Below are 288,358 nucleotides of genomic sequence, written 5' to 3' on the forward strand. Positions count from 1 at the left end.
TAAAAGAATAAAAAATAAAAATACTGAAAGCCCAATTTCACATTTCTAACAAAATGTGACAGTCCTATAAAGAAAAAGAAATCATAAACTTGATAATTAATAATATACACTTACTCCATTAAAAAAAAAATCTGTACATTTTGGCAGTGTGAAATGCAAACACAGATGTTTCTACAGAATGCAGTATGAACCTATGTTCTCATTAAACACCTAATCATGGACGTTTTAACAAATAGGAACTGCAAGACTGGGTGTTAAAACAGAAAATAGATTCACTAGGCTACCTAAAAATATTAGTTAATTTCTATGTATGCTGAGAGCCAACAAGAACTTGGAGTAGAAGTTACTTTGTTGGGAACTTTCTCATGGCAACAAGCAAATTTGGTCATTTCCCATTGTACATAATGTCAAATAGTTGTCAAAAAGGTGGAGTTAGGGTGCAGTACATCTAGATGCAAAGTTAAAAAGAAAGAGTGTACAATTGAAGTAATATTGAAAGACTGTATTAGAAGAAAATAATACAAATAGAAGAGGAAGAAAACGAAATACAATGGCTTCAGGATAAACACAATGGTGAACATTTATAAAGCTTTGCTGGCTGTTAAACAGCTAATTTCTATTGATGTGTTTTTATTTTTTTCTAAACAAAATTTCACTTTTGCATTTTGCATTTTTTGCAATTGCATTTTGTACTATTTTGCAGCAAATGTAATTAGTAAAAGTGTGTTTTTTTGTTTTTTTTTAGTAGTTGCTTTCGGCATGCTTTATAAATTACAAACAATCATATGGATATATTTCTACAGATTTTGTTCATGAAAAAATTAGCTTTTAGGACATGCAGTTTATTATTATTTTTTTTTTTTAAGTTTTATTCCTGCACGTGTTTTACAGGGCTAAACGTTGTCAATACCCAATACAGTAAATGTGTGAACACATGCACATTGAAAATTAAAATGTTAACCAAAGTTAATTATTGCAGAGAATTCGGAATAAATAGTTGTTCTACATATTACTTTTTTACACTAACATCCATTTAGGTGTCGCATGCAACAGTCTGCTTCTAGAAACATTTTTGGCAATACATAACAGATATTTTAGAAAAAAAAAATATAGGTTAAAGCTGATTTATGGATTTTAGTAAAATTTGGATATGAAAAGGCTTCCCTCCTAGAGGTAAACCCTGGATAATGCTTGCTAGTGCTCTAAATCGAAATAGATTACATACAACCCGAACTACTCTGCCTAGGGTCTCACTGACAACTCTCCTTTGGATTCAGAAGATTGCATGACCTCTTAAATTAGCGGGAATTGTACTCATGTCAAAAGTATAGCCTATAGATTTATGCAACATTTATGAACTTCGATAAAAAATTACTGGAAAAATGCGCTATTAATCAAAATATGAAAAAAATAAGGGACTATAAAATTACAAATTTTTAGTTTTCTAAACAATCTTCAACTGTATATGGGTATTTATTATACAGCACAAAAGAGCTACCAATAAGTGATATACACAGCAATTGATCATGCCTGAATATATTGGGTAAGACATGTAATTTATATATATTTCATATTAGGCTTATAAGTTTCTTAGATGCTTTTTTTCCTAACATGCCAAAACTTTTTTTTCTCATATTTATCTTTTGGAGAATGTTTTTTTAATAACTTTATAACAAAAAAGTGGTAAACTTCTTAGAATACTCTGTCATGCTTAAAAATGTTCAGGAAACACAGAGACAACAAGCTGAAATAATATGTAACTGGTGACTTTTCTGTAATAATCAATTTTTGAGCCTAACCCCACCCCACCCCCTCCCTGGCTTCCACACTGACCCCTGATTAATGGCTTTGATGAGCAATAGGGAGGCTTGGAATTTGAATTTCCAAGGTTTGTGATAGATTTACTAGGTAACGGGTACCATAGCAAACATAGTATTTGCCACATTAAAATACCAGTTCTCATCATTTTAAGCTGAACTCCAGGTAGGAATTAAATACATAAATAATGTGGTTCAGTATTCATAAAGTCAACAGTAAATGTAACTTTTCAAATATATACGGGGAGTGTAGATGCCTAAATATGATCAGTTATCATCCTCTTGCAAGATCCTGTATAGGAGAGCTCAGAATAGGAGAGGGAAAATTCCTCAATGTGTTCTCCAGTGTGCTGCTTCTCATTTCACTGTCCAATCACAGAATAGGGGAGACAGTACCTATAAGTGTTACCTAAGTGCAGCAGGGACAAAGGCAGGTCTTCTGCTCTGTCAAGCAGGGCTATAAAGGTGGCAAAGCTGTGTACATTTCAGAACTGGATGGAGAAAAATACATATCCTTTGGCAATCTACCAAGTTTGTATTTTATTTTCAATATTTCTTTATTGAAGCACTGAAATGTTCTTTTATTTTAAATATTTCTTTATTGAAGCATTGAAACCAAGTTTGTATTTTATCTGTGTATTCAGCTATTTTCCTGGAGTTCAGCTTAAAAAAAAAAAAACAGTTGGAATCAACTACTCCAAAGTAAAATACATTTTAAAACAACGGAGGTAAGAAAGCCCATACCAATTGACATTTTGTTTTTTTCTGATATTCGAAAACCCCATTATCACTTTATGTACTTACTAGAAAATTCCTATTTTACATACATATAAAAATAAAAGGAGTGCTATGTTTTAAGTTTAACACAAAGTTTAAAAATTAAAATGTTACAATAGAAATCCAAAGTCTACCAATCAATAAACTACCAATGAGTTAACTCAATTATTTTGAAGCCATTGCATTAACTGTACGAAATTATCATAAGAAAGCATAACATAATATTTTGGGTGAAAATTAGGTAACAATTGGAAGACATTGTGTTGAAACTCAGAAACAAAAAAATATATATATTTATATATATTATAATATATATTTGAATGAAAAATAATTATAAATTCTACTAAATGCAGCACTGTATACGACATATAAATTGTGAAAGTAATTTTTAAAGCATCACATGGTGACCATATTTTGTCTTGCAATGTAATAAACTATTACAAAGAACAAGAGTGAATTACAATTTTTATCGATTGGCTTTTGATGTGTAGATATGAACTATACAGGCACTCTTCTGATGGCTGGTAATACAATATGGCTATACACAGCTACTATTTTCCACTGTATTTTCCCAAGTCCATGATTGTTATGTGTTTTCAAATACTAGGGACTTAAGTTAAATTAAATAAGGGAATATTCACTTTACTGGAGTGAATATATGCCATTCATCTCAAAAATATATTGTAGTTATGGTTGTATTTATAATGAAGGAAATGTTTAGTCAACAAATAGACGAGTGAGTAATGGCAGAGAAACCAGAAACAAATCTCAAATGTCCCTTGGGTCAACTGGTTTGGCCAAAAATTGGGTTCTCCAGGTCAGAGATGGCACAAATCCCACTGAAAGGCAGACATTTGTGAACAGCACAAACAGCAAGATGTCAGAAAATCTAGAAAATGGCAGCTGAAAAGGTACAGTGCATCACAAAACATGATAGTTTCCCAATTTATTAACTGCCCCTCAATGTTTTATCACTTCTCAGAGGTATCACTACACTTTCGTGATCTAGATGTCCCCTTGTGTATTCTGTGTAGCTATGAGTTTTAAAGAATGCTCTGCTGAAGGTTTCTTTTCTCTTTGTAGTTTTAAGAAGCACCAGTAGCTGCAGATGTCTTGAAACCTGAAGCTATACAAGATAGGTATGGCGTTATAGGGCAAATATACCCACTAGAAGCCAATTGTCCCATTTCTTTCTATGAAACAGTCAGGCTTTCGCAAGCCTTAAACGCTTCTCTGGTAATTGTTTTGCAACTCTGTCTTTTGCATCTCTTATTGCTTCCGTCGTTTATACTGGCCTCTTTCCTGTTCCTTTTATAATTATTTTTGTTCTTACACTTAGCAGTATTTACAAAATATAATATTCACAAACCAATACCTACAAGAAATAATCGGTACAAAGGAAAAAAAAGTGCCATACACAGCACTTTTTTTTTTACAATCCATGTAAAATACAAAGTAAAGCAACACAAGTAGCTGAAATCTATCCTTCAAAATATATGCTACACGTTGCATACTGGGACTTGAGAAGAAGCCACACTGAAGGTCCAGAACACAAATGCAGAAATGGCTGCCTTTTTTAAATTCGATATGTCTTCAAAATGATGCATTGTCCTTCTAGGTGGGTTTTATGTCATGCAAAGTTCAATTTTTTAAGTCTAATAATAATTGTTCAAATTTTATCTGAAGATGACTTGTAATGATGAGGATGATGCTGTTTCACACGAGGCCCTGCAAAGAAAATCAGAACATTAAACTATTGAACACAGGATGGCATATTACTGTCATAGTGATGTAAAACATTTAGGAAATAATTTAACAAATTGCAAAGTGATCTCTAAAAACAAAAATGGCACACGATGTTATCCCATTAAACACAACTTTAGCATATTTTTACACATCAATGCTGCTTTCTGATGGCCCTTTAAGTAGGCTTTAATACCCAGGAGGTGGCACGACTTCTCTATCATGTGACTGCTGTGATTGGCTCTCACAGTGATCACAAGATAGAGAGCACTTCCTATTGGTTTCCTTTTTTAAGCATTGATCGAGAACTCTCAGTGACAGCTCAGTGTACTGGGAGTGCGCAGTGAGCCTGCTCTCAGCAAAACAACCACAGACACTGTGGATGTCCACACACTGTGCATCCATATGTGCACCAGTTAGGCATTAAAGTCCATCTTTTTTGCAGCATGAAATTAAATTTTATGACAGCAAAATAAATCCATAATGTCATTGAGGTAATTAAGAATGAATCATAAGAACTTACTATACCTAAATAACTTTTTTGAGACTACATACTTATGTGAAATGAACAAGAAGGCAACAGAAAACATCCTCATAATAATCTAATATCACACCCCTAAAATGTCTCTGCCCTTTCTTAAGTTAAAAAAACACGTATGACTTGCAAACCTGCTTATGTCACATCTGCTTGATTGTAAAATATATAATTACATTTACCTTTAAAACCTCAAATAAGCAAGGTGACCTGTGCCATTAGTGACAGTGAAAATAATGACATGGTAATTTGTTCTCTATTATTGCTCATTCTATAGCCAGTATGGGAAGTAAAAGTAGAGTAAAATGAGGGTAGACAGAGCAGTGGTGAGGTGGAATACAGATACCAAAATCAATAAAAATGAAAGATTTGCAGGGAAGGCCATACTTACACACACATAAATATGGCTTTTCTATATTTGTATTAATGTTAATTTTTTGGATGATAACACAAAATGATAAGGAATTGTTAAAGTGGCATATTAGAGAAGGATCTTGACAAATTGGCAAAATGAGCCGCTAAGGGCCTTTCACACCATCCCGTGTTAACTTTACTGAAATTCATAACATTTCATTCAACTATATGCACAGCAACTTGTTGCATTGTCACATAGTAAACACCATCACCAATGTATGGTGTGAACAGGGCACATCATTTTTCTATGTTCCTTGGAACTGAGCCTGCATTGATCTATGCAGATTACTGCAGCTCAATTGACATAGTGTGAACAAGCCCAAAAGGTAAGAATAAAAATAATGTTAAAAAATATAACATTATATACTTTTTCTGTGGTAATGGCACTACCACCCCAATGAATGTAATACAAATGGGGGAAAGAGAGGTAGAGGTAATTGGAAATGCTGGTTAACAGTACATTAAGCACAGCTCAATGTCAAGTGGCAGCTGTAAAAGCAAATATATATATATATATATATATATATATATATATATATATATATATATATATATATATATATATATATATCTAGCCAGGGGGGTATACAAAATGTTTGATCCCAGTATGGTGTAACATCTGTATAAATCAAATGTACAACAACATGTTGAAGGTAGGTGACAATAAGAAAACATAACAGGTTAAAATGTTTCAAAGGAGGGTAATAGTGATGGGTGAATCTGTTTTGGTTTGATTCACTTAGGATTTTATAACCTGAACTAGAGGCACGTCCTATTAAAGTCTTGGTGCACATTCTGACCGTTTTCAGGATTAATGGACAAACTACTGTCAAAAAAAGAATGGACAGCTGAGCATTGACATGAGGGGGGGGGGGTGCATGTTCCAATGCAGAAATGTTTTAAAAAGCTACCATACAGAAGGGAAGAGTTATTTTCTTTCGGCTTTAAGGGCAACATTGAATATGCAGAAATTCTTTACGATGTAACAAAAGGCAAAACTTTTTTTTAGTTTTAGATAGAATGGAGAAGGATAAACACCTGTTAATTCTTATTGCCCGCTGTGCCCCCACCAGTGAGAAGTACCTGTTTTATGTGTCCTGTTTACCATTATTGAAAGTAAAAGTAAAAGATAATCCTAAATTATGGGTTGACATCACAACAATAATATAGAGAAAAACTTCCTAAAAAGACTAGTCCTGGAGACCCTGGTGACACATCCGGATTCCCTCATTTCGGAGAGATTTTCTCTCACTTCCTGTTCTGGCTTTGGGACAAGAAGTGAAGGGAAATCTCCCCTACGGGACACAGAAAGCAAAAAACTCTGACAAGGGTTATAACCCTTTCTTCAGCTGGCCATACATTATACAGTTTTCTTATTCAATTTCCTTTAGCTTGTACAAACATTAAAATGTACAAAAGAAAAAGAGTACATGCAGGAGTTGTACTAAAAGACCCCAGCAGTGTAAAATTTTCCTCAGGGATACTAGACCTAATTAGTGTATACCTTTATGGTAAAGGTTGTTAACCTGTGAAATTCTCTTTCTTTTCGTACATCACAGGGACACAGAGCCATAATCATAACATATGGGTTATAAAGACCACCTATAGGTAATGGACACTGGCAACCAAACAGAATTGATGACCCCCTATATAACCCCTCTCACACAGGAAGTACCTCCTTTTTTTTGCCAGTGTCTAAAAGGTGAAGGTCGCTGTGGAGAGGAGCTCCACATGTTTGTTATGTTTCAAAGAAGAAGAAAGAAGATTATGCTATGATACCCCAATCAAAGATGTTAGGAATTCTCTATTGCAAGTGGTAGTGATGGCAAAAACATTAATGCAACTTTAAAATATGCAGGATGATTTTCTTTTAATAAACAGAAGTATAATTACTAAAGATAGATTGGAAATATTCCGATTGAAAGTACTGACCCTACTACCTAGGACCAGAAGGATTTGTTCCTATGAAGGTGAAACTGACTAAGTTGTGTTTTAACTTCCTCTTTCTACTTTTAAATAAACTCTTTTATTTGTCATGGATATTATTAAACTGTAAGATTCAGGCAAAGACTCACATTAAAATATAACATATTCGGTGAAAGTAAGAGGAAATATAGTTTTTATTTACAATAAAGTAGGTAAAGTATTCTTTAACACATGCCTAAAACTGAACTTCAAGGAAGCAGCTAAATACACAAAAGAAATACATAAATGTGAACCTTTTAAGCTGTCAAAGACTTTATATTTCTGTCCATCCATTCCTGAGATTTACACAACCCCCACACAGTACAGTTGGTGAATGACACCACTTACTGCTAAGGAATGGTTTCCTCCCTCCATCTAGCCTGTTTACTGTACAGTAAACTAGTATAATAAGACTGGCGGGGTCCTCTCTCTGCTTTCTCCTCCAATCAGCATGTTCCTGTCAATACATTGGCATGCCACACACCTGATTGGCTAATAGTCCTGTCCCTCTCCCTCTCAAGCTGAGAGCTGCTTTACGGTGAGTTATAAGAGGCTAAAATCAAATCAAAATCAGGTACACTTACACTAGCAAAATAAAACTTTTTAGTGATTTATTAATATAGTATAATATAGTACAGAGCTGCAATAATTTGTGTCTTGTATTTATGTCTTTTATATCTACCTGGAGTTTAGTTTTAAAAAACGCTATGATTTTTTTAAAGCTACCTTTCACCCATACAATTGATCTCACAATAGTAGAAAACAAACAAAAAACTGCAAAGGAAGGAAAGATTAAAGGTAATTCTTAGTATCAATCATTCCTGCTTGGTTGCACTGTGCACTCTTTACCCAGCAAAGAATGTAAACTGAGGGAAGAATGTAACAACAAACACAGTTTTGTTCTTAATTGCCAATTACAGCACCGTTTTCTTATGCAGCTGTGCACGATAATGGTACATCTATTCGCTGCTTACCAAACTGTTTGTGTTTTTTTTACTATTTAGCGTATTACAATTTCAAAAGATCTGAAATGTTTGTGAATTTCTTCTTGAAAATACTTAGTAAAAAGAAAATATTCCTTATGCAGAATGTGTAGGAATGCACACAGGACTCCACTTGCAAACAGCATATAGAGAAAACATGTAACAGCTCAATGTCTGAAATAAATCATATAGTTACACACTGGTGTCAACCTGAATCATGGCACAGCGAAATACAAATGTTATCAGCGTCGAGACTGTCATCATAAAAGTGCAGAATAAGGATAATCGTGCCAAATTCTTGTCATCCCCCTTAATTATACACATATTTAGGCATTTAGGTAGAAGCCCATATACACACAGATGTGGAGCTGATTTAGAGAACTATAGTGAAACATTATAGCTGATAGGTAGAACCTTAGGCTGAAACAACACACTCTACGCTCTCAGCCAAAGATGTGGTTGCAATCTGAATTTTAATGAAAATAATTTCATATAATTTCACCAAGAATTTGCTCTCAGAAAGGGCTAAAATACATGAGACTTAAACACATAGCTTTCAAACTGATATACGTAACACTAACAGATTATTCAAAATAAAACCATTCAATTTACCATCTTCCTTTGAATAAGCTCACAGAGTAATGTCCCTATCACAATTAGTATTGGGTATACAGCAGTTCACCTTTTACATTGTTTTGAAGTGGTTTACACACCAGGAGGTGACTTCGGCCCCTTTCACACGGGCGGTGCGCCCGGCGGACTCCATGGACTCATTGCTCAGCGGGGATTGATCCGCTGATCCCCGCTGAGCAGGCGAATGACAGGTCCGTCTCCGCTTACTTTGCAGAGACGGAGCTGTCAGATCCCCGCTCCCCTCTATGGGAGATCGGATGAAAACGTACCACCTGTTCGTTTTCATCCGGTCTTATCCGATCCTCCAGACGGTTTCCATCCATCCGGATTTCATGGACAGGATCGGATCGGATAGCAGCGGGTGTCAGCGGAGATGTCTCCGCTAACATCCGCTGCCCCATAGGAATGCATGGAGCATCCGATCAGGTCTGCCTAAAAAACTGACAGGCGGACCAGATCCGAAAGCCCGTGTGAAAGGGGCCTAAAGTAGTTCACAGATGAGTCCTTATTTTTTGTTTAACCAGTAGTTTGAATAAAAAAAAAAACGACTTGATTTCCCCATTTACACACTTAATGTGGATGGGGGAATCCTCCCCGCTGTGTCTTTGTATTCTGACAGCGGGTAAATGTCCCCGCCATCAGAATATATTGATCAACTCTGATCGAGAGGAGAAAATCCAACAGGGTGTACAGCCGTACAACCTCCCTGCCCATCCCTGCTGAACTGGCCAAATTTCTATTCATGTATGGCTGACTTTATTTGAGAATGTTCACAAAATAAGTTTTTCAAATATTCAGTACAATTATCCAATCATGTACAGATGAAATAAGTACACAGGTATTTTAATCCTTTAACACGACTGGATAATTGAAGTGACTGCGTGAACATTCACAAATCCTCTGGTAAATCAGAGCCTCAATCTATGAAAACTGCGGGAGACTGTTCACTTAACCACTTTAAGGCCGGAACGATTTTCCCCCTTAATGACCAGGCCCTATTTTACGATTCAGCACAGTGTTACTTTAATGGACAATTGCACGTTCAGGCGACACTGTACCCAAATAAAATTGATGTCCTTTTTTTCCACAAATAGAGCTTTCTTTTGCTGGTATTTGATCACCTGTGCGATTTTTATTTTTTGCACTATAAACAAAAAAGAGCGACAATTTTGAAAAAAAAAAAAATTATTTTTCACATTCTGCTATATGACATTCTCAAAAAAATGTGTTTAATTTTTTTTAACATTTTAGGCCAATTTGTTTTCTGCTACATATTTTTGGTAAAAAAATCGTAATAAGCGCATTTTGATTGGTTTGCGCAAAAGTTATCGTGTCTACTAACTAAAAAGATTTTTGTAATTTTTATTGTTTTTTTTTATTAGTAATGACGGCGATCTGCGATTTTTTGCGGGACTGTGACATTGCGGCGGACAGATCGGATCCCTAACTGACATTTTAGACACTTTTGGGTGTAACAGTGACATTACTACAGTAATCAGTGCTAAAAATTGCACTGTTACTGTAGTAATGACACTGGCAGGGAAGGGGTTAACCGTATAGGTGATCAGGGGTTAAATGTGACCCTAGGGGAGTGATTCTAACTATGGGGGAGCGTGGCAGGGAGAAGAATGTTTGCTTGTGTTTACAACAGCCGACCGTACTTCTCTCTCAGCGGGGAGCAATTGCGGGTGTCAGGCAGCAATTGGAGCAGCCTGACACATGCATCGGCTTCTCTGCTGCCGAGTGGATATTCACCCTGGATGCAGCCGGTGACGTCACCGCCGCACGCGCTCTGAAGGTCCGGCATACATTTAGAGCTTCTTGCCAGAACCAAGGGCTCCCGCATGCATGCATGCACAGGATGACATCATCGTGGCTCCGGCCACTCCCACCGCCAGAGCCTGCAAACCCAGAAGAAAGACTGGGGGAAGATGGCAGCCCTCTCATGGGTGGCAAGTATTTCATATTGTGCTAGTATGCAATGCATATTAGCACAATATGCAATAACCTTACAGGTGTTTTTTTTTATTTAAAACTCTGCCACGGTTTACTACCACTTTAAGCTAGCCATACTCTGATTGAAATTCCCTGCTGGACCAGCTGAATTTCCATCAGTGTGTGTGGACTATAATTCACTTTACTAAGGGAAGTCTCTACTCCTTTAGACTGGATTTAGACAGTATGTGCATTGCAGTGCCACTTTCCCAATGCACCTGCATTAAAGTGCACCAAAATGCACAGTAAAACGCTACCATGCATTGTAGTGCGATGAGTTGGTAAAATAAGTGCATGACCTTTTTGCGCATTGGACAGCCCATTCCAATTAATGTCTTAATGCCACTAACATGTGTAACAATGTGTGTTAACGCACATTTATTAATACACCAGAAAGATGCAAGTGGGTCCTTAGTGAATTATCCCCATTGCCTTATGTCAGAAATTAACTCAGGACCTAATACAAGACCATTGTGCAATCTAGAAGTTTGTGAATGGAACTGAATTACCAAAATTGATAAGTTTTCTGACTACTTCTTAATTATTTGTTATTGATGCACTGCTTTATTGATAACTTTTTTTATAAAATAAAATAAAATAAAATTGTGAAATAAAAAAAATAATATTTGACATCAAAGTTCACTTACTATGGGGTAATGATGGAATTACATCTGGCGTTTGGAAGGATTTTATTGTTGCTGGACCCTCTCCCCCTGTTGTTAATACTTGGACTTCCAATCGGTAGAGCATTGAGGGTCTAAGATTATGAACAGTCAAAACATAATGGTCCTGTGTGTAAAATACAGTTTTTGTTAGATAATTTTTAACAGAGTGTTTAAAATTAAAGTAAAACTTCAGACACACCTGTTTCGGTTTCACCGGTTTTGTCTCTGATGTTTTTCGTGGAAAACAGTGCAGGACATTGCAACGGCTCACTTCCTGTTTGCAGATGTCCAGTCCTCCACAAAACTCATTGACTCTCTTGGACTTGCCACCTGGGTTTTAAGAGGCGCCAATCACCACTGCAATGTCCTATGCGGGGCATACAACTTCCACAGAGCCAGTTGTATCTGGATAAGAAAGCGCTACTGCAGAGTCAACCCGCTCTGCTTACTGAATCCCAGGACCCAGGAACTATATCTAAATGTATAATATAAGGTAATATGTTCCTCTCTATGTAAGAATGTGGTGTTATTTCCCAGTGAGTATAACTGACTTGCGATGTTTCTTATATTAGGTGATAATATGTACTATACCAGTGATGGCGAACCTTGGAACCCCAAATGTTTTGGAACTACATTTCCCATGATGCTCATGCACTCTGCAGTGTAGTTGAGCTTTATGGGAAATGTTCCAAAATATCTGGGGTGCCAAGGTTCGCCATCACTGTACTATACTATGTACATATGTACTATAGTAAGGGAATGGAAGGGGACATCGGATATCTGCTTATGTTGTACAGTGTGATCTGTACTGCAAACACATGTAACACACAGCATCTGATTTACTTTCTTCTACTGTTCACATTTCGGTAAAGCTGTTTGTATAAGGGTAGACAGGCATGATGTCTGCTAAATGACAATCACTGTTGAGTGGGAATTACTGCAGTGATGTGCTTGATCCCCATGAACCCTCCCACTGTGGGGAAAGCTGATAAGCACAAGGATGGTCACATGACCTTTTTTCTATCCATTTTAAAGTATAAAATATTAGATAATTGAAAAAATATCAAAATTAAGCACATTTGGATGGGAGTGTAAAATATGAAGTGCTGCAGATTGGATTTCTGTTTTTCCAGTTATTTTTAAAGGCTATGTTCCCTTTAAAAAAAATAAATAATAATAATAAATAAATGCACACATTTTTGAAGGTAAAACAATGTGTATTATTTTTTCTCAGGAGCCTGCAGTGCATTACATCTGCGATCAGCAGATCAGAGTGCAATCTTAGACTTCTGCAGACACTGCTTACGGCTTTCTGCCCATACCTCTGCACAGGCTTTCTGTTTGAAGATGTAGGAAGTGCCTATTAACTAAGAGAGCACTCTCCAGTGTCCTTGCAGCTCATTGAGAACTAAAAGCTGTCTGCCCCGGTGGAAGGTGGGACTTGTAGTTCATTCATTCACAGATTCACGTGATTGAATGATGCAGCTGTGTGGGCGGAGCCCTGCACAGCCATGCTGTTTATAAATTGTGACAGTGGATGCAGGGAGAACAACCCTCACCCATTGTCACGGGGGGTGTAGTCAGGTGCTGTATAGTAACATGTTACATCCTAAATACAGGCGTAACATGTAACATGTTACTAAAGGTGAATTTAGCTTTTAAATCATGTGCAGTGCTACATTTATAGTTAACCATACACATGTATTTACTGTAATTTCAATTACTAAAATATATATGATAGAACAAAACTTAAAGAAGAACAAAAATAAAATTGCTGCATCTTACCGCAGGCAATATTTGAGACTGAGAAATGATACTGTTCGGTAAACTGTTTTGTCGGCTTTCTGTTGTGACTTCTGCCCATGTGACCTGGAATCCTGTCATAGGCTGGTGAAGATTTACTTTGGAAAGTTTCCATGAAAAATGTCCAGTGATGTTTCCCTCCTCAACGTTAAATGAAGCTGACAGATTCTCAGGTTTAGCCAACACTTTTGAGACAACTTGTCCTGTAAAAAAGAAGTGTCTTTGAATTCAAGTGTTCAGCAAGACCTTTCCCTTTATATTGTCAGCAAAATTATGTATTGTAACATTTAGGAAGCAAGAAAAATGATCCTGTGATTCCTGCTGTGAAATGCAAGGTCTTTGTAGAAAATGTTAAAGCAGTTATATCATTAGGGTGAATATGTGTTGACATCCCACTTTTAGTAATTACAATGTCATACGCAACAGCAAAATTGTTCTCTTTATTAATGGCATAAACCCTATTTGACTGGTTTTGCTATTACATTATTATTACTGTTCTCATTTGAATCATTATTATTTATCTGTGGATTACAATACACAATATACTGTAATACCTCTAATCCAAGCTAACAACATCCTGCTACAGGATGACTGCTACATAAGAAAACAAAAATGAAAGCTTGGAAGATGTTGGCAAAATCATTTTTACCAAAATCACATCCCTGGTATCAAGGCCAAGTCACTCACTCGCATAGCTTGGATGTGAGGGTGGCCCAGTGTACCTCCTCCTCTCTGAAGCTTTTCTTGGGTTTAAAAAAGTAACACATGTCAATTTATAGTCTTTAATTATAGATCAAACAGCAGCAGGCAGTGCCTTAAATAAGGGCTCTGCAAATTCCAGGTATCAGGTCACCATGGCCATGAAATTGCATCCTGGCGCCTGGGCTTTTGTCAGCCCATCCACAGGCCCTGTCTACACTAGCGGCTTTTCATCTGCCGCTCCGCTGCACTCCATGTCCCATGGTATTTTGAACTAGGTGTATTGAATGCACGGCCAGACGGTGCCACTGCCAGAAATCCCTGGACAAACCTCAGCATCTCCTCCACCACCTGCTTCTCCTCCCTGCCACCAGTGCCTGACCTGCTTCAGTGTTACCGCTGCCTTTTCCTGGACTAGCGGGGCCTCCACAGCATCACCAAGAAGTAGCTACACTGGGTCCTGGAGGGCATCTTGGAGCTTTACCAGCAGAATGAATGGCAGCCCTGTGCGTTCTTTCATAGCAGCAAGTTTTCACTGCGGGTGGTTGGAATTGTTGCGATTCCCACACCTGCTACCACATGCATAGGTGTGAACCTAGCCTAAGTGAGACCCAACAATGACAGCTGTATGATCACACAGCCCCGCTGTGTGCTCCTTTTTCCCCTGAAATTAATACTAAGAACATAGTACATTTAAAACTGTAAAAGCAGTGAGGAATAGTCAGAGACTGAAGACCATCGCTCACTTATTATGATTTTAAATGTACTAAGTTCTTAGGGATTCTAAGCAGGTTAATATGCATAACTGTGTGTATGTGCATTTGTAAAGATACACTTTAGGGCTACTTAAGAGAAGGGGTTTAGTCATAAAAAATACATTTTAGTTACAAAAAAAAAAATGGCTCCTTTTTTAGCTGGCTTCTAGATTCAAAGCAAATTTGTCAAGCCCTGCCTTGAGTACATTTTGGATCACTAAATTTGGAAGCCCTCTACATACTCAGTCACTATAGATGTTGCCAGGGATGTGGTTGGTACATTAAGAAAAGAGTTAAGTATTGCTTCATCAATCTGCCAGGCACCCAGGACCTTTGCTGACTACTGCTGGAACTCATTCCAGGCTTTTTTCACCTGACCACTTTCTGATGGCCACAAACAATGTTTACCACAATCCTGTTGGGTAATTTTGATAAGCTTTATAACTTCTACTTTTGGGAATGCAACGTCTTGATTTTACGTACTAATAAACTACTTTGTTTTTACTGCACTAATATACGAGTTATTCTTTTTACACGCTTGTACCTGCATCTGTCTTTCCAATTTAGAGGGTCATACATATTAAATGTCTGCCTCTCTTGTGCAAAACTGGCTATTCAATGGTCAGTTTTGAACTGGGACTATACTGTATAAACGGTTCCTTGATAGTGGGAAATTAATGGTTCTTTGTGCTAGCATATGTTTAATTAATCACTAACAGCACAAAAAAAATGGGTTTCCAAAATACTTGCTAATACATTCCTTTTAAATAAATTATCATAGTGTGTTTTAAACTTTCCTCTTTTTTTATACACTTGCATTTTTCACTAACTAAATTTAAATCCAAAATATGTATGTGTTATATAGACACACATATTTGGACAGAATAAAGAACCAGAAAAGTGACCAGTCTCATTAATTTCTGTTCATGGTTTTGCCAATTTGTATTAATGAAATGAATTGTTTTGTAAAACATAAAAAATACAACAACACATTAACTAGTTTCACTTATAAAATTGTATTTTGTATTCAAGGGCAGATCTGCTGACCTAGTTTGTATGCCGTCTAAATACATTCAGTATGCTAATTTGAAGAAACCATGGAGGTACTTAATAAATAATGCATATAGAGACTGAGTTTATTTCAACTATGCATGAATATATAAACATCTACAGAAGAAGATTTATAGTCTACACAGAGTTTTAAACCAGGAGCAGTATAGTATAACAACATTTTATGTTTATTAGTAACCCTAGTGTCTAATTTGGACACATGCAAATTTAGTCTACACCTCAACAAATGAACTGATATTAAAGGTAAAGTGCAATTTGGCAATTTGTACAGTTTATGGATAAACCCTTCAAGCACTTGTCCACATTCCCAGGACTCACCATACCCACTATGATTATATACTTCACCTCTATGGTTGTGTCTTGAAAAAAATGATTCCTGTATATGGCCCAAGCAAAGGCTGTTAATAAATAAATCCCTTTATTGCTTTTCTCTGTAAGCTGTATCATATATGTGTGCAATGAATACTTCTACATTTACCTTATATTTGAGCATGTTTAAAAACAAAATTTTACAAGGGGCAAATAGAGGAAGCTGTCCGGACCCTAGGATGTAAGTAAATGGTCTCGGCCACTATTAAGTAATATACTTTACAAAACGTTGAACGTAGAACTGTTGTGTGATTGTGTTGTTGAACTGTGAACTGTTTGAAACTTTTGGGGGGGGGGGGGGTTCAAATGGTCCACTTCACCAGGGTTTGGCAAATGTAGCAGAATAGAAGCATACACTGTTCTGATAAGCATACAGTGATCCTGCAGGATATCAAAGTCACCTAAGAGAAACAGCATGTGTTCCGAAAGCCAGTTTAAGCAACCTGAGCTTTCCCAATAAAGTATAAGTTCGAAAACCAGTAGCCAAAGCACTAACTCTAAACCAAGCACTAATCCTAGGCCACAAAAGGGACAGCCTTGGATACCAGGCATTATACGACTTGAGTTTTTTTTTTTAACTCCAATTCCCCAAAGAGAGACTGCCAGTAAAGAGAGGCTTACATCTACAGTTCTTGCCTATAGCAGAACTTCCTCAGGAATCAAGGTGCCAGTACATGCCAGCATAAGAAAAACTTACGCTCACAAAAGTTTGTAGATAAAAAGTCGGGTTCATGATTTTAAAGCTAGGTTTTTTTAGAAATGGAACGTAAGTATAGAGAAAATACAATAGACATCAGAATTCATATAAATATTAAAATACAAAACTTGTATTTCAATAGGTTCTATGATTTGTCTTGTGTTTAATTTGCATTTCTGATATTATTTTGCAGCATAACGTGTCCTGAAAGCTCTTCCAATTTTTTTAAAATAAGTTAACTCTTCCTGAATTAGACTGTTGACTAAGTGCAGATACTCCAACAATGAAAGCTTGTACCAATGTCTGGCAAGACTTCACAAACATTTCACTGAATTACAGTAAACTTCAATACTAAATCTTTGTAAAAGCAACAGAGTATGAAAGACTGCTAACTGAACTTCAACACCTTATTCTACACAAAGAAAGCCTCTATTTGTTCTAAGTCTTTAAGTTTTAAAACATCAATTGGAAATGTTTTGCAATATAAGTAACTTGGTTGACCCAAAAAGCTCTACCTTGAAGAGTTTACATTCCATTATGATACACGGGAATCCATTCCAAGAACATCAAAGTTACATGAGTTTATTTTGTAATACAAAAATCAACTTTGGATATGGCCAGGTGTTTTTTTTTTTTTTTCGTAGACATTGAAATGAAATTACTCAGACAAAAATGTATGCTTCAGATATCCTCTGTTAACCTTAGCTTACAATCTCAATACCAATACTATATATATCTATATATACAGTGGGTACGGAAAGTATTCAGACCCCCTTAAATTTTTCACTCTTTGTTATATTGCAGCCATTTGCTAAAATCATTTAAGTTCATTCTTCTTCCTCATGAATGTACACATAGCACCCCATACTGACAGAAAAACACAGAATTGTTGACATTGTTGCAGATTTATTAAAAAAGAAAAACTGAAATATCACATGGTCCTAAGTATACAGACCCTTTGCTGTGACACTCATATATTTAACTCAGGTGCTTTCCATTTCTTCTGATCATCCTTGAGATGGTTCTACACCTTCATTTGAGTCCAGCTGTGTTTGATTATACTGATTGGACTTGGTTAGGAAAGCCACACACCTGTCTATATAAGACCTTCCAGATCACAATGCATGTCAGAGCAAATGAGAATCATGAGGTCAAAGGAACTGCCTGAAGAGCTCAGAGACAGAATTGTGGCAAGGCACAGATCTGGCCAAGGTTACAAAAAGATTTCTGCTGCACTTAAGGTTCCTAAGAGCACAGTGGCCTCCATAATCCTCAAATGGAAGACGTTTGGGACGACCAGAACCCTTCCTAGAGCTGGCCGTCCGGCCAAACTGAGCTATCGGGGGAGAAGAGCCTTGGTGAGAGAGGTAAAGAAGAACCCAAAGATCACTGTGGCTGAGCTCCAGAGATGCAGTCAGGAGATGGGAGAAAGTTGTAGAAAGTCAACCATTACTGCAGCCCTCCACCAGTCAGGGCTTTATGGCAGAGTGGCCCGACGGAAGCCTCTCCTCAGTGTAAGACACATGAAAGCCCGCATGGAGTTTGCTAAAAAACACCTGAAGGACTCCAAGATGGTGAGAAATAAGATTCTCTGTTCTGATGAGACCAAAATAGAACTTTTTGGCCTTAATTCTAAGCTGTATGTGTGGAGAAAACCAGGCACTGCTCATCACCTGTCCAATACAGTCCCAACAGTCAAACATGGTGGTGGCAGCATCATGCTGTGGGGGTGTTTTTCAGCTGCAGGGACAGGACGACTGGTTGCAATCGAGGGAAAGATGAATGCGGCCAAGTACAGGGATATCCTGGACAAAAACCTTCTACAGAGTGCTCTGGACCTCAGACTGGGCCGAAGGTTTACCTTCCAACAAGACAATGACCCTAAGCACACAGCTAAAATAACGAAGGAGTGGCTTCACAACAACTCCGTGACTGTTCTTGAATGGCCCAGCCAGAGCCCTGACTTAAACCCAATTGAGCATCTCTGGAGAGACCTAAAAATGGCTGTCCACCAACGTTTACCATCCAACCTGACAGAACTGGAGAGGATCTGCAAGGAGGAATGGCAGAGGATCCCCAAATCCAGGTGTGAAACACTTGTTGCATCTTTCCCAAAAAGACTCCTGGCTGTATTAGATCAAAAGGGGGCTTCTACTAAATACTGAGCAAAGGGTCTGAATACTAAGGACCATGTGTTATTTCAGTTTTTCTTTTTTAATAAATCTGCAACAATGTCAACAATTCTGTGTTTTTCTGTCAGTATGGGGTGCTATGTGTACATTCATGAGGAAGAAGAATGAACTTAAATGATTTTAGAAAATGGCTGCAATATAACAAAGAGTGAAAAATTTAACGGGGTCTGAATACTTTCCGTACCCACTGTATATACTGTACACATATATACTCACATACAATGTAAAGTAGTGAGTATACACTTTGTATAACAGCGTAAATTTGCTGTCCCCTCAAAATAAGTGAGTACACTTCTAAAGTGAAAACGTCCAAATTGGACTCAATGGTTGTTATACAAGCTGTACACTCACTACTTTACATTGTAGCAAAGTGTCATTTCTTCAGTGTTGTCACATGAAAAGATATAATAAAATATTTACAAAAATGTGAGGGGTGTACTCACTTTTGTGAGAAACTGTATATATATATATATATATATATATATATATATATATATATATATATATATATATATATATATATATATATATATATATATATATACATCCATATATCTTACACTCTTAATACCTAACAATACTATATATATATACAGTATTTATATATAGAACACCATGCTGGGTCATGGGAGCCTATAAGTGACTATAAGTGGCAGTAGGAGACTCCTGGGAAGTTAATTATCTGTAGAAGAGTAGGCAGGGGATCAAGGGGATTTGGCACTTTTTATGCATAAGCAGTATACAGGTTAGCATAAAGGTGGCTACACCATGTAATTTAGCTAAATCTAACAGTTTTAATCAAACAATATGGGATTCATCTGGGTGTATGTGAAGATCCGGCGCATCCTTGGTGTGGTAGTGCCTCATGCCTGATGTCCCTGGGCTCCAATATAGCGCCTTTGTTGGCTTCCTGCGCATGTGCCTATTGTCATCAGGGTACCATTGTCGCCCCTATGGTGATGTCAGATGCATCAGCCGTGGCTGTTTACATGCTGCATTTTGGTGGTGTTCTACCACCATTAGCGGCGTGGGAGTGGGTTTGGCCTGACACATGATGCTTGACGGTTGGCTGGTCCTTGGGCCGAGGAAACCTTTAAAAAGGGCCCTTTCTATCTGGCTCTTGTCTATTTCCTGCTATTCCAGTGGCCACACTTCATTGTGGTTTTCACTGTGGTTTCCTCTGACTTCTAATTATAAGGTATGGTAACAGTCTTTACTACTAGATAGCTTTCTTTATCTTTTATTTCATTACTCCACAATACTTATTCCTTTGTATTCCTTGTATATTCTCAGGCCATTGTATTTATAATTTAATATACAGTATATCCCCTAGCCACCACTCACTTCATTGGTCCAATTCTAATTTGCTTTTCATGTGAACTATTATTCACTATACTTCAGTATGGTAATGGTCTTTACTATTAGATTGTCTCCTTCACTTTATATTTCATTATTCCATTTCACTTGATCCATTGTATTTTATCTGTATATTCTTGGACTATTCACTTCATTGGTCTGATTCTCAGTCACTTTTACCTACTCTGTAGAGGTACCTCCATATTGCTGGGACCCTTGATACGCTTACATAATTATTTGTGCGTACTGTACATCTATATTTTTGTTGTTTCGACTTGTGTGTAAGTAAGCCTTTTGCATATCAGCAGACCTACTCCATTTTAAGTGGTCCCAAAAAAGGAAATTTACCACGTCATAACTTTCTTCATATATATTGTATTTTAACGTGGTCTTTCCACAAACACACACAAACCAAATCTTGGCTGTCTTCTGAGGAAGTGGTGTTGCTCCATGAAACACATAGAGACTACAGATTTAGGAATATAACAATTTTAGGGCTTCTGTAATTTTGTGTATACACCATTACCAGCAATATATGCATACTGGGATATGTTTTTATTATGTCATATATTATGTCAAAATGTGTCTGATTTTAAATGAAATATACTGGTAAATACATTTTACAATTTTTTTTTATTACATTGCTATTAATTTTATTTGGCACCACTCTTTAAAAGTCCCATGGGCCAATATATTCTTTTTTGGTTCTGCTAAGTATTGAGACTGAGTTATGCCCTGGCCTGAACATATACAGCCTTTTCCCCTTTTATGTATATTAACCACACAATATGTCATCATTTTTTGTGTTTATGATGATGTGCTCAGAAGACTGAAGACATCTTATGACAGTGAAGAGGTACTGCAAGGGGCAGTGTTAGAGAGGTGGTGGGTACTGCAGCTAGAGTCACAATTTTTGTTCTTTAACAAGTTTAGAACTCAATTAAAATGGCAATGAAAAAACCTGCTTAGAGTTTGGCTTTAATTGTTCTCTGTAGACTGCTGCAGAACATGCCATCATTTAAATTCATACTATCCAAAAAGACATGTGTGGCAAGTTTTATACTTCTGGTCTGGAGTAAAAAAAAAATGTATTTGCAAAGCTTTGCTAATGAGATGCAAATGATTAACTGAAGAGCATAAGAATGATGATATGCAAAGCAATAACCAACCGCCTGATTTCAGACTGATCAGAAAAAGATGAATTTGATTAGACTTTATTGGTTGTGCCCTTTGCTCCTTGCTTTAATAAATGAGAGGAGAATTGATTTTTTTCAGTGTACTGTTTGCATCTTAGAAAAGCCTATTCCAAATGATCATTTTACTGCTAGAACATGCAGAGCCAGAACTATAGCAAAATAAGCATTCTAAAGCACTATCAGTAGTAAAATCTGGAAGTGTCCTGAGAAAACTCAGACATGCCACACTAAATGGGCGCCTGTGATTATTTGGATTTATGAAGTACAAGCTGAACCCTGGTTAATCACACACCTGAGATATAACATGGAGAAAGCACAAGAACAACTTTAGAACACCAATGACATACCGCTCATTGATCTAACTCCTAATTAAACATAATGACTTGTAAGCCAAAGACAGCAGCTTGCCAACACACAGAATGTAAATTATAGAAGCTGGCTTGGTCCAGAATACATGGCCAAGATCATTCTTACCTCCAGTGGTTGGACAGTTGATGTGTTTGTGGTTTTTGCCTTTCAGCGCTGAACAGGGAGGAGTTGTGAAGAAAATACTTTCAGCCTTTAGATGGCCTTTAGATCTGGCTGGTTGTACTGTAACTTTGTATTTGCAGGAAAACATTAATGCTGGTAGTATTATGTGGTGGTCCTGTATAAAAAAAAAATTGGTAGGGATAATCAAAAAAGGTAACAGATGAAAAGCTGATGGTTGTGTATATAAATTGAGGAGACCCTGCCCTCAACCTAAAACTACTAAAAACAGCAAAAATTCAAGGATAATAAACACATAGGTCTGTGTTTCCATAAATCATTTTTTATTTACTTGCAATGTGCCACTGAATGAGCAAGCATATTTGACTTCCCTATTAAGAGTCAGTTGCCTAGCACAGCCCCCCACCAACTCTGAGAGTTTCTAATCACTGTCTTTGCTACCCATGCACCTCCTTCCCTCACTTAAACTACCTACATAACTTTTTATGTAGTTTCTGGGGACTGAGCAAAGGAAAATACTATAGAGTGTCACTTGAATGAGAGCCCTAAGGCTCCATTAACACCTGAGCATATAGTTTCAGGCGTTTTTTTGGGGAATTTTTCAGGCATTACTTTTTTGAGCTTCAGGCATTTTGCTTTAGGCGACAAAATGCTCATATGTGAACAGGGGCCTGAGGTTATTCCGCATGGGAAGAAGGGAATCCCCTACATGCTCCCGATGTAATGGAGACCGGGGAGACTTGATTCACCTGTGACGCTGCCCAAAGCTGCATAGATATTGGAAAGAGGTCACTGCCATCATTGCCAATGTCTTCCAGGTACATATACCTGAGAATCCAAAAATCTGTGTGCTGAGAATTCTGAGTGACCTATAGATAGAGGATGCACCCAGGCAGGCCATAGCGAGGGTAATATTTCAAGCCCGGAAGGTAATGCTTTGCCATTGGATCTCTGCAGACTCCCCTTCCTCAAATGAATGGTTAGTTCAAATGGGGGATACCTTCCAAATATATTTTTCAGCACAGAGGCTGCTATGATAAATTCAATAAACAATGGGAATCTTTGTTAGACACACCTGATCTAGCACCAGTGGACTTGACTATGGACTGGCTGGTCATTGGTAGAGGGTAATTACGAATTGGTTTTAGAGGTTATCCTTGGGTAATGGGGTGTGGGGTTATGGGCATATTCATGCAAGTCGTACATTTATTAATGGTTATGATTTACTATGTTTCTATAGATGTAATACTTTTATGCTTTTAAATCCGTATGTTGCATTGTATTTTGACTGAGCTGGAGACTATACTGCTGGCACAATTTTTCAATTGTTCATTCAATAAAATTTTATTTGAGAACAGGGGCTATTGAAATGAACAGGATTTTGCTTGTGGGGCGTTATGAGACTGAGCGTTTTATGAGCTGAAAAACGCTTAGTTGTGAACAGGGCCTAAGTCTGCTGGGACTTGTGGCATACAGGTACGTGAAAGGCAGCAGTGCCCTGTACCACTTTCAAGGCTTTTGGATTACATTTTTTTTTGTTTTTGTTTTTTTTTGGGGGGGGGGGTTTGGAAACAAGGAAGGCATTTACAGGTAATACATGTACATAAAATATGTGCACATATCTTATGGGGAGATTTTTGTTATAATAAAAAATAAAAAATGGCAGGGTCTATTTAAATGAAAGCTGCGCTTTCATTGTAGCTGATTGTAGCTGAGCACAACACTTTTCAATAAATATTTTAAACCAAGGAAAAGCATGTTTAACCACTTGCTGACTGTAGGACATCCATGGTCGTCCTCGGGTTGCAGTGGTTACACCTGCAGACAATAAAGCAGTATGAAAATTTTCAGCCGGCGATTCCCTGTACTGCAGATGTGATTCAATTACTTTTGCAGGTGGTGGAATGGGGTCCTATGAAATATTTAACTACCGTAGTTTGCCGCCATTCCACGGACGGACGCAATTTTAAAGCGTGACATGTTAGGTATCCATTTACTCGGCATGACATCATCTTTTATTTTTTAGAAAAAAATTAGGTATTATGTTGTGTCTGTGTGCAATAAAATGTATTAAAATTAATTGTTTCCTAAATAAAATGCATTAAAAAAAAGCTGTGCAAATACCGCTTGACATAAAAAAAAAACAACATCCGACATTTTATTTCATAGGGTCTGTGCTTAAAAAAATATATATAATGTTTGGGAGTTCTAAGTAATTTTCTGGCAAAAAAGTAGATTTTTAATATGCAAGAGAGAAGTGTCAGAATTGGCCTGGCTGCCAATGGGTTAATATGCGGCTAAAAATTACTAAATCAAGCCTCTTGAATCAAGATCTATATTAGATAAGGCTGAACTGTGATCTACTGTTTTTTATTGTACTGTTTTTTTTTTTTTTTTTTTTTATAAATAAAGTGTGCCCTTGAACCAGAACAATACCAGCTGGGTACAGCAGATGCTAATAGTGACAGGTACACCATCTGCCTGTTCTCTACCTTATATCAACTGCTGTAAATGCTGGGACCTGGCAATGTCTTTCCTCCAACTCTGGAATGCATAACGTGAAAGTCTTGCTTTACTTTCAAACAGAAAAGAAGGCCTATTGTCAAATCTGGGTATCAGAAGTGTTTCTTGGTTTGCTAATGTTAACCTCTAAATAGCTTTAGATTGATTGTTACAAGCTGTGCTGAAAACAGACGTGCTTTTGGACTCCTAGCTAGAAGCTAGATAGCTTTCTTTTAAAACCATTGTCTGTGCTCTTGCTAAATGTTTTTGTCCTACAAGGGTTCTCTGTTCTCGTCAACTACATGGCTGTAACAGACTATGAGTTTGATTTACTAAAAGAGAGAAGAATATTTGCAAAATGAGCTTGTAAACCCAAACACTAACGTTCTATCTAAGCTTTAAAATGTAATTTTCAAACTTAAAAATAAAATAAAATTTTCTTTCAAAAGTAATTTTCAGCAGTTTGTATCTGCAGATTTCATGTTAATAACACCTTTTGATATTTCATAAAGGTCCTTGTTCAGGCACTTCCTGCAATAGCTTCTAGATTGTAAGCTCTAACAAGCAGGGCTCTCTAATTCCTCCTGTATTGTATTGCAACTGTATTGTCTTCCCTCATATTACTGTGCAAACTGTTGGCACTATATAAATCCTGTATAATAATAATAATAATAGCATGACAAAGCTTAGTCCCTGTTTCCCAATTGTGCTTTTGCATTGTCACCCTTCCACTGATGGAAACTACAACACACCTTACCCAGGCAATATTTTATAAAAAAAAACAATTGTTTATGACACACCATGCTTTAGCAAACTAAATGTTGTTCAGCCATGGTTTAAACCTTTTTTATCAGCATATAAACCCCAGCAACAGCAGCTTTTCTTTGTACAACTAGATTAATTATGCTCAACCAATTAAATGTATTCCAATATTTATTTCAACATTTGTTTTGGTTTGTACACTGACTATTATATCCTTGTTATATGATTAAGAATCTGTTATGAAGTAGTTTCAGTATACTGTGTATAACACAATACCAGCACATTGACTGAACTTGTATTGTTTGTGCAGTCTAAGTATTTACTTTGTATGAATATATCATACTATGCGACTGTTTACACTGTGGGTGGCTACTAAAATGATCTCCACAGGCTGGCATCTCTAGCTATGTGTTGTGAATCACCTGGACTGCACTGCATCAAAGTAACTTGTAAAAGAGAGCAAAATTCCCATGACGTGAAGAGAGATGGTCTATAGCACATTGTGAATGTAAATGTTCATCCAAGCAAAACAACTGGGGTATTAGAACCAGCATAAGAGGCCAGCTTAGGATACACTAGCAATGCCTCTACAATGCTATGTAAATAAGGGAGTGTTATTTATCATCCGTTTCATATTCTGTAAGTTGTGACACAATGTTTCTGGATAATCTAAAGTTATAAGCCAGAACAGTTTAAAAATACCTTTCATAAACACCATTTATAACCTGTAAAATGTAATAACATATATTATGACTTATTCAGCCCAAATGGGTCGTTGTGTGATAACAATTTTGAACCCTGCATTCAAATATTGCCCAAGTACAAACACTGTAGATAGATAGATAGATAGATAGATAGATAGATAGATAGATAGATAGATAGATAGATAGATAGATAGATAGATAGATAGATAGATAGATAGACCAATTTCAATTGGTGTATTGTACAGATATAGCCTAATGTTATAAAGCCACTTATTCCAAACTGCATACGGTTGCTTCAGGCTTGTTGTCCATTATCAGTACTTGCGTAGAAACAATAGCTCTATGGAGTAGGGCTTGGGGACCCACCAGAAAGAATAGATGTAAAGGTTATGGTAAGAAGCATTTAAGAAATCCCAAAGTCCTCCAAATGAACCAGTGGGTAGCTTAGTATAGCCTTCTGAGAGCAACGGGGATCCAAAAAATAAGAGGACTATTCATTGTTTAGATAGATAGATAGATTGATAGATAGATAGATAGATAGATAGATAGATAGATAGATAGATAGATAGATAGATAGATAGATAGATAGATAGATAGATAGATAGATAGATAGATAGATAGATAGATAGATAGATAGATAGATAGATAGATTAGCCTTTGTGATACATTGAACTATCTCATAGTTTATATTATATTAGACAGCAAACAGACCTTCACTTCCTGCGGAAATAGAGGAATCATTATGTATGTCTCAGTGCTGGCCAGGCAGAAAATGGGAGAGGTACTAGCTGCACAACACCACTTAGAGATTACAAACCAAGGCACAGTTATGGAATGATGCAGACTGCTTCAAGCTTTCAACCTGTTCTATAACTGAGCAGTGCTCGGAACTACATGCATTTTCCAAAAATGCAAAATAGTATGTGTCATTAGTATGAGGCCAAACCCTTGACAAAGCTTCCTCATTGAAAATTTCTCTCAAAGTAGAAAAAAAGAAATCACATTCCAAACCATTTAAATGATAGATAAAGTGATTGCAAAGTTTTACATTTTTGTCTTTAAAATAATAAACATATCATATTTACCTGCTTTGTGCAATGGTTTTGCCCAGAGCAACCCTGATCCTACTCTTCTGGGGTTTCCCGGTGGCGCTCCTGGCTCCTCCCCTTCTCTCAGTACCCCCATAGATAGAAGCTTCCTATGGAGGCACTTATGCGTCCTTAATCCTGAACTGGGCTGTTTGTGTGCATTCAGACACACAGTCTGGCTTGGCAACCACCCCCTGATCTCTGCTCACAGGTTTTGACTGACTGCAGCAGGAACCAATGGCTCCCACTGCTCTAGACCAAGCCTATAAGACAGGGGAGCTGCTGCAGATGTGCACAGTGCTGGATCAAGATGGGGCTCAAGTGAGTATTTAGGGGGGTGGGCAGGGAGCTACTATTAAAATGATTTTTACCTTAATGTAGAGAATGCATTAAGGTAAAAAAAAAAAAAAAAAAAAAAAAAACGTTATCCTTACAACCACTTTAAGAATGCATGTTATATCTGGTATAATAACTAATTCCTCCTAAAGCCCTGCTTTGTTGTCTACTATATATCAAACACAACATGTTACTTACTTGAGTTATTGCTTTCTCTGGTCCTTTGGTTTCATTATGTGTACATGATTCTGAATGCCATTGTATATGGTAAAGCCCCATAAGAGGATCTAAAATAAAAAAAATAAAAAAAGAAAGCATAAATTGACAAACAAAAGGGGTATAATTTGATGCTTATTATGGAGTTGGACATATCACGTTGGACTACATTGTATTAGTTCCAACCAAACCAACATAAAAGCTCAAACCCGCCTAAATCATTTTATTTCAGTAGGGAGGATGGAAGAGTTAGAAACGCTTTCACGTTTGTGTTCTGCCCCCACTAGTAGTGTGTTACAACAACATATAGTCATATGAAAGCAGATTTATTTAATAGAGTAAGGAGGGGTAAGAATAAATGTTTTTATTGATATGTGTCTTCCTGCCCTGGTGACAAAACTTGACAAAAGTTCTGACCTTAGTCTACTCTTTTGAAAACCGAAGTTTTGAATGATGGGGAATTAAAAACAACAATTGCACCTTAATGTGTGAAAATTCTAGGTTCTTTTCCCTAATCTAAAACAAACTCTTTTAATAAATCACACCCTGTGCATTTGTAACCATAGGTGGAATTTGGAAAACAACAAATATGAACAATCATGCACTACAAACTTCTTATGCAGAATTATGCTTGTTATTGTCCAAACACAATTACCAATGAAACGCTACTGATGAGAACAAGGCATATAGATCCCATAGTAGAAAAGGGATTGGTGTGGATATACACCACAATATTAATTTTTTTAATTCAACTTTTAAGGTGACTGAAGAAAATATAAGCCCAACCACACATTAAAGGGGGCAATTTTGGAGTAAGCACAGAGAGAGATAAAGCTGTTGGCAAACAATAAGAGCAGATGGCAACAATTTGTAGATTTACCATATTCCTCGAAAGAAAGTGTGTGTATGTTTAAAATCACAAGTAAGCATGCACTACACATAATATAGCCCATCAGTCAAATTTCATAGTAAAAGGAGCCTTCATGTAGAAAAATCTGAACCAGACCAGACATATACAGCTAATTAAAGAAACATTTCAAAAATCCATTAATCTGAGACTACACTGAAAATATATACATTATCTAGGTCAAATCTAATGCACTCATCACACATTTTATTAGTTGAAAAGAATGGTACAAAGGCAGGAAATTTACTGCTGAACTGTATATTTTAAAGCAGCTTAAAATAAAATATTCAACAACTTTGTACTTTGATTTAAATTAATCCTGCAGTGTGTAAATCTATCATAGATATTAACATATGACAATTGTTAGTAATGCAATGCAGCTTTGAAGTGTTCACAGGTTTGGTCCATATGTGAATGTACTAAAGGTCTTATGGCTTGACTGTCTTGCCTGCTAAGGAAATCTTTACAATGTACATATTCAGATGGCTGAAGTCTAGGTTTTCCAACTATAGACCCTGTTCAAAGGAGATGTTTGATCAATATGGCTTTAAGGTAATTTTAAAGGGTAACACCCTAAAGTGATATCTCTGTTTTGGCAGGGCACTCATTGCTTCAGTCACCACCTGCTTCATATAACTACGTGACCCCACAGAAACATTTTGACTCTGCCACCACAATTGTACACTTCTAACATGGCTTAAAGCCAAGTAATTGTGTTATGCTATGTTATGTTTGCTGGAAACTTTATTTACTGTGACACTCTAGTGTACAGTCAAGAAGGTGGGTGGGAATTTCCATGGAAAAAAATCTCCAAATAGTGTTTCTATGACAAAATATTTATTTTAGTGTTAATGATTTAATGTTAAAGCCCAAATGCACCCAAACATGTTTTCTGTTTTGGATACATTGGTGAAAGGTTATAATCACTGTTATGTGTTCTTGTTGGGAACATTTTACATTACTTCTTATCCTGGCCAGTTAACAGGAAGCAAGGAAATACCACTCTGTATACTCTAGTTGTCCAGGTATGCCCAATAAACCAGTGAAAGCTGGAAATGGTTGGACTGCTATGGGAATGGTTCTTTAGACACTATCTCAAACTTTACCCTGAGGCCTATAAGCCCCAAGGTCTACACACTTTCAAAATGTTTCTGCTTTGTTTTACTCTGTTAATTGATCAAATGCCACACTATTCACTGGATTACAATATGTCAGGTTGTCATTCTCAACAGGATGCACCTCCAAATGTTTTCTGAATATCTATCTATCTATCTATCTATCTATCTATCTATCTATCTATCTATCTATCTATCTATCTATCTATCTATCTATCTATCTATCTATCTATCTATCTATCTATCTATCTATCTATCTATCTATCTATCTATCTATCTATCTATCTATCTATCTATCTATCTATCTATCTATCTATCTATCTATCTATCTATCTATCTATCTATCTATCTATCTATCTATCCATCTATCTATCTATCTATCTATCTATCTCTCTCTCTCTCTCTCTATATATATATATATATATATATATATATATATATATATATATATATTCACTGTTTTTGTCATTGTATGTAGAGATACCAGGACATGCATCCATCTCCGTATTGCCAGTTCTTGTTTCTTGTTTTGTATATGCTTGTTACATTTAATCTCAATAAAAATGGAGAATGGAGAAAAAAAGAAAATGAGGAGATCAGAACATTTCTTTAAAGCGTAAAGGGGTTCTAACCTTTTCCAAATTTGTCAAACACTAAAAAAGATTTGGCTGGGGTTGGGCTTTAAATTCCTGTTCACACGACTGGGTATTCTATGTTAAGGTAGTGTTACTTTATTCATTAAGCTAAGTGAACATTCTCTACTATAATATGTACTATGACTACAGTATTCAAGCTGAGTTTGTATTGTACAGTATTTTCATTGCAGGTGATGACATATATACTATACATATGATTCTGACCAGTTATGTAGAGCTTAATTGACCATTGAGAGAATAATAATATCTTGCAGCAATATTGCCTAAGAGATTGTAAATTAACAATTAAACAACTTATGTTCATTGTTTTTTTGCTGATTTAGTAATTGCCAGCCAGTTTCAGTATAGTGCAAATACATTTCAGTGCTGGAGTAAGCTTTTGATCAACCTATGAAATGTTTTCACTGGCTAGTTTGCATGGCAGAAAACATACCTAACTAAGTATTAGGTGCTTAATCTGCCTCTTACATAATTTTCACAGATACGTAAGCAAAACATGTTCTTAGTGAGTTTTAGATGACAATAGGGTCATGTGAAAATGTGTATACTAATTATATTCTAATTTTAGGATAACTTTCTAAGAAACACCAGATGCAAGTGGCCATTTTCCAAACAAAATCCACATTACTGTTCTGGGACAGAGAAGGACATATTCAGATTTGCTGTCAATCAAATGTCCACTCAAGAATTAGATGCAGCCCACAGGCAGTAGAGGACTAATGGGGCTAAAGGCTTCTTGAAACTAACCTAATACCTGATATGTACAATACTGATGTGCCACAAATTATGGTGAGATGAGTCTAACAACTCTTGGGTATAACTTTACACAACCTAGGCAGAAGCCCTGAGGTCCATAATGGCATTTTGTGAATTCTGTTCACATTTTTGAGGCATTTCTTTTTTACACTTGAATTTAATGTCAAGTGCATGGTTAAGGTTAATTCATACTTAGCACCTCATATCAGAATATACACACTTAATGCAAATTGTATGCAGCTCCTTTTTTCTCTGTTATATTTTTGTACAGGGGTTTTGATATCTATAAACTTTAGGAATTGTGCCCTGATGCCAAACTGAGCTGCTCTCTTATAGCTGAAAGGAACACAAAACATTTCTACTCATAAAACCAAGCCAGAGACATACTAACTGAAGTCGAGTTCAATGAATTAAACACCTGCAAACCAACTGTGTTAGCAAAACGGTAAAGGGACGAACCTGTAAAGCTAAAAATTAAAGTTGCATACAAAGTAATACTGAAGAGAAAGAAAATAGAGTACAATCCACATTTAGTATTAGGAGAAAATAAAATTCTGTTACTGAGGCCAGATACTGTTTATTAGAAAAAGCACAATTCTCATACTACATGTACATAAACATAACCGGAAAAAAATATTTCATTTCATGGCCGCATAGCAAGATTTTATTCGGAACAAAGACGTGTAATTCTTTACTTTTTATTTTATTTATTTATTTACTATTCACCTTTTGCTATTTTATGTTTAGCAGAAAGAAAAAAGGGGTATTTCCAGCAACACACTTATATGCTTGCACCAGTGCAAGTCTAGTCTAGTTCGATTCCTACGAATGATTAAAAGAAAATAGTAATATATTGTACACCCGTATGCCTGCATGTAAAAATCTAGACAAAAAATATGCAAAATGAATCCAGTCAAAATTATGTTTTTAAGAAAATGTGTTTCTATTAAATCTGAACACAATCCGCACCTACTATATAATAATATTTCTGCTTGGTGGAGTGAAAATGTGAGCAAAATCAGAATGCTTCAAATGGTAAATCAATGACTTGAAACCTATTTTATTTTGCGCCTTTCTATCTGGCACACATATTTTTCAGACAGTACACAAAAAGTGGGATTTGACTTTCAAAAGATTCATTTTAAAGTTGAGATTTGTTTTTTCTTTAATACATTTAGTAGGTGTCATTATTGCTTAGTAAATGTTGGTTAACTTTGAAATTCAAAGTAATGTATAAAAATTATGTACATTTGTCAGTGTGTACATTTTCTAGCTATGCTTCTCCAAGCAAAGCCACTTTTTATTAAAGCTCCAGCCAAAACTTATTTTTAAAAGTTTATAATTTAATTGGGAAAGTTTAGAACCTCTGGACGGTTTTTATGGCTGTCTGTATGGAAAGATTTACCCTTTATCCAGTTTGGGGGCACCCTGTCCAAACCTGTCACTGAGGAACATTTTTTGCTATGTTGGAGAGATTTCCTCTCAACTAATATCCCAGTGAGAATTAGATAGAAAGAGGAAACCTCCCCAGCAGGGGCACAGTGCTTAACCTTACCTACTTTCTCGCTTTACTTTAAAACACTGATTTTTCTAGTTGCTCATTACATACAAATATTTTAAAATGACTGTGCTCCTTACATTAAGGCATAACACCATTTCTTAGCACTCTATATGATAATAAACATATGTTCCTTTCATAGGGTAAAGGGTGACCTCTACGATAGCATCAGCACCCAATTAGACCTCTTGTGTGAAAACTGCCAAAACACCAAAGGAGAAGCTGTATATAACAATCATTTTCAGGTTCTGTAATTGGAGCAAAAGGTCAGAGTTCAGCAGGTATCATACAATTGGCAGTGCTTAAGCTCTGTCATGCGAATGAGTTGCATAGTGTACAGTGTAGTGACATTTTCAATTACAACATCATGAGGGAGAACAGAACAATTATGTTAAAAAAGATATGTTGCCACATGCACCATTCTGGGTGCAAAAGTAAGAGGAACCCTACATATTCCCCAATCCAGGGATCTCATGTCTAGTGATAAACTCTGTTCTGTAAGAATGGCTGCCGAAAGAATGTCAGATGAAGACAGATGTACACCTATTCCAGCAATCTTATAAATGTATTACTCAATGGTTGGAAGTAAAGTAATTTGGAATATGAATTATTGGATTCAGGTGTCAAAAGATGTTAGAGTAATCTGAATCATCCCCGGGGGAAAGAAATACACTGTAAGGCCAAGTGTTTTTGGACACCTTACCATCACATTTATCTAAGCTTGTTGAATATCCTATACCAAAATGATGGGCATTAATATGGAGTTTCCCTCAATCATTGACTTTAGTAGCATTCACTTTTCTGTGGAGACTTTCTACAAGATTTTGGAGTGGGTCTGTGGAATTTGTGCCCATTTAGACTAAGGTCGGGTACTAATTTTGGCTGAAAAGACTTGACACGCAATTGGTTTTTAACCTCCCTAGCGGTATGATTCTGTCAGGAATTCTGTTCCAAAAGCGGTACAATTCTTTCCATGGAAATTTGGCGTTATGTATTAAAGGCCTACAATTCTTAGTAATTACTGACTTAAAACTTACCAAAACAAGACTCTAGTACACATCCCAGATGTAATGAATTTGAAACACAAACACATGAATTATAATCCAATCAATAATAGAATTTTATTCAAGAAGGCAAGGAAAAATAATGAAATTTGTCAAAGAAATTCAATACACATCCTGAGTGTGAAAAAGTTTAAAGCAGGGCACTAGACAAAGTCCGACATTGCAATCTGGGCAAAAGTACCGTGTTTCCTTTCGGACTTTTCTTCCATTGCCATCCTTTTTAGAACAACAGACGACGCACATCCTGGTAGGCGCCAACTTTTTTGGGGTGGGCGGTACAAAGTCCACAAAATGACGGCCTGTCAGGCGCTCTGGATTGCCAACATCAACAGCACGTCGTCCGGGTCTGTTTGCAGATACTGATGATGGTGTCGGGTGGTTGATGAAAATCTGCTCAGCCACCTTCCAGACAAAGTCCGAATGAACGAGGGGTATGGCAGTGTTGGCTTTGTAAAGAATATAGGCGTTCCAGAGGCACTGTTCTAGGAGATGCCTAAAAATCTTTTTATAATACTTTTTTTGTTGCTTCCGCATCGCCGGGTAAAAGGTCATTGCCTGATCGGCTCGATCAACACCTCCCATCGTGTGATTGTAGTCGATCACGACTTGCGGCCTCAGCATATCTGCTCCCTGTTTTGTGCGGACCATGGCAGTGGTGGTGTTGTGCACGGTGCTCATGAGACACACATCCTTTTTGTCTCGCCACCGCATTGCCATCATTTTACCCTTTTGAAAGGCAACCATCTCTCCTTTTTTTAGCTTTTTCTTGCTAAACATGGATGGCATGTCCCGCCGGTTTGGCCTAACAGTGCCATACACATCTGTTTTGTTTCGGATCAAAACTTCAAATAGTTCCGGAGAGGTATAAAAGTTATCTGTTGTAACACAATATCCCTGGTTCAAAAGGGGGTCCAGCAGTGAAAGGACAGAGGATGTGGCCATCCCATAGCCGCTGTACTTGGGATCGAACTTTGTACCTTTCCCGGTATAAATTACAGCATTCCATATGTATCCTGTGGACGACTCACAGAGCATGTAAGATTTGATCCCGAACCGCGCTCTTTTCGATGCAATATATTGGATCCAGCTCAAGCGTCCCTTGTAGGCCATGAGACTTTCGTCCACACAAACATCCCTGTCTGGCACATAGGTCTGCTGGAAGTTTTTAACGATCGTTTGGTACACCTCCCAGATTTTCTTGAGTTTGGGCGCAGGATGCGTGGCCTCATCAAACTCCTCATTGTTTGCAAAATGCAAATTTTTCATAATCAGAGAAAATCGGTACTCGGACATCACTGTGCCAAAAAATGGAGTGGCCAGCATTTTATTCGTGGTCCAATACCATTTTTGGAGTGGTTTTCCCACCACCCCCTGAAGGATGATGAGTCCTAGAAACTTCCAGATGTCCTCGCTACTGACTGGTTCCCATTTTCTGGAACGGGAAAATTTGGCGCGCAGCGTAGCGCACTGCTGCTCCTGGTAACGATTGGTTTCAGCGACTATCTTTAGAATTACCTCCTCCGTTAGGAATAACTTGAGGTACGACAGGGGGTTGTCTCTCTCCACGTCAACCTTCATCCCCGGAGAACCAGTGAAAGGGAATCTCGGGGGCGCTGCCTGGTCCGCGTCGCTGTCCAAAGGGCACCAAGTGCGCACATCACCTAGGTCAGGTGCGGGATCATCGGCGTCACTTTCGGGATCCGTGTCGGTGCCAGAGTCAGATGACAGATCTCCGCACGACTCACTGTCGCTCTGTTCTGCAAAAAGCTCCGTGTCGCTGCCGCTGTCGCAGTCGCTCAGCTCATCCAAAAGCGCATATGCGGGACAGCGCTTTTTTGATGCCATTTTCCAATTATTTTTATTCACGCAAAGGACAATGGCAAGGGGGCACTGAGAGGGCACTGTGTCTTTTACCACTTTTAGCAAAGTGATACAGTGTAATCCTCTCAGATTACACTGTATCACCTCCCTTTTATATGTTTGTGTTTTGGTGTTACTTTAATTTTTACTCCCAGTTCCGCTCCCATGCAGCATTGCTGCTGCAGGGAACGGAACCAGGAAGTCCTCCTACCGACAGACGAGCGGCGGAGATCTCACTGGCGGTCACAGCAATGAGAGCTCATCGCTGGATCGCCAGGATAAGGTAAGAGAAGCTCCGCTGCGCTGTCTGCACTGTCTGCACACTCTGCCCATTCACCCCGAGCGTGATTCGGGGATACCGCTAATAGCAGAAAATTCCTACCCCGAGTCACGCTCGGGGATACCGCTAAGGCGGTTAAATAAGGTTGATGTCAAGGCTCTCCTCCAAACCAAACATGTCAAATCATGTCCTTATGGTCCTGTTTTCTACAGAGGCAAAGTAATGCTAAAACAGAAACAAGTTTTCCCCAAACCCTTGTCACAAAGTTGGAATAGCATAGTTGTCTAAGATCTATTTCTACTGCATGCTGTGGCATTTAGAGTACCTTACACTGGAACCTTCAGAACTAAAAACAATTGAAGCAGTGTTCTCATACTTTTGGGCACGTAGTGTACACATAAGCCTATATAATGAATTGCATAGTGTTAATATAGTAAACTCTAGAGCGATACGATTAATTTATAGTAGAACTATGGGCAAAACTTTTTTTTTTTTTTCATTTTTGGGTAGAGAAAGGAACGTTATAATCCCTGTCAATTTTTTTGCCATCTGTGTTCCCTTAATTTCCTGTCCCATAGCCAAACAGGAAGTGAGAAGAAATCCCTGAAAATTAGAGGGAATCCCCTGGGGACCCAAGGTCACCACAACCAGTATCCCTATTGAAAGATTTCCCCTATTTTTCTGTCTGGGGACAACCCAAAATTGTAGATCTTGTTTATGTCCACTTTCAATGATAAACGGGACAAATAGAGAGGGAGAATATCCTTAACAGACAGCAATAAATACTGACGGGGGTTCTAACCCCTTTCCACTCTTTCCAAAACAGAAAAAAGTTTTGCTTTTAGTTATACTTTAATAAAAAGTAACACATTAATTAATACATTTAATTATACTACAAAATGTAGCTATAGTTTTTTTAAATCAAATTACTCAGGCATCTATATAGCATTATCTATTATTCTAGAGCTATTTAATTGCCTGAGTAAATTACTTTAAAAGCTTTTCATTGAGCTGTTGCATCAAACCAAGCATAGCAGGTCACTTTCGATGAAAGGCAGCACTAGAAAAATATTCCTTTTTCAAAGACAAACACATTAAGTCATCTGAATACAAGAGGTATTTCTTGATACAATAGGGCTTTGATTTTTTTTTCTCTTTACCCTACACTGTATAAAGTACACTGCACAGATGATCTAGATCTATGGTCTATGCCTTCCTATGTCTTCCTTCTCGCTTCCAAAAAGCTTTAGGATAACAGCAAAGATAGAAGCATTCCTGCCTGATTAAATGGATTAACTACAGACCAGAACTAATCGCTGTGGCCAATTCTTAATTCAGCCAATGTGCATCATGTTGTGCCCCATTCTCCTTAAGGCACTTGTAAAAGAATGTCATTTGTATGTCTTCTGTCAATTAACTTTGCTTTGAGCCTTATTTATACAGATGTGCCCTGGATTTTTTGCCACGCTTCTTCACTTTGAACATAGCAAAAAGAGAGAAGGAATTTTAAATATTCACCTTTTGTTCTTTTGTCTTTGTGTGTATTTTATTTTTCCAGGTAACAAAAACAGGCTAAACTGTATATATAGTAATTACAACCTTACTCATGCATCTTCTGAAAGGTAATATAAATGCAACAAATTGTACACTCCATTGGATTTAAAATTATGTGATTGGAAATCTGTAGGACTTTTTTCAACAAAAATTGGATCCGTATTGCATGGGGGCCAAGCCATATACATCTCAGGGGAAATTGAGCTGGTGCTTGGTCACAGTATCAATTAGGGAATTAGTACATTAGGTATGCATGCAGAAGGAGAGTGTAACGGATCAACCAGCACCCCAACCGGGTATCTCCGTTGACGGATGCTCCTTGTGCTTCCCGAGGGTTCCAAGCACTCCACCCGACACCGTAACCACTTCAGATCCCACGAACCACCACAGCTTGGTTAGGGTCTCGCCGTCTCCTACCCACCCTGGACCTACGACAAGTCTCCAGGTTCCTGTGGGTGAACCTCTCTTTCCCCTGAAGTGAAGCAGGAACAAGCTCTGGCACAAGCTCTTACAAGAGCTTAGTAATTATCCAAGGGAGTATGCAAGCATAGCAATCCCTTGCAGCCTATTCGCCCAATGAGAGACAGGACTCTAGATTGAGGGTGAACTATCTCTCTTTATTGAACAAGAAACATATTTTTATACAGTTTTCCCCCACAAGGTTACCACCCAGGTGGACCTTGTGGAGAACTGGACATGACATTCACAATCCAATAGAAACAGGGTTTTACACTCAGTCATTCCCATACAGTGTACACAATCCCTCCCCCTAACATAAATTAATTATTTAGCCATCTGGACAAAACAATTTGAGGTCATTAACATTAGACAATGGGATGGCACAATCCACATTCCCTCCCAATACACAAACAATAGGACAAGGCTGCCAGTGACAGTATGTGTGTCTCTCTCACATTGAAGCTGGAATACACATTATCCCAATCCACAACCAATAGGGAAAACCTGTCTGACATTGAGGGATATGTAATACACATAGTATTTAGGAATTACAGATTTCATGGCAATGGGAAAAAATCTTCATATTTCTATATGGAGATATTGCTGACAAATTTGACTGTCCCATCTGAAGCAATTTAAACCATTAATTATCTGTTTTTCACTTCCAGTGACGGTGAACAACATCACATATCTTCCCCCCAAAGGTAGACGAACCAGGTACCAGACCTCCAATCGGTCTGTGCCTGAGTTAGTCAGGTAGCAAGTCCCAAAGAGTGAATCCCTCATGGCAGCTTCCTTGACAAAGTTCCACATAGTTTGTAAGTTTGTCTTGGCATGGCGCATGGAGCTCTCATAGCCGATCAGTCTGTGAAAGTTTGGTTTGGGCAGGCCAGACTGGGCTTCTTGGGCACCCTGTGTCCAGGGGTGGACTGACAACTCATGGGGCCCCTGGGCAATCAGAGATCATGGGGCCCCCTGTGTCCACACTCAAGCCACACAAAGCCCCACCTACAAATTGCAGCTCAGCCACATAGAGTGGGCATTTAAATATTTACCACAGCATAGCCTGCATGGAAGGTCCTGGTTTCTTTCTGTAGTGTGTAGCCTCTCATGGGGCCCCCTACTGACCCTGGGCCCTCGGGCAGTGCCCTAATCCCCGAATGGTCAGTCCGCCCCTGCCTGTGTCCCTAATAGATACAGGGTGACTTATACATAAGAGGAGCCTAGTAAGCTGAGAGAGGAACTTTCCAACCTCTCTAAGGCAGGCTGTGTTCCACTGGCCCTTCCAATGTCTGTACCCACCCAGTTCCCCAAACAAATTGTCCAGAAAACAGCGTTACTCACCCAGCCAACCTCTGCCTCTCTTGTAGAACATACCCGCCGCTGGGGATAATTGTGGACTGGCCCTTCTCCTGGGAGTCCTTTCAGCTGCTGGAGAGAAGACAGGGTGGTGGGGCTCACTTCATCAGGCTGCTGGGGATCTGGGCCGACTGTCCAGCATCCCTGGGATATAAACATGAAGACTGCAGACTACCACATGAACTCCATCTTTTGTACTTTGAGGGCAGAGGCCAACCACACTCTGCTCTGTTGCCAGCTCTTCTGCTGGGTTGGGGTCATCATTCTGGGGCACCAACTGCTTCTGGGAAGAGGAGTCAGTTACTCCATCTTCCATACCCCCATTTGGCGGTTGGTACAACCTTTCTCTGGTACTGTCTCCCAGATGCACAGATCCTGGCTGGGGAGGGAAGACAGTTTCCTCCACTCTGACTGACTGTTGGGGAGGGTGGACAGTAACCTCCTCTCCCTTCTTACCCTGGGCCTCCGGAACTGCCACAGGTGTGGGGCAGAGGTTGTTGACTCTCTGTCCAGCTGCCAGTGCTTCAGCTGAGTTGGGGTCGGCAAATACTTCCCCCAGGACCTGATAGATAAAAAACCACAGGTATAGTAAGGCCCCAACGTCAAAAGAAGAAGGGACCCTATCTATGATAGGGTCCCTTCTTCTTTTGACGTTGGGGCCTTACTATACCTGTGGTTTTTTATCTATTATGCTCTACTTGGGATTGTAGGGATATCTAACCATGTGATTCCAGTCTATCCAACAACCAATCATTTAATTATACCCCCAGGACCTGGTTGGGGGTCTGCTGTAAAGAGGAGGGAACGCCTACCTCCTCCTATTGGTATTCCTGCAGGGTAGGTTGGGGATCTGGACCGGCCGTCCAGCATCCCTGTAGGTCTGGTGCAGAGACCACGGTCCCATCTGCACCACTGGGGTCAGGGCTGTTGTCTCCCTGTGGTTGAGGAGAAGGATTAGTTGTCTCCTCTCCCTGGAAGGTACACTGTTGCTGGGAAGGAAGGACAACATCTTCAGTTCCCTGTAACACATACTGCCGCTGGGGAGGAAGGACGACACCTTCGGCTCCCTGTGACTCTGTCTGCCGCTGGGTAGTAGAACCGACTGTCTCTATTCCCAGTAACTCCTGCTGTAGCTGGGAATCTTGGCCGGCTGCCCAGCCTCCCTGTAGGGCCGGTAGGGAGACCACGGTCCCATCTCCACCTGCCATCGGTGTTTCTTCCCAGTAACAGTTTATAATGTCTCTCCAACTGAAGGGTTGTGGGTCTGGATCTGCCACCCCGCACTCCGGCTCTGCTTGTAGGGTAGATTGGTGTGGAATGGAGCAGAGCAGGCATTGGTAGTCCTGCTCCAGTTCCCACTCCTGAATGGCCAGAAACTCCACATCTTTCAGTGCCCAGAGAACTTCTGAGATGTTCAGAATCCTTTTTCTCTAATCCATAATTTCCTTTAACCGCCACTCCAAATCGCTCCCAAAGTTAGGGTCCCCTCACAGCTTCTCGTACAACAGTCCATGGCTGCTGTAGCCAAAGCCTTCCGTTGGGCTGTCATCCACTATCCAAGGGCATGTTTGGGATACATGCCACCGGAGGGCTCTATAGCTCTCTTCCAACCGCATCTCTGCCCAGACCAGCCTGCTTAACTCAGCTGTCTGCTCCTTGTGCGGTGTATCTCCCAAAAACAGCTCCCGCAATCCATACTGCGACCAGTACCTTTTCTGGATGGAGAGGAGGATTTTTTCCTGGTGGCGCTGCTCACGAGCTAGCATTTCCTTTCAGAGATCCAAGCGCACAGAATCATGCCATCCTAGCAGGACCTGCTCTGACATTGGTCCCCTATGCTATATCTGCATCTCTCGCAACCTCCTCACAAATTCCTCTTCCATGGCGACGCTGCACGTGTGTTAACTCGCTCAATAACATTACCGGTGTCTCCGAGCTGCTTCTCCTCGCACTAGGACGCAATCCCACCTCTTGCCACCAATGTAACAAATCAACCAGCACCTCGACCGGGTATCTCTGTTGACGTTTGCTCCTTGTGCTTCCCGAGGGCTCCAAGCACTCCACCCGACACCGCAACCACTTCAGATCTCACGAACCACCACAGCTTGGTTAGGGACTCGCCGTCTCCTACCCACCCTGGACCTACGACAAGGCTCCAGGTTCCTGTGGGTGAACCTCTCTTTCCCCTGAAGTGAAGCAGGAACAAGCTCTGGCACAAGCTCTTACAAGAGCTTAGTAATTATCCAAGGGAGTATGCAAGCATAGCAATCCCTTGCAGCCTATTCGCCCAATGAGAGACAGGACTCTAGATTGAGGGTGAACTATCTCTCTTTATTGAACAAGAAACATATTTTTACACAGTTTTCCCCCACAAGGTTACCGCCCAGGTGGACCTTGTGGAGAACTGGACATGACATTCACAATCCAATAGAAACAGGGTTTTACACTCAGTCATTCCCATACAGTGTACACAATCCCTCCCCCCTAACCTAAAGTAATTGTCTAGTCATCTGGACAGAACAATGTGAGGTCATTAACATTAGACAATGGGACGGCACAATCCACATTCCCTCCCAATACACAAACAATAGGACAAGGCTGCCAGTGACAGTCTGTGTGTCTCTCTCACATTGAAGCTGGAATACAAATTATCCCAATCCACAAACAATAGGAAAAACCTGTCTGACATTGAGGGATATGTAATATACATATATATGTAATATATACACACATTATTTAGGAATTACAGATTTCAGGGCAATGGGAATAAATCTTCATATTTCTATATGGAGATTTTGCTGACAAATATGACTGTCCCATCTGAAGCAATTCAAACCATTAATTATCTGTTTTTCACTTCCAGTGACGGTGAATACGGTGAATACCGTCACAGGAAGTTAGTGAATTGATGGATGGCATTATGTGCAGGAAGAGAGTGCACAGTATAAAGGGCAAGCAGAGAGTATTATGGGCAGGATATTACAAGGGGGAAATATGTACAGGAGGGGAGCATGAAAGGTAAGATACTGGGCAGTATGTCCAGAAAAGGAGTGTATTATGGGAGAATTATGTGCAGGAGAAGGGTGCCAAAATTAATACAGGGGAGAAATATGTGCAAGAGGGGAGTAAAGTGGGTATGACAGTGGGCAGTATGCACAGGAGAGGTGAATAAAGAATAGAACAACTTGCAGCTGGCCAGGTCAGCATTCCTCCATTGCCTGTGTTCTCCACTCTGCATTAAGCTCATGTTCTCTTCAGTGAAGCCATCCACACAAATTACACACATATACTGTATACGTGTACTACACACACTATGGTACTGCACACATTGTGATAATACACCAGTAGCCACAATGTGATGGGGTCACTGGTGAGCTAAACAAAAAGGGCAAAAGGCAATATGCCTTGTCCATGTGTTGAGGTTTTCCAGAATATGAAATTAAGGAAGCAGTAGTCATCAACACAAGATGCATGTAGTAATAATAACCTAGAAGAGGTTAAAATACTTCCCCATTTTACAATGAAACACAAAAGTGTTTTATTGCATTGTGTATCTCCACTGAAGAAATTTCCAATCACTTCTTTTTAAAAACATTGTCCTTGAGATGGAGATTATAGAAACAAAAGCACTCCTTAATGTTTTTGCTACAGGGCCATATTACACATCGTTATAGCCCTGTCTGGTTGGCTTTGTTTGCATTTTGTCTGTCTGCAATAAACATTTAAAGATAATTTTTTATTTCAGTTTTACATACAGATTGCTGTTGTTTTTCTTAAACTGCATTGTGGTTATGTGGCCTCACCAGTTTATATGCAAACAGTGCTTAATGGAGTTCTTCTGACTACTATGCATTTTAAAATATTTTGAAGATTGATGATGGAAAAATCACTGTGATGATTTCAAAAGATGTATGAGCTAAGTGTACTGATCCATGTATATTTTAACATATTACTACCCCTGAATTCTTCTCGAAATCTATAAACACAGATATGGCACAACATGCAGAAACAAGCTAGGGTCATGAATAATACAGATCAATGTCAATGTATGTTTCTAAATAATCTTCTTAAAAAAAAAGAATGTTCTAAATAATGTGAACACATCCCATTAATCTCCTTATTATTTTCACATGATCTAACTCTGCAGCCCTAACTTTGTAAAGCTGCTAAGTCTGAAGGGGATTTATTGATGCATGGCTGGTTACAATGTACTAGTCGGTTACTGGAAAAATCTTTTGTATATACAGCATATCTAACTGTCCATACTTCAAGTGATGCTATAGCTCTGGAAATGTCAACTATATTTTGCTCTTAATACTAATAGTGAATATCTAACCCAACTAGCCACGCATAACATACAAGTACTGTATGCGTGAAATCAAACAAGTGAAAAAAATATATAAATATACACAAAATCATTCAGAATAGTGTGGTATAATAATGCATATAAATTGGTGCACATAAATAAACAAGCAGTCCACATCCAATGTGCTGTGCTCCAAAAAAACTCTAGTGATGATAAATAATAATGATAGGTGATCGGATGATATAAGTCCCGTGCTGAATAAAGGGTCACTGAAAGATCCACCACCTCCGTGATTCCACACCCCTCAGCTAGGCAACTCACCCCACTTTATTGCCCACCATCTTCATGGATAGGGCCAAATGTGCAATGTTAAGGGCATTGCAATTAGGGTAATCCTCCTCAGGTATCTCCTTCAGGTTGACCTAACATTGCGAATTTGGCTCTATCCATGAAGATGGTGGGCAATAAAGTGGGGTGAGTTGCCTAGCTTCGGGGTGTGGAATCACGGAGGTGGTGGATCTTTCAGTGACCCTTTATTCAGCACGGGACTTATATCATCCAAACACCTATCATTATTATTTATCATCACTAGAGTTTTTTTGGAGCACAGCACATTGGATGTGGACTGCTCGTTCATTTATGTGCACCAATGTATATGCATTATTATACCACACTATTCTGAATAATTTTGTGTGTATTTATATATTTTTTTTACTTGTTTGATTTCATGCATACAGTACTTGTATGTTATGCGCTGCTAGTTGGGTTAGATATTCACTATTACTATTATTTCAAAATTATTAAGCTGCAACATTTTTACACTTTGGTTGAGATTGCAATGTGTGATTACTTTTCACATATCTTTGTGAGATCACTATTTTTGTTTACTGAAGTGCGAGAGCTTTCTTTATTATAATATATTTTGCTCTTGATGGGAAAAGGCAGCTAAATTAATTTCACAAATAAAATGTGCACTTTCAATCTATAGAAACATTATAAATATATATATATATATATAGTTTTGTGTGTACAAATTTCTCTCTCTCTCTTCCCATAGGTGTAATGCCAACAGAAGTATCATATTTAAAAAAAATGAAAGATGGTCATGGAATTGCTTTAAGGTAATATTGAAATGTTGACTATGGGATGGCTTATGAGACACAATGTTGAATAGAAGATGGGAAGATGGGAAGAGCAGAACAGGAAAAAGAGAGAGTGAAAATACAGTAATTGTGAATGTGGATTCATGTTATTGGCTAACCTTAGTGAACATTCATTTTACAAACTAAAAATTCTCTACTCCAGTAAATCAACTTCATTGTGGGCAATAAGCCATGCACATTCATTCATTGTAGACTTTCCAATTTCAGCAAATACCCAGCAAGTAGTAGCTTTTAAGAGCACATTTAAGTGAAATTAGTTCACTCCCTTGTGTGGGTTAGCTAATAAACGTATCTTTATTGTTTGAGAATATTATATACTCCAAATGGGTGTATATCCTTCGCGCCTATGGTGTTCCTATTCAAAGGGTAAGTTGATGGACTAATTAAATAGTAGCAGCTGCTATAGGGTAAATACCGTATTTTTTGCCGTATAAGACGCACCGGCATACAAGACGCACCCAATTTTAAAGGAGGAAAATCTAGAAAAAAAAGATTCTGAACCAAATACTGCAGTAAAATATTTTATATCAACAGGTGAGGGTATAGGCATGGCACTGGTGAGGGTATAGGCATGGCACAGGTGAGGGTACAGGCATGGCACAGGTGAGGGTACAGGCATGGCACAGGTGAGGGTACAGGCATGGCACAGGTGAGGGAATAGGCATGGCACAGTTGGTGCTTTAGGCATGGCACAGGTGGTGCGTTAGGCATGGCACAGGTGGTGCTTTAGGCATAGCACAGTTGGTGCTTTAGGCATGGCACAGTTGGTGCTTTAGGCATGGCACAGGTGGTGCGTTAGGCATGGCACAGGTGGTGCTTTAGGCATGGCACAGGTGGTGCTTTAGGCATGGCACAGTTGGTGCTTTAGGCATGGCACAGGTGGTGCTTTAATCATGACACAGGTGGTGCTTTAGGCATGGCACAGGTCTGCTCACTTACCTGCTCTCCTGGGCTGCCTGTGAGACGTCCACGGCGCTGCTCCTCTCGTCCTCTTCTTCTGACGGCGGCGGGATTCCGGGAACCGTCCCCGGCGCTGCGTCCTCTTCTGTCTTCTTTGACGGTGGCTCTCTCGGTCCGGCGGGAAGGAGATCGGGTGGTGACGGTGCGTGACTGACGCACGCACCGGCACCGTCCCCATTGGATGTCAGGACTCAGCACAGGCAGCAGGCAAAATGTGTATTTGCCGTATAAGACGCACCAACTTTTCCCCCCCCAGTTTTGGGGAAGAAAAAGTGCGTCTTATACGGCGAAAAATACGGTAGTGGTTGAAAGAGTAAAACCCCACTAGTGGGATTTATATAGCGCTTGCTAATAGGGATTTTATATATAAATGAATATGTGGTGTAGATTACACGATAAATAAATAACTAAAATAATACAGTATTATATACAATAAATTGTGATATAAATGATTAGATAAAGTGCATAGTGATATTAATAAATAGAGTTGTGCCACAGACTGTCCAAAACAAAGTTCATAAGTGACTTCAGTGCATATATATTTGGTGCCAAATAAATAAAGTGCAAGTGCTGGGTGCGAATCCTCCAGTAGTCCAACTGCTGGTACTTGGGCGTGATAAATGGGGTTGTACAGAGTGTGCACTCACCAGATGTGGTGGGTCTTAACTACCTTATGGTAAAAAGACCTTCAGAGCTTTATGGCCTTGTTGGCCTGAAAGAGGTATCTGCTGGGCCTTGTAGTCCCTCTGTGATCCAGGATCCCTCTCCTAGGTATCGATCCTCAGGGTCCGTTCAGGGGGAAAATAAAGTGCTCCAGATAGTGCAGTACCATTAAGGTTGCCTTTATTCAGTAAAATTGGTTGTACAGTACATATAGTTCAAAGTTTAAAAGGTTCCGCTTGCTGTATAAGGTGCCTGTGAGTGGAGAGCGGTTATTTCCGGCTTGCGTTCCACCAGGCCGTGCAGCGTGCGTTCCACCTGACGCGCGTTTCGTCAGAGCGTATGACACTCTGTACAACCCCATTTATCACACCCAAGTACCAGCAGTTGGACTACTGGAGAATTCGCACCCAGCACTTGCACTTTATTTATTTGGCACCAAATATATATGCACTGAAGTCACTTATGAACTTTGTTTTGGACAGTCTGTGGCACAACTCTATTTATTAATATCACTATGCACTTTATCTAATCATTTATATCACAATTTATTGTATATAATACTGTATTATTTTAGTTATTTATTTATCGTGTAATCTACACCACATATTCATTTATATATAAAATCCTTATTAGCAAGCGCTATATAAATCCCACTAGTGGGGTTTTACTCTTTCAAAGTTTTTTTTTTTATTACCCCCGGGAATTTTCCGCTCGTTCTTCTACAAATGGCAATTGTTAACAGTGCCCCCTTTTTGCTTGTTGTTCAGAAATGAAAACCTACTGTGTTCTCCTGCAGAGCGTGGCCATCCTAACTGTGGGCATGTGAAGCCCACTGGGTCTCTCTTCTGGGATTCCTGATCTTGCCCATGAGCAGTGTGAAGCAAGTGGGGCCACTGTATCGGCCAGGTTTCCATGGCAGTGGTGTGTGGGAGGGGGATGTGTCACTTCCATGGCTGCAACGGCTGCTGGGATTTCTGTGTCATCGATCTCATGAGCCGATGCAGCTGCGGAAGTACATAGGAAAATTTAATAAACAAAGAGGGAAAAAAAATATCCAAGGATGGGGGGGTCTATTAAACAATAACAAGTTTAATTACTGCCTGGAACTCAGCTTTAAATCATGGTTTCCATTAATATATTAAGCACTTTTTTTATACAGACATCCGACACAGAAGTGCAACAGCAGCAACCACAAGAAGGAATTCTTTTCGGTGCTTTCAGTGAAGATGGACTGCTTCTGAGATGCGTTTACAATGCATTCGGAATGCATTCTCATTGTATTTCCTTTGACTTATATGATGTAAACAAAACAAATACAACAGAATAAAGCATAATGAGTTGACAAAAATAATAGACCACAAAGCATGGAGAAAGCAACAGTAAATGCGAGTTGTCAATGCTCAAAACAAGTCAGCAAAACTTTCAAGCACTACTTTCAACATCCTTCAAATGTACATCACAAATGCATGTAGGCAACTAAACAAGGATGCCTGTGCAGACACGCTCTTATTTATTCAGTTATGTTAAAAAAATCAAATCACAGCACTAGACCTTTTCTAGTCATGCTATACCAATGAGCAGATATTTGGGTGTGTTAGCCTAAAGATTTACTTTAGTTTGCAGTCCACAGCAGCATATACTTACTTCCCTTTTGCTTTTCCACCACATGTCACTAGAGTAATAGTTTAGGCAAGGCTATTGACTCTTTTTTCTCATGAAAGCAGCCGTATCCTGCTGTAAAGCCCCCCTCAGTGTCCTCATCATGTCCTTCATTGCAGTATCTGTAATAGCTTGACCAGTTGTGGGGTAATCATCTAGCTTCTGGCCGTATGAAACTGTCTGCTCCATGGATTCCCCCTCCTCCATGTCCTGGCCACCCAGCTCCGTGTCCTCACATTCCCCTGTCAGCCTTCTCTTTTGTTTAATGGGGCTAGAGAATGGGGAGGTTCTCTGTGCGGTCTGATCTGCAGGAGACTCACCGGGGTCCAGGAGAGGAGTTCTGGCGTGGCTCGATCCTCCACAGCGCGAGGCAGGAGAGCGGGACCTCGCACGGGCGCCATCTTGGCTGACTCGGCTCGGCACAGGGCAGAAGAACTCTGATAGTTTTTTGGGCTTGTCCCGCTGTTTTCTTTTTCCCACCGCAGCCATTTCGTGTCCTGGCAGCTTTAGGAGTTGACCCGATCGGGTGGTATAGCTGGGTGATCGCTTGGGAAGGCTTACTGTGACCCGTTGTGGCAGAGCGGCGTGATCAGTCGTCCATCCGCTCCGGCTGCCGGCTCCGCCCCTCTATTGACTCTTTTTTGTGACAGTACTGAGTGGTGAGTCGTTTGTGAGTATATTTGATTGCGTTTTTTATAATAAACTATCCATACAGTATTATGCTATGGTCTCTTACTTTTAATTGGGCTGAGCCCACCAAGGAAGCAGCATTCAATATTAGAAGCAAGCAGGTTGTTCGGATGATACCCTCACAAGTTTTCCAGGACTCTATACCCACCTCTAATTAGGCACATCTGACCCAACAGAGGGTCTTTATTTCTGGTGAGTAGGGGGTACATGAGGGCCGTGTGGCACCTTGGCACTGATGAGCACTTTATTCAAAAGAAATTGAAGGAGCACTAACACAGTTTGAGCACTATTGCACTGGTTATTGGATTTTTTATGGACTTTTTTGATACATTTTTTATTGAATTTTCTATTGAATTTTTTATTGAACTTTTTTACAATTATTGATGGATTTTGATACACTTTCTGCATCTTTGCACATTATTTAGATTTTGGTAATACATGGATTGTATTTATTTGGCACTTTATTTTTAGCACTTTGGTCACTTTATATTAATTTATGTATTTATTCAGGTAGCAAGCGCTGTAATATTCATTTATATATTTACTTTCCCTTTGGGTGAACAGCAGCTGCTTTTTGTTTTCCCTATTATTCACAGAGCAGGTTTTATTGCATTATTTAGTACTTAGTAGCCCAGCACACTCACATAGTACTGAATATGCTTCTCCATACCTGGAAGTATCAGTATGACAGCTCCTAACTTGCGTTATAATTAAAGTGAGGCTATAGACTCTTTTTGCGACAGTACTTATTAGCCCAGCTCTCTTACGTGGTACTGTACAGTATATGCTCCTCCATAATTGGAAGTATTGGACATGTATGTCAGCTTCTAGAACTAAATGGAGTGATGGGGAAACTAAGGAAAATTATTTATATGCTAGGGAGTGGATTAAACCCCAAAAAATATGCAAAAATGTTTAATATTAATTGCACTTAAAAGGTCAATCCAACAAAGAAATTCTGCTTTTGGGCAAATGCTGGAAGACCATCATTATTAGGGCCTGGCCTTATTATTTTTATTTAAAAATAGGTTGGGTTTTCCGGGAACTTTGTCTATTGCCCTGGAATCCCTGCTGCAGACTTTTGTCAGTATATGTTTCATATAAAACATTTAATTTTAAACGGCACTCTAATTGAGTTAATTAAATGAACTATGAAAGAAGTTAAGACTGAAAGATTGCTAATCCTATTAAAAATGCATCTTAAAAAAGTAAAAATTCCAATATCTTTATGGTTGAACTGAGAATGCCCTACTAGTTAAATACCAAATAAAGTATGATCCAAATAAGGATTTCTAATGAAACAGAATGTCTTGAAATGCACAGATCATGTGACTACAACCATTTATTTGTTCATCAGCTAGCCAGAAATACATTTTACATATTTTATTGCTTGCATCCATTGCACCATTGAACAACTTTCATTAATCTGGTTAAACAATGGCAATTGCAGCTATCTTGGTACATATTCATTTTAAAAGGAACTGAACCAGATGTATAAGCGTCATCTGCTCTCAATTTAGGTGGGAGGCACAATCTTAAGCCTACTATCATCACCCATGCGTTTGATATGAGACTCGCACCTGAGGTAGAATAACATATTTTTCCATTAAATAGATCATTCAAATGGTTCTTTCGAACAGACTTGTTTTTGTATGTTTCCCAGGGACTACTGTCTGTAGACTCCTGTATACATAAAACAAATATCTTTTCTAGGAGAAATATGAGGGCTGTCATTGTGGACCATTAGAAAACTCTAATTCCTTGGCTGCTTTACTGATCCTATGGCTTCAATACTTTGTCATTACCCAGAACAAGTAAACATACAAGGAAAGTAAGTATGAAGTCAGAAGTCATCATTACCAATATATTTTTTCTGGCTTAGAGATTTAAACTAATGAAGCAAGAGGGTAAACATGAAAGAAACTTGTTTTCGCAAAGAAAGAAGTCAACAATGGCAGCTTCCATGTTTATCTCAGTATTTATCTCAAGATAAGTGTTCTTTTATTTAGGGTATATCTCATTTTTTTTAAGATTTTGAAAACAAGAAAGGATTAAAACCACTATGAGTTTTATAGTTGGTGAATTATCTCTATTTAATCTGGTGACCATTGTCACCAGCGCAGAAAGAGATAGGATTTTTTTTTTTTTCATAATAGGAATAGATGAATACACATTGAGGTTGATTTTTCTGTTTCCTTAACATAGTGAATGAAGTGAAGCTCAGCTACCCTTCATCCTCCACTTATGTGCAAGCCAAAATGCAGCTTTTGGTTTTCTTTGTGCAATTTGGTATTTTTTTGGAAGTACATTTTCACCACATTCACTAAGATAAAGGAAAGTTTCCTTGCAAAGTGGACAGCCTATTTGCCATTAACTGCAATTTATGATTCATTAAGATATGAGCGATTAGAAATAAGTGATTTATTCTCAATTAAAATTTCATGTGATCTAATGATTGTTTGCATGATCAAATCAAAACCTGTGTGGTTGCCATAAGAGGGGATTTCCTGAAGTGAAGGGAAATACCCACCATTGGACACAGGAACCAAAAAAAAAAAAGCAAAACTGATAGACGTTTTAGCCATTGACTATCTTTATCCAAAAACTGAAAAAATGACTTTAGATTCACTTTAACGTTAGACAAAAATGATATGATGTGGTAATGATAGCAAACTATAATCCTAATCTGAGAGAATGTAGCAACTGGGCTGGTTAGCTATTTTTATTGAATTCTATTCCCCATCCTGTATTTCTATTGTATTCTCTTCCCCAATGATCTGTAATGCACACTAATGTCCAATCTCTCTTAAAAAAAATGGGCCATTTTGACATCAATGCTTTTTGCTTAAATTTAACAGAAAAATAGTGAAGTTTCCAAAGAAGAATAATATGTTTTCATGTTTTACCAAAACTTGAATAAAAAATGATTCATTATAAAAATGATCTTTGCATTCACCTTCATTCTTTTTCCAGTACACTTTGACCTGAAGTTGATTATCCTGGTAGAATGGGGCTCCAATTTCAAGCATGTGAGCCGTGCGCTTTCTTTGAGGGGAAACTAGAGTATCAGTCTTCATTTTGCTGACTTTTGATATTTGATCCTCTGGAAATAATTAAATGATTTATTAAGAAGCAAACATCATACTTTATGAATTAAAAATTCATACATTCATTTTAATTTACTGCAAATTGATTCAATATTTTGCTGGTGGATTACTTACATAAATATGCAAACATAGCATTCACTAAAACATTTTCTTTACTAATACTTTTAGACAGTATTAATAGCCCAATCAGTAGATATGTATTCAAATTATTTACAACTACAAACAAAGTTTATGTTCCAAAAAAGTTTGGCTGAAAACCTTTGGGTCTATGTGGAGTCAGCTGTAAGCATATACACACATTGTTTCTAAAAAGAAAAACAAGTCATCTTGTCCAAAAGTAAGGCTGCATTCACATGTCAGCGTATGATCGCGGGCAGAACCGCCGCGGTTCCGCCCGCGATTCGGAGATTTATTGCAAATCCCGGGACGCCTAGCGTTGCCCTTTGATTTGCAATAGCCCCCCAAACGCCGAGCGATGTTGCCGCGATTTACGCCCGCCGAATCGCGGCAACATCGCGCAAACAAAATCGCAGGATGCAATACACTCCAAAAAAGTACAAGAGCTTCTTTGGAGTGTATTGCGTCCCGTGATTTTGTTTGCGTGATGTTGCCGCGATTCAGCGGGCGTAAATCGCGGCAACATCGCTCGGCATTTGGGGGGCTATTGCAAATCAACGGGCAATGCTAGGCGTCCCGCGATTTGCAATAAATCTCCGAATCGCGGCCGGAAACGCGGCGGTTCTGCCCGCGATCATACGCTGACATGTGAATGCAGCCTTAAATAGACTAAAAGGCAAGATAAATAAAAAAAGAAAATAAAAAATCATCTTAAAAGTACATGCACATATTTTCTACCCCCCCCCCCCCCAAGCCCCCACAGCCTACTGGAATAAAATCCATGGAACTTTAGCACATAGGCAGGCTGCAGAAATCACAGTAGGCCTCAGCTATTGATTAGGGTAAGTAAGCATCCTATTAGAAGGGGAACCCAGACCTATATACTGAGGGGAGCTGGGGAAAGTTTTCTTTTTAAAAAAATAGATATGAACTTTAAACAGACAGTAAGTTTAATATAAATCAAACTGCCTATATTACTTCCTTCAACATGGTGAATGCACTAGATGCCCTGTAGTGATAATACTGGATCGCTATTGTTCTGTTCAGCCACGTTGTACTTAAGTGTATTAAAGAAGAGGGTTATTAGCATTGTCCACACTGATAACCTTCCTCAATACCAGTCAGCACACACCTAATTCAACCACAGCTGTTGTGACTGACAGCCCAGCACTGTTCACTTTGTCTAAGAGGGTAAGCGAGCTTTGTCCTAAAAGGGTCATTGCATCTAAATGAAGTGATTTAGGGCACCCTCTAAGATCTTTATCCCTCTGTAAGGTGTTCTTCGGCCCTTGCAATGATGTTACAGAGGCTAGGAAGAGGATATCTGCAGTACATGGTGAAGTTAATTCAACTAAATGAATCTGGGGACTGCAGGACCTCAATTACGAGGAATGTCTACAAGCACTAAATGTATTCTCCCTGGAGAAGAGATGCTTGAGAGGAGATATGATAGTGATATAAAAATACCTTAATGGTTATCCCAGTGTAGGTAGAAATCTATTCAGTCTCAGGGGGTGTAAGAGGACACAGGGCCACACAATGAGATTGGAGGAGAAGTGGTTTAACCTGAACCTGCATATGGGGTTTTTCACTGTCAGAATAAGGATGTGGAACTCTCTTCCACAATCTGTGGTGTCAGCAGGAAGTATTGATCATTTTAAAAGACTTTTAGACGTGCATCTTATCGAACACAATACACAGGGATATGGAAAATGATTATCTACGCAAACACACACACCAACACAGGTTGAACTGGATGAACCATTGTCTTTATTTAACCTTGCCTACTATGTAACTATGTAATTGATAAAAAAAGTGGCTACACTATATCGATTATAAGAAAAAAACGTTGCCTATAGACGAGCTTTAAAAGGTTACACATAATGGACGGGATTTGTATGTACTTACTACTTGAACTTGATGGCCCAGAGGAGAAATATAATGAGACCTTAGCACTTTTCAAACGGACTTGTCCCCAATATGTAATGGCTTGAATCTCAACCATATAATTGCTGTTTGCCTGCAATCCTTCTAGAGTCACATAGTTTTGGTTCTGAAAATAAGAGTATAACAATTAACACTGAAAAGTGGTATTTTCTACTCCTCATTATTTCTAAAATCTTTATTCAGATGTAAAATTAATTAAACTTAGCCTTTTCAATTTTTCAATACATTGGGGATGATTTACTAAATAAAAAAAGATGGTGCACTTTGCAAAGTGCAGTTGCCCTCTGCAGGTGCAGTTGCTCCAGACCTTAGTAAAATAGGTAAAGCTTCATTTTGCAAACAGCACATGCAAATAAAAAAAAATAAGAGTATAACAATTAACACTGAAAAGTGGTATTTTCTACTCCTCATTATTTCTAAAGTCTTTATTCAGATGTAAAATTGATTAAACTTAGCCTTTTCAAATTTTCAATACATTGGGGATGATTTACTAAATAAAAAAAGACGGTGCACTTTGCAAAGTGCAGTTGCCCTCTGCAGGTGCAGTTGCTCCAGACCTTAGTAAAAGAGGTAAAGCTTCATTTTGCAAAGAGCACATGCAAATAAAAAAAAATAAGAGTATAACAATTAACACTGAAAAGTGGTATTTTCTACTCCTCATTATTTCTAAAGTCTTTATTCAGATGTAAAATTGATTAAACTTAGCCTTTTCAAATTTTCAATACATTGGGGATGATTTACTAAATACAAAAAGATGGTGCACTTTGCAATGTGCAGTTGCCCTCTGCAGTTGCTCCAGACCTTAGTAAAAGAGGTAAAGCTTCATTTTGCAAACGGCACATGCAAGGTAAAAAAAAAAAAACAGCATTTTTGCTTGCACATGATTTGATGATGGAAGTCAGCAGAGTTTCTGCTCATTTACTAAGCCCTGAAGTAACTGTTCTTGCAGAGTGCAACTGCACTTTGTAAAGTGCACTGCTTACTTGCCTTTAGTAAATCAACCCTGTTGTGTCTGGTCTTTCAATAAACACTCAAATATGATCTGTGGTCTACTAGTATTTTGCCTGACCACTTAAAAACCTTATCCACTTCATATTTAAATGCATTTTGATGAAGACACATCTATAAAGCAGTTATAGGCATGATACTATTTGAAGCATTATAAGAAACATGTTAAGAATGAGGCCATACTGATGATCTTCGTGAGCTGTGGATAAGACTTTGTTTTAATGTGTTCGATGATCTAATGTATTGGTATTTGGATGTTTGGCCTCAAATTAGGATGTAATATCAGGTCAGGTTTTGACAGATGCTTTGTGGCATTTTTTTTTAATAATCTACAAAGAATTTTTAACTTTTAGGTCGCTTTGATCATTTGTACCAATAAAGAACATTTTTTAAACAAACTTTTCTGTTTGCGTGAATTTGTTACAAGGTTACACCTTGAAAGTCCCACAATGTGGTTTGTTTTATGCTAGATGCATTCAGGGATGTGGGGTAAAATCTAAATTCTCTCACAGATCCCTCTTTTTACTTTGATATTACTATATACAATTGACACCCTAAAAGTATTAAAAGCCCTGTGATACTTTAGTGCTTTAACTAAATATTTTGATGTCGTATCACGGCTCACTGCTAATCCAGGGATAAGCTCTTATGTTTTAACATATAAGAACTTTTTTCTCTTTATACTTATAGTAATATTGAATACATATAGTTCAGCAAACAAATATATTTTGGCAGATAGCAGGAACTGTCTAAAACTTGGTGAATACCCGCAGTCCCCGGGTTACAAACAAGATAGATTCTGCAGGTTTGTTCTTAAGTTTAATCTATATGTAAGTTGGAACAGACACATTTTTTTAGTGCAACTCCAGCCGAAAAAAATATTTTTACATTTTTTTGGATAGGATAGGAAAGGATTAACACCCCTGTAATATTTGTTTTGCTGTCTGTGCCCCTGTTCAGAAGATCCCACCTTACTTTCTGTCCCTGTGACAATTAGATTTTGAAAATGTTGGCTTGTTGTGAAAACAAGGATTGGTGATTAACCACTTTAAGACCGCTCACAGTAATATTACTGCGGCAAAGTGGCTCGTTATCGTCTGACAACGTAGTACTACGTCGTCAGACACTCCCCCTTCTGGGCGGCGCTTGCGCGCCGCCGGAGGCTCACTCCCACTGTTTTCATTCACAGCGGGAGTCGGGCCAGGGGAGGAGCAGCGGCGATCGCCGCTGCTCTTACCCGATCGTCGGGGATTGAGTCTGGAGATCCGCCCGCTGTGTGTAAACACAGCGGGCGGATCTCCATAGTGACAGGGAGTGACAGATCGGACTGTTCAGCATAGCTGGACATCCGATCTGTCCATGACTCACTCAGTCACCTCCCCCCCTACACGTCAGTAAGCACCAGGCATACATTAACCCCTCCCTCTCCAATAAAATTAACCCCTTCCCTGCCAGTGTCATTTTTACAGTAACAGTGCATATATATAGCACTGATTACTGCAGTAATGTCACTGGTACCCCCAAAAGTGTCAAAAATGTCAGTCAAGGGTCCGATCTGTCCGCCACAATGTCGCAGTCCCGCAAAAAAAATCGCAGATCGCCGCCATTACGCGTTAAAAAAAAACCACCAAAAATAACAGAAATCTTTCCCTTTGTTAGTAAACGCAATAACTTTTGCGCAAACCAATCAAAATACGCTTATTGCGATTTTTTTTACCAAACATAGGTAGCAGAAAACAAATTGGCCAAAAATTTTTAAAAAAATTGGTTTTTACATCTTTTTTGGGGGGAATTTCGTATAAAAAAATGTTAAAAATATTGTTATTTTTTCAAAATAAACGCTCTTTTTTTGTTTATAGCGCAAAAAGTAAAAATCGCACAGGTGATCAAATACCACCAAAAGAAAGCTCTGTTTGTAAGAAAAAAAGGACGTAAATTTAGTTTGGGTACGGCGTCGCACGACCGCGCAATTGTCAGTTGAATTCACACAGCGCCGAATCGCAAAAAGTGGCCTGGACGGAAGACAGCAAAATCTTCCGGTGGTAAAGTGGTTAAGCTTCAAAAAGGGACACCTTTTTCCCATGATAACTTTTAAATTTCCCTTCTTATGGGCAGATTTTTTTCTCAATTCCTGTTGCCTCCCTCAGTTGTAAGTATAAGTTGTATGTAAGCCAGATGTTTGTAACTCAGAGACTGCCTGTATAGGCAAAAAATGTAAGTCCATTAATAAATCAGGCAAATAAGAACATAATACCCCTTCTGTTGTCTTCCTGCGCTTCTTCTTGGTTGGAACAACAGATTTGCTATGCGACGTCCAACTCCAAAAAACTTTGTAATGATGCACAGGTATATCAGGCTCCTCTGGGAGATCCCATGTAACTCGTACGGTTGTTGTACCATCATTGTTTGTAGTGGAATTGATAATTCTGAGATTAGTCGGTGCTGGTGGAGCTGATGGATCTGAAAAATAAAGTTTAGATTTGAAACTTTTCCATAAATATTGTTTTTTTTATATTTATAAATATGTATTTTCTTATTATTTAAAGCTTAATTCAGCAAGTAGAGAATCTGAGCTCTGAATATCTGAATATATATACAATATTTATATTGTACCAGTATATTTTATTCACAAAAAATATAGATTTCTTTCAGAAAAGCTCTACCTTTTATCAAGTGCACCTTTACCTGAAATTTAAACGTACCTTATTTCTCTTTCTATCCCAAGCTTGCATTGATTTCTTTTTTTTTTTTTGGGGGGGGGGAGCAAGTACATTTTTCTGCAGGTTCCCCCACTTTCCCCTGAGATAACATTGCACCTGCCAGTAGGCTGCCATACCAGTTGCAAGGCAGGCTGAGTCTTGCGCATTTGCAGTAGGGAGCCAGTCTGAGTCATCAGAAAAGTGACAACTGACACTCAAAGCCAAGTGTCAAGGAACAAACACCCTGAGAAGAGTCAGCTGTGTAGAAGACTTGACTGCATAGACTTGTAGGGCTTGACTGCGTATAGTTGTAAGTTACTATTTCTTAAAGCGGTTCTAAAGGTTGGGACTTTTTTTTCTTTTTAATAAAAAATTGTTTATACTTACCTGCTCTGTGTAATGGTTTTGTATCCTCTTCTTTTTGGGTTCTCCGTTGGCAGGTCTGGCTCCTCCCCCTTGACAAGTGCCCCCATTAGTAGGAATCTTGCTATAGGGGTATTTGAGTACACTGGCTCCTGACCAAAACTCCTGTGAATGGGCATTGTCCATTCACACACAAAGATTTGCTTGGCCTCACCCCGCCCCCACTTTTTTCTCATTGCCTCACTGGCTGTGATTGACTCCCGCTGCCGTGCGAGGCAATAAGGGGAAAAACCAGGAGAGCTGCTGCTCTTATGCACATCATTGGATCGAGATGGGGAGCGGGCAAATACAAGGGGGGGGGCGGAGCTGCACCCAGAAGGTTTTTTACCTTAATGCATAGAATGTATCAAAAACCTTCTGCCTTTATAACCACTTTAAGTGTCAGCAGCTACAGTATTTGTAGCTATTGAACTTTACATTTCCCACTCTCCACTGAAGTCCCCCTTTGAAAAGCTGCCCTTGAGCTCTAGTCATGTGACTTTGCCTAGGCTAAGATGATGTCACCAGTCTCCCCCCCCAGTCCTACCTCTTTAAAAAGCTGTCCCTGAGGGCCAGCCAAGTGACTTTGGTAGGCTAAGGGGGTTTCACCAGTCTGCTTCAGGCTGGAGAAAGCATTTCATCAGTACCCTCTTCCCCAGTGATCAGCCTGTAACATTGTAACTTAGTAGCAAGTCACAAGGTAAGAGGCTGCAGGGGGGACTGATCTGTAAGCCATTATTTCCTTTAACTCAAATCAAAATCAGCTTTCACTAGTCTGGATCTATGACAATGGAATACATATGATTGGCTGTCATGAATTTCGGTCTCAGTGTTATATGTCCACCACGTAATCCAATAAAATTCTAAATGTACAATAACCTAAAATGACATCTGTTCTTAGAAGCATGAATGCTCATCTTCTGTTTTACATATTAGTCATGGATCTATTTTTACAGGGTGTAAGTTTTTTCAGCAAGCCCTTGTGTTATTTTATACTGCATGTTAAGCTGTCTTTTCAGTGGTGGTTACATCCATTCATGGAAATGCATCTCTGCTCAATTTGATATATGTCACAATATAGTCACAGATATGTACTTCACATGAGCCTCGCCAAGTACAAAAATAGCAGGTCAAGTGGAGCGTCACTCATAGTTTAGGAACAAAAGGAGAGGGAACTTGAAAGCCTTAAACAAAATGAGGTCAGGCATTCTTTTAAATTCAGAGTGCACCTGGATGTTTTTGCAGTGCTAAATTAGCTATTTAATACATTTCCACGCTCACTGCATTAGTCAAATAATCAACATAATAACTAGAATTCACACTCTTTGTTTGAAGAAATCTTCTATGATCACACTAAGCTGAACCTCGTTCTTAGTCATTGTGTAACTATTGTTAAAAAAAAGATTCCCAGAAAAATTAGATGACATGAAAAGGCAATTATTCTGTCGAAGGTAAGAATAGAATGTGTTCAGCTGAGCAATCTATTTTTATCCCTTAACAACAACATTCTAAAGATGGTGTAAGTTCATTATCCGCCAACCACTATAATGTCAATGGCTGTCATCCTAAAATCTATTTGTTTCACACCTAATAGATTGATGGCATTTCTTTTAAAATAGGACTATGGCCCTGTGTTATATACAGTATCTCAGAAAAGTGAGTACACCCCTCACATTTTTGTAAACATTTTATTATATCTTTTCATGTGTCAACACTAAAGAAATTACACTTTGCTCCAAAGTAAAGTAGTGAGTGTACAGCTTGTATAACAGTGTAAATATGCTGTCCCCTCAAAATAACTCAACACACAGCCATTAATGTCTAAACTGCTGGCAACAAAAGTGAGTACACTCCAAATGGGAAAATGTCCAACTTGGGCCCAATTAGCCACCCCCCCCCATGTCATATAACTTGTTAGTGTTACAAGGTCTCAGGTGTGAATGGGGAGCAGGTGTGTTAAATTTGGTGTTATGACTCTCACTCTGTCATACTGGTCACTGGAAGTGGCAAAGAACTCTCTGAAAAAAAAAAGAATTGTTGCTCTACATAAAGATGGCCTAGGCTATAAGAAGATTGCCAAGACCCTGAAACTAAGCTGCAGCATGGTGGCCAGGACCATACAGCGGATTAACTGGTCAGGTTCCACTCAGAACAGGCCTCGCCATGGTTGACCAAGGAGGTTGAGTGCACGCGCTCGGCGTCATATCCTGAGGTTGTCTTTGGGAAATAGATGTATGAGTGCTATCAGCATTGCTGCAGAGGTTGAAGGGGTGGGGGGACAGCCTGTCAGTGCTCAGACCATACCCTGCACACTGCATAAAATTGGACTGCATGGCTGTCATCCCAGAAGGGAGCCTCTTCTAAAGATGATGCGCAAGAAAGCCCTCAAACAGTTTGCCGAAGACAAGCAGACTAAGGACATAGATTACTGGAACCATGTTCTGTGGTCATATGAGACCAAGATAAACTTATTTGGTTCAGATGGTGTCAAGCGTGTGTCACGGCAACCAGGTGAGGGGTACAAAGACAAGTGTGTCTTGCCTACAGTCAAGCATGGTGGTGTGAGTGTCATGGTCTGGGGGTGCATAAGTGCTACGCCACTGGGGAGCTACAGTTTATTGAGGGAACCATGAATGCCAACATGTACTGTGACATACTGAAGCAGAGCATGATCCCCGCTGTTCCAAGACTGGGCCGCAGTGCAGTATTCCAACATAATAATGACCACAAGCACACCTCCAAGACGACCACTGCCTTGCTAAAGAAGCTGAGGGTAAGGGAGATGGATTGGCCAAACATGTCCCTAGACCTAAACCCTATTGAGCATCTGTGGGGTGGAGGAGCGCAAGGTCTCTAACATGCACCAGCTCCGTGATGTCATCATGGAGGAGTGGAAGAGGACTCCAGTGGCAACCAGTGAAGCCCTGGTGAACTTCATGCCCAAGTGGGTTAAGGCAGTGCTGGAAAATGGTGGCCACGCAAAATATTGACACTTTGAGCCCAATGTGAAAACTTTCAATTAGGGGATTTATGTGACTTTGAGCGTGGCATGGTTGTTGGTGCCTGACTGGCTGGTCTGAGTATTTCAAAAACTGCTGATCTACTCGGATTTTCATGCAAATCTCTAGGGTTTACAGAAAATAGTTCAAAAAAGAGAAAATATCCAGTGAGCAGCAGTTGTGTAGACAAAATTGCCTTGTTTATGTCAGAGGAGAATGGGCAGACTGGTTTGAGATTATAGTAGGGCAAAAGCAACTCAAATAACCATTCTTTACAACCAAGGTATGTGGAATATCATCTATGAATGCAGCAGCAGAAGACTGTTCCTGTCAGCTAAGAACAGGAAACTGAGGCTACAATTCGCACAGGCTCACCAAAATTGGACAATGGAAGATTGGAAAAACGCTGCCTGGTCTGATGAGTCTCAATTTCTACTGTGACATTCAGATGGTAGGAGTTTGGCATAAACAACATGAAAGCATGGATCCATCAACGGTTCAGGCTGGTGGTGGGGTAATGGTGTGAGAATATTAACTTGGCACATTTTGGGCCCCTTAGTACTAATTTTGCATCATTTAAACACCACGGCCTATCTGAGTATTGTTGCTGACAATGTCCATCCCTTTATGACTACAGTGTACCCATCTTCTGAAAGTCCATCTATTCTTTTGGGGGATTTTTAGTTTTGTTTTTTTCTGATAGGACACATCAATTTTGAAACAAGCAAAAAAATAAAAAATGCATATTTAAAACACACAAATAAACTCATGTAAAAGTTTATTCAGTGTTGCAATAAAGATATTGCTCAGAAATGCAATCTGATGTCTGCTGTCGACTTTTAGGTAGTCAGCCTGTCTGAGTACTGTAAAAATTGGAAGATTATGCTTTTAAAAAACAGTTCACTTCACGTTATCTGTTATCATTGTGACCTGCAACCTTGAAGCCTTGAAGTGGTGCTAAAGACAAGCTTTCCAGCACTCAGAAACATTAAAGACATATCCTTAGGATTCCTCTGTGTTCAGGGAATGACACACATAAGCCAGCTGCTTGACATTAGAAAATCATTAGTCCCAAGAGACGGAGAGAAAGATTTTTATTGTAGGCAGTGGGTGTCTGTTTTGATTTTACTAGCACTCAGCAACGTAGCCATGAAATCACTCTCAACATGGGATTTTTGCCTGAAGGAAAAATGGATTGCAGCTTTTTCTTTGCAGGTTTTTCTGCCAATGCTGAACACTTGTTTAGTAGACTAAAGTGTGTACCAAAGATTGTGTTAAAAAAATAAAAACCTATTGCCTAAGGAAGAACTCCACTATTGATACTTACAAAGCAACAGGTCACCTGCATTTGGATTTTTTTACTGTGATTTACATAAATGCAGACAGTCACTAATCAATTCATAGAAGATATGCAAACTTCTTTTGCAGCTCTGACATATGGGGGGAGAGGTCATTGTTCTGTATTGACTAGGACGCCATTTATAAAAATATGGAGAAAAGAACATAAGGACAAAAAAGGAACTCCTGCTCAGTGATCAATAGATATTTATAGTCTTAACGAAAATGAAATTTGGAACTTGATTGGTCACTAAAAATTAACTTGTGTTGTACCAATTTGCCTAGTTTGTTACCTGCAGTCCAATCAGCCTTTATCTGGTTTAGGTTTTTGCTACATTACTGCTCAAAGTAGCCACCCTTTAACACCCTTTAATACTGAACTTTTTATTTTTCGTGGAGTTATCATCAAACTAAACCTATGAACATCTAGAAGTTGTTTTAGTTATTAGGATCACTGGCCTGGAGAAAGCAGGCAGGGTAGAACTTCAGACAAAAACTGTTGGTGGGACCTAAGGGCACATTTAAATAAGTTAATTGTAAAAATCACTGCAGTACCTATCATGCCATGATTTATGATTACATGTGATAAATACACAACCTATAGAGGATATAAACCAAAAGAGAGAGCGGCACTCACAGGTCTTAAAGGATGAATGCATGATAACGGTTTTATTTTGACATTTCGACGGGGCACAAGCTCGTCTTCCTCAAGAAGAAACATCAAAATAAAACCGTTATCATGCATTCAACTTTTAAGACCCATGACTGTTGCTCTCTCTTTTGGCTTATATGCACTACAGTCTTTGCTGTGCACCAGGGCCTATTTTTTATCTCTGATTTGTGTGCGGTGGCAACCATTGGATATCATCCTGTAGAGGAAATAGGTGCCACGCACTAGATTTATCAAACTGAAAATTGGTTCCAAACCACTTGCACACAAACCAGAAAAACCCATGGGCACACTCTACCTCCACACAGGATGAGTGTTTTACTCCCATTTGCTTGGAATTTGTCTAGATTTTCCTTTTTCCTGAACTGGCTTCCTCCGTTTTTGCTGATGGTTGCTTATGTGTGTACTCTGATGCCCTTTGGTATGGAGGTAGTCACTCCCGTGTGGAGGTAGAGTGTGCCCATGGGAAATGCCAGGTTGGTTCTAAGTGGTTTTGAAACAGACTGTGCTAAGTGATTTATTGTTTGCTTTAAGTTTTATTAGTGTATTATCTGTAGGTCATATGTATTTTTATGATGTAATCATGATGTCGATATTAACATTTTGGTCATTATTTTATACTATATATTGTAGATATGTTTAAACTTCAAACATTTCAGACTTCATTGGCTGCATGCTTGTTTTTGTTCACTGACTCATGAGCCAGGAACCATAAGGATGGCAGCCAGGAAGTCTATACGTAAAAGCAAGTAAAAAATGGTAGGTTCTGTAATGCTATCTGTTTAAAAAGTATTTATTTATATTTGCACTGGTATTTGTTTAAGTCATTGCCATTCATGTATAATTTCTTGAGTGGCTATTGTCTGATATAAATGTGCATGATATTAGATCATATAAATTATGACGCATGATCAAAAAATCTGATGTTAAAAGGTATCCAATTCCAATGAGCCATGCAATATAAACAGTGGACTACAGAGGAATATCATTTTTCTGTTGTATGTTTAATGAACATATTGCACACAAGTTTTAACCTTGGTCCATTCATTGTATAGTACGGCTGTACCAGTGAAAGATGACTGCAGTACACATTAATTATTATTCACATTCATGAATAGAATTCTTATTGCTTGTGCTCATGGGGCCACTAAATTCAACACTATCGTAATGAGTAGATGAGAAAACCAGAATGTAAACAGGCTAAAGAGAATCATGAGCACCAGAATACTGAAATGGTGCCACCAAGGGAACTAATTCCAACCATGTGGTATATACCTACATTGAATGCAAAATAATACATAGGCGATTTTATCACCAACTACATGTGCATCACAATATATTATGTCACATCTTTAGTGATTACCACTATGAATAAGCCAGTGTACACGAAACTGTCAAAAGCAATGTAACTTAGTTTGAAGCTAAAAAAAGCAATAGGAAAAGTCTGTCAAGGCGTTCAGATGACAAAAACAACAGGTTCACCTTCAGTTGTAGATTTGATAAGGGTGCATTGTGGCAGAGTCCAGGTCCCTGACATTAGATAAGGCCACAGCTGTCACACTACTAAGTGGCATTCCAACAGACTTGGCACATATTTCACTACTTGTAGAGGCCTTGCAATGAGCAAAATGTAGCAGTTGCCAGTGTATGGGTGATGATTTCATTATTGACACAGAGGGGTTGATTTACTAAAACTAGAGAGTGCAAAATCTGGTGCAGCTGTGCATAAAAAACAATCATCTTTCATTTTTTGTCAAAGCTTTACCAGATTTTGCACTTTCCAGTTTTAGCACATCAAACAGTGTGACTATCATTACATTTTGATTGTTTTAATGTTAAGGTTTCTTTGGGGCTGTTCAATAAAACTGATGATTTTGCCCTCGTTGAGCGCTATTCTTCTGACTTTTTGGTGGTCTTGATATCTCCAATGTATATACTTGAATAATTACTGTGTCAGGCTATATTTGACACCGTTTCACCTAAATAGCTTGTAGCAGCTATTCCAAATAACCAGACACACACATAATTTATATGTGGTTTTATGTTGTGACACTTACAATTGATTGATTTTAAGAGAATGATGGCTTACAAATGTATTTCATAACTGCATCTGGCCAGCCAACTATTCACTGCATTTGTAACTTTACTATCTAGCACAGAGTCAATGCCTTAGTGGATACATTAACTTGATAAGTGAGTGTTGCTCAAGTAATATATTGATTCTTTTGTTGTGTTCATGTTTAATAGTTAACTGGTGCCTCTGAGAGCAGATAATGGCTAGAAAGTGGTTGATATATGTTAACATTTGACCTGCCATTTACTTGAACTGGGTAAAGCTAAATACTTCCTGAAAACAAGATTTATTTTGTGTTATTGTGAGTTATTACAGTGTGTTCACAGAGGTTAAAATGATATAAAAATAATATACAAGTAATTTAAAAAAATCAGCTGCATAAGAATATTTTCTGGAAGCCCAAAGCATTTTTTTTTCAGTAGGATGTCTTCAGTTATCTTAATTTGTTTTTCTTAAATTGCTTAAAAAATATTTCACATATTTCATTCATTTGCCCAATAAGTGCACATTTCTCCATGCTTTTTTCCTTTAAACATGTTGAAAGTACATAAAAATAACTATAGATGTGCCAGAAATATAGTGTTCTTCTGCCTAACTCTTTAATGTGACAACCAGAGTACTTTTAGCTTCCAAATTCCAAAGCACGTGTTGTCAATCCCGCCTACTTTATCTGTGATGCATTACTAAGGGCATAGACCTCTCCTCATCTTCTCTCCCTCCTCTCTCCTCTCAGGAAATACAGCACAGGAATTTACCATTTGAAAAGGTGTATGGCAAAATCAGCAGGATTTTTCTGCACTTATCAGGCAGATATAATAAAAAAAAATAAAAGTATTTTTACAGTAACAGTTTACATATATTTTAAGAAAATTTAAAGTGGGTCACAATTATTAACCATCAAAACTACATAACATTTTAGGATTCTCCATTTGTTTATTCAAATGGTCACAGTCCTAAGGTAAACCCCAAAAAACCACTAGCTATTATAAAAATAAAAAAATAAAAAGTAGTTGTAACAAATTTTTCAGAGTAAGGCTGTTTTTACTATTTTAGAAAGCACATATTATTTTCAATAGTACTTTGGGCCATTTTAATGTCATTACAACATATGCCCCCTGCTATACTCCAAGGAATCATGTGCAGGAAAAAAATGCTGTTTTTTTTATTTTCCTTTTTTGAGATTGGGTATTTTTTGCAACGCTAAGCCTTACCTCATCTTCTAAGCTCTGAAGAAGCTACACTTGTAGAGTGCAATTGCACTTTGCAAAGTGTACAGTCTTTTTGCCTTTAGTAAATCAACCCCTGTATGTCCTGATGTGTTAGATGGCAATAGTGTTTTTTCAATGTATTCATTATTAATTAATTCTTTTACAGCAGCACATGTTATTTACAGTAAAGAAGGTAGGTTTTTAATGAAAAATGTATCTGCACTGTGTATAATATATAGGCCTGTCACGGGACAAAAGTGAAGTATGCTACACTAAAGTGGCCTTTACGGTATCGATAAAATTTTAAGACTATGCCTTTTACATCTAAGGAAAGGACTGATTTAAATAAAATGTATAATCTATTCATATATTTTGAGTTATTACCGTATTTATCGGCGTATAACACACACCTTTTCCTCCTAAAAATGGCGTAAAAAGCAACAGTGCATGTTATACGCCAATATAAAAGAAAAAGGCCAGGACGCAGTGCTTAGAGTTAGAAGGGGGTGGGCCGGGCCGAGAAGAAGGAAGGACGAGCTGTCATCGGAAATCCCGCCTCCTATGCCGAGACATTTGACGTCTATCATAGGCGCCGGGACTTCCGATGACCGCGATAGCCCGTCCTCCCTTCTCCTCGGCCCGGCCCGCCCTCTTCTACCTCTTGGCGCTGCTTTCTGGCCCTTTTTAAAATTGATTTGGATATTACCACTGGCGCTGGTGAGGCTGCATTTAGGGACACTGCGCTGGTGAGGCTTCATTTAAGGACACTGCGCTGGTGAGGCTGCATTTATTGGCACTGCGCTGGCGAGGCTGCATTTAAGGACACTGCGCTGGCGAGGCTGCATTTAAGGACACTGCGCTGATGAGGCTGCATTCGTGGGCACTGCACTGATGAGGCTGCATTCGTGGGCACTGCTCTGATGAGGCTGCATTCGTGGACACTGCACTGATAAGGATGCATTCGTGGGCAATGCGCTGATGAGGCTGCATTCGTGGGCACTGCGCTGATGAGGCTGCATTCGTGGGCACTGCGCTGATGAGGCTGCATTCGTGGGCACTGGGCTGATGAGGCTGCATTCATGGGCACTGCACTGATGAGGCTGCGTTCGTGGGCACTGCGCTGATGAGGCCGCATTCGTGCGCACTGCGCTGATGAGGCTGCATTCATGGGCACTACGCTGATGAGGCTGCATTCGTGGGAACTGGTGAGACTGCATTTGATTAAAAAAAAATGCTCTGAGTTCAAAGCTGTTTATTTTATATTTAAGCTTTTTTCCTGAAATTTCTCTCCTAAAATTTAGGTGCGTGTTATACGCCGGTGCGTGTTATACGCCGATAAATACGGTATTTAGTTTTCATCCTAAAAAGTAATTTTTGATGTAATTTTAACAGTTTTCTATGTTTGCTATTTCATACTTTTGTTATTAGTCACTGGAGAGCAAATACATTTTCTACTGCAATGACCCTGCCTAACTGTACAAAAACTGTTGAGATAAAATATCAGCCACACAGGGAAATGCACTGTCTTTAATCGGTCAGCTTACTCATGGACATGCATTGTGAAAAGCAGCAGCTATATTCTTACTTACCAAAGTTAGCTTTCACCTAGCATAATGGTTGCTCACTTTTTACAGTTTTACTTTATTCACTAACCTATTTTGAATACCAAATCATGTAATTGGTGGTTATTTCTTGCATGATCGGAGGGTTAAATAAACATGTAGTCACTTCACTTATTTCTCCCTCTGCTCTCTGTTCTTGGGGCACATATTTCCCAGACTTCATAAGCCCATTGTAGTACAGCTTTAAGTATACCCATAATGACTTATGGAGTTATGAGAATAAGGTCACGTCAATGAAGTAGTATAAGGCAAAAGAGAACACTAGAAAATGCTTATTGTTGCTGAATGAAAAATAGAATTTCTATTTTTATCTTACTGCCATTGTAAAATATGACGTAAATCAACTTGTCTTTTTTTTTTGTTCTTTAAGACACAAACATTACTACACAAACATTTTGAACTCAAACTAGAAATACAAGTTTCTGATCATAAACTGTCGCTTGCAGTTAAACAGATTAAAAGCTGAGAAGAATTGAGAGTGACTGAGGAATTCATAAGTGAAAAATGCGCTTTCTCAAAAAAAATGCCATTCAAACAAAGTTCTGGCTGTCAGGATTTTCAATTCAAGAAACCAATTATGTAACTGATCTATGCAAAATTTTTTTTTTTTTTAATCAATAAGCAAATTCAATTAAATTATTAAATCAAATTGATTATATGTTGTAGCAATTTTAATTAAAAAAGATCTTAGAAGTAGCTTCATAAACCAGTGTTTCCAAGTGCATTCTACTGGGATTTAAATGCTTAAATTTCACCCACAACATCACTGCCAGCAGGGGAGGATTGGGAACCCTTGGCATGGGAGAAAACAGATTTCTAGGTGCTAAAGAAAGCATTTCATGGAAACATTGCAATGGTGTTGCTGTAATGATTGAGCATTGTAAAAAGATGTGTGTTCCTATTCACTTTTAACTTTTGGAGCATCAGCTTCCCATGCAGTTTTTAATATTGGTCATATGACTTCTCCAAATGAAATTCTGCTGGAGGCTTACCCCTGCTGGGATCACAAGTATGAATGGGGAGCAGGTACCTTTATACAGTAATGCCCTGCATATGTCATTGTTCGTGTGACCTGCTCTAAATGATAGTTGAGTGGTGAAGTATCTTCAAATGCACTCCAGCCAATCTGTCCCCTGAACTATAGGGAGCTGGTCTTGCATGTCTTATGTTCAGATATGCTGTATGTTCTATGATCATTTATACATGTGATGTCCTGTGTTGCTCTGCCAAGGATCCATAAACCACAGTAAGATGATATTTCCACAGTTGTGTAGATGATAAAGAGGGAAACCAATTGTGTAGGATAAGGACACACTCCCTGCAATGCCCCCAGGTATGTGGCATGAAGAATTAAAAAGCATAAAAATATACTGACTAAACACAAAGATATTTGCAAATATGTGCAAACTAAATCCCTATTGTTAATGTGAACAGTTAGATAGGACAATTTGGTTTGTTGCAGGCTCAACTCTCAAGTTGAGATGGGATTTTTTCTTTATTGTTATTTGACATGCGTCATCCTTCCATGTGCTCCTTGCTGTTAAGGCCAGGTATAGTTTGGGGCAGTTGCCATTTGTTTGAAATGTTGGGGTTTTTTTTTTTTTGGGGGGGGGGGGGTGCACTGGACACCTTTTCTGCCATTGTGCTATTTGCTGGGCGTCCAGTGTACCCCAGTGCCTTTAAAAAGGGACGGGCTTCCTCCAGGCATACCTGCCTTCAATCTATCCATTGTTCTCTATGTGCTTCTATTATGGAGGCCCCTCAAAATTTATAGAGTTAGGACTGTAGATAATACTGAGGTGCCTTGTCACAGCCTCTGCAGCTTACACATGGAAAGTTCAGCTAGTAATTTTTCTTTGTTGTTTTTTGACATGTGTAGCCCCTTCCATGTGCTCCTTGCTGTTAAGGCCAGTTTTAGGTTGGGGAAGTTGCCGTTTGTTTAAACACAAAAGTACCTTTTTCATAACCGTGTTTCCTTTATACTGACTTTTTTTTTTTTACACAATGTGATGATATAACATTTTTGGTAGTTAAGTATTGCATTTACTATAGAGGCCCACACATTCATCCAAAAACAGGAACAACTGAGAAGGAAGAACGGGAGAGGGTTTTGGTTCCAAAAGAGAGACAGTCCATCCAAATGAGGGACAGTTGGTGAAAAGTAATGTAGTGTAAAGTGCTCACTTAGCAAGGGAAGTTCTCTTTCGCATGTGAAAGAAAAAAAAAAAAAAACATGATTGGATGATGGAAGACAGCAGAACTTAACCTCATCCAATGAATTAAGGAAAACTTCCCTTGCAAAGTGAATATCCTGTTTTACTATAGTAAATCAACTCCATTGAGTCAATCTGTACACCACTGTGACTTTATAGGTACTACTTACCTTTAAATGACCGGAAATGTTTGCTGGGTGCTGTAAAGCCTCGTGTTCCATGGACATTGACAGCAGCGACTCGAAACTGATACCACCTGCTTGGTCTTACATCAGGAAGTTGTATCCTTTCATCTGTAGTCTAAATAGGAAAATTACACACTTTGATTAAAAAAATAGCAAACGGTAATGTATACGTTTTGCATGTTTGATGATTGTTATTACCTAACCTATTATATATTTTGAATGTCTTAGCAGGGAGTTCTCAATACCAGATTAATGGTATTCCCATTGCTGGTAAATCTTACATGAAAACTCCCCAAAAGGTCCAAAAAGAAGCTTAAAACAATGTATGTGTGGTATAAAGCTGATACACTGCACTAACTCCTATGTAAGCAATTACTAATCACCAGAGCTGCATGTGCATAGGATAAAAATATATATCTTTATTTATACATGTTTAAAGGCACCTAGAAGTACAAACAGACATTTCAAAAAGACAGGATCTCTGCTAAATCTCTTTTAGAATAAACAGAAAAAAGTGCCAAATAGATATAAAATACAGAAATAATTAAAACCACCATTATCCAACCAAGCTGATAACATTATAACTATTTCTTATGACTGTTACCACTAAAGTATTGCTACATGCTCAGTCTTATCCCTTCTTGTCTACTAAAACACTCTGTTTTTTTCTGCTCCACTAAAACTATTTTATGGATGCTATGAACACTGCAGCTTAACTGAAAATAATAAATACTCACAGACTGCCTCCCTTTGTCAGACCTTGCTTCGGTTTTCTATACATACACCCATCCAGAACCTTTTCGCCTCCCTTAAGTGTCTTTCTTCATCACTGATCAATATTACTGACTCTTGCCTTCAGGACTTCTCTTGTGCTCCACCCTTCATATAGAATACCTTTGTGCATGCCATCAGGAATTCACCTACCCTCCATTATTTATCTATATAATAAATGAACCCTGTTTCTGATCCTTTTGGAAGGTCACATAACTTCGATTCACTACTCTTTTAATTCTATCACCTGATTTTACCACCACCTAACTATTATAAACATTATAACTACGCTCTGCGTTTCCTTTTATTATAAGACTTTTTCAGCTGGAATCCTAATAATAGTATTTCATGTATTTATGCAAGTCTTGCTGTGATTTTAATAGCATGTAATGCTGTGCACAGTTTTGTATAATAATAATATTATTATGTTTATAAGGGTGGCCATATTTGTATTAATCTCTCACTGACAACAACCTAGAGCAGCAATTTTCAACCATGGTGCCCAGGCACCATAGGGTGCCTTGAGGTTTTTTCAGGGGTGCCAGGGTAAAATGCCTAAAAACTGATCAAAAATTGTATACAAGCCAGCAGGTTGATCTAGCCTGCCTTTTAGTTACACAAAGCCATGGGTTTTCATTATGCACCATTACAACTTTCTAGACATTGGCATCCTAACAACTAATGAACTCATCAGGAGTATGTTTGTTGCCTCCACATCTTCCTTGTTTGACCCTTCTGTGCCACTCTCACTCAGCACTGGGGTGACATTAGCTGACTGGAGGGGAGAAATTGAGGGAAAAAGAGAAAAATTGAAATACTAGTCCATACCAGTGTTCAAACGTGTATTTGCTTTGGAAAAATAAATCACCTCAAACATTAGGTGTCCTTCATGTGGATGTTGTTACATTACGTAAGCTATTGGAATATTTTTTTACATTTTAGAATGGGGTGCCTCGAGACTGTCCATAATTTTAAAGGGTGCCTTGAGGTTGTCTATTATTTTAAAGGTTGCCTTGACTGAAAAAAGTTTGAGAAACACTGACCCAGAGAACTGCTTGCTATAGCTGGACCCGCCACAATTGTGTTCCTTGATAGGTGATGATGAGTATGGACATGTGCACTGAAGGATCTGTTTCCCTTTTTATGAGGAAAAAGCAACAATCACTCATCAGTCACAAGAATGTACCCACATGTTAGAAAAGCCTCTAGGAGGAATAGTAAATACTTCCAAGGCTTGTTAATGCTCATTATTGTTGTTGTCATTAAGTCCGTCACAGTTCAGTTCTGGCAAGAAAACCCTCACTTCTGACATATTGCTTGCAAATATTTTGCCATAAGAAGGCAATTTATTCCAAATTATGCCTAACAAACTGTAGTAGCCTGTAGCAACCAACTGGAAACCATATGCAACTAATCGAACTACGCTTAACAGTAAAAAAAACTTGACAATTTGTCCCGAGTGAGCCTTTAGTGATGGTCAAATGAGTATGCATATTTTCTATATATTTGCAAAGAACCTTGCTCAGTGCTGTACCACATTTCTATAAGGTTCAGCACTGGTGTATTAGTAAAACAGCTGCGGTTTGCTTTGTCCAATATCAATAAAACATAACTTTCCATTTAAAATTGTTGTAAAAAAAACTGCATAGGGTCATGTATATTATAACCCACGTAACAGGCTCAAAAACTCTTTTGTGTAGCTCTATATACATTTAAATTGTTTTCCTTACCACATAATTGATCATTTACTATGTATAAAACTAAGCAGTATTATTGGAATGGCTTCCATTTATTATTTCAGTCTCGCCATCCAAGCATTACTCCTGCAAATGTGTTTTATTTGGCCTTCTAGGATGGGGCTAGGAATCAATGGATTTATAAGAAAGACTGTGCAAGGACTCCATTAGTTTAATGTATCTATTTGATTAAATATAAGCGAGTAGATTAGAAACCAAACCAGGTCATTTCAGTTCCATCACTGCGAAGTCCCTACAATTCTCTTTATTCTTCTCTACTCAGCACATGTTAACTAACATTAACCCTTTGTGAGGGGTGCTCAACAGCTTCAATCATAAAGCACAATACCTTTGCTGTATAAGAAAAAATGGCACATGCTTATTGAGCAGCTGACACATGGACTGGCAATGCGATACATAAAATAGCATAGATTCGACTGAGATCTCTGCTAACATTAATCTACTATGGGTCTAACTGGTCTGTTGCAAAAACCCCAAGTTTAAAAGGGCTTATGTCTTAAGCTGAGTAGATTTTGTTCATTAGTAATAAATTCCATCAATGCTAATTGATATGAATTGCTCTACATGAGTAGATTCAATCATCAGGACAGATACAACAGTGCTAATTGATGACATGCTCTGCTGAGGACAAAGGGCTACACAGAAGGTAAGCATTAAAGCAAACCTGTAACATGCCTTACCAAGCAAAATAACACTACAGATATTTAGCATCTATCCTGTACCACAACACCATACATTTTGTTGACCACCATGGTCCACCACTGCAGCTTCCTGTTAAAAACATGATCTTCCACATACAAGACAAACATGCAGGCTACCTTCCCCATCCCACAACACAGTGTTGCTTGGTTTCTAAGCAAGCTATCGCTAAACCTGAGTGACATCCCATGGGAGACATGCCAAGCCCTAAGCACGTTCTCACTTTTCAAGTTGTCATATGCATATCATTTAATGATGGTGATTTTGAGACATTGGAGGTCTCCTTCAAACTTGCTTTTTAAGTACACATTACATATTGATCTTATCAGAAATTTGAATTTTTAAGATCAAATTATTAGGGCCACAAGCAATCCTCTATTCACCATTCATTTCCATTCATGATTCAGTGTATATGGAGCAATACGAACTATGGCACAGTATCATATGGTGCTTTGTAATCCCTTTTAGATATATGACTGTGTTTATATACAGAACACCAGGAAGTACCAGGAAAGATTGGGATAGACTACTATGGTTAGGTCTGATGTTAATCAATTAGTTGGAATACAGAGGTAATTCTGGGGATGGTATTTTCAAAAAAAACATGCATATGAGTAGTAAACACAGATGTAAATGGCTGAGGGCCTTAAAATGTTCTTCAATGATGTAAAAGGCTGAGGGCCTTAAAACGTTCTTCAAAAAAAAAAAAAAAGGATCACTCATCTAGGTAGAGCTAGGGTGATGGGTGTTCTCTTTTTTAGTCCTGTGCTTCCATTTTCTTGTCTGTATTGTTCCATGTGTTTTATTACACTATGTCATGTTATGATCTGTGTTTTCACAGTTGATTTTATGTCTATCTAATTAAATATACGTTTTAATCACACTTAAGTGTAATTTTGGCCTCAAAGTCCCATTCCCTCTGGGGGGTTCTTTTTGTTTTTAAAATGTTCTTCAATTATGTAAAAGGCTGAGGGTCTTCAAATGTTCTTTATGACACATTAAAAAAGAGTGTATTGGGCAACCAATAGAATGTCTAACCTCAGTTTACAGCAACAGGGAAACATGATTTCTATCTGGCTGGAATAGGATACTTTGCTATACGTACTACCCTAATATATATTAAAAATGAAATATATATAACGAGCAAGGCCCTTTCATGATTGCTCCTGTATTGAATTGTATTGTAACTGTACTGCCCTCATGTTGTAAAGCGCTGTCCAAACTGTTAGCACTATATAAATCCTAAAAATAATAATAATTTCTTATTCTATTAACACAATCCACTGCAACTACACAGTACTTTATTCTCAGTTACACCCACAATAAATAACAGCAAAGAACCGTTTATTGCATTTTATATTACTGATGTAATATAAAAAGCTAAAAGAATATCTATAATGCCTGATTTAAAAAATGAGTGAGTGCAATTAATACATCATTGCTGAAATAAGCACATACATGATATCACAAAAAGGTAACATAGGAACCCAAATACTGTACAAATATCTTTCTAGTGCAGAAAATCAATGTTCATGCAAGCCCACTGATTGGTCAGCTCCGCCTCAATATTCATTTTGCCCAAATACTCTGGTAGATTACACTTGGGCTCTTTCTTTTTCATTTTTGTTTTTTTACAGTTTACTGGTAAAAACATATAGATTCCAGCATGTTGGCCAGCCAAAAATGTGACAGATTTTAAGGGGTAGTATACTGGGAATCAATAAATCTGCAAGGGAAATTCAACACTGGTATTCTGAGTAATATGTGTCATCTGTTTCATATTACAGGTAATCTACTTTTTAATGTCAAATTAAAAAAATAGCAGGTATTCTTGATATTATTTCTGTTTAATTCATATTTATAATATGCTTAACCGCTTTACCACTGCTCACTGCAGCACAGTGGCTCGTTATCATCTGGTGACGTAGGTCTACGTCACCAGACATTCCCCTCTCTCGGCGGCACGCGCGCCGCCGGAGGCTCGCTCCCGCTGTTTTCAGTCACAGTGGGAGTCGGGCCAGGGGAGGAGCGATCTTCCACTATCGTCGGGGAATCTAGTGTGGAGATCCGCCTGCTTGTGTAAACAGAGCGGGCGGATCTCCTAAGTGACAGGCAGGGTAAGATTGCAGGGTTGAGCATACCTGAACCCTCGATCTGTCCCTGTGTCACTCAGTCACCTCCCCCCCCCCACACGTTAGTAAGCACCAGGCATACATTAACCCCTCCCTTTCCAAAAAATTAACCCCTTCCCTGCCAGTGTCATTTTTACAGTAACAGTGCATATATATAGCACTGATTACTGCAGTAATGTCACTGGTACCCCCAAAAGTGTCAAAAATGTCAGTCAAGGGTCCGATCTGTCCGCCGCAATGTCGCAGTCCCGCAAAAAAAATCGCAGATCGCCGCCATTACGCGTTAAAAAAAAAACACCAAAAATGACAGAAATCTTTCCCTTTGTTAGTAAACGCAATAACATTTGCGCAAACCAATCAAAATATGCTTATTGTGGTTTTTTTTACCAAACATATGTAGCAGAAAACAAATTGGCCAAAAATTTAAAAAAAAATTGGTTTTTACATTTTTTTGGGGGGGAATTTCATATAAAAAAAATATTAAAAATATTGTTATTTTTTCAAAATAAACGCTTTTTTTTTTGTTTATAGCGCAAAAAGTAAAAATCGCACAGGTGATCAAATACCACCAAAATAAAGCTCTGTTTGTGGGAAAAAAAGGACGTAAATTTCGTTTGGGTACGGTGTCGCACGACCGCGCAATTGTCAGTTAAAGTTGCACAGTGCCGAATCGCAAAAAGTGGCCCAGACGTAAGACAGCAAAATGCTCTAGTGGTAAAGTGGTTAATGAATGCAAGATTTTATAAAATTTTGTTCAGAAAGGGATCATTGTGAAAGCTAAGGCTGGCCATACATGGTTTGAATGCTGAAGCAGCCAAGATTCAAACCATTAATGGGCAGACTGAATGTCCCAAGTTGATGGATCAATCAACTTGGGTACAACCAACTTGCCGTATTCTCTTGCGAGTATCATTAGTGGCTGCTACAGCTGCTAGCCATAATCATGGTCTTCTCCTGGCGATAAGGCTTCCCCCACCCGCCCCTCCACCGGGAGAAGACAATTGCTGATTACCCTGTCAGCACTGTCTGTGTTGATAGGGGAATCGTGTGAATTTTTTTTTCCTGCAGCCCGTGTATGGCCAGCCTAACTAGAAAGGAAATTAAGAATAGCCAAATATCACCTTGGATACACTTCACAACTCTACCTGACTTTCAGAGGCTAAGTGCTACTTTGTAGATCCTCGCCTTGGCTTCCTATACTCTACATGCGTCGGCCTCCTCGCCCCTTTCAATTATCTCAGAGGAAGCTCTTCAAATCCTTTACATCCCCCCTGTTTACTTCACCTCACCTCTCAACTTCTGTTTCTCTTCCCCTCCTCTTTATCTCCCTTTGTGTTTTTTCCTTTTCCCTCCTTTCCACTCTCCCCACCCCCTCATTCCCCAATAGCAGACCCTTAACAACTCATGGGCTAACACACCCCCTCCATTGACCATTCCTGTAGGTATTCCCACATTTATCTACCCCTTACTGGGTAACACACTTACTTGGTGATTGCCCCCTGTGTCCTGATACAGTGAGTTCCCCTTTGGGGGTGTCGGGCCACGGGGGGCACCACCGCCGCTTATGTTTGCCCCCTCTCCCAGGTACCCCTTACTCAAATGGAGGCCATCACAGCTACTGACCATATGGTATTCCCCCAGCCCTAAACTGTAGTACAGATACTTGTGCCTTCTCAAGTCTGATTATGGATTTAGTTAGACAACTCTTAGCAATCCTGTATTTTCCTATGTTCCACTGTACGAATGTGCTCTGGTCTGTACACCCCATGTTCTTTCTGTTTATGTTCTGTAACACCTGATAGGTTGTACATACTTTGGTTTTTCTCAATAAAATGTTTTGGAAAAAAAAAAAAGAATAGCCAAATATACAAGAATAGAGTAATGAAGAGATGAAAAGGCAATAAGAGTAAACAAAAAAAATGGAAAACGAGAATTTTTTTCTCGTTTGGCAATTTAATAAGCTTTTCAGGATAGCATACAGGCAGAAATGATATGTTTGTTTTATAATCTGGGTGTACCGTGTGCACTTCAAACACCCATTAATGTTCAGGAGAATTTATGTACAATGTCTTTTTCCCAAAACTGGATGGTTAAAGTGAACACAGGTTCACTCCAGCTCACATCACACTTTACTAATTGTGGCCTCTATAGGTACAGTTTAGCTTTAGCTTCTTGTGACCTGTCATAAGCAGCGGTTAAAATACTTAACTTCATACTTACCATCCAATTTATTGTAAAAAAGATCACTGGAGATTTTTTTTTGCAAGGCCACACAAAGTTAGTATTGACAGTAGTCCAAAAACTCCCACTACATAGACTAGCCATCAACCACAACATTTTACTCCCCTTTCTAGGTTTACCTTGGCACCAATTTAAAATATCTGTAATGTAAAAGCAATTTTCTACTCTGGATTTAAAATGGTTCTAGTAAAGTATTGAGCCAGATGTACCATTTCACATAATAAATAAATTATACAGATCTCTAAATTAACCTCTATTTTGTCTTCACTTGAGAGTGGAATTAACAGTAGAACTTCACTCCCTCAATTATGTTACCTCAAAGTATGTTACCTCAACATTTCATATCCCTGATATGTGCCTGCTGTACCATGTACTTTTTTAAAAAAAATATCCTGTTCTCTGTATTGCTTCCTTTGTGTGAACTACCTGGTGACCTAGCCAGTCCCTTTGCTTTTTTTTTTTAAGCTGACCATGCTAGACACGAGACCACAGCGTGGTCAGATTTCTGCTTGTGCTGGGAGAACAGTCTGCCTGTGCTGACCCCCACCCCTGCACAGCCATTGACTGGGAAGATCAGTGTACTGCTCTTTCTCCACCCCCAGCACTCTAAGCCCATACCCAGCTCTCTAAGCCCCTTATGGAGCTGAGAATAGAGATTATGTGATCATTTATAAAAAAGGGAAAAAAGTATTTATGAATTTTTGTTTTTTAATATAAACACACATTTTGCCTTTTAATTTCTAATTTAAACTGAATGGGTTGTTTTAAAAGGTAAGAATCCACACATATTTTAACACTAATTTTAAACCTTATGCTGCTAGCATTAGTACATAGATAGAAAGGCATATTATATTTACTTGTTTTATTTTTTTTATTTTTTTACAGTTCTTCAGTTCCTTACTTACTGGTTTCCAGGCCTAGGCAAATGATTTCCTACACTCCAGGAGTCTTCAGAAGTAGAGGAGGGGAAAAGGGGTTTTCTCAGCTAAGCATACCCTCCTGCCGGCAAACCTGAGCTAAGGGAAGATGGATTCCAAGATGGCCATGGCTAGAAATGCCACGGGGTATTTTTCAAAGTGATTTCTCAGCAAAATAAAGCATGAGCTTGATTTGAATATTTATAAAATAAAATAAATATCATTTTTGGTTTATGGTGCTCAGATGCAATGTAGATTTGCTTTAATTTACTGATTGATTAATATAGGCTAATCAAAACCACAGCACACTGCATGGTACATATTTGTGCAAATAAATGATATTTTTTGTTAATTTCTATATATTTGTAGCACCCTCCTGGGTAGGTGCTAGGTAAAGCATAGAGTGGCTCTGTCTGCTTATCAGGAGGGTCTGATCTGTTAGTTAGCCTATCACATGCTTTCAGGTGTGTTCTGTTGAGTCTAGGGAGTCTCCCCACTGTATCCAATGAGGGACCTTGTTGGACAGTGGAGGAAGCCTAGCCAATAGCACACCAGGGTTTATGACTGTCCCAGTGTGTTGGCATTGCTGTAATGCATCCTGGGATTGGGAAAAAATTTGGAGAAGGCATGTAGCAGGGTGTCTTTTGGCGGGAGCAAAGTCCCAGGAGCAAGTGGATGGTTGTCTCTCCTCCTGCTGAAGTGAGGAAGGTGGTCCAGGCAGTCGGCCTAGGGACCAGGGGTTAAGCTATGCTGCAGAAGGATCCAGTACGCTGACCAAATGGAGCTTCTGGGCAGATTATTTCTGGAAAAACAGTGTGTGAGTACTCAAGCATCTGCCCAGGGGTCTGCCTAAGAGAGGGGACCACTCCAGAGGGGTCAAGGGGATCAAGGAACCAGCAAACCCAGAGTGATACAGTAAGGGGGGTGCCAAGTTGTCAAGCCCTAAAGATTAGGGGGTAAAGGGGGCGCCAGGAAGGGCCCTGAAGTCTCAGCAATACAGTCTACCTTAAAGATTAACTACCTCAGGGACTCTTTCACAGCTAAGGGCAAAGTGAATCAGCGGCCTAGCCGTGACTAGCTCAACATATTGTTAACCAGTGCTAATCAGCTTTTAACCAGCGGTAATCAGCAATTTTCTGGATCATCTCTGCCTATTGTGCATAGTTCAGTTCAGTTGGAGTATCCCATGCATCCCTTATCCTATCCAAGTTCCTAATAAAACATAAAAAACAAAAGAAACTGGACTGGTCCTTGTCTGAGGTAAAAACACTTGGAAGTATGTCAGAATGTTTTGCTGTTGCTAATGGTAACCCAGGGAAACCCACACTCAGCAGCTCCCATGGGTGTAGTGCTACATACTGTTCTATACAGCTTGGATCATTTGCAATAGCAACATGATATATACTTAAAGGGAACTGTTCATTTTGCATGCCACATCCTTGATAAATGCAGCATTGAATTTGCTATGCATGTAAAATCTATGTTAATTTCCTAAAGGAATAGAGACACAATGCAAAGGGAGAGATTAGGGTCAGTTTGGCCCTAATTCTGAATGTTAGCTCATTGGGCAATCAACCCCTTTAGGGCCTTTTTTGTTTTTTTTATATACCTTACATTATAGTTTGTGGTTGCTTTTAGGTCAGAGGTCCTGTCCCTGGCTACTGTATTCTGCCAGTTTCAGCTTTCGCCTGTCAGAATACTTGACCATCTGATTGGGGGGGGGGGGGGTGGCTCAAAAGAGACACCCATGTAGCAAATTTCATCTTTAGTCCATTAGCCAAAATAGGTTGCAGCACTAGCCTGGTTAGACACCATATGCAAAATGGAGATTCCAGCAAAATAATTCAGATACTGCATAGCAGCAATACTAAGAAATAGCAGGCATCAACACACAATTGCTTTACACTTTTTTTTCTAAGTAACAAGAATGTAATATTGACATATGCACTTGTTTTAGCACTGGACATTTAGGCTGGCTGTATATTATTCATTTGTAAAAAAATGACCTGATTTCCTTATCCACACATTGCACTTGGATGGGGAATCACTCCCAACATCACTCCCGCTATGCTTTTGTGATCTGACAATGGGGAGACTTTCTTGCCTTTAGAATACAGTGATCAATGCTGCCAGCTATAGCCGGCGGCACTGATCATTAAGGAAAAACATGACATGCTGGTTGCGATAGATGGACTTTTGTACAACCAGCCTGCTTATACATGAATCAAAATGTGTCCAGTTCCTGCTAAACCAGCTGAATTTGTGAAAATTGGTGTGGTGGCGTCGGGCTCACATGGTGAAAATGCTCACATAATGACTTCTCTATATGTAAACTGGTTGTAACATATTTTTATGTTTTGATATAGTACCTTTATGACCATGTCTGCAGCAGCTACACGCCCCTGAAGAAGCATTGGCGAAACATGTTGGGCGATGTTTTGTGGATAATAGCCGGTGTACCATCCGGACAAGTCATTTAAATCTACCTATGACAAAATATGTTCATGGTCTATATGCACTTATGAATACCCCCATTTAATATATTTATGTCCTCTTTTCTTCTTTTTCCCTTTTTTTGTTCTGTTTGATTTTATATTTATATTGAATAAAATTTAAAGATTTTACATATATCTGACAATTATTGATCTTTATTTGGTACCCCTAAAGTCCCATTTGGTTCCTATAGCCCTCTTCAATTCTCGCCACAGTGAGAGCTCTGAGGTTTCAGAGCAATGTCGTTTTTTATTCTTTGCAAAGTGATATTTCACCACATTCACTAAGTTCTGTGATACTTTCCTTACAGAGTAAACTGCCTATTTGCCTTTAGTAAATCAACGCATTTGAGTGACTTTAAGTCCCTACCTCAGAACAAGTATACAGATATTTAATGTTCCTTCCTTTACAAAGCACTAATATAAGATAACAGAATATTAGCAATCAATTATAACACATGTTTATTGTTATAAGTGTTTATCAGATCCCCCAAAACATTTGACATAGACATAAAATGCACATGCTCTTTAGGAAACTCAAACAAACCTGTGCAACAGTTTGCCATGGTGTGGCATCATCCTCACTTGGATGTATCCCGTAATTCCATCTTTTCTGCATCACATAGATCACTGGCTCAACAGAAATGTTGAATTTTGAAGACCATTTAATTTCAAGATTTCCATGTTGGAGTTCACTGAAACTTAGTTCCTTCCTTGGCTTCAAAGGAACACCTGTAACACAGCATAAAATTAAACTTGTAACCTCCGTGCACTTGGACATGCCTATGTCAAACACAAAGACGGAAAGGTCTCCCTTGGAGGCTACGTGCCTGATATCAATTTGTTTAATAGTTTTTTCCTTCATTTTAACCCATTATAAATAAAAGACATCAAAGCAGATCATCAAACAAAGACATTTCCCACTGCACAAAAGTCCTTCTCATAATTATTCATTTGATGATTTTTAATGTGTTCAACAATGTTTAATGCTAGCGATATCAACATAAAATTACTTAGCATGAGGCTGAATTTGAGAGTAATGTCTGTTGTAGAAAAAAAGGCACTTTTTTATTTTTTAATTTTATTTGTGCTGGAGGCAAATAGTAAGAAAGAAGATTTCACATTTAAGACTATATTAAAAAAAAATTACATTTTTAATAGATGTCAGTGGCAGAAGAATGACACTATGCACATAACAATGACCATGGAGGTGTAGAAGAACCTTTTTCATAGTGAAGCAAAGGAAAGGCTAGGGAAGCACAAATAAATACTGCTATTATGTTTCAACATTCCAGCATCCATCCAAAAGTAAAATATTGGTTTTGGTTGGACTTGGCCTTTGGAGGGTAACTCCACTTTAGTGGGAAAAAAGGACTGCAAATTAAAAAAAATTATATATATATATATACATACATACATATATATATATATATATATATATATATATATATATATATATATATATATATATATATATATATATATATATATCTGTATAATTTACAATTGTGACACAATCCATAATGTAATGTAACGTCATTAAAACTACCATTCCTTTTCAATCTTCAGCGCTGTAATTTTCTGTAAAATGTAATGCTAAAAGGCAACCTGGAGGTTTTTCTGTACACAAATAGTGTCCAGAATGCCTCACAGAAATGTAATTTCCTGCTTGTGTGATTGGCTCACTGATTTTCCCAGAACTCTGTACTAAGATTCAAGTCAGATTTTGGGCATCCTCTCATCCTCTGCAACAAACATTTCAATTTTGGTGAGATACTCCAAAAGGGTTAATAACATCCAAAGGGATTTGAACCCCTTTTGCCCCTTTCCTCGTTAGAACAGTGCAAGTGCAGAAGTTGATCACTAATGAAAAAGTCACTGCCATTCACATTCATTCTGCACCTGGAAACAGACCCCCAAACAGTTACTTCTTTAGGATAACAAAAGCTCGGAATCTAAAACAAAGTTTGTTAAAATCCCTGAAATGTACATTGATCATGGTGGTGTTCTTCTGTTAACAAAAGTAGAGTTACTCTTTTTGGTGTTTTTTTTTTAAATAAATATCTTATAAAAGACTATTTGATAACATTAGTCTTTTCAGTATGTGTTAAGGTGCAATAAGGCACTGTTTTTGTGTGACAAAGTGCGTTGTGTCACAAAAGCTCATGTCAATGCTACAAAACGTTCTAAAAAACGAAAATTGTAAAAAACGACTTGTAGTTTTGCAACAGCTGGAGGGCCACAGGTTGAGCACCCATGCCCTAGTGCACTGGGGCGCTATTCATTTTCTTTTATTTTTAGAAACGTGCATGTTATGTACATTGCGATAATGAGTGTACTGGAAAGGCGTGAATGGACGCTCAATGCTCAATATTTAAAAAATCTTGTATGAGTTTGCCAACACATTTTGGTTGCTTTACAAAAATAGTAGAAACTCTTAACTAAACAAGGTGAACGGGGAAGCTGTTTCCATTTCATTTATCTAATCATTTGTATGCAATTTTTTTTTTAATTTCCCGTGAAAATGTTTGGATATCCAAAGTGAACACATCTTCTTCTTTGTACTTTGCTAAGTGAACGGTCTCTGTAAGGGCTGCAGATACACACGGGTGGCATAAATTCTTAACGCCCCCCCCCACCTCCTTACGCATCTGGGAAATGTACGTGCATTCACGGTCGTCAAAACACATGGTACCACAGTACTACTTTTTGCAAGTTCTTGCCTGTTTGGCAGCCCAAATGTTTTTTGGTGTGAACGAGCCCTAAGAGTAAGGAATGGTTCAGACCAGTGCACTACAGGAAAGCATGCATATTTAACATACAGTATCATGCAACTAATGTTGCAATAACCATCCCATTGCTTTGGAATAGACTGCTAATTCTACACTAATGTACCTGTATTTTTTAGATGTAAATTTATCTGCAAAATCAAAGTTTGATGTGAATTTCCATTACTGATTTATACAACATATTAGCACAAGCATAGGCTGTAATTACTGACATTTCCTTCTAAAAATGCTAGTAGCCTGGTATTAATGCTGAATCTGTAGCTTTAATACTTTCTCACTCCTTGACCCAGAACAAGTTTACAAATCAGGTGTTCTGAAGTCACTTTGTATTCACTTGATGCATGCTTAACATGGACCAGCAAGTCAAAAAGTATTAAAGCCATTGGATCAGAGTGACAGACAAACAACTAGCATTTATTAGAAAAAATCAGGAATAGTAGCTTACATATTTCAGTACAAGTTTCCTTTAATAGTAATAGCTACTAAGATATTTGTATTCTAAGGTAAAAGGAGAAGTGTGGCAAAAGCTATTTTGGCTGTACTTGTCCTGTGGGTCATAGAAGGACACTTAGTTCTGTACTCTTGTGACACGTATTTAGCTGACAGAAAAGTCCATTGTCAGCTGATGTCACTCAGCCAGTCCAGACCCTGGAGAGATCCCGACTTTATTGTCATGATCCTCCCAGATGCCTGAGCACCAGCTGACTCAGCCCCTCATTGTGCCACTGAGAGCCTGAGCCTGCTGCTTCCGCCCCCTCCACAGCCCATCGCTTCAGTGAGTGCTGGAGGGGAAAAACAGAGAGCCAGACTAACAGTCAACAGCCCTCTGCTCACTGAAGACCGAGACATGAGCGATCAGTGGTCTTTGATTGCTCAGTTCTAAAAATAGAGGTGGCAGGGAACAGCTGCAGCATCTGACTGATACTGTATCCACCTAGGTAAGTATAATTGCTTTTTTATTTTTAACTTCTCTTTCAAGGTATACATGCAGATGAAAATTGCATATATCTATTTTTATATGAATATAAAAAATTGGTGAATTCTTTTGAGTTCCAGAACTAATATTCCATTTTAATGTAAATGTTCTTACTGTTTATAGCATAAAACAACAAAGCCATGAGTTTCAAGGTAAACATCTGTTATTTGAGTAAATATTACATATGTTGCATGTAGGCACGCAGCCTTCCAATCTAACTCCTTCTGATGAGAATCATGAACTATGTCAGATTGAATTTGTTCACTTTAAACTCCATCTTTAATTATGATCTGCAATAATTCTGCAATTTGCATGCAGAAATGTCCCATCTGCTTTGCATTAAGGTCCATTGGACTCAGTTGATTGAAAATCGTTCAGCCTTACTTTGCTGAGTGTAATTGTCAACATATGGATTCAAAGAACACAAAAAAAAAAGTAACAAGTGCAAGTGTGTTTCGGCAGAAACAGGAGTTACCAGCTCCACCAGATGTGTGCCAATGTTTTCATTTTATTCTTTAGTAATTTTGCACCAAATTTAAAGAGAGCATGAATAGTGAAATATCATATGCTACATTACCTGCAATAAGGGCAGATGTATTATAGGCTAAACCCAAAAACCAGTTAATGCAGGCAAAGAAAGGCTGCTTGTCATATCAGTTGTTTATCATTTAAAGTGTCCACTAGTTTTAAGAGCCGGTTCACACTGAGGCAATCCGACTTCGAGGGGCGACCTGTGAAGTCGAGGTGCACAGCGTCTTGCGCGACTTGCAGGGACTTCACATAATGGAAGTCGCTCCCAGGTCGTCCCAAAGTAGTACAGGACCCTTTTTCTAAGTCGGAGCGACTTGTGTCGCTCCTATTGGAACGGGTCCTGTACTACTCAATGGCGAGCAACCGACCGCGACTTGTCAGGCTGACAAGTCGCCTCACAAGTCGCGCTAGTCTGAATGGGGTCTAAAAGGTATGCTAAATTGTTTATTTATTTATGTTTATGCTTTGAAGATGACCTCATAGCCTTGGTGCCCAATCTGTGGCACAGGTCCCTGCAAACAGTAGTCTATACTTTTGGTGCATATTCAAGCTGATTAAGATACTATTCTTTAGGTTGGTTTCTACACTATCTTACCTTTTTTCTGTGCTGTCCATCATTTTTCATTTTTATGGGTTTTTCCTCTAGTTTTATATAGGATGTATCAAATTACCCAAACCCTGATTTACTTTATGTTCCTTGCGGCCAAGATTGCCTTTGCAACCATTTGGGAAATAACAACAGTTGACTTGGCGCTGATGAAGCATAACCCTACTTGGATTATGACTAATAAAAAGCACACTATGAGAAACTTCCTCATGAGATATCTGGGAAGGAAACACAAGCGCCATACGAAGTGCAGCACATTAAGTTTAATAAAATCTCAGTGAAAATTTGCTCACAATGTCAAGCCATGAAGCGGGCATTAGAACAGCGCTGCAAGATGTCCCTGTCAGCACAGCAATGTTAGGGTGGCCTCAGTGGCTGAGCCTCAGGGGGATGCAGCCGGTGGATGCCGGCACTTCCTGGAACCACGGGGCGATCATACGGCTGGTCCTAACGTCACTTCCGGGTGCAGGGGGATCTCCTAGGCGACGTGTTTACGGAGTGAAGAAGAAGGAGCACCTGCTCCATAAACGCGCCACCTAGGAGATCCCCCTGCACCCGGAAGTGGCTTCAGGATCAGCCATGTGAGCACCCCTCGTCTCTAGGAAGTGCCAGCATCCACCAGCTGCATCCCCCGAGGCTCAGCTGCTGAGGCCATCCTGACATCACTCTGCTGACAGGAACATCTTGCAGTGCTGTTCCAATGCCTGCTTTTTGGCTTGACATTGTGAGTAAATTTTCACAGAGATTTTATTAAACTTCATGTGCTGCACTTAGTATGGCGCTTGTGTTTCATTCCCAGCTACCCACAAGTTTCTTCTTGCTTGCACACTGAGCTGCCATCTAAAAGGAGCCTGCATATGGACTTGTGTTTTATTTATGGATTGTTTCATGAACTAAATTGTTTGCAAGCAATATGATCGGTACCAGTGGGGCTAAATCATATCCCTTTGCTCCAATATTTTTGTCCTATTTTGGCTAGTACAATATATCAGCCCCCTATTACACTGGTGTTTTTTTCTTTTGGTTGGTTAAGTTTTGTGCACCTTAGTGGGCCCGTGGTCATTTTTTCTTGGGATTTTTTCCCCTCAACTGGAAAATGCCTGCACTTTATACTGTGTTTTTCTCCATTATATGCAATGTTAGTACTATTCTTCTTTTATGTTTTGGCCTATGCAAGTTTGCAACTTCAGTACCTGCTACCATTATTGTTCTTGTTTGTTTGTAGCACATTCCATCTGCGTTGTGGACTACCACCTGCTTCTGTAATTGACCAACAATGATCAACCATTGTGCCTGTAATATTCTTTTACCCTTTTCATGGAAATCTTCAACAAAAATATGGAAACAGGATATAACAAATGAAAAAAAAAAAAATAAAATATTGGAAATATAAAATGTAGCGCAGGTAATTTTAAGGGGCTGTAGGGAGCACAAATATGGAATCATTGACTTGTAAAGGGGTTGCAGCAGCAGTGATCCCTGGCAGTCTCATGTAACATATATGTCCTCAGTCTTCAAAAACTCCTATAGTATGTCCCCGGTCTATGACCATCTCTTATAGCAGGTGTGGGCATGCTTGCTCTCTAACCATCTCCTATAGCATGTCCACAGTCTCTAACCATCTATGATCATCTTCTACTGCTTGCCTACAGTCTCTGACAGTTTTCTTTGGCATTACACTAGCTGAATGTTTTGTGTGGCCCCTTTATCCGGGTGTACACTTAAGGTCCCATATATCAAGTAGGTTTGCCACCCTTGTGTAATAGGAAAGATATCCTCCTTAGATGATCTTGTTCTACACCGCCTTTGATCATCATTCAATTAACTTACATATTTCCTAAGTACTGTTTTGTAAGGATTAGTCTATGCGAATTCATAAAGGTAGACATGACATTTACAAGGGATTCTCAAGGGTTTTTAGAGGCTGCGATAGTACTGATAGACAATATAATCTGGTTTACACCCCCTACAAGAAGTATAACTCTGTTATTTGATTCTCGAATAATAATGTGCACATAGACAAGGGAGTAATAAAGAATCACAGAGATGTTGATTCAGTGAAGAGTTGTTCTATTCCAGCATATCATCCATTGAAAAAAGAGTCATTCAGTTTGAGGGTAGTCCTAGTCCAAAGTAGGAAATAACAAACTGATCCACCCAGATTAGGATAATACCTACATTAGGGCAATTCAAAGATGGCAAATATTGTCTGATCTGCCAGCATACCATCAAATGAAAGATGGATTATTCAGTTTGAGAGTAGTCCAAAATATCAAGGTAAATCAAAGATAAATCCATATATTGGTTGCTATGGGTTACTACACTTGCCCTTGCATTTTGCCTTATTTTATCAGCCATTAGAATTTACAGCAAGAAAGAAGCAAACCAATCCACACAGATTAGGATTCTACCTAGATCAGGGCTATTCAAAGATGGCAATAATTGACTGATCTGCTTGACCATGTCCTATTTTTTTAAGAACCTATTTTTATTTATTTATTTAATAATAGTCTTCTATATTCCCTTCTGTCTGGTGGAAGCAGGGATGTTTCAACCTGCTGCACCATTGAACTGATAAAGGGGTTCGTTGGAGCCGTTACCTCTTTGCGAACATGCCTTAGATAACGAAAAACAGGCTATTTTAATTTATGTGCAAAAAAATAGACTTTCACCACATCTTCACAGACTTATTGAAAAAGGTAAAAGATAATGATATTGATATTTGCTGCCTTTCACCAAGTGCTAACACGAAAAAATATACATACACGAAATATACAAAAAAAAATAATCTTTTTAAAATGATCAATTTTGAGACTACAAATAATTGCAATGTCCATCTTTTCTTTTCCAACTGAAAAAGAAAATCTGCCAAGGAGTAAAGTTGGGTAGGGAAACTCAAGAAAATCTCTGTAATACTGGAGTGTGGGATTCTGGGAGACTTCTTTGTACCCATGTACCAATGTTTATTTTCTATGAAATATGACAGCTAGATTAAGCAAACTGCTAGTGTAGCTGATTTTTAAATCTTCGCTTTTCAGTATGGCCTGTTCTTACATCCTAAACTGTAATTCACAGTGATCTCCTAATAAATGTTATGGCAAAATAAATACAAAATAATCATAAAGATAAGTAACCACAGAAGAATGCAGAAAAAAACTCACATGCTAGGAAGAAATGGCAACCTGAGCTAGCCAGGTGGGTCATGTCAGACAGACTATTTGTTGTGTCTAATCTTTTAATTACGTAGTTTTAACATTGTTGCCCTAAAACACAGTAGCTTGGCCAGGAAAAGGAAATGCTCTCTAAAAAAAATATTTAGAATTTAATCATAGCACAGGAACAGGATACATCTACTCTAGGAGTTATCCAAACTCTACTACAACAATTATAAAAAAAATCTCTATCAATACACACTCTATACAAAAGTAAAAATGCTTCTGTTTATAAAATGAGGTTTACGACTATTATATTCCTAAAAACAAACATATATAAAAAATCTATCATATGCACATTAATTGCTTATTTTGGCATGCTGGAACATGCAGCTCTAGGTAAAGGTGACAAAGGATGCAGTCTTGTTCCTGATTTTTTTTTTTTTTTAATGTCTTTTATTTGCATAAGATATGACTGAAGCCCCGTACACACGCGTCGAAAATTGGCAGGGAATTTTCGGCCAACGTCCGATCTGCCGATTTTCGGCTTTTTAGTATGATGCTTCCGACCACCGACTTCGACTTTTCGGCTGAAAAAAATCTGGTGTGCAGACTATAAAATTTGTGTTGGCCGTCAACACAATGGCCGATTTTCGTGCAGTCAGTACAGATTTCGACAGGGAAAAATCTGATGAGCAAGTCTGGCCATGCTCAGTGAAGAAAAAACACAAAGAAAACAAACCAACACATGACATCACTTCTGAAGTAGAATTTTGTTGGCCGAGAAAATTTGTGTGCAGTCTAGGCACATTCCAACCAACAAAACACAACTTGGACAAAAGTCGGACGATTGGTCGGCCGATAATCGTTGCGTGTGTACGAGGCTTAAGTTTCACTCTTGCTTAGGATATCAGTTATTTTGTCTTTAAATTTTTCATTTATGATCTTAAAAATATATATTTTTACAATTTTATCTCTAGAGCGCTTTGTAACCACTGGCCCCAGAACACAATTGTTTTTTTTGTAGGGAATTTCTTTAACAGATGGATGCAGTAAAATATGTTTTTAAATATATTATTGTTACATTGTTTTCTAAGTTCTTCTTATTTACGAATGCTGCAATATCCAATGTTCACTTAAAAGCAGTAATGATAATTTCAGATTCAACCTGCTAGAAGCTATTTATAGAGATTTAGCGAAATATTATTAAATCAACAGTATATTTCATTTTTGTACATGCTCTAGAACAGCCTCTGGGATGCCATCAAAGCTCTTTCTGGACTGAAGCTGGTTTTAAAAAGATCAGTGTTGCCTGATTTTACTGTGCACTGGCATAAAAGGTGATATACCAGAACTATTGATTATTTTCTACTTCAAACTTAACTCCAAGCAGAATAGCGAAACCCACACTTAAAATACACATATGTGAACTGTCTTATCAAGCATTGTGATTCTGTCAATCCAATGTTGCGAGTCATACACTTCTGGCAGTCAGAAAAGCAAGTTTACCTTCCTGAGTTATAGCCAAACTCCAGGTCAGTATAATAGACACATTGGGGTTGATTTACTAAAGTCAAATAGACTGTGCACTTTGCAAAGTGCAGTTGCCCTCTGCAAGTGCAATTGTTACAGAGCTTAGTAAATGTGGTAAAGCTTTGCTTTGCAAAGAATACCCAATCATGTGCAAGGAAAATAAAAAAAACAGCATTTTTGCTTGCACATGATTGGATGATGGAAGTTAGCAGAGTTTCTGCACATTTAATAAGCTCTGGAACAACTGCACTTGCAGAGGGCAACTGCACATTGCAAAGTGCACAGTCTATTTGTCTTTAGTAAATTAACCCCATAATATTGCAAATCTGTATACATTAATATATCCTTAAATTATCTTTGGTATCAACCTCTTGCAGTCCACTGCACAGCAGATTGGTAGAGGAAGAAGCAGCACAAAGAGTGAATAAGTTGTACTGCAGCACAAAGAGCATATAGATGAGTTAATCTATTTCTTTTACTGTCCAATCACAGCCTGGGTGGATACCTGTATGTGTTACTGTGCTACAAAAGGGAAAACCAGGTCTCTATCCCTGCCAGAGAGGGCTGTGCTGTGCAGTAGAACGGTGTATATCCCAGAGCTGGATAGACAAACATACAAATCCTTTGGGAGGTAAAGCAGCTTTCTTATACAGTAGGTATTTCATGTGTATTGTTTAATAAGCTGTTTGCCTGGAGCTCAGCTGTAATTCGTACAGTTGTGGCATTCACCCATTCACAAACTGCTATTTGGATGATAAAAGGGCATCAGCACACTAAGGCGACAACTCTGTTCTCTCCTCCTATCTGTATGTTCCCTAGCATCACACGTGCAATTGGTTCCAGTCCTAATGCAGGAGAGACTGATACCAAGACAATAGGAAACTTAAGCTTGTTATAAAAATAAATGTAATAATTTTAATAACTTTTAAAACAATACACAACTGCATTTTAAATGTGCCTGTTCAAAGTTCAGCATTTAAAGAAGAGAAACAGCCTAACTCTATCTACGTTTAAAAATGTTCCATCCCCCCCCCCCCCCGCTACATATGCTACCTAACCTGTGTAAAAAAAATGTGTATAATTACCTATTTTCAGCCTATTCTGTCCGGTCTCGTGATCAGGCAGCTTTGGCTTCCCTTTGTTGATCAGCGGCTACTGCAGGGGAGAGGAAGGAGCATTGACAATGGCTGGGACATAGAAGTCTATGGGTGACATAACTGCTCCCAGGATTCCCAGCTGTTATTGAGCACTCCCTTGTTTCCCCTGCAGCTTCTGTTAAGTTACACAGTGGATCACGTGACTGGATTGGAACAGGCTGAAAATAGATAAGTATATGTACACATTTTTTTTTTTAAACACAGGTTAGGCAGCCTAGGTAGCAGGAGATGGGGAGAACATTGTTGAACTTTTTAAGTGTTAAGCCTGATACACACGGGCCAAAATTAGGACGGCATTTCATTGAACTGGCCATTCGACCCGTGTGTACTGCAGCCAGATGAGGCATGACCGAAAAAGATCTGCAGATCAGCTCCCGATCAGCTCTCTCAGCCAATGCCATTAGTACAGCGGCTCCTCTGGAGTTGTCAGTTTTATTTTTCATTCAGCCCTGCTGGGTTGAACGAAAGAAAAAACTATTAGTGCTCCTCTCTGTCAAGCCCAACCCTGGCCATCCACAGCTTAGCACCCAGCTACATCACTAGCCTAGTCTCAAAACACCAACCTAATCGTTCTCTTCGTTTCTCTCAAATCCTCCTGCTCTCTATCCCCCTCATCACCTCCTCCCACGCTCACCTCCAGGACTTTTCCAGAGCCTCTCCAATTCTATGGAACTCCTTACCCCAATCTGTCTGATTATCTCCTACCCTATTAGCTTTTAGACAATCCCTGAAAACCGTCCTCTTCAGAGAAGCCTATCCTATCCACAACCACACCTAACAACTATACTTACATATTCTCCATCAGCCCTTTTGTTTCACTTGACCCTCCCTTCTAGATTGTAAGCTCTAATGAGCAGGGCCCTCTAATTCCTCCTGTATTGAATTGTATTGTAACTGTATTGTCTTCCCTCACATTGTAAAGCACTGCGCAAACTGTTGGCGCTATATAAATCCTGTATAATAATAATAATAATAGTGTGTACCAGACTTTAGGCAGGAATTCCAATTTAAGTTCTTAAAAATATGTTTTGAGGGAACATTACAATCAACTTACAATATTTAAATAGTATAGAGCTAACAAAAAAGAAAAGTATAGTATAGTAAGAAATAGTATAGAGCTAAAAGAAAAGAAAACAAATTCTCATTTAAATATCAATTCACCTTTATTGGTGGTCCTGTAAAAAGAATTGGATCAACTCTGGAATGCTTCCTTTAGCTTTACAAATTCATCAGTGATGGGACGTGTCAGCATGCTTCTGCTAAAGCAATATACACTGCCAGATGTGGGAGATATCATTAGTACTATTAAGTTAAGCATTTCCTTTAATTTATCATGTAATGAAAGGGTGTGATGTACACATGGCTTTCCTGATTTGAGCGACGTGCCCTATTCCGAATAATGACTAGTTACGAGTCACCTAAAGGTAATGTACATTTACAGAATTGGACATGCTTGACTTTAATAATGTATCTTTTATATTGTCCAACTAGTCTTTAGTATCACTTTCTACAGATAATGAAAGGGTAATAAAGAGAGCACAATTAGCCTCTTATCCTCCAGGTAAAAAGCATCTGGGTTTTAAGAGCCTGTCATTGAGTGCAGAGATCCTGCTGTGAGTAGATGAACAATGAACCAATGTCAGATTATTCACTGAACATTTGCTGGGAAGCTAGTAGTAACATAATGACTGTTATCTCCGGATTTGTCAATACCATTAACTCAATGATTTCCTAACGCTCCTTTACTCACACTAGCCATACATGGCCAAATCTTTCATCAGTAAGACAAAAGATCAGATAGTTATTGAGCAACCTTGAGGATAAGACTGATCATTTTTAACAAATAAATTCTATTTTTTTTTTAAACTATTTTAGGGTGCAACATTTATTGTATACTGGAACGACACAAAGCATGCTCTATTCAAGTAACAGCACAGCAAACACCCCGGATGCCTGCCTGTAGACTCCACTTTCTGTTAGAATGCCCTGAGGTTTAAAAGAGAAGTATGGCCAAAGCTGCTTTTGGTCAAATTTCTCTTCTAGGTCTGCTTTTGCACTCCTGTGGTCCAGAATCAGCCAACAGCAGGCTAAAGATTTTGTCGGTATCTACCTGGATGCCTGATTGGCAGCTGGCTCAGCCTCTCAGCGTGCCGCTGGGAGCCTGAGCCAGCTTCTCCCGCCCTCTCCCCAGTCACCACTCACTGCTCAGTGAAGACCAATAACTGAGCAATCAGCGGTAGTGTGATTGCTGACTTCTTTGGCTTAGAGGTGTGGATCAGATCAATGCTGCAGCATGGAAGTGAGTATGTGTTTTTTTTTTTTTTATAATCCTACACTTTGTTTTAAGGCATTCTATTAGGCAAACAGCAACCGACTTTTGTTGGCAGTGGCTATGTCCTGCTCCTTCTCTGATATCAATTTTGTTCAATGAGGTCACCAATCAACAGTGATACAACAATAGAGCAGCATGGGAAGTGAACAGAACTCCAGACTACATTAATTATTATTTAAATAGTAAGACAACACCAAGAGGCCTAGAACATGAACACTAAAGGCCTGTAAGAAAGCAATTCCCTTGAAAACCTAAAAAGCCGAGCCAATGTTAAGATACCTTTTTTAAAGTGCTTGCTATTCATATTCCTGATATGTGTCTTCTGTACCATGTACTTGTATGGAAAATTATTCTGTTCTCTTTGTATTGCTTCCTTTGTGCGAAATCCCTGGTTCCTGCCAGTGCCTCTGCTTTCCTATTAAAAACTGACCATACTAAACAGGAAAACCCACCATGATCAGTTCTCTAGCTATGCTGGGAACTCAGTCTGCTCTTCTCCAAAGCTCAGACTCTACCTGACAAGAACCCCCCCCCCCCCGGCAAAGCCTTTGACTGGGGAGCTTAGTGTGCTGCTGCTTCTCCTCCTCCAGCTCTTACGCAGCTGAGAACAGAGGACATGTGATCACTTATAAAAAAGGGATAAAAAGGTATTTTTAATGGTTTTTTATATCTATACACAAATGTTTTTTCTTTTATCTCTATTTCAAACTTAATGGATTGTTTTACAAGGTGATCGTTTACAATCACTTTAAGTCATATAAGAGACAGCTTATAATAAATGCCTTATACCTACAGGTAAATAACCACATTACTACATTTAACAAACTATACATTAGGGCACAGCTAATAAGCTTTAAAAATGTTCTGCTTTGGGAATGCCTAAAGCCTTGGTAATCATGTATGGCAGTGGTAATTGGCCAGGTTGCTATGACTGAATCAAATCAAATAAATGTATTCTTTAACTGTTCTGTCCAGAAAACGATGTGACAAACATTCCTTAGCTTGCCATGATTATGACACGTTGCCAGTCTGGCTTTGCAAAACCGACATTGACCAATACCCAGCCATTCATTTACAATTAGGTGTCCATATATTTTACATTAGACCGAGTAGCTGTTCTGTTTTTTTTTTTTTTTTTTTGTCAGAACCACTAAACCGAATGTCTTTATGACTCAATACACTGCATTACTAAATTATATGGTAATATCTTCCCCCATAAGGGAACAACTAAAAAACCTGGAAACTTTTAACCTATTACAACATATGTCAATATTTTGGGACAGAGTTTCATGTGAACATTCTTACACTGGTACTATGATTTTAATGCATTAATGGATATCTTCAGAAACTCCTTTTGAAATGCTAAATTAATAATACGATAATAGCTACCATGCAGACTTATTTCTAAGAGTTGTGTGATGTTTGGCATGAATGACAGCTGTCATAAAACATGTGCTATTAGTTATGACCAATTCTATAGGCAATACTATCATTAAAATGGTTTTCAATGGATGACTCATGATTTTAAACAGGCCATATTTGGTAAGAGCAGATTAGGGTTTGTATGTGGTTTGTTATGATAGTTACTATATTCTGTTAAAGATTACTGAAAAGTACAGTCAATTCAATAAAAAATTAGATGAAAGTATTACACATTTACAATAGAGCTTATTACATGTACTCGTAGGTCATGTTCGAAATATTCTTTAGTGGATCTCCGCCTTCTAAACGGTAGAGTGTGTCTGAAACATTACAGACATAATAATTAATCTTTATGGTGACCGCAAAGAGTTTTCAAAATTACAAGCTCTATTTTAGGTGTGTCCATGAAACAGAAACATGCGTGGACACCTGCACTCATACAGTAAAGATAAGACGTCAACAGCTACTTGGGCACCTTGTGGTTGGTCGGTGGCTCAAGGCTGTAGATGAATATATAATAAGGTGATACGTAATGGATGCAGGTGGTGTAGAGTAGGGATCGACCGATTATCAGCAAAGCCGATATATTCAGGGCCGATATGCACTTTCCCCGATATATCGAAATCGGCCACCAAGGTGGTCGATATTACCGATATTTCGGAAAGTGCTTGTACCGGAGTGATGCCTGCAGCTAGAGGCATCACCCCGGTACCAGCATCCATAGCCGACGGTCGGCTGTCCTGTAATGAAAACTGATGCAGCTGAGAAGCCGCTGGGCTGTCATTACAAGGAGCGGGATGGGACGTCCCCCCCCCCCACTGCCTTCCGCCTGCACGGCCGCCAAAGTGCCCAAATGAAGTTTATATCGTTTTTTTCACACAAATTGAGCTTTTGTTAATGGTATTTGATCACCTCTGAATTTTTTATTGTTTATTATATTAAAGAAAAAAGCGACAATTTTAAAAATAAACACAAATGTTTACTTTATGCTACAAATCCCATAAAAAAATAAAATCTATTTATCATTTTTGGCCAGAATGTACTCTGCTATATATTTTTAGCAAAAAATAAAAAATAAAAAAATTCCAATAAGTGTATATTGATTGGTTTGAGTGAAAGTTATAGCATGTACAAATTATAGAAAAAAACTGCAATTTGTATTTATTTATTTATTTTTTTATACTAGTAATGGTAGCAATCCACGACTTATAAAGGGACTGCGATATTGTGACACTTACTGACACTGGGGGGAACTAACTAGCTGTCACTGACATCACCAGTGACACTAAAACAGTGATCAGTGCTAATAATATGCACTGTCACTGTACTAATGACACTGGGAAGGAAAGGGTTAACATCTAGAGGGATCAAACGGCTAAATGTGTGCCTTTTACTAGGGATCTAGTAGTTTTCATTCCTTGCTTAGCAGGGAATGAACAAACAAGAAATCCCCTGTCAATGGACTCGGCTGTGTGTTAATTACATTCACAGAGCTGCGTTCAGGGAAGATCAGAGCCTATAACTGGGTGCCAGCAGTAAATCATTGGCCGGCACCAATGATCGGCATGTGCACCGCCAGGAGGCCCCTTCCCGGAAAAGCAGAATTACGTGTATAAAGGTGATTCTGCGAAGCCGGCAGGCACTGTAGCAGTAAAGCTACAGTGCGGGGTCAACTGTTTAAATGAAGTTAGTGTTTACTATGTAGGATAAACAATGAGTATAAGGGTCCATTCACACTAGCGCGACTTGTCTGGCGACCAAGTCGTCTGACAAGTCGCGGTCGGTCGCCTGCCATTGATTAGCACAGGACCCGTTCTCATAGGAGTGACACAAGTCGCTCCTATTAGAAAAAGGGTCCTGTACTACTTTGGGGCGACCTGGAGGCGACTTGCATTGACTTCATATGAAGTTATATGAAGTCTGTGCAAGTCACGCCGAGGTCGTGGTGCAAGCTGCAGGTCGCCCCAGCAAGTCGTGTCGCCCCTGTCTGAATGGGCTCTTAATGTGTGGCAGCAGTTATTAAAAAGTTGCAAACAGCAACTATTGTTTAATTGAAAAGCATCAACAAAGCCCACCAATTTGTACAGGTACCCTCTGCAACTAGTAAAAAGTCTTTCTATGAGTTGATCTGGTAACCTGTTTTTGGAAGTCTTTCTTGAGATTGCTTCTTGTTCCTAGTACTCATGTACACGTAGCTCTGTTCTAACTTTTAAATTGCTGTAAAAACAGGACCAAGATCGCCAAGAACACAAGCAGGACCAGTTTTACATGCCAGGTCACTGCAGGATATTGGAGGCTGCCAGCTACTGCTGATTAAAAGTGAACAGGAAAAAAGGATGCCAACCTGGAGTTTTTATGCAGGATTATGATATGTAATTACACACATTGGTATACACAAGCAAAGTATATGGCTTTGGATACAGTAGTCCAACTGCAATATGTACAAGGCTTTTATTATTATATGCTGCACAGCAAACTTTTCTTTGACTCATTGGAAATGCCAAACGCTTCCTACCTTTATACAAGTTTTTAGGTACTTGGCATGTGTGGCCACATCCATTCGAACAGCACTTCTTTACCCCAGAGCATTCATTATCTGCATCGCAACTTTCAACACAAGCCGCTGCAAATCCACTGGCTTTTTCTGGAGCGGGGCATTCACCTTGCTTCGCCGACAAGATGGATTTGAGAAACTCGCAGCTGGTTAAACATTCATAGTGCTTCTTGGGAAACAGCGGCTGAAACAAAGAGAGGTACATTTACTTTTATCTGTGATGTTACAGAGGAAATTAAAAAAATAATGAAGAGCTCCATGAAGGTAAATGAGGCTGCGTAGATGCATGCGTTAAATAGGATCTGGCACAACAGAAAATACTGGTCAATCTTGGTCTGAAAAGCATCATTAATTGTCCTAGGCTACTGTTAAGTTCCAAAGCATTTCAAGGGACTCATAGTAAAAGCTAAACTTGTACAGAGTAGGATATAACCTAGGAATCAAAGAACAGCTGTTGCATTGGGAGGATTGAAGATAACTATCACACAGGTATGAACTGTTATGACAGTTCTACTTTCAGGCAGTCATAACTTTGATCAGCTGTCAACAGATGATTTGACTTGATCTTTTTCTCATCAACATTTACATAAACATGCATGACCTGCTGCTCCTATTAAAAGAAAAGCATATTGAATTTTCCGTGACCAGGTAGTATTTCTGTGAATAAATTAAAGTAATTAATTGTTGATGTCTGATGGTGATTACTTTCATGCTTCCAAATGTATTCTATTCATTTTGATGTAAAGCCATACCATTTTTTGTTGTGTTTTAAATAGGGTAGGGAAGGGTTAAAACCACTATAATTGTTATTTTTTTGCTGTTTGGACCCTGCTGGGGACATTTTCTTTCATTTCCTGAAATTGGCGACACAACAAAAAATGAGAGAAGTAAATGGAATTCCCACCTTATTCTGGCCATACATTGTATGAAAAAATTGGATGAAATTTCGTTTTTCGGCCAGTTAATGGGCACGAATCAGTAATCGGTTGTGACGTTTTTGAGCTGAAAAAACGAAGGACAAGTTTGGAAATTTTCTGCTGGATGAACGATAAATTGAAAGGTTAATGTGTTTCTAGTCCAAACTGTTTGCACTAGGTATATGTGAAAAAACAAACAAAAAACTGATTAATTTATGTCCATTGAAAGATTTATCGATCATTACATGATGGCACGATTGTTTGCTCTCACGAACGAGTGTTCGTTTTTTGGAAAATGAGTTTGAATGATTTTACATATAGTGTACAGCCAGCATTAGAGAGCTGCTATTGGAAAATTGGAGGATTTTTCTTAATATTGTTATTATTTTTATTTACAGGAACTTATATAGCACCGACAATGTACGCAGCACTTTACATATATTGTGCATTCACGTGTCCTGCCTCAAGGAGCTTACAATCTAAGGTCCCTAACTCACATTCATACATACACATACTAGGGCCAATTAAGGCACCAATTACCCTACCAACATGTCTTTGGAGTGTGGGAGGAAACCAAAGTACTCTGAGGAAACCCACGCAGGCACAGGGAGAACATGCAAACTCAGGCAGATTCGCCGTGGTTGGGATTCGAACCGGCATCGCTAGTGCTACCAGGTGGGAGTGCTAATTCATTCTGGAACAACTCTAAAATCAAGATGAAGGTCACCAGGAGAAATTGATGGGTAAATCAGCAATAAAAAAACCTGTCAGATGGTCTTTCCCTTTCCTAGTCTATCAAAACTATTTTTCTCATTGCCACCTAGGAAGTACCTTATTTATCATGGGTTGGCTTGCACTTGCATTTTGAGAAAGTACGGTAAAGTATAAGCATTCTGTAAGACACATTGACAAAATGACAATTATAAAGCTGTCAAGCTTTTCTTTCTTGTAGACATATAAGGGGACTGAAAATTATAAACATTTTCTTTAAAGAACAACAAATACTGTATACGTGCTGCCATTACTGCCCTCCTCTTGAAAATGCCAATGGCTTGGCTGTGCCAGGTCTCAATCTTAGGGCTTGTTCACACATGAATACATTTCTAACACCTAACAAACGCTCCTATAGCATTAGTATGGGCGTTAGACTCACATCAATGAGCTTTAGTATGGGCATTAGACTGGCATTTTTTAAGAGCTAATGACAAGTTAAAAATGCTCCCCAATTGCCCCATGGGAAGTTTTGAAGCACGTTCCACAAATGCCTATTCCATTACAGTAATTGAACTAATCTTAATGCCCCGTAACTGTCTGCCAGAGCATTTGTGAAGCACTACCACAGACTTGAATGGGAGGCGTCGAAAGGCTTCAAACGCCTCCTAAATCGACATAAGACTTCAATTTTGAAGCGATGTAACGCTAATGCTTTGTGTTTTGATAATGTGAATAGCACTGTGTGCTGTCTGTTATATCTTGTGCATAAGCTTTTAATGTGTGTTTTTAAAGGCCTCTCAAATGCCTGCTTTTATTGCCATTGTGAATGTAGACTAAGTCACAGACACAAAACAAGAGTTCAGTAGAAAAAAGTCAGAGAAACATCAGGACTCCCTACCTATCTACCTATTTCTGGTCAGTGACCCAGAAAGTATTGAAACCAATCAACATGACAGCCAGGCAACTAACATTTCAGAACAGGAGGTCAGCAGAGGCTGACTATATATATATATATTTCTCTTGACAGAAGGGGAAAACATAGATAAAAGATCAGGATACCAATATAGTAAAAATAAGGAAATAAACATCACAGTGAGCTTCTGGGCTTTATGGAGCTGTGAATATGTTACTATGTTTTAAAGAGGTTGTAAACCTCAGAAATTAAAAAAAAAAAAACAAACAAACACCTGAAAGACAAACACATAATGTGCTAGTATGCATCGCATACTAGCTCATTATGAAATACTTACCTTAGAACGAAGCCCCGCAGTACCGCCCGCTCACCTCTCTCACGGGTGACATGTTTTCAGTCGCCCTTCTTCCGGGTTTACGGCATCCGGCCATCTGATTGGCTGGAGCCGTGATGACGCCACTCCTGCGCATGCGCGCGAGAGCCGACGTTCACGGCACAGGGCTCTGAAGGAACAGCGCGAGCGTCAGTTGCTTCAGAGCACATGCGCCAGTGATGTCACTGGCTGCATGCAAAGTAAATATCTCCTAAACGGTGCATGTTTAGGAGATATTTAAAGTACCTATAGGTAAGCCTTATCATAGGCTTACCTATAGGTATAAGTTGCAGAGGAGGGTTTACTTCCTCTTTAAGTAGCTGTTAGGGCTTGCTGATGTCTATCTTGTATTCTTGTATTTAGTGTACTTTCTGCTTTGCTGTGTCCTCCTTAGTAACGGAGTTGTCAGAGTCCCAACAAACCTGGATGCACATCTTTTTACCCTATCAATAAAAGTTGTCTACAGTGGGAGAAGCAAAGAAGGCATTATCTGCAACAGGCAACACGGAGATGCATCAGGCAAAAAAGGTAAAATTCAAAGGTGACTTTGGCCTAGTGTTTCAAGCATGCTGCACATACATACACATTATTGCAACTGACAATCCCCTCCAACCCTCAATTTAGATCTGCTTTAGCTTCCAAATTTTCCCACTATTTCCCAGTTTTCCATAGGAAAGTTTGGGAAAATGATTATACATTGGACAATTAAACTCTTAAAATATTGCTCCCTGAGCAGCCAGGTTAATTTGGTCTTACCAAAACCCTGATCCTAATTTGAAATCTAAGCAAAAAATAGAGTTCATTCCACACAATGACCCCCAAGGCTTAGGATTAAATTGGGGGGAACATGGCAGCAGAGGCACCACAAATAAATAGGAATCCTATAGGATAATTCAACTGTGTAAATAATAAATATTTGTGCTGAACTGTGAAAAAGTGAATACAAAATAAGTGAGAATTAGTATGATAAGAGAAATATATGAAATGTATGAAATATACAGAATATAAAAAAAATAAATATATAAAATATAAAAAGTTGGATCCACTTAAATCTACAGCCGTAAAATACAAAACATCAAGTATGGCATAAATGAGGTGCACAGTAGGTATATAAATATTATGGCAGCAATAATACAAGAATAAATAAGTCCGTAACACCTAAGAAAGAACAAATAGTCCCACAATGCTAAAAAAACTTTTCCTAAAAAACTTTTCCTAAAAAACAGGGCAAAAAGGTGACTTGAGTGCAGGTGTTCTGATGATAGATATTAAAGGTGCTCAGGTATATGGTGACCATTCAGTGCTCCCCGCACCCCTTGGACCGCACTCACCAGAACTATGTACCCCTGCAGGGGTATCAGGCCTTGAATCTATAATCCTGGATCTCCTCCACTGACCATCAAAGTGGTTGGGTGGTCCAATTATCTGCCCGACTCTTGTAAACCCGGTTCCTTGGTGTTAGGGTCCGAAGGTGTACCGATATATGGGGGAAGAAGGCTCACATAGAGTAGTACCGCTTTTTTTAAAATACTTTATTATATATCAAAAATTGGGTACTCACAAAGGGAATAGAGGGTAGTGGCATGAAAAAATAGCAATAGTAGCGCACTTCCGGGACGCCGTGCGTTCCACAGGGCGGATGTGCGTTCCACTTAGGCGGATGTGACGCGATGACGCTCTACGTACGTTTCGTCGTGATGACGTCCTGAAGACGTCATCACGACGAAACGTACGTAGAGCGTCATCGCGTCACATCCGCCTAAGTGGAACGCACATCCGCCCTGTGGAACGCACGGCGTCCCGGAAGTGCGCTACTATTGCTATTTTTTCATGCCACTACCCTCTATTCCCTTTGTGAGTACCCAATTTTTGATATATAATAAAGTATTTTAAAAAAAGCGGTACTACTCTATGTGAGCCTTCTTCCCCCATATATCGGTACACCTTCGGACCCTAACACCAAGGAACCGGGTTTACAAGAGTCGGGCAGATAATTGGACCACCCAACCACTTTGATGGTCAGTGGAGGAGATCCAGGATTATAGATTCAAGGCCTGATACCCCTGCAGGGGTACATAGTTCTGGTGAGTGCGGTCCAAGGGGTGCGGGGAGCACTGAATGGTCACCATATACCTGAGCACCTTTAATATCTATCATCAGAACACCTGCACTCAAGTCACCTTTTTGCCCTGTTTTTTAGGAAAAGTTTTTTAGGAAAAGTTTTTTTAGCATTGTGGGACTATTTGTTCTTTCTTAGGTGTTACGGACTTATTTATTCTTGTATTATTGCTGCCATAATATTTATATACCTACTGTGCACCTCATTTATGCCATACTTGATGTTTTGTATTTTACGGCTGTAGATTTAAGTGGATCCAACTTTTTATATTTTATATATTTATTTTTTTTTTATATTCTGTATATTTCATACATTTCATATATTTCTCTTATCATACCAATTCTCACTTATTTTGTATTCACTTTTTCACAGTTCAGCACAAATATTTATTATTTACACAGTTGAATTATCCTATAGTATTGCACATTTATTAGGAAGACACATACGATGCACTGGACACTTTATTTATAGTGGTGATTTATATTGTATATACCTTTAATACCTATTTTTTGGACATACAGAAACATCAGCACTTTTTGGCAGCGCCATACACCTTCCCCCTTCTTTTTTCCTTCATTCTCACTATATTCTTAGTAATATAGTATAAAGGTAGGCTGCAGCCAACATCAAATACTAGAAATCTAGAATTATCCTAAGCGCGGATTTTTTACATTTCAAATAGGAATCCTGCACACTAAAGTATGATGCACCAAAAGCCTTGATTCACTTTTGAGCTATACAACCAAAAGTGTTTCAGGGCCACACAGGGATCCATTTATCAATGTGACAAGCTGATTAGGAATTTGGTGTAGCACTACTCCCGTAAGAACTGCTGGATTTTAGCACAGGTTCCACACAGTGCAGAGGCAACCAAGCACGCAGCAACTTTCAATTCACCTTTGTTTAGAAATCTGACTAGGGGATTTCTTTTTTTGCATGTTATTGCTGAATAAAGCTTGTTACAGGGAAGGGTAGCGGGGTGTGGGATACTCCAAAATGCCTAACACAGCTTTAGGAGGACACTTCTCGGTCAGTAGCAGTAGTACAGGGACAAATGAAGACCATACAGGAGTATGTAGCACAAGTAGGTAAAGACTTATACAGTCTATGGAAGCACAGATGAAGACCATGCAGGTGCAGATGGCATAGAGGCTTTACTAACAAATGTCCCGACTCATAGTCAGTTCTAAGCCTCAGAAGAGACCCAGCATCCACATAAGGAGGGCTTCATGGCCAAGCGGTTCCCTAAAGCTCAGAGATCCATTCCCACACAGAGGAGAGAAGAACTCCTCTGTTCAGTGTTCCAGCTTATTTAACAGAGATCCAACCACCATTTGGGCACACCTCCCAGAGATTTGCTAGGCCCTGATAAATATTCAAGCTGGATACTTAGATTCTCCCGCTATGAGCTCTAGAAGCTTCTCCTAGAGGCAGGGGGAAGCAATCAACCTCTTAGCCTGTGCAACTCTGAACAGACCAAATTAAACAATTACAGCAGAAGCCAAAAACTAAATTTGCCAAGCAGCCTAACTAGAAGGGTGCTACACTGGGCTCATAACAATCTCCCTACATTTTGTAATAAGCAAGGACATCTTTTTCGAAGTAAACACTTGAGAAAATCACAGTGTATGCCCAATAGGTGGTCAATTATTTTTACCTCTTTGACCTGACTACTTGTATCCACCCTCTAACATCTGCTGGTCAGAGATTAATTCAGCATAGAAACAAGCCTTTATTCTTACAAATATTCTGAACAGCTAATCACCCAGAGATTTAGTCTATAATTATAGATGCTGTTAATAATTCTATTATATAAATAAAACAAGATGAATGTAGGGTTTATCAGTTCTGTAATGTTTTAAGTTAAAAGCAATGCTCATGTGGAAAGAAAAGGATAGCCGCCTGTGAATTGCAAATTTGCAGCTAGTTAATTAAAACTGTTTATTATCCCTTGGGGTCTAATTTGCCCCATGGCCTTCTCTTTCTTGCTCTTTTTTCTCGAGCCCTAAGTGTTTTGCTCTTCATTACTAGTCTTTGAAGTTCTAAATATAGGTTCAATCACTAATCAGCGAGACAGATTTACAGAGAATTGCGCTGTCTACAGCTGCACCACAAATGTTAGCTGGCAAAAAGAAAATTGTTTAGGTCTCCTGAAACTAGTAATACTAGCCATGTCAAGTTGTTAACTGACTGGAACCTCAATCTGATGCATAATTAAGGGTTCACTATTGCTAAAAAAAATATTGAATTCTGAAAAATTGTATATGGTTAAAGTGCATTTAAACACTAATAATAAACTTCTCCCTTTTTAGCTCCCACTTGGTCTGTTAATATACCATTGGAAGCATTAAACTATATGCGGTTAAAATATATGTAAAACCTAACAATGAACTTTTCTTATTTGCTCCCTTTTGGTATGTTAAATATACAACCTAAAAATCTTAAACAGATTCATTATTTCTGTTCGCTAAATGCAAAAAAAAAAAAAAAGCAGAGGAATTCAGTGTGCCTAACTTTCTGCTTTCTCTGCTTTAGCCCCCTTTCACATTGACTACAGCTTTGAAATCGTGTGACTTTATCTGAAATCACACAATTTCAAAGCTGCATGTCAGTGTGACTTCGGGTGTGGCTTGGAAGACATCATGCACAGATGTCTATGCAACTCGCACCCAAAATCGCCAAAAGTAGTGCAGGAACTACTTTTTCAAATCGTACATTAGTACATGTAATGAAAGCATACAGTATATGAATTTAGTTTTTTTTTTCACACTTTATACATTTTTTCACATTTACATATGACTAAGTTGTCTAGCAATGTGACAGTAAAAACGACCACAGATGGATCGAAATTTGGCGAGCTAAGCAGGAACCAACTGAAGTTTCGATCCATCTATGGGCAGACTGATTGTACTGAAGTCGATCTCTCAGTACAACCAGCCCATCAGGTTTTTTTTATATGATCACTACTGACAACTATAGCCCACATTAGTGTTCATTGTATTCTGATGGCGGGGAAAACTTCCGCTGTCAAAATACAATAGCACAGAGGAGGGATTCCCCCCATTAACATATTCAAACGGGTGACATAATGTATGGCCAACCTAACAGCGGCTGGAACAATTATACCACTACAAAGTGCTTGAGAATTTGCAGCAACAGTTCAAAAAGACTTAAATCATTGGAATAAAAGGTGTCCTACATTAAAAGATGAATAAAAATATTAATAAAGGCTTGTGAAATAGAAAAATTAATTAAAGTGAAATTTCAGGCTATACCTAACTAATTTAAAACATGCTCCCTGCCTTCTAACACATATGCTGAATAATCTGAGTAAGAAAGATATATATATATATATATATATATATATATATATATATATATATATATATATAATGTATTTATTTTTTTCCTATTTTCAGGCCTCGCTGGTCCAGTCAAGTGATCAACTGGAGGGGGGGAGGGGGGTGCTGACAACGGATGGGCCATAGGAGCCTATGGGTGATGTCACCGATCCGAAGCACTATCAGCCATTGTTGAGAGCTCTTTCCTCTCCCCTGCAGCCCCCACTGGCTGGCACAGGGGAGATCACGTGACATGACCTGATAGGCCTGAAAATAGCTAAGTATACACATATTTCTTACACAGCATAGTCTGTATATATTTTAGGAGGCAGTAGTTTTTTTTTAATAGTAGTTAGGTATAGTCTGGAATTCCACTTTAATATAAGAATACTATATTTATTTTATTGGCTGGTCCCCTGATGACTTCATTTCTCTGACAAAACCCTTTGGGCATGGCTACGTTATGTCATCAAGCATGCCCCTCGACTGGCATTTGGAGTCCGGTACAGCCAGTATAGCCTGGTACTTTGGAAGCTTTAATTTCCACTTTATGCAGTTTTATTATTGTTGCCCATGTAATAATCAATATTTTATGTGCTATTAATGCTAGTGCTGCGGTACTTTTTAAAATAATTTTCCAATAAAATTATTTTTCTGGATTACACTATGGGCATGCACTTTTTATCTCCTGACATATCTTCAACACTGGTGGAGTGATCCTGATGGAAGACATGTCTGGTATCTGGAGGATCGTGTTTAAAGGAATTTAACAAATGTTTTTGACCATTTATATTGCAATGGTCCATATCATGTAGTAAGTGGCTCTTTAAAGCAGTGTCACATGGTGGTGGATGCACAGGAAGTTGGAATGTGGGGAGACTTGTGAAATATATGGACTGTGGAAGGATTATAATTTGTTTATATATATAATTTTTCACATTTTTGGGACTTTGTAAAAAAGTATTTTTTATATTTTCTTTCACATTTGTTCACTTTTCACTATTAAAAGGATTATGTCCTCTTTTAGGATTTATGTTATGATTTAGCACCATTTTTTTTGTATTTATATATCTTTTTATTATTGCATACCGTTCTGATAATACAAGATTTTCACAACAGTGATCCTTTAAGACATAGATGAATTTCCATAAACCTAAAGCATGATATCTTATATCAATGACTTGGTATAGGAAGAACCCCTCTCCCTTTAGAACATTTATTAGAGATGATTCCAGCCAGTTCAATTCACTGTCTCATCAGAGTATGATAACTGGATGAAGGGTTGGTTGGACTAATAGGAACATTTCTTTTGTACATCATCAGGCTGGGACAGTGAATGAAGCTGCTTGTGGAAAATATATGCTTGTTTGCTGAAATTCATTTGTTCAGGGAAACTGTGGGGATAGATCAATAACATCTTACTGTTTATGTGACCACACACTTTAAAGTCTCCAAGTTTCAGTCTCAAAAATAAAGCTGTGTCTCAAAATAAAAAGCTATAAATATTTTACGTGCACTTAACAACAGATCAAATCTCAAATGTGTGGGTGTATTTACTCTACATTTTTATGTTCCTTTTGTATCTGCTAGGTAAAAATATTAAAGCGGAACTTCAGGCTACAGAACAATATTAATAGATGTCCCTGGCATGTGTTGTTGGACAATAGTGCAAATTTGAATTTACTCTGTGCCAAAAAGAAATGAGTCATTGATGTCTAGCCCCAAGCATGATTTTTCTACTCCAAGTTCTTCAGCATCCATGTATGTCAGTGAGCAAACTTCAGTATAAATATCCACGGCGGATCATCTACCATGCAGTATATAGCTTGGACAAGTGGGGACTGCTGCAGAAGTTGGAGGAAGACATGGGTAAAGGAAACCTCTGCTCAGAGAAATGTGTAGGTTGCTACTGTTGACCCCTTTTGGATAATGCTAATGACCTGTCTGTCTCTGGCTTCAGTATTTTCGGATTCACTATACTGGAATAAGAATGCAGATCAGAAAAAAACCCTAACCTGCATACTTGTTTTTTATCAGTGACTCAAAAAATACTGAAGCCACGAAGGAGAAGGAAAGGTCAACAATGTCAGTCTCTACTACTTAGAACAGAGACATAAGTAGAAGTTTCATTTCTTCTGCCTGTCCCCACCCAAATTCTTCCTTATTAATGCTTTACCTGGGCTGGAAAGTAGGGGAAATGTACTTGAGTTCAGACTTTTGTTAAGGTTACTAACTGTACACTGCAGAATCTCTAAGTTTGGAGGCTCCCTAGCCTCTGTAAAACCTAATTTTAACTCTACGTTAAAGTAGAACTTTACTCACTCAATCAACATTCACTCTTTTTAATCCTCATGCTGCTAGCATTAGTAAACAGATAGGAAAGTATATTATATTTACTTATTTTAAACTATTTTTTTTACATTTCTTCAGTTACTTCCTGTTTTCCATGCCTAGGCAAATTATGTTATACATCCCAGGAGTCTTCTGGAGGGGAGGAGGGTTTTATCAGCTAAGCGTGCCTTACTGCCTGTATTGTATGCCAGAGCTTTGGGCAAATTGAGTCCAGTAAATCAATGCTACTTGAATCATCTGCCCTTACTTAAGATGGCCACGGCCAGAAATGCTAGGGGGTGTTTTTTAAAGTGATTTCCCATTCAAAATAAAGCATGGACACATGGATGGATGGGGGAGTTTGCTTTGAATATTAAAAAAAAAATAATTAGCATTTTTACTTTGTGGTGCTCAGATGCAGTGTAGTTCTGCATTAAGGCCTTTGTTGAATTTGCTTTTACTAAGAATATAAAAAAATATGGGATTTTTGACCTACCGTAAAATCCATTTCTCCAATGTTCATTGATGGACACAGCTTCTGTTCTTCATGACCATTGGGTTATACTGCCCCCTACAGGAGTAAGATACCAGGCAGAAAAAGAATCTGGCTACACCAATGGGCAGCCCAAATGGGTATACTCCCTCTCTCTGCTATAGTGACTCAGTTTTGTTACAAGCAGTGTCAGAAGAATTACAACTCCACAGAGGGGTGGGTGCTGTGTCGGTCAATGATCATCAGAGAAATGGATTTTACGGTAAGTCAAAAATCCTATTTTCTCTTTCGTTCATTGACGGGCACAGCTCCTGATCTTCATGACCATTGCGACATACCAAAGAAGTGTTAAACATGAGGGGTGGGAACAGCAAAAAAATTCCCAAGGCTAAACAGTAGCCAAACAGGCAACAGGAGCTCAACCAAAACAACTGGAGCCCACCTGAAAAAAACAATACATCCTCAAAAAGGATCAGGTCCCCTAAACAGCAGCCTGAAAAACCTTGCGGCCAAAAGAATCATCCGGAGATGCTAACACACCCACCCACCGATGAGCAAGTGGCTGCCTTGCAAATTTGCTTCACTAAAGCCTGATGATGGAAAGCCCAGGAGGCACTAAGTGCCCAAGTAGAGTGCGCCTTGAGAGGGAAAGGAGGAAAGCACAAACACACACACACAAAAGACCTCTCAGGCGTGTTATGATTAAGCAAATTTGATTTTGTGAAACGCGTCAACTATGTCTTGTCTCCTGTCTCTGATAATTTTGTCTATCATGGATTTTTTGATTGGTCGCAGAGGAAGCGGAGAAACCCTTTCCGAGGCCCATCCGCAAGCACATATAGTGAGTCTGACTTCCTAGAAGACTCCGTAGCTGCCAGGTACACCCTAATTGCCCAGACTGCATCCAAGGTAAGCAAGCAATTTCCTTCGGATATTTTGGCCTGGGACACAGGAAAGGCAACACAATGTATTCATTTAAATTCAAATCAGAGACAACCTTTGGGAGGAACGAAGAACAGGGGCGAAGAACCACCTCATCTCTGTGAATCAACAAGTAAGGTGAACACAGAGGTGATAGCAACCAAAAAGGCCACCTACTGAGACAGCGTAAGCAAAGGAATCTCCCAAAGATTCTCAAAGGGAGGCTTTTGGAGTACCGAAAGTACCAAATTGAGGTCCCAAGGCGGAACTGACCGCATTAGAGGAACAAAATGTGGGATACCCAGAAAAAAGGTACGCACCAGGCAGTGAGTGCCCAGGGGTCATTGGAAGAAGACCGCCAAAGCCGACACCTGGCCCTGATGTCGGCTCAAGGCCAATTTCTCTTCAACCCCCCCCCACCCACGCTCTTTGAAGGAAGGTCAATATCCGAGCCACCAAAAAAGAACGAGGATGAACCCCAAAAGACTCACACCACGCAATGTACGTCTTCCACGTACGATGGTAGATCTTACTAGAAGTAGATTTCCTAGTTTTCAACAGCGTTGGAATCACAGACTCAGATAAACCTCTATCCATCAGCACCTGGCGTACAACAGCAAATCCATTAAAGCCAGTGACTGTAAAGCAGGATGGAAAATTGGTCCTTGGGGCAGCAGATGCTCCCTGAGAAAAAGCTTCCAAGGAACATCAGCGACCAGCTGCACCAGATCAGTGTACCAAGCCCGGTGAGGCCAGTTAGGAGCCACTAAGATGACCAGAATACCTTCTGCCTCAATCCTGCATAGAAGTCTTGGCAGAAGCTTGAGAGGAGGGAAGACATAAATCAGACGATACTGACCCCACAGGGCCACCAGCGTGTCTGCAGAGTCCGCCAGAGGATCCCGTGACCGAGCCACAAACCTCTGCACCTTTCTGTTGAGCCGAGATGCCAACAGATCCACCTCAGGGATGCCCCACCAGAGACACAACTGATGAAACACCTCCGGATGAAGGGACCACTCCCCTTGGTCAAACACCTGCCTACTGAGGTAATCCACCTGCCAGTTTTCCACCCTGGGTATGTGTGCGGTGGAGAGGGCTGGAACAAACTGTTCTCCAGAGCTGCCAGGACATTTTTTGTGCCCAGTTGGTGATTGACATAAGTCACAGTCATGTCATTGTCCACTTTGAATGCGCACTGGAAGTCCCAAGCGCAGTCGGATCGCTCAGATTTCCAAGACATTGATCGGTAGTCTGGACTCTTCCAGTGTCCAGATCACCTGAGCAGAATTTTTGCCGGGGACATCTCCCCAGCCAGACAGGCTGGCTTCCATGGTTACCACTGTCCAGCACAAGGGGAGGAAGGATTTGCCCAGCCGAAGCCCAGAGAGCGAAGCCACAATACCAGGGACTCCTTTGTTCCCCAAATCAGCCAGATCTGATTGTCCAGAGACAATGAAATCTTGTCTCATTTGGCCAGAATCTCTCTTTGCAGGGACCTTGTATGGAATTGTGCAAACGGAAACGCCTCAAAGATAAACACCATCAAGCCCAGCACCCGCATGCAAGCCCAGAGGGATGACCATCTGCTGGACAGAAAGGAGACTAATTGCAGCCTGCAGTTTCTGGAATTGTCCAGAGGAAGGAGCACTCTGGCACTCTGGAGTCAGACCCAGATAGTCCAGCTTTGTTGACAGAACCAGAGCAGACTTCTGAAAATTCAGAATCCAGCCGAACTCCCTCAGAGTTCGTATGGTGATTTCCAGGTTTTCCAATAGAGCAGTAGGAGACTCCGCTCGCAGAAGAAGGTCATCCAATAGCCCATTACCACGTTCCACCTTTGGCATAACAATGCTAACACTGGGGCTAACACTTTTGTGAAGACCCGAGGAGCAGAGGCGAGACCAAAGGGTAACGCCACAAACTGATAATGCTGCTCTCCCATAGCAAAGCGGAGGAAGTGCTGGTGACCGGCACATATTGGAATGTGAAGGTAAGCATCCTTGATGTCGATAGAGGCAAGAAAATCCCCCTGATGCAGGGACTCCACCACCGTGCGAATGGTCTCCATCCTGTGTTTCTGCACCCGCACAAAGAAGTTCAGTGCCTTGAGGTCCAGGATTGGACGCACCTTGTCTTCCTTCCTGGGAACTGTAAACAGGTTTGAGTAAAAACCCTGAAAACCTTCTGAAGTTGGAACCGGGAAAATTACCCCTTGAAGTAACAGGTCTTGTACCACCCCAAACAGACCCTGTAAGCAGTCTGTGGACAGGCACAAGTTGGAATGAAAGAACCTTGATGGGGGACAAGAGGAAAACTCGATCTTGTAGCCGGACCAAATGACTTTGTGGACTCACCTGTCTTGTACCAATCAAGTCCATGGGTCCAGAAGCCAGCGAAGACATCCCCCCACTCCCAATACGGGTGAGGGCAAACCTTCATGCTGAAGAAGCTTAGGTTGGATAAGCCCGCTCTCGGCTTGCCAGACCAGGTTCATGTGGATCCTCCAGAGGAGGCCCTGAAAGGCTTTGAGCCCTTGTCGACCCTGAGGGATGAAATCATTTCTTATGAGCCGAGAAGGAGGGCTCACGTCTACAATGAGGTTCCTTGCCCTTAGTAGCCTGCAGGAGAAAAGTACTCTTTCCCCCTGTGAGGCCTTTAATGATGTCATCCAGGGTAGCCCCCAAACAGGTGATCCCCTTGAAAGGGGAGAACAGTCAAGGCTTTTTTAGAAGTCTGGTCCACAGACCAGCATTAAACCAAAAGTCACGCCGAAGGACCACTGCCAAAACAGACAGCCAAGTCACTAGGGGAGTCGCATCCAAAGAGGAAAACAGATAAACTGCAGCCCCTGGACCATCTGGCCTACCAGCTCAGCAAAAGCAGGGGGAGCTGTTCTCCCTCCAGGTCATGGCATAAAAGCTTACCCACTCAGTCAGAGTTTGCGACACCAGGGCAATGGTGAATACCGGCCTCAGTGCCGAACCAGCCAGAGTGTACATTTTGCGTGTACATTTTGCGGGCCATATCCTCCGCCTTCCTGTCAGCCGGATCCTTAAAGGCCGGGGACTCTTCAACCAAAATCATGGTTGCCTTGTTCAATCTTGAAACCGGAAGGTCCACCACCGGTGGAGCAGTCCACTTCTTAAAAAGGGACTCCTCATAGGGGTAACACCCTGTAAATCGCTTAGGAACCCCATGGGGACACTTCGGTTGTCCCCACTCCTTAGCAACAATTCTGATGAAGGTGGGTGCCTTACAGGAAGGAAGGGAACCCAGGGATAAAACTGCCCCAAGGAGGGATCCATGTCCAACCTAAAACCCTCCAGGGGGAGAGAGAGGACAGCTATTCACCATACCAGGAACCAGACAGGCACCACTCCTCCTCTCTTTTGAAATGGGGGGGCTGTTGGCCAGGAGGAACGCTGCAACTCCGGCCGAGACCCGGTCGTATGCGTCCTCGCAAGACGTTTAACTCGCATACCAGCCCCCCTTCCAGTGGGCCTATGTCGTGGCCAACCTAGCGCGGAGCTGAGGTCTGCGCGCGCTCGCTGGCCATGCTGGGGTGACCACTGGATCTAAATTATCCAGCCCGTTGCCCAGTCCGGCAGTTGATTGCAGATCTCACAGGAAAAAACCAGGAGAAAAATTTATATTGAAAAATAAAAAATTGTCAGAACCAGAGATCCCTGCAAGGAACTAGGGCCTTACTCCTGACTGGGCAGAAAAAAACTGAGTAACTATATCAGAGAGAGGGAGTATACCCCCTGGGACTGCCCATAGGTGTAGCCAGATTATTTTTCTGCCTAGTGTCCTACTACTTTAGGGGGCAGTATAACCCAATGGTCATGAAGATCAGAAGCTGTGCCCGTCAATGAATGAAAGAGAAATGAGTCTGGTTTGATGAGTAAAAAGTGTCTAAACACTTAGCAAAACAGCTTCCAAAACATTACTGAGATGCAATGTATTTTCCAGGATAAACAAATAATATGAGAATATTAATTTCTGTATGTCTACCTTACATTTTACTCCTCCTGGCAATATCACCCCTAACATGTCAAACTGTGCTAGTTAAGGCAGTAGACTGGCTCACCTAAAATGACTAAACGAATGATAAAAGGACAGTTAGACAAATCTATGAATAACCCAAGGTATTCCTCATGCATAGTAACACTTGAAACAGAATGAATTCATATGAACGTTTAGAACAGGACCAGAGGACATTGCACGATATAAAGTTCTGAGCAACAACAGATTAAGAAGAAAGTGCTAAACTTTTTAACTCTTCACTATACTCACCATTGACTCTGAAAAAAAAAAGTGTCAATTAGAGATAAGCAAACTGACTTGTGACCCATCAGTAGACGAGAGTATATGAAACTAAGAGTGCACAGGTAGCCAAAAAGTTAAAGAAAACAGATATTAAAGCTGAAGTCCAAGCTTACTATGGTCCAGCTTAGACCAATATAGATAGGCAAATCTCATGACTAAAGCTGGCCATACACTGATCAAAATTTGGCTGATTCAGCAGAGACTAGCCAAATTTTAATTATGTGTGACCATACTTGCTTGACAGAAGTCTGATCAAAGGATTATGTTGAAAAACTTTTCAACGGCTGCAGCAAGTCAGCTGTTGCTGCTGATCAGTGTATTCTGACAGCTGCGGGTGCCACTATCAGAATACAGTGTCCTGATTGGGGATTCCTCCATACACCTCATTTGTGTGCATGGTGGAATCTGTTGGCTGAAAAAAAAAAAAACTAGATGGATTGAATCACAGTTGGTTCAACAGGGACCGACGTAGATTCAATCCATGTACGGGAATTGATTTATCGATCGACTTCAGTAAAATCAGATTTTTTGCATGTGGTTACTGCCGGCGGGTATAGCTGCCTGAAGAACACAATAGCACTGCATAGAGATTCACCCATCAACACTGACACAGGATACTAAACGAAAAAAAAAGAGCTCAGGAGGAGCCACTGTACTAACATTCTGATGTTAGTACAGCAATCTCCCCTGCTGAGCTATGGAGTTCTGACAGGTAGACGCCTCCCCTGGCAGAACACACCTGTCAGCTCTGGTCGGGTGCCAATCAGCAGAGCTTTTTAAGTTTTGGCACCACCATTTTTTATATCACACCAGGCTGCTAGCACTTTCTGTGCTCACTGTACTGGCATTATACATGGGGCTACTTTCTTCCTCCCCTATCCAGCTGGTGTTTTTATGAGTGATGGTACTGCCCTTTGTGGGCTGATATTGGTCTAGTGGTCGGTAATTTCTTCCCTGCTGTCTACATTGGACTACCTTTTTTTTTTTGCAAAGAGTATTTTTACCATTGGATTTATACATACTGCCGAAAATTTCTCTCTACTAGCATTTCTCTTTGCTTCAAAATTTGGGCATAAAAGCTATACGTACAAAGTGGATCCTGAAGAAGCCCATCTCGGGCGAAACGTGTCGATCCCATCACCCTCTGTTTCCTTCAGCTTTGTTTGATATATAATAAGCATGGTAGCGATACCTATGTGCACAACCTACATGCTTGTTGATATTTTCTTCTAAATTTTACGGTGTATATTACATATTGTCGATTTTACTCTTTATTTCTTTTGTATATGACTGTATTGTTTCTTGCTTTTTGGCTATTTCCTCATGTTTCTTGCTTTTTGGCTATTTTCCTGTTTCTCTCCTACCGGGAGATTGAGGGAAACCTAACTTTTTTTCCTTCTTCGGTCATGCCCCTTCGACAGAAGACGGCCGAATGGGCCGAATGTTAGCCAGTTTCTGTTGAACTGGCCGATGCCGCTTGATATTCGGCCCGTGTGTATGGGGCTTTACTTATCAGAACAGAAAGCTGAGAGAATAACAACAATGAATTTATAATAATAAAAAAAATCACTATTATCTGCAATCTTTGCAGTAGTAACACAAAAAAATAACCCCCTAGGAAAATACATTTGTTTCAATTTAAATGAAAGGAAAGAGCAGCTACAAACAGACCCAAAACAAAAAGCAGAGGATTACCAATATCAAAGACATCTTTTAAGTTTCAACATGGCATCTTTTATAGGAGGAAAAATCTTTCCTGGTACAGAATAAATCCGACATACCTCACAGAGACTTTGGCAGCTATTCTTTTTCAAGTCCCAGTTTTCCTTGCATGGCTCCAAGCACTGTTGAAAGATTGAACAAACACTTAGTCAAACGGTTGTCATTTTGCAGTGTGTGTTTTATTTTCATTTCTTGGGAACGTAATACTGAAAACCAGGAGAAAAACAACAGCGGCAGACATAACAGTATTACTTCTGGTGTGACTCAGTTTGAGTCTGTCAGCAAAGCGTCCCCCTGCTCCTGTGAACTGAAAGGTTAGAGGAGTGCAATGGTGAGACTCAGTCCACCCATGAAGACTCTGAGCCTTCCATTTATTCTAATGTTTTTTTCTCGGACCTTATTATATTTGTCTGTTTTTAGAGGAAATTGGATCCTGATGAAATTCTATCATGTTTTTCCCGCATTTACAATTAACGGAGTTAATTATTTATAGCTTTGAAAGCTGACAGTATGCTTCCAGTAATGGCATTAAGGTTTTCAAACATTTGATACACAGGCACATCCGTGGTACTAGTATGAGAATTTTACCTTCCGGTGCTGGTAATGTAAGCAAGCCTGTATTTATATGATATGTTGGGGCCTATTTACTAAAACCAATTGAGAATATTCACTCAGTAAAATTAGTGGAGATTCAAATCAGTTATCCAACCATCTAAAAAGCTAATTTATTTTTAATTATTTCACCCGAACAAGACTGGGTATTTACCCACTTCTGGACTGGAAGATTTTCCCCCTCAAAGAGGAAGTAAACTCTCAAAAAAATGAAAAAAAAAAAAACTCTGTAAGACAAAGGCATAAAGAGCTAGTATGCATCGCATACTAGCTCATTATGAAATACTTACCTTAGAACAAAGCCCCCGCAGTGCTGTCTACTCAGCGACAGGACGGCCGACATGTTCGGCCATCCTGCTTCCTGGTTCGCGTCCTCCGACAATCTGATTGGCCGGAGGCGTGATTACGTCACTCCCGCGCGCATCCGCTGTTCAAGGCACAGGGCTCAGAAGGAACGGCACGGGTGGCCGTTCCTTCAGAGCGCATGCGCCGCTGACGTCATCGGCTGCATTAAAACTAAATATCTCTCAAACGGTGCAAGTTTAGGAGATATTTACAGTACCTATAGGTAAGCCTTATTAAAGGCTTACCTATAGGTACAAGAGAGGGTTTACAACCTCTTTAATGACCAGGCCATTTTTTGTGATTCGGCACTGCGTTATTTTAACGGACAATTGCGCGGTTGTGCAAAACTTTACCCAAATAAACCTGATGTCCTTTTTTTCCCCACAAATAAAGCTTTCCTTTGGTGGTGTTTGATCACCTGTGCAATTTTTTATTTATTGCGCTATAAACAAAAAAAGAGCGACATTTCTGAAAAAAAACAATATTTTCCACATTCCGTTATATAAAAAAAAAAAATTAAAAATCATTTTTTTTTTATCATTTTAGGCCAATTTGTATTCTGCTACATTTTTTTGGTAAAAAAAAATCCCAATAAGCGTATTTTGATTGGTTTGCACAAAAGTTATCGCGTCTATAAAATAGGAAAAAGATTTATGTCATTTTTTTAATCTTTTTTTTTCTAGTAATGACAGTGATCTGCTATTTTTAGCGGGGCTGTGACATTGCGGTGGACAGATCAGACCTCTAGCTGACTTTTTTGACACTTTTGGGGGATTCAGTGACATTACTACAGTAATCAGTGCTAAAAATATGCACTGTTACTGTAATAATGACACTGGCAGGGAAGGGGTTAACCCATGGGCGATCAAAGCGTTAAATGTGAGCCTAGGGGGTGTTTTCTAACTGTGAGGGAATGGGTTTGTGAAATCAACACAGAGACCTGCGTTCCTAAATAGGAGGAACACAGGAGCTCTGTATTGATAGCAAAGAAACAAAAAAGGGCGCACCGACCTAGCGCATTATCCTCAATAGAAGGCTTTATTAAAGTAACATTAAAAAATGGCTACTCACAGACGTAGATAAAATAAATTTTTTTTAATGTTACTTTAATAAAGCCTTCTATTGAGGATAATGCGCTAGGTCGGTGCGCCCTTTTTTGTTTCTTTGCTTTCAGTACCGGTGGACTACCCCAGTCCGTTATGGGCAGCAAGACCTAAGCCATCTAAGAAGCCAGTTGTGAGTCCCGGGAGGAGTGTGGTCGAGGGGCCTGGATACCAAGCGCAGGAGGAGGGTGGTCACACCTTATTGTTTTTTGGAGCTCTGTATTGATTCCTGAGAGAACAAAGGTCTGCTGTTTTTACAACAACAGACTGCCATTTTCTCTTCACTAGAAGCGATGATCGTGGGTGCCCGGCGACAATCGCGGCCTCTGGCCCCGTGGATTGGTTTCCCCCGCTGGCGAGTGGGGTCGCGTCCCCAGGATCGCTCCCGCAAACCGCCATACAGGTACAGGGAATCGTGGGACCCTGCCGCCGTATAACGGCGGCTGGTCTGCAAGTGGTTAAAGTGAACATGGCTATAATTTATTAAATGAAGATACTCAAATTCTTCTTTATAGCAGAACTTTCACCATAACAACACAAAAATAATGTTTTTTTTTTTTTTTTTTTTTTAGCAAGGAACATACATTCCACATTAATAATTATGCTACCAAAATCAGTGTGTTCTGTAAATTACCTCTAGCATTGTTCCCGTTTCTTCTTGCTGGAGGCTGCCATTTTGCTGAAGCCCAGAGCCCCTGAGCAGCAGTAAAGCTTTAGGCTGTCAGTAGATCAGCCTCTAGTGGCTCTGATTTTTGGCACAATGCCAAAAATGGAGAGCAACTGAGCATGTGCAGAGCAGGGTGAGACTGTGTATTACTGGATTTTAAACAGTATAGGCACTTAACTTTAATATTTCACATAGATATACCTGCAAAAGGGGACAGCATGAAGTAATCTAGCAGGACTTCATTTTCTGACTGAGGGCTGATGCACACCACAAAAACTTACTCCAGGTCTGTTCTGGATGCATTTTTGCATGTGTGTTTTTAATGTGTTCTGGGCATGTTCCGGTGTGTTTTTGATGCGTCTCCAGATGCATTCCAGATGCTTTTTTTCTTCTTTTATCCTTTTTCTTCCCCCTGTACTGGGGTCCAGTGCGTTTTTTGATGCATGCCAGTTCATTCTGGTGCGTTTTTGATGCATTTTACTGAGTTCCAGTACAGTCCGGGACAAGAAAAATGCAGCATGTTCTACTTTTTTTTCTGGAACTGGAAAGCCCTGGAACTAACCACACTGGTGTGAACTATGCCATTATAAAACATCTAATCCAATTTCCATGCATTTTTGATGCAGAAAAAAAATGAACTAAACTGCATGTGGTGTGAACTAGCCCTGAAGCACAATTTCCAGTATTTTAACTTCATTTTTAGGGAACTTTATTAATGAGTGAGGCCCAGTTCACACCAGATGCAGTCCAGTGTGTTTTTTACTGCATCAAAAATGCATGGAAAGTGGGTTATATGGTTTTCAATGGCATAGTTTACACAGGTGCTTGCAGTTCCAGAAAAAAAGAGGGACCTTGCTGCATTTTTCTTGCACTGGACTGTACTGGAATGCTGTAAAACACACCAAAAACACACTGGAACATGTCCTTATTTGAGGTTAGGAAAAGAGAGGGGGGGGGAATGCACCGGACTGCATCAAAAACTCACTGGAACATACATGTCCTTATTGGAGGTTAAGAAAAAAGAGGGGGGAAATGCACTGGACTGCATCAAAAACGCAGTGGAACGCATCAAAACTGCATCAAAAACAGCTTCAGGTGCCGGCTGTCATAACACAATAGCCAGCAGGGGAGATTTCTCTATCTGTGCTGTTAGGCGTGGAGGAATCTGTTAGATTTATTTTGCTCAACCCAAAGGCTGAACAAAAGAAATCTGTACATGTATGGTAAGTTTCAGTATGGACAAACATCTAAACAAACTAGTAGTAAACAATATAGTATTTTACCTGCCATAAAAAATTGTACTCTTTTCAGACAATTGTCTAATTTAGCCCCCCCCCCCCCAAACTCTGTACAAAGTCCTGACCCTCTACTTTTTTCAATGCAGTCAAAGCAATATAGTTGGTCAAGGTTGTCACTGGATAAATAAGAAACAGCAACTCACCTCTAATCAGCAAGTCTAATTTGTTGGATTTACAGCATGTATTTGTATATGAGCATATAGCTGTATAGCTAGCCTGAGGAAAAAGGTTTATCTTTCCATTTTAACCACTTGCCGACTGCCTAACGCCGATCTACGTCGGCAGTCAGCCCCTTACAGGCAAAGTGACGTAGGGCTACGTCACTAGCTTGTGAGGGTCTAGGGAGCGAGCGCGCACCGCCGGAGGCGCGCTCCCGCGTGGTCACGGACCCCCCCGCGCGTGTGACCAGCGGACCCGATGTCTGCCGGTCACTCGGCGATCGGCGGGGGAGAGGGAGAATGTCAGGCAGCTTGTGTAAACAAGCTGCCTGTCATTCTCCTCGCTGTAAAGACACTGATAAAACGGATCTAGTATGTAGATCCGTTGATCAGTGTCCTTACAGCTCAAGCCACAGCCAATCACAGTAGAAAGCACGCCCCTAGGGATACACACAGCCCCTCCCTTCCAAATAAAGTTAACGCCTTCACAACCAGTGTATTTTTACAGTAACAGTGCATATGTATAGCACTGATTACTGTAGAAATGTCACTGGTAACCCCAAAAGTGTCACAAATGTCAGTCAAGGGTCCAATCTGTCCACCCCAATGTCGCAGTACCGCAAAAAAAAAATCGCAGATCGCCGCCATTACGCGTTAAAAAAAAAAACAACAAAAATGACAAAAATCTTTCCCTTTGTTAGTAAACGCGATAACTTTTGCGCAGACCAATCAAAATACGCTTTTTGCGATTTTTTTTACCAAACATATGTAGCATAAAACAAATTGGCCGAAAATTTTAAAAAATTTTGATTTTTACTTTTTTTTGGGGGGAATTTCATATAAAAAAATGTGAAAAATATTGTTATTTTTGCAAAATTGACGCTCTTTTTTTGTTTATAGCGCGTGATCAAAAAATCGCACAGGTGATCAAATACCACCAAAAGAAAGCTCTGTTTGTGGGAAAAAAAGGACGTCAAATTCGTTTAGGTACAGCGTCGCACGACCGCGCAATTGTCCGTTAAAGTCACGCAGTGCCGAATCGCAAAATACCCCCTGGTCAGGAAGGGGGTAAAATCTTCCGGGGCTTAAGTGGTTAAACACTTCCTTACCTCTGGACATCATATGATGTCCAGGGCATTAAGTGGGGATATCTGAATGATGTCTCCCGCCTGCAGCTAATTTTTTTTAGCCGACAATTTACTTGACCATATCAACAATCATAACGGCTGTTCAGCCACTTGATTGTTCTTACAGGCAGCGGAAGGGGACGCCCCCCCTCCCACTGCCCTACGGTGCTTCTACCGGCTCACCCATGCGATCTGCGAGCCGGAGAAGGAATCCACCAGCGGCGGAAGTACACCATAGAGAATACCAACAACCAGATGGTCCTGGCAGTCTCTATGACTCTTGGAGGCCTGGACACAACATTATGACGCCACGCCTGGCCTGGCAGTTGTAAATACTGCTATGATCTCGGCTGGATAGCCGAGATCGCTTTTTTTTTTTTTATTTCAGTCTTTTCAGCCTGTAGGATAGATCTGAGGTCTTATTGACCCCAGATCTCTCCATAAAGAGGACCTGTCATGCACTATTCCTAATACAAGGAATGTTTACATTCCTTATAATTGAAATAAAAGTGATACAAAAAAAAAAAAAAATTAAGGGAAAGTGTAAAAAAATAAATAAAAATAAACTAAACAATAAAAAAATAAGAATAAAATGTAGAGTGCCCCTGTCCCCGCATGCTTGCACGCAGAGGGGAATGCATACGTACGTCGCGCCCACATATGTAAATGACGTTCATTCCACACATGTGCGGTATCGCCACGAATGTTAGAGCGAGAGCAACAACTCTAGTCCAAGACCTTCTCTGTAACTCTAAACTGGTAACCTGTAAAAAAATATAAAGCGTTGCCTATGGAGATTTTTTTTTGAACTGTAGTTTGGCACCATTCCACGATTGTGCGCAATTTTAAAGCATGACGTTAGGTATCTCTTTACTCAGCGTAACATTATCGTTCACATTATATAAAAAAATTGGGCTAACTTTAGGGTTTTGTTTTTTTTAATTCATAAATTCATAAAACGGTTTTTCAAAAAAAAAAACACGTTTGAAAAATTGCTGCGCAAATACCATGTGACATAAAAAGGTCTCTGCTAAAAACACATATATAATGTTTGGGGGTTCAGAGTAATTTTCTAGCAAAAGAATTATGATTTTTACATGTAGGAGCGGAGTGCCAGAATTGGCCCGGTATGGAAGTATTTAAACAAGTTTGGACAATCAGCTGTTACAAAGTTACATAGTCAGTCTGGTCAAAAAAAGACATAAGCCCCTTTAGTTCAACCAATAAAAAGGGGAAAAAAGTCCTAAAAAAGAAAAAAAATCATACAATCCTATACAGACAATACAAAACTCATAGCTGATCCAGAGGAAGGCAAAAAAAACCCCAGCAATGCATGAACCAATTTGGTTCAGCAGGAAAACTGTTACTAGATTAAAGACGGTTATACACTGATCAGTTGGTGGCCTTGATGGCACCCTACTGCCCAATATCTTTTGACTCATAATCAAAGGAACCAGATAATTTCCATCCATATAGCGACTGCCGCCAATCACTTGCGGTTACTGTTTGGCTGCCCCCTCTGACAGCTGCCGGTGGTGGGCGGTCATGTATGGCCAGCTTTAGCAGGTCCTTCACAATGGTGCTCAGAACCAGGGAAAACGTGGCCTGCATCTTTACAAGCCCAAGATTCTGGACCTTTTAGAAGGTAGGCATCCAGGGCTTTAAAGACCTTAAAGTCTTCCATCTTTAGCAGCACTGTAATGTTATAAAACCCCAATGTCTTTATAAGTACTATGAGATAGTGTGGGAAAGAATAAATTCCTATGTAGGAAGAGGAACAAAAAAATAGATCAATGTTGTCTCACTTTATCAATTGTGCTTTCACTTAATTAGAGAATACACATCTGGAAACTGTGTATTCTGCACAAAACATTTAAATTATATTTTCTTAACTCTTCACAATTTACAGAGTCAGCAAAAAAAAAACATTAATGTATTGAAATTTTTGCACAAGTTGTTTATGAAAAGAAAGACATGCCAATTATCCGCTGGTCTCCATAAAGAATGTATAATTTTGGGTAAAATAAATGAACTGTACTGTCAGCATCAGAATTCTCACGAGGTTGTTAGCAAAAGAGTAAGCAGAAAACGGAAATGGGGTGTGACACCATGGTAAATAATTAATTGGAAATAGGATAGTGTATGTTGGAAATTGAGTTAGGGTAATAGAAAAACAGTGCTTATTCCTAAAGGATGATTTCTCCCAATAAGTTCTGGAACACTTTGGGACTCATTCTGAAATATGATAGCAGCAAACAGAATAAATTATGAAGGTATCGCATGCCCATTACCAGCTAGATCAACAAAATGAATGCAAACACTTAAATGGCAATGCTAAGCTAATTAATAAAAACTAAATTCCAAGCAGACATTGAAGCTGAATTGTAGGTATTTAGTAAAAAGTAAAGGGGCACTATGAGTTAAAGTGTTTGTAAAGGCACAAGGTTTTGTAAATGCATGAAGGTAAAAAACCTTCTGTGTGCAAGGGCCCCCCCAGAGCCCCCTATTGCTTACCTGAGTCCTCTCTCCATCCAGCGATGTCCAAGAGAGCCTTGCCTATCTGGGGACTCGCACTCCCGATTGTCTTTTGGCAGGAGCGGGAGCCATTGGCTCCCGCTGCTGTCAATCACAAGCCAGTGAGCCAATCAGGAAACAGGGGCCAAACCACGGCTCTGTATAAGAATGAACTCACAGAGCCATGGGTCAGGAGTGTGCATGTTTGGGTGCCCCCAGAACAAGCTCTTGCTGTGGGGGCACGCGGCAGGTAGGAGGAGCCCGGAGCGCTGGCGAGGGACCCGTGAAAAGGGGGATCTGGGCTGCTCTGTGCAAAACCATTACACAGAGCAGGTAAGTATAACATGTTTGTTATTAAATTAAAAAAAACAAGGCTTTAGTATCACTTTAAGTCCAAGGAGCTGCATGACAGCTCCCGGGCTTATCTTCCCAGAAGATGGCTATTACCAATATTAGAGTCGGTCCACTGCTATTAGAATCGGTACATGCATGCTGTATGGTATCAACTTTCCTTCTTCTGCTCAGTTGGATTAAGCTCCTTTAGCATGTATGAATATCTACATATGCTGTAGAGTTATATACCACTTTTTTTCCCCATTATCCTTATCCGGATCTATCTGTGTCTTACATACTTTTCTCTCCTTCTTCTCTTGTCTTTGTGCCTGTATATTTATAGAAATGTTTTCAATTGCTTTTGATAGGTAAAAAAAAGGTGTAGATATATATCAACTACATTATATTTATATTTCTGTTTGTAAGTTCTTATCCAGATCATGTATCTATTGAGCTTCATTTGCTTTTTAATTGATTGTGTTGTATGATACTTTGATCCTTTGACACCTCCCCCTAGTGGTATTTATAGCTTAGCACATATCCCTGTATCATGCTTGATGGAGGAGCATGGCTGCCATAACATTTGCAGCGAGCATGCACGGAAACACATCGCACTCCAGTGACGTCACTGCCCTACCTCGCTCAGCTATCTGCGCCTTGGTCTGAGAATTCATCTACTATACGGCCGGCTTCCTACTAACATTGGCCTGTGGGGTACTCTCTCCATGGCGCACCAAGCGGACTGACTCCACGTCTACTGATTACCTTTTGGGATATCCACATTATAAATGTGCCTGTTTTAATCTGATGATGTTAAATGCCAATCGTATGGTTCTCATTCATTTTTTTTAATCCTACACTTAGAGGTGCCTCTCCTTGTTCACTTGCAGCTTTGCTGGAATCTGGCTTCTATTCCCAATGATGGTGGCAGCCCTCAGTGATTGGACTTTTTAGTGTACACTGTATATTACATGGACTTTTATGGATTTCATCTATAAGTTTATGAGAACTGTAGTAATTGCACCTTTTTTCTTGTATTTTTGCTTGCCCCTCTTCCTGCCCAACTACAGAAGCCTTTGTATTATGTATTATTATTATCACAAAATACAAAGGCTTCTCTGAATGGGCAACAGAGGGGAGGGGCGGGCATAGCTGCTTTTCATGTGTGCCTTTCTCTCCTTTCTCATAGCCCAAGTGTCAGAGTCATAAACCTGTCAGATATAAATAAAAGACATAAATTCAGGAGATTATGAGTTATGCATCTCATTGGACTTAACTCACAATGCATTTGCACTTTTTCCAAAGTAAGTGGCTGAATTCCTGGAATTTAGCTTTAAAGACACAAGGAAATGTATCTCTGTATTCATTTATACATCAATAAACATGTTTTTTTTTTTAAAGTAAGCAGTGTAAGTACCTGAAATGAACTGGTATTAGATCTTGCAATCTCTGCACAGCAGAGCTCAGACAAGGAGAGAGGGAAATGCACAAATAGCTGTTCAGCTTAAAAGAAGCATGCTAACTGTATGAGAGAGCAGAGTGACAGAGAGATGGACTCATTCTGCCTTTTCTTTCACTGTCTACTCATAGGCTGGGGTAAGGATAAAACCAGTGGTTACCTAACTAAAACAGAAAAAATGAGTATCCTGTGCTGTGTTGCAGAGCTGTGTTAATCTTAGAATTGGATGGACAGAAATACAATCCATTTGGCTGGTAATATAGCTGCCATACATACATATATTGGAATTTTTATTTTTTAAACTACTAATGGCAGTTATCAGTGACTTATAATGAGACTGCAATAGCGCAGCGAGCAATCTGACACTAACTGACGCTGGGGGGAACTGACTAAATGCCACTGGAATCACCAGTGACACTAATACAATGATTAGTGATAATGCTATACACTGTCACTGTAGTAAAGACACTGGCTGAAAAGGGGTTAGGATCTAGGGGGATCAAGAGGTTTAATGTATGCATAACAATATTTACTCTGTGTAATCTGTGCTGATTTTACAAGCAAATCTTTTTGTTTCTTATCCCTGCAGGGATAAAAACAGAGAGAGATCTTCCCTCTGTCCCGAGCCCTGTGTTGACTGTCAACACAGAGCTCTGGGCTGTGATTGGACACAGCTGATCAGCAGTTTCCGGATGTGAATCATAGTTTACAATCACAGTGGGTTTCCCGGGGAGGATGGGTGGGAAGGTGCACATGTGCCTGCTCTAGAAGCAGGCAGAGATGTACCTATGCATAATTTAGCCTGCACGGGCCGCCTGTCCACAGTACATTGCACGTGGACAGTTCGAAAGCGGTTAAAATGGTGTGTGCACCAAAAGTTATTAATTAAGGCTCGGTTCACATATATGCGATGCGGGAAGGCTGCGAATTCGCAGCCTTTTCCCGCATCGCACACGCACCCCCGGCAGTTCACACTGCCATATGCGATACGCTGGGGGTGTCAATGAAATGTTAACGACACCCCCAGTTTGATCGCATATCGCAGTGCGATCGTGCAGTTCGCACAGGATCGGATCGCACAAGTGTGAACCGCTGTGCGATCCGATCCTGATGCGGCTAGAAAAAAGGGTCCTGTGCGTGTTTGGAGCGGCTGCGGTGCGAATTTAGCCATACAAACCGTATGGCTAAACTCGCACCGCACAGCCGATCGCATGTAATGTCGGAGCAGTGCGCTCCGATATTACATGCGAACCCCGCACACGCACAAGTGTGAACCGGGGCTAAAGATCCATTTGTATTTTAAATAAACAAAAGCTAATAAAATGTTTACAAACAATCTATTGCTACAATCCAGTTTCTGGCTGTCAGTTTCACATAAATGAATTACACATAAGATTATTTTTTATCTCACATTTATTTTAATAGCAGCTCCAGAAAACGACTACTTGTTATTTATTTGATGTCATAGAATGTAACAGTTTGCTATAGATTGCAATCCTATTAATTTAATTACGTAGGGGAACTCTAAGGTTATTTTCAGGACACAGTTGTGTTCGCTCGAAATCTTGGATGATACCATCTGAAATCTTAGTACTTGTAAATTGATTGGTTGATTTTGACTCAGTGCCAAGTCTCTGCATATTTTTAGCCGGCCAGCATACTGCTGAAATAAATGATGTGTATGTTATGGCTTTCCTGACAGAACCGTAAAGCAGATTAATGGAGACACGACTGGATAAACCATGTTGACATTTCATTGTTTTAAAATATCAACATGTTATAATTCAGAGATAAATAAAGCGTTGTTCAGTATATCACGCCCATCATCCCACAATGTCCTACTTCCTTTAGACGTAGGTTAGGAAAAATCAGATCACATTACTATATATATGATTGTGGCAGATGTACTTTCAGACTGTGGACCTCCAGTTACAATTAGTGATGCACCGAAATTTTAGCCACCAAAAATGATCGGCTGAAAATAGGGTAGGCTGATAATGGCTGTCGAAAACTTGATTTTGACGCAATTTTACCCCGATTTTCTTGAATGTATGAATTTATAACAGTGTATATGGTTTTCGTTTGGTAAATTCAATTTATTCCTAAATCAAATATTAAAAGCCAACAAAATCTTTCCAATGATATTTGAGAACTTTTGCTTGAATTTTTTCAAAATTCTACTAGTGCATACCCAGCTTGAGGAAGAGGAGTTATAATACAGGGACCTATGTTTTTTTTCAGAATTCCTCCACATGTGACTAGCTGTTAGGAGATATGTAACCCTAGATGTAAAAATAATATAAAGAGTTATTGTTTTTAAGTGCATTACCCTTGGACACATTCAATTAATTTATTGAATGCCACAAAACATACAAACATGAAGAATAAAATCGCATAAAACCAATCCACCTCATGTGGAAGGACATGTCCCTGTGTTTAGGACTGCAGGTGCGTTTCGGGAGGCAAACTCCCTTCCTCAGAGCTGGTCCATCATCTTCAAGGCTCAGATTTATACTGAACATACCAGTGTAAATCCCTCCCCCCATAAAAGAAACGTGCACTGGGTGGGGCCAAAGGGAACCCATATGGACCAAAGTGTCAACATGGGGACATCTGTAGTAATCACCAGCCATCCATGAATAGCCATAACAATCACCTTCCATACATGCTGGCTGTATCCTAGCTTCCCCTCATGGTTCACATCTGAACATGAACTTTCAGTTTAAATCAGCTAAATGCATTACAGGCGCATCAAAACAAAGTGTGTTCAAAACGTTACAATTCATTTTCTCTATAAAACAGCCATAGCTTGGGTATAAAATCCTTAAATAGAAAAACCCTTGTTCTCTGTGTGCTACAGCGGTCTCTCTGCATAGCTCTAACATACTCCCTGCTAAGTCAGAACTAGAGCTCTGCATACAACGAAGCCCATACTCCATACTACATCTGTTGAGGCAACTGGAAAGTTTTTGGCTGATTTAAATGTAAGTTCAGTTGGTCTCTAAGCCCAATTAAAGGGGAAATAAACCCATTAATTTAATGGTTTCAAAAAAATAGTTACATTGTTGCCAGCATGTCGGGAATGTTAAAGCCAAAAGTGGAAACTCTGCTTATCTGCTTTCTCTCCCCCTCCAGTGCCACATTTGTCACCTTTTAAAAAGGGGCCGGGTACCTGTCTGCACTTCCAGGAAACCTGGCTGCAGTGAGATGGGGTGAGGTCCCCCGGAAGTTCGGCCCCCCCTTCTTTTTCCCTCGCCGCCTGGCAATTCACAAAGTGCAGCGCGCTTCAGACGTGCATTAGGAAGCCAGTTGCCTTACAGGCAATGGCGGAGGCAGCCTCTGAGAGCCGACGGAAATATCGGCTGGGGTGATTCCAGGATAGGTAAGTGTTTTAGTATTAAAAGTTGGCAACTACAGTATTTGTAGATGCTGAATTTTAATTTCCTCATGGGGGCTGGCCCTCCTCTTTAACTGTCACATATGATTTTGAGCTTAACAAAACTGTCAAACCATTAAATGGCTGGTGTCGTATATGATCACATGTGCAGTACCATGGCACTTGCAGATCAAACAGAAGCTATGATGGCAGCTTCCTTGGCTGAAAAGGATAGAAGGGTTTAGTTCTGCTTTGAACTCTGCCTACACTTACCTCCACTCCAATGATGCAACCTCTGCAAGCTGCCTCACTGATGCTAACATCTTCTCCCCTGCCTTTTCTAGGTTCAGGATCTTTGGGAAGTTATGAAATGACCTAACTCCCATGCATGGTATGAAATGACCTAACTCCTATGCATGTTATGAAATGACCTAACTCCCATGAATGTCTATGGGACTTCATTTTTCCCCGCACCCTGCAGATGCTGGGATTGTACACTGAGTTGTGTATGTGCAGCTCAGTAAACAGTGTAAAAAAGACTGCGAAGAGGAAGATAAGAGGCCTTTACTGTAGAACCGGGGTGTCGAAACTATGGCCCTCCAGCTGTTCATGAACTACAATTCCCATGAAGCATTGCAAATCTCTGATATTCACAGACATAACTAGGCATGATGGGAATTGCAGTTCCTGAAAATCTGGAGGGCCATAGTTTGGACATAGCTGCTGTAGAAGAAACATAGAGGTTGACACAGGCACATAGGCTTTTTTTTTTCCTAGAGATGAGTGAATGTGGTAAATATTCACTCTGCAAAGAATATCCAATCATGTGCAAGCATACATTATTTTTTCCACATGATTGGGTATTCTTTGCAAAGTGAATGATTACCACATTTACTAAGCTCTGGGTAAAATTCCCTTGTGACGTGCAACTTCCCTTAACACTGAACAGCCTATTTGCCTTTAGTAAATCCACCTCATAGTAAGCCTCTTCCGATATTAAATATCGTCATGTTGTTTAGTTTCAGACCACAGCTCCACTTTAATAAAGTTATTTTTTACAGTTGTTATTTTTTTTTTTACAAGAGTGTTTAGATGTAGAAACATAACCCTAAGACTTACTAAATGCAGGACAAGTTGATTGTAATAAGACATGCTTAATCCAGCTTTCAACCAGTGCCTTTGAACTCTTGCTCTGTCAACAGCATATCATATCACCAATGTCACCAGTCACTCTGTCAACGAGCAGATCCAATCTGGATCCACTTGTATATCAATAGCTACGAACGTGATGCTTGTAAATATGAGTGCAATGTGGTTTCAGTGTTAAATGGGTGTCCAAGAAAGCCTGGTACAATTTTAAAAAGGTATTCAGTGTATTTAGTGAAGCCTCACTAGCTGGTGGAAGATGACACCGGCCAACTCAAAACAATTTTTAGCACCACGTACCTCACTTAAATGTTTTCCTGGCCTAGAACATTTGACGGCTCTGTAACTAATACAGTAACGTTCGAGGTGAAGTTCGTCACTATGTTGAGAATTTGACAGCCGGAAGAAAGGAAGTGTACAGTGGCTGACATAGAAAAACATATGTATTCATAAACCCTCTCTTTCTGCCTGTCTGGTTAGGAAATAGAAAACGATGTCAAGAGCCCTGTGGCACTCCGTTATTACATTATGTGCATACATTTCATTAGTCATCTGTTCTTAATGTTTTCTACAGTAAATAACAATAGAAAACCACTTCATGTGTAGCCAAGCAGAAAACTAGCCTAATTTTCTTTATTTACTGCTGAATGGCATCTATCCTGGAGCTGAATATAGGATACAAACGATGCGGAATTAATGCAGCAGACGATGTATCAAATATATGTATGTTCATGGTATTTTTTTTCAGTATACTGCTCCAATCTAAAAGAGATATAGCAAATATTTTTTTTGCAAACCCTACATTAAAGAAACTACGTAGAAAACGTTATCTTATTTGATTAAAAGTTACCCAAAATAAATTGTGATGTACATTCACACTATTACATTCTTATTGTTCCATATTTTGATTATTCCACATTTAGATCTGAAAGTTCTCCCATGATTGAGATCACACCTTAGACCTGCACCCCCAAAATAAGTGATTTATTTTTACAGAATTAGACAATGACTGGTAGAATTGTACTGTGAGAAACAGCATGGTCCAACCGCTTGTGAATTACTGAGCAAGAAGCAGATTATACATATTAAAGTATATATTACCCCCATATTTCATATTTTTGGTATGTACCATGTACTTGTATGAAAAAGTATCCTGGTCTCTTTGTATTGTTTCCTTTGTGTGAAATATCTGGTTTTCCTGTCAGTCCCTCTGGATGAGAGCACAGCGTGGTCAGTTTACTAGCTGCACTGGGAACCCTGCTTGCTCTCCTGCTGTTTCTCCTTCCCCAGCTCACCGAGATCCTTATGCAGCTCAGAACACAGATTATGTGATCACTTTTAAAAAATCTCCTCTCTGTTGGAAGAATTGTGGCTCACTAGGATCCTCATCCCATATATGGTGGTTATGCCCTGTCCTCCTGAACTTCTGGTCTTCTAATTTATATCTAGTATTACTGGATCCAATATCCCACCCACTCCTATAACCGCAATACTTGGTCTACACATGGATTCCTGGAACTCTGATTTTCATGCAGTAGTCACCCATTTTTTTGTTGCAGCCCACTTACTCATTGCTCGTAACTGGAAATCTCCAGTACCTCCTGAACCCACACTAATCACTCACCTCTTAAATTAACAAGCTTATTATGAATACACTTCTGCAAAAGCCCACCTCTAGAAAAAAAAATTCTTCACCAAAGGCAAGCCTGGCTAAACCACCCTAACTGTTCTCTAGAACAATGACACCCTCAGTGTTGAATTCATTCTCATAGGATTCTTCTTTTTTCCCCATTTATTCCCATAATTTTGATTATATCAGGAATCCATGTCTATACATTGTCTACCTAAAGGAGATGTCTAGTCAAAGCTTGTTTGGCTGTATATGTCCTATGGATCACAGAAGTGCAGTTCGTTTTGCACACCAGTGACCCGTTTTCAGACAGCAGGCTGAAGTCCGCTCTCTGCTGACATCACAGAAGTCAGTCTAGTCACCAGGTCATTAAGACCACTGAGTTGGGATCCGCCAGGTGCCTGGACCGACACCCAGCTCAGCCTCTCAGTGAGCTGCTGAGAGCCTGAGCCAGCCGCTCTCCGCTCCTCCCCAGCCCAGCGCTCCAATGAGCAAGGAGGGGGTAGCGCACAAAGAGCAGAGAGCTGCTGACTGACAGTTAGCAGCTCTCTGCTCGTGGAACTGTCAGAAATGAGCGCTCAGCAGTGTTTGATCGCTCAGTTCTCAGTGCAGAGGCGCCGGGGGACAGATGCAGCATCAATCCTAGGTAAGCATAATTAGAAAAAAAAAGGAATCCCATACATCTCCTTTAAGCTTATTATTGCTCTGCTTACTATACTCATAACCTGTACACATTTATTCACCCTAACTCAATAACACTGGCGGTACCGACACATGCTCATGGTCATAAAAACGTAACTCCCCTTCTCTCGTTGATCCCCTTTCCTCTATACCTATGCTATCTTCCTTTTTTCTGTCTTCCCTTTCTTTGTAATGCCCTCTTCTTCTGAGTAGGCCTTTTGGCCCTTACTTTACCTCTTCATCTTCTATACACCATTTATAGATTGTCATACACTTTGTTGGACTACTGGAAATCTCTTTTAATAAAGATTTATTGAAATGAATATCAAGATTGTACATACTACCTATTCATGCTGTCAAGGACCAAGGTTTGCACTTCATCCCCATCTACTACCTGGTTATTCAGCTATAGCTGGGGGCTCTATGGCCTCATACTCCACTTCTTCACCTAGATCAAGAAAATCCACATACTAAACCTCTGTGTTGAAAACTTGTATTTAGTTAAGGTTCATATGTTTAAATATTAACATTCTAGCTCAGCTCTGGTATTTTAGCATGAAACAAGATCAACCTTTGTAGTTTTATAATGTCTAAAAGAATGATTGACCTTTACAGAAACATCCATTGTTAAAAAAACGCTAACACCAAAACTATCAGGGAAATTGCAGATAATTTGTTATTGATTGTCCTCTTCAAATTCCAGTCACACTAGTCAATAAAACCTACCATTTCAGACCACCAGTGATTCAGAATCGCTCCTTTGTCTGAATGACAATTTTGTTCTTTATTCTGGAAAGGCCGTGTTTCATTTAAGTGAACTATTTTCACAGGGAGGGATGGGTCTGGTTTTAAGACTGCCTGCCTCGGGGCTTTCTCTTCTAATTTCATGCAATAATAAAATGCTATTGTTTCTTTCAGGATGCAACATGAGTGGTGGCCCAGTTAACATGAATATAGCAGGAAAACCGCCTGAAGATTAACATAAAAAAACAGCTAAAACTAAGAAAAAAAGACACATTTTGTTTACTCCTAAATTAACTATTTTTGTGCAATGTATGTCATCTCTCTCTCTCTCTATATATATATATGAAAGCATTAGATAATTGCTAAGAGTACAGCTCTTAGCATTTCAAACAAAGAGAATAAACACACTAATAGCATATCAAAGACACATTCAGACTGTTTGTTGCATCACTAATAATTCCACCTTTCTTTAGCATATTGGATTACTCAGGTGCTGTAACCAAATAAATATAGCACCATTTTGTTGTGCTTTGATTAAAAATTCCTTTCAGTGGCAAGATATGAGGACACTTGGAGCGAAATGCAGGTTCACATACTGTTATGAGTTAATAGTCCCAAAGGTAGCCACAGCACTTTATGTTTGAGGTAAATGCCCAGGTGCCTACCAAAAAAAAAAAATCTTTACAAATCCAAAACAGGTACAGAGGCACTCACGACATTTTGAGAAAGATGGAGCTTGATTGAGACATTGACAATAAAATGCAGCTGTTTTAATCCATCTACTCTCCAAGACCTGTGAGTGCCTCTTTACCAGTTTGGGATTTAGATGAGGTAATATAAGCATGCTATAATAAAAAATAAAAAAAATGACCAGTGGCTTAGGTAATAAAGTCAGTAAGCTTTCATTGAAAATATGGAGAACTAGTGCAGATCAATGTGGCTGGCAACAACTATGCAGATGCATTGGACAAAACCCTCACGTATCACAACATAATCCCGTCACTCCCTCAGGAACATTGTTTTGCACTAAAAGCGCTTTACTCATCTCCTGCCTGCTTATCCATTTTCTCTAAGGATAAATGCACTTTATCATTGGCACCTTATATTATTACACTATGTTTTTTGCTCTGCAGTAGGATCTGCAATTCTTCACTATCTATACCATTAGCATACCTGTACACTACATGCATATAACTTTTGACAACTCTGGTCACTCCCAGTTCAAGACCTTGTTTGGAAAACTGGCTAGCACATTTACTTGAGGTGCAGTCTTATGGACTCAATTTCTTTTTTTTTCTAAATTCTTTATTTAGTCAAGAAGGGCATAAAACGTAAATCAGGAAAATCCACAGTTAACAGAGCAACATCTTGAGAAAGGTATAATAAGCACTGAACACATATGAGGTACGATACATGCAATAAGAGCAAAACTGTATGATAAAATATGCAGTGTATAAAGAAGAATAGAAGTTATCTTGTATACATGACATACAAGAATTGTCACTAGATCAGACTCTAAGATATAAGCAAGAAGATTGGGATCCCCGCTCCCACCGGCATCTGTCTCACGGCCGGCTCTCAGGAATGAAGAAACTCGCCCCAGGGAGCAACCGACCATGTCCTCCCCGCAACACCCTTCTCTACTGTAAGCATGCCCAGGGAAAAGGGGATAGGGGGGGAAATTGTCTCACAATTCCAGAAGAATCGAGTAATCTAAAAAGTATCAGAAAGGTAAGAGTAGCAGAGGGTCAAGGGGGGGTTGAAAGAGGAAGGAGGGGGGCAGAGATGGCCAACCTCAGGGCCAACTAGCAGTTAGGCAATAAGATCCCTGTATTCCTCAGAGAAGGTGAACTCATGCCAATAGAACCAACGCTCTAGAAACGTATCTATCGTACCTTGTTCTGCCGCTACAAGATCCTCCATCCCATTGACATAGGCAACTTCACTTTGCAACATAGCCACCGTGGGAGGCTGGGACTGTTTCCATAGTAGGGGAATGCAGCTCCTGGCCGTCGTAAGCAAGAGCGGTAAGATTGATTTCCTGTAGGAAGTTCTCAGGAACCGGTGGTGATGGAGAAGGAAAAGAGCTGGATCCAGGATAAGCTTATGGTCAGTAAACTTTTGGGCAATGTTCAGCACCGCCGACCAAAACGGTCTGGACTCAATTTTTATTAGGGGGATTTTTATTTTTATTTTGTAATAATTTATTGCGTTGTGCAGATACAAAACATATTTCAAGGGCCCAAACCGAATGTAGGACTCAATGTTGCATTCTAATATCAATACAGGCGGTCCCCGAGTTACAAACATCTGACTTACAAATGACTCCTACTTACAAACGAAGGTAGACAACAGGAAGTGAAAGAAAATTTACCCCTAGGAAGGGAAATTCACTCCTGTAAGAGTTATCATGGGAAGAAGGTGTATCCACTGAAGCTTTATCACCAATCCTTGTTTCCACAACAACCCAAAATTTTCAAAATCCAATTGTCACAGGGACAGAAAGTGAGGTGAAATCTTCTGAACAGGGGTACAGACAGCAAAACAAATGTTACAGAAGTGTTAACCCAAAACGTAAAAAAAACATTTTTTGGCTGGGGCTACGCTGAAAAAATGTATCTGTTCCGACTTACATACAAATTCAACTTAAGAACAAACCTACAGTCCCTATGTTGTTTGTAACCCGAGGACTGCCTGTATGAGGGATAGTAATAGTTACAGAGAGCGGTCTACGACGCCATGAAAAATACAGACACAGCATATATATCACATTATAAGGTTCAGATTGTCCCGATGAAAACATTATGGGGTTGATTTACTAAAACTGGAGCATGCAAAATCTGGTGCAGCTCTGCAGAAAAACCAATCAGCTTCCAGATTTTTAAGCTTAACTGAACAAATTGAAGTTAGAAGCTGATTGACTACCATGCACAGCTGCATCATATTTTGCATTCTCCAGTTTTAGTAAATCAACCTCTATGTTTGCAGACGTCAACAGGACCCCATTCCATTTAGCTCTCCTCGGGACAATGAGGTATGAATGATCAACTCAGCACAATGCAACTGAGGGTATTTTAAATATTGTTATATGCAAGGGATGTGCTTTTATATTTGTACTGAATAAAGATCTCATGAATTATCAAAGTGGTGCAGGATGACCGCAGTTGAGGAAGACACAGTTTTGACACTGATCAGGTAATTCATAAGAAAAACATATGCAAAATGCTCATTGTATGGAATCCTGAATGCAAAGGTTAAAATAAATCATCCGCCACATTTAATTAAAATGTTGTCATTAAATAATGAGGCTTGAATGATGTATAAGTACATGCAGCCACATTATGGGCACTAATTCCTCATAAACATGACTTGCTGGTAATTTAAGTCACACAGAGCTTGTATATTGCACAATCAAATCCTTTATTTGCCCTATTACTGGCCTATCATGAAGGCAAACACTGAAAAAATTACTTTGTGTAAACTATTCATCATAGCGTCACTTTGGCAGCTAATGTTGAATGTGTTGTTGAATGATCTGTTATAGAGTATCAATCAACATTAACTAGATCTAATCCTTATACTGTTAGCATTAGTAGAAAGAGATGTATATTATATTTACTTGTTTTAAATGTTTCTTTTTATTTCTTCAGTTGCTTCCTGGTTTCTGGCCTAGGCCAAAATGATGTCATACATCCCAGGAGCCTTCATTTTTTTTTTTTTTCATCTGAAAGAGGAGGGAAGGGACTTTCTTAGCTAAGCACACACTCCTGTCTGCAGACCTGAGCTAAGGACAGATAGATTCCAGGAAGTAAATGCTACATAAATTTTATGGCCTTGCTTAAGATGGTTAGAAATGCTAGGGAGTGTTTTTCAAAGTGATCTCTCAACAAACCAAGGCATAGAGACATGAATAGATGGGTGAATTTGCTTTAAATAATATAAATTATATAAATAGCATTTTCAGTTTGTGGTACTCAGATCCAGTTAAGTTCCACTTTAATGTAATTTCAAAAGTAATTTTCAATATTTGTACAACTAAAGCTGAAACGAAATAATATTTGGTGATCCGGCCATGCCGATCCTTGTTCAGGCACTTCCTGTTGTGGAGTCTGTCCTGTTTTCCAGTTGGCTCATGTGTTGTCACCCTTTTACAGGGGCTTCTGATGGAGCCTGCAAGTGGTCTAGAGGAAAAGAGATTTTGTCTCCAAATACGTAAATGTTTCTTCATAGTAAGAGCTGTATAAATGTGGAATAGACTCCCTCCAGAGGTGGTTCTGGCTAGCTCACTAGATTGCTATAAAGAAGCCTGTATTCTTTCCTAGGTGTAAATAATATAACTGGGTACTAATATTTCTAGGTAAAATTAATCCAGGGAATATCTGATTGCCTCTCGGGGGATCAGGAAGGACATTTTTTCCACTGCTGTAGCAAATTGGATCATGCTTTGCAGGGGTTTTCGCCTTCCTCTGGATCAACTGTAGGTATAGGATTGTGTACGTATATGGGATTGTATGGTTGTGTTTTCTCCACTGTTTTTTGTTTTTTATTGGTTGAACCAGATAGACTTGCATCTTTTTTTAACCTGACTAACTATGTAACTATGGTCATTACAACACATGTTTTTTAGGTATAGTTGAGTCTCATCACCATCAGGAAGGCCTTCCTGAGTATTGTCATGCAGCCATCAGTGAAGTGCATACATGAAGGCAGGATATGGCTGCACAGACAGAGCTCTGCAGCACTGAGAAGCAGCAAAGGATGAAAAAAAGGTGCTTTATCTAACCAAATGTCATCCAGTTAGGGTTTACGCCTACTTTAAAGCTTGAGCTAACCTGACAAACAAACCCCTCAATGTTAATATGTCAGTTAGTCTGCCGTAGAGCTAAAATATTAGTTTAGCTTAGAAAATCTTGGAAATGGTTATTTCTGTGCATGGTAATAAATTCACCTATATCATAGCCTTCCAAAGAGAAACAGTTACGTTTTCATGGGCTGTTGTTACCATCAGGGATAGAGCAAATCTTGTCTCAGTAACCAACTTACATAGATAGAGTGATAGCAAGCCATGGCTGGCCACACGGCATTAGAAGGACACTGGAGTTCTTAGGCACTATTACGTGTCAAAAAAAATTAGGAACCGAAGCTCATCTAAATTAACCCCTTCCGCCGAATGATGGCTACAGCGTGAGCTTACTTTGCCGGGAGGGTGTCTATTGGCCTCCTCCTGTGATCGTGCTTCTAAAGCGCCCCCTGTGATAGCTGAGTCCTTCAAATTCAGCTGATCACAGAACGGGTTAAAGGGCCAACTACAGCAGCCCTTTACCACGTGATCAGCTGTGTCCAATGACAGCTGATCACAGATGTCAACACAAGGCGGTTATCAGTTTTTCTTTCCTCATGTTGTCAGCTTGAGGAGAAAAGAAGAAAGCCAATAACCGGCTTGTGTTAAAGGGACATCAATGCCCTGATTATCAGTGCAGTCCCACCAGTAATGCGAATCAGTGCGCACCAGTGCTGCCAATCAGTGCCTATCAGTGCTGCCAATCAGTGCCCATCAGTGCCTTATTATCAGTGTCAACTATCAGTGCTGCCTTTCAGTGCCGCCTACCAATGTCTATTAGTGCCCATCAGTGCTGCCTATCATTGTCCATTAGTGGCATCTATCAGAGCCCATCAGTGCCCACCAGTGCCGCCTTATCAGTGTCCATCAGTGCCATTAACCAATGCCCATCTGTGCCATCTTATCAGTGCCCATCAGTGCAGCCTATCAGTGCAGCCTCATGAGCGCACATCAGTAAAGGAGAAAAATTACCTGTTCGCAAAATTTTATACCAAACTATGAACTTTGTTATTTTTTTTTCATTTGTTTAGCAGAAAAAATTAAACACAGTGGTGATTAAATACCACCAAAAGAAAGCTCTATTTGTGTGAAAAAAAATTATACAAATTTAATTTTGGTACAGTGTTGCATGATCGCGCAATTGTCATTCAAAGTGCGACAGCACTGAAAGCTGAAAATTGGCCAAGGCAGGAAGGGGGTGAAAGTGCCCAGTAGGCAAGTCATTAAATTAAAATAGAAAATATAATGGTGAGTTCTGCAGTCTATAACTCTAATTTCTTTAACTCTAGCTGATTTCTATCCTGTGATATCACTGACAAAAGATCAAATTTCAAATGTCAAATGTCAGACCTCACCAGCTGCAAAAAGGCAGTGCTCTCCTCAAGGTTTTGCTGGGCGTGCCATCAAACTGTGTTCAGTGGCCACCCAGCAAAAAAATGCTGTGAACAGCCCCCTCCCCGCTTATAATATTTAAGCTCCTGGCTCCCTTGTGTGCCCAGGATGACAGCAAACAGATTTCAGATGGAGAGCAGTGGAGATCAGTAATCTTTGCTGTACTGAATTATTCTGCAAATGGCTTTTTATGCATCGAGAATCTCTGTGTTAAGGATTTCCATTCATTTTTAAGGGCTCTCAACACAAAAAAAAAAAAAAACACACCTGTGCTTTGGCAACACACATCTATACATTGAGGTGTACTATAGTACAGTTGAGTTTAGGTCTACTTTATAATAACATATTTATTGGGGTGCTATTCAAAAAGAGTGTACAGCAATGCACATATAACGGTCTTAGCATGTTACCGATGTTACATGGTGACATTAAGCTGACACCTACGCTGCACAGGTGTCAGGTTATTTTTGCCCTGTTAAAAAGGACAGAAACATGGGTGGCATTACAATGTCTGTTATTAAAGGGGGGCATAGGCACTTCTAACAGCTCCCTGTACTTCCTGGGCAAAACATCTGTTTGCTCTCTTCTCCTCACCTCTCTTCTTCACCTCAATCATTGGAGGATCTTCACTGCACAGTTCAGGAGATTGATTGCAGGCTTTTCCCTCATCAGAGCTGCTGTTTGCTCAATCCCACACCTGAACTATAGGAAGCCTGTGGGATTTACTTGCACTGATGTAGAGTGTACTTGTGTACCCACTAGTTGAGGAGGTAGAAGGAGGCGGTACAACCTGTAGGCTACAGGTTGCAACGCCCATTACTGCCTCCTCAGCCAGTGGGTAGCTGAACCTTCCTCATATGTCACCCCCTTCTGATATCACCCAGGATCCCCCCGAGTCCCGGGGGCATGTTACTTTTCTATAGGATTTGAATTTGTAGGAGACTGATTGTGGCTGTGACAGAAACAGGCTGTATGGCTCCCGCAGCTGGAAGTCCTGCAGCTACTAGCCTAGTTGCTGCACCCCTGACCCCTTATCTACGCCCCTGGGCCGTGGCTGCGCCCTAGGCAGAAGTGCACCCTAGACGGCTGCCTAGTTTGCCTAGTGGTAGCACCAGCTTTGCAGCCATCGCATGTAAGAACTGGTAAGCTGCAATATAATAAATGTTTGCTTTTGGGTTTCATACCGCTTTAGTGTAAATATAACGTAATATTATCAAACCATTTATTCCACAATTAATCTGTGCACAAACAAATAAATAGCATCTATTTAAACTTTAGAATTCATAACATTTGTGCAAGATTTCCACTTTCACTGATTCAATTCTAGAGAGAACGTACAGTATGCTACTACTAATGTTATGCACATAAACCTGTATGTTATTATTTAATCTTTGCAGTGTACATCAGTAAATAAAATTCCTGTTCAACAAACCACATCCACATGTAATTGGTTAACACATCTTGTGTGATAATTATCACTAAAGCTGAAAAATCCAAGGGGCAATGAGGTTCTAGAGAATCAGACTAAAAGCCATCAGCTAAGTGACAGATGTTTGACACATATTGATCCCTGCTGAAGTGACAGTATTATCTACATTATCCACATTATCTTTGTCCCAAGTGCCAAAAAGCTGTAGATTTGTTTAATAACCTTAGGACCAAATGTGCAGAGTTGAGATTTTTCACAGCTCTGTTGTAGTGCAAGTCACAGATAAAGGTGAAGGTTAGTCAGTAGATTGTTTGCATTCGTTTAACTTGTTTTAAGAGTATTTGAGTCACAAAAAAAATAGCTTCAAATCATGCTCCTGCTTTACATATATATATATATATATATATATATATATATATATATATATATATATATACATATATATATATATATATATATATATATATATATATATATATATATTTATATAGTATCATAACATCTTAACCACAAAAAAGTATGTATATATATATATATATATATATATATATATATATATATATATATATATATATATATATATACTTTTTTATGTGGTCAAGATGTTATGATACTATATTGAGGAAAGGTGCAAATGCAGATTGTTCACAATAAACCTCTGCTTTGCCTATGGAGGTTCATTTAACTGCCCCTCTCCAGCTGAACACACACACTATCCCCTCACTTTCCCCTATTACTTTTGGCAATCAAGAGTAAAGAGGTAAGAAATGATTCACTCTCATTCTTCACAAATGACAGTATTTATGCTTGATGATTGGCTTCTCAGATCCCCGACACTGTCACATAGGGATGAACATGGATAAAGAATCCTTATCCTACCTTGCCTCTGGCAGCTAAGCAGAGTGGTGTGAAAGAAGGTTAAGTATGTTCAATTGGGGGGGGGGGGGGGGCAGTAATTAAATTGTAACTAAAGGCAACACTTTAGGACTGTTATAACTCCTTTAAAATCTTTTTTGCTATCTGTGTCCCATAGTGGAGATTTCCCTTCATTTCCTGTTCCACAGTCAAAACAGGAAGGGAGAGGAAATCTTTGAGGGAATCCCGGTGTGTCACCAGGGTCACCATATCTACTGTCCTCATTGGACGATTTCTCCTCTATTACTTTTATGATGTCAACCTAAAATTTGGAATTTTCTTTCACTTTCGATAATGGTAAACAGGACAAACAGAGAGGCTGATTCTCCCTAACGGAGGTACAGACAGTGATGTAAACCTGAAAGGTGATCTAATCTATCTCTACAAAAGGAAAAAAAAAGTTTTCCCTTTAGTTACTTTTTAAGTGAACATGTTGCTTTGCACATTCATTTTATATCAGGGTCATAAAAAAAAAAGTTATAACAAGTGTCTAAACTAGAATATCAGTTAATACACATCTTTTGCTTCGAATGAAGGACTCAACAGTAAAACTGTAATCAGATAAAATGACCATTAAACACACAATAGCAATTCTCTTAACACAAATTTGAAATGAAAATGCCCAAAAAATTGTCCCTGCAAAAGAAGATCGTAAATACTTACCTTTCCAGAGCCCACACTGGTCTAATGCAGAAAAAGCATCAGCTAAAGTCTCCTCTTAAACAATTACTTCAGGCTGTGCACATCTCCTTGGCCCCGTTGCTCTCAGGGGTTCTTCCCACCGACCTTGCAGTTGCAACAGGTTTTGTTGCTCTCAGAGGTTCTTCCCACCGACCTCGCAATCACAACAGGTTACAGTAGTGACAAGATGAAATACTGAGCACAGCGAGGGGCCAAGAATCCAACACTTTCGAAAGTCTTGGTTCTGAAGAGATTTTGGCAGAAGATTTCTCACCATCCAAGTGGCTCATTGAGCAGGAGACGTAAGTATTTACTCTTTTGCAACAACAGCTTTTTAGGCAAAAACTTGCACTAAGTATACATATGCTGTTGCTAAACTCTCCTTTTAAAAATGCCAGTTGCCTCACAGTTATGTTAATCCAAAGGTTTCATAACTGGAACAGGTTTACAGCTCAGGAATTCTAACTATCCTCTGACTCCCATGTGGCATGTGTGTTTCAGGTCAGTGACTCAGAAAGTATTGAGGTTGGAGATAGCCAGGCAGCTACTTTTTCAAAAAGAGGTCAGCTAGGGCAGTCTCTATGTCTCTCGGTACATTTCTTTTATTTGGCTAAGATCTTTTAACCAGTGCAGAAATGTAGAGATTTCTCATAATAGCAGAAGTAAACTTTCATTGGTGGGGGTGAGCTCTTACCTTGATCTGCAAATATTCACAGCAGATTATAGCATACACCTATCTATTTCTCTGTTGTCCTCCAGTGAGGACTGGTCACTCTGCTACTGTCATCTCTTGTGCCAATTCTCCTGGGTCCTGATGTGATCTTCTTAGGCCACTGGGTGGCCATTGATAGTGTAATTTTGTTGCATTCGCATAGGGGTTACATTGTTTCTGGCACAAAGCCTATTGTTCATGTGCCATACAGTGTACAAAGAAAATAATATATTTCTAGTGGAAAGAGGAAGATACTTTTTGGCAGAAGAAACCTTGTATGTCTCATCTGCCAAAAAGTCCTACCTCCTAATGTACTCCTACTCCTACCTACTGATCTGATCAATAGACAGAAAACCAGTTGTATGCTGAAAAATACTGAAACTCTTATAGCACCTTTTTGTAAATATTTTACTTTTTCATCCATAAATGCTATAGACAGTACAGTAGCTAAGTGGTTAGCACTTTTGCCTAGCAGGGGTCGTTGGTTCGAATCCCAACCATGGCACCGATTTTTTGGGGGGTTGATTTACTAACAGCAAATAGGCTTTTCACTTTGCAAGGGAAGTTGCATTTTGCAAGGGAAATTTTCCCCAGAACTTGGTGAATGTGGTGAAATTTCACTTTGTGAATACCCAATTAAGCAAAATAAAAAAACACCATAATTCGGTTTCCTCTCTCAGTCCAAAGACATACATACTGGTAGGTAAATTGCCCCTAGTATGTGTATGTATAAATATGAGTTAGGGCCTTTAGACTGTAAGCTCCTTGAGGACAAGGACTGATGCAAATGTACAATATAAGCTCTAACGAGCAGGGCCCTCTGATTCCTACTGTATTAAAGTGTATTGTATTTGTACTGTCTACGCTCAAGTTATAAAACACTGCGCAAACTGTTGGCGCTATATAAATCCTATATAATAATAGTAATAATAATACATATGTGTAAAGCAGTGCGTAAATTGATGGTGCTATATACAGTAAGTGCCTAAAATAAATCAATATTAAAACCTCTTTCTCCTAAACCAGCTTGAAAACTATATTTAGTGGTCCCGTAGAACACTTTTTAGAATATGAACATTTATTAAAAATAAATTATATGAAGTAAATGCACAACAGATTTTATTGCTTGCATATAAATGTTGACCTGGCAAGGTAATATCATATTGCTAAGCAGTTTCCATTTGTCAGCTATCGTCTCAGCAGCAACCCATGACCCTGGCCAGAGTGTATAAAAGACTTCAGAAGCTGTTACTCATCCATCTGCCACCCAGTGAGTGAATAATGAGGCCTACAAATATCCATCAGCATGGTTCAGAACCAAACAAAAATTAACAACCGTGGCCAGTGCGACCTCTTCCTGCTGGGCACACACGCCACCCAGGAGAAATCTTTCCAATGCTTCTGTCTTCCATAATTTGTACATGCATACTCACAGTGAAAGCATCCTGCAGCAATAACAAGCTACTAGGTGCTTATTGTCAGTGTTTCCAACCTCAATATAGCAAGCCCTTTTCAAACAACGTATATATCTATATTATTAAATATATCACACAATTAAAATACGTTTTAAACTTAAAATAAACTTTTCATATAGTTAGTAGAAACCTAAAAAAAAAATCATTCCTTTATCCCACTGGGGCCAACTGTAGTTCCACCAATTCTGATTTATAGCACAGATAAATCCTAAGGACCGAATATCACTTTTACAATATATATCGCGTTAATGCATATGTTACACATGCTAATGTAAAACACGTTAATGTGACACAGGTTGATGCACAATACAAGTGTTTGTGCACTACGGTGCCCTTCCTTGTGAATTGGGTACAGTTTTGATGCACAAGTGTTGCAGTGCACCACAATTAATGCAATGCCATGGGGTAGATTTACTAAAACTAGTGCACTCAGAATCTGTACAACTGTTCATGGTAGCCAATCAGCTTCTAACTTCAGCTTGCTCAATAAAAATTGGAAACTGATTGGTTTCTATGCAGAGTTGCACCAGATTTTGCACTCTTCAATTTTAGTAAATAACCCCCCATATGTGGTGGTGAGTTGCAACAGAATAAAATGCTGTGTGTTCAGTTTTGTTTGTTCCGATGTGTTAGTGAACCATTCATTTAAAGTGTAACTTCACTTTTGTTAAGAAAAAAACTTTCCCCTCTGGGTGATCTCTGTACATTAAAAGGATTTTAACAAACTTTGTTGCAGATTCCTACCTTTTGTTATTCTGAAGAAATCCCTGTTTGTTCCTCTGTGCCTCTGTGCTGAGTGGGTCTCATGGGAGTGGTTTCATAATTATCTATCAGCTGTGCAGCTGCAGGGCTCTAATGAGGAAATCTGCTGGGCCTGCATCCCTTTGGACATGTTCCTATTAGGAGTATCTCACCAAAAATTACATTTTTTTGCAGGGGATGCCAGAAATCTGACTTGTATCTTAGGCAGACTTCTGGGGAAATTGGTGAGCCAATCACACAAGCAGGAAATTATGTTTCTGGGGTGTGGTCAGTACACATTCTGTGTACAGAACACCCCCAGGTAGTCATATTGCATTGCATTTTCAGAAAATTCCAATGGCTGCAGAGTGAAAAGGAAAGGTAATTTTTAATAACATAATATTCAATTCCAATATGATTTGTGTCGCAATTGTATACGCTATAATATTTTTCCTTTTATTTGCTATTTTTTCCACAAAAGTGGAGTTACCCTTTAAATGGGCTGCCCTAATGCAAATAAATATAATAAGCCGCGCTAAAAACGAACAATTAAAATTAATAGATTAAAATTGATAATGATAGTCCCAAAATTATATTGATAATAATAGTCCCAAAACAGTTCTTGAAAATAAAACTCAGGAAAACCAGGAATCCACCTTAGATGGGTACTGATCACCGGAAATTATATATATATATATATATATAAAAAAACTCAATAAGGTCTTTGCGATGTTGCTAAATCCAACTTGTTCATGAAGTGGTAAATGGCGTCAAATCCCCTCGATAAAAAAAAAAAAGAAAAGAAACACCATGGCATAATACCTCAATGCAAATAATAAAAGAAAATCCCCACACCTAGCAGGAAATGATGTTTCTGGGGTGTGGTCAGTACACATTCTGTGTACAGAACTCCCCAGGTAGTCATATTGCATTGCATTTTCAGAAAATTCCAATGGCTGCAGAGTAAAAAGGAAAGGTAATTTTTAATAACATTCAATTCCAATATGATTTGTGTCGCAATTGTATACGCTATATTATTTTTCCTTTTATTTGCTATTTTTTCCACAAAAGTGGAGTTACCCTTTAACCACTTAAGCCCCGGAGGATTTGGCTGCTAAAAGACCAGGGGGTATTTTGCGATTCGGCACTGCGTGACTTTAACGGACAATTGCACGGTCGTGCGACGCTGTACCTAAACTAATTTGACGTCCTTTTTTTCCCACAAACAGAGCTTTCTTTTGGCCTGTGCGATTTTTTGATCACGCGCTATAAACAAAAAAAGAGATTAAATTTTGCAAAAATAACAATATTTTTCACATTTTTTTTAATGAAATTCCCCAAAAAAAAGGTAAAAATCAAAATTTTTTTAAATTTTCGGCCAATTTGTTTTATGCTACGTATGTTTGGCAAAAAAAAATTGCAAAAAGCGTATTTTGATTGGTTTGCGCAAAAGTTATCGCGTTTACTAACAAAGGGAAAGATTTTTGTCATTTTTGTTGTTTTTTTTTTTAACGCGTAATGGCGGTGATCTGCGATTTTTTTTGCAGTACTGCGACATTGGGGCGGACAGATCAGACCCTTGACTGACATTTTTGACACTTTTGGGGTTACCAGTGACATTTCTACAGTAATCAGTGCTATATATAAACACTGTTACTGTAAAATTACACTGGCTGTGAAGGGGTTACCTTTATTTGAGAGGGAGGGGCTGTGTGTGTCCCTAGGGGCGTGATTCTAACGGTGATTGGCTGTGGCTCGAGCTGTAGGAACACTGATCAACGGTCCTACATAGTAGAACCGTATGATCAGTGTTTCTACACAGGGGAGAATGACAGGCAGCTTGTTTACACAAGCTGCCTGCCTTTCTCCCTCTCCCCCGACGATCGCAGAGTGAGCGGCGGACATCGGGTCCGCCGGTCACGCGCGCGGGGGGGTCCGTGACCGCGCGGGAGTGCGCCGCCAGTGGCTCGCGCTCGTTACCCAGAGCCTCACAGGCTAGTGACGTATATATACGTCACTTTGCCTGTGAGGGGCTGACCGCCGGAGTATATCTACTTGCGGCGGTCGGCATGCGGTTAGATGGGCTGCCCTAATGCAACATACATTATTTGTAGTGTTTCTAAACCTTTTTTTAGTCAAGGCATCCATTAAAACTATGGACAGTCTTGAAGCCCCCCATTCTAAAATCTAAAAGACTAAACTAATATTTTACATACTGTAATGCAGCAACATCCACACACAGAAGACACCCAAAGTTAGAGGTGATTTATTCTTCCAAAGAAAGTACACACTGGTACTGACTAGTATTCTAATTTTTCTCTTCTCTCTCAGTTTCTTTCCCTCACTCAGCTAATGTGACCTCAATGCTGACGGAGGGGAGCAGGTAAGGGGCAAACAAGGATGTTGTACAGGCACCTGGCATGCCCCTTTCAACCGATGATGTCTCTTTTTTGGTAGAATGCCGGCGGCTAGAAGGTTGTAATGGTGCACAATGAAAACCTGTGGCTTTGTGTAACTAAAAGGCAGGCTTGATTCACCCATAGGCTTGTATACAAGTTTTGGCCAATTTTTAGGCATTTTGCCAAGGCACCCCTGAAGAAACCTGAAGTCACCCTGGTTGAAAAAAGGCTGTATTAATGCATTGCATAACAAATATGTACTAACGCAACGCACAAAAATTAAAAAGCATGGATTAACCCTAAACTTGAAGCCTCTATCTGACTTACAGCTATTTCAAGTCTGTGTGACAGGATGACAATAGAGGAGCACATATTGGGTGAGAGGTAGAGAATGTTGTCGCCCTATACCAGGGGTCTCCAAACGATGGCCCTTCAGTTGTTCAGGAATTACAATTCCCATCATGCCTAGTCAGGTCTGTGAGTTTTCCAATGTCTCATGGGACATTTACAAAGACATTTACATTTACAGAAGTTACAAAGACGCGGATTTCTGCCAGAATCAATGGGTATTGTTTGCACTAGCAGTAAATGTACTAACCCTGAAAAAACAGACTGCAATATATTACATTTTTGTTCTTGTTTTAAGATGCCCTGTATTGAAAATGACATTTAAAATTTCATTAACATGTTTAGGCCTATATAAGATTGAAGAGTGAAGGTTTTTATATACTTTAAAGTTCCAGCCGGCAAAAAGAGCAACCTGATTTAACGCACTAATTCTATAACATGTAATATTTTTTGTCCCCAATTTTCCTTGACATTCATGTTTCTAATAATGCGTCTGCCCACTACAATCCACTCTGGAAAAAGAAAAGTGGTAGTATAGCTTTAACAGGAACTGGCAGATGCTGACACTTGCATTAAAGCATTTGTGTCACTAATTCGTCTTGCATCTCTGAAGCACTGTCCTCTGTTAACGTGCTGGATCAGCCATGGTTCACTGATAATTGGGATACTGCAAAATACTACTTCATCAACATCTCTCTAGATAGCAAAGATTTACAGCTGATTAATCAGTATAGTTCACTTGCTTTTTCAAATAGTTCTAGGAAAAGATTATCTCTATGGCCAAGTAGCTTTAAAGAAAGTAGGCTGGCTCTGGGTCTTCGTTGTGAAGACCCCGTCATTCTGTAGACAGTGTTCAGCAGAGCGGATAAAGCAAACAACGAGCCGTTTAGTTCCCAGGAAGAGCACCAAATATACTATTTTCCTGCACTTGAAGTTTTTTTTTTTTTTACACTACTTTATTACATTTATTTATTTATTTTTTTATTTTTGTTGCAAATGTGCAGCATTACGCATAAAGCATTTTTTTTTCCTAAGTCACATGTTTATATATTGATTATACAAATCTCGTTTGGGTCCTGATTCTGTTCTTAGAATAAATTAAACAGAATTAAAGAATATATAATAAAAAAATAACACCCAAAGCATTTGATTTAAAGCGATTGTAAAGGCATTTTTTTTTTTTTTTAAATTAACAAATGTCTTTCTTGCTCTGTGCAATGGTTTTGCACAGAGCAGCCCCAATACCCCACCAGCGCTCCTGGCTCCTCCCCTCTTCCAAGTGCCCCCCTAGTAAGTTGCTTGCTATGGGGGCACTCTTGCAGGCTCTATCCCAAGACGGGATCCCAAGCCTCTGTGGGGCTGATTTACTAATGGCAAATAGACCGTGTACTTTGCAAAGTGCAGTTCCTCCAGAGCTTAGTAAATGAGCAGAAGCTCCATCATCCAATCACGTGCAAGTAAAAATGCTATAATTTTTTTTTTCCTTGCACGTGAATTGGGTATTCTTTGCAAGGTGAAGCTTTAGCTCATTTACTAATCTCTTGAGCAACTGCACTTTGCAAAGTGCACAGCCTATTCTCCTTTAGGCTGGGTTCACATTTGGTTTCCCCGCATCCAATTCACATGACAGGAGACTGTGACTGGCTCTCATTGGAGACTGTGACCAGCTCTCAATGGAGACTGTGACCGGCACCCAATGGAGACTGTGACCGGCACCCAATGGAGACTGTGACCGGCACCCAATGGAGACAGTGACCGGCACCCAATGGAGACTGTGACTGGCTCTCAATGGAGATGGTTTACACATCTCTGGGGTGGCTGTGGAGTGAATTGCACAGGGGTCTTGTGCGTCTTTGGCTCCATTTCAGGTCCGAATCCAGGCAGAAATTAGGGCCTGATTTGTCCCTAAAATGGAGAACAGGGCGACCCCTGCTGTGGGACGCATGCGAATAAAGTGTGAACACAGGCTTAGTAAATCAATTCCTGTGTGTCCATTGACACATACAGCGCAGATTGGCCCAGTCTCTCACTCCCTCTGCACAGGCTGTGATTGACAGCAGCAGCAGTCAATGGCTCCCGCTTTTGCCTCCATGTCCAAAAGGTTTTCTTGTTTTACCTTGCAATAAGGTAAAAAACCTTTTGTCTTTACAACCACTTTAAACAAAGTCAACCACATAGCTTAATTTCTCATTTACATCTTATATATTGTCAGAAATATCTAATGATCATGTCAATAATTGGGCCTACCTCAAACCACATGACAATGTTGAATCTTTTACAGTAAATCATAGCAGAGTTGCCACCCTGTTTAGCAATATAGCATTGTGGACTACAGTGCTGCATCATCATGTACATTGAGGAGGAGAGGTCTCAGCATTGATAATGCTAAAAACCCTCTTACTTGAAGTGTCATTAAACCTAAATCAATCATTTTTTAATGTCATGTGATCAGCAAGGCACCAATCAGCGCTGTGCACACAATTCATACATCAGCAGAGTACTAGAATCTCCTTCCACAGATCTTTCCCTGAGGATGGGAAAAACCTGGGAAACATAATGTGACTGCTGAACAGCAATGATTAAATAGGGTACTTTTTTGTATATTACTCACTTGCCGACCGTATACTGTATATATACAGTGCCAAGGCGGCACTCCTTCACAGGATCATGCACCTAGTATGTGATCCTGCACTTCTGAGTCTGGGGCGCGCCTGCCGCTGCCAAACCGCTCCGGCTGCAATTAGACAAAGTGAGAGCTGATCGGCAGGAATGACAGACTCAATGTTCGCCAGCACCCGCCGATGCTTCGGTACACTTCCCCTATTACAAACACCTCCCCTATAGTAGTAAAGCACTGGGCAGGCACACATTTAACCCTTTTATCGCCCCTGATATTAACCCGTTCCCTGCCAGAGTCAATAAGACAGTGAAAGTGCATATTTTTAGCACTGATCACTGTATTAGTGTCACTGGCCCCCAAAAAGTGTCAAAAGTGTCAGATAGTGTCCCGACTGTCTGCCGTAATATAACATTCCCGCTATATGTCCCTGATCGCCACAATTACTAGTAAAAAAATAAATAAATAAATAAAAATATCCCCTAGTTTGTAGACACTTTAACTTTTGCACAAACCAATCAATATACGCTTATTGGGATTTTCTTTACTAAAAATATGTAGCAGAATACATATTGGCCTAAATTGATGAAGACATTTAATTTTTTCAATTTTATTATCTGTTTAGATACCACCAAAAGAAAGCTCTATTTGTGGGAAAAAAAGGACATAAATTTTGTTTAGGCACAGCATCGCAAGACCACACAATTGTCAGTTAAAGTAATGCAGTGATATATCACAAAAAATGGCCTGGTCATGAAAGGGGGTAAATTATCTGGAGATAAAGTGATTAAAGTAAACGCAGATCATTATACATAAATAAAAGGAATAATGGCAATTAAACATTGTATGTTTATTACCTCTTTAATGTCAGTCAATGCTGGGCACACTTAGATTCTCCCCAAAGTGACTTAGAGCACAGCACTGTTCACATAACCTGGGGAAAAGCGTAAGAGTGGCAGCATAGGATATCCAGTGGAGCACCCTGTGCCTGATGGAAGTGATGCAAGGTGCCCTATTTGATCCTTCTTCTCAGCTCCAGCTGTCTGAAGAGCACTGAAGCCCTGGTAATGCAGTCACATGAGCTAGGAAGCTAGTGCCCCTCTTCCTGAACATGGGAACTTAAAAAAAACCCAAAGGTATTTAAAAAAATTCAAAACCCAAGTGTAAAAATTAAATATATTGTTGCTTACCAGATGTGGCAGATGTATTCTTTTTAGTTTTTTAGGCAAAGGACATATTTGGCAAGTTCAGATAATAAATGTTGATCATTTTGAAAATAAAAACAATCTTATCTTCCTTCCAAGCTATTTTTTTGTAAAGTACAAGCCCCCTGCCCCCTACGTAATTGAGATAAGGAGATAGGTTAGGGGTGTCCAAACTATGGCCCTCCAGCTGTTTCCCATGAAGCATTGTAAATCTCTGACATTCACAGACATAACTAGGCATGATGGGAATTGTAGTTTCCGAACAGCTGGAGGGCCATAGTTTGGACATAGCTGAGATAGGTAGTCCAAATGAGGAAAACAGTATTTGTGACAATCATGTCTCCCTCCTTAATCACAGTGGAGTGAGAGAGTGTAGCCACCTTAAGACAGAAAGTATGTTACTTACTAGGTAAAAAAGAAAACTGATGTGGCCACCAAAAGTAAGAAGCAGTAACGGTGGGGGAAAGTGTAGATCATGTAAAATCTTTAACTTAGCACATATACTCAGTACTTAGAAGAAATAACAGATAGATTAAAAAGCTAAAAAATGCCCAAGAAAAAAAAATTAACCTAATCTTTGTACTCTGATTAGAGTTGGAAGAACTGAACATTTTAAGATTAGGGATTTTAGATGACTTACAATTTGTCATCTTACTTTATATGTTCCAGCACAGGAATAATTATTACATTTATTTTATTTACAATACTCAGGAGCCATGCAGTTATTTTGGAGAGCACCAAATTCTTCCATATTTTTAGATTAAGATTAATACTTTTTGTTTACAGTGAAAATCTTGTACATTAAAGTAGAAAAGCCTCCTGAAGAAGCCATCTCCTGGAAAAACATGTTGAACAACTATCGCTGTACAGTATACTTGAATCACATAAGATTTTTAGTGTGAAAAAATAGTTTTTAAGGCTGGAATGTCATTTTAATGTGTTAAATAAAAGTTGTCATGAATTTTTAACAAATATGATGTAGTATATTATCTTTGTTTAGAACCTTAAAAGTCAATTTTTCCTATCCCTACATGTATTCCTTATATTATGAGATGTGGTGCCTCGCTCCCAGTGTTCTTTGGCTGATACTCTAAAATTAAATTTATTTTATTTACATTACTCAGGAGCCATACAGTTATTTTGAAGCGCACCAAATTCTTCCACATTTTTAGATTAATAAACATTCAAATTTGAAATATTTACAACTGAATAATACTGAACTTGGCTGTATAGTCATACTGTCCTTATTTAATCCAATATATTTCTTCAATTCTAAATTTATTTATTTGGGAACCATTAAAACACATTGTCCAAATTACATTCCAAATGTCAAAATAAATCTGAATTAGATGTTAATATGCATCTTATGTAGTTACATATCCTTTCTATGTTGTCCAAGGCTACTAAAACAGAAAGAGATGTTTTCTTCCATTACTGTATGCTACATTTAGCCTGGTGAACAATCAAGGTGGGCTGCCCTAGGGGCTTTTAGGGTTGCTCTTTTCCCTGAAAAGAAAAAAAAAGAAAATACCAGCTTTTCTAACCAGTCAGCCTTTTTTTTGATACCCATATTCTGTTGCATCAACTTAAATTTTTGTCAAACAACCCAGTAAATATCTGGGGAAAGAATAAGATAACTAAGTAAAAATGATACCCCAAACATGTCTCATCACATACACCCATTTGTTTTACATTATAAAAGTAAATCCTTACCTCATATATTCTTTGATATTTATTACAAGTACCCCATGATTGTGTGTTTTCCAAAAAGAATATATTAGGTGTTTAAATAATAATACGTACTGATATCTGTGTTATATATGATTTAATATTTGCAAATACTCTTCTGCTGATAGGATGGAGCTCCTAGTGACCAGATAATAAAAAAAAGAAGTATTGTAATTGAAAATCGGACCTGAGCTGACTACAAATTATGCAATTTTAATATTTTATCTGCACAGCAAATAAAAGGTATCACTTAGTTCAAACATTGTTCTGCTTTACTTTGTAATATACACACACTTAATAAAAAAAATCTATTCTTTATCCAAGGAAAGGCAAATAATAGACTGCTAAGCAAACATTATCAATCGATGTCCATTTAATGGTATCTTTAAAAGCTCTGTGTTGTTTTTCTCCTTTTTGCTCTTCTATTCTTATTCTTATTTTAAGGCCTGTTTGTAGAGTATTAATGGTTTCTTATCGTGAATTTGGGATCCCATGTAATAACATGTAAAATGAAGAGCATTCTTCTTTGGAATGTAGGCTCTTCAGCATCAAGTGTTTGCTCCAGAATATTCAGTTTGTTAGTTTAGTACAACAGAAAAACAAATGGGATGATTTACTAAAGTCAAAAAGACTGTGAACTTTGCAAAGTGCAGTTGCACTCTGCAAGATCAGTTGCTGCATCGTTTAATAAATGAGCAGAAACTCTGCTGACTTCCATCATCCAATCATATGCCAGCAAAAATGCTGTTTCTTTTTTTTTTTTTTCCTTGCAGGTGATTGGGTATTCTTTGCAAAGTGAAGCTTCACCTTGTTTACTAAGCTCTGGAGCAACTTCACTTGCAAAGTGCATAGTCTATTTGCCTTTAGTAAATCAACCCCCTAGACCAGTGATGGCGAACCTTGGCATCCCAGATGTTTTGGAACTACATTTCCCATGATGCTCAACTACACTGCAGAGTGCATGAGCATCATGGGAAATGTGGTTTCAAAACACCTGGGGTGCCAAGGTTGGCCATCACTGCCCTAGACTCATAATGAAAAGTTCTTGTATTCTTGGATAAAATCCACTTTCTTTCCATCCAGTTATGAGGTTTGTTATAGTTTTCATGTGTGCTTTAAACCAGTGGTTCTCGACTAGGGTTCAGTGGAACCATAGGGTTCCTCCAGAGGTTGCTAGGGGTTCCTTGAGCAATGAGCAAATTCTGCCTCTCAGATAAGTTCCCCTGGAACCATTGATCTTTTTAGCTATCTGCAAGAAGGTAATTCCCAATGTCCACAATTGTAAGGAGCATTCATCCCACTGACCATCACAGTAATATATCATGGGTTGTAAATATAGTCATTTTTTAGCAGGGGTTCCCTGAGACCTGAAAATTATTTCAAGGGTTCCTCTGTGTTGAAAAAGTTGAGAAACGCTGCTTTAGACAATTCTCAGGCCCTATGGAGCAATACCCCAACCCCTCCTCCATTCAAAGGAGTAAAACTTAGGCCCAAAGGCATCAACAGGCTTATTAAAAAAACTAATTTTGGACAGAATTTGGAAGGTTAGAACCTGTGACTGTATCCTTTTTCAGTTAGTTTGTTTTTTGTTCTTAAAGTGATTGCAAAGTTTTGCTTTTTTGTTATACTTACCTGCTTTGTGTAGAGGTTTTACACAGAGCAGCCCAGATTTTCCTCTTTTTGGGTCCACCTTCTGAGCTTCTGTCCCCTCCCTCCTGCAGAGTGCCCCCACAGCAAGCAGCTTGCTATTCAGACACAGAGCCGTGGCCTGGCCCACCCCTTCCCTTTCCTCATTGGCTGACTGACTTTGATTGACAGCAGTGGGAGCCAATAGTGTCGCGCTGCTGTCTCAGCCAATGAGGAGGAGTCCCGGGCAGCTGAGACACTCCTGCAACATCACTGGATCTAGATGGACCTCAGGTAAGTATTGGGGGGCTGAGGGGGGCTGGTGCACACAGAAGGCGTTTTATCTTAATGCAAAGACTTTACAACCACTTTAAGCTTTACTTCTTGTATTGCGATTTTGCATAGACAGGCAAGCAGTTTTACCAGTATACTTATCAATGTGCACAATGTTTTTCAAGGACAGAGTAAAGCTCATAGACATTAGATGAAGCTCTACCGATCTGGGCATAATCGGGGAGTGATGGAGCAATATGAGCAAAGCACAACAGCTCTGAACAAGTGTTCTCAGGGCACAAGATAATCAGGCAGATTATAAAATCATTCTCAATATCTGTTGTTGTTCCCCTGGCTTTGGTATTGTCTGTCTGCTCCCTCCCTCCTACAATTAACCCAAACAAAGTGGTCCTCTTTTAGAAATAACTGTTCCAGAAGATACTGCCAAACAGATTAGTGTATGCATGGTTCACCATTCACTAATGTCCACTGCAAGCTTAAAGTGTTTGTTACCTTAACATTTCATATTCCTGGTATGTGCCTGCTGTACCATGTACTTGTATGAGAAAGTACCCTGTTCTCTTTGCATTGCTTCCTTTGTGTGAAATCCCTGGTGTTCCTTCCCGCCCCTCTGCTTTCCTATTAAAAACTGACCACACTGTGTTCTCCTTCTTAGTGTGGTCAGTTTGTGTGTGGTCAGTTCCCTAGCTATGCTGGAAGCTCAGCCTGCTTTCCTCCAATGATCAGGCTTGTGCTGGCACACCTCCCCTGACCAGCCTTTCACTGGGGAGCTCAGTGTAATGCTGTTTCTCCTCCCCAGCTCTTATACAGCTGAGAACAGAGGGAATGTGATCACTTATAAAAAGGGAGAAAAGGCATTTATAATGTTTTTTTTTATATCTATACCAAAATGTTTTGCCTTTCATTTATATTTTAAACTGAATGAGTTGCTTTATAATGTGATCATTTACAGTCACTTTAAGGCCTCATGCACACTGGTTTATTTTAAAACTCAATTTCTCCTGAGGGGAGAAGCATTAAAATCTCACTGTGTTTTTTTCAAACCAATTTAGTAGAGTTTAGCATTTTTTGGTGTTTGGGCATTTTTTGCTTTGATTGGCCAGAATTTTAATTTATTCTGGCTAATAAAATGAATAAACATTGAAGTGCTAAATGCGCCTAGCTTTTAGGCATGATTAGATGCGTTTGACAGTGTTTAGCAGCGCCAATCGTTTTTTTCTGTCAAAATTCTGCTGCTACTGGGCACACTGGCAGAGGGTTTTTTTTCCTGCCTCTAAACTCAACTGCCACTAAGCATTGCTAAAAGCCTATGTGTTCATGGACACATAGGCTAACATGCAGGGGAGTTTAGAGGCACGAAAAAAAAAAAAAAAACCCAGACACCCATAGGAGCATCTGTGAAAATGTCCAGTGTGCATCCTAAGGCTTCAATAGCTCTCACATCCCAAAGTAGCCTTGTAATCTGCTGGATTCTATTTTTACCAAATGCAACCTTTCATGAGAACTAAAGCCCGCTGTAGTCACTCAGCTGGTCCAGACTCTGGAGGGATATCGACTTTGATGTAAGGATCCACCCAGATGCCTGTGGGGCAGAGGGCTCGGCCTCCTGCACTCCGCTGAGAGCCTGGGACGGCCATTCCTTCCCCTTCACAGTCCAGAGCTCCAGTGAGTGCTGTAGGGAGCCAGAAACTGTCAGTCACCAGTCTCTAATCACCGAAGACTGAGAACTGAGCGATCAATAGTCTTTGATCGCTCAGTTCTCGGTCTTAGAGGTGGTGGGGGACAGATGCAGCATCAGATCGATGCTGCATCCACCTAGGTAAGTAGGTATGTTTATTTTTTCAAAACCCGCACTTCTCTTTTTACTTTTCCAGTGTAAATAATGTTTGTATTTGCCTACATACATATGCAAAGGGGTAAATGTAAAATGAAGAAGTTGTGACACTTCACAAAAGTTTCGTTATATACTGTGTATGTTCAGATACAGCTAGAATGTGCAGTTATATGTAGGTGATAAGTCAAATCCACGTTTTTTAATGAACAATTCTGCTTCACCTAACTACAGTTGTCATCACAACTTGGTGAAATCAAATCTGTGATTTCTGGAGTAACCTAATCAGTTCAGTCTTGGCATTTTTCTCATTCCAGGCTCTAAAGCACAGCAGTCAAATCAAATTATGCCGCTTTCCCATAATAAAATTGTGACACAATCTTCAGTATTTCTGCAAGGCTCTCCTTGGTTGTAAAGTGTGTATAAAAGTATCCTCTCTCTGCATGCCTTCTAGCTGACATGAGTGTTCCTAGGATAAGGGACTTGGAATGTTGCAGCCTTTGAAGACTAATGATCTCCCAAACGCAGCCTAATATGTTTGATAAAAGTCTCTCAGCATGAAAGCACAAAACATTTACCATAAGAATAGGTGAACTGTGGGACTGGCACAGCATTGACACAGTCTCTGGCTGGGTTTGGTGTTGAAGCACACATTGTAAGCTTTGATTTAAGTGGGTTTTGAGTGACATGAGGGAGCAGGGAATCAGTTGAAATCATTAACTCATCTTTCCACCTGAATTATCTCTAAAAGTGACTCGACAGGAAGTTTCAAACATTTCGTAGTTAAAGGACAATACCTCTTTATTTGGCCTCTTTTAAGCCTCCAAGTTTGTAGAAATTGTTAATTTGGGTAGCTTGTGTCTTGTTATTCCCATGCCCAATGCTTCGATATAAAGTGTAAAAATGTTCCTAACACATTCATTCAAAAATGATGCAAAATTTGCAGCTGAAGTTAAAGAGAGGTATGGGTTTTTAAAAAAATATATATACACTTACCTAGGTGGATAAACAAATGGTTACTGCCCACACCTGTAACTGGTGTCTGCAGCAAGGAGCATTGTAAAAGCAATGCATATAACAAGACACAAAAAAATTCCAAGCTCTCCTTACCGACCAGTCTGCGACCAACCAAATTGACCTGTCCAACATTATGTGTTAAAAACAGGGGTTTAGTTGCACAAATTTGCAAATACATGCGCAAGCTATAGAGCCCTGACAAGGCACACCATTATCTGTGGTCCTAGCTCAAAGAAATTAGAGTTAGGACCACAGATAATGGGATGCCTTGTCGGGGCTCTGTGGCTTACGCATGTATTTGCAAATGTGTGCAACTAAACCCCTGTTTTTACCTAGGTGGATGCAGCATTGGTCCAATGCTGCCTCTGTCCCCCACTGCTTCTAAGACTGAGAACTGAGCATTCAAAGACTATTGATCGTTCAGTTATTTATCTTCAGTGATCAGAGAGTGGTGACTGATGGTCACTGTCTCCCTCCAGCACTCACTTGAGCTCCAGACTGTGGAGGGGGAAGGAGCGGCCGGCCCAAGCTCTCAGCAGATTGTGCAGAGATCCAGTGTCACTGTCACTAACCGACTCTCTACTTTGCCCCTCTAGTGCTCACTGGAGCGGTGGGCTGTGGAGGGGTGGAAGTGGCTGGCTCATGCTGAGAAGCTCAGCCAACCTGCCAGTCTAGGCATCTGGGTAAATCCAAACTGTAAAGTCTGGATTTTTCCAGAGCCTGGACTTGTTGAGTGACCGCAGCCAACAGTGGGCCTTAGCCCACTGTTGGCTGAAAATGGGTCACAGGAGTGCAGAACGAATTGCACTTCTGTGATCTACAGGGTAAGTAGACTTAAAAAAAGCTTTGACCATACTTCTCCTTTGAAGACATTGTAAGGCATTCTAATTGCTTTTACTTTTTTTCCCCCAATGTATGTAATAAAGTGAAAGTATATTGAATTTTTTTTTTTTTTTCATAGTCCTCTTTCAGGTTTCCACCACATGTCTTGTCCTTAACAGGAAGTGGAGAAATCTCAGAAGATATACAGGCTATTGTTTCACCCACTCTATTAATAAAGTTGCTTTCATTGTTGCCCCTATCCCAGGAAGTGAACAGAAATCTCTCCAGTGGTTATAATTACCTGCTCTGTGCAATGCTATTGCACAGATCAGCCCTTTACCTCCTATTTTGAATTTCGCAGCTGGTGCTCACCATTCCTTCTTCTCTGCAGGTGCACCCATGTTGGTGTGCTCCCGAGCTGGGTTGTGTGCGTACATAGACACACACAGCATGGCTTGTTGATGCCCCCGCTTCCTCCTCACAGGTTATGACTGACAGCAGCAGAAGCCAATACCTCTGGCTGTTCTCACAGTCCCCTGTGAGAAGTAAAAGAGGGCAGTGGTGCTGCAGACAGAGACAGCGGTGGATTGATAGAGGACTCAGGTAAGTGTTTAGGGAAAAGGGGAAGACGAAACAGTTATTGGAAGTTTTTTCACCTTTTGAGTTTATACCCTATTTAAAATAAAGACATAGATGTTCACTCTCAGCTCTTCTAGATCACAAAGGTAGCAGTTTCAAATACCAGGTAAGTAACTGCTGTAATCATTTTACATTCCACAATAGATGTCTTTCAGTAAGAAAAATGCTATACATACATATAGCGTAGGACCCGCTTATAGCCTGAAGGGCAATCCACTGTCTATGGGAAATATATATTTATTTTTTAATGATACCAGTTAATGACAGCATTTTTACAAATGACTCTGTGTGTGTGTGTGTGTGGGGGGGGGGGGGGGGGTTATTGCTAAATACATGTTTTGAATAGTAATGATTTAGAAAACTCAGACCCATAAATCCAGTCTCTGAAGAAAAAATGGATTTCAACTGTTCAGCTGGATGTACGACACAGCTAGTATGACACAGAAAATAGACTAGATTAGCTAAAGGCGCCACACACGTTTCCAATATAACATCAAGACTATCGTCTAGTGTTCACATTCATTGCTGGCATGCTCTGCTATCTTTCTGAAATGTTATATTGTTAATACATTTATATAGCCGTTTTCACAGCATACCATTTGATTGTACTCACCAGCTACTCTATAAATCTTTATTTGTTTAGACTACTGTAGGCTTGTAAAGTTGGAGCTTTTTATGCTAGACAATTCCTTTTTTTTTGTTTCAAGGACTTTCACATTCCTTTTGATGGGATGAACAAATTTAGAACATGTAGTAGCATTCTGTGCATTGGTCAAGTCAAATTCTGGCAAGGAAGAGGAACCCCTATTTGACAATCTGTCACTCAAAACCTTTTGAAAAATATAGAAAAATAAAATGACATAACGATGGCTCCAGCTGTGCTAGTAGTAGGGATTGAAGCAAGGAACTTCTGTGTAACATCAACCTGATATTATGATGATAATATAAAAAACCTGTAAAAACAACAGTGTGCTGAGCTGTTTAAACTTGAGATTGGGGTTTCAAGACATACTCCAGTCTCTTAGCTTCAAATCTTGAGTGCCCTCAGATACAGGATTACAGCAGACAAGATCAGGCTTGTGTTCTACAACCATGACACCACTAGGCAACTGTTTTGCCATCACAGACTTCCAATCATCATACACAAACAAGGTCTTTTCATTGTTTTTAATTCATCTTCATTGTAAAATATGACTTGACTAAGATGTATATTCTCCTTTTTATGACCCATGGATATTTATGAAAACTGCCCCTAAAGAGGTAGGACTATGTCACAGGTTGCAATTCTGTAACTGACAACAACTCCCTAGTGATAGAATCACTACACAACTCAACTTCCTGAGGTATTGTTCTCTTGCTGCTCCCTCACTAGCAACTGAGATTCTTTAAAATTTCAGCTAGCACAGAGAGAGGCTCCAATTAAAGAAGTGGTAGTTGTTGTTTTTTTGTGCCATTGGAGAGGTTCCACCAACTGCAGGATAGCTACTGGGACTTGGTCCTTGACCTGTAGCCAGGGACGGTGATAGGGGGGACCACCAGTCCGCCTGTAGGGGGCCAAAACAGCACAGGGGATCAGTGTAGTTGGGTGGAGGGGCAATTACAGAAGGTAGCCCTGTGCAGCTCTCTGCAGCAGCTGAAAGCCGGTTTCTCGACCTCCTGCCAGCTTTCAGCTGCGGCGGCGAGACACAAAGACACAGGGCATCGTCCCAATTCCCTTCCCTGTTCTGCCTGCTTCTTATTGTCTTGATATATTCAGGGGGGCCCTGCTAGGTATGCTGTTCGGGGCACCGTGATTTCTAACAGCAGCCCTGCCCATAGCAATACAAGCTTTGTAAGAAAAGCTGGTGCACCTGCTAGTACCAATGGACTGGTTTTAGCACCAGTGGCATGCTGAATTTAATTCAGTGCACAAATTGTTATTAACTACACATATTTTCCCATGATTAGTAGAAATACAATCAAGTAATACACTAAGTTGTTTTTTTTTTTTTTTTACACATTGTCACAATATTCTAAGCCTTGTTAGAATTAGGGCATGGAAAATGCTCCACTATACACGCTTCATGTATAAGAGTGATTCTAGAAGAGGGTAATCTCTTAGTACAGCCTTTTTCAACCACCTTCTGAGTTCTTCAGGAGGACCTTGGCAAAATGCCTAAAAATTGCCTCAAATAGCCCAAAACTTGTCAACAAGCCAGCAGATGGATCAAGCTTGCCTTTTTTTGTTACTTAAAGCCACAGTTTTTAATTATGCAGCATTACAATCTGTGGGCCAGCTGCTGGCACTCTAACAACCAATGATGTCGTAGGATGAGGAGGAGGACATTGGGTGCCTAAGGAGGTCCTTGTTTGCCCCTCTTCATCAGCACTGGGGTTACAATAGCTGAATAAGGGAGAAAAGCTAAGGGAGAAAAGAAACGCTGGAATACTAGTCAGTAACTGTGTAATAAGGTGTATTTACTTTGTAAAAATAAATGATCCCTAATGTGTGTCCTAAGGGTATTGAAAAACTATTCGTTTAGAGTTTTCATTTTTTTTTAAATCAGGGTGCCTCGAGGTTGTGTATAATTATAAAGGGTGCCTTGTCTGAAACACTTCTGCTTCCAGTGCTCAAGCTACAGTGACAGGTACACCTTCGGACCCTAATACCAAGGAACCGGGTTTACAAGATTCGGGCAGATAATTGGACCACCCAACCACTTTGATGGTCAGTGGAGGAGACCCAGGATTATAGATTCAAGGCCTGATACCCCTGCAGGGGTATATAGTTCTGGTGAGTGCGGTCCAAGGGGTGCGGGGAGCACTGAATGGTCACCATATACCTGAGCACCTTTAATATCTATCATCAGAACACCTGCACTCAAGTCACCTTTTTGCCCTGTTTTTTAGGAAAAGTTTTTTTAGCATTGTGGGACTATTTGCCTTTCTTAGGTGTTACGGACTTATTTATTCTTGTACTATTGCTGCCATAATATTTATATACCTACTGTGCACCTTATTTATGCCATACTTGATGTTTTGTATTTTACGATTATAAGGCTGTAGACTTAAGTGGATCCAACTTTTTATATTTTTTATTTTTTATATTTTTTATATTTTGTATATTTCACACATTTTATATATTTTTCTTATCATACTGTATACATATCAATTCTCACCTATTTTGTATCCACTTTTTCTCACAGTTCAGCACAAATATTTATTATTTACAGAGTTGAATTATCCTACAGCATTACACATATTTATTAGGAATACACATACGATGCACTGGACACTTTATTTATAGTGGTGATTTATATTGTATATACCTTTAACACCTATTTTTGGACATACAGAAACATCAGCACTTTTTGGCAGCGCCATACACCTTCCCCCTTCTTTTTCCTTTTTTGTCTGAAACACTGCCTTAGATTTTTAGTTTTTTTTTTTTAAATCAGGGTGCCTCGAGGTTGTGTATAATTATAAAGGGTTCCTTGTCTGAAACACTGCCTTAGTATAGCAAGAATTGTATGCTTACATGCCCCAGTATAATAGGAATCCCTAAGTATACTTGACATATTAATAAAGGGGAAATCTACATAACAAATGTGGTGCTAAACTAAAAATAAATTAAAACGTGGTATGATATAAATTATGATTTCCCTTTAAATGCTATGAAGGGGTATGCAAAAAGCACAACTCACTAAATAAACTTAAATGTCTCATACACTGCTATGAGCTATAGTATACTTTCCACAGTTACCAATTTTCATCTTCTCTTGTTTACCAGACCTCAACCCTGGATGGTAAACCCCGCTTACATGGAAAATTCACAACACTTGTAAAGCTAAAGATAATAAATGACATTTATTTCAGGCCCCTACAACAGTTTCTACATAAAAATTCTGCAGAGCTATGCACATTGTTCACTTTTTTTTATCAACTTTATAGGCTGATGTAAATGTCGCTATAACAGTCAATGCCAATAGTAGTTTTCCATGACTACATTGCATTGTACTTTATTCTCTTGGACCAAGCCTAAAGTTCTTTATAAGACCCATGGTAATATAAAATAAAATTGTCTCAGCCAGCTTTTGACCAGGATGCATTTCAAAGTTTTTCCAACTAATTGCTTTACAACCTGATTTTTATCTTTACCAGCAAGCGGGGCAGTGAACATTTTCTATCTACGAGAGCAGGCGCTGTAGCTCTAATATTTCATCTTGACAAACAATGTAATGAAACCTGTCGGCTTAGAGCATCTGTTCAAAGAACAAACACAAGCACACTATTTCCTGCTGTCAAAGCACAGGGGAAATTTACAACACAGGGCGCTGAAAAGTAGCCAGGTAAACAAGATCATTTTGTACATGCTATAGCCATCCTTTGGTTGTTGCGAGTAAGTGCTTTGTCTTTGCATATAGCCTGAGGCGCTAAAAAACAGATTTAAGGAGCATCATAAACAGTACCATGACAATAAACAGCAGCAAGTATTGAAAAAGACATGGCTTAGTTTAGGGAGATAAAGGAAATGGGAAATACAAACTTGGGCAATGAAAACTGAACATAAGATGAAAAAACATGCAAGCAAACTAACTTAATGAACATTAGTATTTTTCATTGATAAAAAACGATGTCACTAAATCCTATGAAACTTTGGAAATTGAGGTTGAACCACTTCTGGATTGGAGGGTTTTGCCCCCTAATGACCAGGACATTTTTTGTGATTCGGCACCGCGTTATTTTAACTGACAATTGCGCGGGTGTGCGATGCTGTACCCAAATAAAATTGATGTCCTTTTTTTTTTTTTTCTAAAGATAGAGCTTTCTTTTGGTGGTATTTGATCACCTGTGCAATTTTTATTTTTTGCGCTATAAACAAAAAAAGAGCTACAATTCTGAAAAAAAAACAATATTTTTCACTTTCTGCTACATAACATTCCCAAAAAAATAAAAAAATCAATTTTTTTCATCCTTTTAGGCCAATTTGTATTTTGCTACATATTTTTGATTGGTTTTTCGTGTAGATTGCGTCTACAAACTAGGGGAAAATGTATGTACTTATTTATTTTTTTACTAGTAAGGGCAGCGATCTGCGATTTTTAGCAGGACTGTAACATTGCGGCAGACAGACCGGTCCCCTAACTGACATTTTTGACACTTTTGGGAGGACCAGTGATTTTACTACAGTAATCAGTGCTAAAAATATGCACTGTTACTGTAAAATGACACTGGCAGGCAAGGGGGTTAACCCAGGGATGATCAAAGAGTTTAGTGTGAGCCTAAGGGAGGAACAGCAGACCGTCGTTGTCTCTCAGCAGGGAGCGATCGCGGGTGCCCGGTGGCACCCAAGAATCGGCTTCCCCACTTCCTAATGGGGGAGGGCGCACCCCCAGGAGCGCTCCCACAAACCGTCGTACAGGTACGGCGGTTCGCGCAGCCGAGTCAGCCTGCCGCAGTATATCTGCGGCGGGCGGTCGACAACCGGTTAAAAGAATCAATAGATGCACAGAACAAAACTGCCAAAATCATATACAAATCTTAACCTTTTCAGTAAAAGAGAGCCCTAATCCGACTCCTCCCACCTTCTGAGCCTTCCTGTTGTTCAGTTGGTCCTCCTGTTCTTTAAAAGGACCAGCAGAGAGTCTCAGTAGATGTGAGGGGCCTCTGATGGGTGTAACCCTTTCCTAAAGCTGCATAGGAGTTCCAAGACAGCCACCATAAGTCCTGACTTTGGAACTAGCATGCATCCTGGGAGTCAGGAAATGGTTGGTTTCATTAATGGCTTAGCCAAAGCCAAATCTTTAAAAAAGATGTATAAGCTTGTTTGGCTGTACATCTCCTATGGATCACAAGAGTGCAGTTCATTCTGCACTCCTGTAACCCATTTTTAGCAGAGAGCGGACTTCAGTCACAGATGATGGTCCAGGCACTGCGTCGTCACGACCATGGAGTCGGGATCCGCCAGGTGCCTGGACCGACACCTGGCTCATCCCCTCAGTGAGCCACTGAGGACCTGAGCCAGCTGCTCCCCGCCCCTCCACGGCCCAGTGCTCCAATAAGCAAGGAGGGGACAGAGCAGAGAGCTGCTGACTGACAGCAGCTCTCTGCTTGGGGTGCTGTCAGCCATGTTTGATCGCAATGTTCTCAGGGTAGAAGCGCCGGGGGACAGATGCAGCATTGGACCGATGCTGCATTCACCTAGGTAAGCATACCTATACTTTTATTTTAAATTCTATGATATATTAATTAACAAGAACACTTTTCACAAAGTTGATGGTATAACCATGAAGTACATACCTTCTTTTGAAACATTTGATGCATCTCTACCCAAAGTCCTTCTAAATCATCTATGCCAGGTCTCTAATTTTAAAGCCATGTGCCTACTTTTTACACATTGGCTGGGCAAATATAGACAGATTGTATAGGTGTTCATAAGAGATCGCATAATAGTTTAGCTTCCCAACATATTTTACTTTGATGGTTTTCAGAGGTGAGGTCTGTTTTACCTAATATTTTTAAAGCTATGATCCATAGGATGCCTAAGAAGAACAAACTTAATGTGCCTTTGCAAAGTGTTTCAAATGGCAAGATTTTAACATATATGGTAAATAGTTAAAAATTGTATCTTAAAGTGATGTCTTTGATCATTTAAACCGAAAACGTACCTATTGAATAAACCAGAAAAATAGCAAAGGAATCATTATGCCTTTTTACAAACGTTCTCCTAAAAGATTCAGACAAAGCATGGTCCAGTTATCACTAACGATATTTTAACTTGTTGCTTTTCTAAAGAAAATAGAACCAATCTTGGCATGCTAAATATCCTACTGCATCTCTAGACTATTCACGTACTCTCTGAATCTAACTAAATAAAAACAGGAAATAGTGATGAATAATATTAAACAGTATATCCCTAACTTGGAATAAGCAAATGCAATGACTATGAGGAGAATAAGGAAGAGCTTGAATAGTGATAACTGACTTGACTGTTCAGACTTTCGAATGGTTCTGCTTCAGACAAGCTTCTCATTAGCATTATGGAAGGAACTGCCCAGCTGTTAGTGGTTAGTGAGTGACGTGTCACAAAGTAACTAATCCTTGAAGATCAAAGCTTCATTACCATGATTTCTCATATCAGACTAAGAGTATTGTGGCTTCAGCAAGACCATTTGACCACACCAGTTTTGATAATGCTGTTGTTGGCATTGAATACCATTCCTGTGCATATAGAGGCTATTGAACACCTTCGCGTACTGTTGCCATCAACAGAAGTCTTTTGAAAGACAGGAAAATGTTAGGATCACAAAGGTCTTCGATAAAATCAGCCAGCCAAAGGTCTACACTGTAACCAGGACAGGTGGGGATAAAATATATGAGCTGTTCTCTCAGTCCAGAATTGATTTTTTTACTAAACAAAAGTAAGGAGGAGATGCATGGTGCATTCAGGACTAAAAGGATAGATGCCATATTTACAGATAGGGATGAATATTTAAAGCAATAAAAGCAAAAGTTCTAGGATGAAGACCTTGTAGAATGTATTAAAAAAGCCACCAGGACCTATGGCTTTACTACTTCTACAAAGTTTATTTGTACGGAAGAGCTTAATCTCCGTTAAAGGAGAATGAAGGAAAGACTGTTTGACCTGTGTTATGGTGGGAAGGGCAATATGCATAATGTACAGTACATAGGGATACATTCAGAGGATTTAAGGAGAATAAGGCATTTAAATAGGTGTGCAGTTTTTTAATGTTATTTGTGGCCTGTTTTGGCTATGGTGTATGGGGGTGGGCATAGGATTACATTTAGTGTAGTGCTGAGGGTTATAGCCACTGACTTTGAAGATTCAAGCAACGCTCCTCTCCCCAGATGTGGAGGCTGTCACAGTCTTAGTGAAGGTCTTTATCTTACCAGCTCTTGGTTGGTTGGTTTATTTTTATGCACTTAAGTGGGTTTTTTCTGGAGTAGCTGAAAGCCTGTCTGGCACTCATGGTAAAGGCAGGTGTTCAGACTGTTATTCATGTTATGGTTAAAAGTTGCTAACAGTAAAATTGAAACTGGCACAGGTTAGGTTTGTAATGAAAGATGATTTTATATGAAACTACACTACCTCAATAAAGCTGTGGCCTTGCCTTTTCTAACATAATACTGTATGTTTCTGTGTCATTATTGGACAAGGCTACATTTGTCATCGGATGTGAATGCATGCACTTCTCAGCAGTCAAGTTCTGTAATCATCTACTATCAATACTACGAGCCTCAGATATAAAACCACAAAGACGTTTGCTACTTTCTCACCTTCACTAAAAACTACTGCTAGAGTTCAATTGATTGGTATGGCTGATACTTTCCTTTTTCATTTCCACACTTTTTACAAAATGATACAATGACAGCAAGGTAAAATGTATTCAATGTTGTATGCAGAACACAAAATAAAAGAAGGAATGTAAAATATGTTCATGGTAACCCCAGAATAAGTTGTCAATGACAATGAACATTACCAAGATAGTCTAGAAATTGCTATAGCTATGTTTTATTCATGGTCAATGGACTTTTTTTTATGATTATGGCTGACTAGGGGGAGAAAAGAACTGTAATTCTATTTCAGTGACAGAAGATAAAACTCTTTGCTTGAGATATACTGTTGTATCCAACCCTCCCTTTAAAGTATTACAACAAGAGCAATAAATATAACCTGCAGCGATCCTATTATTGGGCCATGCTGCCGTGCTGAAGCGTCAAGGAATCTTGTACAGACAGAAGGTAGTCTTTGAACAAAATGCTAACCAGTATTGTCCATTCAGAGGAGATAAGTCTTACAAGTTGTTTTTTTTTTTTTTTTTATAATTTAAACTGGATTTGACCCAGACTGAAAAATTTCCATCTGATATGGAGATCAATTTAGGAGGGACAAGGAAAAAAAAGTCAATAATGTAGTTTATTCGTCTACCTTCTTTCTGTTTTTGGCTATTATCCTCTGTCAAAGGCTAAAGACCAAGAATCTCAGGAGGATCATAAAAGAAAATGATCCATAAACGGCAGACCACTTCTGTAATGTGGACATTACTAATCTGATTAGGCGAAGTGTTTAAATGGTGGCCAAGTATTTGACTGCAGATTTAATCTACAGCCATATTAAATAATCAGGTGGGAGAAAGCTATATATTTCGCAAAGTCCTTCACATTAATCTTGTTGATTTAATCACTGAAGGGATTCCATTAAATGGAGGCAGATGTACATTCTCATTAATCAACTGGGTTCATGCTGCTAGCTTTAGGTCAGTACAATTTTAGTGGAGTGTAATCTGTAATCACAGACTTTTAAATTGTGGCTGACGCACTTGACAAATATGTCACTACTACAAGTATGAAATTTCACTGTCTGTAAAGAAAGTATAAAGTGGATATTTCTATTACTTAACATTACATTGTATCAAACTAATAAAAATACACTTAACGTAAGCAAATTACAACAGACTGTATTTTCATTATTTTCTTTTAAAGCAAACCTATGGCCTGGTTATAGTCTGGAACTTGGCTTTTGGATAACAATTTTGGCAATTCCAGATGGTTGTACAAATGTTGATTTATTTCCAGAGTACTTCAGGACCCTCAAAGCTCAGGGCACTTTATTATGCACAAATAGTAACAAGACCTTTCCAGGTCACACCCTGGCTTTTCCCTACCACTGTCCATGCCTGTATTGGCCTGTGAAGACACTCTTCCTTGCCAATAGGGAGGCATGCTGGGGAGAAAGAGATCACAATAATATTAGCAAGGTCTCACTGTGCTGGAAATTAAATGAACATTCATGCCAACACTTGGAGGTGCTGTGTAAGTCTATGGCCAATTTACAAACTTCAGCCAGCCCATAGTTACACTTTAGGTCTCTATGGCTGGGTATAGTTTTTTTGATAATCAAAAAATGATGGGAAAGGATTGAAGTACAATTTCACCCCAACACACACACACACATTTTCGTGGTGGTGGCAGTTTCTATCAATATTTTTACTACATATCTTCTACAGCACTGGTCACTGCCAGTAACTCCTCCTAGACTTAAACGTGAATTGGCTATATTCCTAGAGTAGACACAACATTCTTGCAAAGTCAGCTCCCCATTTATATCTATGGGGGAATTACTGTCTGTGCAGATGTACACCAGGGAAGATGTGTTTTGATATAAATAACAGGGTTTTGGGCTTGTCTTAATGGTATTATTTTTACCTCAGTGTGAGATGCTTCAGAGATCATTGAGTACTCTAGAATTAAACAGTTGGCCTCCTTCTAACCTGCATTTGACCATCGTCAACCAGTTTTCGTTTTCATAGATTTGTTTCGGAAAGCAAAACCTATATAACGTAAACAAACGTCCTTAGGTTTTGTTGTGTTTTTTTTATGCCGCTTGCTGCAGCGTTGCGTGTGGACTTCATAAGCTCCTAACTGTGAGGCTGATCAAATAAATTACCAGCATGCAGGAATAAGCTTGCACATGTTTATCAGCTTTAATAATGGGAACTACAGATAACATATAGTAATTAAACTACATAAAAATGTCGCTGTAAGCCATAAAGAAACATACTTTGATCATATGCCTAGATCTAAAACCAGCTTGAAGGATAATAATGATTAGTAAAAAAAACATCCAATCAAACCCTACAACTCTAAACAGTAAAATGAACAAAATGTAAGAGGTCTTATTGATCTTCATTTGTGGAATCATGTGCATCTGTGGATTAAAAACTAATAAAAAAAATTGCAACACAATCTGTGCAGAAATTACTCAAAACCTACAAACATTATATACTGAACAAAATTATAAACACAACACTTGTTTTTGCCCCCATTTTCATGAGCTGAACTCAAGGATCTAAGAAAACTGGGACTGTGACTCCATTGAATGTGAGCATTTGCCCACTCAAGTCAGTTACGACGATGACCTGCAGTCAGGTTGAGACCCCAATGAGGACGATGAGCATGCAGATGAGCTTCCCTGAGACGGTTTCTGACAGTTTGTGCAGAAATTCTTTGGTTATGCAAACCGATGGTTGCAGCAGCTGTCCAGGTGGCTGGTCTCAGATGATCTTGGAGGTGAAGATTCTGGATGTGGAGGTCCTGGGCTGGTGTGGTTACACGTGGTCTGCGGTTGTGTAGCTGGTCGGATGTACTGCCAAATTCTCTGAAAAGCCTTTGGAGATGGCTTATGGTAGAGAAATGAACATTCAATTGATGGGCAACAGCTCTGGTGGACATTCCTGTAGTCAGCATGCCAATTACACGCTCCCTCAAAATTTGCGACATCTGTGGCATTGTGCTGTGTGATAAAACTGCACATTTTAGAGTGGCCTTTATTGTGGCCAGCCTAAGGCACACCTGTGCAATAATCATGCTGTCTAATCAGCATCTTGATATGTCACACCTGTGAGGTGGATGGATTATCTCAGCTAAGGAGAAGTGCTGACTAACACAGATTTATTCAGATTTGTGAACAATATTTGAGAGAAATAGGCCTTTTGTGTACATAGAAAAAGTCTTAGGTTTTTGAGTTCAACTCACGAAAAATGGGGGCAAAAACAAAAGTGTTGCGTTTATAATTTTGTTCAGTGTATATATATATATATTTTTAGCTGAGACCCTAGAGAATAAAATGGTTGGCCGTGACAATAATTTATGTCACACTGGATTTGTGCAGCGGTCTTTCAAAAGCAATTTTTTTAGATAAATTACACTTCAATTAATTAAAAAAAACTAAACAGTAAAGCTAGCCCAATTTTTTTATATAATGTGAAAGATGATGTTACGCCGAGAATCGTGATCTTTATTCTAAGCAAAAAAATTGTAATTCTCATTTTATCCATAATCTTGCAGCTCTATTAGTTCTTAAGTATGACATTTATCACATTTCTTACATTTCCTCCATTTTCAGACCAGCAGAACAAAACAGGAACTACAGAAAATATGGAATTGTTATCCTGTATTCCTACATTTTACAGACTTGGCATGTAAGCTACAGGATGAGAGTCATTCTTAATTGCTCCTCATTGGATTCCCTATTAAAGAGACCCTTGCTGCTATACAGCTTGATCAACTGTACAAACCTGTGCACAGAGGCTGTGTACGCCATTTACTGCTGCATCTTTCAAGTCACCGTCTTCAAAAAATCCCCCACAGCTGTGAAAACTCTGAAAAAGTTTACTTTACTTTCAAACGTCTAGTAGAATATTGTCCCATGTTAGTCATTGATTAATGAAGAAAGTTTGGAATTTAAGTGATATCCTTTATTGGCCAACTTATGTAATTAAAGATGCAAGGTTTCAGTATTACTTAGATCCCTATGTAAGGCATTATATGAAGGAATCTGAGTTGTTCTGAAAACTTGCATTAACCTAAGTTAGCCAATAAAATGTATCCCTTAAATTCAAAACCTTCAAAAGTCTGATATCCATGAAGTCTGCCCAGATACGATTATACCATCTCACCTTTCTTGATTAGCTGGAATTATTATTTATTTTTATTTTTTTTTCTTCACAGCTAAAAGCTTGCAATAACTGTTATACACAATTCGTGTTAAATGGAAAACCATAAGAAATAGTAATTATCACTTTAAAGCTGCTAAATACAAAGTTGCTTGAGCCAGGTGGCTCCACCATATATTAAACTAAAATGCCTTTTTACGTTTTAATGCTGTAAACAGAACATTCTCCAGGGTGGATAAAAATCAATGATTTAAAAAAAAAAAAATGTGATTTTTTTTTTTTTGTATTTCAATCAGATTTTTTATATTTAAATATAATTTCTTTGATTTTTATCAGATTAATTTTAATACAATGCTTTTGGAATAAAAACCAAAAGACAGTTTTCTATTTCTGATACATTCATAATTTTGTTTATCCAGCATGAAATGGAGCTCAGTTATATAGCTCGAGGCTGTATATTCTGTAATATTTACATTTTTGGTAAGCTCATTCAATAAATCCAAGCTCTGCAAGCTAAGATAACATGCCCTGCATTGATGCATTTACACAATTTCACAGTAACCATGATATAAAACAAAGTTCAGGAATATTCCTTTATCCCATTGTTTTGCAAATCTATGTACACTACTAACTGTATGATTCAACCCGGTTCTGATATCGCTGTTTTACTAACCTGACAGCTTATTATTCTAAACAGGAAACCTTAATTTTGTTTGCAAATTTTGTTTGTAACTATTAGCAAGAATAATAATGGTGTAGTGCTTTAGGTACTCTGTTTATTGTTATTTTCTGTTTTGTAAAAATATGCTATTTTATACTTGATACACTGTGTTATTTGTAATACTTTCTTTAGTATAAAATTACTTCAATAAACATCTTATTGTTTAAAAAAAAAAATAATAATAATAATAATAATAATAGGTCCTTACATTTAAAGAGCACCTGTCTTTTCAGATCCATCATGGCAGCACCTGTTAGCGGGCGTCCACTCACCTGCTCCTGCTACGTCCCTCACCATGGTGTGTCACTGCCGCATCACCAGCCATCCCATTAAAGTGAATGGGACTGTCGGTGAGTCAACAGCGGGTCAGAGGAGGAGCCGCTGCGTGACAGAAGTGACAGTTGCTCTTTAAAAATTATGATTAAAATCGAGTTAAATTAAATCAAGCTTTTTTACTTGTGATTTAAATCATAATTAATAATGTGATTTAAATCGGCTTGATTTAAATTACACCCACCCTGACATTTTCCCAACTATCCATTTAGAAACTGGGGTTTTTGTATAATATAAAAATGCAGAAAACATGACAAACCTTTACCTACAATGCGTTCGGTTCTCATGCACAGTCATCTCAATTTACGTACAACAGAGCATTCCCATCATTATCTGAGAACTACAGTAGAATTAACACTGTTTGATGTAACGCATCTTTCATCCATACAGCTTAATACGATTTCTGTGAATCAGTTCGTCATGAGTTTATGTGTTCTCTGGGTTTTTAGTGTCAGAGCCATGGTAAATAATAGAATATAGCTGTCTTAAACCCCTAAAGCATTAAAAGGTATCTGAAATGATTTGCAGCCCCTCCCAGAGGACACAAATGGGTTAAACGAACAAGAGTTCTCAGTTCTATTCTGGACTTGTCAAGTCTTGAATAAGCACTATCACTGAAAAGCAATGTTTAAATGGAGCCCTCAACAGTGAAGGAGTTATTATGGTACTTAAAAAGCCTTGGGAGTAACGACAGAAGGATGAATCACACAAAGAGAGAACATTTTTCCACATCAACTATTAATGGCTCATTTTTCTCACTTTCTCTTTTTTATTTAAAGAAACAACAATCATGAAAGCACCAGAAAAAGATGCATTTTACCTTTGAACATTGCTTGTGATTCTGGCACCAAATCAAAGAACCGTTGTTCTGCAACAAAAACAGAAAGTTCAGTTAGAAAGTTGAAATCAACCCCCAGGCTATTTATACAATAATTAACATGAATGCGTTTAAAAGGGAATGGTTCATTTTTGGAGAGATGATTTAATCATTTGGGGAGCTGTCATAATTTGTGGACCCATGAGCATCTCTACAGTCACTAGGTTTAAATATAGCGATCAGCATCTGTATTGATTTGTATGTTTTGTCACCAGTCTGAAACATCATATTGGTCAGTCCTCCAGGTTGTACAATCCTGCTTGCTACAAAAACAAAAGAGGTGTTGATTTACTAAAGGCAAATAGGCAGTCCACTTTACAAGGAAATTACCCCCAGAGGCTCCCAGATCAGCACAGACAACTTTGTAGCAGTACTTCTACTTTTTATATATATATTCTGGGCTCTATCTGACAGTAAGGCATCACCTGGGAATCTGGTCAGTCGTCATCTCATGCTATGCATTATATCTCATGCACTGTTGGTTTTTATATGTTATGTACTCATTGTTGTTTGTATTTTAGAGCTTCTTTCTATGACTGTACATGAGCATCCCTGAAGGAGAGCACAATACCAAGTCTCAAAATGCGTCGGTTGTCTCATCTCATGTCTCTCCCTTTATGTAGAAGTTCTTTTTTGCATTTTTCTATCATGCCTATACCCCTTTAGCCCGTATCTCCACCTAGTTGTGGATATTTTACACTGATTTCCAAATAAAGAAAAGTTCTTTCTACATATTTGTCTATATTTTTGGTGTCCAATTATGCCAACAAATAGTCTCACCCTTGGATGTTTTTTTCCTTTTGGTCTATGATTGGGATGATGGTATTCTTGCAGTTCCTCACCACCTCCTCTTCTTTTTTTTTTTTAAAGGCAAATAGGCGGTCCACATTACAAGGAAATTATCCCCAGAGCTTGGTGAATGTAGTGAAGTTTCACTTTGCAAAGTGTACCCAAAAATGTGCAAGGAAAAGTTAAAAAAATAAATTTTTGCTTGAACATTTTTGGATGATGGAAGTCTGCAGGGCTTTGTCTCATTCATTAGGCTCTGAGAATAACTTGCTTGCAAAGCGCAACTTCCCTTGCAAAGTAAGAAGTCTATTTGCCTTTAATAAATCAACCCTGTGTGTCTCATAGATTATGCAATTTCTCATGTAATGTCTTCTTTTAGCCGAGAGTTTTAGTGAACAACTAAGGTTGCCATAAACGGAAGATGGCAATTTCAAGGCAAGTGCCAAGACACATGTGGGTAACAACTATACTCTGAAAAGGAGGACAGGAGTATGTCACTTTGCTGCCATGGTAAACATTAATGCATAGCCACGTAATGTTTCAGGAAAAACTGAAATGATTTGTAGGACCTTTTAGATAAATTTATGGAAAAAAAAAGAGTTCATAGTTATATTCCAAGCCTTTCTCAATCCACTAAATAAACAATATATGGTCATCAGCGCTGATCCCAGTAGAAGTGCAACATTACATACTCTTATCTTACGGAAACAAAAAAGTCCAAAGCAAAATAAAATAACATCCAAAAACAATTCAATAATACCATAATTCTGTAATACATATTCAATTAGATTCTAGAGATTAAGCAGTGCTACTCCTAGTGTATATATGTAAACAACCAGACCATGGTCCTTTGTAGGAATTAGTTAGCAATCATTTCATTAAACAAGGCACTTAAAAGTCAACTCAACATCTGCAATAAGATCTTGTAGCTAAGCAGTATGATAGACTCAAAGAAGACTTGGCAGAGTAACACAGTTACAGGCCAACAGCCTAAAAGTTAAGAAGAGATTAGTGTAGTAGTTAAGTTGCTGGCCCTGTTCTGTGGTCAGTAATTGCCAAACCAAAACTCGGCTAAATGTTGTTACTGGAATAGATTCAAATTATTCAAGGCAAAAAAAGCCACGAACCTCTACCAACATCAATGTCAATGCTTTGATTTAAATGTTAACATTAACAGTAACATCATGGCATCTCTAATTAAAAAAACATACTAAACCTGTGCTGTGTTAGGCTGCCAGTAACAAAAATCAGCACTTTATTAACTCATAGGAATATTTTAATAATGGGACTGTGCATATTTTTTTCAGGTTTAAAAGAAAATGTGTTTGCAACTACCTTATTATGCCTTCTCATAGCTGTAACGTAAGAATCTCCTCAGAGTGGTGGGACGTGCCCTTGCGTAGCCCCGTTTCTAGAGTTCAGGCTCCACCCCATCACCTCATGCCTTAGTGGCCAATCCCGTTGAATCTATTTAACCTCTCCGTTTATAACAACGCCCACATAGCTGCCAAGCTTCCAGCAGTCAAGGCTCCCTTTCCCTAGAGGATAGGGTCAAGGGGCCTTCATAATCAACTTTCCTAGATTGTTAGTAAGAATAGATTCCACTGAACTGTCTTGGAGAACAAAGTCCCAGCATCCTGCAGATCTGGCATATGTCCCACTGCTGGTTGGGTGCTGGCTGTACCTGGTGGGCTGCTCGTGGCTTGGACTCCTTTGCTGGGCCAACCAAAACATGGAAATACCCACTTTCCTTAAACAAGCGCAGAAAAGGATCTTCATGGGTCTGCCATGGCGTATGGAGGCCAAGTTCTACTGCAGCTGCATCTGTGACCTGGACATCTACTACAGCTGCAACTGTGACCTGCACATCAGTGTAAATCTCAACATATGAGTAATAGTCATCCCCTATTATCCCTACTCCTTCTCCCCCCATTCCTTTACCTGGACCTTCCTCTCCCCAACATTTTCCCTGTCTCTTCACCATTACCTCTCCTGTACCTCTCTACACCACATTGTGATGTGATTGATAGACCCCCACTATTTTCCCTGACCCCTCCCTTATACCGGTCTTCGTTTTTTACTCCTTACTGTAGGTGCACCCCTATGCTCTCCTGTAGCCTCATCCTAGACATCAGTGCACAATTCTCAGATTCCACAAGACTGTCCAAGGATTTTAACAAAATTCTGGCATCCCTCGCATCCAGGCTGTGTCCAGCTGCAAGCTCTGGTCCTGGAATGCTTATTCTTGCACCCAGCTTTGGCTCTTTTGCTGTTCTTTCTGGCAGATTGATCTCCTGCCCACTAAGAGCACTATATTTCTGGCAAAGGGTAGCAATGCGCTCAGACGGAAGTTATTGGCATTTGAAATGCCAAATGCTTGTAACAGCGTGCAAACGCGTCTAAGCGTGGTAATTTGCGTTTATAAGCGTTTTGTTTATAGGTGTTTTCAATGGGGATACATTTCTGACCATTTTACAATGTAAAAACGCTTCTAAACGCAAATGCAGCTAAACAGGCATAAACGCGCCCACTTAAATGCAGCAAACAGAACGTTTTTAATTGTCAGTTACTAGCTGTCAAGTTCCAGCATTCAGGAGATGTTTTCAAACTTTCCATGTGCATGAAGCCTAAATGTTATTCAACTATTTATTTTTTTTATTAGAGGTGCACCAAAATTAAAATTTCAGTGCAAAATTAAAATTTCAGTGCCGAAATCGAACATTCAGGATGTGCCAACAGTTTTTAAAATATATATATATTTTTTTAAATAATTGTATTATATTCAACTTTTTAATTATTATAATGAATTTAAATGAATATGGATTTATTGTCGGTCATTAGCACCTTTTCAAGTGGTTGCTGCATTTTTAATGCATATTTGGCAAATCGCACCAAAAACACACATTCCCATTGAAATGCACTGAAAATGCATTTTTTGAGTCACGTGACCTATAAAAAAAACACCATAAGCCAGGTAAAATTGTGTCAAAATCTTTTCGCCAGCCATAATCGGCACTTTTTTTCTTTCGGCACAACGCTGAAGACCCTATTTTTGGCCGATAATTTTCGGCAGCCAAAATTCCACTGCATTACTAGTTTTTATAGATATGTACGCATTTGCTAAAATGCAAAGACATAATTGCAATGCTCTTTACTATAACACTCCATGTGGATTGCATTGCTGGTCTAAAATTCATTAGTGTACCGTTAACCACTTGCCGACCGCCGCACGACTATCTACGGCGGCGGTCAGCCCCTCACAGGCAAAGTGACGTAGGTCTACGTCGCTCGCCTGTGAGGGTTTAGGGAGCGAGCGCGCGCCGCCGGAGGCGCGCTCCCGCTCCCGCGTGGTCACGGACCCCCCCGCGCGTGTGACCGGCGGACCCGATCGCCGCCGGCCACTCTGCGATCGGCGGGGGAGAGGGAGAAAGTCAGGCAGCTTGTGTAAACAAGCTGCCTGTCATTCTCCTCTCTGTATGAGAGCTGATCACATGGATCTACTATGTAGATCCATTGATCACTCTGCATACAGTTGAAGCCACAGCCAATCACAGTTAGAATCACGCCCCTAGGGACACACACAGCCCCTCCCTCTCAAATAAAGTTAACCCCTTCACTACCAGTGTATTTTTACAGTAACAGTGCATATATATAGCACTGATTACTGTATAAATGTCACTGGTAACCCCAAAAGTGTCAAAAATGTCAGTCAAGGGTCCGATCTTTCCGCCGCAATGTCGCAGTACCGCAAAAAAAATCGCAGATCGCCGCCATTACGCGTTAAAAAAAAAAACAACAAAAATGACAAAAATCTTTCCCTTTGTTAGTAAACGCAATAACTTTTGCGCAAACCAATCAAAATACGCTTTTTGCGATTTTTTTTACCAAACATAGGTAGCATAAAACAAATTGGCCGAAAATATTAAAAAATTTTGATTTTTACATTTTTTTTTGGGGGAATTTCATATAAAAAAAAGGGAAAAATATTGCTATTTTTGCAAAATTTACGCTCTTTTTTTGTTGATAGCGCGTGATCAAAAAATCGCACAGGTGATCAAATACCGCCAAAAGAAAGCTCTGTTTGTGGGAAAAAAAGGACGCCAAATTCGTTTAGGTACAGCGTCGCACGACCGCGCAATTGTCCGTTAAAGTCACGCAGTGCCAAATCGCAAAATACCCTCTGGTCGTTTAGCAGCCAAATCCTCCGGGGCTTAAGTGGTTAAAAAAAAATAGTTTTTGTGAATGGAACATTGACCTTTATGGCAGGAAAATATGTATCATGACTCTGGAAGAATTAGACTCCTAACCACCTCTCTGTAGGGGAGAAACGTAGGACAGCACATCTTATGAAAATAGTGCATTATCACAATCTTGCTCTCTAAACCTTTTGCATTGCTTATTATAACAAGACCACCCCAAAAGCAGCAGGACATTTTGGAATTTGTGTCAGCCTGTCAGATTATATAGCCATGTTTGTTTTACTAAAGATACTCCATACTGTATGTTATTAATAAGGAGTGAATGAAAGCTGCTAATCCTTTGGTCTGAGCACCAGCTGAGACAAAGCGTATTACTTCATCTGTCTACCAACTGGACCTAGCCATAGTAAACCTCTGTGAATATTGCTTCTCTTTCTCTCTACGTACACATAACGTGTCTGCGTGTGTAGACTTTTTGGCATTTACAACTTTTTAATTGTAGACAGCAAAAACATAAGCAGGTTTATTGTGTTCAATGTCAACTGGTCAACCAGTTAACGGTCATCCTGCAACCTACACTGAAATAATGGAGCATTCAAGGTCCAGTGCTCACATGTCCACACTCCTCAACATATTCAACATTTCTATACATTTCATTTCATTTTTTGGCTAGTAGTAGTAGCAGTAGTTTTTCATTGTACGGCAGATGGTAGTTTTTCGGGCTTGTATGACAGATGTCCTTTAACTGATCTCCAAGATAAAGATAGAGACAGCAACTACACTGAGGAATTCACAGTCCACTCTGATAACAGACTGGCATCATAATACAGCTGCCTTATTGGCTAAAATTATATTCTGACATCACTGCTGCAGGAGACTTGCGATATATGGAGACTACACAAAACATCCCATGTTTCTTATCTTCTGACTATGCAAGCATTTCCTTTACCAGGTGGCTTTTTTGACAGGTTGATTGATAGTTGCACCTAATTACTAATCATTAGGAGGACATATGATAAACTGCAATTCCTTTTAAGTCACAAAGGTCAAGACAAAGCCAACAGTTTGACTTTTAATTTGTCCAAACTAATGCTGATAAATGGTGTCACAAAAAGAAGTCAGCAAAGTGGTATAACAGCTTATGCTATGTAATAAGTGGTAACTAATAGAGTTCATAATTGGTAGCTACAATACATAAGGATGGGGGAACTGCTATGTGAAAATAGGCTTTGCTATATTGGTATATAATTTACCAAGGTACCAGATCTGTCTTGTCCTCAAATATGTCATATTCAGATCCAAGCAATATATAGTAGCAATGGCTCACCTAAAACCTATGCTGAGTTAAACGATAGCCAAGCAAAGGTTGGGTGATCCTTATTAGTATCACTAAACATAGGATGAGACCACGTATCCATTGCTCTGGCAATGGAGGACCTTTGAAATGGAAAAAAACTGATAAAAAAAGATCTTAAATGAAAAGTTAGTTTGTCATTGAAAATGGCAGTCTGTTCCCCAGATATGTATCTCTCTGCTGATGGAGCCAAGAACCTGCCTAGCAGAGGAAATAGTGGTAAAGCAGTGGCCAGTGAGTCAGGTTGGGCTGCTGTTACATGTAGTAAAGTATATCTAAAAATAAAGAGTATGTAAAACCATTTTTTTAGGTTTAGATATAGTAGGGAAGGGTAAACTACTTTCAGATTTTTTTTTTGTGTCCTATCTGGGAGATTTCTCTTTTTTTCCGATCCCAAAGACACAACAGGAAGATGCCCTATTAGATAGTTGTCACAGGAATTCCCATTCAAATACTTATTCTCTATTCCTGCTCCTATTACAATCAAACATTTCAGATTTACCCCTTCTTTTCTGGTCACCAACAAGTACACAGGCGGCAATAAATGTCTGTCCTACACCATTTACAATTTTTAGAAAATTTTGGATTAGGATACATTTCAAATACAACTAGCATAGATACTTGAATTTGATCTAATTTCAGCCTCTTGTACTCACTTTTTCTGCAGCACTTGGGAACAGAGGGTAAAAGGGCAGCTCTTTGAGCCAATCAGGTGTTCTGCATTCACATGTTATCACAAAAAATAAGCTGACAGAAAGGGCAAGCACAGAGGATGACCTCATCAGTCTGTTGCTGATCCTTCACAATCCAATCACATGCCAGTGTTACTCAAATGCAACAGAAAAAAGCCAAGGCGCCAGACTGTGCTGTGTGGTAGGACTATGTATATCTCAGGACTGAATGGACATAAATACGACACATTTTACAGGTAAACAGTGCCAATGTATTTATTTCATCTGTATAGCTAGCTGATTTCCTAAAGTTTAATTTCAGTGGTAACAGCAAGGGGACCAAGCAGTTGAATTTAGTGAAAATGTGTGTAGTTGACTACTGTCTTGTTTTTTTTACTATCACTGAGAGTAATGAAAAGTCTTCCATTTTAAAGGACCAATTATGCCTTATGAATGTCATCTCTACTGGCTGAATTGTAACATTTTGCTACTATTACACTGTCAACTATGATGGTACTACCGTTAACTATTTAAAAAAATGCCATAGGTTAAATCTGTTCACAGGAATTGCAGTTTTTTTTCAAAGCTGCACGTGCTCAGGATGTCGGTATAGATTGCATTCAATTTTAGCATCACTGGAAATTCTGATTAACTCCATTATTATCTGTTTCAAATGGAATTTTGTTTAATTCACAACAATTGTGCCAAAATTACTTTTAAGACAGCAATGTTAACCACTTAAGCCCCAGCCCTATTTCGGACACTTTTTGTTTACAAGTTTAAATCAGTATTTTTTCCTAGAAAACTACTTAGAACCCCCAAACATTATATATATTTTTTTAGCAAAGACTCTGGAGAATAAAATGTCGGTCATTGTAATATTTTTTATCACGCGGTATTTGCGCAGCGGTCTTTAAAGCGCCATTTTTTTGGAAAATTTTTGAAAAATCACATTTCACTAATTTTAAAAAATACTAAACAGTAAAGTTAGCCCATTTTTTTTGTATATTGTGAAAGAACATGTCACGCCGAGTAAATAGATACCCAACATGTTACGGTTTAAAATTGCGCCCCCCCCCCGCGGGATCGCGACAAACTACGGTCAATAGAGATCTCAATCTGCGATGCTTTAAATTTATTTAACGGTTACCAGTTTTGAGTTAGAGTGTAGCTCTTTTTTTTAAATTATTGCTCACGCTCTGGCGATCGCGGCGATACCTCACATGTGTGGTTTGAACAGCGATTACATTTGCGGCTCGACTTCCGTATACGTTTTTTTTTGTGCGCGAGCTAACGGTGACGGGGGCGGCTAAATTTTTTTTTTTTTCCATTTATTTTATTAATTTTTTTAACTTTATTAAAGTTTAAAAAAAAAAAAAAATCTGATCACTTTTATTGCTGTCACAAGCAATGTAAACATCCCTTGTGACACCAATATGTAGTGACAGGTACACTTTATGGAGGGATCGAGGGTCTAAAAGACCCTAGACCCCTCCACTACACTTCCCTGTATGCAAAACGCCGAAAACGGCATTTTTGCATACAGCCGTTTTTCAAATTTGCCGCCTTTTGCAGCACAGTAACCCGGAAGTGACGTCATGGACGCCGACTCCGGGTTACGTCATCGGAGACCCGATCAATGCCGTTTCCGGCATTCATCGGGACTCCATCCAGCCGGCGGACGTGCCGGCTGGGTGCTCGGGGCTCCCGGTGGAACGGGAGCCCCGGGCAAAGCCACGGAAGGCGGTGGGAGGGGGGGGACGTCCCCTCCCGCCCCCCCGGGTACCGATCGAGCGGCTCCCGAGCCGCATCGGTCGGTACCGACGGAAAGCCAACCGTCGGCTCTAAACCACGGTATCGGGATGGTGCCTCTAGCTAGATGCATCATCCCGGTACACTACCGCAAAGTTTACCGACGTAGACCTACGTTAGTATGCGGTAAGTGGTTAATATTTATAAAGAGCAAAAAAAAACTGCTACTCTACTGTATGAAATGGTAACTAGTACCTTTACAGGCCTGTTTAACCACAATAAAGATGATTGGAATGATGTTGTCATTGTATATGTATGCTGCCTATTAAAAGTCATATGTCTTAGCTATACAAAATATCATTAGGATTTACCTCCATGGCAGATTTTACTAACAACAAGTTAATGCTTCTTTTAAGAGTACATTCCTATCTAATGATGTTCTCATGGAAACATTCAACAGGACATCAACACATTGTCTAACACTTGCCTAATGCATGTATACTATTAAAAGATAAACTGAATCTAAATGATTTTAGAAGGGATGCTACTCTAGCCACTAGTCTGCGAGTGTATGATTCACAATTCCAGTCTGACTCTATAAATCAAAGTGAATCTTGCCCAGTTCCATTTTTAACCATTGTATAGTTTGGGATACGATACAAACTCATTCTGTCAGTGCAGAGAATCAGAAATAACGTGTCTCTGACAGCTCCTAATTTTAATGGTGAAGGTATTCATCTTCAGAAATGGATGCAATTTACAAAGCAACTTAAAAACAAAACAGTTTCAAAGCCATCCTGTCATCATAAATTTATGCTGCACACCTCAATAGCACTTCAAAAGACAACTTGACATTCACAAAAGCTTTCTTTTTTTTTTGAACTTTACAGGAATACTGTCACTTTGCCCTAGGCATATAAACGTAACCAGCCATGCTCTTTCATTGGCTCCCAATACTGCTGGATTATGCTTCACTATTATAGGGAGACTTTAGGGTATGGGGAGCATCTGATCTTTCCTATGTGTCAGTGTCCGAGCATGAGGGGTCAATCCCAAGACCCAAACACTGAGACTTGTGTTTGGGGAGGTTGGGTGGGGGGTGAAAGTGTCATCACGTCATACCTCTATCTAAGCTTTGACACTATTCGAAACCAGAGTTTAGACAGGTGGATATGTTACAGTGGAAAGCTAAAGTGTCACTTTAAAGAGGTAGACATACATGAACAATTAGGTTTGAACCCACTTTGGCAGGGATCCTCAAAGCAGCCAAGCTTACATTTATTTAAAAGTTTAAAAGGTACAGGAAAATTACAACTTACAAAAGAACAAAAGAAGATACCTGGCGCACAACCCAAAAGAAGTCTCTTCTATTTTAAAAAGTCAGAACTTACACAGAAATCTGAGCAATCTGCCAGCAGGTCAGGGCACCAAGTACTGTAAGATATCCACTTGGCTAGTATTTTACCAGCATGGACAGTAAAAGTAGGACTTGTTGTCATAGTATAACTAGGGAAGAAAAAGTAGCGACTTCTCTCACAAAAGTTGGCAACCATAGCAGAATGGGTGCACAGAGGAGGCAAGTGTTGACTGCTTATGGTCTCTCCTGCAAAGCAAATAGGTCAATACATTCAGTCAACCACCTAAACATTCCCCCCCCCCCCCTCCATATAGGTGAGGAAAAAGTACTTGTTGTAATAAAAACTTGCACCTGTAGTGTCTAGGTGAGGGTGATGTCACGATCCTTCCGGTGAGATTCCAAAGAACGTATGGAATCCTTCTTTTTAAGATTTAGGATCCTGAATTCTGATTTAATTTAGTTTTAATCACCCCCTAACAGCTATCATTAGGGAGACTCACTCAATCATATTTTCCTTTATTAGTAGTTCATAATAAAGGCAATTGAGTAGGAAGAGCCAACCCTCATCACGGCAGTAGAGGTGGAACTCCATGCTTTTTATGGGCAGTACTGGCAGCAAATCTCATCAATGTACACTCTGAAGCAAATTATACATGTACTTTGTCCTGCAAGCATTCAACTCTAACCAAAATATCAATTTAGGGTAGAAAGATCATTTGTTTTGTGAATAAGAAATTACAATGCAATATTTGGTATTGCTCCTTTTAGTTTCAAAGCAAAGATATTATTTTGCCAGATGATACTACCAAAGGCAGTTTCACTATTGTTTGATGTATGTTTGCATTATGAGGCACATAATGCTAAGAAAAAACTATGTTTGTAGAAATGAAAGAAGAAAGAAATGCATGTTATCCCAGTAAATACTTTAAATACCTCTTTTGTGGCTTCCCTAATCCCAGGCCAATAGGCTATATTTGATGCACACTTCTGTACAGACCTCCCACCTAAAAGAAGACCCTGAGCTGTTTTTCTATGCTGCAATATTTTAAAGTCATCATTCTTAGTAATATTTCATGTCCTGTCTGACCTTTTTATTGTCTTTACCTGTAAACCTATCAATTTCAGCTGTGAGGGTATTCTTAAAATGTAAACTATTGTAATGCATTCCATTGGTCTGTGCATTGCTGTCTTGTATGTCTATGGATTAAATATGGAAAGCAACATTCATTTTGTTTATGATGCTTTTTAAGGGTGTAATATAAAATAAAAAAACAGCAAAATGTGAACTAAAAATAGGGAATTGAAGTGACAGTACACAAATAACGACTAAATGCAAAACGAAATAAACACAAAGTCGCTAAATAAAAGAAATACAATTCCCCCAACTACACTCTACAAAGAAATAAATAAATAAATAAAATAAAGAAATAAAGAAAATAAATAAATAAAAAAACATAGAGCCATATTTCCCAAGCAAATTGCAGCCACTCAGCTAAATTAGTGAATTTGAGAATTTGACTTTGTAGGTAATTCTATGCAAACGTATTAATTGGGCTGACAACTCTGTTTCTGCTGCAGTAAAATCCCAGTCAGCACTTTCAGTCCTGCCTGAGTTTTCCCCTGGTAGACTTCAGATCCCCCTACCCATATTTTGGAGATAATGAGAGATGAAGGTGTTCTTTAGATTAAGGCCCCTGGATCCACTTTTCTCAGTAGAGAATCTATTTGTTGATCCCCTGCTTAACTGAGCAGAGTGGGCGGAAGATAGGTCTGTGCCTGCTACCCTTATGCAGAGTGGACACAGACACAGACTGCTCTGCTCTATTGCCAGTTGTATGCAAACAAAGTGGCTATCCATTTACACCTGACTACCCTCCAATCTGATCTAGGCAAAGAGAGGGGAACAGATTATCTTTTGTTTGTTTTTGCCATGTTGGATTGGAGGCAGGCGGGTGTACAGCGGCTGCTTTATAGAGCAGAACGGAGGGTATGATCAGGTCCCCCAGAAAAATGGACAGGCGGACCTGATCGGACCAATTGTGTGAAAGGAGCCTAACATGGAAAAACACAGACAGGACTGATGATACTGCTTTTGATATCAGTGCAAACAGGAAATTAGGAGTCAATACATATTTTTCTTGTCCTCACAGCATTTTTAAAGGAACAAAACTTGTGTGTGTGTGTGTATATATATATATATATATATATATATATATATATACACACATACATACATATATATATATATATACAGACACACACATACACACTGTATATATCAAAGTCACAAAGTCAAACTGAAATGGTTTTACTTTATTTTGGTCATACACACATTTTAAATACAATAGAAAAAGCCAAAGGTAACATAGCTTGCTTCGAGAATAAACATTGAAATCTGAAATTTGATTGGTTACCGCTCCTAACGCATAGTTTCCTTTTCCTCCAGTTTTACCATGAGCAAGTCTTTTTTTTTTAGAAACTATGCCAAAAAACCCTACTAACTCTTCCTTTTATTTTACAGTATTTAGAAATTTTTTTTATTGCAGGCCCATACTAAAGTAAACATTGTTCTGTAAACATTTGGCTTGTCTGCAGTCTGCACTGTAACTGCAGTTAATTAGGTCCCGGACTGTGGAAGATGTGTACAAAAAAAGGTAACCAAAATGAAAAGGTTAGTCACCAGTATTGCCTGTGGACTCCTGCCGCTGATCGTGCACGTACCAAGGGTGCACTGCTTTTTTTCCAGGTGAGGTGCAAGACAAAAGGTACAATTTCAGGGCACTACTTCGGCACAATTAACATATCTTATTTTTCCCTAAGATATAGAAAACCTTCGCTTTTTGAATTCAGTTCCACTTTAACAGCCTTTGCTATAACACATCATGGAACTCCCCTTGAAATGGAACGGTTCATGCAAATGTGTCCTTCATTAGTCAAGTTGTGTTGTGCCAAAGAACACATACTTTATTTCTCATCCGCCCTCTGCATACTTGTGCAGGAAGTTTGAGGAACTCATCCATGAAATTTTGCTGACTTTATAAAAATGTCCAAAAAGAAAGGTATTCTAACTGCATGCACAAATGTATTAAGAACTACATCAGTGATAACATAGCACATAAATGGTAACATCATACATCTAATTGGTTATGTTGCTGGTAGTACAATTATACTGCATGAACTGTGCTACTTAAACAGATAAAGAACAGAGGTATACTTTTGACAGAAGGTGGAAAAGCACTTTAAATTAATATTATTAACATAAATTGATATACCAAGCATGTCTTTTTTAATTTTCAGCTGGTAAAATTTATAGAGCTTTATGCATTATTACATTTTAACGGAACCCGCGGCTTTTTACTTGGATGAATAAATTGTACAAATTTGCCTTTTTTAACAGAATTTCATAAATCACATAGAAAAAATGGCCCAATTATTTACCACTTACATTAACTTGCTTTTGCAGAAAAAGTAATCCATAAACTCGCTATCATTTTCTAAATCCTAATTACACATTAGAGATACTGGGGTTGATTTAGTAAAGAAGTCGTGACTTCCGTGAGCAAAGTGAAAAATTCATAGAGCTTACTAAATATGTTCACTTTAATAATCAAATGACCAGCAATGTGTCCCTGATCCTGCAGCCTCCTGGGATACCCCCCTCATGTATCCGGGGATGGCTTCAGGAGTAGGGACACATAGTGTTGCAGGGCAGACCTGGTGATGTGTAATTGGGGGCAGCTGAACAGACCCAGAAGGGATAACCAGCTTCCAATGACATCAGAAAAGAAGATGGCAGTGCAGAACATGGCCTGTGACAGCAGATATGGGGAGTCAAGAAAATCAACACTGGATTCACTGTTCGCTGGGTGGGTGAGTATGCTAATTTAGAATATAAGACAAGAACAGACTAAAAAAATAAAATAAAAAACAGGGGGACACAGAGCAGTGAAATTCCTCTGTATAGATTATGCATGGATGGAAGGAAAGAAAATGATTTGATTCCCCCATCAACACAGTCAGTCATAGTGCTTCAGCGATATTGTGTTCTGCCAGCGGGAAGCCATCCCTGTCAGCAAAACACAATTATCACTGCTGATGACTATAGTCGCTGGCACTGATCACGTAAAAAAAATCAGACAGGATTGTTGTGCTGAAGTCAACTGATGAATTGACTTCAGTATAAACAGCCTGGCCATAGATAGATCAAATCTCGGCCAGTCCCTGCTGAACCGGCAGATATTCAATCTATCTATGGCCAGCTTTACCTAAACTAAGTGAATATATATTTTGCTCATTGAACAGTCTCTACTCCTTTATTATATCAACCCAATGCATCAAACCTATTCTTTAAACAATACAAGGAGATAAGTGCAAAGTGCAATGACCTGCAGAAACCAACAACAATTCACTTTGATGAGTCAGACCACTATATGCTGGATTTTGACAGTTCACTATTAATAGGTCAGACCGCCGGTCTGGAGTGGTAAGTGGGGTACCCCAAGACTCTGTCTTGGGACCAATTTTTCTTCATTTATTCATAAATGATATAAAGGTTGGTATAAATAGCTCAATCTCAATTTTTACAGATTACACAAAAATAGGCAGGGCAATAACTTCGCATCAGGATATAGAAATGTTTCAGCAAGACCTGAATAAAATAATGGAGTGGGGAATGACATGGCAGGTGAGGTTTAATGTTGGAAAAATGTAAAGTGATGCCTTTAGTGGCTAAAAATATAAATACAAACTACTCACTAGGGGGAGAGCCTTTGGGAAATCAAAGATGGAGAAAGGTCTGGGGGTCCTGGTAAAATACAGACTGAGCAATAGCAGGCAATGTCAAGCTGCAGCAAGCAAAGCCAGCAGACTGTTAGCTTGCATAAAAAAGGGAATTTACTCCAGAGATAAAAAGTATAATCCTTCAACTTTATAAAATTCTGGTTCGGCCACATCTGGAGTATTTCGTCCAGTTCTGGTCACCAGTCCTCATGAAGGATGTGCTGATGCTGGAGAGAGTTCAGAGAAGGGCAACTAAATTATCAAGCGGACATATGGAGATATGATAGTGGTATACCTAAATGGTGATCCCAGCATAGAAAGGAAACATTTCAGTCTCAGGGAGTGTAAGAGGACACAGGGCCACACAATGAGAGTGTAGGAGAAGCGTTTTTTCACTGTCAGGGCGATAGGGATGTGGAACTTTCTTCCACAATCTGTGGTGTAAGCGGGGAGAGTTGATAGTTTTAAAAGACTCTTGGATGTGCATCTTAGTGAACACAACATACAGGGATATGGGAAATGATTACCAACATTGACACACATGCACCTTCACAGGTTGAACTGGATGGACTATTGTCTTTATTCAACCTTACCGTCTATGAATACTACACATTGCTCCTTGTGCTGAATAAGCCTGCATAGGTTAGATGGTCGTCAGTGAAATGTATATACTAAACGCGTCATGTGATTATAAATACACAGCAGATAATAGAGCGGATAATCACTAAATGATTGGTACTCTTTGACAAGTGGAATTCAAAACAAGGAAGTTGTTGACACCTGTTTTTTTCCAGTTCCTCTGACCACTAATTATACCCTACAAAATATACTGCTAGCGGCTCTTCTATTACAATGATTTGTAGCCACTAGTTATAGTCTTCTCAGAGTTTTTATGACATTGCTACACGGTGATAAATCAAACAGCTTCTGGTAAATAACAGATTCCATCCCGTATCTTTAAAGCACTCAGAGTGGTCTTATATGACTATATATAAAGTGTGTGTCAATTAACAATGAAAGACGTAAAAAAGTGTGGATTATAATGTGGACTTATGTAATATGCAAGCTGTGTTTACAATTTTCTTCTTTATATTGTAATTAATTGTGCAACGAATTGTTTTAAATACAATAAGCAGACAACTTTGAAATTTCTGACTTTTTAAATTACATTTTTTAACCGTTCTGAATAGATGTAATGCAGTGTATCATACAATAAATGACAGCTATGTGTAATTTTTCACTAATTGAATGTAAGCAGTTTTATGTTCTAACATATTTGGTTCTATTTAGCTAGTCTTGTGATAATGATATCCTCACAAGACAGCACTAGGTCCTGGACCTTTTTCCCGACTGCAGTGTGCTTATGTAATGCAGTCTGGTCCAGGAACCACAAGCCCTTAGATTGGCTTGATAGGGATGGATAACAGTCTAACATAAGGATTGTTCCACAGCAGTGGTGGCCCATACATTGAAGGTGCAGGGGCGCCGCTCCCGCATTCATGCGTCCGGCCCCCTAATCTACATGCAATGCAGGGCACCGGACGCATGGATTACAATGTTTTTTTTTTTTGAAGCACATGATTAGAGCCAGAGGCTGTAATAGGCTTCAAAAAAGGGTGGGCTCGGAGCGCAGAGCACTGAACCCTGAGCCCACCCAGTTGTGTGACAATAGGGAATTAATATACGCTATTGTCACACGGATCCTCCTCCTGGACAATCAGGAATCGGGTCCTGAGACCTGTTTCCCGACTGGCCTAAAGCAGAAGCCATGCCAATGGCCAAGGAGGAGGAGGAGGAAGGAAATGCAGGAGACTGCAGGGAAGCCGCTGCCGCCGCTGCTGTCCGCCTGTCCTCCATATGGTGAGTGAGCTGGCGACCTGGGGGAGGGGGTATGGTATGCGGGCTGGTGTGGTCCGGGGGGGGGGGGTATGGTGTGGTCCGTCTGCCGCCCCCCGGCCCATGGAGCACCAGCTGCCACTGTTCCACAGTAAAATGTAGGTAAAAGTCATAGAGTTTATTCCATCACAATAAGAAGGGTTAAAACATGGCCGAGCCTTACACATCAAGATAAACAGACTGACGATCAGGCATAGCCTGTCTACTTGCCGATAGAAGTATGGAGCACATGAAAGTATGGATGGCTGTTGGTAAAACCATTTAATAATTGTCGTGTAACTGTAGATTGCATATGGTCAAAAAGCAATGTGTGCTGGTGTGGTACAGGGCAGCGTGAATCCCAAACTGACAGGCAGGGGCGGTTGATGATGACGTCAGTCACCCCAGGAGACAGGCTCTGAGATCAGGAAACAGACTGTTGATGGAAAGCAAGCCAGAAACAGAGAGGTCCCGTCACCATGACGACATGTTTCGCGTGTCTGCGCCTCGTCAGGTCAGGCCTGCTGACATATTTCATTCACTAACCCAGGAGATTTCACAGGAGCTGCTGTGGACGCTTTTAACCCACCAAGGTGTTTTTTTTGTTCCAGGCTTGGTTTCTTCTGTGTTGAATGGTCCAGGAACCACCCCAGCTTGTGACTGGACAATGAAGGAGCAGGAGCACACTGAATAGGTTATCTGCCTACTCTCCCCTCCTGTAAGGATGCTTGTGCAAAACATTAGATACCTACTACCCCCTGAGGTTTTCTACGTAAGGCACCGAACAATACAGAATCGTAAGACAAGAGGCTGTATTGCTACCCAGCAGTGCTGTAAGGTTTCTAAGAACATTTATTATGGCTTGTATTATAAATCTGTGTTGGCAAGCTTATATAGCTGCCAGAGCTGAGCTTACAGAAAATTGCTTTTTCTAATTGCTTGGCTGTCTGTAATTCCGATGCTTTTTGAGTCATTGACCTGGAACAAGAAGCAAGTAAAATCAGAGTGAGGTCGGTACTCCTGATTTACCTAGTGTTCTTGGTCAGTGACTCAAAGGGGTGGATTTACTATAGGCAACTAGACTGTGCACTTTGCAAGTGTAGTTGCACTCATTTTCCCCACAGCTCAGTGAAAGTTGTGGATCCCTGCTAATTTCTCTCATCCAAACATATCAAAGCAAAAATGTTTTTTTATCTTCCCTGCCCCCAATTGGGTATTCTTCACAACTTGAAGCTGCACCACATTCCCCAAGTTCTGGGGGAAAATGAGTGCAACTACATTTGTAAAGTGTACCGTTTATTTGCCTTTAGTAAATCAACCCCACAAAGTATTGTAGCTAGTCCATCATTATGGCTGCCGCACAAGCAGGATTTTCAGTAGGAATGCTCAACAAAGGCAGTCTGCATTCTTCACCTAACACATTTCCTAAAGTGAAAGAACAATGTAACTCTTACCTTTTCTTAAAAACATTGCCTCCCCCCTTTCCCTACCAATCCTGCACACCATGTAAAAAAAGATCTGTGTACTTCCCTATTTTTAATCTGGTCATGTAATCCAGCAGCCCTGACTACCCTGTGTCAGTGATCTGCTGCGGCAGGGGAGTGGAGGGAGCGCTGACAATAAATTGGCCATGGGAACCTATGGGTGATGTCATGGATCTAGGAACTCAAATGTCATTGTCGAACACTCCCTTACACAAGGGAGCCAGAGCTTCTGAAGCACGTATTAGCCGTTAAAGTGGTTGTACATCCTTACATGTGAAGACACTGGCCTCAACTGATACACAGAGATGAGTCAAATACTCTACATACGTTTAACCTATTTATCTGCAGTTTTCTCTTCTCTACATCGGTTCAAATTCCAGATTTTTTACAGCTTGTCTAAACTCTCAGAAAACGGGGGGGGGGGGGGGGGAGCTGAAACTACACTCTGCAGAGCTCAGCAAGTAGAGCTCTGAGAGCTGATTGGAGGGAAGTGATACACCCTCCTTTAAATAGCACACAGGAACAGAGCTGAGGCTGTCAATCACAGGTTGTGTGCTGGAGATACCTCCCCTGTCACCTTTTTTCTCTTGGTGTCAGGAAAACTTGTCAGAAGTGATTCATGCAGATAGCAGAGGAATGAGGCAGCAGACAGAAATTACACTTAGTGCTCTTCATCGAGACAAGTACACACTTTAGAGGGATATGCTTTGTTCATATTTCATGTATGAGGTTTACAACCACTTTAATGCCACTTTAAAAAAGGTAAACTAAGGGGATTTTCTTACTTCACCATATAACTGATTCCGTAGGCTTATTGTCTAGATTGGCTGTATAAAGTAGCTAATGATTAGAACGCCTACCACTAAAATGCTGAGATGTGCAATTAGCCTGATAAATAAAACATATGAACTGGGTTTCACATAGAAATGCATTTGATGCCTCAGTGGGCTTCCATTAGTCTGCCTTCATCTCTGCTCACGCAACCTTGTTCACATTAACCAGCTAATGAACTGTGAGGCTACTGGCTGCCAAGTTACACGCACCTCTGATAATGGGAAAAACAGAAGGAATGACAGCAACCTGGTGCTTGCTAAGTTTTTCTAGAGAAAGACGTTGGGCCCTGATGCAAAATCTGCTGCAAACCAAATACGGCCTATGATGAGCAATAGACACTAAACTGCACTTAGACCCCAGGGAACCTTTCTGAATAAGCATTCCATATTCCAGACAGCTGAAACATATCATACAATGGATCCTAGAGGTGTCCAGACCTTTTATAATTTGATCATTGGAGCAAATGTTGCAAAACCAGACCCCCAGCAAGCAGCAAGACATAAGATTTTAACATCCAAAGCACGCTCGCAGACCCGTGCTAACACATTCTTGGCAACTAAAATGATTCATATATTTATCTAACTGCTGAGCCTACTGGAGGTCATGACTGTCTCCCTAACAAGCCAATTAGTGGCTCTGCCTAAAGACATTTCCTGGTATTGAAATTAAACAGTAGGTCTAATGAGGCTGTGGGTCCTATTTAAAAAGATAGAATGAGATGCTTGAAGCATATTTTACAGAGGTTCAGGAGATGTAAGTGCACTTACAAACTCTAGATACATACAAATTTTTGATTGCTTAAATGGTGAATATGCACATGCAAACCACAACTTGGGTAATTTATAATTTAAAGTAGAAGCATACAGTATATATAGCACACCACCCAAGGTCATCTTACAACTGGTGTTTTAGTTTTGGGTTTTCAGTGGGTGAGCTGAATCACTCATATTTCTTTACCTGGGCACTTCAAGGGCAAATTCCCTCTGCTAGGACTCCTAATTTCAAACCCTCCATATCCTATCCCTCCAAGGTTTTTCACTTGTCTTGCTGCAATTGAGGGATATTTAAAAGGAGAATGAGACTTCATATTAGGTCACGGTAGGTGACCACAGCTGAGAAGTCAATTGCAAAAACACTGCCAGTGGGATCTATGACAGAATAAAAAGTCTGTGATAGATTCACTGCCAACCTACCAACATTCCCCTGTACTGCATGGATACTCTGTCCATTCTGCACTCAGGCTAGTTCACAACACAAGTGATTGTCAGCATTTTGCTGCTTTTCTCAGCACCGGCAACTCGAAATTGTTCACACCAAGGCAATATGACTGAGGAATATTAAAAAAATTCTGCATACAACATTCTCAGCATAATTTCATCACCCATTATACATCATAGAATTGCTCATAAAATGCTTGCAAAATGTTCAGAAACACTTGTTCTAAGCAATTTCACAGGGAATGAAACTGCCTCAATACACCAGGCAGAAGATTCTAACAAGAATTCCTGAAAAATGTCAAGCTTTTTGAAATGACTAGCAATGCTTTCAATCAATAAAATGTGTTATTACCAGACATCCTAAAGTGATTCCTATAATTCTCTTCATGCTGTATCAGCTGTTTCAAATATGTATTTATTACAGGTATTTTCATGGCACTTAAAATGTATGCAACACTTTACATATAGTACGTTGCCCATTTACATCAGTCACTGCTCACAAGGTGCTTATAATCTAAGGCCTCTATCTCACATGTATACATACACTAGGATCAATCAAGGCAGCAGCGATATACACTATATTACAAAAAGTATTGGGACGCCTACCTTTACACGCACATGAAATTTAATGGCATCCTAGTCTTAGTCCTTAGGGGGTCAATATTGAGTTGGCCCACCCTTTGCAGGTATACCAGCTTCAACTCTTTTGGGAAGGCTGTCCACAAGGTTTAGGAGTGTGTCTATGGGAATGTTTGACCATTCTTCCAGAAGCGCATTTGTGAGGTCAGGCGCTGATGGTCCAGCTTGCAGTCTGCACTGTAATTCATCCCAAAGGTGTTCTATCGGGTTGAGGTCAGGACTCTGTGCAGGCCACTTAAGTTTCTCCACCCCAAACTCACTCATGTCTTTATGGACCTTGCTTTGTGCACTGGTGCATGTTGAAACAGGAAGGGCCAACCCCAAACTGTTCCCACAAAGTTTGGAGCATGAAATTGTCCAAAATGTCTTAGAATGCTGACACAAGAGTTCCCTTCACTAGAACTAAGGGGCCAAGCCCAACCCCTTAAAAACAACCCCACACCCTAATCTCCCCTCCACCAAATGATTTGGACCAATGCACAAAGCAAATTCCATAAAGACATGGATGAGCGAGTTTGGGGTGGAGGAACTTGACTGGCCTGCACACAGTCATGACCTCAACCCGATAAAACACCTTGAGATAAGAGCGCACAGACTGCGAACCAGGCCTCCTCGGTCACATCAGTACCTGACCTCACAAATGCACTTCTGAAAGAATGGTCAAACATTCTCATAGACACTCTCCTAAACCTTATGGACATCCTTCCCAGAAGAGTTGAAGCTGTTATAGCTGCAAAGGGTGAGCCAACTCAATATTGAACCCTATGGCCTAAGACTGGGATGCCATTAAAGTTAAAGTTCATGTGCATGTAAAGGCAGGCATCCCAATACTTTTGGTAATATAATGTGCCTACCAATATGTCTTTGGAGTGTGGGAGGAAACATGCAGACTCCATCCTTACTGAGATTCAAACTGAGTACCCTAGCGCTAAGCTAAGCTACTGAACTATGCCCTCTCTCCTTGAAGGAAAATATAGCCAGAGCTTTTTTGGCTATACTTCTCAGTTCGTCCTGCACACCTGTGACCCCTTTTTTAACCGACAGCGGCTTAAGTCCACTGTCGGCTGATGTCCACCCAGAAGCCTGGACCTGCACCTGCACCTGGCTTGGCCTCTCACTGCTTCACTGAGAGCCTAAGCCAGCCCCTCCCGCACCCTCCACAGCCCAGCCCTCCAGTTTGTGCTGGAGGGGAAAGCAGAGAGCCGCTGACTGAGAGTCTGTTCTCACTGCAGAGCTGGTGGGGACAGGTCCGATCCGATGCTGCCATCCATCTAGGTGATTATAAATAGTTTTTTTTTAATCCATACTTCTCTTTTAACCAATTTGTGACCGCCTAACACATAAATGTATCGTTAAGAAAGTGGGCTTCCTTCCTTGGCACTGCATATATGAGCTCTTGTGTTTGTGCTGGAAGTGTGCTCGATCGCGTTCTCTCAGCAGCCTAAAAAGACTCATGCATCAATAGAGTAGGGCTACTGGAAATCATCAATGAAAGTAATTCTTTATGAGCTACCTAGAGGGCTATGAGTAAGGTTTTTGCCGAAAAGCATTAACCAATAAAAAATTACTGTCATGGATGATACCAAGTAACTAACACTATTCTAGCATTGGATCGTCATTTTAGTGTGGAGGCACTGGAGCCAGAGCACTGGTTTCCTTTTAGACTCATATGCATAAATACACATAACAGAGAAAATTTAGACAGAAACCAGATAACCTACCAGAATTTCTTTACAGTGTGAGAGGAAACCCACGCAAGCACAGGGGAAACATGCAAATCCATGCAGGTAGCATCTTTGTTGGAATTTGAACTGATGAAGTTAGTGCTAGAAGGAAAAAGTCAACCACTAAGCTCTTATGTTGATCACTAACCAGCTCTCCCCTCCCTCCAGTCACTGTCAAATACAGTGAGTAGTTACACCTTGTCCCAAAGAAGCAAAGGTGTCTCTCACACATAGGCTGTGGTTGACAGCCTGGTATCATCTTCTCTATTCTGTGCAAGATGCAAGGTGGTGGAGCCCAAGAGGTGAATAACTGGGTCTCTGGGGACAGAATGGAGGAAAGTTTCTACTCACAGATTATATAATGGTAAGTTGCTTATAAGGCAATTCATATTTGGCAGCCATTACTGAAATGCTTGTCAAAGCAAAAATGTTGCTTCCATCCAATGTTTGAGTGAACAAGTTTTCATGTTTTTTCAGCAGCAGTTTCACTATACCTTTCTCATAATTCTGCTACATATTTTCCAGACTTTGAATACATCACGGCTGCATAACTCTTAGCACTACATTACAACGTGCTATACTTTTCTATGTCTTTTAGTTGCCATTTCAGCATTTCTTCATAAAAACCAAATTCATCGCAACAGCTGTGTATAACGTACTTCACAGGAAAGGTGTCAATCACTTTTTTCTCTTTTCTCTTGGAAAATTCCTGCTAAACATATAATATTTTTGTAACATCAGAGGTATCCAAATGAAATATATGCTTTAGGAACTACATATCAGGTACTTACCAAGAACGTGTTTGGCTGAAAGGAAACACCCATAAAACAGCGGTTCTTGGAACCCATTAGCAGACATTCAGCAAGGAACATGGCGGAAAACTGGCAGTCACAGACTACAGCAATATTGAGTAACACCTACTGTAATCATGCACAAAGTAGCAGTTTACGTTTATATTCCAAAACCTATTAAACGGATACCACCTGGCTTTAACATTTTGGTATAAATATGTACTCAAAGGTTCTGGAACTAATAGACCTGAATACAATGGTGGTATGGAAATTAAATCAAAGTAACTGATGGAAATGTTATGAAATGCCAACGTTTAATAAAAACAATATAGGGAATTATTGAGAAATCAAAAGTTTAAAGAGTAATATAATATAACCTGAAAATTTGATTTTGACTTTAAACCATATATCAACCAGCCTAGGAATATAATAATAAAAAGAAACCTGTAAAGTTCCAAAATCCAGTATACATTTACTGTGTGGTCCTTTAAAAATAAAAATCACTTATGGAAGCATACCTGTGTATATAAACAAAGCAAAAAGAATTTAGCTAAGCATTGCCAATGCCCCATTACTAGTGATTGCAGATAGCTAATCATGGAAACCAAAATGCAAATCTCAATGTATTCCTGGTGCTTTTCTTGTTTTCAGTCCTGGTCTGGAGACCAATGCTCAGTAAACTGTACTCTAAACTCAAACCAGAGCTGCCTATTTTTAGTATTTTGTGATCTCCAGGGATAGAAAAGGTCATAATGGCATCTTACAATAGGGATACTCAATCATCAGGTTGTTCTTCCTCTTGAAGGTGGTCCTGAGCTCAAAAAGTGAGGGCTTTTTCTATTATAGGGACATTAATAAATGTTCTAGGTGCCTAAGTGGTGCTCTGAAAGATTTAAATTGTGTCTTAAACTCCTCCTGAAAAAATGTTACTTCCTTTTGTTTTAAAGCTGTATATTTTCAGTGTAGGGTCATCTAAGGCATTGTTACCTGTGACTGATAGTCTTACAAGATTTGGAATGAGATTAGGTGATGTCACTATCGTGCAGGTCAATGTTCTCATTGCTGGAGAGATAGCTGCACCTAAGGAGTTGCAGTGCAAGAATCTCCCTACTTCTGCTTATCCCTTTTATGGGTCTGTGTTTCCTCCAAACTTTGCTGCTTCTTAAATATGACTTTATCAGTCGTCTGATCACCAGTTATCATGAAGGCATCTCTGACATAAGTAAGCAACATCTTGACTCTACCAAGATGGCTGCCTCTATACACAGGTATAGTGCAAAACAAGGCACGATTAATAATGGCGAAATGAGCTACTGGAATGTTTGCACACTACTTTCCTTTTTTGGGCACAGCTTCCACAGTTCAGATCCTCTTTAACTGCAGTTACAGTGCAGGCTACAGGCAAGCTGAATGTAACCAGATCAATGTTTACCTTGGCTTGGGCCTGTGGTGACAAATTTCAAAGCAAAAGAAAAAAAGGCAGAAGTAGGATTTTTTTAGGGTCCTCTTGGGAAAATGTAGAAAGAGAAGCCAGTGCTCAGATTTTCAACAACCAAATACTGGACCCTGGGGACTAGAGCTTGACTGTATGATCCCTGGTGGTAAGATTATCCATTGTGTACTGAATAGTGTAGATGATGGATACAGTGTAGTTTGTCAGTAGTGGTGATCAAATTAAAATAATCTGCACCTTGTCTGAATATTAGCAAACAGATCTAAGGTATACACGGACAATCACATAATTTTGGAATTAATGCAATTGTGCTTAATTAATTTTATGATTCTCTGCAAAGTGGACAAATTGGAGGCATATATTCAGGCAAACAACTTGCTAACTGGTTGATCCGTTCCTTCCGATACAACAAGATTGTGTTCTTTCTTTCTTTTTTATCCTCCTCATCCCCCCTCATCACATCACCTTTCCCTAGACCAGTCCCCACTTCCATCAACAATTCAATGTACTCAGTTTCTTACCCATTGTTATGTATCATTGTTACACTTTATCTACCAAACTGAAAATTGTTTACCATTACTCGGTTGTTGCAATGTAGTTACCACATGCGCTTCGGCGCTTTCCTTATTCTATGTCACTATGTAAAGTTTGCATGTTTTGCCAAAAAATTTTCAATAAAAACTTTTATGGAAAAAAAAAATGTATAATATTAAATTGAAAAATATTTTAATTATCTCTACTACTATTTTTCCAAGACAACACCCTGCCTAACCGATACAGTGTATACTAAACTATATACTTATGAAAAACAAAAAAAAAAGCACATGAATATTTTCTGCTAAAGGCCACACATTAAATACTTTTATATAACCTATTTTACGGCCATATAAATTCATTTATCCAAGCTGGTATAATTCTCTTTTATTAAAATATAATTAAGTATATCTTTAATGAAATAACTCAGCCACACATAAAATGCTTTGACAGCTTTCTCTAACTCCCCTTTGTAACACAAACTTAAAACTGTCTTTTTTTACAAGGTGTTAAGTATTCATTTGGGCCCAGACAAAAGGTTAGCCTATGCAACCACAATTGCACACTATATCAGCATTATGTCCTAAAATAACATCCCAAAATAGCTGTAAAAAGAGCAAGCATTATTAAATCATATTCCAATGAACATTCCATTCTTCCAGCAGATGATAATATAGTAATTGTAAAACAACAGTAACCCCTTGTGACAACCCGAAAAAGATGCTACTTGTAATCTGAGACAGTAGTCCAGCTGTCCACCTCTTTATTCCATGCAGCTGAGTCTGGTAATCTCAAAGGGAAGTGACTCCTTCACACTATTTAAACTGGACGCTCAGTATTTGGAGCTCCTAAATGTCATATGTAAACTGCATAGAAGTCTCATCAATGTAGCTTGTTGTGTTAGGGAATGCCGGTCAGATTTTCACCTCGAAATTATCAACAGTGTTTTTATACTATAACAAGCCAAGACAGATTGCTTAAAGGGCCGCACAATGGCTTACTTTTTCTGTTTATGTACATCTGAAAATGCATACCGGAGCTGCATTACCCACTCCGAGAATGCTACCATGGTTTGCAGTTGGGACTTTTAGACCCACACACACACACACTATTATTTATTTATGACAGATACTTCTATAGTGCCATCATTGTATGTAGAGCTTTACATACTGTATATATTATACATTCAAATCAGTCCCTGCCCTCAAGGAGCTTACATATTTTTTATGCTTTGAGGCAATGTTGTCCTTGGTTTGAATCCTGACCAGAAAACTGTCTGTTTAGAGTTTTTATGTGCTTTTGTGTAAGGTTTCTCCCACACTTCAAAGGCAGGTATTGCTTAAACTGGCAGCACAGTGGCTAAGTGGTTAGTACTTTTTCCTGCCATTATTGATTCAATTCCCAATCATGGCACCACCTACCTGGAATTTGTATGTTCTACCTGTGCCTGTATGGGTCCCCTCAGGGTACTCTGGTTTCTTCTCACACTCCAAAGACATGCTGATAGGTTAACTGGATCCTGTCTAAATTGGCCCTAGTATTTATGAATGTGAGCTGGGGACCTTAGATTGTGGGCTCCTTGAGGGAAGAGACTGATGTGAATGTACAATATATACAGTATGTAAAGCTCTGTGTAAATTGATGGCGCTATAGAAGTACCTGTCATAAATAAATAATAGTATGTATGTGTGTGGGTCTAAAAGTCCCAACTGCAGACTGTTTTAGCACTCTGTTGAGTGGGTAATGCAGCTCCGGTATGCATTTTTTGGTGTACACCCGCAGAAAAAGTATGGCTCCGAGGTTGTAAGAGTACCAAAGATCACAACGCAGTAACAGCAGTGGGGAAGGGATAGATTGCTTGATAGCAAAGGCCTACCCCCTGGTGCTAGAAAAGTTTAACCCCATGTATACATTTTATCGGCTGTTGTAAAACACCACACTATTTACTTTCTCTTTCATAACATTCTTTACCATTTTTTTACAGTCATGTTAAAGCGGTTGTAAACCGCTGCACTTTTTTTGGCCTTACCTGCAAGGCAAAGGCCTAATGTGCTAGTAAGCATTGCACACTAGCAATTTATGTGAAACTTACCTGAAAACAAAGACTTCCAGGGATGCAATGTCATTGCTGGAGATGGCATGCATCTATACCCGGTCTTCCTTCTGCGTTCCCGGCTTCGGCCAGTCACAGAGCATGCAAGCAGGAGCTGCGGGTCATGGTACCCTGCTCTGAAGAAACGGCACCAGTGGCCGTTCCTTAAGAGCGCATGTGCCAGTGACGTAACTTGCTGCTAGGACAGTAAATATCTCCTAAACGGTGCATGTTTACGAAATATTTACACTCCTATAGGTAAGCCTTAATACAGGATTTCCTACAGGTAAAACTTAAAGATGGAAGTTTACTTCCTCTTTAAGAATTTCTTGTTGTTAGGTTAAAAAATGTAAACAGGAACTCCAGTTTGAATGGAACGCCTACTGATAAAAACACAGCTAGCACATTTAGTTTTTCATGTTAAAGTAATTAATGCTATGTAATATGTAAGTGTAACAGTTCAGGTGTTTATTAGCGCTTAGAGATCACAGTACTTTGGTTTAGCCTTTTTCATCCAGGGTGCCGTGGCACCTTGGGATGCCTTCTGGATTTTTTAGGGGTGCCAAAAAAGTGCCCCAAATTGCTGAAAATTTTTCAACAAAGCCTGCCTTTTTTGGTCAAACATAGCACTGTACAGCTTTACAACCTTGGGCACCGTGCAGGTCAGCAGCTGCCTGCACAACCGCCTTCCCCCTTTCCGTCAGAAACTGAGGGAGAAGAGAAACAATTGAATACTAGTCAGTACCAATATTCAAAGGTATATTTGCCTTAGAAAAAAGAATCATTGCTGTTGTTGAGTGTCCAACGTGTATTGATGCTGCTGCTGCGTAATGAAAAACTCTTAACGTAGTTTTTTACATTTTAGAATGAGGTGCCCTTAAAATTGTGCTGAATTGTAACAGGTGCTTTGACTAAAAAAGGTTCAGAAACACTTCTCTGGATATTCCGATGGATGAAGCAATCTTTGTTCAGGCATTACTCAGGATCATAAAAAGGAAAAATGCTGCACTATAAACTCCAGCAATCCTAAAAAGCAGCAACTCTACTGTGGGATATACACTGTCTGTAATGAACAGTAGTAATTGGAGCTGTGCTAAACCACAAACATAAATTGTGATAAACTAAAATCGGAAAAATAAAATAAAATAATCCCATTACTGGGGATAGATATCCCAATATGGATAATCATAATTTAGTGTTACACCAACAGTGCAAGCAGTGATAAGATATATGACAAATCCAAATTGAAATTAAAAGTGTACTTCCAGTGATACCATCCAACACCGCAAATGAAATGTTGACCTCCACCAGAAAAAATGCATGCTTACCAGCTTATATGGACCTCCTTTCATGGGAGGTCTATATCGCTTGTGGCTAATACCCAGCAAGGGCCTTTATCCATACAAGAGAGGTATGAAGATGGCAACTCCCACATATATGGATTTCCCACAGGTGCAGCATCAATTGCGGTTCAGTCTCACCCCGAAACCCTCCATGAGGCCCGTACGGCACAAAATCCACCCTCAGATTGTCATGCTCATATAAGTTCGCCAAAAAGACAAAGGCTCACCATAGTGTAAAACCATATAAACGTAATAAATATTACATATACATCAAAATCGCATTAAATGTACATTGGATAATCATAAGTCAGCCGGCTATAGCATGAATGCCTCTCCTTCTGGGATCTAAGAAGTGCGGTGACATCAGGATTATTCAAGATCAGCATCTAGTCCCTGGTCTGAGAAACTGACTAGGGCAGGCCCTACATGGAGCGAATTTCTTACCCATGGTTGAAGGAAAGAAATTTGCTCAATTCCCCCCATCAACAAGCTGACAAGGGAATCACTCTGCTGGGGCATTATCGTCTCCCGGCAGGGGGGGGCGGGGTAAGCTGACCCCGCTGGAAGAAGACAGTGATTATTGCTGGGGGGTTTGAGCTGCTAGCAATTATACCAAGAGAATCTGGCAGGCTGGTTGTACCTAACCTAAGTTGACCATCTTGGTACATATAGCCTGCCCATTAGCAGTTCGAATCTTTGCTGGTTCAGCAGTCTATAGCCTAAGACCCTGTTTACATTTGTGTGCTGAAAGAAAGCGTGTGCAGTTACACATTCACAAAAAAATTATGTTTTTATTGTAGGTGTTCTTCATTGTTTAATTTCTGATGAAGGGACATATTTTTGGATAATCAGTGGATGCAGCTGATTAAGGGAGAGGTTGTTGGTGATGAGCAATGTCATCCTCACCTAAGCAAGGATTGGGGAAGTGAGAGCGGGTATTGACAAAGCCCCCCCCCCCCCCACCAAAGACCTGCAACTCAGTTATAGGTTGGGGGGAGAGAGAGAATAAGCAGTCACTTACAATTTGAGTGACATTACGCTTCACCCACTTCTGGACCGGAAGGATTTGCCCCCTTAATAACCAGGGCATTTTTTTTGCGATACGGCACTGGCTTATTTTAACTGACATTCGGCGCTGTACCCAAAAAAACAATATGTCCTTTTTTCCCACAAAAATAACTTTCTTTTTGTGGTATTTGATCACCTGTGCGATTTTTATTGTTTGCGCTATAAACAAAAAGAGTGACAATTCTGAAGAAAAAACAATAATTTTTACTTTCTGCTTTATAACATTCTAATCTAACAAATTAATTTTTTTCATCATTTTAGGCCAGTTTGTATTCTGCCACGTATTTTTGGTAAAAAAAAACCCAATAAGTGTATATTAATTGGTTTGCGCAAAAGTTATCGCGTCTACAAACTAGGGGAAAGATTTAAGTCGTTTTTACTTGTTTATTTATTTTTTTACTAGTACACAACTAGTTTTACTAACTGACACCTAATTGACATTTTTGACACTTTTGGGGGGACCAGTGACATTACTACAGTAATCAGTGCTAAAAATATGCACTGGTATTGTACTAATGACACTGGAAGGGAAGGGGTTTAACACCAGGGGCGATCAAAGGGTTAAATGTGTTCCTGAGGATTGCTTTCTAACTGTGTGGGGGATGGGTTTTCTGCATGAACACAGAGACCTGTGTTCCTAAATAAGAGGAACACAGGATCCCTGTGTTCATAACTGACAGAACAGCGGTCTGCCGTGTTTACAATGGCAGACCGCTGGTCTGTCTCCAGGAGGAGCGATCGAGGGTGCCCAGCGGAAATCGCGGCCCCTGGACACGCTGATCGGCTTCCCCTGTGGCGAATGGGCATGCGAGTCTCCGGCGGCGCGCGCGCCCCCGCTAATGGTCCTGCGAAGCGACGTACAGGTATGTTGTTTTGTGGGGACAGAGCTGCCCTGCCACAGTAAAACTACAGCGGGCATTCATTAAGTGGTTAAAGAAGGCTTGTACTCTGTTTGTTCTAACAAAGTATAAACTCTCCTGAAGAGGAGCAGATATAAAAAATGAAGCATAAGATACTGACTAGGTGATCTGAGTGTTATAAGTGAAAAATGAACAATGTCATCTTGCTTTGTGAGTCCACATGCTCCATTAGTTTAATAAATATGGTACAGTGGCAGTAATTACTGGAAAAACAGATCAGTCACGGGAACTACGGGGCATATGGAAGCTATAACCTCTGCTGGCCTTTTAAACAGACAGGTGTTACGACTGCTGATTCAGGGGCCATTACGTCCTGTAGATGAGAAATTAAACTCCGGTGCCTTCTGTTATTTCAGAAATTCTGAAAATGATAATGGGGACCACCAGGTTTCCTGCTTTGGGGATGGAAAAAAGATAACAGTATTGTGCTTTGGAAATATTCCCCAATTCCTATACTGGGTGGTAAACATACATATTATATGATATACTGTCATACTATGACATAAAATCAGAAGAGATACACAAGAATACTTGCTGATCAATGTTAAATTTGTTTTCAAATATGTGTTATGATGTATAAATTGTATCTTTAAACAGTTGCCGACCAGCCTCCGCAGTTATGCAGCAGCAGGTTGGTAGGTTCCCGCAAATTGCCGTACCTGTACGGCGGTTCGCGGGAGCGCTCCTGTGGGCACGCACGCATGCCCACCCGCCAGCGGGGAATCCCAATAAGTGTATATTGATTGATTTGCGCAAAAGTTATCGCGTCTACTAGTGATAGACCGATATCATTTTTTCATTGCCAAAACCGATACTTTGGTCATCGTGTATCGGTATCGGCCGACATGGGCCGATATTTTCGTACATTTAAAAAAAATATATATATATATTTTTTTTTTTTAAACTTGACAGGTACTTGTGTGGAGGGATCTGGGGGTCAAAAAGACCCCAAACCCCTCCTCTGCACTTAAAAGCATTTAAAACGCCAAGTTTGGCTGTTTTGAATGCTGTAATTTTTTTAAATCTGGCGCCAGTACCCGGAAGTGATGTCATGGAGACCCGATCAGATCGGGTCTTAGCGGCCGTGAAGGCTGGTTGCCCGGGTCTCCCGATGGGACGGGGGACCCGGGCGAGCGGTGGAAGGTGCCGGGAGTGGGGTACGTCCCCTCCCGCTCCTTGTAATGACAGCGGAGCAGCTTCTCAGCCGCATCGGTTGTCATTACAAGACAGCCAACTGTGGGCTATGGACACCGGTGCCGGGGTGATGCCTCTACCTGCAGGCACCACTCTGGTACAAGCACTTTCCGAAATATCGGTAATATCAGCCACCTTGGTGGCCGATTCCGATATATCGGAGAAAAGTGCATATCGGCCCTCGATATATCGGCTTTGCCGATAATCGGTTGATCCCTAGCGTCTACAAACTAGGGGAAAGATGTAATTTTTATTCATTTCTTTTTTACTAGTAATGGCGGCAATCAGCGATTTTTAGAGGGACTGTGACTTTGCAGAGGACAGATCGGACACCTAACTGACATTTTTGACACTTTTAGGGGGACCAGTGACATTACTACAGTAATCAGTGCTAAAAATATGCACTGTTACTTTACTAATCACACTGGCAAGGAAGGAATAACACCAGGGGCGATCAATAGGGGTCAAATGTGTCCCTATGGGGTGCTTTCTAACTGTGTGGGGGATGGGCTTGCTGCATGAACACAGAGACCTGTGTTCCTAAATAAGAGGAACACAGGATCCCTGTGTTCATAACTGACAGAACAGCGGTCTGCAGTGTTAACAACAGCAAAAAAAAAAAACTTTAAATGTGCAGAATATCGAGACCTAATATTGACTATCGGCCTGAAGGGTGGCCGGAAAATTGGTATCGGCCCTGAAAAAAATTATATCGGCCGATCCCTAATGTTTAGCCATGGTTCACACCGATGCGACTTGAGAGTTCAAAGCCGTACCCCATTAACGACAATGGAACCATTGTAATCAGTGTCACTCAAGTCACTCAGACTTAGAAAAAGGTTCCTGCACTACGTTTGGTGTGACTTCATACAGGACTGAAGTCGCACAGGGATGTCGGAATAAAAGTCGTGCAACAGTCTTGCGCCTTTTTAAGTTGTGTGAGCAAGGGCTAAGTGCCGGTTCACGCTCTGCAAATCACATGCAATGTCTGCGCGATGCAAATTCAGCCATATGGATTGTATGGCTGAATTTGCATTGCATTCGGACCAAAGCCGTGCAGGACCCTTTTTTTTGGTCCACACCAAAATCGGATCACATGGGTGTTCACACCTATGCGATCCGATTCCTGTCCGAATTGACAGTTTGCACTGCGATATGGAAAATAATCTTAATTTTTTAAATTAACTTTTTATTGACACTCCCAGCAGTCCACATATGGCATTGTGAACTACCTGTGAGTCGAGCGCAGTGGATTTGCAATGTTCCCGCATCGCACCAATGTGAACCGCCACTAAAAGTCCTGTCTGTGTGACAACCATGGCTGCCCCTATAAGTATAGTGGACAGAAAAAGTGTTGGGATGATGACTAGTAAGCGTGTTGTTCACAGGATTACCAGAAAAAAAAAACCTTGGGAAAAAAGAAAACAAATGCATCCACCACATCTAAGGACTAGTAAGCTGCAATATTTTACATTAGCATTTTGGGTTCGGATACGCGTTAAGTAAGATGGAAGCCAGCGATCATTCAGGCCGCACCGGTCACCTTAAGGCAATAGGAATTATTTTGAAGTTATTATTCAAAAATACGTCTTGCAGGCCTAACATAGCTTAGTGATGTCAAACCAACGGAGGGCTCTCTTGGATGTTGCTTTTATGTTCATGTTTTCAGCTGAGAATAAGTTCTGAGGCAGCTGATTGTGTTGTGCATTATTAAATACACTTCATGTATTTCTACATGAAAGGAAGAAATGCTTCCTGCCAATAATATGTACTAAAACCATGGGGGAGATTGTAAAGCACAATAAACTAGATGTTAACATCATGCTGGCTTTCACACACAATCTCTGCCCCTGGCCACTTCATGCATTTTAATCTCAGCCTGTGTTTTGCTAGAGTTATTATAAGGGCAGGTTTGGTTACTTGCACCTCTTGTACTTAAAATAAATGTAATTATATTTTTAAAAGGGCCAGTCTATCCAAAAGTGATGTTAAAGTTTTGAATGGACCCTGATAGGCTGAGTCACTGGGAAATAAAAGAAACTTGAGTTGGCTCTTTAGCATCCACCAAAAACCATAGCTCCCAACTGTCTCTAATTTTGGAAGAAAGTCCCTCTGTCTCTCATCCCTCCTAATTTGTCCCTCATTTTGGTTTGATCTATATATCTGTATATATATAGGACAATCATATTGGTGCAACGAAGATGAACATGGCTACATCCCATAGGTGCTGTGATGTAATAAGCAGTGCTGTATCTTGGCCTAGGGCAACAAGGCCCCAGGCCTAGGGCAGCCCTTTGCAGGGGGGGCAGCAAAAAGCTGCACCCTGCACGAAAAAAAAAAAAAAAAAGCCTCCTCCCGCCACGAAAAGGGTCCCCGCCGGCTTGCGCTATACTTTTTGTATAGTGCCAGTCTTATGTGGTGAATTGGGCCGGAGGGCAGTGTCCAGGAGGCAAATCAGTCTGGTACCCCCATAAAAGCATTCACACTGCTGCCTACCAGTATGATAATATCAGCCGGTGAGGACATTCGGACAGACCGCAGGCCGCCGACCACACTTAATACAACTGGCACAACGACCACCAATGCTAATAAGTGTAGCACTTCAGCCTAATGCTCCGCCTACTCTACTCTGCCCCCAGGCACTGATGGGCACTCATATGCTGCACTGATGGGCGCTAATAGGCTGTACTGATGGGCACTAATATGCTGCTCTGATGGCCACTGATGAGGTGGCAATGGTGGGTACTGATAAACTGCACTGATGGGCACTAACGAGGCTGCACTGATAAGGCAGCACTGATATGCTGCACTGATGGGCACTGATGAGGCTGCACTGATAAGGCAGCACTGATATGCTGCACTGATAGACTGTGGTTGTGGTCTGTGGTTTACAGATGACGGTATGGGTCATAAACAGGAAGGCTGTGGCCTTTATAGGAAGGGGTGGGTCAGATTTAAATTAGGGGTGCACAAGTTTAGTCAGGCCTAGGGCAGCACAAAACCTAAATACGCCACTGGTAATAAGGGCAAGAGAGTTCAATAAAAAGTTCAATAAAAAGTTCAAGTTCATTCCAGACTTCAGGCTGTAATTGACTGCAAAGGATTTGCAACCAAGTATTAAAAAGTGAAAGTTTGATTTATGATTGTTAATCTGTCCCATTACTTTTGGTCCCTTAAAAAGTGGGAGGCACATATCCAAACTGTTGTAATTCCTACTCCGTTCACCTGATTTCGATGTAAATACCCTCAAATTAAAGCTGAAAGTCTGCAGTTGAAGCACATCTTGTTTGTTTCATTGGTGTATAGAGCCAAAAACAAACAATTTTTGGTAAACAAAATCCCAATAAGTGTATATGAAATGGTTTGCACAAAAGTGATCGTGTCTCAAAACTAGGGAAAAGATGTATGTCATTTTTTTATTTTTACTAGTAATGGCGGCGATCAGCGATTTTTAGCGGGACTGCGACATTGCAGTGGACAGATCGGACACTTTACTGACACTTTTGAAACTTTTGGGGGGACTAGTGACATTCAGTGGTATTTCATAGAGGTGGGATATGTTGTGTAGCTTGTTGGCAGTTGAGTTGAGAAAAGCTATGATATTTTTAGATAAGGTCGTTGGATGTAGTTGAAGAGGTTGAGAGGATATGGCAGATTCTTAGGTAGACATAGAAATCCTTATTAGGGATGCTATCACAGTCCATGAGTTGTTGAAAAGATAAGAGCTGTTGCTGATTAGTGTTCTCAGTTTTATTATCAGGAAAGGGGGAGTCCGTTTTAAGTTCATCAATAAGAAGCTATTAGCTACCATGGTTGTTTATAACGTCTCAAAGTAAAGAGAGTGTACTTTAAGAAATTTTGGCAAAGCAGATTTAGCAATATTTTAAGGGCTTTTGTAAAAATGACTTGTCTTTGCACTCAAAATAAACATATATATTTATATAGGCAAACACAGGTTCTAAATCAAAACTGTAAAGTATACATTTTTGACATAATGAATATGGTGAAATTAATATGCACACAAAGTAAATATCTCATACAGTTTTTAGACAAGAATGATATTATACAGGCTTCTAAATTGAGTTCCAATACAATAAAACATCTGGATAATAAATGAACACCCGTTGGCTGTTCTCTGTAATAATGACTTCTATTTTGTGCTGTGCCAACATAGTGTGTGTATACGTATACAGCAGTGCGCTGACATTCAGACCCCAAATGAAAAATGACTTACAGAATATATCATTGAGAAAATGTGTAATATTGATTTCATCTTTACCCAAGTTCTAATTTGCTGGATGAGGCAAGGTCATAATTTACTTTGTGAAGTGTAGGAAATTGGTTTTGTGTACAGATTATCACAAACGCTACAGCCCAGGCAGTGTATTAAATTAGTGTCAAGGTAAATGATTCATCGCTGGTATGTAAAAAGGTGGCGTTTGTTATACTTGTGGTTTCAGTTTGATTTGTTTTGAGACAAAACTGTAATCCAGATTGTTGCTAAAAGGCAGAAAACAATCCATTTCTCAGTAAACTACAATATGTTGGGAAATATTTTGTGTATAAAAATTGTTACAGCGTAACCACCGTACATACCCATGTCAAAACACAATGTATAGCCAAAGCTCCTTTTTTTATGTTTTCCTGAAGTAGGAAAAGATAAGACCATCTGCTAGGTTTGTATTGTTAAAATCTGTGTCCTCGCTTGGTGGGTTCAGTCCTCATTTTTGTCCTGGTGACCACTCTCATGAGGACTAAGGCTCCATTCACACTTTCGCATTCGATTTTACATGTCGCATCGGGCCAGCCCATTCACCTGAACGCCCTTTGCCACCCGAAAAGAAGCTCCTGCACCTTTACAGGACTACAAGCTTCACACGATTTTGAAAGGTGTGGTTTGCAGTGATAGCCATGCGATCCTGTTGCATGACAATGGCGTCAGAAACGCGTTTGGGGTTCTCTAAAAGTGGTAGTAAAGTCCGCTTTGTGATTTTTGCCTATAAGTAAGCCTATAATAGATCTTACCTGTAGGTAAAATTAATATCTCCTAAACGGGCACCATTTAGAAGATATTCACACTGGATGCAGCCAGTGATGTCATTGGCGCATGTGCTCTGAAGGTCGGGCATACCGTGCCAGACCTTCAGAGATTCGTGCCGGAGCCGAGGGCTCACGTATGCACGCACGGCAGTGATGTCATCGCTGCTTCAGACACTCATACAGCCGGAGGCCGCAAACCAGAAAGAAAGACTGGGGGAAAATGGAAGTCCTCTTAACGGTGACAGCACGCTGTTGGAGAGCTTAGTTCTAAGGTAAATGTTTGATGTAATTGCCTTATAGGTGTTTACTACAGTTTACTGCAGTGATCACCACGTGATTTGGAACGTAAAGTGTGAACGGAGCCTAAGCCTCTTTCACACAAGGGTCAGTAAAAACAGGCCAGAGTATTTTTACCCTAGGCTGCTTACACAAAGCCTAAAAAAATGCAAGGCCAAGCTGTTTGCATGTCAGTGCCGCAATGTTTTGTGATGCGCCTAGGACAAATTTATTGTCACATCCCAAGATGACAAGCCTATTAAACTCACCCATTTAATGCAATAGGACTGGGCTTCAACCGTATGCCAAATGCTTGACTCACAGTTACGGCCATTAGCCCAAAACAAAGCACAAAAATAACAGGCATTTAGGAAGTGGCAGGATCGCCTACTGAATGCCTGGCAGTGGCTGCTTAGCCGCACTCTGAAAAACGATCCCCCGTGGATTTCAGAACATTGGCTGGTGTAAACCTAATCTAAAAGTGAGGTAAACTCCAAAACTTTACACTTTCCACTAGAAGAAATGAAGGCCAATCTTCCATTGGGGACATCTGTACTGGTGGCAGCTGTCAAACAGGGAAATTACCTTAACTTTGTAGAGATTTCCTCTCACTTAATGTTGAGTCTCCGGTATAGGAAGTTACATGAAATTTCACCAAAGGGACACAGGAAGGCTAAAATCAACTGATAGGGGTTTTAATCATCCCATACACTATCCAAAACAAACAAAAATCTGGAGCCTGTGGAATGGGCCAGAGTTATTTGTTTGAAAGCAGTCCAGTGTTGACCGATCATTGTGCCTGTTATAGACCCACAATGCAAACCTTTCTCTTCCACCCATGTGTCTTTCATAATACACTGCAGTATCAGAGGACTCTGTATTTTCTGTAAACATTATAACTCATCAAGGCAGAATTAGCAATAGAAAGTTATTTTTGAATGAATGTACATTCTTGATCTTAGGCACTTCTATGATTTCTCATACGGCAACTAGTTTGTAAAGTGTTAGTTGTCGTTTAAGTACAGACCACCAACATATAGCAAGTACCAGCATACAAATGGTTTCCCCATCAATTGCATTTTGAAGGTTCAGCTATACCAGTGTTTCTCAACCATTTTTCAGTCAAGACACCCTTTAAAATGATAGACAATCTCGAGGCACCCTCTAAAATTATAGACAGTCTTGAGTTGTCCCATTCTAAAATGTAGAAACTACTCTAAAAGTTTTACACAATGCAGCAACATCCACACGTAGGACACCCAACGTTAGAGGTAATTTATTCTCCCAAAGCAATTACACTTTTGCAAACTGCTATTGACTAGCATAATCCAATGTTTCTCTTCTCCTTTAGTTTTTCCCCATCACTCAGCTAATGTGACCCCAAAGCCGACGGAGAGAGGCAAGGGATGGTCAAACAAGAATGATATGCAGGTAACTGACATCCTCCTTATCAACTGGTGATGTCGTTGGTCATTAGGACCCCAGCAGCTAGATGGTTGTAATGGTTCCCAATGAAAACCTAAGGCTTTGTGTAACTAAAAGGTAGGCTTTATCCACCCACTGGCTTAAATACAGTTTAAAGGTAATGTTAAGGCATTTTGCCAAGGCAACCCTGAAGAAACCTCGCGGCATCTCAGGGTGCCTGGGCACCCTTGTTGAAAAAGGCTGAGCTATACAGTAGCTACTAGCCAAAATATAATTGCTAAGGATAGTTTAAAAACTAACCTAATATTAGATATTTTTTATATTACACGTATGCATGGAAAATGATAGAAAGAGAAATTCATACAGGTATTTATTACTTCTAATACAGAGCGAAGTGCTAGAAATGCTGCGGTCTTCCTTTTACCCCAGAATGCCAATAACATATTTGCACAGACATCATGCAGGGTCATCATCTACTTCCTGGATTAAAATCCTGCAGATGAAACAATCATGTACATGTCTCACACTGATCCGCCACCTGCTTCTGTCTATTCTCTTGTGACTTGCTGAAAATTATAACACCACAATCTAAAGCTGGCCATAGGTGGCTAGAATTCATGAAAAATCTGAACAAATTGAAGCTGTGGGTGGCCCTGTTGGCACCACCAGGCTAGAAACAATCATTGAATGAAAAATTTAGAGGCGCTAGGTGGAAAATTGTCAACCAGTGACTTCATCCAATCAGATGCAGTCCCTGTTCTGCCTGTAAATCGGTAGTGCCTCCCTAAATGGTCTGTAATCAGAAGTGCTTTTCGGTTTTGCCGGACATAAATTTATGTTTCGGCTATGCAAGAAGGGTGGGAAAAGGTGCACTACACCCGACGTAAACATTTTCCCCGATCAGCACTCCGCCAATACTGTCTGCCAGGGTAATGTAAGCATTACACTGTTCCATAACTCCGCTTAAAATAGACTTTCATTAATGAATCCAGCTACTTGATTACTAGAGTCTTCCGCTATCTTTCGTTGAATGGTGTTACTAGACTTGGTGGCGTGCATTCTTGGAATATAGAAAACTCAACCAAGACACAGCTCATCTTTCCTGGAGCTGTCATTTAGAAAACACTGATACACTTTATCGTTAATGACTGGAAGCAGAAAGGAAGAAGAGGGTCTCCAATAAGGTTTCTCAAACAGGGGTTGCTAGAGGTTCCTTGAACAATGAAGAGTTTTTACCTCTCATTAACCACTGATATCAATTATCTTTCTAGCTGTGTGTAAGTGGGGCAGTTTTCCCACTAGTCAATGCAAGAGTGTCCCTTTGCCCATTGGCCATCATAGTATAGGACAGTGATGGCTAGCCTTGGCATCCCAGATGTTTTGGAACTGCATTTCCCATGATGCTTGTGCACTCTGTAGTGTAGTTGAGCATTATGGGAAATGTAGTTCCAAAACAGCTGAGGTGCCAAGGTTCACCATCACTGGTATAGAACCACTACAACGACTACCAGTATAAGAAAGCACTTTTCCACTGACCACAAATGTAAAGGGCGCTACAATTTTCAAAATTGGTGTTTCTTTTCTGGTCATTATTATTATTTGCTCCATTTCATGATTGTTACTAAAACAATTTTTACATATAGAGTAGGGGAATGTTAAATATTTGCTCTGGGCAATATATATGCTAGATATACATTACATTCTTTATTATTTAATGTATTATTATATTTACAACTTACTGACCATGCAAATGTGCCGTAATTTAATAATTTAGTAGGGGTTCCCCGAGACATGAAGAATATTTCAAGGGTTCATCTGTATTAATAAGGTTGAGAAATGGTGGTCTAAAGTGGATAATTATAATGAGAGGAGAAGGGGACAAAGGACTTGGAATGACTAATGGGGGCTTTCAGCATAATGCCTGGTACACACAGTAGTTTTTTTCCATTCAACCCAGTGGGCTAAACAAAACAAAAAAAAAACAGAGGAGCTTGCGAGGAGCTTGCTGTATTAACTATGGGATGTTAGTTAGTATAGTGAGCTCCCCACTGTGCTATTGTGTTCTGACAGGAGGATTGCCTGCGCCAAAACACACCGGTCAGCACTCACTGCCATTGGCTGAAAGCACTGATCAGATGTCGATCGGCTGCTGGTTTTCTAGCATGCACGTTCAACAGAAGCCAGTTGTGAGATTAGCCAGTTTCTAACGTAGCAGCTGATTTCGGCCATGTGTACAGAGCTTAAGGGAGGTAAATCTATTTCCAATCTCCGATAATTAATGGCATATTTTAAAAAAATGAGATGAATTAGGCAGGATTGTTTTTTCTTAATGAACTCAGGCTTTGTACTGCTTCAGCTCACAAAACTCTAGTCTCACTTGTTTTCAGACATTTGCGGTTTAACATGAATGTTGAACTTGCCCTACAAATTAACCTATTCTGCGGTTAAGCCTGCGGTCAGTAAAAAGACAGTAGCCAGAAAATGTCATGTTTCTGAAAATGCCTAATCTGAACAGATCACTAAATACGAAAAGTCAGCAAATACCACGTCAGTAAATACTGTAGGTCAGTAAATGTCAACAGTAGTAAAGCAAAATCCGCATTTCTCTTACAGCACACAGATTTATGTGAAGCGATATGATTTTCAAATTGGTATAAAGACTGTATAAATCAAAGTTATTTAATGTAAAAAAAAAGAATAAATGTTGTAAGTTAAATTAAAGTTTAACTAAAGGTAAAACTTTTTTTTTCATTTTAGATAGAAGGGAGATAGATCAGAACATCTGTGAGCTTTATATTGCTGTCTGTGCCCCCGTTAGGGAGTATAATTCCCACTATTTGTCCTGTTTACCATTATCATTAAAAATGAAAGTAAAAGAAAATCCCACATTTTAGGTTGTCCCCAGAAAAGTAATAAAGAGGAAATCTTCAAATGGCGCCACTAGTTCTGATGACCTGGGGGTCTCCAAGAGATTCCCTTAGATTGCAGGGATTTCCTCTCACTTCCTGTTTTGGCTATGGGACAGGAAGTGAAGGTAAATCTCCCCAATGGGACACAGATGGCAAAAATAAACCTTACAGAGGTTATGACCCTCCCTTACGCTATCCAAAATGGAAAAAATGTTTTGCCTATAGTTCTACCTAAAAAGATAAGTACAATTAAAACAAAGTGCATTTATCCTTTTTGCCACCCTAACCTAACCTAATTCCTCCGTAGATGCAAACTTACTTCTACTGGACAGCTGTGGGTTTACACTTTGTTTACATCCAGTGATGCAACTCTTCATTGTCCTGTATTAGTGCCCCTCAGACTTCTATGGGACAGCCTGTGGAGGCCAGAGAGGATCAAAGACAGTCCCATAGTCTATAGCAGTGTTTCTCAACCAGGGTTTTTGCAGCACCCTGGGGTGCCATGAGAGGTCCTAAGGGGTGCCGCAGCAGCAGCCCAATCTGAGTGATCCTGTGTTAGCTCCTGTGCTACAGGAGGGTGGGAGCACTGTTAAAGTGGAGTTCCACCCTAAATTTATACTTACCTCCATCTTCTCGCTCCGGGTCACCTGAAAAACAAATGGATAATCGCAATTTTTTTTTTTTTTTTACTTACCTTGTAGAGAAAATATACTCACCTTACTTCCTTCTTCCTCTCCTCGGCGGCCGCGGCGATTCGTCACTTCCTGGCTTTTGCAATGATTCCTGGGAGCTGAACGTCATCGCTCCCAGGAATCATTGCGCCTGCACCGGCCCCGGCGTCAGTTCCGGTGCGCACGCGTCATTCCCTTCTAAACAGCTGTGGAGGGATGACGCGCGCGCACCGGAAGTGACGTCGGGGCCGGTGCAGTGCATCGTGGGACCGAAGAAGACGGAAGAGGACACGGAGGAGGATCGCGCTGGCTTCAAGCTGCCCACACCTGAGATGGCAGCGCTGGACAAGACATTTTCAAGGTAAGTATTTCTCCCAAAAGGTAAGTGCAACCTGGGACAGATCAGAGGCTAGCCATTGTGGAATGTGCTTGCCCTGACTGTCCCGGGGGTATTTTTATTAAAAGATTTATAACCAGGGTGGAACTCCGCTTTAACTCCTGCAAATAAAGGAGGCAGAGAGCTCAGCTGGCACCTCTCCCACTCTCTGCTCCTATCTATACTCTTACCAGCAAAACAGAAAGTTGAGCTGGCTGCTCTAACACATCCTACCAACCAATGACGTTATCAGTTGCTAAGGACTTGCCGGCAAGAGTACAGAGAGAAGAGACCGGAGGAGGAGCGGGCTGAGCTCTCTACCTCCTCTGTACACAGGAATTACCAGTGCTCTCTCCCCTCTATCGCACAGGAGCTAACAGAGGATTGCTCAGATATGAATGTACAGGAAGGAGAGAAACTGGGGGAAGAGGAGAGAGAGCACAACCCCGCATGCACCTTTTTGCTTTCAACGCTCATAGAGCAGCTTATTAAAAAAATATGATGCAAAAAGAATGTGCAAAAAAGTGCGTGCGCTTGGGTGTGCCCCTCATGGTGTAAAAAAGGCCCTCAGACTGGTGTGCCTTGGGATTGTGCGCAATTCTAAATGGTGTCTTAAATGAACAAAGGTTGAAAAACACTGGTCTATAGCTCTGTAATGTGCAGGTGTGAAGCCAGAACAGAAAAGGTGTGAGCCGCTGGAAGAACACAAACCATGAACTGAGGCTGTGAGAGATAAGTATGCATTTGTGGAGAGGGAGGGTGGTGAGGTTAGGTCAAGGGGATAGGGGGCAAAGAGGATATGTGCAGTTTGTTTTCAAGTGCGCTTATCCTTTAACTGAGCTTGCTCATGATAACTTTTTTTTTTCTTTAGAAATAACTCCTTACTCCCCTTCCCGTGGTCCCTCCCTCATCCCCCCCCCCTTCTTTTAGTCTTTGTTAGTCTTTTTGAAATCTACCCATTTCCTCAATTTATTAGAAACTCTCTATCTGTTCTTCGTCTCTGCTGCCTAAATATTCCATAATGTATATATATATATATATATATATATATATATATATATATATATATATATATATACTGTATATATATATATTCGATTTTTTTGAACCACTCTCTAAGGGTCCATTCACACTAGCGCGACTTGTCAGACCAAGCCTGACAATGACAAGTCACGGTCGGTCGCCTGCCATTGATTAGCACAGGTCCCGTTCTAATAGGAGCGACACAAGTCGCTCCGACTTAGAAAAAGGGTCCTGTACTACTGTGGGGCGACCTGGAGGCGACTTGCATTGACTTCAATTATATGAAGTCCGTGCATGTCGCGCCAAGGTCACAGGTCGCCCCAGCAAGTCGTGTCGCCCCTGTCTGAATGGGCTCTAAGAGTGGGGCTTTCTACATCTAGCCATTTTTTTGGATTTACCCCCTGTGCTGCGTTTATCAGGTACTATCGTGCTTTTATAATATTGTTTGGATTTATCTGTTTTATGGAATAAACACATCCATGGATCGTCAGTGATGGCCACTCCTGTGATTTCCCTAATAAACAGTTGTACCTTCAGCCAATAATCACCGATTCTAGGGCAGTCTCACCAGATGTGGAACATTTGGAACTGGGCTCATGATAGCTTTTTAAATGTTTGCAAAAAGTGTAGGTATAGCACTAACTTTTTTTTAGTTTTTTATAGAGTAGGGAAGGGTTAGAACTCATGTCAAGTGTTTACTGCTGTCTATATATTCCCTCACTATATTGTTCTAGTGACCATTAACACTGAGACAGTAAGTGATAGGGAATCAAAATTTCACAGCTGCCACCAGCTGTAACAATTATTCTGACTTTGTAGAGATTAATGTTAACTTCCTTTTACGTCTTAAAGTGATTATAACTATTACCTTGTAAAAAAAAAACATTCAGTTTAAAAAAGAAATGAAATACAAAACATTTTTGTAAAGATATAGAACAACATTATAGATACCCTTTTTTAAATTTTTTATGTGACCACATTCCTTTTGTTCTTAGCTGCATAAAGAGCTGGGTAGGAGGAGAAGCAGCAGCATACTGAGCTCCCCAGTGAATGGCGCTTTGGGATGAACCGAACGCCTGGTTAAGGCGCCCGATGCCGATGCTCATCAGACCGTGAATGGCTATGTGGAGGGGGGGGGGGGGTTGTCTGGACAAGTCTGATCATTGGAGGAGAGCACACTGAGTTCCCAGCATAGAGAACTGACCACGGTGTGATAGTACTTTAATAAAGTGATTGTAAAGGATCAGTTTTTATTTTTTTTAAATAACAAACATGTTATACTTACCTGCTCTGTGCAATGGTTATGCACAGAGAAGCCTCTTCTTGGGTCCCCCGTCAGTGTTCCTGGTCCCTCCCCCCTACCGAGTGCCCCCATAGACACACAGAGCGCGGATTGGCTTCACTCCCCTCTCTCTCTTCAATGGCTGTGACTGACAGTTGACTCCATTGGCTCCGGGTGCTGTCTCTGAGCCAGTGAGGAGGAAGAGAGCCTCTGCTCGCTACATCAAAATGGCCGCCTGGGATTAGAGGAAGTGGGTTGAATGATACTGGCTATCAGACTGAGGTGATCTAATGGCAGAAAAAAATGTACAGTTGGGGAAATCTCTGGACTGGTTTTGTTTTTTATCTTTTAATGAGCTATTTTTTATCTTTTTTTTATGACTGGAGGTCTGCTTTAACAGTCAGAACTTTTCTGTTTACCTGACCAGATCTATTTTCAATATTCATCTATATCTAGTTACATTTTTTTCATATTCACCCTCCTTCAATATTCATCTAAAAAGAAGCATATACTTTCAGCCAGTCATACATGGATTGAAAATTGCCCGGTTCAGCAGAGACCGGCAGAACTTAGATCGATGTATAGGCAGGCTGGTCGACTTCTGTACATCCAACCTATTGGAAAATGTATTCACGAACAGCTCTAGCCTGCAGTGCTGATCAGTGTATTCTGACAGTGGGGAAGTCTCCCTGCTGTCAGAATACTATACCTCAGCGACAGTGATTCCCCCATCTAACTCAAGTAGGGGGATGGAGTCATTTTGTTTAGTTTTTGCAACACACTGAATCATGCATGAGCTGCTTTAGTATTCAACCATATACTAATCACTACTTTGTCAGGGCCAGTCCTACAAGGAAATGGACATGTCGCTCAACAGATCACCAAGCTGCTCACTCTGTACTGCCCCGTTAATGGTGATGATGGTGGTGGTGGTTGCACTGATCCTTGGCCTTGTCCAAGAATTCAGTTTATTTTTTTTTTGGTTTATTTATTATAGGTACTTATACAGCGCCATCAATTTACGCAGCGTTTACACATATATTATACATTTGCATCAGTCCCTGCCCTCAAGGAGCTTACAATCTATGGTCCCTAACTCCCATTCATACATACACATACTAGGGCCAATTTAGAAAATAGCCAAATAACCTACTAGCATATCTTCGGAGTGTGGGAGGAAACCGGAGTACCTGGAGGAAACCCACGCAGCCAGAGGGAGAATGTGAAAAATCCAGGCAGGTTAGTACATGTTTGCTTCCAATAAGTGAGTTCCTGCCAGCTTTAAACAGCACTAATTCAATAAAACACAATATTTCATTGTAGCATACACCATAGCTTGGTTGTGGAATGAATCATCCGAGTTTCCATTATTTCTTATGGGGAAATTTTCTTTGATATACGAGTGCTTTGGATTACACGTATGTTTCTGCAACAAATTATGCTCATAATCAGTGCTTTAAGTGGGTCGGTATGCACTGGTACTCAGTACCGCCACTTCCAAATATGGCTCTTGAGCATACCGCCACCTCTCCATGCGCCTTAGCGTATCAGTACGCTCATTTTGGACATCTGCGCCCTGAATTGCCTCCCCCCCCCCCAAGAATATTTCCCACTCCAGAGCCAGACCAGTCACCACCAGTTGAGTCCCCCTGCTCCGGAGTCCCAGCCCAGGCCAGGGGAGGTGCTCTATGGGGTATGGGGACCCTGATGTGGGGTGGGGGGGGGGGCGACAAAATTTATAGGCTGTAATAGAGTACCGCCACCTCTTTTGGGCCACTTAAAGCACTGCTCATAATTCAAGGTTTTACTGTATTTGATATTTTGGAAAGCCAATATAAAAGAAAATTAGGAGGTAAAAAAAGAACTTGTATGGGTTGGCCAATTATTTTTTTGCATATTCGATGTTTGTGGTCCGTGTAACCGAGGTCATTATAGGGACATGTTCTTTGCCTATATACTGTGTGCTAGTAGGTGTCCTTATTTATCATTTCAGTTAGTTGGGAGGCATGCTACACACATTCACACACACACTTGGACCTCACAATGCTCCTGCCTTGTTCCAAGTACATTACTATTATTAGTCCTCTGTTCTTGCCATTTGCTGGCAACATACGTAAATCCAGGGATACTTTTTAGTTCCAGTTCCAATCCATGCATTAGCGATATCTACCCTGGGTATCATATGTCATCCTTAGTAATACACAAGAGAATAAATGAGACCATTACATCAGCTATTAAAGTCAAATATTGATCTCCTGCTTCTGAACAAAGCAGTCCACAATCATTTAAATCTGCCCAAACTTATAAATACATGGGGTCATGGGTTCAATGCTACCCTAAGGGACTTTCTGAGTTTACACTTGATCAGCTCAACACCTTCCAAAATACAGCACAGGTGTCCTCTTCTCCGGGAAATAGTGTCTTCTTCCTAAGAAGCATACAATCCCTCCATAAATCTTACCTCTGATTCACAGAAAACTGCTTGAGTTATTGCCCAGTATTAGAAACATGAGATAAAGGTCATTTCAGTTAAACAGTTTCTTTAACGAAAATGATCTGCACTTGAACAGTTTGGTGCTTCACAAATGGTCGTAAGCAAATGGCCCGAGGGAAAATGTCAACCCGTATTTCACTTCCTGTCACTTGAAAGCCACAATGGTGACCACAGAGAGCATTTGTGCATGATGACCACTAACCCAGATGTATTGTCCGTACATTACATTACAAAACACGGCTCTCATTACAGTTCACCTTTGCAGGACAGAACGTTTACAAAGTTATCAAAAGAAAAAGATATAATATACCATTCAGCGATTGACCATACGTCACCATACATTACTATTTCATCTAATGACCTTTACCTCTTTTATTCTTTTTTTTTAACGCTTTTATCAGTCACCTAAATACCATTTACTGCATATTCTACCTACTCTATCTAGATATACTTCACTGCCTGCAATAAATACTATTACCATCAATTATAATGTTCTAAATCTACTTCTGCATGTGCATCTTATGCAAGAAGCTTATCGGAAAAAATTACCGGAGTTATCATTTGTGCTGTCACTGATAAGAAAACTGGATTGCGGAAATCTGTCAGATCTGTTTATAACAGACAGTGGAATTTCAGATTTTCTATCTTTATATTTATATTTCACATCTGCCATGCTATGCCATTTCGATTATTAAACATCATAACAAATTGTTCAGCAAAACATTCACCTACGACAGGAGATACTGATATAAGTTGGATGTTTGTGATAGCGCTGGACCAATATAAATAAGATTTGGTTCTGGTGGATATATAGTGGAGTGTGTTTTCCTTCAAAGAAGCTGATCTTTGATGAAGGTATAGTGTTGGTGGGCCTTGTTCTGGTTCTAGGCTGGGGTGTGTATTTAGGAGCACCCACTAAAAATGTTCAGATCACTCAGGGGTGAGGTTGCCACCTCATCCCTTTAAACCAGGACACAATTATTACACCTGTTCTGTGGCTGATTAAGGTGGTAATTAAACTCACTTAGTGCCTAAGGCCCCTTTCACACAGGCGGACCGTTCAGATCCGCCTGTCCGTTTTCTTGGCGGATCTGAACGGTCCCCCCATGCATCTCTATGGGGGATCGGATGTCAGCGGAGACATGTCCGCTGACATCCAATCCGATTCGATCCGTCAAATCTGGACGGATGTAAACCCTATTTTCCATCCGTCCAGCGGATCGGATCGGATGTGATCGGATGAGAACGGACCAACGGTCCGTTCCCATCCGATTTCCCCCACAGAGATGCATGGGGAACTGACAGCTGTGTCTCCGCACACAGCGTGGAGACACAGCTGTCATCCTTCTGCTCAGCGGGGGATCGGCGGCTCGGCGGCTCGATCCCCCGCAGAGAAAAACAGAATCCGTCCGACGGACGGATAGTGTGAAAGTGGCCTAATGCCCCGTACACACGTTCAGATAATCGGACGACTTATTGTTCGCATTTTGTTGCATGATACTAACATCGAATTCAACAATGCATACAAACCGTATGATTTTTGTCGTACGATTCGGGAAAAGCTTCCTGGTTGCGTAGCTACGTATCAGATGGTGCAAAACAAAAACAATGGCAGCCAGGCTTTTTCCATGCTATTTTAGTGTTTTGAGCATGTGCGGTCTTTGTCGATCGATTTTTAGCGGACGCATAGTGTACTGAAACGATTGACGTTCGCGAGGCTGTCGTACAACAGAAGTTTTCCTGTTTGTCACTTCGGATTTTGTTGGATGAACTGTCCTGATAGGCTGTCGAAAGCTGTGTACTAACGATCAGATTATCGTGCGATCAGGTCGAAAGCGAGTTTTGTCATACGATTATCGGAACGTGTCTACGAGGAATAAGACTGGCCATACCTTATACAATTTTCTGTACAATTTTCTTGAAATTTACATTCAACTATGTAGTACAAAGGCCTACCTAATTGGATACAAGTCAAAGTGTTGTTTAGCTCTAACCTCATATTTTTGTTAAATCTAACAGAAAATTGTACAAGAAAATTGAACGTGTATGGCCAGTCTAACTTCAGCTTGTTCAATTAAGCTTTGACAATAAAACCTGGAAGCTGCTCTATGGTTTATATGCACAGCTGCACCAGATTCTTTGTGCACCAGTTTTAGTAAACTTCTCCTTTAGCCCACGTTCACATTGGTCCGTTTTGACATGTCAAATCAGAGTCAATTGCCGGCAATGATGCCGTCTGAATCGGTGCGACGCCAACTTTGCGGCATCGCGACGATCCCCAAAAGTAGTTTCTGTACTTCTTTTAGTGACTTTGGGGGGCGATTTCAATAGACATCTGTGCAGGAACCCACATAATCAATCAATCAGTAAATCTCTCTCTGACCTGACTCTCTCATTCACTCTAACACTTCTATCTGTACAATTTGAACCAACCTATCTATCTATTTACCTGCCTACCTATCTACTCAATTCTATATAAAACATCTATATTAATCTACATTGAAGATAGATAGATAGATAGATAGATAGATAGATAGATAGATAGATAGATAGATAGATAGATAGATAGATAGATAGATAGATAGATAGATAGATAGATAGATAGATAGATAGATAGATAGATAGATAGATAGATAGATAGATAGATAGATAGATAGATACAGAGAGAGATATTCATTAATAAATTGATTGATTAGTGGACATAGGTAGATTAGAGATAGATAGATAGATAGATAGATAGATAGATAGATAGATAGATAGATAGATAGATAGATAGATAGATAGATAGATAGATAGATAGATAGATAGATAGATAGATAGATAGATAGATAGATGAGATAGATAGATACGATAGATACGATAGATAGATAGATAGATAGATAGATAGATAGATAGATAGATAGATAGATAGATAGATAGATGAGATAGATAGATACGATAGATACGATAGATAGATAGATAGATAGATAGATAGATAGATAGATAGATAGATAGATAGATAGATAGATAGATAGATAGATAGATAGATAGATAGATAGATAGATAGATACAGAGAGAGATATTCATTAATAAATTGATTGATTAGTGGACATAGGTAGATTAGAGATAGATAGATAGATAGATAGATAGATAGATAGATAGATAGATAGATAGATAGATAGATAGATAGATAGATAGATAGATAGATAGATAGATAGATAGATAGATAGATAGATAGTCATCAATAAATTGATAGATTAGAGAGAGATAGATAGATAGATAGATAGATAGATAGATAGATAGATAGATAGATAGATAGATAGATAGATAGATAGATAGATAGATAGATAATCATCAATAAATTGATTGATTAGTGGACATAGGTAGATTAGAGAGAGATAGATAGATAGATAGATAGATAGATAGATAGATAGATAGATAGATAGATAGATAGATAGATAGATAGATAGATAGATAGATAGATAGATAGATAGATAGATACAGAGAGAGATATTCATTAATAAATTGATTGATTAGTGGACATAGGTAGATTAGAGATAGATAGATAGATAGATAGATAGATAGATAGATAGATAGATAGATAGATAGATAGATAGATAGATAGATAGATAGATAGATAGATAGATAGATAGATAGATAGTCATCAATAAATTGATAGATTAGAGAGAGATAGATAGATAGATAGATAGATAGATAGATAGATAGATAGATAGATAGATAGATAGATAGATAGATAGATAGATAGATAGATAGATAGATAGATAGATAGATAATCATCAATAAATTGATTGATTAGTGGACATAGGTAGATTAGAGAGAGATAGATAGATAGATAGATAGATAGATAGATAGATAGATAGATAGATAGATAGATAGATAGATAGATAGATAGATAGATAGATAGATAGATAGATAGATAGATACAGAGAGAGATATTCATTAATAAATTGATTGATTAGTGGACATAGGTAGATTAGAGATAGATAGACAGACAGACAGACAGACAGACAGACAGACAGACAGACAGACAGATAGATAGATAGATAGATAGATAGATAGATAGATAGATAGATAGATAGATAGATAGATAGATAGATAGATAGATAGATAGATAGATAGATAGTCATCAATAAATTGATAGATTAGAGAGAGATAGATAGATAGATAGATAGATAGATAGATAGATAGATAGATAGATAGATAGATAGATAGATAGATAGATAGATAGATAGATAGATAGATAGATAATCATCAATAAATTGATTGATTAGTGGACATAGGTAGATTAGAGAGAGATAGATAGATAGATAGATAGATAGATAGATAGATAGATAGATAGATAGATAGATAGATAGATAGATAGATAGATAGATACAGAGAGAGATATTCATTAATAAATTGATTGATTAGTGGACATAGGTAGATTAGAGATAGATAGACAGACAGACAGACAGACAGACAGACAGACAGACAGACAGACAGACAGACAGATAGATAGATAGATAGATAGATAGATAGATAGATAGATAGATAGATAGATAGATAGATAGATAGAGATGAATTAGATACATACAGACATACATACATTAGATACATACAGATAGAAAGTTTAGACATAATTATTGATTAATAAATTGATTGATTAGTGAAAATACTAGCTAGATCCACTTACTCTGCTTATTAATCTGTTTATTGATCTATCTATCTATCTATCTATCTATCTATCTATCTATCTATCTATCTATCTATCTATCTATCTATCTATCTATCTATCTATCTATCTATCTATCTATCTATCTATCTATCTATCTATCACAGTGTACAATAACGTTGTAGCTCCCTCTTCTGTCTAAAACAATAATTGTCACGTAGTCAGCTCAGGATTGCTGTGCCCCTTCAGTTTGGGAGTGACTGTCTAACCACTTTCCCACACCAGAAGACTGTTATTCAGTACATTGCATTTATTATTACAAACAAATAAAAAGTAGTGTCTTGTATTTTATTCTCTAGTAACTACACTTCTACATATCTACAGTTGTACATTCAAGTCTTTTTGGGTTTCTCAATCAATCTGTGGTGAATTGGTCCACGGATGTTTTGCTTTCCTTTCTTACCAAACCACAGACCACAAAACGATGTTTTGTCATGTTTTATGGCCCATGGCTCTACTGAGGCACCAAAAATAACAGGTTTGTGTTTATTGCGTTATTTGTGTTTTCCTTAGAAAGGACACAAATGTCAGGACTGATCAGGCAGACTAGCTGATGTCACTTCTGACATTTCCCCTCACTGTATATAACAAAATGAGGAGCCAGTCACAAGTCCTATGGGCCTAGTTCATAAGCCAAAGAGCTACGTAAAATGCGCCATAACCCAAAACAACCAATCAAAATTCACTGAATTGAGTCCTTTGAAATTACAACGCTGAATTCCTATAGATACATACTGTTGTTATCCCTGTTGGTTTTCTGGCCAAAGTTACATTACGATATAAAGAATACATTGTAGCAAGGATTTTGTATTTAGTGATATTTATGTGAGTTGATTGTTTAAATAAAGATTTTTTTTTTGTTTAATTTAGAAAAAAATATCTTTTTTTTACTATATGGTGAAAAACAAAAAAGAAAACAAGCAATTCACACTTCTGCTGACAGGAATAAGTCAAGCACAGAACTGCAACTATTGCTAAAAACAAAAACCTCCCACACACACACGAGGCAAACATTCATGAGGTAAATGAAAAAAAAGTCTGTGACTAGAAACACAGGATAATTGTAAACAAGTGAGCCGCCCTCCCTACATCCAGTCTAGTATTACACGAAAATACCTCAGAGTATGTCATATTTTCTGCATGTCATCCCAGCCGTAAGATAATCTGAGTTCAATGTTCCTCTCATTAAAGGACAATGTTTATGGTGTGTGTGGTTCCTGATATGCTACCCCACAGAGAGCCATCTTCTCACATAAATGTATCCCACATGGACGTCTCCTTCCACCAAACCCACTCCCGGCTTTTTCTATTTCAGCTTTTTGCCCCCAGAAGGTCAGCTAATAACGATGTGGATTTCATAGGTTAATAGGTGAGCAGGGATTTTCTTTTCTTGTTTGGGATAAAAAAAAATCCTCTGCCTTTAAGTGGAAGACTTATCAACGAGGAGCCTGAGGCGGAAAGCCAAGCAAAAGGGGACAGCTTATCGTTTCTGAAACCCTCACGCTTTCTTTATTACTTCAGCATGCTGTGACAGACCTCACCGAGGTGGCATTTGTCACTCTAATGCCCAACAGGTGCCAGCCATTTCCACATGACGATCGCCAACTAAAACTCTTCAGCAGACAAAATAAACAAATACATAGCACAACATAGACAGATACCATACAGGCCTCTACGGGCTATACAGAGACATAAGATTTGGGTATCGCTACAGTTAATAACACATGCTATATAATTATTCGAATTTAACATACACATAAAAAGAACGCTTTCCACCAAGTGAAAAGAAGGCTAATGCTAAAGAAGAAAACTTTACACCGTACTGACTATGAAGGACCAAGGTTCAGGAAGCGATAATGAGGGCTTGCTCACACCAGAACACATGGGTTAGCACTTGGGTTGCCACCTCATCCCTTTAAACCAGGCATGTCCAACCTGCGGCCCGGAGCCGCAGGCAATGCGGCCCACTGCCCCCTGACAATTTATTTTTTTTGCTGGGGAGGAAGGAAGTCGAGTCGGGGGCACGGCCACAAAGGCTGCCTCAGAGGGGATCATCCACTAGTTGTGTTAAATTAGTGCTGGGGCGCTGGGGAGTGCGCAGCAGCACGGGAGGGCGCGGCAGCGTTTTATTACTTATATACCTTAACGATAGTATATATTTTATATGCGGCCCGAGAGAATTTCTCTACACTCAATGTGGCCCAGAGAAGCCAAAAGGTTGGACACCCATGCTTTAAACCCAAACACATATGAATTACACAGGTTCTAAGGCAGATAAGGCACCAAAGAGTTTAATTACCACCTTAATCAGCCACAAAACCTGTGTAATTATTTTGTGTTCAGTTTTAAAGGAATGAGGTGGCAACCCTAGTTAGCACCCACTGTGTGGGCTCTATTTTAATGGACCTGGATGGTAAAATGTAGGTGAAACCACACAAAGTGCATAGGACAAACACAAAAGGTCCCACTCAAACTCCCAACAGATTGCTCTAGCCGGCTTTCTGTGCTGCTTCCAGGTGCTGGTCAGCATTTGCACAGGCTTGAACAGGACTATAAAGAAAATTATGCCCGGCCGCATTCTTTCCAGACACACTGGCAATCACAATTATATTAAAATGGCATCAGCTTGGTTCCCGTCCATGGGAGGCCCCTCTAACGTGTTTCACCCAATTTCAGGCGTCTTCATAGAGGCTTGAAATTGGTTGAAACATGTCCCAGGGAGGTTCTCCCATGGGTTAAGATTGAGCCAAAGTCATTTTAATGTAATGGTGACAAAGAGCAGTTGCGCCCCATTTTCTTTAGACCCAAAATGCAGCTTGCAGGACTTTTAACCCCTTCCCCTGCCTGCCCATTGCAGCCCTTTTATACTTAACTGTTAAGTTCACCTTTACACGTTGCAAAAACCTTTAGTGTCTCTAATATAATAAAATGCTGTGCCCCATTCCTCAAATAAATGCCCACCTCTTCAGCTGCTGAAAACAATGTCGTCCCCCCTCCAGTCTACAGATGGTTGGATGCACCCAGCACCAGATGTGCGACCTCGCAAATACCTGAACAAGCATCCCTGACCTCGCTCCTTATCCATGCATGTGCAGTCTGCTCTCCTTTACTCTTATAAAAACACTGAGCTTCGAGAGACAGCAGACTGCGCATGTACAGATGAAGAACATGAGGGGGTCTTCTTGTTCTGGGGTTTCTGGAATCGCACATCTTGCACTGGGTGTGTGCTCCCATCTGCAGAATGGATTGGGGGAGGAGATTGTTTCATCTGCTGAGGAAGGGCATCATTGTTTGGGGAACAGAACACAACATTTTAATACATTGGGGACACTGTGGTGCATGAGGACCTTTATGGAAATGTGTGTAAAGGTGAACTTACCCTTTAAAGTGACATTAAACTCTGGTTTAAAAATAGATTCTATTCAAGAGTGTATTCTCAACTTAAAAAAGTCACTTCTATTGTTCTCTGCCGCCTGCAAATCTTCAAATTCCTTTTTTTTTTGCTGCTGAGATCCGACGTCCTGTTAGCGGGTGGCAACGTTCGTTCTTTATGGTCCCACTTTATGCAGGAACATAGCCACCCTCTTCTGCTCACTCCCAAGATGGACTATGGACTATGGGATGTTTGTTGTGCATAGAACAGGACACATGACCACAACTAATGTGCACTGCTCATTCCAAACAAAAGGAAGCGAAGGGGAAAAGTAGAGGTTCAGGAACTCACAGAGGACATTACAAGGAGGTATAAAAACAGAGTAAGAAACCATTTCATGAAAAGTAGATTACAGGTCCATTAAGCAGTGGATGTGTAGGGATCATTTTTGGAAAATAACGATATCCTTTAGTGTCACTTTAAAAGGGAGGAACGGAACAGACTTCCTGACTACATGACCCCTGTGATTGGCTGTCACATGGTCACATGACTAGTTGAAATTGTCAGAGGCAAGATCGTTAAGAAGCTGCCTGTTTGTCGCCAATGAATCAGCCCCTCTGTAGCTGAGACAGCAATGAAGATTCAGCAGTGTTTGGGCCAGCAACAGAGCAACATCTCACAAGCAGCCTCTTTAGCGATTGTACGAGTGCAATTTATCCCTAGTGGCAGAATCGCCCATCTGACATCAGCCTAACAGTTTACCCAGTTAACCAAACAGGTACCTTTTGCTACTAAATACATCTTTTATCCGTTTTAGCTGAAAATACTGAAGCATGAGACCTTAACATGCCTGGAGAAGGTTCCCATTTATCCAGATCATGATATAATACAGTATTAGTTAGTCCCCTTTAACTGGACCTGGTAAGTAATGTTGAAGATTTTTCACCATTCATCCTCTCAGAGATGAGTTTTAGGAACCTTCCCCTGGTGTTTACAGCTGAATAGGCAACTCAATCACCAATTACAATGTAATTGGTTAAGGCACCCTGAGTAAAGGCTCGTAAACACACTATAAGAAAAACATTTTCGTCCAAAAAATTTTCATACGATTTTCGTAAATGGTTTACACAACTTTCTGCAGCTGATTCAGAATTTTTGTATGAAAATTCTCGAAGGGACAAACTCCAAAATGTTTCTTGTATGGGAAAAAACAAATGATTTTTGTTTAATGTGTATCGTTTTCGTACGATTTTTGTACAAGAAAAATCAGAAAAGAAAGACTACGCATGATCAGAAACAATAAACAACAAAAATGAAGCTTTTGTCGTACGAGAATTCTTGTACAAATTTTCGTTCATCAGTTCCGATTTGCTGTGAAACCACGAGAAAAATCGGACGATCGTTCGCCTGATTTTCTTATAGTGTGTACCCCACCTAAAGCTGGCCATATGTGGTTAGAAAATCTTTCGAAAAAAAATGCTCAATCGTTCGACTTTCTACATGTTAGTGGGCTCATTTCGATTCTCAAAATGCAAAGTTTTATGGCAAAAAAATGAACCATCATGGAGGAATTTCGTTGTGTAGACAAACAATTTTCTAAATGTTAGTAGTGGAATCAATCAGAAACAGTTCAAAAAAAGTACAATGCATGTGCATAGTAAAATGTAACCCCAGAAGCAAATCGTTATTGCACGTGCGTGCGATTTTCTAACCATCTATGGCCAGCTTTACTTATGTGTTTATAAATGTTGGGTGTGTTCCTGACACTCCTTGGGACTCAGGAAGCAACATGTAATTGTGGTAGAACATCTGCAGCATTACAGATAAGTCCACTTGTATGTGACTAAAGCAGGTCACATAGATGATACGCTTGGGTCTCCCATCAACACAGTCAGTGTTGATAGGAGAATGCCTCCCACTTCACTATTGTATTCTACCAGCAGGGGGTGCAGGGAGTATTCCTAGCCAGCAGAGTACAATAGTTAGTGCCAGCGGTAGCTGTATGTAGACAAATCCGACAGGCATGTTGTACCCAAGCTGATCAATGTTAAACGACTTGGCTACAATCAGCTTGCCCATACATGAATTGAAATTTGGTTGGTCCCTGCTGAACTGGTCAAATTCAATCCCTGTAAGGCTGGCTTTACTATTACTACATGTGAAGACAACCTTTAAATGATTATCACTACATCACTTGATCGATGACTGGTAAACTCTGGACTCAGCACAGACTTGGTCTTTAGTGTTGAATATGGTAACCCTTGTGGCTTTACATGTTGGGTATGTTCCTGCTTACACTCATCTGGGCTGAGGAAGATACTTAGATTAGTTGCAAAACATCTTAAGGGCTATAAAACAAGATCGAGTTGTATTAGACTGACTACTACTACCTCTGTGAAGGTGACCTTAAAATGTATTATCACTTTGATGGATCCATGACGGGTAAACTCTGGAGTCAGCAGAAACTTCTAGTGCAAGGTTTGCAGAAGTGGTTGTTATGAAGATATTTCAGCAACTGGACTTGGTCTGTAATGTTAAAGACATTTCATCACTCATCCAAGTAGCTTCTTCAGCTCAGATGAGTTTCAGAAACTATGTTAGAACAATCTTGGAAATGATTATAACATGAATGGATCCATGACTGATAGACTCAGGAGTTAGCACAAACCTCTGCTAGATCATGATTCTCTTCTGGGCTGGGGAAGCTACTTGGATTACTGGCAAAACAACTTCAGCACTGTTGAACAAGTTCATTTGTATGTGACTAACTACTACTAGTTATGTGAAGCAAACCTTGGAAATCTATGACAGATAAACTCTACAGTCAGCACAAACCTCTTGCTAGATCATGATACTCTTATTGATGGAGGAATCTACAGTAAACCCCCCTCCATTGCGGGGGTTACGTTCCGGACCCAGCCGCGAAAAGTGAAAATCCGCGAAATAGAAAAACCCTATTAAAATGCATTGTAGGCATGTTTTTTTTACTGTCACTGTACGTGTAAAAGCATTTTAAGGTCTTTAAACACTCTTTTAAAACAATAGAAACTCATTTAAACACATAAAAGATACTGAGAGACATAGCAAGAGCTATGGAAAACACAAAAATATTTCATTTTTAATGATTTATATAGTAAAATAACATTACAAAAAAAACTGCAATATACCGGGACCGCAAAAACTGAACCGCGATGGAGCGGGGGTTTACTGTACTTCGATAAGTGGAAAAACATCTTCAGCACTATAAAACAAGTTCAGTTGTATGCGACTAACTACTACTAGCTATGTGATGCCAACCTTGGAAATCTATGACCGATAAACTCTACAGTCAGCACAGACCTCTGCTAGTTCAGGGATGGCAGAATAGGTAATTATGAAGATGTATCATATTAGCATCATTTTCTCAACTGTTTTACCCCAGAAGAACGCACAAAATAGTTTTCATGTTTTCAGGTGGGAAGAATGCCCCCTTACAGGTTGGGCAAAACAACACCCTTATGTTGCTGCCTGTTGCAAGTGATGTTGGCCCTAGAACTAGGCAGGCACCATCAGATGGGGGGTCAGGTAGCCCGAACTCAAGAAACCCCTGGTCACCACTGGAGGAAACTTAGGGTTCCACAGACCCATGGTTGAGAATGGCTGTATTATCACGTCACATTCACCTGGATTTAGTCTGTAATGTTGAAGACATTTCACCATTCATCAAAGTAGCTTCCTCAGCTCTGATAAGTAGCCAGGAACCCAAGTGTTAGTAGCTTTTTGAAAACAACCTTGAAAATTATTATCACTTGGATAGTTTTATGACCAATAAACCCTGGAGTCAGAACAACTTTTGCTAGACCAGGGCTTGCAAAAGAGATTGGTATCAAGATGTATTTTATCAGCAGGTCACATTCAACTTGGACCTGGTCTGTAATGTTAACAATGATACTCATATTGCTATAAATGCTGGGCATGTTCTTGATGCTCATCTTGGCTCAGGAAACCATTTAGATTAGTGGCAAACCATCTTCAGCACTATAAAAGAAGTCCAATTATTTATGACTAACTAATGTCAGCTATGTGAAGCCAACCTTGGAAATCTTTGATTGATAAACTCTATGGAGTCAGCACAAACCTCTGCTAGGTCAAGGCTTGCAGAAGAGGTTAGTAAGAGGCTGTGCAGGTTACATTCAAATGGACACTGTCTGTAACTTTGAAGATGTTACTCATGTGGCTTTAAATGTTGGGTATGTTGCTGACACTTATCTGTGATCAAGAAGCTACTTGGATTATTGGCAAAACATCTTTAGCACTATAAGGCTCCGTGTACACGGGACGCTGGAAATGGCCGTTTAGGAGCAGTTGGGCGTTTTTTTCAGAAGCCCCTGAACGCAGCTCCATGTTATCTTATCTGTCCATATGGTCGTTTACAGTCATTTGCAGGCAGTTGCGTTCAGGGACTTTTTTTAGAACGCAATTATTTGCTTTCAAACGCGTGTTTCCCGGCGTTTCAAACGCACAAACGCGACCGAACGCGTCCGAACGCGATGACCCGCGTTTAGCGTTCGCGTTTTTCCATTTTAAAGGGGAATAATTTTTTTGACCTCTAGGAACGGTTCTAAACGCAAACACCCGCTAAACGCGGGTGCAAACGGGACCTAACGGACGTTTCAAACGTCCCAAAAATTCCAGCATTCAAAGGGACTTTTGACAACGTCCCGTGTACATGGAGCCTTAAAGATGTTCAGTTGTATATAACTAGTACTAGATATGTGAAATCAACTATTGAAATTATTATGACTTGGATGGATCTATGACTGACAAACTCTGGAGTCAGCACAAACCTTTTCCAGATCAAGGCTTACAGAAGAGGTTAGTATGAAGATATATCATATCAGCAGGTCACATCCACCTGGATTTTGTCATGTTAAAGACATCTGCCGCTTTAAATGTTGGGTATGCTCCTGACACACATCTGCGTTCAAGAAGCTACTTGGATTAGTGGCAAAATATCTTCAGTTTTGTACAAGTCCAGTTGTATGTGACTAACCAGTATTAGCTATGTAAAGCCTACTTTTGGAAATCTATGACTGAAAAACTATGGAGTCAGCCCAAACCTCTGCTAGATCAAGGCTTGCAGAAGAGGTTAGTAGGAATGTGTATCATATCAGTAGGTCACGTTCCCCTGGACTTGGTCTGAAATGTTGTAATGTGGCTCCAACTGTTGGGTATGTTCCTGACACTTATCTGGGTTGAAGAAGCTACTTGGATTAGTGGCAAAACATCTTCAGCTTTGTAAAAGACGTGCAGTTGTATATAACTAACTAGTACTAGCTATGTGAAGCCTAGTTTGGAAATCTATGGCTGATAATCTATTGAGTCAGCCCAAACCTCTGCTAGATCAAGGCTTGCAGAAGAGGTGAGTATGAAGATGTATCAGATCAGCAAGTCACGTTAAACTGGACTTGGTCTATAATGTTGAAGATTTTACCCATGTGGCTATAAATATTGGAATTGGGCTCAGGAAGCTACTTAGATTAGTAGTACAACATTGTTAGCATTATAGAACAAGTCCGGTTGTATGTGGCTAACTACTACTAGCTCTGTAAAGCCAACCTTGGAAATGATTACCAGTAATGAAGCTAAAACTGATAAACTCTGGAGTCAGTCCAAACCTTTGCAAGATCAAGGCAGAAGAGGTTAATATAAAGATGTATCAGATCATAAAGATGTATAAAGGTGTATCAGATCAGCAAATTACGTCCAACTGGACATGGTCTGTAATGGTAAAGACCCATGTGGCTATAACTATTGGAACTGGGCTTAGGAAGCTACCTGTAGAACATTGTTAGCTTATAGAACAAGTCCGGTTGTATGTGGCTAACTACTACTAGCTCTGTAAAGCCAACCTTGGAAATGATGCTGCTAAAACTGATAAACTCTGGAGTCAGTCCAAACCTTTGCAAGATCCACGCAGAAGAGGTTAATATAAAGATGTATCAGATCAGCAAATTCAATCCAACTGGACATGGTCTTTAATGGTAAAGACCCATGTGGCTATAACTATTGGAACTGGGCTTAGGAAGCTACCTGTAGAACATTGTTAGCTTATAGAACAAGTCCACTAGTATGTGGCTAACTACTACTAGCTCTGTAAAGCCAACCTTGGAAATGATTACCAGTAATGGTGCTAAAACTGATAAACTCTGAAGTCAGTCCAAACCTTTGCAAGATCAAGGCAGAAGAGGTTAATTTAAAGATGTATCAGATCAGCAAATTACGTCCAACTGGACATGGTCTTTAATGGTAAAGACCCATGTGGCTATAACTATTGGAACTGGGCTTAGGAAGCTACTTGTAGAACATTGTTAGCTTATAGAACAAGTCCACTAGTATGTGGCTAACTACTACTAGCTCTGTAAAGCCAACCTTGGAAATGATTACCAGTCAGGGTTCTATGACTAATAAACTCTGGAGTCAGCCCAAACCTCTGCTAGATCAGGACTTGCAGTAGAGGACTTGCATGAAGATACATCAGCAAGCCATTCTACTGATGTATATTCAGATACCAGGGTACCTGCCATGGCAATTCCCTAGGACAAGGAACAAAAGTGAGTTTTTCTCCAATGGCATTTAAAAAAGAGTCACATAGCTAAAAGAAAGATCCTTATGGAATTGTGAATGGGATTGTCTATGACTGATCATCCCATCAGCCAGCAGTATAGTATGAGAGTTGTAGCAGGGTGAACAGGCACATATGACCTACCTGGAAGTGTTTGAAGAATGCAGAGATGCGAGTGATGTGCAGACTCAGACACCTGGACGTACATCTGGCTCTATAGACACTCAGCGTGGAGAACGACTCATCCTGCTTACGAGGAGAAGCTCCGGCAGCAGAAGCAGCAGCAGAGAAGTAGCCGGCAATCAGGCTGCCCCCCAGCAATATAATCCACAAGGAGAGGGTGACAGGAGAGCCGCGACCCTTGTGCAGCATCTTGTATAGGAGATGGATGGAGGAGCCTGGCTGAGATCACTGGGATCGGGACATGGGAGCAGTACAAACTAGGAAAGAAAGTTCACTCATTCAACTCTATGTGCTGCTAGACCTTCCACTCCCCCTCCTCTTACTGCTGCTTCTCACCACTCCTCTGCAGGCTACGGCACCTCCCGGGGGCGGGGGCAGGATGACAGCTGCTGCGCTCATTGGCCGAGGGAAGGAGCAGATTGACAGCACCCTGGACCGTCTATAGAGGGGGAGAGATATTCAATCAGACGGATAACAAAACTGAGAAGATGCCCAGTGTGCTGTGTGTGCATGGAAGTCTCTCTCTCCCACTCTTCCTTTATTTAAAGAGAAATTTATAGCGATAGAAAGATGTATATATATATATATATATATATATATGGAGATAGGAAGATATATATATGTGATGTGTATATATATATATAGAGAGAGAGAGAAAGAGATATGTATAGGGATAGAAAGATTTATATAGAGAGGGAGTGAAAAAGGGAGAGATTTTATATATAGTGTGAGAGAGAGATTTATGTGTATGCATATATATATAGAGAGAGAGAGAGAGAGAGAGAAATATATATATATATAGATAGATAGAGAGAGAGGGGGGGAGTGAGATTTAAAGAAAGAGGGAATGAGACAGAGAAGTTTATATATATCTAGAGAGAGGGGGAGATTTATAGAGAGATAAAGAAAGAGATTTTAGAGAAAGAGATATTTATAGCGAGAAAGAGATGTGTATATATAGAGAGGGAGAGAAAAAGAGAGAGATGTATGTATATATATATATAGGGAGAGAGAGAGAAAGAGATTTATAGAGAAAGAGATCGAGATTTATATATACATGTGTGTGTATATGTGTGTGTGTGTGTGGGTATAATATATATATATATATAAATATATATATATATATATAAATATATATGTGTATATATATATATATATATATATATATATATTAGGGATAGACCGATATGGTTTTTTCAGGGCTGATAACGATATTTTGGTCACAACGTATCGGCCGATATGGACCGAAATTTTCTACATTTAAAGGTTTGAAAGATAAAAGACAATTTTTGACACAAATCTGGTACTGAACATGTTAATTTTTGTTTAATGCTTAATGGCTGGCTTGCTGGCACCCTGTGGTGGGTGACTGGCTTGCTGGCACCCTGTGGTGGATGGCTGGCAGGCTGGCATCCTGTGGTGGGTGGCTGTCACCCTGTGGTGGATGGCTGGCTGTCTGGCACCCTGTCGTGCGTGACTGGCTGGCTGGCACCCTGTGGTAGGTGGGTGGCTGGCACAGGGGCTGTGGGTGGCTGACTGGTACAGGGCCTGTGGGCGACTGGCTGGTACAGTGCCTGTGGCTGGCTAGTACAAGGCCTGTGGGTGGCTGGCTGGCTGTCTGGCACCCTGTCTGTGGGTGGCTGACTGTCTGGCACCCTATCTGTGGGTGGCTGACTGTCTGGAACCCTGTCTGTGGGTGGCTGGCTGTCTGGCACCCTGTGGTGGGTGGGTGGCTGGCTGGCTGGCACCCTGTGGTGGGTGGCTGGCTGGTACAGGGGCTGTGGGTGGCTGGCTGGGTGGTACAGTGCCTGTGGGTGGGTGGCTGGCTGGTACAGTGCCTGTGGCTGGCAGGTACAGGGCCTGTGGGTGGCTGGCTAGCTGGTACAGGGCCTGAGGGTGGCTGGCTGGTACAGGGCCTGTGGGTGGCTAGCTGGCACCGGGCTGCTGTGGGTGGGTGTATGGCTGTGATACACTCCCGCAAGACTAGTCCTGACTCCAGACTAGGCTGTCCAAGGTGAGGGAGACGGCCTGAGAAGGCAGAATGACGTCACAAAATATCTGCAATATTGGCCAGTTCCGGGGGCCGATATCGATATATCAGGGAAAGTGCATATCGGCCTTGCCGATAATCGGTCTATCCCTAATATATATATATATATATATATATATATATATATATATACAGTATCTCACAAAAGTGAGCACACCCCTCACATTTTTGTAAATATTTTATTATATTTTTACATGTGACAGCACTGAAGAAATGACACTTTGCTACAATGTAAAGTAGTGAGTGTACAGCTTGTATCACAGTGTAAATTTGCTGTCCCCTCAAAATAACTCAACACACAGCTATTAATGTCTAAACCGCTGGAAACAAAAGTCAGTACACACCTAAATGAAAATGTCCGAATTGGGCCCAATTAGCCATTTTCCCTCCCCAATGTCATGTGACTTGTTAGTGTTATAAGTCTTAGGTGTGAATGGGGAGCAGGTGTGTTAAATTTGGCGTTATCGCTCTTACTCTCTCATACTGGTCACTGGAAGTTCAACATGACACCTCATGGCAAAGAACTCTCTGAGGATCTAAAAAAAAGAATTGTTGCTTTACATAAAGATGGCCTAGGCTATAAGAAGATTGCCAAGACCCTGAAACTGAGCTGCGGCATGGTGGCCAAGACCATACAACGGTTTACCAGGACAGGTTCCACTCAGGACAGGCCTCACCATGGTCTACCAAAGAAGTTAAGTGTATGTTCTCAGCGTAATATCCAGAGGTTTTCTTTGGGAAATAGACGTGTGAGTGCTGCCAGCATTGTTGCAGAGGTTGAAGGGACGGGGGGTCAGCCTGTCAGTGCTCAGACCATACGCTGTACACTGCATCAAATTGGTCTGCATGGCTGTCGTTAAGGACATGGATTACTGGAACCATGTCCTGTGGTCTGATGAGACCAAGATAAACTTAATTGGTTCAGATGATGTCAAGTGTGTGTCGCAGCAACCAGGTGAGGAGTACAAAGACAAGTGTGTCTTGCTTACAGTCAAGCATGGTGGTAGGAATGTCATGGTCTGGGACTACATAAGTGCTGCTGGCACTGGAGAGCTACAGTTCATTGTGGGATCCATAAATGCCAACATATACTGTGACATACTGAAGCAAAGCATGATCCCCTCCCTTCGGAGACTGGCCACATTACAGTATTCCAACATGATAACCACCCCAAGCACACCTCCAAGACAACCACTGCCTTGGTGATGGACTGGCCAAGCATGTCTCTAGACCTAACCCTATTGAGCATCTGTGGGGCATCCTCAAACAGAAGGTGGAGGAGCGCAGGGTCTCGAATATCCACCAGCTCCGTGATGTCGTCATAGAGAAGTGGAAGAGGACTCCAATGGCAACCTGTGAAGCTCTGATGAACTCCATGCCCAAGAGGGTTAAAGCAGTGCTGGAAAATAATGGTGACCACACAAAATATTGACAGTTTGGGCCCAATTTGGACATGGCTGTGTGTTTAGTTATTTTGAGGGGACAGCAAATTTACACTGTTATACAAGCTGTACACTCACTACTTTACATTGCATCAAAGTGTAATTTCTTCAATTTTGTCACAGGAAAAGGTAAAATAAAATATTTACAAAAAAGTGAGGGGTGTACTCACTTTTGTGAGATACTGTTTATACAGCTGCAAGAAAAAGTATGTGAACCCTTTGGAATGATATGGATTTCTGCACAAATTGGTCATAAAATGTGATCTGATCATCATCTAAGTCACAGCAATAGACAATCACAGTCTGCTTAAACTAATAACACACAAAGAATGAAATGTTGCCATGTTTTTATTGAACACACCATGTAAACATTGACAGTGCAGGTGGAAAAAGTACATGAACCCCTAGACTAATGACATCTCCAAGAGCTAATTGGAGTGAGATGTCAGCCAACTGGAGTGCAATCAATGAGATGAGATTGGAGGTGTTGGTTACAGCTGCCCTGCCCTATAAACAACACACACCAGTTCTGGGTTTGCTTTTCACAAGAAGCATTGCCTGATGTGAATGATGCCTCGCACAAAAGAGCTCTCAGAAGACCTACGATTAAGAATTGTTGACTAGCATAAAGCTGGAAAGGGTTATAAAAGTATCTCCAAAAGTCTTGCTGTTCATCAGTCCACGGTAAGACAAATTGTCTATGAATGGAGAAAGTTCAGCACTGCTGCTACTCTCCCTAGGAGTGGCCGCCCTGTAAAGATGACTGCATGAGCACAGCGCAGACTGCTCAATGAGGTGAAGAAGAATCCTAGAGTGTCAGCTAAAGACTTACAAAAGTCACTGACAAATGCTAACATCCCTGTTAGCGGATCTACAATATGTAAAACACTAAACAAGAATGGATTTCATGGGAGGATACCACAGAGGAAGCCACTGCTGTCCAAACAAAACATTGCTGCACGTTTACAGTTTGCACAAGAGCACCTGGATGTTCCACAGCAGTACTGGCAAAATATTCTGTGGGCAGATGAAACCAAAGTTGAGTTGTTTGGAAGAAACACACAACACTATGTGTTGGCAAAAAAGAGGCCCAGCACACCAACATCAAAACCTCATCCCAACTGTGAAGTATGGTGGTGGGGGCATCATGGTTTGGGGCTGCTTTGCTGCATCAGGGCCTGGATGGATTGCTATCATCGAAGGAAAAATGAATTCCCAAGTTTATCAAGACATTTTGCAGGAGAACTTAAGGCCATCTGTCTACCAGCTGAAGCTCAACAGAAGATGGGTGTTGCAACAGGACAATGACCCAAAGCATAGAAGTAAATCAACAAAAGAACGGCTTAAACAGAAGAAAATATGCCTTCTGAAGTGGCCCAGTCAGAGTCCTGACCTCAACCCGATTGAGATGCTTTGGCATGACCTCAAGAAAGCGATTCCCACCAGACATCCCAAGAATATTGCTGAACTGAAACAGTTCTGTAACGAGGAATGGTCAAGAATTACTCCTGACCGTTGTGCACGTCTGATCTGTAACTACAGGAAACGTTTGGTTGAAGTTATTGCTGCCAAAGGAGGTTCAACCAGTTATTAAATCCAAGGGTTCACATACTTTTTCCATCTGCACTGTGAATGTTTACATGGTGTGTTCAATAAAAACATGGCAACATTTCATTCTTTGTGTGTTATTAGTTTAAGCAGATTGTGAATGTCTATTGTTGTGACTTAGATGATGATCAGATCACATTTTATGACCTACTTGTGCAGAAATCCATATCATTCCAAAGGGTTCAAATACTTTTTCTTGCAGGTGTGTGTGTGTATATATATATATATATATATATATATATATATATATATATATATATATATAGAGAGAGAGAGAGAGAGAGAGAGAGACAGAGATAGAGAGAAAGAGAGCTTTATATATATATATATATATATATATAGAGAGAGAGAGAGAGAGAGAGAGAGAGAGAGAGAGATAGAGAGAGAGAGAGAGAGAGATGTAGAGTGAGATATTTAAATATAGAGAAAGATATATATATATATATATTTACAGTATCTCACAAAAGTGAGTTTACCCCTCACATTTTTGTAGACATTTTATTAACTCTCTGAGTTATTCCTTTTGGAAGAGATTGATTGGAAAAGAAATAGATCATTTATTGAAGTGTATATGACCATCAGATTTTATTATCCGATCGATGTGCGATTCCATCAAACCGAATTTGCCAACGATCGAATAGCCAAAACTCTCCTTTCAATCGCTCTAGACTCACTTTTGATCTGAATCAATCAAATTGAGTCGATCAGCCAAGGTGGAGTTTTACCAATTTGTTTGATTCAATCTGCAGCATTCAGATACTCTGATCAAAATATGATTGTATTAATAAACAATCAGATTACCAGATTGCATGGTGAAAACAGAGATGTGATTGATAGTTTACAATCATAAGTTAAGATCCTATCTTAAAGTGTGATTAACGGCATTTTTTAAATTAAAAAAAATAAGGATGTTACAGTATACTCACCCGCACTTGCTCACCTGTGTAATAGTATCTTGGCTCCTCCTTTTCTTTGTGTGCCCCCACAGGAAGCAGCTTGATATGGGGGCACACGTGCATGCTCACTCCCGAGCTGCGTACCTCTATGGAGCCATGCTTCCTAGACACAAACAGAGTGGCTTGACTCCCAACCCCCCGCTTCCTTCTCACAGCATTTGATTTGCCCAAAGAATAAATCCCTCATTTGCTGAAGTGTGTATGGCCACCATTAAATTTTATTATCCGATCGATGTTTTTAAAATTGAATCCGCAATCAAGTAATCATTAAATGTGGGACACTGGTGCGCTGCTATGAATGGCCGTAGTTGAAAAAGGCCAGACAAGCACAATAGTAAATGGGATTAACAGAAGAACTTGAAAAGCTGCTACCATCAGTAGGTGAAACCTGAAACCTTAAAATAAATGCAAGAAATGTAAAATAGGTGCGCTATTCAAAATCTGGTGTGAAGTAATAAGAATAAAAATATTACTATAAATTGAATGTGTGTTCAAAAAACAGACTGAATCAAAATAAGTACATACCATAAAGAACTAATCAACAGTGTATATAACAATATTGGCTGAAACCGTAGTAATGAAAAATTTAGACAAATAGTGGTGAGAAGTCCGTAAAAAAGTTGTGATATATAGCGGTTTTAGTAGTACATATGTTCTTTAATGTGCTGAGAAGCAAAACACCTTCACCATAAATCCACCTGTGAGTGCAATGCCTGCTCACCTGAAGCACATATTAATGTGCACAATGTAATCCACACAATAGGACAGGGGAGGAAGGTGTCCTGTAGTCACCACAAATACTCTCTCAATCCTTGCAAGGGGGAGGGGTCACACTCAAAGGTAGAGGGTTGGATGAGAAAAGATTCCTGTAGTCTTCTCTTAGCTAGAGGGTGTTCCTCATATATTTATATATATATATATATATATATATATATATATATATATATATATATATATATGGATGAACAGAAAGGATCTCATAGCGTGATCCTGTTAAAAAAAAAATTATTCAAAGGGTAAAACAATCTAAGAACACTCACATTGTGGTAGTGAGAAGTCACGTGACCAGTGACGTAACGCGTAGTAGGAGTCGAGTGACGTCAGCTGTGCTTGCTGTGCTTGCTGTACTGCGATACGTGTCGGACGACTGTCAGCTGCTTAGTAAACACGGTGTTATTCGTTTCATGCCTGCTTCTCACTACCACAATGTGAGTGTTCTTAGATTGTTTTACCCTTTGAATACATTTTTTTAAACAGAATCACGCTATGAGATCCTTTCTGTTCATCCATATGTAGCAGGATTTCCAGGCATTGGGCCTGATATGGTTCTGCCATGGTTACCGGTAACACTTCCAACACATTTAAGTTGAAAACCCAAGTGTGAGAGCTGAGACAATGACCATTCCGGCATCTTTGGATTGTTTTGTCTATTTTGTGAAGGGGATGGGAGAAGGGAATGAGTGGGATACTCCTCTGGCTCAACTAGGTTTAACTGGGACACTTTGTAAAGAAATGCCTGTTAGCGCTGTTCTGACGCCAGCTGAATGCCGACCAACGCTTCCTGGCGCTGGAAAATACTGTTTTGCTGAATGATGCTGAAACTTCGACTTTAACTCCTTGGTTAACTCAGAAGATCCAGGACTGTAGTAACTCTTGATTCTTGACACTCTGTCTAGCTCAAAAGTCCTGCGATTGGCTCCCTCCAGCCCTTCACTGACTGAGGTAGCTCCTTGTAACTGCTTGTACCCTTAACACTGTACACTTAACTCTTCAGGGCCCAACCGCTGGCTCCCCTCTACACTTCAGGGTCCTCTCACTAGGCACCCCTCTGCACTTCAGGGTCCTCTTCACTAGCCACCCCCTTTGACACTAGCTGGCTCCTGGATCCCTGGGACCTTCACCGGAGTGCTTTCCTGGAACTGAACCCCTCTATATCCACTGGTCCTCGGTACACAGGATCCTCTCTGAAGCTCAGCTCAGCTCTCTCTCTGGACTCTCAGGCAGCCACCGGAGACACCCAATCCTTCTGACAGGAGGAGAGAAAGCCATTCCCTCCCTCCTGGGACTCTGCTTCCCACCAAAGACACTGCGACATGCGTTCCCCTCAGACTTATACCCACTCCCCGAATCCTGTGTGGCAGAATCTGCCTTTCTTGGGTAGATACAGGCCTGAATGTGCCACTGATTGGGTTTCCTTCACTGCCCAATGAGAACCCTTCTCATGGAGCCAGTGGGGAGACTCCCCAGCCTCAATTACAACACCTCGGAGACATGACAGCCCAGCTGAAAATCATGGCCCTGCTGCTAGGCAGCCAAGGCCCACTATACTTTGCCTAGCACCTACCTTGTAGGGTGCTACACATCCATATATATAAGGAACACTGGATCATCCATATACAGTATATGAGGAACCTCTAGCTAATGAGAAGAAGACTATAAGAATCATTTCTCATCCAACCCTCTACCTTTGAGTGTGACCCCCTCCCTCTCGCAAGGATTGAGAGAGTATTTGTGGTGACTACAGGACACCTTCCTCCCCTGTCCTATTGTGTGGATTACATTGTGCACATTAATATGTGCTTCAGGTAAGCGCGCATTGTACTCACAGGTGGATTTATGGTGAAGGTGTTTTGCTTCTCAGCACATTGAAGGACATATGTACTACTAAAACCACTATATGTCACAACTTTTTTACGAACTTCCCACCACTATTTGTCTAAATTTTTCATTACTACGGTTTCAGCCAATATTGTTATATACACTGTTGATTAGTTCTTTATGGTATTTATTTATTTTGATTCAGTCTGTTTTTTGAACATACATTAAATTTTTAACAATATTGTTATTCTTATTACTTTACACCAGATTTTGAATAGCGCACTATCTATTTTACATTTCAATCAAGTAACCATAATTTCCCTTCCAATAAATTTATGGTGGCCACACACGCTTTGATTCTTTTTTTCCAATCAATATACGCTTTGATCAAAACAATCGAATAGTCATACCTTCCTTTCAGATTGATTTAGACCCGACCTAGATTGGACTCAATCAAACTGAGTCAATCAGCCAAAAATTATTGTCCATTTTGCATCGATCGGGCAACACCAAGAGGAATTAATCATTAAAACAATAGTATTCCAATCAATCTGATCATGCGATTGCATAGAAACAGAGAATTGATCGGTAAATTACCATCATAAATTACAGTTGTATCTTAACTATTCATCAAAGTCCACTTCCCTAGTGTGTGGTATATTGATCAAATGGGTTGTTGACTTTAGATCAATTGTATCTATTAGGAGAGATCAATCGTAAAAGAAATTGATCATTTATCAAAGTGTGTGGCCCCTAATAGACTCTATTTGGATTTAAATCAAACAAACTGAGTCGATTAGCCAGGGCAGAAAATTATTGATCATGTTGCATCGATTAGCAGCCCTGATGCTTTGTTCATGAATTTGAACTTGTTTTGATTGGTCAGATTATGAGATTGTGTTGTGAAAAGACAGAAGTGATCCATAATTAATTACTGTAAAGTTACTATCTTATCTTAACCAGTTGTCGACCACACGCCACCTATTTACTGTGGCAGTGTGGCTCTCCCAGAGAAAATGACGTAGGGCCGCCTGGCACCCGCGATCGCTCCCTGCTGAGAGAGAAGGACGGGCAGCTGTTGTAAACACAGTGATCGTTCTTCTCCCTGGAATGATCACAGAGCTCCTGTGATCCTTCTATATAGGATCACAGGTCTCTATGGTCATTCCACAAGCCACGCCCCCCCCACAGTTAGAAACATGCCCCTAGGTACACATTTAACCCCTTAATCACCCACACTGTTAACCCCTTCCCTGCTAGTGTTATTATTACAGTAACAGTGCATATTGTTAGCACTGATTACTGTAGTAATGTCACTGGTCCCCCAAAAGTGTCAAAAATGTCAGTTAGGGGTCCGATCTGTCCGCCGCAATGTCGCAGTCCTGCAAAAAATCTCAGATTGCGCCATTACTAGTAAAAAAAAATAATAAAAATGACATAAATCTTTCCCGTAATAAGTAGACGCAATAACTTTTGCGCAAACCAATCAGAATACACTTATTGCAATTTTTTTTTTTTACCAAAAATATGTTTATTCCTTTTGGTCGCACCGTATCTCTTTATCACATTGCACTTTAGTAAGAAATATACAGTACTTTATTTGGCATTATATATTTTTTATACTGCATACTTAGATCGCAAGCTATGACCATGTCTTAACTAGTAATCAAAATCCACTTCCCCATGTTTGGCATCTCAATCAAATGGATTGTCAACTATAGATGAGGTATTCAAAGGAGATTGATCGGAATAGAAATCCCTTATTTATGAAAGAGTGTATGATCACCATAAGAAGACAAATATAGATTTACATATGTTTAGATAGCCCATAGAAAAGTAAATGTTCCTCCTATATGAACTAAAGCTCTGATCCTTTTAGTAACGATCTCCATGGCTCTGAATGCACAGCAACCTTTTCTTATAAACTGTATAATTTTCATTCTATGTCTGCGCAGTGGAAGGGTCATTACCTTTACTATGGGAACTGGCTGAAGAGGAAATCAACCAATATTGATTGCTAAGGCTAAAGCTTGCCATACATGCATCAATCCGCTGTAGTGTGTTAATGCGCGTCATTTCATCCAGTGATGTGGGTTGTGTTAATGCAGTCCATTCATTTTTAAAGCAACATTAAATTCCGATTAAAATTTTTTTTTATTCAAGTATGTATCCTTAACTCAAAACTTCTATTAATCTCTGCCTCCTTCAAATCTTTAAATCCCCCCCCCCCTTTTTTTTTCTTCTTTGCTGCTGTGATGTTACTTCCTGTTAGAGGGTGGCTTTGTTAGTTTTCTATGTACCGTGTGTAGGAACGTAGACTCTTGGATAGTGGAGTATAGTCTAGTGTGCATAGCACAGTGCACATGACTGCAACTAACAGCTTTGGTTTGGGAGCTCACAAGAAGGCAGAAAAGCACAGTAAAAAACAATTTCATTAAAAAAAGATTACAGTTTCATTAACCACTTGCAGAGGGCATCACTGAGCTCCTGAACAGATTGAGGTGCAACATGGCGGCGTTGGATGGACCGAAACATATTGTCCCAGATGTGTTCTATTGGATTTAGGTCAGGTGAGCATAGGGGCCATTCAGTGGTATCAAGTCCTTTCTCCTGGAACTGGCTGCATACTCTCACCACATGAGGTCAGGCATTGTCCTGCACCAGGAGGAACCCAGGACCCACTGCACCAGTGTAGGGTCTGACAATGGGTCCAAGGATTTCATCCCAATACCTAATGGCAATCAGGGGGCCATTGTCTAGCCTGTAGAGGTCTGTGTGTCCCTCCATGGATATGCCTTCCCAGACCATCACTGACCCACCACCTAACCGGTCATGTTGAATGATGTTACAGGCAGCATAATGTTCTCCATGGCTCAATATCGAAATAGAGCCTGAGTCCTGATATTCCAGCCTTCAAGTCGCTTAAGAGGGGTTATTGAATGTCTCTTTAATAGAGGCGAGTGTTAAAGTTTTGATAAGGGGGTATCTTGTCTCCACTCGCTTGGCCAAGATGTACCCGTCATCATCAGCAGACTGCTTTTAGAGGTTGTTCTCTATGAGGTACCATGCTCCACGTATGGTGGGAATGCCCCAGGATTAGGAGTTACAGGAACAAGGTCTTTTCTATGATATGCAAGATAACAGGCCTTAAACTAGAACAACTATATTGCCCTGCTGAATGATGCTCCAGCCAATATGCCACAACCCATGAGACCTTATAATTTTATTTTCTGCTGCTGGCGGCTAAGATCACCATTGCTGGAGCTTGGCAATCTCCCCCTGTATCTGTCCGCCATATGAAGCATAAGATATCCTGGATAATGTTACACGAGAAAGTGGTTAGTATTATTAAAGTGGAAGTAAAGTTATTTTCTCTTTCGTTCATTGGTGGACACAGCTCCTGTCATTCTTGACCATTGGGTTATGCTGCCCCCTACAGTAGTAGGACACTAGGCAGAAAATAATTGTGGCTACAACCATGGGCAGTCCCAGGGGGTATACCCCTTCTCTCTGCTATAGTCACTCCATTTTTTCTGCCTAGTCAGGAGTAAGGACCTAGTTCTTTGCTGGGATCTTTGGTCCTGGCAACATTTTTTAGATAGAAAATGTTTTCCTCCTGGATTTTTCCTGTGAGATCTTCAATCAACTGCCAAACTGGGTTACGGGCTGGATAATCTAGATCCAGTGGTCACTCCAGTCTGGCCAGCGAGCGCGCGCAGGCCTCAGCTCCACGCTAGGTCGGCCGCCGCAAGACATAGCCCCACTGGACGAGGGCTGGCCCTTGCAATTAAACATCTTGCAAGGTCGCATTTGATCTGGCCTCGGCCTGAGTCGCAGTGTTCCTCCTGGTTGACAGCCCCCCCATTTTGATGGAGAGGAGGATCTGTCTGGAGAAGTACCCACCTGGTTCCTGGTATGGTGAGTAGCTGTCCCCCCTCTACCCCTGGAGGGTTATGTGGTGGACATGGGCCCCTCCTTGGGACAGTCAGACCCCCGGGTTCCCCTCCTTCCCACAGGCATCCCTCTTGCCAAGTTCCTCATCCTGCCCCCCCCCTCCACATATTCTGGGGATATATTTATTGGGGTGGTCTGACCACTTTCCTGGGGTGGGGGCAGGGCACTAACTGGCAATGGGGGTGGGGGGTGCGCCACCAGTCACCGGACAATCGAATGGCGGGGGGTTTGTACCTGGTGGGGGCTCCTGCCAGGGCCCCCAGTACTGCCTGGATCTGTCCTGAGGCCTGGACTCCTGATTTCTGGGTCCCTGTAGGCCTCATGGAGCTGCCATTTTGTTGTAGCCTTGTGTATTCCTATTTACGGCTGCCATGTTTGTGTAGCGGCCATTTTCTTGTGGTTTGCATTTCAAATAGTAACGGCCTTGACAGTAAGTGGAGCCCCGTGGGTGGTGATTTTGGCGGTGCTGGCTCCTGGATCATTTAGCTTCTTGATTGCCGCATGTGTAGTGCAGATTCTCTTGGTGATTGCAGGTGCCTGTGTTGGCGGGTTGTCAGTCTGGTGGGGTCCTCTCCCCCTCTGCTGAGGATCGCTCTGTACCGACCTAGTGGTGCTGGCGCAGTGGGGGTTATCCCTTACCAGTGTGTTACACTTTTTGTGGGGTCCCCCTGGAGACTCATGTAGTCTTTGGAGTACATTTCCCCACCTGATCCCCTCTCTGAGGCTGCATGGCCCTCCGAGTCTCAACCATCCATCCATGCACTGACAGCAGTCCTGGAGTCCCTTGTGTCCCGGGTGGAGGCGGCTTGCGGGCGACGGGCTAGCAAAAAGTGACCCCTGCCTTTCGCTGCCTCATCTGTCTCATCAGATCCTAAATCTGGTTTGGTCACCGCAAACGTAAGTCACCCTGCTGGGTCTGCGACCGCGCGCCTGGAATTCTCTGATAGTGAGGATGATTCCTCCACCTCCGCGACCGTGCACAAAAATGCGCTGGTAGATACACTGATTGTATCTGTGCATGAGACCCTAAACAGGGAGGACGCAGCTGAAGCTGCGACGGAGGCATAGGTATCTATTGGCACTCACGCCATGCAGGTGTTTTCCTTTCCCTGCCTATTTTGACAGAATTGTCGCAAAAGAGTGGGGACAACCAAAGCATCTCCGTGGGGTTCCTAAGTGCGTTACCCCTATGAGGAGTCCCTCCTCAAGAAATGGACTGGTCCATCAGTGGTGGACCTTCCGGTTTCCAGATTAAACAAGTCAACCATGATTCTGGTAGAAGAGTCCCTGGCCTTTAAAGATCCGACTCACCGGAAAGTGGAGGCTGTGGCCAACATTATGTACATCTTAGCTGGTTCGGCAATGAAGTCGATAATCGCCATTGCCCTAGTGTCGCAATCTCTGACCGAGTGGGCTAAGCTCTTATGCCATGACCTGGAGGGAGAACAGTTCCCTACTGCCTCTGCTGAGCCGGCAGACCAGCTGGTTCAGGGGCTGCAGTTTATCTGTGATGTTTCTTTGGGCGCAGCTCCCCTGATGGCTCGCCTCTTTGTTTTGGTGGTGGTCCTTAGGCATGTCTTTTGGCTTAAATGCTGGTCTGGGGACCTGACTTCTAAAAAGGACTCCACTGATCCTCCCTTTCAAGGAGATCATCTGTTAAACATCATTAATGGTCTCACGGGGGGAAGAGTACCTCTCAGGGTCAATTGACAAGGGCTCAAAGCCAAACAAATCTGGCCTGGCAAGCCGAGAGCATGTTTCTTAAGACCCGCGGACAAGGCTCCTTCTGCATGAAGGTGCACCCTCACCTGTATCAGGGGTGGGGGGACATCTAAGCTGGTTTCCGGACCCGTGGACTTCAAGTCCCAGACAAGTGGGTCCACAAAATAATTTGGTCCGGCTACAAGATCGAGTTTCGCTTTTGTTCCCCGGCAAGGTTTTTTCCTTCAAACCTGCGCCTGTCCCCAGACCGGTTACAGGGTCTGTATGGGCCGGTGCAAGACCTATTCCTTCAAGGGGTGATTGTCCCGGTTACAACTTCAGAAGGGTTTCAGGGTTTCTACTCAAACCTGTTCACAGTCCCCAGGAAGGAAGGAAAAGTGCATCCAATCCTGGACCTCAAGGCGCTAAACTGCTTTGTGTGGGCACAGAAGTTCAGAATGGAGTCTACTCAAATGGTCCCTGCATCAGGGGGATTTCCTTGCCTCTATAGATATCAAGGATGTCTATTTTCACATTCCAATATGTGCCAGTCACCATTTCTCCACTTTGCTGTGGGAGGGAGCATTATCAGTTTGTGGCGTTACCCTTTGGTCTCGCCTCGGGTCTTCACAAAAATGTTGGCTCAGGTGCTAGCCTTGCTACCCCAATGGGGGATCACGGTACTGGGCTACTTGGACGATCTCCTTCTGTGAGTGGAGTCTCCCTTTGCTCTGGTGGAGAACCTGGAGGTCACAATACGAACTCTGCGGGAGTTTGGCTGGATTCTGAATTCTCAGAAGTCTGTCTTGGTTCCATCCACGAAGCTGGACTATTTGGGCCTGACTCTGGACTCGGCCGTAGCCAGAGTGCTCCTTCCTCAAACTCCAGAAATTGCAGGCCGCAATTCGTCTCCTGCTGTCCAAACAAATGGTCATCCTCCAGACTTGCATGCGGGTGCTGAGCCTTATGGTATCTACCTTCGACCTGGTTTCTTTTGCACAGTTCCATACGAGGCCCTGCAAAGGGAGATTCTGACCAAATTGGACAAGACTCCCCAGTCTCTGGACAATCAGATGAGGCTGAGTCGGGCAACAAAGGAGTCTCTGATATGGTGGCTTCACTCTCCGGTGCTTTGGCTGGGAATATCCTTTCTCACCTTGTATTGGACAGTGGTCACCATGGATGCCAGCCTGTCCGACTGGGGAGGCATTCTTGGCAAGCATTCTGCTCAGGGGATATGGACACTGGAAGAGTCCAGACTACCCATCAATGCCCTGGAACTACGAGCAATCAGACTGTGTCTGGATCATTGGAAGATCGTCTTCAGGGATGCCCAGTGCGCATTCAATCAGACAATGCCACGGCCGTGGCTTATGTCAATCACCTGGCAGCTCTGGAGGCATTCTAAGGTGGGCAGAACAGTTCGATCCAACCCTCTCCATCGTACACATTCCCAGAGTGAAAAATTGGCCAGCGGATTACCTCAATCGGCAGGCGTTGGACAAAGGGGAGTGGTCCCTTCATCCAGAGGTGTTTCCTTAGCTGTGTCTCTGGTGGGGCACCCCCAAGGTGGATCTGTTGGTGTCTCTGATCAACAGAAAGGTGCAGAGGTTTTTGGCACAATCAAGGGATCCCCTGGTAGACGCCACAGACGAGCTGGGGACAGTATTATCTGATCTACACCTTCCTTCCTCTCAAGCTTCTGTCCAGACTCCTACACAGGATCGAGCCAGAAGAGATTCCAGTTATCTTAGTGGCGCCGGACTGACCTCGCCAGGCCTGGTACACCGATCTAGTGCGGCTGGTCGATGATGCTCCTTGGAAGCTTCCTCTCAGGGAGAATCTGCTGTCCCAAGGACCAATCTTCCATCCTGCTTTACAGTTGCTGGCTTTGATGGCTTGGCTGTTGAATGCCAGATGCTAAAGGATAGAGGTTTGTCTGAATCAGTGATTCCTACATTGTTAAAAGCCAGGAAATCTACCTCTAGGAAGATCTACCATAGTACGTGGAAGAGTGGAAGATGTACATTGCGTGGGGTGAGTCTCTTGGGGTTCATCCTCGCTCCTTCTCAGTGGCTCGTATCTTACCCTGGCCTTCAACGGGGGGTTGAACAGAATTTGGCCTTGAGTACCAGCAAGGGCCAGGTCTTGGCCTTGGTGGTCTTTTTCCAACGACCTTTGGCCACACACTCCCTAGTGTAGACCTTTCTTCAGGGTGTCTGACATTTGATTCCTCCAGTGCGGGCTCTTAATTTGGTGCTTTCAGCTCTACAGAAGCCTCCCTTTAAAAATATTCAGGATATTTCCCTGCTTGCTCTGTCCCAGGAGGTAGCCTTTTTGGTGGCTATCACTTCTGCGAGCAGGGTGTCAGAACTAGCGGAATTATCCTGTCACTCACCTTATTTGGTGATTCACAAGGATAAGGTGGTGCTTCGCACCTGTCTGTCATTCCTTCCTATGGTGGTTTCTGACTTTCATTTCATTTCTGACTTTTCTTTGGAGTTATAATTCTCCTGACACTTGTAACAAAACTGAGTGACTATAGCAGAGAGATGAAGTATGCCCCCCTGGGACTGCCCATGGGTGTAGCCAGAATTTTTTTCTGCCTAGTGTCCTACTCCTGTAGGGGGCAGCATAACCCAATGGTCAAGAATGACAGGAGCTGTGTCCGTCAATGAACATCAGAGAAATGGATTTTACGTTTTTTTCTTTTTTGTTACCTGAAAAGTAAAGGCATAATGTGCTAGTATGCATTGCATACTAGCACATTATGTGACATTTTCCTCCAAACGAAGCCCTCAGCTGCTGTTAGGAGGACCTGCTGTTAGGAGGACCCTGCTGGAGGTCACATCAATCTTCACCCGTCTTCCTTCTGGGTCTGCGTTATCTGACTGTGCTACAGGTCAGAGCCGCTTGACGTCACTCCCGCGGGAGCTGCCGAGAGCCACAGGGCTCTGAAGAAACGGCACCGGTGGCCATTCCCTCAGAGCGCAGGCACCGATGACATCCTCAGCACAGTATACAGTAAATATCTCCTAAACTGTGCAAGTTTAGGAGATATTTACAGTACCTATAGGTAAGCCTTATCATAGGCTTACCTATAGGTACAAACACGCAAGCTGGGTTTACAACCGCTTTAACATTAAACAGAAACTCTTTGAGCAAATGTGGGAGCCTGGGCAAATTGTGTCACGATACCCTTGTCACCTGTACTTGGCTGACTGTATAGTACTGCTGTCCACCGTGAGCTCTAGGTCTTTCTCTCTTTCTTTTACCGCTCTCGCTCTTTTTCTTTGTTTACCTCTTGTCTTTCTCTTCTCTGCTCTATGGAGTTGGTTAATTCTCTCCCTCTATGGGGCAATGCTGTTAAACAAGCCAGTCCAATGTGTACAAAGCAGGTCTCTCCTGATAGCATCAGATGTATTTTATAACCCCCTCTTGAAGTTGTGATCCTTTATGCCCTGTTAATTCTGGCACTATTTGTATGCTATTAAGTGCTTTTGCTGACATGTACATTGGTTTGTATTCATTTTTTCTCCCTAAAGTAATAATAATAATAAAATCCTTGAATGTAAAGCCCAATTTAAGGAACTATAAAAAAGTTACTTTTGTAGTGGGTCCTTCCTGCGCTGCAAAGATTAATTACTTGAATGTCTGGGGGGGGGGGGGGGGCAGAGGAACAGGCAGAACTTAGACCTATCTTATCCCCCCGAAAGTTTGTAGGCAGACCCTCAGCATCATATACTTTCTATGCAGGGCTATTAACCCTGTATACTTTGTGGAGGGCTGAGTGTGCAGCTGCAGCTTAGAGAGGAGGCTGCAGGGGACCGATCACACCACTGTAGGGATTTCTTCCTATTCTGACACTACTTGACATAATGATCATAATGAGCATAATGAGCATGAGCAACTCTTGCTGTGCGGGGGCCACACTGCAAGAATATATATATTTTTTTAATTCCTGGAGTTGGGCTTTAAAATGTAACAAACCCCCCCGAAAAAAATTAAAATATGCATGCCCTTAGATGTGGTGGCTGCATTTGTTTTTTTTTTTTTTTTAGGGCTTGTTTACACCAGCTGCAGCATTACACCTCAGCAGCAAGTGTGTGGTGCAGTGGTGATTCCCTTTTTTTTTCACTGAACTTTATTGAGTTGTCACACAGACTTCTCATAAAGTTCAGTTGCTGGCCGCATGGTGTGAAGCAGTGAATTGCCTTGCACTGCACTGGGAAAAAAATAGTGCATGCAGTATTTTTTTTCAGCGCACCGTGCCTGCACACCATTGTAAATGCAACATTGTGAGCTGGGCAAATAGGAGACAAGGCATTTTGACTTGTCTAGGCATTGGGACTAAGCTGCAATAGCCGCCCAACCCAGCCTCACCGCATATGGTGCGCAAGGCAGGCCAAAGATGGTGCAAATTTCTTTCCTGCAACCTACAACTTGGTACATTAAGCCTGCCCACACACGGTTCGAATCTCGGCTGATATTTGAACCGTATCCAGCCTGCTGAAGCCTTTTTTTCTATTATTTCCACCTGGTGATCTGGTCAGTAACACACCTGCCCTAGGGCGGGTACAGTCTCTCCTCCACTGCATCAATGGAGGAATAGTGCACCCACTCTTGGATAGTAGTAGTACAGTAGTGTTTTACCCGGCAGGCTAGTGTAAATCTAACCTTAATGCACTTCCACAACACACACATGGATCACATCTGTTCATGGCAGTGCTCTAATGGCGCTTTTCCACTGCATGGAACCGCACCGGTTCGGCACACTTTTGCGCTTTTCCACTGCTGGTACCGCATGGTATAGGGTCGGAACGGTTCGGTACGGTACGGTATAGGTTTGCTTTTCCACTGCATGGAACCGAACGGTACGGTACGGTACGGTACGGCTCTGAAAAAACAGTACCTACTCGATTGTGGTTCCAACAGGTACCAAACTGGTACCATATCCCACAATCCTTTGCATGCAGTCACTACTAGCCACTGATTGGTCAGAGAATCCCACCCACCCCGTTGTTATCCCACCCACTTAACTTTAGTACTACTTTAGTGGAAAAGCAAACCTATACCGTACCGAACCGTTCCGACACTATACCATGCGGTACCAGCAGTGGAAAAGCAAACCGGGCCAAGCAGGGCCGAGTAGAGCCGAGCCGGTACGAGCCGGTACTTGCAGTGGAAAAGTGCCATAAAATGCCTGTGCTATGTGGGGAATGACTCATTTCCAAAGACTGAATTAGATGAAGGCAATCAGGTGGTTGCAAAAATCTGATTCCTTTCTAACTGATCATGTATATGAAGCAATGGTTCAATTTTGACATTCAAATTCTTTAGATTAATTGTTTCAGACTGTCTTATCATTTAAGATGCTTAGATTGAATGGTCGATTGCTTGAAAAAGTGACATATGCATGGCCAGCATATACCATTGAGTTCTAAAAGCTTTCAATTGGTTTTCAAATTAAAAAAAGATTACTTGGAATTGAACAGTCCACAGCAAACTGTCGCCCACTGAGTCAATTGTTTTCTGGATTTCAATCATCGTACAGGGAAAACTACTGCGAAAATCAATAAAAAAGACATTTTCAATCAATTTATACCCCAGCTTTAATCATGTAGTTGCTCCAAACAGGAAAACACTTGTAACCATGAATGGCAGATTGCTGTTCAATTCCATGTAATTGCATCTTTTGTCCAGTGATGGAAGGCTTACAAATTTGCCATATAATTGCCAGGGACTGACCAGTCTAACGGTGAACAGAAATATGCAGCACAATAACACTTCTGTACAATCAGTCAAACTAAAATGCAGGCGTTCATATGTAGTAATGTGTGTGTGTACAAATGTGTCAATCACTGTAAAGTTTTGGTTATGTAATAGATGTAAACCTAACAATCACTTATACAGCAAGGACCAATCAGTCCTAGAAGTCCACAAGCATGCTGTAACATTTTGAGTGACTTTTTATTGCATTCAACAACTCATCATCTCCTGTTGCGAACAATTATCTCATTGGCAAACATCAGGTAATGTATAGATAAAATAGTAGATATATTGATCAGTTTTTTTTTTCATCCAACCAGCAGGTTGAACCAAAAAATATCTGATTCATCCATCCACACATTCAAGGTGGAAGGGGGTATTGTATTCTGACAGCAGAATACAATACCCCCCTTCCATCTTCTGACAGCAGAATACAATACCCCCCTTCCACCTTCTGACAGCAGAATACAATACCCCCCTTCCACCTTGTGACAGCAGAATACAATAACCCCCCTTCCATCTTCTGACAGCAGAATACAATACCCCCTTCCACCTTCTGGCAGCAGAATACAATACCCCCCTTCCACCTTGTGACAGCAGAATACAATACCCCCCTTCCATTTTCTGACAGCAGAATACAATACCCCCCTTCCACCTTGTGACAGCAGAATACAATGCCCCCTTCCATTTTCTGACAGCAGAATACAATACCCCCCTTCCACCTTGTGACAGCAGAATACAATACCCCCCTTCCACCTTCTGACAGCAAAATACAATACCCCCCTTCCACCTTCTGACAGCAGAATACAATACCCCACTTCCACCTTCTGACAGCAGAATGCAATACCCCCCTTCCACCTTCTGACAGCAAAATATAATACCCCCCTTCCACCTTGAATGTGTGGATGGATGAATTGGATTATTTTTATTTTTGTTCAACCTGCTGGTTGGATGAAAAAATACAATGATCAGTGATGCTGTCTTTAGCCTGCGGAACTGATGGTTTGGGAAAAACCCAACAAGCTGGTTGTACACAAGTCAATCAATAAATCAACTTTTGTACAACCAGCCTGCACATACGCGGAACGAAATTCGGCAAGTCCCTACTGAACCGGACACATTTCATTCCATGTATGGCCAGCTTAAGGCAGCCCATAGATGTGTTTTTTTTTGTTCAACCAACAGGTCATATGAAATAAAAAAAAAAATGACAAGTTTCTCCCATCCACACCTTTGATGTGTATGGGGAATCCCCCCCCAGTGTCTTTATATTCTGACAGCAGGGAAACCTCCCCACTGCCAGAATACATTGATCTGCGCCACTTGCTATAGTCGGTGGCGGTGATCGCGGGGAAAAGCCTTCAGGTTGGTTGTACAGAAGTTGATCTACAAACTCCATCTGTACATACTCCCTGCCTATACATGGGTTGAAAATTGGTCAGTTCAGCAGGGAATTCCAATCCATGTATGGTCAGCGTAACCCAAACATGAAAATGTTATCTTTATCTCTTCACACATACTTGGTAATATATTTGCAGTAATAATATTAGTTTTAAAGACTCAGTGTAGATACTCTTTTACTTATACTGCTTAAAGTGCTGCTAAACCCAGGACCCTGCATTCACTATATTTGGTCTCCCATAGAACATGAAAATACAATAGTTTTAGTAAATAAAAATACCTTTTGTCATCAGCAGTTAGAACAGTCTTGTAACTTCTATTAGTGTCCAGTTAAAGCTTGTAGGAGGAGTTTATAGGGCTGCAGGACCCCTGATCCGCTGTCTAGACAGTGCTGATTGGTCCTGTGCTCATCACAGGCACCCTTTTAAAGGGATTGTAAAGTCTCATGGTTTTTCACCTTCATGCATGAAGGTGAAAAACCTTCTTTGCTGCAGCTGCCCCTAGAGCCCCTCCTCCCCTTTTTATGACCTGAGCCCATCTGTTCTAGCGATGTGCACGAGCGCAGGGTCTCCAGCCACTGTCTCTGTTCTCATTGAATAGTTTGATAGCAGTAGAAGCCATTGGCTCCTGCTGCTGCCAATCAAATCCAGTGACACAGGAGTAGGGGTGGGGCCAAGTCCCCTTGTCTGTGTCAATGGATGCAGCAGCGGCTCTATGTGGGGGCACCCAATGGAGAGGAGAAGCCAGGAGCGCCGGCAGGGCACCCTAGAAGAGGAGGATCAGGGTTGCTCTGTGCAAAGCCCTTGCACAGAGCAGATAAGTATAACATGTTTGTTCTTTTTATTAAAGACATTTTGAACCTTTACAACCCCTTTAACTACTTGCCACTCAGGCCAATTCTGATACTTCTCTCCTACATGTAAAAATCATAATTTTTTTGCTAGAAAATTACTCAGAGCCCCCAAACATTATATATGTTTTTTTTTTTAGCAGAGACCATAGGGAAAAAAATGGAGATCAATGCAACTTTTAATGTCGCACGGTATTTGCACAGCAATTTTTTTAACACATTTTTTGGGGGAAAAAAAAAACTTTCATGAATTAAAAAAAAAAAAAAAAAACATCAAAGTTAGCCCGATTTTTTGCATAATGTTAAAGATGATGTTACTTAGAGTAAATATATACCTAACATGTCATGCTTCAAAATTGCGCACACTCATGGAATAGCGCCAAACTTCAGGACTTAAAAATCTCCATAGGCGACACTTTACATTTTTTTACAGGTTGCCAGTTTAGACTTACAGAGAAGGTTTTGGACTAGAATTATTGCTCTTACTCTAACGTTTGCAGCCATACCTCACATGTGTGGTTTGAACGTGGTTTACATATGTGGGCGTGACATACATATGCGTTTGCTTCTGCGTGTGGGGACGGGAGCGCACTTTCATTTTTTTATTGTTTATTTTACTTTTTTTTTTTTTATATTTTTACATTTTCCCTTTATATTTTATTTTGATCACTTTTACTCCTATTACAAGGAATGTAAACATCCCTTGTAATAGGAATAGGGCATGGCAGGTCCTCATTATAGAGAGATCTGGGGTCTATAAGTCCCCAGATCTCTCCTCTAGGCTGGAAAGCCTAAAATAAAAAAAAAAAAAAAAAAACAATCTCGGCTTTCCAACAAAGTCCATGGAAGTGTACTGTTTACAACTGTCGAGGCCAGACGTGATGTCATAACATCACGCCCGGCCTCCGAAGGACATAGTGATGACCGGGGACCATCTATTGTAAACGGCCGCCGCCAGCCAATTCATTCTCTGGCTCGCAGATCGCATGGGCGAGCTGGTAGAAGCACTGGAGGGTGTCACCTCCCGCGTCCTGTAAAAACAATTAAGTGGCTGAACAGCTGCTATGATTGTTTTTACGGTGCATGGAATCGCTGGCTGAAAAAGAAGATATCTAAATGATGCCTATAGCTGCGGGCATCATTCAGATATCCCCACTCCAAGTCCACGACATCATATGACGTCGTTGGGCGGGAAGTGGTTAAGAAAAAAGAAACTCTAGCAATGCACACCAAATGAAAAAGGTGATGTATATACATATAATGTGTATGTGTGTGTGTAAATATATATATATATATATTATATACAGTATATATGTGTATATATATATATATTAAACAAATATACAATGGATATGTACATATATTATACAATCTAGCTTGCAATCCTTGATATATATATATATATATATATATATATATATATATGATTTACTCTTTTAAAGCTGTTGCATGACTTTAAAATTCCATCAAGCTCCTTATTTCTTAAATTAAACTTGTTAAATTCCATAAGTTCCTGGGCTGTGGCTGAACCACTAACAAAGTGACCCAGGCTGACTTTAGTCTTATACATGCCCTGTTCAAAGACCACACATGTTGCACTTTAGCAGTAGTCACAGGTCCTGTATGAAGGACATGATACTCTACTACAGCTGGCTGGTTGCATGAGGAACAGCAGTGTAATAATAGCCACACATGTTATGATCATTTCACTTACAACTCCTATATCCCCTATTGAGTTTATCATTGGATGTTGATATAATAATACCCACATGTGACATACGCAATGACCCTTTAATCAGATCGTAAAAAGAAAATGTCTAAACCATCAAAAGATTACCACATATAGGTAAAGTTCCTGATCATTATCGTAGAAACCATCTGTTACAATGTTAACTGCACAAACTACACGCCAGTCATGTCCAGTGAAAATTTACAACCCACTCAACAGTTTTTCATCTAAAAAACTGTATATAAAAATAGCATTTAATATATTACATCTTTTTATAGCGGAACTAAACTGCTTAAATATAAAAATTGCTAGGAGGTAGAGTTTTTGGCAGAAGAAATATGCTTCTACACAGAAACCTTCTTCCATTGACTCCTAGCAAATTTGTATTCTCTATGTACACTATATGGTGCATGCACAGTTCACTGTACGCTCCTGACTCATGGGGCCAAGTGCTGGGGAAGAAAACGTCTGTATAGGTATGCAGGACTTAAAGTGGAAGTAAACTTTCCTGTTGGTTTCAGCCAAGGAAGCTGTCATCTTGGCCTCTTTTTAATCTTCAACTGCCATGGTGGTGCACATGTGATCAGTTATGACACCAGACATTGGAGCGTTTGACAGTTTGGTAGACAGCACAACCAATGTGACAGTTAGCATTACCGGCAATGTTTTTTTAAACTGTTCCGCTTTAATTCATTAGTGGCAGGGGAGCAAGGGGCGTCTGAAAGAATAGGTGAGATGATGGTGGTGATGGGGGTCAAAGCTTAGATTTGGATCAGTCAGCCATGGAGGAAAGCACTTATGTAGGTAAGTGTGCCATAAGGTGAGCTGTATTGCACATTATAGCAAGGGGTCACCCTTCTCAAGCAGGCTTAGGTTCAACTTTAGAGCCAATGACTCTGGGGTGTATTTATAAATAGTTTGCAGAGCAATTCTTCCTGAAAAACAACATATATATTCATTCTATAGGAATGTTGGTAAAATTCAATCTTACTAATCCATTTTCTCTCCGGGTCAGATGTTCTTCATTCATAAGAATAGCGTGAATCAGGAACATATCTCATTATGAGCACTAGATGGAGCTGACAATCATAGGAAGTAAGTGTTTATTTACCATGATCATCAGCTTCATCTAGAGGCCCCTAATGCAGTATATTCATACTATTCTTTTGAATGACCAACCTGGAGAGAAACTAGCCTAGTAACTTTCAATTGTGCCAACATTCCCACAGAATGTAGTTTTAGATGCAGTGATAAATACCTTTACACATTTGTTTTGTAAATATACTCCTTGGACTTATTTCAGTATGACAGAATGGGTTTGATTCGTCAAAAATGCAAAAGTACAAGGGCAGGGAAAAAACACTGTAAAGATAAATGGCATGTTTGCATTTCATGTTCTAATTAGCATATGGGCCTACAATCACCCAACAATCACTAAATCCATTTGCCAAAGTATGCAATCATGTTCAGTTCATATGTTGCAGCCCTGTTTATAATGTGCATTATAATATAACAAACCTCATAATAATACTGCTTTTTTGTGCCTCATCTGCAGATAATTTTGCTTACTAAGGTATAAAAGATAGAGATGCAAGTAGGTCTGCTGTCTCCATTGCAGGTGGGGGTCAACTGCAGCAGCAACGCAGAGGTAGAGAAAGTCATGGGTAACATGGGTTAGTCATGGGTCCTCTATGGTTTCCTGAGTCACTGGGGCAGTAAACTTACTGGATGCTGGACACTCATATGGCTCTTGCAGTCATCTTAGGTGTGGCAGAGTCTATTTAAGACCCTGGCCCTTGCGTTTGGTGCACTTGATACGATTGGGTAGCATAGGGAAAGGTACTTTGTCTATAAGGGACAGTACTAGTGATAGGGAATGGTTCCTGATGAGGAAGGAAAACCAAGGGCTGCATCTCTCTGGATACATTCCCGATTAGGCACGAGACAGCCAGGCCGCATTCTGTCGGTTCGGCTGGAACCTGTTTCTTCAAGTCATTGGATACTGTGAGTATGCTCAGCTGGATAGCTTCCAACCGGGTCTATTGTGAACTGTTATATAAATGTTAAGTACAGCGCAACCGTTATTATCAGTGATTTGAATTTATTACTATATATTAACTCAAATCATAAGTCCATTGTGAATCAGTGTCATAGACAGTCCCAACTGTGGATATCTGTTCCACCTCTATAATAATGTCACATGACAGTTAAAATTGTTAATCCAGTGTGTTCAGTGACCACCACTTATAGACAGAATGCCTGCTCACCTCCTGGCTATGACCCCATTACAGATTCAAAATCACCTAATACGATGTCTTTTAGATTGATATTGAAACACTCCTGCAGAGAACGCCCTTTAGCCACATTATTCCACTTCTAAGAAACTGATCATCCGTAAATTACCATTAAAAACAAAATGGAAAACCATAGTGCTCTCTGCTAAAAATATTTAATTAAAAATAATTTATTAAAAACTAAACACAGGGATTAGGAACACTCACATAACAAAAAGTGAATATCAAGCATATTATCAGCTCACCATGCTTTTACACAAGTGAAAACATCCTGGGTAACGGCTCCTCCCACCTCTACACGATACACCTCCCTGGGCTTCTTCAGTAAATAAATTCTTTTTAGCAGAGAGGACTATGGTTTTTCATTTCGTTTTTATGGTCACTTACGAATGATCGAGTTCTTAGAAGTGGATTAACGTGGCTCAAGGGCATTCTCTGCAGGAGTGTTCCAACATCATCCTAAAAGACATGATATCAGGGGATTTTGACTCTGTAATGGGGTCTTAGCTGGAAGGTGAGCAGGCATTCTGTCTATAAGTGGTTGTCACTGAACTCACTGGTTTATCAATTTGAACTGTCATGTGGAGTTATTATAACATATATTTTCAGATATCTCCTGGAACAGATATCTCCAGTTGGGGCTGTCTAGGACACTGGTTCATATTGGACTTATGATTTGAGTTCCTATCAATGATTTGAATTTATTACTATATATTGACTGTTGCGCTGCACTTAACACTTATATTATAGTTTTGAAGATTATAGAGACACTGGTGGACATGCTCTAACAAGTTTTGGCAGCAATAACAGTAGGCCTTGACTATAGGCCAATGGTCAGTATTGATTGATATATATTATATACATATTTATATTGTATATTAATGAAGAGTTTTTGCACTGAGTTTAGGACATATTTGTGCTGATTATATATTATTTCACTGAATTGCGCACTCTTTCTGCATTACTTCACTACAAGTTTTATATTACATCCGACTGTGTGAATTATTGCCGCCGCACCACACTGCACCCCACCTATATACCATTAAAAAAGCAGTCTAAAAAAATGTATGTCATGCTAACAGAGCAAAAAAGGCAATGTAAGTATGAGTTTATCAAAAGCACAAGCAATCTCAAACAGTATTTTATGAAATCATCTATGACGTGGCCAAAGCATTCATCTATGTACATGCTCACTGTAATACCCCACAAAGCATGCAATTTGGCCTTTTTACTTCCAGTGGATTTTTTTCATTTTATTAGGGTAAATCAGTACACACTTATGTATTTATTTTTTTTCAGGTACTTATATAGCGCTGTCAATTTACCCAGCGCTTTACATATATACAGTATTGTACATTCTCATCAGTCCCTACCCTCAAGAAACTTAAAATCTAAGGTCCCTAAATCACATTCTTACATACATATAGTAAGGCCAACTTATACAGGATCCAATTAACCTACCAGCATGTCTTTGGAGCGTGGGAGGAAACCCATGCAGGCATAGGGAGAACATGCAAACTCCAGGCACACTTCATCAGATACTGTACTTGTATCAAACGCAAGGTAACGAGGGGGTGCTGTTGCAGCACAGAGAGGCACAGGGCAGAGACAAGCCTCTCCGTGGCTGCATGGAGAAGCGCAGGATCTGACAGAAGAGTTCTGTCTTCCTCTCTGCTACCGACTGCTGAGACAAGATGGGGGCAGAAACAAGGGGGTTGCCGCAGCTGCAGGAGTGGTGTGAAGGCCACATGAAATGGCCTGGAGGGCCAGATTCGGGCCACTGGTCTTGTGTTTGACACGTTGTGGTACTGCCACACAGTCACTCCCACTTGTGCTCACATCCACTGAGATCAAACGCCGTACTAATTTCCAGCAACAGCACAACTGTGTTGCTTCAAGTTGAACTTTATATCTATTATCCCAACCAACTAGTTCAAAGAGCCATGCTGAACCGTAACCCAATAAAAAAAAAAAAATACTTTAATTGGGCTTTCCACTCTGAATTGCGGAAAGTTGATACCATTTCCCTTTGTTTTATCTTCTGACTATGACTACTTCAATTTTATTTTACTTTAAGTAAATGATTAAAGTGTATGTCAGGACAAATTTAAGGAAAATATATATATTCAGTACATCTCTCCAATCCTTGTTTATACAGTAACCAATGTAAATTGGTTGAACATTGGTTAGTATGTTTTATCTGTATTTTTGGAAATCCAGTGCACTCTTAACTTCTTTTTTGGACTTACAACATGTTGCCCTCTGAACTGAAATAGCAACCAGAGTTGTCAGTCCTGCCTATTAGACTACCAACTTATCTGCACCACTCTATGTCCCACTGCCCATGACTGCACTTGTAAGTGGGTGCCCCATCGCTGTTTCACATGGCCAAACTCTGTGGCTGGGGCCTCACCTATAAACAGGGCTATCCAGGGCACACTTTTTAATCCATATACACCACAGCCAATGCAGACTTACTGCTCTGCCATCACGTGCACCAAAGCTGGTCTAATGCCTCACTCCATCCCCTTCATCAAGATTCAAAACAGCCCCCTATGTCCAGAACAGAACAACACTCATGCAGGGTGCTGCAATTGGTCATGGTCCGGGTCTGTACACCTGGGGGAGGTAGGAAGAATCCGTTGATTATGTGAATGACTGTCACAGTGTTCACATGATCAAGAGCCGGTTCTGTGACTCCCAATTATTAGTGTGGACAGAGAGGTGTCTTTAAAAGCTTGGTCACTGTGTAAGGAGCATGCAACAAGTGTGCTCTTAGCACAGAAAGCTCTGCAGCCCATAGACACATACTGTATGTGTGGCATGTAGGCAATAAAGCCCACTTTCTTTGTCTTCACATATATGTGTTATGTGGGTGGCAAGAGGTTAAAGAGTGTGTAAACCCAACATTTCATATTCCTGATATGTACCTGTTGTACCATGCACCTGCAAAGTATTCTGTTCACTTTGTATTGCTTCCTTTGTGTGAAATCCCTGGTGATTCTGCTAGTCCCTCTAGCCTAGCCTAGAATTTAGCCTGCTCTTCTCCAATGATCAGACTTGTCCTGACATCCCCCTCGCACAGCCTTTCACTGGAAAGCTCAGTGTACTGCTGCTTCTCCTTCCCCGGCTCTTATACAGCTGAGAAAAGAGGGAGTGTGATCACTTATTAAGAAAAAGGGAAAAATACATTTACAATGTTTTTTTTAGATCTATACACAAATGTTTTGCCTTTCATTTCTATTTTAAATTGAATAGGTTGTTTTACAAGGTGATAGTTTTCAACCACGTTAAGAATGGGAAATCCCTCACCCACAGGCCTGGGTTACAGTTAAAGAGGAATATATCACTGCAAACACACTGTTTTCTCACCCAGCAAAACAATGCTGATACCCTGACACCCAAGAATCTGCACATACACTGTGTAAGTAAAAGGCCTTTGAAAGATTTTGTTATGGGGGCTTGCCTACATTAACTGGAACTTGACTCATAGTGGCTGTCCCTAATGATGATGATGGCACATAAATGAAAAATAGGTAAGTAGGTAATAAACAATGTTTCCTCCAAAGTGGTAGAAGAGGTTTGGGGGTAAATTTAGACAATTTCTGGACACTTTGAAGGCTCAGTCCACCATTAAACTGATATTTCAGTTCTTGGTAGGTATCAGAGAATTAAACCACATGAGAGTTTCTTATCTCAGGGACTCTGTAGATGACGTCTCTGCACTTGAACCCTTGGTTTTCCACAGCTGCTCTGGCCATTATGAGGGGATATCCGTCTCCCTGTTGGATTTTAGAGTTGTTGATGGAGCCCCAAAATACTTAGGGTAAAAATAGCCAATATGATCTATCGCCTGCTTATGTTTCTGACTGGGTCCTTTCATCTAGGGCTAAGCTACTAGCAGAATGGGGCATACGTTTACTCTACTTTTCATTTCTTAGGGAAAACTGTTACAGTGTGGGTTTCTTTCAACCTCACTGCCCCCAATTTTGATGGGTCTTCATAATTATCTGATCTTGTAATTCTAGGGCCATAAAAGAATTGAGGTAGGAAGCGGGCACAAAATAGTTTTCCTAGGGGACAATCCCGTCTTGCCTCCGGCCTCTTCTGAACACCTAGACTGAAATCTTAAAGGATTTGTAACATACCATAATAGCAAGTGAATGGGATTGTTGTGCGTCTTGTCATCTCTGCCTTTCTCCATCTGTGCATGTTGTGTCTTTTTCCTCTTTGTTGCTTTTTAGAATGGAGCCATTGTACTCTGGCCCTTTGCTAAAAATGGCAACAACCCAGAAATCCAGGAAATTAAAAAAAAACACCTAAAAGCAACTTCCACCACTAGTGCTTGTTTCCACTGCACCTAATCCAATCCATTTATATAGAAATGTGTTGATATTTAGCTATGTATTTTACTGATACTAAAACAAAATCAGATTGAGGTTTAAGGCTAATATAATTTTCTCTTATGAAAAAAAAAAAAACAAAATTAATTCATCCTAATCAGGTATAACTATAAAGGCATTAATTATAATGAACTGGCTCAAATTAAAAATTAAATATATAATCAGTGATTCAAAAGAAAAGAAATCATAAGCTAATCAAAGAAAGATAAGTATCACAATGCTCCATGAAGTGTTTTGTGCATAGCATGTATAATTACTTTGCTAATAGGCATTGATCTGTTAAGTGTATGCATTGTGGAGTACACAGAAACATACAAACTCAGTAATTTTTTAAAAAATGCCAATACAGTAAAACCATGGATTGAGAGTAACTTGGTCAGAGAGCGGTTTGCAAGACAAGCAACCTTTTTACAATAAATTTTGACTTGATAAACAAGTGATGTTTTGATACACAAGTAGTGTCACACCACAACTGAGTATAAGCCCCCGTTCACACTGGGGCGACCTGTCAGGCGACCTGGTCGCCTGACAGGTCGCCGTAGGTCGCCTTCCATAGAGAAGCTGTGGACCCATTCTAATAGGAGCGACACAAGTCGCTCCGACTTAGAAAAAGGGTCCGGAGCTTCTTAGGGGTGACCCGGAGTGACCTGCATAGACTTCAATGAAATGAAGTCCGTGCCGGCTGCTCCGAGGTCGCGGTGCGAGCAGCGCACCGCGACTTCACAGGTCGCCCCGGGAAGTAGCGTCGCCCCAGTGTGAACGGGGCCTAAAAGAGAAGAGAGGTGCCTCTAAGTGTAGTAATATGGTTACATTTACTGAAGGTACAACATTTAGCAACTCACATGGTTGATTAATAAAAGGGCACATCTAAGTATGAAGGCATCCGGGGTAAAGCTCTCCACATATATCATCCTCCGCACCGCTATTGACGTCATCCCTTCCATGCTGCACTCCATGAGCGCTTCAAGCCTTCGCTTTCAGAATGTTCTATTGCAGGGTGGTCTTCTCGGTTACGATTGCAGACTGACGGCGGTGAGGAGGATCGTCTATGTCAGCCTTTCTCAACCTTTTCAACACAGAGGAACCCTTGAAATAAATTTCTGGTCTCTGGGAACCCCTGCTAAAAATTAAAAATCTACAACTCATGACACATTAGTGTGACAGTCAGTGGAAAGAATGCTCCTTACTCTTGTCATCATTGGAAATAATTACCCCCTTACAGATAGCTAAAATGAACAATGGTGTCATTGGGAACTTATCTGAGAGGCAGAATTTGCCAATTTCTCAAGGAACCCCTAGCAACCTCAGGAGAAACCCTGGTTGAGAAACCCTGGTCTACGTGGACAGCTTTACCCCAGATGCCTGCATTCTTAGATTTGCCTCTTTTAATCATTAACCATGTGAGTTGCTAAATGTTGTACCTTCATTAAATGTAACCATATTGCTATACTTAGAGGCGCCTCTCTTCTCTTTTATACTCTGTAGCTCCTGCTGGATTTTGCTTCTAATCCCCTTGTGGAGGCGCCATTTGTGGATGGACATTTTATGGTTACACAACCTATCGCATTGCTACAATCATTTTATATGGACTATAAACTGAAGGACTTTTGAATAAATGGTTTTGGAACGAATCATCTGAGCTTCCATTATTTATGGTGAAATTCGCTTTGATATACGAGTGCTTTGGATTACAAGCATGTTTCTGGAACGAAATATGTTCACAAACAAAGGTTGTACTTCAATTTCAATTGAATTCAATTTAATTCAATAAGTGCTGGATTCTATAGTTACTAATTGTAAGTTAAATTACTAGTGGGAACTTAGTTATGGATATAAAAGAAAGAAAATATTGCAGAAGCCAAATTCAGACTACAGAATGTGTGTCTACAAAATTATACTTGGAATGTTGGCAAAAGCTATTGCAAAAAGGACTCTGGACCCTACCTTGGGAAAACCATGGGCACATACCCTCGGAAACAGGGTTTAACAATGCCCTAGAATCCAAGAGGAGGTGCTGGAACATACAGACATGAGTGGGAATACCCAAAGTTCCCAGGACTGAACACAGACTGGAGTTATGGTACGGAGATCTCACAATTTGAGTACCCAAGACATATTTGAAACTATGGGCTGACTCATTTCATCTATAACTCAAATATTACTTTGGGGAAAAAATGGCATTTTAGTTTTGGATTATCTTGCTTTCCCAACTGAACATAGTCATTGCTATTTGCACCCAATTAAACTAATCTAAAAAGCATTTAAGTTAGCATTCTGTTTATATAGACATAGGTACAGCAATCATTATCATATATTACACAGCGATTAGTATTCCTGCCTCTAGGTGATAGTGTTCTTGTATAATGTAATGTTTTTTTCTCATGGAACTACATGATTATGATGAAATTTCTTGTCATTGCGTTCCTTTTGTTTTTCATTGAAATAAAGAAGGGCTCGCCTATGTGTCCAGAATCATCTTGATTGGAAAGAGTCAGATCTGCAGCAGCTATCCATAATTTTGATAACGCATATATGTATACTGTAGTGCTTTCTTTCTGCACTACAGTAGTTCATGGGTAAATCTGTGTTTCTGCAGTAGAGTTAAAAATGGCTTTATGCAATCCAGTGCTTGCAGTAATCACAGCACAAGCTCCGCAACATGAAGATGCTGTTGTACTCCGACATTTCTCCATTGATTTGTGCAGAGAGGATAACCTTGCAGCACAAAACTATGAATACCCTTGTGGTCTGTGTAAGAAGAGAGCTAAATTAGATATTGAAATCTAGTAGTAAAAAAAGAAAAGACTTGCAGTCAATTCAGCTGTACACTTTATGATGTCAAATGATTCTGTTCATCCCGTTTTATGAACCTGCACCAGTAGGACAATAAATAAAATATAACCCATGACCTTGCAGAGCTACACACCATTGATTCTTAGCGGAAAAAAACAACTGCAATTAGGCTGTGGGTGCAAATGGATCGGAAACGAGATATCAAGTTCATCTTTTAAATTCTGAGCTATCGTTGTATTTCAGCAGCTACAAAAACTGCTTACGTGTGGGCCATCCCATTTCTTTATCTTTTTTGTGTAATGGGGTTTTTATTATAGCTGAAATGTGCATGTTTGCATACATGTGACAGATGATAAAAATGTTCTTATGCATGATGTAAATGGATTAAAGCTGAAGTCCAGACACACAGCTACGGTGAATGCACAGTTGAAATACATAAATGGCAGCTGTCTTACCTGCCAAAGGATTTGTATTTGTGTCCAAGCAGTCCTGAGGTTTACTCAGCACTGCCAGACAGCACAACCAGCTTAATGAATTTTCCCCATTGCAGTTAATGGGTGTATAAACCCTAACAGTTAAGTTATCCTATTTGTTCCCTTTTGATCTGTTAATATACTATCAATATACCATTGAACGTGTTAAGTGAAATCTGTTTGATAAAAGCAAAATATGCATGTTTATTTTGTTAATAATTCAGAGCTGTCCCATGTTCTCTGTACACTACAGTGCTAGCTCAAGATAAATATTTTGTCCTCCCTGTTCTTATCTTGGAATATAAATCAAATAGCCCCTTAGTCTTGGGTAAGAAGACAATGGGAGTGGTTGTGTAATTTAGCAGATGACAATTAGCAGGACTGACACCAGTCAGCCCACAAAATTGTTGTGTGCTGTCAATCAAGAATAGGAAATTAAGGGCTGTTTGCATTTCTGGCAGATTACGGCTGGCCATATACTATATCATTTTCTTGTACATTTCTCCTTAAGATTTACCAAAATATGGTCAAACCTAAACACTTTCAATATGTATCCAATTAGGCAGGCCCTTGCACTACATACCATATTTATCACCATATAACACGCACAGGCGTATAACACGCACCTTCATTTTAAGAGGGAAGTTTCAGAAAAAAAAAAACTTACATTTTAAATAAAGAACTTTGAAGCAAAATAAATGGTCAATGCCCATCAATGCATCCTCACCAGCGTCAATCAATGTAGCCTGATCAGTGCCCATCAATGCAGTCTCACCATTGACCATCAATGCAGCCTCCCCATTGCCCATCAATGCAGTCCGATCAGTGCCTATCTGCAACCTCACCATTGCCCATCATTGCAGCCTGATAAGTGCCCATCAATGCAGTCCCACCATTGCCCATCAATGCAGCCTCAGCATTGCCCATCATTGCAGCCTGATCAGTGCCCATCTGCAGCCTCACCATTGCCCACCAGTGCAGCCTGATCAGTCCCCATCTGCGGCTTCACCATTGCCCATCAATGCAGCCTGATCAGTGCCCATCTGTAGCTTCACCATTGCCCATCAATGCAGCCTGATCAGTGCCAAACTGAAGCCTTACCATTGCCCATCAATGCAGCCTGATCAGTGCCCATTTGCAGCTTCACCATTGCCCATCAATGCAGCCTGATCAGTGCCCATCTAAAGCCTTACCCTTGCCCATCAATGTAACCTGATCAACGCCCATCTGCAGCTTCACCATTCCCATCATTGCAGTCTGATCAGTGCCCATATGTAGCCTCACTATTGTCCATCAATGCAGCCTGATCAGTGCCCACTTGCAGCCTAACCATTGCCCATCATTGCAGCCTGAACAGTGCCCATCTGCAGCCTCAGGAGATTAGAGCCACCGGATTACACAGAGAGGGGATCTACCGTTAATTTATCTGCCACTGTTATACAAAGTCCCTCCTCCTGGACTGGCTCCTATGATAGACAGCACATGTCCCTGCATTGAGCTAGTGTGGCGTCTATCCTAGGAGCCGGTCCAGGAGGCAGCCGAACAAGGAGGTTCCCCGCTCTGTGTAATCCAGCTGTGTAATCTCGCCACCCCTGAGACATATATTAGCGTATAACACGCACAAATTATTTTCTTATTATTTTCTTTTCTCTGTTTTCAGGGGAAAAAAGTGTGTGTTTTACACCAATAAATACAGTAGTTGCATGCAAATCTAAGAGATTGAACAAGGAAATTGTATAATGCATGGCCAGCCTAACAGGCATTTTTTGTGTACTTGCAAGGTATTTATAGGGTTAAAACATGTGCAAATGTGCCTTTTGTGCAGATATGTACTGTATGCAGTATCTCACAAATGTGAGTACACCCCTCACATTTTTGTAAATATTTTATTCACTTATATCTTTTCATGTGACAACACTGAAGAAATGACACTTTGCTACAAGTAGTGAGTGTACAGCTTGTATAACAGTGTAAATTTGCTGTCCCCTCAAAATAACTCAACACACAGGCATTATGTCTAAACCGATGGCAAGAAAAGTGAGTACACCCCTAAGTGAAAATGTCCAAATTGGGCCCAATTAGCCATTTGCCCTCCCCGGTATCATGTGACTCGTTAATGTTACAAGGTCTCAGGTGTGGATGAGGAGCAGGTGTGTTCAATTTGGTGTTTTCGCTCTCACTCTGTCATACTGAAACTGAGCTGCAGCGCGGTGGCCAAGACCATACAGCAGTTTAACAGGACAGGTTCCACTTAGAACAGGCCTCGCCATGGTCGACCAAAGAAGTTGAGTGCATATGCTCAGCGTCATATCCAGAGGCTGTTTTTGGGAAATAGATGTATGAGTGCTGCCAGCATTGCTGCAGAAGTTGAAGGGGTGGGGGATCAGCCTGTCAGTGCTCAGACCATATGCCACACACTGCATCAAATTGGTCTACATGGCTGTCGTCCCAGAAGGAAGCCTCTTCTAAAGATAATGCACAAGAAAGCCCGCAAACAATTTGCTGTAGACAAGACTAAGGACATGGATTAAGATGAACTTATTTGGTTCAGATGGTGTCAAGCATGTGTGGCAGCAACCAGGTGAGGAGTACAAAGACAAGTGTGTCCTGCTTACATTCAAGCATGGTGGTGGGAGTGTCAAGGTCTGAGGCTGCATGAGTGCTGCCGGCACTGGGGAGCTACAGTTCATAAGGGAACCATGAATGCCAACATGTACTGTGACCGACCCCAAACACACCTCCAAGACAACCACTGCTTTGCTAAAGAAGCTGAGGGTAAAGGTGATGGACTGGCCAAGCATGTCTCCAGACCTAAACTCTATTGAGCATCTGTGGGGAAAGCTGTACACTCACTACTTTACATTGTAGTAAACTGTCATTTCTTCAGTGTTGAATGAAAATATTCACATAATAAGATATAATAAAATATTTACAAAAATGTGAGTGGTGTACTCATATTTGTGAGATACTGTATGTGTTTGTTTTTTCTTTGCCTTGACGTACTTTAGGAAACACAGCTAAATCACCTCCTTGCCCCAGCTTATGATTAAACATTAAAGGAGCAGCAACAAACGAATAAACTCATCTCTTCACTCTTTTCTCACTTCGGTATACTTGTCAGCACATGTGACACCTGAGTGGCTCCTAGTGCTTCTCCTCCCACCCCCAGTTTGAGTGCTGCTGTAAAATCTGCGTGGCCAAAGCCTTTTTGGTCATACTTCCCTTTTGGGTCACAGGATAGCACTTTCTTTTGCTCTCCTGTGATCCAGAATCAGCCAACAGTGGGCTAAAACCTGCTGTTGGCTGACATAACGGAGCCACTCCAGGCTCTGGAAGGATCCTGACCATATTGTCTGGATCCACCCAGCTGCCTGATTTACAGCTGGCTCCTGCTCTCAGTGTGCAGATGAGAGCTGAAGCCAGCTGCACCCACCCCTACTGCAGTCTGGCAGTCCAGAGAGTGCTGAAACCGTGAAACCACAAAAAAGAAAGAGGGCACACCAACCTAGTGCATTATCCTATAACCATCCCTTTATTATTGTGAAAAGTGGTAAGTATTATAGTGGTAAGCCTCTTCCTCAGAGCCATAGTCCTTCTCCTCCACAGTCTTTCCTCAGATGCTAGTCCTTGAAATGCTCACACAGTAGTCACCATACATGTAAGGGGGTTGGATGGTAATCACATCCTCCATGTTTCCCTCCTTATTGGGGGGCAAGCAAGGGTCACATAAGAGGCCTACCCCGGGATGGGTTCTTCTGGACTACGCTAAGCACCTTGTACAGGGTCACTTTACTACATACTGATATCTTTGCTTTGCACCTTCTTCATCAATGCCCTGGGACAAGGCTGAGGCTGCCGTGGGGGAATACTCGACCTTAGGGCAGGCCTCTACTCTCAGAGCTGAATGTACAATGTGCAACTGTTCTCTAGTTAACTTTCGGGTCCCCGTGACAATGTACACCTTCCACAATAACTTGCATTTAAGAGGGACACGCTGAGCCCTGTCCACATCCAACTGTCCAGCGTTTTCCACTACCATTCTCAGTAGTGGAGTGGGCCCTGCCATGCACCTTGTGCGGGCTTCACATGTGCACTTGACTTAACTCTTGAGCTTCTGTACCTCTGTACAGGATGGGGACCTCTGTGACGCAAATCTGCTCCCATTGCTTTGGGGGACAGACTACTGGTGGAAGGAGTGCCAGCAACATCTCCCTTGCTGCTAGAGGCCATTCCACCTAGAACAGGTGCACGGTACTTACAGGCTGCTAGGTAAGCTTCTGTTACCTCAGGTAATGACTTGGGGTACACTCTACATCAATGACTTCATACCCCAATGTGTTTAAGACCCACTCAGAGTAGAGTTGTGCCAGTTACTTGCATTAAACCCCTTTCAGTAACTTCCGACAAGGCAGGGACAACGTTTCAAATATATTACTTAGAAAAGTGCAAAAGAGCAATTACAGAGTCCAACATTCAAAGACATAATTTTTAACTAATTCTCTAACTACAGGCTATAAGCTGCCCGGCATACCTGCAAGGGGCTGGTGTCTTCAGGGCGAACCCCAGGTTCCGATGACTTTACATTCATGCATTGATGAGCAGCATCCTTCTGCTCCTTGTGGGTGGATGTCATTCGACGCCCCACTCTCTTACGAGTACCAGTCTTAGCTCTCCACTAGGCCTTTGTCAGGAACATGCTGTTAGAGGTAACCCCAACCAAACCGACCTTAGCTAGCTCTCTCAGGGGCTCTCTCCACTGTCCCATGTTATACCACAGGATTAGTGGGCAAAAGTCTGTACACTTTTTTTAATGCTTTTATGGCTTTACTAAACTTTAGATTTTAAGTAATTATGTGTAAATTGCGTATGAGTGGGCACCTTAAAAGTCCAATTTTTTGGTAAATTAAGTAAACATATTTGACCAATGAGAAATGGTTTCTTTACTATAGGGAAAACATGGAATCACGGGTCATTGGTTAGATTATTTGTTACACATGCATTGCAGCTGAGACAGGCTGAAGACAAGATAAGCACGGGGACATTTCTCAATACCTGACATTCAGAAATCTGACTGTATGTAAGCAGAAATACTGCCAAGTGCCAGCTAGGTAAAAGCAAGGTTTTGCTGAAACACCAAAATAAAAAGGTGATGGAGCAATAAAATAATCAATGCCTTTGTCTGGTGTTACATGTAATACCTTGTATTGCAGTCAATGGACTAGACGCTAGCAAGCAAGTTATTTGTGTGCTATTGTTTCTGTGTCTGTACAGGATTCTGATGGTAAAAAGTGATTATGTAAACAGGGTAGGATTAGGGTCCATTGGGGACCATGGGAAATCATTGTGTGGGGCCCCTAAATTTGGATAAAGGGAGAGGGAGAATAAAATAACATTCTGCTGATGGAAGAGATAGTATTTTTTATTGCTTTTAGATTCTTTTCCATGATTAGTATATATTGATACACGTAAACATACCTGGAAAGTTTTGGAACTTTGTAAACCTGAGATTCTGCAGCCAGATTTAGGGGTGTAGCTAGAACATAGGTGTTTTTAGGGGTGTGGTTTGAGAGTGTCAGGTCTTTTCAGGGGGATACCTTCTGGTGTCATGGTCTCCTAAAACAAAAAGTACTTAGACACTCTCACAGAAGTCACTGCTGCACTAAGCTGGGGTAATGTACAGACATACAGTATGTGGCTATACGCATGTAGACAAGTGCATTAGCTTGCCCGCTAGTAGGTGGCTGTGTTGCCATTAGGGGCTTCCATTTTAGAGAAATTCCTCCTAGAGTGATGTAACAGGTGGAGATGGTGTCCCGATGAATAAAAGCTGTGAGTGGGGCCCAAGTGGAGTGGGGTATGGAAATCGTTCATCGCTGTGCAGCACCATGTAAATCAGCTAATAAGGGAAGAGTGGAGCATAAGCAAGTGGAATAGATGGAGGTTTTCTCAGAAGCAAGTAGAGTCACCTTGTCACCCCTGACCCTCAGCTGTGGGTCCTGTGCCTTGGTGCATAAAGGCCTTGTGACTTGGGACAGAGGAGCCTTGTGGTGAGCTGATTATTCCAATGGTCCTATTATGGGAGCATGGCAAGATGGCTAACCTGATGAATAGTGTTCTGCAATGATGTGGAAACACTGTAAAGATGTTACTTACATATTACTTGTGTTCTGCACTAAGGACTCTGTTAGTGATTGTTGTGAAGATGTGATGCTGTGTTAGAGATATACTGTAGAATAGTTGCAGTAAAGTGTTGAAATGCATTTAAGAGTGTGGACATTTCTTTTTTTTGACAACGGGCCTTTGGTCAGGGATGTTGTGAGTAGGCCTTTGGCAGGGAGAACATATCTAAGATGGTGGATAGAAAGATAGGTATGTAGGGGTCTCCATCCAAGAAGAAATGGGGCACAACCTATAAAACTTGTCACCAACAGCTGTCCAATCTAGGTCCACTATATGCAATCAATGCAATGGCAGTCATATCAACTTTTTGACAACAAATGTTATAAAACATTGATAACAAATGTGGGCAATATATTGGCAAGTATGACAACACGTATATATTGCCATCTGGGGCAATATGTGGGCAGCACAATGACAGTTGTGGTAATATGCGGGCAGCGCACTGGCAAAACACTTTCTGCATCATATAAACTACAACATTATACACTGAACAAAATTATAAACGCAACACTTTTGTTTTTGCCCCCATTTTTCATGAGCTGAACTCAAAGATCTAAGACTTTTTCTATGTACACAATTGGCCTATTTCTCCTAAATATTGTTCACAAATCTGGCTAAATCGTTGTTAGTGAGCACTTCTCCTTTGCAGAGGTAATCCTTCCACCTCTCAGGTGTGGCATATCAGGATGCTGATTAGACAGCATGATTATTGCACAGGTGTGCCTTAGGCTGGCCACAATAAAGGCCACTCTAAAATGTGCAGTTTTACTGTATTGGGGGGGGGGGGGGGTCCAAGGGGGGTCCAAAAACCAGTCAGTATCTTGTCTGACCACCATGTGCCTCACGCAGTGCAACACCTCTCCATCTGATAGAGTTGATCAGGTTGTTGATTGTGGCCTGTGGAATGTTAGTCCACTCGTCTTCATTGGCTTTGCAAAGTTGCTGGATATTGGCAGGACCTGGAACACGCTGTTGTATACCCCGATCCAGAGCATCCCAAACATACTCAATGGGTGACATGTCTGGTGAGTATGCTGGCCATGCAAGAACTAGGATGTTTTCAGCTTCCAGGAATTGTGTACAGATCCTTGCAACATGGTGCCGTGCATTATCATGCTGTAAAATGAACTGAAGGTTGTGGATGAATGGCACAACAATGGGCCTCAGGATCTCATCACAGTATCTCTGTGCATTCAAAATGCCATCAATAAAACACACCTGTGTTCGTTGTCCATAGCATACCCTTGCCCATACCATAACCCCACCGCCACTCTGGGCCACTTGATCCACAACATTGACATCAGCAAATCGCTCATCCACACGACACCATACACGCTGTCTGCCATCTGCCCAGTACAGTGAAAACCGGGATTCATTCGTGAAGAGAACACCTCTCCAAAGTGCCAGACACTATTGAATGTGAACATTTGCCCACTCAAGTCGGTTACGACGGCGAAATGCAGTCAGGTCGAGACCCCGATGAGGATGACGAGCATGCAGATGAGCTTCCCTGAGACAGTTTCTGACAGATTGTGCAGAAATTCTTCGGTTATGCAAACCGATTGTTGCAGCAGCAGTCTGGGTGGCTGTTCTCTGAGGTGAAGATGCTGGATGTGGAGGTCCTGGGCTGGTGTGGTTACACGTGGTCTGCGGTTTTGAAGCCGGTTAGATGTACTGCCAAATTTTCTGAAACACCTTTGGAGATGGCTTATGGTAGAGATATGAACATTCTATTCACGAGCAACAGCTCTGGTGGACATTCCTGTAGTCAGCATGCGAATTGCATGCTCTCTCAAAACTTGCGACATCTGTGGCATTGTGCTGTGTGATAAAACTGCATATTTTAGAGTGGCCTTTATTGTGGCCAGCCTAAGGCACACCTGTGCAATAATCATGCTGTCTAATCAGCATCTTGATATGCCACACCTATGAGGTGGATGGATTATCTCGGCAAAGGAGAAGTGCTCACTAACATAGATTTATGAACAATATTTGAGAGAAATAGGCCTTTTGTGTACATAGAAAAAGTCTTAGATCTTTGAGTTTAGCTCATGAAAAATGGGGGCAAAAATAAAAGTGTTGCATTTATCGTTTTGTTCAGTGTATTTAACCACTTAACGACTGCCCACCGCAGATTTACTGCGGCAGGCAGCCGCTCCTGAGCAAACCCATGTAGTACTACGTTACTCGCTCAGGAGACTCTAGGGGGTGAGCGCACGCTGCCGGCGGCACGCTTCTGCCCCCGCTCGTAAGCTGGGGAGTCAGTGCGTGTGACCGGTGGCTCCAATGGCCGCTGGCCACTCGCGATCTCCCGCAGGTGACAGAGAAGGACAGACGGCTGATGTAAGCACAGCCATCTGTCTTTCTCCCTGAAGTGATCACAGAGGCTATGTGATCCTGCTATATAGGATCGCATGTCTCTGTGATGACTTCACAAGCCACGCCCCCTGAAAGTTAGAATCACTCCCCTAGGGACACATTTAACCCCTTGATCACCTATACTGTTAACCCCTTCCCTGCCAGTGTCATTTTTACAGTAACAGTGCATATTTTTAGCGCTGATTACTGTAGTAATATCACTGGTACCCCCAAAAGTGTCAAAAATTTCAGTTAGGGGTCCGATCTGTCCGCCGCAATGTTGCAGTCCAGCAAAAAATTTCAGATCGCCGCCATAACTAGTAAAAAAACAATAAAAATGACATAAATCTTTCCCGTAGTTAGTAAACGCAATAACTTTTGCGCAAACCAATCAAAATACGCTTATTGCGATTTTTTTTTACCAAAAATATGTAGTAGAAAACAAATTGGCCTAAAATGTTAAAAAAATTAGATTTTTACATTTTTTTTTCTTGAGAAGTTCATGTAAAAGAATGTGAAAAATATTGTAATATTTTCAAAATTGTTGCTCTTTTTTTGTTTATAGCGCAAAAAGTAAAAATCGCACAGGTGATCAAATACCACCAAAATAAATCTATACCCTTTGATCACCCCTGATTTTAACCCCTTCCCTGCCAGTGTCATTAGTACAGTGACATTGCATATTTTTTAGCACTGATCACTGTATTATTGTCACTGGTCCCCAAAAAGTGTCAGTTAGATGTCTGATTTGTCCGCCGCAATATTGCAGTTACGCTGTAAGTAGCTGATCACTGCCATTACTAGTAAAAATAATTAAAAAAAAACCTAAAAATATCTTAAGGTTTGTAGACACTATAACTTTTGCGCAAACTAATCAATATATGCTTATTGGGATTTTTTTTACCAAAAATATGTAGCAGAATACATATTAGCCTAAATTTATTAAGAAATTTGATTTTTTACATTTTTTAATTGGGTATCTTTAAAAGCAGAAAATTTCAAAATTGTCGGTCTTATTTTGTTTGTAGCGCAAAAGATAAAAAACGCAGAGGTGATCAAATACCACCAAAAGAAAGCTCTATTTGTGGGGAAAAAAGGCAAACTTTTTTTGGGGTACAGTGTCACACGACCGCACAAATGTCAGCTAAAGTAAAGCAGTGCCATATTGCAAAAATGGCTTAGTCATAAAAGGGGGGTAAACCTTCTGAAGCTAAAGAGGTAATGGCACCCCAGTCTTAGTCCGTAGGGTTCAATATTGAGTTGGCCCACCCTTTGCAGCTATAACAGCTTCAACTCTTCTGGGAAGGCTGTCAACAAGGTTTAGGAGTGTGTCTATGGGAATGTTTGACCATTCTTCCAGAAGCCCATTTGTGAGGTCAGGCACTGATGTTGGACGAGGAGGCCTGGCTCACAATCTCAAAGGTGTTCTATCGGGTTGAGGTTAGGACTCTGTGCAGGTCAGTCAATTTCCTCCACCCCAAACTCACTCATCTAGGTCTTTATGGACCTTGCTTTGTGCACTGGTCCAAATCATTTGGTTGAGGGGAGGGGTTATGGTGTGGGGTTGTTTTAGGGGTTGGGCTTGACCCCTTAGTTCCAGTGAAGGGAACTCTTAAGGCGTCAGCATACCAAAACATTTTGGACAATTTCATGCTCCCAATTTTGTGGGAACAGTTTGAGGATGGCCCCTTCCTATTCTAACATGACTGTGCACCGGTGCACAAATAAAGTCCATAAAGACTTTGCCAGCAAGATCCTACTTGTAAATATCAGTAATTATTACATCTCTGTGCAAGAAGACTAAAACTAAAAATAATACTATTGCCCCATCATAATTCACTGGTTTGGTTTTATTTTGTGTTATGTATTCTGTTCTGAGTGCAGAAAGAAAAAGTTTGATAGATCATGGCCAACATGTTGTAGCTTTTACATAAATGTATGCAACATTATGGTGGTAAAGGACTTTAACCATAAGGAGAATGACAGTTGTTTGTTACTATAATGGACATGCCCTTGGCTAATAGTAAATAAGAGATATTTGGCAGTACAGAAGGCCATAGACAGGCTGTGGTGTGTTAAAACCCCAACAAGCATAGTCTACAGACAGTGGACCTGCACGTGAAACCAAATCTGTCTTTTGGTATTTTTATACAAGCTCACAGCTTTGGAAAGCCTATTTTGAGGCACTTCAGCTACATACCTTACAACCGTTATGTCTGTAATGTACTAAGAATAGTGTAAATCTATGTATAAAGAGATATGTAAGCTCTCCAAACTATACACAAGAAAAATATATATTTACAAATGTTAATCTTTTCTCAGTTTAATGGTAGTGATACAACCTTTCTAAATGATCAGTTTCTTTTCTGATCAATCTCTTCCAATAGGAATAATCAGTCTATAGCTGACAACCCATTCATTTCATATGCCACACACGGAGAAGAGGATTTGGATCAAGATATGATCTTACCTTACAATCATAAGTTATCTCTATTTTCCATTTTGATTATTCAAAATCCATTTGCAGTCATGAACAATGTATCTCAGAGTTGCCAATTGGTACAAAACAATCAATAAAATTCCACACTTGCTGATCAACTCAGTTTGATTAAATCCCATAGAAATTTAATCTAAAAAGATACCATTTGACAGTAGTAAGGCTGCTTGTGTCACTGGACACCCTTTCATACTCTAAAAATGCCAGCCCCATTTCTGTCCCCCTGGGGCACCCCTGCAAAAATAATAAATAAAAAGATTTATTTAGATATACTTTTTTTTTGGTTCCTTCAGTTCTCTCTGGTGGCATCACAGGTCCTCTTTGCCCTCTTCTTCCTCCAGCGGTGGACAGATCCTAAATGCCGCAGATAGTAGTGCCACTCTCTGCCGCATCCTCCTGTGAATCCAGGGTGGGGGTGGAGTCTTGACGCCCTGGGCTTACAGGAAGTGGGTTGAAAAATGCTGGGTAACATTAAAGTGATTCTGAAGTCTGTTTTTTTTTTTACCTTAATAAACTTATATAAAAAAAAACTTCCACTGCCTGACTCTTGTATCGACCCAGCACTGTCCCCAGTAGCAGGTCTTCCCTCCTTCTCTTCCTGATCTTACAGGCTTTTCTGGGAACAGCGGAAGCCATTGGCTCCTGCTGCTGTAAGTCAAATCCAGTGAGCAGAGAGCGGGGGCAGGGCCAAGCTGCTCTGTGTCAGTCTATGGACACACAGAGCCCGACTCGGTAGTGAGTCCCCGCATCTGCAAGCAGCAGACACATTAAAACATTATTAAAATAATAAACAGCTTTATACTTACAGTACCTGCTTAGTGCAATGGTTTTGTACAAATCGACCCAAAATCTCCTCTTCTGGGGTCCCTCGCCAGTGATCGTTGGCTCCCGACGATCACTGGCGAGGGACCCCAGAAGAGGAGATTTTGGGTCACTTTGTACAAAACCATTGCACTGAGCAGGTAAGTATAAAGCTGTTTATTATTTTAATCTTAAAAAATAGACATGACAACCACTTTAAACCTGGAAGAGAAGTGTCTCAGGATGGAGTGGTGAGTCTAAGGGCCAAAGGTTAGGTTATTATGGCAGCCAGTGATGCTTTTTTGTTTTGATGAGCTGCTGAAGGTCCTTTCTAATGTATTTTGCCAAAGCTAAAATTAAGCTTTAAACACTCAAATACAGTTGAATTTTGTTATAATTTACCACTTGACCTCCAAGAGATCTACCCTCCCCCCCCCCTTCATGACCAGGCCATTTTTTGCGATACGGCACTGCGTTACTTTAACTGACAATTGCGTGTTCATGCGACGCTGTACCAAAATAAAATGTATGTCCTTTTCATCCCACAAATAGAGCTTTCTTTTGATTGTATTTGATCACCTCTGCTTTTTAATTTTTTTGCGCTATAAATAAAAAAAGGCCGTCAATTTTGAAAAAAAAAAACACATCCAATACATTAAAAAAAAAAAATCAAATTCCATCATAAATTTAGGCCAATATGTATTCTGCTACATGTTTTTGGTTCAAAAATCCCAATTAGCGTATATTGAGTGGTTGGCGCAAAAGTTATAGCGTCTACAGGCTATGGGATATTTTTTATTTATGTATTTTTATTTTACTAGTTATGGCGGCGATCAGCGACTTATAGTGGGACTGGGATATTGTGGCAGACAATTTGGACACTGACACTTTTGACATTTTTTGGGGACCAATGACATTATTACAGTGACAAACACAAACACAATGCCTCCTGCGCCCAGGAAAATGGCCTCCTCCAGATGGGTATATTAATGTCTCCAATGGAATTGAAAGTGGATAGCCAAGGTCTTGCTACCCTCAAAGACTTGGGAAAGTCTACAACACTGTAACCATACAAAAACACACAGAGGGCGCACCGACCTAGTGCATTATTCTGAGACAAATCATTTATTGTATTAAAAACATGGTAAGTAATGTACTCACAAAAATTGCAATTTTAAAAAGCGCATCACAAATCCCAGCTTCCAGATCCCAGCATCCAAATAGCATCAGTGTATACAACAGAAACTGAAGACCCCGTTGGCTCATGCGTTTCGAGGATTTCCTCTTCCTCAGAGCCACGCGTCAGCCCACGGGGTCTTCAGTTTCTGTTGTATACACTGATGCTATTTGGATGCTGGGATTTGGAAGCTGGGATCTGTGGTGCTCTTTTTACAGTTGCAATTTTTGTGTACATTACTTACCATGTTTTTAATACAATACATTATTTGTCTCAGGATAATGCACTAGGTCGGTGCACCCTCTGTTTTTGTATGGTTACATTATTACAGTGATCAGTGCTAAAAAATATACACTGTCACTGTACTGATGACACTGGCAGGGAAGGGGTTAACAAAGGGTTAACTGTATGCCTAGCCAGTGTTTGTGCACTGTGTGGGAGGTGCTTTTACAAGGGGAATGCATGGATCCATGTCCCTGCTTTGCAGGAACACAGGATTCATGCCTTCCCTACTGACAAAAACGGCGAGCTGCTTGTTACATAGGCAGACCATCGTTCTGCCTCTGTAACGGCGGGTGCCGGCGGACATCGAGCTTGCGGTACCCACCGCTGGGCTCCTGCTGAGTGTGATGGCCCACAATAGGAGTGAGCCATCGGCGGTGCACATGCATGTCCCCTACCCGGAAGAGGCGGATAACGTATATGCAGCACATGATCTGGCGCAGAGGGGCTGCCCTGTAGCAGTAAAACTGCTATGGGGCGGACCTGAACTGGTTTAATTCATACATTTAAGGTCAACATTGTCTACAACACAGTACGAGGACTACTTTTGTCATTGTAATTTACAGATACCTACTGGAAAAACAACAAGTCTGTCCTTTATAACTAAATCTGGAGTATCTAGGAGCCTGTGTGAGTTGATGGGAGCTCCTTTGCTTCCACTCATCCCATTAAAATGAAATACTAAGCATGAATTTCTCTGCAACCTCAGCTGAAAAGGACAGTGGATGAATGGGAAGTGCTAAGCGGCTTCCTGTTCATTCACAAACGGAAGCATAGTAAACACGGTTTACTATGTTTCAGTTATGAATGAACACAGTGAGTGAGTGAGTGTGTTCAATGTGTTCATTTAGAAAAGAAAGGGGCTAGCAAATTACATATTTATTAGCCCCTTCCCCTGCTCTCCATTATGAGCTGCTGGGAGGAGAGGAGGGAAGCAAGCAGCACTGCGGGGCGGGGGGGGGGGGGGGGCAACACAGGGGGAAGTCTGGGCAGTAGGCTTACCAGTGCTTACTTTTGCCAGCCTGTCATCAGTAATGAGTGAAGGTCAGTGATTGCAGCGCTGCTATTTTAAATAGAAAATAAATAAGTAAGTGTTCATAAAACAATTATCCTGAACTTAGAAAATGAGCTACAGATGACGCTGTGTCCACAGCGAAACGCGTATAGCCATTGGCCGAGAGGCAGCCACGTGACTTCAGGTCGGAAAGGAGAACGCTGAGGAGCGATACACCACCGTACCTAGCATAGGCATTTACAGGCTTTTTCATGTTGTATGTTTGTGAGTATTCCATTGTATTTTAATTTAATAAATATACAGTTTAAACGGTCCTCACTATGTCCAGCAATTCTTTATTTCATGAGGACACCTGAGAATACCACTTAAAGAAGAAGGATCGCTTCCAACATAGTCCAAACAGCTTTGCAGGAGACAATTAAGAAACAACAGCTCACTCCACTCTAATCTGCTTTAAAATCACCACGTAGTGGTAAGTAGATACCCTAAGGGGGAGACCCCGAAGTTGCAAGAATAAGCATCCTGCTTCTGCTACCTCAAAGAACTGTTTTATGGACTGTTTGCACTTAGTTTGCATTTTTGGAGTTTTACATTGTAATATCTGCACTTTTTATTGATCGGTATTTTGCACAATAATTGCACTGAATGGCACTTTATTGATGGTTTACATGAATGGTTTAATTACCATTTTCTAAGTTCAGGATAATTGTTTTATGAACACTCACTTATTTATTTTCTATTTAAAATAGCAGCGCTGCAATCACTGACCTTCACTCATTCAAAGCACTAGCACTTTCTTTGCAGCAGGCAGCTAATTTATAAGCACTTAATTGGATAATATTACACACCCCATAAGCGCGAGGTCCACAGTCCTGATATGTCATCACTCATCAGTAATGTATTCTGCCAGAAAATAGCTTGTTATATTTTTATTTGGTCTTGCAAACCAGGATAGTAGTATAGTTAGTAAGGATTTTGCTAATTATTATTTAATCCTAACCTCACTTCTGTAATCTGGCATAGTCACAAAACCTTTGGTTGCCCACTGTGGTTTCTATATCCTACTATTGTAAAGCTAGACTCACTAGCTGCAATAAGAACAGCAAGCTGAAAGCCTGGCACAAGTCTATCTATACCAGAATTCTGTTAGTCAATTTGCATGTACAGTATATAGGTTATAAAGAAATGTGAATCCTTAACAAAACTCCAACACTACTAAAGAGCCATATGCTATTTATTTAGAACAGCGAATGTTCACTTTGCAAAGTGAATGACAGTAAAAAGGGGGGAACATGTGACCACCATAACCGCTTGCTGACCATATACTGTATATGTGCAGGATCACGTACCTGTACGTGAATGTGCGCTGCGGGTGACCTGGTCCCGCTGTGATTGGACACCACCGATCGTTCGGGACAGAAGCAGAACCGCGGTCTGCCTATGTCATCGTTGCCAACATTTGAAAAAAAATTCCAGGGACACTTTGCAGCACAGCTATTAATTACTTACCACACCCACTTCCTTGAAGCTCCTCCCACTCCACATAATTAATCTCTGCCTACTTATCAGATTATAGGGTCTACTTCATAAAGAGAGAATTACAGGAAATTGAAAAGGGAATTTCAAACTTAAGGCCAAAGTAGCAGAGTTGGAATAATTCTCCCAATCAGCTGCACTATTTCTGCCTAAAGTTTAAAATTCTCATCACAATTCCCTGCAATTCTAAAGTGTCAAATGTGCTCAGGTGTGACCATACAAAAAATGTAAATATGAATAAAGTGCAAGGTGTAAATAAGTACAATAAAACCTAATTATACTATCTGGTATAATTAGGTTTTAATGGCGCCAGGCGGCGCCATTACGTAACTGCGCATGCACCCGGCCGAGCTTATACAAGCTTTCCCGAGCACGGCAGGCGTCGGAACGGCACATGCGCAGTTACGATATTGGCCCACAACCATATTTTTTACGGGCACCTGGCTGCCCATAATCGGCATTTACATGCAGCCTGATTAATGGGAGCTTGCCGGGACAATGTAAATTGCCCAAGACAGGCTCCTATTTGCCAGGACTGTCCCTGCAAAAACAGGACAGTTGGCATGCATGGTATGTAAACAAGGCAGACTGCTGTTCTGTCAGTAGTGAAGGTAGTAAGCCTGTGTTTCTGCAAAGCAGGAACACAGATCTCTGCCTTCCCATGGTACAAGCACCTCCCCCACAGTGAGTAAGCACATTTTAGCCACACATTTAACCCTTTAAATGCCCCTGATGTTAACCCATTCCCTGTCAGTGGGATAGTGCATATGTTTGGCAATGATCACTATGTCACTGGTTCCCAAAACAGTGTCAAAAATGTGACTTATGAGCCATACACACTATAAGATTTTCTGAAGACTTTTTCCTTCAGACTTACCAAAACCATATAATATGAGGTCAAACCTAAACACTTTCAATTTGTATGCAATCTGGCAGGCCCTTGCACTACATAGAAAAGGTAAATCTGAAGGAAAAATTCTTCAGAAAATCTTATAGTGTGTATGGCCCTTTAGTGTCCGATTTGTCCGCCGCAATGTCGCAGTCCTGCTATATGTCGCTGTTTACCGTCATTACTAGTAAAAAAAACAAATAAATAAAAATTCCATAATTATATCCAATAGTTGTAAACACTATAACTTTTGCGCAAACCAATCAAAATACACTTAT

General features: G+C 40.2%; 1 protein-coding gene across 1 annotated transcript; it reads right to left on the bottom strand.

Moving 5' to 3' along the window:
- Positions 1-2,493: 2,493 nt before the first annotated feature.
- ANOS1 (anosmin 1) lies at positions 2,494-237,646 on the bottom strand. Its single transcript, XM_082245044.1, has 14 exons — positions 237,286-237,646; positions 174,832-174,879; positions 116,658-116,720; positions 98,384-98,606; positions 81,917-82,101; positions 70,346-70,475; positions 57,205-57,410; positions 53,904-54,048; positions 51,728-51,874; positions 27,745-27,833; positions 22,140-22,311; positions 13,313-13,533; positions 11,510-11,651; positions 2,494-4,322 (listed from the first exon to the last, which is right to left on the bottom strand). The coding sequence occupies exons 1-14, from the start codon at positions 237,511-237,513 to the stop codon at positions 4,264-4,266; spliced, it is 2,058 nt and encodes a 685-aa protein (XP_082101170.1). The 5' UTR covers positions 237,514-237,646; the 3' UTR covers positions 2,494-4,263.
- Positions 237,647-288,358: the final 50,712 nt, after the last annotated feature.

The sequence above is a fragment of the Pelophylax lessonae genome (genome assembly GCF_965119305.1).
Source record: "Pelophylax lessonae genome assembly, chromosome: 2".
NCBI classification, from domain to species: domain Eukaryota; kingdom Metazoa; phylum Chordata; class Amphibia; order Anura; family Ranidae; genus Pelophylax; species Pelophylax lessonae.

Coding starts and splice junctions, on each gene's coding strand:
- ANOS1 (XM_082245044.1), bottom strand. CDS start 237,513: ATGCTGCACAAGGGTCGCGGCTCTCCTGTCACCCTCTCCTTGTGGATT. Junction 11,652..13,312: donor AGTCTCAAATATTGCCTGCG/GTAAGATGCAGC, acceptor TTTTACACACAG/GACCATTATGTTTTGACTGT. Junction 4,323..11,509: donor AATTCCATCATTACCCCATA/GTAAGTGAACTT, acceptor TTTTCTTTGCAG/GGCCTCGTGTGAAACAGCAT.